The following is a 226,020-nucleotide window of genomic DNA, read 5'->3' on the forward strand; positions in this document are numbered from 1 at the left end:
GTTGCAGTGGGCTTTGGCACTTAGCTCATTTGATATGAGTATTCAAAGGTCTTTTACGGAGTGAGGGTTGTCTGCAAGGTCTTGTTTATTCAACTTGTATTTGGTGTTTTGATTCTTTTTGGCACATTGGCAAAAGAAGATTGTGTTCTTTTTTCAAGAGAAGGCTGCCTTCTTTGCCCTGATACAAAGAGTGATGAGTATCTCCTTCCCCAAGCAATGCAAAAATCTGTCCTCCAGTTTCAATGCCGAATTTCTCCATCTGGTATTGGAGTTTTTGGGAACACAGAATTACAACCTTGGGCTCTTGGCCTGTCAAGAATATTTGCAAAATATTTCCCTGCCTGTATTCCACATAGAGAAGGGATCCTGCTTCTGCGTTACCCAGCCAAGGGCACAGCAAGCGAGCTTTGGGGACTCAGACCTTGAGAGGGCTTGGGGCAATAAGGGGGAGGCTCCATTCCCATCACTTGGGTGGACCCTACTAGGAAGACAGGATGGGAGTAATATTTGACGTGTAATATATTAGTGAAATTGCTTCTTCCTGTATTGCCCAAACTTGTTCCCAATTTACTATATTGCTTAAAATTGTTCTATCAAGTAGTTCTTCTCTGTGGTCTTTTGCACAAAGTACAAGATTGTTCAGAAATTTTTGAAGACAAGCCTTAGCAGCACGAAGTTGGAATTTTTTTCCCACCCTCTTTTTCCTGCAGTTTTGTTTCTTTGTTCACGAGTGAGATTTGGAGAAGATTCTTACATAAAGGGGCGAAAGATTTATACGATCTGAAGAGAAACCAAAGAAACCAGGCATTTTAATACTCCAGGTAGATCTAAGGCAGTGATGGCGAACCTATGGCACAAGTGCCACAGGTAGCATGCAGAGCCATATCTGCTGGCACGCGAGCCAGTGCCCTAGCTCAGCTCCAACATGCATGTGTGTGCCAGCCAGCTGATTTTTGGCTTGCACAGATGCTCTGGGAGGGCATTTTTGGCTTCCAGAGAGCCTCCAGGGGGATGGGGGAGGGCGTTTTTACCCTCACCCAGCTCCAGGGAAGCCTTTGGAGCCTGAGGAGGTCAAAACATGAGCCTACTGGGCCCACAAGAAGTTGGGAAACAGGCCATTTCCAGCCTCCAGAGGGCCTCCGGAGGGGGGTGGCAGGGGAAGCTGTTTTTGCCCTCCACAGGCATTGAATTATGGGTGTGGGCACTTACACATGCGTGATAGCATGTGCACACGCTCTTTCGGCACCTGAGGGAAAAAAGGTTCGCCATCAATTCCAGGGACCAGAATGATTTCTCTCAAAACAACCAAAATGCTTCTGGATCTCTGGATTTAAGCATGCACGTTGGGAGGTGGAAGCTATGAGAAAAGTGCTTCTATGGGTAATTGTTGCAGTATAGCCCGGATGGGGGGGGAATGCAGTGGGGTAGTGAAAATGGAGCTCCACCCCAGAGCACCCAATTTGCACTGAAAGATGTTGAAAGAAAATGCAGGGCATCCTGCATAAGCGACGCCCATAGTGTGGTAATAAAAATTTTGGTAGCCCTTCACTGAGTATAGCTGAAAACAAGGAAGAGAAGCAAATTCAAATAATGGTGGGTGATGAACTTCCAGGATCAATGATACCAGCAAGAAACATCCTTCGATTTGGAATATTTTTAAATTTTTGATTGGTTTTGAGGTATTTTTTTAAAATGCTGTAATAAAATTAAGTGTTATGGTTAAGTTCAGGCTTGTAATTATGCCTAGCAATAGGATTTAGATTTATATACCGCTTCACAGTGCTTTACGGCCCTCTCTAAGTGGTTTAGAGAGAGTCCGCATATTGCCCCCAACAATCTGGATCCTCATTTTACCGACCTTGGAAGGATGGAAGTCTTTGTCAACCTTGAATCTACTGAGATTCGATCTGTATGTGTATATGCATGCATGCATGTATGTATGTGTTTATGTGTGTCACATGTTTTGGCTGAATTTGAAAATTAAGGGAGACTAGGATAGATCTATTTCGGCCTTATTTTGGCCTCATCTGCTAGCTGGAAGTTGAACCTGCAACCTTGGCCTTATAAGGCAGAGAATTAACCTCTAGGCTACAGTATCCAATCCTTTCAGCTCTGTACCAGGGAAGGGTTACATGTTTTTATTTTCTTGTGTCAAATCACCCTGGTATATTGAAGGAACATCACAGCTCTTTTTTTGCCTCTCAGCTCAACCCAGGGCTATTTCCAAGGCAGTTAATTTATTCATAGCCGACAAACTATATTCTGTATGTGTCACATGTTTTTGCTGAATTTCAAAGTTAAGGAAGACTAGGATAGATCTATTTTGGCCTTATTTTGGCCTTTAGCCATACCCTCACTGGGACTTGAACTTTCAACCTTGGCCTTGTAAGGCAAAGAATTAACCTCTAGGCTACAGTATCCAATCCCTTCATATATTGTATATATGTATGCATGTGTGTATATATATGTATGTGTGTGTGTGTGCGTGTGTATGTGTGTGTATATATGTATATATGTGTATATATATGTGTGTGTATGTATGTATGTACTGTATGTATGTATGTATGTATACCATTTGTGGCCAGCTTTTAAGTGCTTAATATACCTTAGCTAATTGGGCAACCTTGTTTATTCCTTTCCCTAATAGTATCAAACTGAATACAGACCTCACAGTTTATGGATTGCAATTTTAGTAGTATTGACAATGCATAATTGATAGATTGGATTTTATCATGGATTTTATCTGTTATTTATCATTTTATCCTACAACATTTGATTGTGTGTTCATTAAGTGTTTTTATTTGTTTTGGTCTATGACTGTAATAATAAATTTGAATGGTGCGCTTATGCACGCCCCTTACAAACGTCTTAGAAAAGGGGTGAGGTCAACTGTAGACAATCTGAGGTTATAGATTTTGGGTTTGGGGGAAGAAACCACAGAGTCAGGTAATGTGTTCCAGGCATTGATCACTCTATTGCTGAAGTCGTTATTTTCTGCAATCTAATTTGGAGCAGTTTACGTTAAGTTTGAATCTATTACAAGCTTGTGTGTTATTATGGTTGAAGGTGAAGTGGCCACTAATAGGGAGGATATTTTGGTATATGATTTTATGAACTACATTTAGATAAGATCGGAGGCGACGTAGTTGCAAATTGTCTAATCGCAGTATTTCAAGTCTGATGGAGTAAGGGGTTTTGTTGCAAGAGGAGTGAAGGACTCTTCTTGTAAAATATTTCTGGACTCTCTTGATTGTATTTATTTCTGATATGTAATGCAGGTTCCATACAGGTGAACTGTATTCTAGAATTGGTCTGACAAATGTTTTGTAAGCTCTGGTTAGCAGTTCAATGTTTTTGGAGAAGAAGCTATGTAAGATTAGAATAACAATTCTTAATGCTTTTTTGGCAATGTTGTTACAGTTAATTGAGTAATGAAACATCTGGAAGAAAACAGCCAAGCTCAGAGAGCACCAAGGACCCCACAGTTCATCCCTGAGCTACAAATATTCTCTTCGATCAATAAGCCAGGATTCCCCTACATACACACAGACATACCCGGGGCAGATTCCTATTACCACCACTACAGGTGCACTGTATTTGCATCTTGGATTATCTTGCATGCACGCATGCACCTCTGAGCATGTTTTTGCTTCTGCATATGTGTAGGAGGCAACATTTTGTGAGGGGATGCACGCACACTAGATATTTCAGCGATTGTTTTTGCTTCTGTGCATGCGCAGAAACCAGTGAAGGGCTGCAAAAAATTTTACTACCACACTGGTAGTAAAATTACTACCATGGCTTATTTTGTGGGTAAAATTACTACCATGGCTTATTTTGTGGGTAAAATTACTACCATGGCTTATTTTGTGGGTGTGGCTTGCCGGCCATGTGACCAGGTGGGAGTGGCTTGATGATCATGTGACCGGGGGGTGGCTTAAAGGTCATGTGACTGGCTTAAAGGTGGCAAACTTGACATCACTCACATCAAAGGTTTGGGTTAGGGTTAAGGTGCCTGGCCTCTCCTCGCCTCAAAGAGACACAATTTCCCCATCTATTTATTACCATTTAATTCTATGTATATGTGCCATATGTGTACATACATATTACACACAGGCACACAAAAATAGACATTGTGTACTATTTAAATTGTATGTGTATGTACACACATACACACGCATAGCTCTTCTAAAATTATACACTTTCAACCTCATTTACTGCCATAGGAAAAACATACCCAGTCCAGAAGGGGAAAAAAATTTAAAAGTTCAATTTGTTTCTACTGGTTCTGCATACCTGACCGTACCTGTAGGAGCCCAACACTGGCAGAGACAAAAAAATTACTGGAATCTTGTGCCCCGTGTGCAAGATTTTGCTTCTTGTGCATGCACAGAAGCAAAACCACGCTGGGTCATGCGCGCAAGATAACCAAAGCTGGACACGCAGGAACTACTACCGGTGCAGCGTCCATTACCATACCGGTAGCAATCCGCTACCGCACCCACCCACTCACTCCTTTTACATTAAATACGCTATCACTAGACAGGAAAGTGCTAAGAGGGGATTTCTGGGGAATCCATTAAGAAAAATATACTACCCTCTTGGTATGAAAAATTTTACAACTTGCAGTAAACCAGAAAACAATTGGAATAGTGAGACACAGTTTTTTTGAGGTCCACAACAGTAAAGAATGCTAAGTTATTGAGCTCAGTGGGATTTCCTGCAGGACAGCTTGTTCAGAATAAGCAGCAAATACTCACCCGATTGACTAAGTTCCTTCAAAGTGCGGTGCATTTCAAAAGCTCAGGATGTATTTTAAACAAAGCAACACCCCTCCAGCGAAATGCTCCCTGCCACAACTTCAGTATGACCAATAAGCAGCAGAAGCTCCAGCTTTTGAAACACTGAGCTGCACAGCTAACAGTCTGCCGAGGAATAAACTGGAAAGCAGGAACACGCAGAGCACAGCCAACATGCAGCCTTCCCACATCTCTCATGGATCTGGAATGGCTGCTTCAGTGTCCCTATGACAAAAACCATCAGATGGAAGCCAGACGCTTCCCTTATCTCTTGGCCATGATAGCAGGCATATTTTCTACACTGAGTCCAGAAACCACCTGCTGCCAATTTCAAGGCAGCCTTCTCAAAGGGGGGTCCCTGTGCAGCTGGGCAGACCCCCAACCTACTGGCACCAGCAATTCCGAAAGATGCAGCCCCCATCCGCCTGCATGAGGGACTTTACATTAAACCATCAATGTAATGTGATATAAGCATTACAGGCAGTCCTCGACTTACAAGTCGTAAGTTCCGACCACTCTTGAGCCCCAAATTTCTGTCGCTGAACAAGATGGATTGTTAAGCGAGTTTTGCCTCATTTTATGACCCTTCTTGCCACAGTTGTTAAGGGAATGCAGTGGGAATGGCTGTGTGAATTAGCTTTCCCTATAGACTTTGTTCGTCAGAAGGTTGCAAAAGGGGAATCACGTGACCTGGGGAAACTGCGACTGTCGTACCTAGGAGTTAGTTGCCAAGCACTTGAATTTTGATCACATGACCCACAGGGATGCTACGATGGTTGTAAGCAGGCGGGGATTGCCGCTCTTGCTGATACTAGTGTGCTGCGTGTGCAGCTTAGTGTCTCCAGCGGCATATGTGTGAGCGAGATTTTCATTCTGCACAAACACAGAAAGCATAATCTCGCAAGGTGTGAGTGTGAGATTTTGGCAATTTTTTTGCCTCCGCGCAACTCCAAGTATGGGCTGCTGGTGGCCTCCCTAGGCCTGTGGGGGGCTGCCCTCCTTCCCTGCCTCCCCTCCTCCAGCTCCTGCATACTCAGAAGCAAAAACCCCACTAAAACCCCACTAAAATCTCGCATGTGCAGAAGCAAAATCTCACTCGGCCGTGCATGCACGCCGGAAACATAAAGCTACATGCACAGCTCAATTTTTGCTACTGGTTTGGTGTCGTTATCCGTATTGGTAGCAACCCACTACTGGTTGTAAGTCACTTTTTCAGTAACACTACTAATAGTAATAATAACAGAGTTGGAAGGGACCTTGGAGGTCTTCTAGTCCAACCCCCTGCCTAGGCAGGAAACCCTACACTACTTCAGACAGATGGTTATCCAATATCTGCTTTAAAATGTCCAGTGTTGGGGCATTCACAACTTCTGGAGACAAGTTGTTCCACTGATCAACCGTTCTGACTATCAGGAATTTTCTCCTTAGTTCTAAGTTACATTTCTCTTTGTTTAGTTCCCACCCATTGCTTCTTGTTCTACCCTCAGGTGCCCTGGAGAATAAGTTGACTCTGTCTTCTTTGTGGGAGCCCCTGAGATATTGGAACACTGCTATTATGTCTCCCCTGTTCCTTCTTTTCATTAAACTAGCCATGTCCAATTCCTGCAACTGTTCTTCATATGTTTTAGCCTCCAGTCCCCTAATCATCTTTGTCGCTCTTCTCTGCACTTTTTCTAGAATCTCAACATCCTTTTTGCATTGTGGCAACCAAAACTGAATGCAGGATTCCAAGTGTGGTCTTACCAAGGCCTTATACAGTGGTATTAACACTTCATGTGATCTTGATTTTATCTCTCTGTTAATGCAGCCTAGAACTGTGTTGGCTTTTTTGGCAGAAGCTGCACACAGCTGACTCTTACTTAAGTGGTTGTCCACCAGGACTCCAAGATCCCTCTCACAGTTACTACTGTTGAGCAATGTACCACCTATACTGTACCTGTACATTTTGCTTTTCTTGCCTAAAGGTAGAACCTGACTTTTTTCACCATTTAATTTCATTTTGTTAGATAGCACCTATTGTCCAAGTTTGTCAAGATCCTTCTGTATTTTACACCTATCTTCTGGAGTTCATACTGTATAACTTCGAACGATGACTAAGTGAATGGTTGAAACACAAGGACTCTCCGCATTTAAAAAGAACGGGCTACTCCACCCCATTTCCTGGAGCAGAAGGGTTTTCTGAAAAGCACATGGGGAGCCCTGCCAGGATGGCATCTTGAGGCTTCCTGGGGTCGCAAAGAAGTTTATTGCTCCCTCCCTGTAATGTTCCTGATTATCTCTAGCAGGCAGGATCAGAATTTTATTTATGTATTTATTTTATTTTATTTATTTATTTTGTCAAACAATTATAGGGTGGTAATTTGTACAAATAAAACATTAGATAAGTAATGATAAAAAGTAACAAAAGAAGACAATAGGACAGGGACAGTAGGCACAGTGGTGCGCTTATGTATGCCCTTTACAGACCTCATAGAAAGGGGGAGATAGTCTAAGGTTAAAGGTTTTGAAGATAGTCTAAGGTTAAAGGTTTTGGGATTAGGAGTAGAAACCACAGAACCAGGTAGTGCATTCCAGGCGTTGATTACTCTGTTGCTGAAGTCGTATTTTTTGCAGTCAAGCAGTTGACATTTAGTTTAAATTGATTTTGTGCTTGTGTGTTGTTGCGGTTGAAGATGAAGTAGTCGTTAACAGGTTGGACATTTTGGTATATGATTTGATATGATTAAGTTGGAATGGAGATGACGGAGTTGTAAGTTGTCTAAACCAAGAATTTAAAGTCTGGTGGAGTAAGGTATTTTGTTGCGAGAAGAGGAGTGAAGGACTCTTCTTGTGAAATATTTCTGGACTCTCTCAATTGTGTTGATGTTAGATATGCAATGTGGGTTCTATACAATCCTGGCCTTCTTCTTGCTGATGGCAGATGTGCTGCTTATCAGCCACCCTCCTTGCACCAACCGGGCCCTCTTTCAACACCGGCATCTCTGAGTGCAGAGTCATTGCCAGGAGGAAGCGACTGACCGCTGGGCTGGGCGTCAGCCTCCATTGGGGGAGATCTGCTTGCTCAAAACTGGCAGTTGAGGGTTTGCGTCAGCCCTCATCCGCTGTGGCCAGGGCGTTTCTTCTGCTATTGCCAGCAGCTGCTGTGGAAAGGGAGCCACAGCTGGAGGAGGGGGGAGAAAAGGGAGGGCTGGCCCCCATAGGCCCAGAAGTCCAGCAGCAACCCATTCTTGGAGGTTGGGTGTCCTCTGGCTCCAGGGGTGGGCTGCTGCCTGGATGGGGGGGGGAACGCAGTGGGGTAGCGAAATGGAGCTCCACCCCAGAGCACCCAATTTGCACCGAAAGATGTTGAAAGAAAATACAACCCAGATAAGACGGAGTGGCTGTGGGTTCTGCCTCCCAAGGACAATTCCATCTGTCCATCCATAACCCTGGGGGGGAGAATTATTGACCCCTTCAGAGAGGGTCTGCAACTTGGGCATCCTCCTCGATACACAACTCACATTAGAGAACCATCTTTCAGCTGTGGCAAGGGGGACGTTTGCCCAGGTTCGCCTGGTGCACTAGTTGCGGCTCTATCTGGACCGGGACCCACTACTCACAGTCACTCATGCCTCATCACCTCGAGATTTGACTACTGTAATGCTCTCTACATGGGGCTACCTTTGAAAAGTGTTCGGAAACTTCAGATCATGCAGAATGCAGCTGCGAGAGCAATCATGGGCTTCCCCAGGTATGCCCATGTTACACCAACACTCTGCAGTCTGCATTGGTTGCCGATCAACTTCCGGTCACAATTCAAAGTGTTGGTTATGACCTATAAAGCCCTTCATAGCATCTGACCAGAATATCTCCAGGGACCGCCTTCTGCCGCACGAATCCCAATGACCGATTAGGTCCCACAGAGTTGGCCTTCTCAGGGTCCTGCCGACTAAACAATGTCGTCTGGTGGGTCCCAGGGGAAGAGCCTTCCCTGTGGCGGCCCCGACTCTCTGGAACCAGCTCCCCCCGGAGATTAGAACTGCCCCCACCCTCCTTGCCTTCCGTAAACTCCTTAAAACTCACCTCTGCTGTCAGGCATGGGGGAATTGAGCCCCCCTCTTCCCCCCGCCTATACAATTTATGTATGGTATGTCTGTGTGTATGTCTGGTTTAATAATGGGGTTTTAAAATGTTTTTTAAATCTATTAGATTTGTCATGAATTGTTTTATTGTATGCTGTGAGCCGCCCCGAGTCTACGGAGAGGGGCGGCATACAAATCTAATGAATAAATAAATAAATAAGCCACACCCACATTGTCTTAGTAAAAGAATTGGTAGCCCTTCACTGCATAGAAGAACCAACTTTGCCTACCTTTATTCTAGTCCAGTTCCATGCTCAAACAGGAGACCCATAACTTCCCAATTCTAGGTTATTTCTCTCCTTGGCTAGTTTCCATCCATTGTTTCTTGTCTTGCTTTCTGGTGCGTTGGAAAATAGTTTGACCCCTTCATCTTTGTAGGAGCCTCTGAAATATTGGAGCAGTGCTATCATGCCTATCACTTCTGTTCTTTTCATTACACTAGCCCAGTGATGGCGCACCTATGGCACGGGTGCCACTGGTGGCACACGAAGCCATATCTGCTGGCACACAAGCTGTTGCCCTAGCTCAGCTCCAATGTGCATGTGTGTGCTGGTCAGCTGATTTTTGACTCATACAGAGGCTCTGGGAGGGCGTTTTTGGCTTTCAGAGAGCTTGGGGGACAGTATTTTTACCCTCCCCCAGCTCCAGGGAAGCCTTTGTAGCCTGGGGAGGGCTAAATACGAGCCTACTGGGCCCACCAGAAGTTGGGAAATAATGATGATGATGATGATGATGATGATGATGATGATGATAATAATAATAATAATAATAATAATAATAATAATAATAATAGTTAGAGCAATCATGGGCTTCCTCAGGTATGCCCATGTTACATCAACACTCCGCAGTCTGCACTGGCTGCCGATCAGTTTCCGGTCACAATTCAAAGTATTGGTCATGACCTATAAAGCCCCTCATGGCATCGGACCAGAATACCTCCGGGACTGCCTTCTGCCGCACAAATCCCAGTGACCAGTTAGGTCCCACAGAGTCGGCCTTCTCCAGGTCCTGTCGACAAAACAATGTTGTCTGGCGGGACTCAGGAGAAGAGCCTTCTCTGTGGTGGCCCCGACCCTCTGGAACCAACTCCCCCTGGAGATTAGGATTGCCCCCACCCTCCTTGCCTTTCGCAAACTCCTTAAAACCCACCTCTGCCATCAGGCATGGGGAAATTGATTCCCCTGGGCCGTTTCCGCTTTACGTATGGTTTGTATGAGATGTATCACTGTTTTTTATATTAAGGGTTTTAAATTGTTTTTAACTATTGGATTTGTACTGTTTTGTTGTTGTGAGCCGCTCCGAGTCTCCAGAGAGGGGCAGCATACAAATCTAATAAATAAATAAATAAAATAAGCTACTGGTGAGTTCAGAGAAGGGTGGTATGATATCAGGGAGGCCTTAGAGAGCGTCACGCAGCATATTAAAGAGTAGGTAGACTTTTCCCCAAGGCATATCTTGGTCCTGGCTTGGCTTTCCCTTTTACAGAGGTGCCTCTTTTTATCCGAGTTCAGCCTCCAGCAAGGAGGAGGGGAAGGACGGTAGTTATCCTTGCCTGCCTGAAGACCTGCACCCCGTCTTGACCTTTTTAATCCTACCTCTACAACCCTGAATTCCTTGGCATGTTAACCACTTCTAATCCCACATAGCTTCTGAGTTCAAGGCTTGCTGGCCAAGCACCACCGCCAGCTAAGACTCATTCTGTTCTGTTCTATTCTATTCTATTCTATTCTATTCTATTCTATTCCATTCCATTCCATTCCATTCCATTCCATTCCATTCTATATTCTATTCTATTCTATTCTATTCTATTCTGTGAAGGGCCACTCATCTTTGGTGCTACCGGTGCACCCTCTGAGGCCATCATGGGTGCTCAGGCACCCATTGATGCAAGATTTGGCTTCATGTGCAGCAAGCAAAATATCATGTGAGGAAGCGCACACAAGTGAGATTTCGGTGATTTTCACTGAGATTTTGCCTCTGCGCATGTACAGAAGCAAAAAATTGCTGAAAATCGCTGAAATCTTGCTTACGCAAGCGTCCTTGTGCAGGATTTGGCTTGCTGTGCATGTGCAGAAGCCAAATTACATACGGGGGTGCACATGCATGTGTTGGGGATGCAAAGTTGCATGCGCATCCGGAATTACCTCCTGGGACGGAGCGCCTGACCGTAACTGCTGCCCACCACTGATTCCCTTCCCTTCCATTCTATTCTCCATGCATTTATGTGTTTTTTCTCCAGTGTGGACTTTCTGATGTATGTAAAGGCCCCTGTGACTGTTGGTATTGAAGGATTTGTCACATTCTGGCAGTGAAGGGCTGCAAAGATTTTTACTACCACACTAAGGGTGTGGCTTATTTTATGGGTGTGGCTTGCCAGCCATGTGACCAGATGGGAGTGACATGACGATCAGGTGATTGGGGATGGCTTAAAGGTCATGTGACTGGCTTAAAGGTGGCCAACTTGATATCACTCATGTCAAGGATCTGGGTTATAATTAGGGTGCCTGGCCTCTTCTTGCCTCAAAGAGATACAATTCCTCTCTCTATTTACTATTACTACTGAAAATCCAAAATACACTATTTAATTCTACGTACATATGCCATATGTGTATATACATATTACACACAGGCACAGAAAAATATACACTATCTACTGTTTAAACTGTATGTGATTGTACACCCCCCAATCCACCCCCCCCCCCACAGCTCTTCTAAACTTATACACATTCAACCTCATTTACTGCCAAAGGAAAAAATTACCCAGAGCCCAAAAGGGAAAAAAAGAAAAAGAATCAATTTTTTTCTACCAGTTCTGCGTACCTGATCAAAATTTTTCTACCGGTTCTGCATACCTGACCTATTTTTTTTCTACCGGTTCTGCGTACCTGAACAATTTTTTTCTACCAGTTCTGCATAACTGAACAATTTTTTTCTACCTGTTCTGCGTACCTGATCTATGTTCTGTGTATCTGACCAAATTTTTCTACCAGTTCTGCGTACCTGACCAAAATTTTTCTACTGATTCTGCATACCTGACCGTACACGTAGGAGCCCATCACTGCATTCCCCCTCAGGACTTTCTCTGGGGTTTCACAAGCAGACAACATGCAGAGGTTTGAGAAATAAAGCTGAACCTCCGAGTTGATCAGCAGAGGGAGCAGTTGCTTTAGGGATAGAGGAGACAAATGGCGTCTTGCCATAATCCGAGCCCTTTTCTTTCAGACAAAAAAAGAGGAAAACCCTGCCTGACCCCCGGCTGTTTTGCCACCAAGGTCCAGGTCTCCCAGGAGAAACCCAAACCACCCACCGCCTGCAGAGGATCCTTGGCTGGGCCGGCAGTTGGAGCAGGGTGGCTGTTCCTGTCTTTGCAGCAAGCAGGCTTTGTGCCCTCTCCTGGAAGAGTCTGCGCCTTCCGACAGACGGGCAGAGCTCCACGGCTCCTCAACTTTTCCATAATTGGTAGCAGAGGCCGCACAGCCTGGGAACATTCCCTGCCATCACACGGTTCCCAGGGAAAAAATGCCCCTGCTCTGAAAATTAAAATAGAAAAACTGCTCAGTTTTTATTTCCAAGCATGCGCCAAAGCACAAGCGAAAGACACAATTCGGGGACATTCACCTGGGAGGCTCTAATTAAATTAATTTAATTTAATTTAACTTCTAAGCTGGCCAATTCCTAGTGGACTCTGGGCAGCGTACCGTCATAGGCAATATAAAACAATAAAGTATATAACATTAGGTAACACAAGAAATGTAAACCAGTAAAAAACCCAAACAAACATTCATACAATAACATTCATCTTTCTGGGGCCAAGTACAGTAGTGCCTTTACTTAAGAACTTAATTCGTTTTGTGACCAGGTTCTTAAGTAGAAAAGTTTGTAAGTAAAAGCAATTTTTCCCATAGGAATCAATGTAAAAGCAAATAATGCGTGCAAACCTATTAGGAAAGAAATAAAAGCTCGGAATTTGGTTGGGAGGAGGAGGAAGAAGAAGAGGAGGAGGACAATCGCTGCCCAGAGCGAAGGGAGCGTTTCTTTTCTCTGGGCGCTGGCAGAGCTTTATTCCCTCTTCAAGTGCCCAGAGAAAGGAAAATGCTTTGTTCACTCTGGACTTCCAAAGCCTCCTTAAGCGCCACTGAAAGGCTCCTCTGGCAGCCAAAAAAGCTGGAGATGGCCGGGATTAAAGGGGGAAGGGCAGGAAACTGGCTGGGCCTTCATGCCACTCTCAAATTTCCTGGGAAATTTTTCCAGGCTCAGGTTCTTAAGTAGAAAATGGTTCTTAAGTAGAAGCAAAAAAAATCTTGAACACCCGGTTCTTATCTAGAAAAGTTCTTAAGTAGAGGCATTCTTAAGAAGTACCACTGTATATACATATACACACACACACACACACACATACACATATACTGCTCAAAAAAATAAAGGGAACACTTAAACAACACAATATAAGTCCAAGTAAATCAAAGTTCTGTGAAAGCAAACTGTCCACTGAGAAAGCAACACTGACAATCAATTTCACATGTTGTCAGCACAGTCAACTTTGTACAGAACAACGTATTCAATGAGAATATTTCATTCATTCAGATCTAGGATGTGTTATTGGTGTGTTCCCTTAATTTTTTTTGAGCAGTGTATATTAATATTCAGGATTGTTCAAACCGAGTGTTTCATACTATTCAATTGAAGGGAAATTTATCGTGGTAATATGAAGCATTGAAAGAGCCATCAGAGGTATTTTGCAATTTTGGAGAACTGCTTTTCATTTCTTTTTTTACAATCTTAGGAATGTTGTATTTTTTTATTTTTACAGATGTATTTATGACAAGTTTTTTTAATCTTGTTTGGTGATAAGACTCAGTTATTTCTGGGAACACTAAACAGGACTTTAACTCTGGAAAAATCAAGGATGGATGTGAAAAAGTAGGATTGAGTCTTAACTTCAGGATAACAAAGATAATGGCAAAAGCTGCAGATGGATGTGAGATATTTAAAATCAGCAAGGAGGAAATTGAATTAGTTGTAGAATTTATCTTCCTTGGATCAAAAATTGTTCATTCCTGAAATCAAACACAGGGTAACCTTAGGGTGTACAGCAATTGTTAACATGGATAAGATCTGGAAAAATAGAAATATTGATACAAATACAAAAAGCAGGCTTGTTAGAGCAATAGTTTTCCCTATAATGATGGGTGGGTGTGAAAGCTGGAGACTAAGAATGGCCGACCAAAGAATTGACACCAAAGGTGATGCTGGCAGAAAGTCTTGCATCTACCGTGGACAGTAAGAGCAACAAACTGAGATATGCTGAATTGTATGAAACCAGGCACATCATTAGAAGCCAACATCCCAAAACTGCTTCTGATTTTCTTTGGCCATGTCATGCATGCAAAATTATTGGAGAAGTCAGTGATGCAAGGAAAGATTAGTGGAAGAGGAAGAAGGATCAAACACAGATCTTGCTGGTTTGATAACTTCAGAGCTGATACAAAAATGAACATCCAGCAAAGAAGCTGAGCCCCACAGAGGATCGTTCATTCATTCATTCATTCATTCATTCATTCATTCATTCATTCATTCATTCATCAATTCTATTTCTGTGCTGCTCTCCTCCTGAGTCTCATGGACAGCACTTGCTTATAAAGTCACCAAGAGTCAGTCATGACCGAAGGGTCAAAACCACCATCATTTTAGGGCTTTTCATTTTCTAGGTCAGGGGTAGGCAAAGTTGGCTCTTCTATGACATGTAGACTTCAACTCCCAGAATTCCTGAGCTAGCATGATTGGCTCAGGAATTCTGGGAGTTGAAGTCCACAAGTCATAGAAGAACCAACTTTGTCTACTCCAATTCTAGGTCAACCTTTGGATCAGTGGCATCCATGTGATGATAGTCCAGCCTGCAAGATTTTGATCCCTCCAATCAAGATGCTTCTGCTGTTGACTAACCCAGGGGTAGGCAAAGGTGGATCTTCTATGACCTGTGCACTTCAACTCCCAGAATTCTGGAGCCAATCATGCTAGCTCAGGAGTTCTGGGAGTTGAAGTCCATACGTTATAGAGGAACCAACTTTGCCTACCCCTGGACTAATCAATTAAAACCTATTGCCTTCAGTCATGTGTGTGAAGCCCAGTTTGCAAATGGATATTGGGATCTTCAGGAGCCTGTTAAAGTAATGGGTGGATTTCTCTATGTGTTACAGCCTAGAGACCAAGAGGGGAGGGGGAGGAAGGGAGAGAAAGGGAGGCAGGGAGGGAGGGGAGAGAGCAGATTCTTTTTGAACCCCCCTCCCTCAATAGTTATCCGATGAGTGTAGCTATAGGCTTCTCCCACGGGTGTCTTTGCAAGCAGACAGTTTACACTTTGTAAAAGGAACTGCACTGTGTAATGGGAGCCATGTGCTGAATGTGCATTGGGGTCGTATAATTCTTCTGTTGCCACAGGCACTGCACAGCCCATGAACATTGATATAAACAAGATATCATAGCTCTCCATCAACATGGAGCGTTTGAAGAAAATCTGCAAGAATCAAAGCATGGAGCAGCCACTCTGATAGCCAGATAACATCATATACTAAAATACGGGGGGGGGGCTTTTAAATTAGCATGTGAAAGCTAGCAGAAGGAGATATCCCCATGGGAAGGGAATTCCACAGTCCTTGCGCCGCCTTTCAAATATTGTCCTTCTCCAATACTGTCCTCCTCTTATGAGAGCCACCCATCCTTGGAATGCAAGTTCAGCTTGGGTCCTTCCAGCTCCAGGGAAAAGGCTGTTTGGAGCTTGTCCACTATCCCACCCGCAACCTGCCCCCATCCCAGCATGCCAAGGGGCTGAAACTGGCTCTTCTCAGCTTGCTGGGCCTGGATCTGCCATCGTGACTGTTTGCTTGATGATATTCCATTACCCAAATAAATTATATTAGCAGAGCCCTGATGATGTTACCTAGTTGGGTAAAGAAGTCTCTGCAGGCAAATAGCCAAGCTAAGAGAGCATGAAGGACTCCACCATTCAATCCTGAGCTGCAAATATTCTTCTATGTTGGAATAAACTAAACCCTACTTGTTTATCCTGTTCAGGCGATCTCTCAATGACCCTCTCTTATCCCCCACCCTCCCTTTCAAATTTTTATAACAACTACTGTAGCTGCACCCAGCCACGCATTGCTGTGGCTCAGTCTGGTTTGCCAACTCTAGAACATGCAACATATAATTGTCCATGTGAGAAGCAATCCATGTGTAGATCTAAACTGCACAACATTGGCCTTGAGCTTTGTTGATGGTGATTGCAAATGCCAATCGAATTGGGAATTGCAATCCCTTAAATTGAAATGGCATATCTGTTGGAATCATAGGAATGCGAGGAATGAGGACATCTTTACCTTTGAAAGGTCCTGTCAAGATCTTTGCATGTTGCATGTTGAATGGCAATTTCAAAGCGGATGGTAGCAATGCTGGTAGCAATGCCGCAGCTATTCCGGATGACAGAAGAGCCAAGGCTCTTTCAGGGATCAGATTGCTGCCAGAAACAATTTAATTAGGACAACAGATCCTTCATTCATGTATGAAATATAAAAGAATTCGCCATACAGCTTCGTTGCTGCTGTTTTTACCTGTCACAGGTGTGACATCTATGTAATAGTAGGTATGTAAAAACACACGCTTATTTGAATGCAACGTTGTGTCAAAATTTCAAAGCAATCAGTGAAGAAGGTCCTTTTTAAAGCACCTGCATGTTTTTACCTGTCACAAGTGTGACATCTATATGATATGATAGTAAGTATATTAAAACATGTGCATATTCAAATGGAACATTGTGTCAAACTTTCAACGCAATCGGTGAAGAAGGTCCTGTTTTAAGCATCTGTATGTTTCACCTGTCACAGGTATGACATTTATATAATATAGGTATATAATAACACATACATATTTGAAGGCAATGTTGTGTCAAAGTTTCAAAGCAATCAGTGGAGAACTTTCAGAAATTTAAGATTTTGAACAAATGGACATTTACATTTTTATTTATATAGATGAAATCACCCCAAAAGGGGATCTGCCTTTTCAAAGAGAATAAAGCAGAAAGAGGAAATATGAGTCCTTTTTCTCTGCAAATCTGAAGTGAATTGAATGTATTTATCCTTGGATCTGGGGAAGGGACTTCTTCCTTTTGACAGTGTCCATATCTCCCTGGAGGGATGATCCAAATCTATAAGCAGAGGTGGGTCCAGCAGATAGATCCACCTCTCTCCACTGTTTTGATTTTCCTCAGATACTAAAGTTGGCTTTCCACAGAGCAATGTGATTTTTCTGGCATCTGGCATCCTGGTCGCTGCATTCACTAAAGGCTGAGGTAGAAAAATAAAAGTAGAACCATGTTTCAGGGATATTTTCAGTAGGAATTTTGCAAGGTTCTAGACTGCATTTGTGAATGGTCCAATTTGCAGCCTAGGATAGCATGATCTATAAATACTACTAAAAAAAATTAAATCAATCAACATTATATATATAATGTTATTGTTGTAGCATAGAGCAGCGTTTCCCAACCGGTGTGCCGCGGCACACTGGTGTGCCGCGAGACAGGGCTAGGTGTGCCGTGAAGTTCCAGCTGGGCGGGGCGCTGCCTGTACTTCTGTCCAGGGACTCCAGCTCGCAGCTGTCCCTCGGCTCCTGCTCGATGCCGCAGTTTTCGGCTCTCCTGCTGGGCTCCAAAGAAAGAAGGCAGGAAGAAGGAGAGCTCCATTCTTCGCGCCTTTTTCCCGCCTTCCTTCTTTGGAGCCCAGCAGGAGAGCCGAAAACCGCGGCATCGAGCAGGAGCCGAGGGACAGCTGCGAGCGGTAGCCCCAGGACGGAAGTACCGGCAGCGCCCCGCCCAGCTGGAACTTCTCTGGCGTCGGCGGCAAGTGTCCTTTATGGCCCGGCGGGAGGGCACTGGCGGTAGGAGCGGGGGGGATGGCTGAAGCGGCCGCAGGCAGTCGTGGGGAGATAGCGGCGGTGAGAGGGAGCTCCAGGCGGCAAGAGGGAGCGCGCTCTCTCTCTCTCTCAGCTGACTGCAAGCGGGAGCCCTGACGGTGGCGGTTGGACGTGCTGCTGGACGCCGTACATGCTGGCGCTGCGGGCCTGGCATATACGGTGTCCAGCACCACGTCCAGCTGCCGCCATCAGGGCTCCCGCTTGCAGTCAGCTGAGAGAGAGACATATAAGAGAGGCAGAGAAAGAGAGACAGAGCAAGAAAGAGAGACAGCAAGAGAAGCAGAGAAAGAGAGAGAGAGAAAGAGAGAGAGAAAGAGAGACATAGCAAGAGAAAAAGAGAGACTTAGCAAGAGAGGCAGAGAGAGAGAGAAAGAGAAAGAGAGATAGCAAGAGAGGCAAAGAGAAAGAAAGAGACATATAGCAAGACAGTGAAAGAGAGAGAGAGAGCAAGAGAGAGAGAAAAAAGCAAGAAAGAGATAGCAAGAGAGACAGAGAGAGAGAGAGCAAGGAAGAGAGAAAGACATAGAGGAAGGGAAGGAGGGAGAGAGAAAGAGAGCAAAAAAGAGAAAGAAAGAAAGAGGGATGGAGAGAGAGAAAGAAGGGAAGGAAGGAAAAGAGAGAAAGAGGGAGAAATAGAGCGAAAGGGAGGAAGAGAGAGGTTTTTTTTGTCCAAACTTTTCTTTAGCCCGCCCCCCCACTCCGCCCCCCCTTTCAATGTTCCCCAGGATTTTGAAAATATGAATAATGTGCCGCGGCTCAAAAAAGGTTGGGAAACACTGGCATAGAGGTTAATGTCCTGCCTTGTATGCAGCATGTTACAGGTTCAAATCCCGGCAAGGGTATGTCTATCTGATGAGACCATAACATGGTCGAAATAGATCTATAACAGGCTCCCTTCCTTTTCACTTATCCGCAAAAATATGTCATCATGTAAATTATAGTTTGTCGACTACAAAACAATTTATCTGCCTTGGAATGGCCTCTGTGTGGGGCCAAGTTTTAAATGTAAATGAATTGAAAGTCTCCCCAGATTCAAGTTAATCCATATGTTCCAAGGATTACTAAGACATGTTTAGGGGCAGCAGAGCTCATGGTCCTTTCTTCTCCACCATGGGTTCCAATTCTGCTCTTAATAGCACATTCAAAGCCAGGTAATCCTCGACTGTTCATTTAGTGTTTATAGGTGTTGATTATCACCTATAAAGCTCTACATGACATCGGACCAGACTATCTATGGAACCGTCTTCTTCCACGTGATTCCCAGCGACCGATTAAGGCCCACATGGTTGGCCTTCTCCACATCCCATTGGCTAAACAATGCCGACTGGTGGGACCATGGAGGAGGATCTTCTCTGTGGTGGCTCCGGCTCTATGGAACCAACTGCCCCCAGAGACGCGTACTGCCCCCATCCTCCTGGCCTTCCGAAAGGCTGTGAAAACATGGCTCTGCCGGCAGGCCTGGGAGTCACTAAACAACTAGTTTGGCCCTAGAGATATGAATATTTGTTGGATGAATGTGATATTTTGGGAGTTCTTAACTGCTTATTTTTTTTATTGCCTGTTACATTTTTTGCCATTTGCATATTATATTGCAGTATTTTATGACTGTACGCCACCCAGAGTCCACTAGGAGTTGGGTGGCTTAAAAGTTGAATAAGTTAAATTAAATTAAGTTAGTGACAATTTGAGGGAGATGGGGCTTTTCCTCATAAACATGTCCTGTCCCCCCAACTTCCATCTTTGAGACAGAAAGAAAGCTCCCCTTCGGTATTTCTGCTGCGTTTCCAAAACAGAGCCAGCAAAATGGTGGCCTCAGAAGTGTGTGTGTGTGTATGTGATGCAGAGGTTGTGGTGGAGGAAGTGCTATAGAAAGGGCAGGTGCAGTGGCGGTGGGGGGGGGAGTAGAGTGGGGCAGAAGCCCCTCTGCCTCCCCAGAGTTTCCTCCTTTCCAGAAACCTTCTGGATGGATGTTCTTCGGTTGCCAAGGAGTTTTATAAATGTTATTTACTTATAAATCCAGTTTCTCTGACTGCTCACTCATATATTCTCTGGGTGGTTGACAAAGGTTAAGATAATACAATAACAGTTTAAAAGGCTATAAAAGTAGCCATGTCGGAGCATGGGAAGCAGGGGGGAGATTGGCATTGAATAATCATTTTGAGCCAGTTCAAAAGCGGGTTCCTCATAAGAGGGGCTGAAGAAAAGCCAGATATTTTCAAGGATGGACTTTCTGTGCTGCTCAACACCAAGGAAGATATGGTCATGGGAATGCAAAGCTCATAGCTGCATATGGTCAACTTAGTCGCCAAAGCACCAGAAGGCAAGACAAGAAGCAGTGGGCGGAATCTCCTTGATTAGAGATCCAACCTAGAAATAAGGAGAAATTTCCTGACAGTGAGAACAATTCACTGGTGTAATGGCTTGCCTTCAGAAGTTGTAGGTCAGTGATGGCGAAGCTATGACGTGGGTGCCACAGGTGGCATGCAGAGCCATATCTGCTGGCACACGAGCCGTTGCCCTAGCTCAGTTCCAACGTGCATGTGTGTGCTGGCCAGCTGATTTTTGGCTTGCACAGAGGCTCTGGGAGGGCGATTTTGCCTTCCAGGGAGCCTCCGGGGGGATGGGGGAGAACATTTTTACCCTCCCCTGGCTCCAGGGAAGCCTTTGGTGCCTGGGGAAGGAGAAACAGGAGCTTACAGGGCCAACCAGAAGTTTGGAAACAGGCCATCTCTGGCCTCCAGAAGGCCTCTTGGGGGCAGGGGAAGCTGTTTTTCACCCTCCCCAGGCATAGAATTATGGGCGTGGGCACTCACGCATGCACAATGGTGTGCACACATGCTCTTTTGGCACCTGAGACAAAAAAGATTCGCCCTCACTGTTGTAGGTGCTCCATCACTGGAGGTCTTCAAAAACTGATTGGACAACTATTTGTCTGCAATGCTTTTACCTGAGCATGGTGTTAGACGAGAAAACCCCCAAGGTCCCTTCCAAGTCTGTTACTCTGCTATTCTTTTATAAAAGAGGAAGTCCTACAGTTGGCCACCAACTTCCTTCTGCCTCTATCTTCATATGATGCAGAATGTTGGCCTGGAGGGGCTCCTTCTGCTTTCTGCCTGCCTTTCCCGCAGGACCACCTTGTTCTGGTTTGCTTGAATCTGTCTCAGCAGCAGACTGGCCCAGACAAGTGACTCCATGGGAGGAGATGTCCATAATTTTCTATATTTTCTTTTATGTACACTGAGAGCATCTGTACCAAAGACGAATTCCTTGTGTGTCCAATCACACTTGACCAATAAAAAATTCTATTCTATTCTGTTCTATTCGATTCTATTCGATTCTATTGGCACTGGATTGAGGAGAGTATGTGAATGTCCTCTACCCACAATGTTTCTCAACCTTGACACCAGCATACTGATGGCAACTCACCCAATGCTCTCGGATGATCTCACCCAGTGGTTTCATGTAGATATTGAACAGCAGGGGGGAGAGGAATGAGCCCTTAGGAGCCCCACAAGGGAGGGACCTAGGAGTCGACCTCTGACCCCCTGCTAACACCGACTGAGACGGATAAGAGAGATAGGAGGTGAGCCACCATAAAACAGTGCCTCCCACTCCTAACCCCTCCAGCCGGCCAAGAAGGATACCATAGTCGATGGTATGAAAAGCCGCTGAGAGGCCAAGAAGCACCAGGATAGAGGATAAACCCCTCTCCCGGGCCCGCCAGAGATCATCCATCAGCGCAACCAAAGCAGTTTCTGTGCTGTAGGTGGGCCTGAATACTGACTGTTGCAAAGTTTGAAGATCTCTGCATGCTTTGCTCCAGCCTTGCTCCAACTACAGAAGGAGATACTTGTCACTTTCCACTAGCTCATTTTCAATCTTGTCCTTCTCTGCAAGGAGGGGGGGGGGGGAGAGAGAGGGATGGAGAGAACACAGCTCCTCTTTCCCTCCCGCAACCCCTCCTCCTTCCCAAAGACCACAACTTTGTCCCTCCCACCACACAAAAACTTTCTTGTTCCAGATCTGGCCAAAACACTTCTCATCCCTCCCCACCCCACCTGCTCAGAGACCCAGAGAGATTTTGGAGTCATCTGCTCCAAACCCTAATTTGCTGCAGGAAAATGCATGGGATGGCTGGGGCAGAGGGCATTTCGATGTCAAACGCTGGTGGAGTTGTCTTAGTGTTTAATCCTTGGTGGCTTTTGCTCCCAAACAAAGTGGGAGTGTGGGCATCCAATCATCCTTGTGTATGTGGAAACACACACATACAGATTGAGGGATGGGAGAGACAGAGGAAGAGAGAAAGGAAGTGTGTGTGAGAGAGTATGTATCTCAACATCAGTCCGTGAGCTGCACTGGTTGCCAATTGCTCTCCGGGCCCAATTCAATTCTGGGAGAAGGGAAATAAGCCTAGAAGGGAGCCACCACTAGACAGGTGAAACTCCTCCACTTTGTTAAATCTCCTGCCATGAACACCTTTTTTGGTGGACATCTTGTTCCTCTGTGTTATAATATTCTGTAGCAGTGGTCCCTCCCCCCCTCCCCCCCAAAAAAGAAGGGAGGATTTTCCCACTCCCCAAAGTGATCAACTGGTTAAGAATTCAGCAGCAATTTAGTTAGTTAGTTCAATCTGTATGCCATCCAACTCCCCAAGGACTCTGGGCCGCTCACAACAAAGAGGAACAAGACATACAGTATTAAAATATTCAGACAACTAAAAAGGGAGACCATTTAATGTAAAACCTTTAATAAGACCATACGTATCATTTATCTTGATGATGTATCAATGAGCCGAGGTGGTGCAGCAGGTAGAGCACAGTTCTGCAGGCCACTGAAGTTGACTGTAGATCTGTAGGTCACCGGTTCAAATCTCATCACTGGCTCAAATTGACTCAGCCTTCCATCCTTCCGAGGTGGCTAAAAGGAGGAGCCAGATTGTGGGGGCAATATGCTGGCTCTGTTAAAAAGTGCTATTGCTAATATGTTGTAAGCCTTGAGTCTAAGGAGAAGGGTGGCATAAAAATCGAATGAATGAATGTATATATATATCCTACTCTCCCTTAATTTTCAAATTCAGCAAAAAAACCTATGTGACACATACAGATAGAATAAATTATCAATAAAATTAACTGCCTTGGAAATGGCCTTGGGTTGGGCCGAGAGGCAAATAAGGAGCTGTGATGTTCCTTCAATACACCAGGGTGATTCGGCACAAAAATATGTAACCCTTCCCTGGTGCAGAGCTGAAGTGGTTGGATACTGTAGCCTAGAGGATAATTCTCTGCCTTACAAGGCAAAGGTTGCAGGTTCAAGTCCCAGTGGGTATGTCTAGCTGATGAGGCCAAAATAAGGCCGAAATAGATCTATCCTAGTCTTCCTTAATTTTCAAATTCAGCAAAAAAACATGTCACACACACACACACACATATATATATATATCCGGAGCCACCACAGAGAAGGCTCTCCCCCATGGTTCTGCCAATTGACACTGTTTAGCTGACGGGATCTGGAGACGACCAACTCTGTGGGCCCTTATCAGTCGCTGGGAGCATCCAGTTTGACTCTGTTCCATGACTGGTAAGACTAGTGCATAAAAATGAAATGATTCCAGATATGATATTCCCCCTCCCTCACATTCCACACATTCAATCTTGCAATAAACACAGAGAAATGATTTCAGCCCTAAGATCCGAATAAAGAGGGACTTTGTTTAATATTCCAGTGATCTTCTCATTTGTTTAACTGAGCCTATTTTTTATTAGATGCTCTCTCTAAAAGCTTTTAGGATGGAATTTATTTCAGACAGTTACAAGTTCATAAACACTTGGGTAAAACCCCTGTAATTAAAGCTTTTCAAAATATCTGGTTTTTAATGAACTTCTATTACAGGAGCTTGTAAAATACTGATATATTCTCTTTTGTGGAATATCTACTGCTGTGGTCTTTTGTTTACTGAGTTGATTGCTCTGAGGTTTCAGCTTCTATCTCAGGTGGGATTGATACAGTGTCTCTCCTGGAGAAGAGAAACAGCCAGGAGGAATCCGCCCCCCCCCCCCAATGTGGAGTGAGATATTATTGGCTAGCTGTTATGGGTACACCCATGTTACACCAACACTACATAAGCTGCACTGGCTCCCAATAGGTCTCCGGACATAATTCAAGGTGCTAGTTATCACCTTTAAAACCCTACATTGTATACGGGACCGCATTCTGCCACATACCCAGCGGCCAGTTAGGGCCCATTGAGTTGGTCTTCTCAAGGTTCTATTCGCCAGAAAATGTCAGCTGGCAGGGCAGGACCACGAGGGAGGGCCTTCTCTGTGGTGGCTCCGGCTCTATGGAATCAACTCCTCCCTGAGATCCACATGATCCCCACCCTCCTGGCTTTCTGGAAGGCCTTAAAAACCTGGATTTCCTGGTAGGCCTGGAGCTGGTGAATGGCTCCATCTTGTCCCGGCTTAATGGATAAATGTTTTAAAAATAAGGGTTTTTAAAAATTGTTTTATTGTTTAATATTGCTGTTAGCCATCCATAGTCCGTAAGGAGTTGGGCGGCATACAAATATTATTATTATTATTATTATTATTATTATTATTATTATTATTATTACCCTGTTTCCCCGATAGTAAGACACCCCCGATTGTAAGACGTATCGGGGGTTTCAGGGGGTCGGCTAATATAAGCCATACCCCGAAAGTAAGACATATGTCTTACTTTCGGGGAAACACGGGGGTATTGCCGGGGGGGGGAGCCCGATGACGTCGCTTCCAAGCTCCCTGCGCGCCCCTTGCCTTCGCCTCGCCGTGGCGCCACCGCCTCTTCCCCGGCTTGGCAAAGCGAAGGACGGCACTGGTCCGAAGTGAGCCGAGCGGGCGGCGGCTTGCAGCACAGGCGCTCGTCCCAGCAACCGAGTCCTGCCGAGGCTCGGCTGCAAGCGGCCAGCAAGGCCGACCAGCTTGTTGATGTAATTGGTGGATGGATAATTGCAATGAAATATGGTCCTCCTTTATTGGAACTGTTGCGTAAAAACATTATACATGTCTGTATAAGAAAAGTCTGTATTTTTGCATTTTGTTTTCTTTCTTTTTTTTCTTTCAATATTTTCTCTTTCATTTTATTAAGTAGATCGGGGTGGGGAGGTGGAAATAGTAAAGGAAGACATCCAGAGGAAACACTCTTTTTTTCCACTTGGGAGGAATTTGGCCTTTGAGTCACTAGTGGAAAATAATAATAATAATAATAATTTAATAACAATAATTTATTAGATGTGTATGCTGCCCCTCTCTGCAGTCTTGAGGCTTCTGTAAACCCCCCCCCCCCCATTTCTATTCCTACAATCTAAGAACATAAGAAGAGCCCTGCTGAATCAGGCCAAAGCCCATCGAGTCCAGCATTCTGTGTCACACAGTGGCCCACCAATTGTCCATGGGGATCTTGAGCAGAAAGAGAAGGCAAAACCCTCCCTTTCCCTGGACCCTCAACAGATGGTACTCAAAGGAATCCTGTCTGCCTCAACCAACATAGAGGCGGCGCATGGACATCCCTTTCAATAACTATCTATATTCTTGGCATCCATGAATCTAATGCTGCCTTGAAGCTATCCAAGCTGACAGCAGTCATGACCTCTTCTGGAAGTGAATGCCATAAACCAACGGCCCTCTGGAGGAAGAAATATTTCCCTTGATTTGTCCTCACTTTCTTGCCTATGAGCTTTAAGGAGTACCCCCTAGTCCTAGTATTATGTGATAGAAAAAAGAATTTTTCTCTATCTACCTTTTCTATCCCATGCATGATTTTATACACTTTGATCAAGTCACCTCTTAAATGGCATGTTTCAAGGCTGAAGAGACCAAGGTGTTGCAACCTGGTTTCATAAGGGAGATGCTCCATTTCCTTGATCATTCTTGTTGCCCTTTTTTGCACCTTTTCCAGTTCCATTATATCCTTCTTGAGGTGCAGTGATCAGAATTGTATACAGTACTGGAAATGTGGTCTCACCATTGATTTGTACAGAGGCAATACAACACATATTGACTTATTTTCGAATCTGATGAAATTCAGAAGCTTCCTAACTCAGGTCTCCTTCTAGCCTTGTTTGAAAAGAGGCTGCTGGGCTCAGTTGCCTTCCTCAAGCTGGTCTCCAGCTGAACTGAGTTTCCAGCTCTGTAAATGGCCAGCAAAGGAAGCAGCCACAGACTTCTGTGTCTGCACTTGAAGCTACACCCAGGCAAATCAGGTGCCTCAGTGGCAAATCTTTGCTGGGATCCTTTGCTCCAGCTGGAAAAGGAGCAGCCAAAACAGCTAGATAGGTGACGTTGCCTTTGCAAAGAGAGGCCTTTGGAGGTTTTGGCTGGTGTGTTCCTAAGCCACAGGTGACTGAAGTAAGAGTAATAGTCTACATTCTTCATGGGGCCAGGGTGGTGCAGTGGTTAGTGCAGCACTGCAGGCTACTTCAGCTAACTGGAGGAGGAGGAGGAGGAGAGGAAGAGGGGGAGGAAGAGGAGGAGAGGAAGAGGAGGAAGAGAGGAGGAGGAAGAGGAGGAGAGGAGGAGGAAGAGGAGGAGGGAGAGGAGGAGGGAGAGGAGGAGGAGAGGAGGAGAAGAGGAGGAGAAGAGGAGGAGGAGGAAGAGGAGGAGGGGGGGGGAGGAAGAAGAAGAGGAGATCCATTTTGATTATTTGATGTTGGGACAAATTCAAGGACTTTTTGGAAGATGTTTGATAAGCATTAACTGTGGAAGTTGTTCTTTTGCATGACACGGTTGATCTCTCCATTTTACAGCAAAACCAGGAAAGGACCTCTGAACTAAGAAAAACTAAGAAATGCCATGCAGCTCAACTTTGGGAGATGGATCCCTGCCCAGATTGAAATGAAGGCTTTAATTCTTTCCTGGATGGATGGATGGATGGATGGATGGATGGATGAGAAGGAGTTAACTGAACTGGGAGGATTTTGGAATTCCACAGCTGCTAAGTAATTATTGGCAGCACATCATAAAAATAACATTTTCCATCTGTGCAAAAATTTAAGTAGGATTTCTGTATATTAGTATTACCTGTTAAGGCTATTTGAATTGAATATTTTTTCGGTTGCTTTTCCTAAAAAGATAAATATTTAAAAGTGTTCTCTAAAGCTCAGGACTCAGCCCTGCTCAGCCCTCCTTTTACCTTAAAGAAATGGGAGGTATGGTGAGCTCTTTCCAGTCGATGTGTTCAAACAAAGGCAGGAATATCTCCCGAATGCCGGGCTCGCTTTCTAAATGGGTGTGCATTTCTACCTAGCATGGACTTCCCTTGCCTGCTACAATCATGGCTTCCCTATGGCAGTGTTTCTCAATAATTTTCTGTTACCCACCCCACAGGAAGAAATAAATATTTTGCGCGCCACCCAACTGATTATTTGCAATATTCAGCATGTTTTCTCTGAAAAAAATAAAGTGTCTTATCAGTGTGATTGGGGTCTAATGTGTTTAAGGGATGCCTTAATTTATTTGGCTTCATGCTATCCGCTGCCAACATTTTTAGACACAGTAAACATACCGGTCTTTCTTTGTTACCCACCATAGTCACAGTGAAGCCAAGCGCTACATATGCTTTGTTATATCTCCTCCTCTTAGCTTTTGGAAGACTTACATTTATCTCCATCTCTCTCCTCCTTTCTTTTTATCCCTGTTAAATATTTTTCCATGGTGTCTCTTAAGGGTTTGTTATCTGCACTTCATATCTCCTGCTCTGTACTGTGTGCTATTGTTTAGTGCAAAAAAAACCCTCCTCCCTGCAGCAAAAAAAGCACATCCCCTGGGGTCACATGCCCCCCGGCATCGCTTTGCGCCCTCCCAAGGGGGGCCACCCCACTATGTGAGAAACACTGCCCCTTGGGAACAAGGGGCATCAGACATTAGGACGCCGTTATACAAATCACACATGATATCATTTATGTGATACTGTCTTAAAGCTAAGCATATTCAGATTAGCTCCCAATCGCATATTCAATCGCATATTTAAGGGACCGCCTTCTTCCACATAAATCCCAGCAGCCAATCAGGTCCCATAGAGTTGGCCTTCTCCGGGACCTGTCGACCAGACAATGTCGTCTGGTGGGACTTAGGGGAAGAGGCTTCTCTGTGGTGGCCCCAGCCCTCTGGAATCAGCTCTCTCCAGAGATTCAGACTGCCCCCACCCTCCCTGCCTTTCGCAAGAGCCTTAAGGCTTATCTATGTCGCCAGGTATGGGGCAACTACCACATGCCCCTCCTTCTGACCGTTAAGAGTTATGTGTGTTTATGATTGTGTAATTGATTGTTTTTAAGATAATGGGTTTTAGTCATAGTTTTAATTATTAGATTTGCACCTATATTGTTTTTATTGTTGTTATAAGCCGCCTTGAGTCTCCGGAGAGGGGTGGCATACAAGTCTAATAAATTATTATTAACTAAATTATTATACAGACAGATTCCTTGTCTGTTCAATCACACTAGGCCAATAAAAGAATTCTATTCTATTTTATTCCATTCCATTCCATTCCATTCTATCACCCTGGGTGCCCTTCTCTGGATCCCCTCCAGTTGATTGGAATCTTTCTCCAAGGCAATAGCAGATTCCTACCGGTATGGTTGATGCCATCGCACCAGTAGCAAAAAGTGAGCTGTGCACACAGCTCTGTATCTCCAGCATGTACGCGCATCCAAATGAGATTTTGCTTCTGTGCATACGTAGGAATCAAAATCTTGTGAGGGGACGCACATGTGAGAGAGATTTCGGCAATTTTTTGCTTCTGCGCATTCACGGAAACAAAAAAATTGCTGGAATCTCTCGCATGCATGTCCTCTTGTGAGATTTTGCTTTCTGTGCATGCTCAGACATGCATGCATGCATGTCGGAGCTGCGGAGCTCCGTGCGCAGCACATCAGGAGAAGTGGGAGCAGCAACCGCCACCTGCTCTAATGTTGCCATGTAGAACTGAACCCAGTTCTTTAAGTAGAATCTGTGAAATGTCCGTTTTTGTCTGTAGAGATTCTCAGTCATTCAGGACATGGTTGTCCCAAAGGTGATTTTTCAGGAGGCAACTGGACTTTCTTGTTTTTTTTCTTTTGAAGACATATCGCTTCTCATCCAGGAAGCTTCTTCAGCTCTGATAGGAAAGTTGAAATCCATTATAATTTTTGGTTATACATAAACCTGTAGAATAACCGTTGATGTTATATGCCGTAGAAATATATAAAAGAAAGAGCTGTCCATCAGACAGTTCAGGAGGGGGGGGGGGGGTTGTTATATGTTTATATGTTTTCTACTTATCTCTCTTTTTCTGTTTTGTTTTGTTTTCTCTTCATACTTCCTGTTCGTTGCTGTTGTTTTGTTTTTGTTTATTTCAAGACACTGTACAATACCAAAGGTAAACAAATATATAGCAAAGGAAAAGATTACGAACTGGTTTTTTTAATGTTTATATTTTTAATTTAAAAAAATTAAAAAATTTAAAAAAGGAAAGTTGAAATCCTGATTTTCTCCTTGCTGCCGCCACATGTGGCTGGGGAATTCTGGACATTGAAATCCACATGTCTTAAAGTTGCCAAGGTTGAGAATCCTGCTTCAGTCACACTGCTGACGACAATTCCAAGATTCTTTTCATACAAACATGAGCCAAGCCGGAATGTCTCCATCCTCGTTTTTCTGTCTTTATCAGATCCTGGAGGAAATACAGAGAGGAAATGATCTATTTAACCCTTATATTTCTTTTTTCTTTGGGAGAAGAAACTCCATTTCCTTCAGGGTTCTAAGGGATTTAGTATTTACATGAAAATCAACATGCTAAATTGACATGACTGCAACAATTGTGCCATTGTTCAAAACTCAAATATTCTTTTTTTTTAATTCCAGGGTCTTCATATTCTGCAAGGGCACCACTGATGTTTCTGCTGTCACCTGCTGAGATTCAGAAACGAAGGCAGTGGCCTTGGGATGCCCGCTTTCCTTGCTAAGTTTGGTAAGTATAGAAACATAGAAACATAGAAGATTGACGTCAGAAAAAGATCTCATGGTCCATCTAGTCTGCCTTATACTATTTCCTGTATTTTATCTTAGGATGGATATATGTTTATCCCAGGCATGTTACTGTGGATTTACCAACCACGTCTGCTGGAAGTTTGTTCCAAGGATCTACTACTCTTTCAGTAAAATAATATTTTCTCAAGTTGCTTTTGATCTTTCCCCCAAGTATTCTGATTGAAAAGCCTTTGCCCACTTCTAAAAATGTATTTCTTGAAAAAAATCATGTGGCTATTGGAGATAACTGAAAAAGATAGGGAGTCCTGGATCGACAGCCATTTGTTTAATGACTGTTTGAAGTTACAACAGTACTAAAAAAGGAGACATTTACTATAAAATGTTCTACAGATGGTATTTGGTTCCTTCCAGATTAGCAAAAATTTGCCCAAATCTGAATCCAACTTGTTGGAAATGCAACAAAGAAATAGGCACCTTCTTTCATTTGTGGTGGACGTGCTCTAAGGTAAAAGGATTCTGGGAAAAAAATCATAAGTGGCTATTGGAGATAACAGAAACAGATATAGAATTTACCCCAGAATGTATGCTTCTAGGAATAAGGATGAAAAAATACCCACCCACCCCAAAATATAATATTTATTTACTCACATAATTATGGCTGCACAAATATCCTAACCACAATTCTGGAAAAACAAAGAGATAATGCCACAAAATAATACCATAGACAAAATTTATAGATGTGCAGAAATGGATAGGATGACTATGGAGATTAAGGGAACTAGCAATTCAGAGTATTACAAGATTTGGAATAATTGGTACGATTGGATTGGTAACAAAGGCAAAGGCAGCCTCCCCTGATCAGCCTCCCCTGTCAGGGTTCCAAATAACATCCAAGTTATCTTAGCCCATTGCAACAACATCTCCAAAAAGGCTTCAAGAGTTATTAACCTAATCCTATGTAGCTACTAAGCAGAGCATACAAAACTTTCACCAGACCAATCCTGGAATACAGCTCACCTGTCTGGAACCCACACAGCATTTCGGATATAAATACTCTAGAAAATGTCCAGAGATACTTTACTAGAAGAGCCCTCCACTCCTCCACTCGCAACAGAATACCCTACACAACTAGACTTACAATACTAGGTTTAGAAAGTTTAGAACTACGTTGTCTTAAACATGACCTAAGCATAGCCCATAAAATCATCTGCTACAACGTCCTTCCTGTCAACAACTACTTCAGCTTCAACCACAATAACACATGAGCATACAACAGATACAGACTTAAAGTATACTGCGCTAAACTTGACTGCAGGAAAAACGATGCATGGAACTCACTATCAGACTCTGTAGTATCATTGCCTAACTCCCAAAACTTTACCCTTAGACTATCCACTGTTGACGTCTCCTGATTCCTAAGAGGTCAGTAATGAGCGTGCATAAGTGCACAAGTGCCTTCCGTCCCTGTTTCTCTTTTACTAGTATCATGTATATAAATATTATATCTTTGTATACCACTAATATGTACTTGACAAAACAAATAAATAAAATAAAAATAAATACCAAACAGCAAAAAAAAGTTTAAATCAGAGTCTGAGGCAAAAGTTTCCTCAAAGTTCCAATTTATTCCTAAAGCCATGTTGGTACATCTGTGGGAAACCTGACTCTGATTTCCCAGGGTTTCTCCTTCCAGTTTAAAGTTCATTCCCATGTCCCACACCCACAAGTTCATCCCATGGACCACTCATCTTCTGACAATGGGTCCATACACTCCCATCGTCATCCGGGCAGGTGCTGGAAAAAGGATGACCTTTGAAACTCTAAAAGGAATTTATTATGACTACTTCTACCTCCTCATGCAATGCCCCTCCCAACTTTCCATAGCAAGAAACATTCCAAAAGAATACAGCATAATGTGGCACAGCAAAATCTCCAAGCAAATCTGGCTTTTGCCTGACCTCCCCATAGTTCAACAGCTAGGGAGAGGCACGAAACCCCTAGCATGCTCCATCTGTTTTGAGTAGGTTGATGGGACGATGATAGGCGGAGCCCCTGCCACTTTGGTCACAGAAGAGATGGGGTGCCACCGAGAGCTCATCCAATTCATCGTAGCTCCCAAAATGACAGACTCAATCATATTGGGCTTCACCTGGCTAGACAAATGGGGACCAACCATCCTGTGGGAACACAAATCCGCTGGGCAGAATACTTCAGGCAATTTAACTTTGATTAAAATACATCCCTGGGGGTGGGGGGAACCTACTAGCTGATGCATTATTGAGCAAACCATAGTTTGATTGCTGGAGGAAAGAACCCAGGGGAAGAGCCTTCTCTGTGGTGGCCCCAGCCCTCTGGAACCAACTCCTCCCAGAGATTAGAATTGCCCCCACCCTCCTCGCCTTTCATAAGCTCCTTAAAACCCACCTCTGTCGTCAGGGAGAGGCAACAAAGTGGCCACTAGAGGCCAAGCCAGATGCCAACCCAATCTCATGCAGGACAAAACGACAGCCAACATTGAAAGCAGCACTCCCAGATGACCAATGGCTGACAGATAATAACGATATCTTGACCACGAGGGATGGACTAGTTTGGAAGGGGTTCAAACTGTATATCCCTACAAGCTTTTTGAGATTGGATTTTTCTGTCAACCAAATACATAAAGTTGAAGTTGCCCAGTAAAAAACTGGAACCAAAATTTTTAGGACCTTTCCCAATAGTGAAAGTATTTAGCCCAGTAACAGTTCAGCGTAACCTCCCACGCATACCAGTACTAGGGAAAGTGCATCCTGTATTTTACAGCAGTTTATTAAAACCAGCAGTAGGGTCAAGATTGAGGCCACAAGACCGACCGGCACCGAAGCCTTTAGTCGTGCAAGGGGAGACTCCTTATGAGATTGAGAGAATATTAGACTCTAGATCAGTTATGGCAAACCTATGCCACAGGTAACATGCGCAGCCATATCTGCTGACACGCACGCTGTCGCCCTAGATCAGTCCAACGTGCATGTGTGTGCTGGCCAGCTGATTTTTGGTTCACGGAGGCTCTGGGAGGTTTTTTTTGGCTTCCTGAGAGCCTCCAGGGGGAGAGCGTTTTTACCCTCCTCTTTCTCTAGGGAAGCCTTTGGAGCCTGGGGAGGGTGAAACACAAGCCTACTTTCCCACCAGAAGTTGGGGAACAGGGGGCCTCCAGGGGGTGGAAGAAGCTGTTATCACTCTCCACAGGCATTGAACTATGGGTGTGGGCACATGTGTGATAGCATGCACCCATGTTCTTTCGGCACCCGAGGAAAAAAAGGTTTGCCATCACTGTTCTGGATTATATAGAGGTGGACTACAATATTCAATTCATCGGGAATTTGTCTGAAGATGCCTAGGCCATGAGCTGGGATGTGAAGGCAGAGGGATTAGTGAAACAATTCCATGAGAAATTCCCTGATAAACTGAAAGGTCCCCCTGAGGATGGGGAAGAGGTGGTTAGGGAATATGTTGTTAACCCCCTATGTTCCTCTCATTGCAGGATTGGATCATCAGTTGAGGGGGCAGCCTGACAGCTGTGGAAGCCATCCTTTTGTTTGGCTCTTCAGGGCTGCCACACTTAGTGCTGTGGGAAACTGGGACAAAGGAATTGCAGAGAGTTGCAAGGGTGTCTAGCCATAATTATCCTTGACCAGGAGGCGCGCCGCAGTCACACACACACTCATCACCTCTTGTCTTGACTATTACAATGCACTCTGCATGGGGCTACCCTTGTTCGGAGACTTAGATGGTGCAGAATGCAGCGGCGCTTGTATTACTCCATCTTTACCCGAGCTGCATTGGTTGCACAATCCAAATACAATTCAAGGTGTTGGGTATTACCTTTAAAGCCCTAAATGGCTCAGGGCCAGGCTATCTACAGCACCACTTCTGTCCTCATACCTCACTGCAACCAGTAAGGGCCCACAGAGTCGGCCTTCTCCAGATCCCGTCTGCCAAACAATGTTGGTTGGCCGGTCCTTGGGAAAGAGCCTTCTCTGTGGCAGCTCCAACCCTGTGGAATCAATTTCCCCCAGAGATCTGCACTATCTCCTCCCTATTGGTCTTCCGGAAAGCTGTTAAGACCTGGCTTTTCCGGCAGGCCTGGAATTAGAACCAGAGTGATTGCAATGTATGCATGATTTTTCAATGATATTATCGCTTTTATCATACTGCTGATTTTATTGTATTTTTATTGGGTTTTTTTTTTACTATTGTTGAATTTATAACTGTTGTCAGCCGCTCTGAGTCCATTTCGGAATGAGTAGCATATAAATATAATAAATACAAATACAAATAACATTATTTTCTCTGAGAGCCAAGGACATTCGGTCTGCACCTGGAGTGGTGTGACTGGGAGTGCATTGATTGGACCATGTGATGGACATGTAGGTGCAGGAGAAGGGTCTTTGGACTTTCTTTTGGGTGGGGAAAACCTGGAAGCTTTCAGATTCAGGTTTCCCCTGATGTGCCAATATGACATCTTTAATAAAATGGAACTTTGAGGAATGTCAAGCCTCAGAATCTTCTTTTGTTGGGGGACGGGGGTATCACTTTGATTCCTGACACAAGGAGAGAAGCAATTTAGAACTAAGGAGACATTTCCTGACAGAACAATTGATCAGTGGAACAACTTTCCTCCAGAAGTTGTGAATACACCAATCGTGGAAGTTTTTAAGGTGTTGGATAACCATTTGTCCGAAGTGGTGAAAGGTTTCCTGCCTAGGCAGGAGGTTGGACTAGAAGTCCTCCAAGGTCCCTTCCAACTTGAAGTAGACCCCGAGACAGGGTTCAAGCAAATCGGTACTTTTTATTCAGCTCAGAGAACAAGTGAGAGCTCAGCAATGCAAGTGACAATTCAGCGAGTACCGACTGACTCTGCTTGGAAAAGCCGCTTCTTTTATACATTTGCGGCTCCCGCCAAAGCAAGAGCCAGCCGCGTCTGAGCCAATCAGGAGCGACTTCCTGCTTCGGCTCAGACAGCGCTGGGAGACGGGACAAACTATTTACAGGAAATACAAGGTAGCCATTTCAAGATACAACACCCCTCCCCTCATAGTTGGACACATCCATCACGAGAGCCACGTGACAAAGTCGTCCAATCGGTGGGGCCTCCGTGAAGCTCGCTCTGACCTGCGCAGTTCAATTTCTCCTTCGACACTGACTGTGGAGGATGGCTCGCCGCTGTTCTCCCGGCGCGGCGGACTTGGCCTGGCGGGCCCAAGGAAGGCTTCGGAGGAGGAGGATGGCTCGGCGTCGCTGGATGGCTCTCCCTGGCCCGATAAGTCCCTTTGCGTGTTTCTTAACTCGGGCAATGTGTTAAAGTCTGTTGAAGGGGGAGAGTCCATGTCAGCGGTTTGTGGCAATTGATTTTCTGTTCGCTTCCGAATGTGGTCTATGTGTCGTTTCCACAAACGACCATCCTCTAGTTTTACAATATAAGTCTTTGGTGCATTTTGCTTAACAACAATTCCTTTCATCCAGTTTACATTTCCATCAAAACTTTTTACATATACATTTTGTCCCAAATACATTTCTCTTTCAGGTTTTACACACATTTGATTATTATTAATACAGAACCTTGGGTTCAACCTATCTAGTGGTGACCTTAATTTCCTTCCCATTAATAACTCTGCAGGGCTTATATGTGTGTGCGAGTTAGGGGTGATGTGTTGGGTGAGTAAGAATTGGTCCAAGTAGACCCCGAGACAGGGTTCAAGCAAATCGGTACTTTTTATTCAACTCAGAGAACAAGTGACAGCTCAGCAATGCAAGTGACAATTCAGCGAGTACCGACTGACTCTGCTTGGAAAAGCCGCTTCTTTTATACATTTGCGGCTCCCGCCAAAGCAAGAGCCAGCCGCGTCTGAGCCAATCAGGAGCGACTTCCTGCTTCGGCTCAGACAGCGCTGGGAGACGGGACAAACTATTTACAGGAAATACAAGGTAGCCATTTCAAGATACAACACCACTCTTAATAACTAAAAAACACTTAACCAACAATATCCAACAGTGAATAGAAAGCATGCAACTCAATGTCTTTTGAAAATACCAACCATGATTTTAGGAAGGTGGTTATTCCTTGTCTCCCAAAGTTCTAAATCTGCTGAAAATGTGGTCTCCTCCTGATGAGCCATAGTCTGGAAAAATTGTGGGTGATCTCAAGTTCTCCTTGTCCATAGAGGACATATAAAGAAGTGGTCTTCTCACTGGTTTTTCATTGCACTGCAGTTATCAGCTCCACTTTTAGTAAAGTCATATCTAGCTTGCTACTTCTTCCCCTGAAATCATCCCTGACCTTATAATGTGAAAAAGTAATTGAGCACCAACCTCACAAATCTAATAAATAAATAAATAAATAAATAAAATCAACTCCACATGAATGTGAAGATTACTTTTATAGAGAGCGGTTGTCATGCCCCAGCATATAATTTTTAAATATACTATTGTTGCCCTCCAGCCCTATTTTGTGGCTGGAGGGGCAACTACCAATCTATACTATTTTGGAGCTGACTCAACCCCTTTACCTCTCAAAACAAATGCACACTGGAAAGCCAGATTTTCCATTTCCTTTGTCATTTGGAAAAGGCAGAAGCACTAAGAAGAATCCAGCCTAATCTGTGGCACATGTTTATCCAAGGACAAACCCATATCCCCCCACCACCACACACAACATCGCTGGTGAGATTTAGATTACTTGTATTTATTCATTGTTACGTTCAGCAGCAACTCAGTACTGACTACCTTGTATTTGGTTCTCATTGTATGCAATCCAATTTCCCCCAGTTTTGCCACATCCTAATCTTTTATAAAGCATCCAGATCTACACACATGGTCTGTTTTATTGGAGGACAGGTGAGTTTAACTGCATGTTGAGTTGCACACAGAGTAATGTGTAGTGATGACAGAACAGTGGTTGTAATAACAGAATCCTGTAGGTGTGATTGTGTATCTCCTGTTTCTTTTTATACGTAATTATAATTTATACTAATGTTGTGAGCTGCCCTGAGGGGCGGCATACAAATCCAATTAATAAATAATAATAAATAAATAATTAAGATGGCACCTGCCTGAGCCACTGTATTTATTTGTTTGTTTGGATTTCTATGCCTCCCTTCTCCGTAGACCTCAGGGTGGCTTACAAAAACAGGAATAAATACAACATATAAAAACAAACCCAAACATAAAATCAATTACTCAAACACCAAGATTTTATTTATTTATTTATTTATTTATTTATTTATTTATTTATTTATTTATTTATTTATTTATTTATTTATTTATTTATTTATTTATTTATTTATTTATTTATTTATTTATTTATTTATTTATTTATTTATTTATTTATTTATTTATTTATTATATTTATATGCCGCTCAATCCAAAGTGGCTAACATGGAATAAATACAATAGCATTAAAATACAATCAAAATTGCATAATAAAATCAGTAATATAACAATAATAAAATAATATCTTAAAAAAGAACTGTACACACACAGCAGTCAATCTAATTCCAGGCCTGCCGGAAAAGCCAGGTCTTAACGGCTTCCCGGAAGACCGGTAGAGAGTGTGAATCTCTGGGGGAAGTTGATTCCATAGGGTTGGAGCTGTCACAGAGAAGGCTCTTCCCCAAGATCCTGCCAACCGCCATCGCTTGGTGGACGGGACCTATAGAGGGCTGACTCTGTGGGCCCTTATTGGCCGCAATGAGGTATGAGGTCAGAGGCGGTTCCATAAATAGTCTGGCCCTTATTATTAAAAGCAGGCACCCACATTCATCCTATAACACTCATATACTCATATTGTCAGCCGGAGCAGGATTCGCCCCAGGCCTGCCTGCAAAGGTGAGTTTTTAAATCCTTACGAAAGGCCCAGAGAGTGGGGGTGGTATAAATCTCTGGAGGGAGTGGATTCCAAAGGGCCAGAGCTGCTACAGAGAAGGCTCTTCCCTTGGGCCCTGCGAGCCAGCATTTCTTAGCTGTCAGGACCAGGAGAAAGGCAACCCTGTGGGACCTGTCCAGCCACTGAGATTCGTGAGGCAGGAGATGGTCCCATAAGTAATCTGGTCCCAAACCATGTAGGGCTTTATAGGTCATAACCAACACTTTAAATTGAGTTTGGAGACCAATCAGTAGCCAATGCAGCTTGCAGAGTGATGGTGAGTTATGCGAGTACCTTGAAAAGCCCCTAATGGCTCTCACAGCTGCATTTTGCACTATTTGCAGTCTCTGAACATTCTTTAAAGATGTAGAGGGCATTGCAGTAGTCGAGCCTCGAGGTGATTGACTGAGTGACTGTGAGAAGAGACTCCCTGTCCAAATAGGGCCGCAACTGGTGCATCAGGTGAACTCCCCCTCCTTGCCACAGCTGAAAGATGGTGTTCTAGGCTCAGCTGTGGATCAAGGAGGACTCCCAAGTTGCAAACCCTCTTTGAGGGGGTCAAAACTCTCCCCCCCCCAAGGTGATGGATTGACAAATGGAATTGTCCCTAGGAGGCAGAACCCACAGCCACCGTCACCTCCACTTCCAAATATTATCTATACATTCTGGATGGGACAAATGCTTCAGCCCCTTTTACCTAGGCCCATGATGATGAACATTTTTTTCCCTCGTGTACCAAAAGCTCATTTGCACACAGTATCGCACCTGCATGAGTGCCCACACCCATAATTCAAGGCCTGGGGAGGGCAAAAATTGCCTTCCCTGCCCCCGGGAGGCCCTCTGGAAGCCAGAAACAACCTGTTTCCCAACTTCTGGTGGGCCTGGTAGGCCCGTTTTTCACTCTTCCCAGGCTCCAGAGACTTCCCTGGAGCCTGGGGATGGCAAAAATGCCCTCCCCCATCACCTGGAGGCCCTGTGGAAGCAAAAATGTCCTCCCACAGCCTTCATATGAGCCGGAAATCAGTTGGCTGGTGCGCACATGCGTGCTGGAGCTGAGCTAGGGCAACGGCTCACGTGCCGGCAGATATGGTTCCATGTGCCACCTGTGGCACCCATGCCATAGGTTCGCCACCACTGACCTAGGCAGTAGAACCTGCATATCTCTGCCAAGGTCATCTTCCTTACTTCTTACACTGAGGTGCAGATAATGAAACAACCATTCCTCCAGTAGTTGAAACCTCCTTGGCTTGGTCTCTTTAAATGCAAGGAGTGGACTTTCCTAGAAATTCCTCCCTTTGGCCTTTTTCTGGCCTGCTCTCACTGCTAAGAGGGAAAGACCCTCAGCGACATTCTTCAAGCATTTCTTCTTCTTTTCAAGGAATTGGAGAAACTGTAGAATTTCTCTCTCCATAAATTAAGTGGAAAGCTTGGAAACATCATCAGTATTTGGCCTTGCTTGTTGCCAGTTGTACCAATAGCCTGGATTATGATTTTTATTTTATTACATGTTATTTTTCAACAAATTCCTTTGAAAATATTCATTCAACAAGTGATATATTTGTGTTTGTCCGAGCACAAAGCCGAAAATACCAGCCTGAAGATGGCGAGTGGGACCTCATCGAAATGTCGCCAGGAATCTCTGAAACTCACATGGGAGGAAACCTGAATATGCCAAGACCTTCATACCTGTACGTGTGAAAATCTACGAAAACAAACAAACACTCTCTCTCTCACACACACACATATATACTACTCAAAAAAAAAAAGGGAACACTCAAATAACACATCCTAGATCTGAATGAATGAAATATTCTCATTAAATACTTTGTTCTGCACAAAGTTGAGTGTGCACAACAGCAGGTGACATTGATTGTCAATCAGTGTTGGTTCCTAAGTGGACAGTTTGATTTCACTGACGTTTGAGTTACTTGGAGTTACATTGTGCTGTTTAAGTGTTCTCTTTATTTTTTTGAGCAGTGTACATATGTGTATTTTTTGGTTTTTGGGGGGGGTTGAGTCACCCTGGTATATTGAAGGAGCATCACGGCTTCCTTTTTGCCTCTCGGCCCCACCAGGGGATATGTATATATATCTCCTGCAATCCCAGACACCTCTGAATTCCAGAGCTTCATTTGTCCTCCCTGCAAAGATCACCAACCAGTGTGAGAAAAAACTACCACTCCCTTGTGAGCTGGGGGTTTAGGGTGTGCATAATCCCAGAAATCTGAATCAGCAGAAGGAGATGTACAAGGGTATCCAGAAAGTAAGGTTACAAGACACATAGCTCTCATGGGGAATTTTCGTGGGGGAAGTCAGTATTACTATCGTGTAGCAGGCAGCCAGCAGAAGCAAACAAGCAGTGCCAGTGGTCAGTAGATCATTGGCTAGTGTTGTGGTGAAGGTTAGTGATGAGTGTCCTCATTCCGCTTCCCTCCAAGTGTGAAGTGTGTACACTGCCTGAATGCTAAGGGCAGGAACGCTGCTGCGATTCATTGCAAAATCATTTCAGTTTATGGAGAGGACGCAATGTTAAGACAGCATGTGACAAAATGGGTCAATTTTCTGTACCACATCATCAGTCACAATGGACAGCCGTCCACTTTTGTCTTCATCATGACTTTCCATCCTTCAAAAATTGAAATTCTGTACCCATTTTTCACTTCTCACTTGGAGGGAAACTGAATGAGGACGCTCACCTCTAACCTTCCCCACAACGCCAGTCGATGATCTACTGACCGCTGACACTGCTCGTTCTCTTCCGCTGGCTTCCCGCTACACGATAGTCAAACCAACTTCCCCTGCGAACATTCCCCATGTGAGGTACATTATTATTATTATTATTTTTATTTATTTGTTTGTTTGTTTGTTTGTTTATCTATCTATCTATCTATCATTTATTTATTTATTTATTTATTGGATTTGTATGCTGCCCCTCTCCGCAGACTCTTATAACCTTACTTTCTGGATAAACCTTGTAGAAAAAGCCATAGGTGGGTGGCAGACAGACAAAAAGACAGACATTTGACCCAGCAATGCTGGTTTTCCAGAACACCAGTAATTGCATGTCCAAAGCATCCTGGCTGACAGGTGATGAAATTGAAGGACAACGGGGGAAATTTCAGGCATGTTGTCAAGGCTTCCTCCCACTTCATCACCCACCCTTTGTATGGCAGGATTTGTTTTCCCCAAAGAGGGAAACTGAAGAGCATCCAGAAGTGATGCTGGGCTCTTATGCAGCAAACCAGGGAGGAGACGCAGTGATATCATGAGGACCCACCACTTAGAAACAGTGAAAGAAGCCTCTTTATGCCCAAGGCGGTGGGACTCAACCCCATCTGGCAACAGAAAAGCCCTTGTGGAAAGAACAGCTTGCAAAAAATGCATGTAATATGGCCCCTTAAAAAGACATTCAATAAAGTGAATCTCACGGATTTGCAAAGTATGGAGAATAATCAGATTTGATGAGTTTGCAAAAGAGACATGCACTCATCTCTACTGCAGGCTTCCCAGGGGCTGCAAGGGCTGTGCTCTGGGATCCCACGGGGGTGGGCTGGGTGGGGGTCCACCCCAGGGGTGGGCAGCAGGCAGGACAGGATGGAATGCAGTTCCACCAGCGGAAATGATGTGTGTGCAGCTTCAGCTAATCAGCGGCTGTCACTTCCTGGATTACTGGTCTCAGCTCAGCTCTCCTTTTCCCCCCTGCTGCTGTTGCTGCATCTGCGCTCCTTGCTTTTTTCCTCTTTCCTCCTTCCTGGCCTCAGATGAGCTTCCCTCTCTCCTGCCCAGCTCCCCTCCAGCCTCCCGTGGCCACCTCCCGCCTGAGGTGCCAGCAGAAGGCGTGGGTGGAAGTGGTGCTGGCAGCATTTATGCTTCTGGCAGCACCCATTCGCCTAGCTACCCAGCCTGAGGCTGGGGGGGGGGGGTGACCCAGGAAGGAGAGAACAAGAAACGCGACACAAATTGTCACCCCAGCGAGAGACACTGGAAAGGTTGTAAGTCAAGGACTTAACAGTTCACTTGAACAATGATGATCATTCAAGCCACTCCCACCTGGTCACATGGCCAGCAAGTCACTCCTACCCAGTCATATGACCATTAAGCCACACCCACAAAATAAGCCACACCCACAGTATGGCAGTAAAATTTTTGGCTGCCCGTAACTGGTGGGAGGTCCACCTCTCACTCTTCTTCAGGTGGGGAAGGTTGCAGGCACCAAAAGAAAGTGGCTCCAATCTTTCTTTTTAAGTAATCTTTATTTAGTATTTAAAAAGACATTACAAAGTAGACAATATAACGTAATACATAACATAAATAGGAATGAAGTGGGGAAAAAGGAAAAGTCAAAAAGTGGAAAGGAAGTGAAAAGATTAGAAAGAAAGTGAGAAAAGGATAGTTATGTCAACTGTCTAGCTAACATTTCCTTAACAAACGACCTATGGCTTCAGTTTCTATACTGGATTTATACTGCCCCTCACTTTTGCTTATTTACAGTAAGTTTTTATTAGATTTAATTATATGTATGTAATCTTTAACAATTGTTGTGTGTTTATATTGATGAACAGTTTAGCCTGTAGGGTTTCAATAGAGTCTTCAACACACGTTTCGATCGATGAGTAGTGTACTTTCAGGTATAAATTGTTTTAATTTAATCTATTGTTAGGTTAGGTTAGGTTTATTGGATTTATATGCCGCCCCTCTCCGCAAACTCGGGGCGGCTCACAACAATAATAAAAAACAGTGCAGTACATAATACCAAATCCAATGCCCACCCATCTAGTTATAATTTAAAATTAATAATCTCATAAAAACAGTATATATAAAAAACAGGCACACAGTCAATCAATCAACAAAACAACATGGGCAAGGGGGAGGTGTTTTAGTTCCCCCATGCCTGACGGCAAAGGTGGGTCTTAAGGAGTTTACGAAAGGCAGGGAGGGTGGGGGCAATCCTAATCTCAGGGGGGAGCTGGTTCCAGAGGGTCGGGGCCCCCACAGAGAAGGCTCTTCCCCTGGGTCCCACCAGACTTGGAGAAGCCCATAATTGCTCTCGCAGCTGCATTCTGCACGATCTGAAGTTTCCGAACACTTTTCAAAGGTAGCCCCATGTAGAGAGCATTGTGTTGATAAGGAGGAGAAATTAATATTAGGTTGTTTTTTGAAAAATGATGTTTAGGTATTTTTTGGGTTGCGCCAATAATACCATTTTTCTCAGGCTTTGTAAAAGGCCAATTCATATCTGTTTCGAACTTCCATTGTCAATTTTGACATTACTGCACATTCCATAATTTTTGTTATAAGGTTTAGGGCAGTTGGTTTTTTTTCTTGTATCCGAAATAGGGTGTACAAAATTCTTGCCATGGTTCAAATATGGAGAATTATATACTGCTCATCCTTTTTAAGATTCTGCCTGACAATTCTAAAGGAGGAATAACTCGGGTTTAAGATGGATGGTCCGAGAGGTGATTTGTTCTAAAATCTTCTTGATTTTTTGCAAATATTTTTTGTAGTATCATACCAGGCATGATAGTATGTTCCAGGTTGGGTTTTTTTACACTTCCAACAAAGTGGTGACATGTTAGGGAACATTTTGGCTAGTCAGGCGGGTGGCAAGTGCCATCTGTAAAACATTTTATATTGGTTTTCTTTGTAAGAAGTTGCCATAGTTAAATTATAATTTGTGCTCCAAATTTTCCCCCATTCATTTAATTTAACTGAATGGCTCCAATCATTCTGCTGTTGAAGAGGTGGTCTTGGCTAAGCAAGGAGTTACTCAGTTTCTAGAAGTTCAGGAAGCCTTTCCCATTTCGGGGTGGGGGGAGGGAAGCGGTGGATGGGGTGGGGGTTTCCCTCGTACTGCATACTTTTAGTGGAAAGACATTTCCTGAATCCTCCTCCACTCAGCCTGTAGGCCTGGAAAGGGCTGAAGGGCAGAGAAAGGACCGAGACCTGCTGCCGCATTGTAAGCTTTGCACACACTTTGACCTACTTTGGAGAATACAATGAGCTTCCACTTTCCTGGGATTAAGATTTTTTCCCCCCAAGGGCAAGGAAGCTGCATTTCCTGCCCTGGGCTCTGGCACTGCTTTCCACATTTTTAGCCTGTGAGGTTGGGATTCAAGAGGAAAACTGTGGAGTCTGAAAAGTAGCTCTGCTCTTAAAGCTTGGTGAAAGGACTTACCCAAGAGCAACCGGGACCAAAATGGGAGAAAGAGATATCTTTCTAGGTTCTACCATATCTCAAGACCTAAAATGGTCACCTAACATCAAAAACATCATCAAATAAGCACAGCAAAGAATGTTCTTTCTGCGCCAGCTCAGGAAGCTCAAACTGCCCAAGGAGCTGCTGATAGAGTTCTACAGAGGAATCACTGAGTCTCTCATCTGCACCTCTATAACTGTCTGGTTTGGTGCTGCAACTCAACATGACCGACACAGACTTCAGAGGAGAATCAGAACTGCAGAAAAAACAATGGCTGCCAACCTGCCTTCCATTGAGGACCTGTACACTGCACGAATCAATAAGAGGGCTGTGAAAATATTGATGGACCCCTCGCATCCTGGACACAAACTGTTTCAACTCCTACCCTCAAAACATTGCTACAGAGCACTGCACACCAAGACAACTAGACACAAGAACAGTTTTTTCCCAAACGCCATCACTCTACTAAACAAATAATTCCCTCAAAACTGTCAGACTTTTTACTAAATCTGCACTTCTATTTCTACTAGTTTTTCTCATCATTCTTATCATCCTTTTCCTCCCACTTAGGATGGTATGACTGTAACTTGTTGCTTGTATCCTAAGATTTTTTATTAATATTATTTCTTCATTGCTTAGTTGATCCCTGTGACAATCATTAAGTGCTGTACCACATGATTCTTGACAAATGTACCTTTTCTTTTATGTACGCTGAGAGCATATGCACCAAAGACAAATTCCTTGTGTGTCCAATCACAATTGGCCAATAAAAAATTGTATTCTATTCTCAAGTCATAGATGCTAAACAAGACATAGAAACTCTAGGGCAGTGATGGTGAACTTTTTCCCCCTCGGGTGCCAAAAAAGCATGTGCGCACACAATCACGCATGCGTGAGCGCACACACCCATAATTCAATGCCTCGGGAGGACGAAGACAGCTTCCCCCAGCCCCCACAGACCCTCTGAAAGCCTCTGTTTCTCAACTTCTGATGGACCCAGTAGGCTCGTGTTTCGTCCTCCCCAGGCTCTGGGTAAAAACGCCCTCCCTCATCCCCCGGGGAGCTCTCTGGAAGCAAAAAATGCCCCATCCCCCAGAGCCTCTGTTTGAGCCAAAAATCACCTGTCCGGCACACACATCCACATTGGAGCTGAGCTACGGCAACAGCTTGCATGACAGCAGATATGGCTCTGCATGCCACCTGTGGCACCCGTGCCATGTTTGCCATCATGGCTCTAGGGAAAGTGCAGAAGAGAGCAACCAGGATGATAAGGGGACTGGAAACTAAAACATATGAAGAGAGGTTGCAGGAACTAGGCATTGTAAATCTGGGGAAGAGAAGGACCAGGGGAGATATGATAGCAGTGTTCCAATACCGGGGGGGGGGCTACCGCAGAGAGGGGCGGGGGATCAGGGTGCTTTCCAAAGCACCAGAAAGCCAGACAAGGAATAACTTTCTGACGGTGAGAAAAATCAACCGGTGGAACAGCTTGCCTGGGGAGGTTGTGAGAGCTTGAGCACTTGAGACTTTCAAGGGGAGATTGGACTGCCATTTGTCCAAAGTGGGGTAAGGTCTCCTGCTTGGCCAGGGGGTTGGACTAGATGACCTTCAAGGTCCCTTCCAACTCAAACAAACCAACAAAAGCAAGCTGCTCCCTCGTCTAAAGTAGCACAAATCCACAGCTTTGACCTCAGAAAATTTGATACTTACCTTTCTGAGGAAGACACTGCAGAGCATTCTAGAAGAAAGCAAAGCAAAGACGTTTCAGAGGACAAAGCCACCTTCATGGGTTTTTTGTTCAGCAATAAATGTGAATTCTTCTTCACTGAAAAAAAATAAGACATCCCCTGAAAATAAGACAGCACATCTTTGGGAGCAAAAATTAATATAAAACACTGTCTTATTTTGGGGGAAACAGGCTAGCTTTGGAGTCTAGACCCACTTGCTAGTGCTGTCAGTCATTGGGCAGTCATTGGTGTTGAGAAATAAATACACTGAGGTGCCTTTTTTAAGCATCCTGATATGAAACATTTCCCATGGCAGGAACCACAGTGTATCCCATTTGAGGAGAGTTTCTTTTATCACTTCTAAAACTTTCGTTTCATTCTTTTTTCCTTCTGGGTCAAAGCTTCTGGAAACAATCACCGAATGAGAAGGAAACGCTCCTTGGTCACAAAACCATTTCGGTCTCCAAGTGAGCCTGTCAGGTCTGCTGGGCTGGCTTAGCGTTGCTCCCTATTAATGGCTACATTCTTTTCCAAAACCTGATTTATGTTATATCAAATTCGATAGTGTTCTCTGGAGAGAGTCAATATGACCCAGCAGTTATTGTCAGTCCTGCCATATTCGGTGAGTTCCATTGCACGTAAAAATTTCCTCTGAGAAAGGAAACTAAACTCTGCTACTAGAGTCTGAGCTACAGGTTGTGTCTATAAATGGGGATGGTGAATCTTGCATCCTGCGGCCCAGTGTGATTCTGATACATTCACTTACTCCAGAGTATTGTTTGAAATCAGGGCTCAACCCTGGATGAAGAAGTCTAGCTGACAATTTTTTAAGAAAACAAAACAAAACCTAAGATGAAATTTGAAATGATTTGAAATTTGTGGCTCTCTGAATTTTGCAATGCAGTTTGCCAACTGATGAAAAGCTCTGTTCTTAAACATAATGAGCAGCCTTCTCTTCTGTTACAGATGCTATCTTCCAAGGTCAGGATTTTAGGCAAAACTGCAAATGAAAACATGCTTCTTTGCATCAGAATATGTAGACATTTGCTGTTTGCCACAACAACATACCAGCAAAGACTGGCAGCCCAGTTGACTGGATGTCAGTGCCATTTTCTTCCCTAGGGGCATTTACAAGGGCTGTCAAGAAAAGAAAGAAAAGAAAAGAAAAAAAGAAAAGAAAAAAGAATTGAAGATAGTGGCCCAATTGAAGAAGACTGGGATCATGCAGGTACAGGGACTGTCTTTCATCCCACCCATGGACCCCCTTTCTCTGCCAAAACCTCCCCCACCAATGGCCTTGCAGGCTGTTCTGGTGCTGGTCTGCTTGAAGGTCCTTCTGGAATTTCCGTAGCTCTTAATGGACCGAGACACCCAATTGAGAAGTGCAGAAGCAAAGGGGAAAAGAAAGGGAATTAACTTGGAGAGGAATCCAACAATGGATAGATGGACTAGAGAACATTCCTTCCGTGCCTACAAGCACAGCCAACCCCAGATAGCATGAAGCAAATGGGAAAGGGGGCCACTCTTTTGAAGGCAGCAAAATCCACATTTTGGACAGAGGGTCAAAGAGGCCATCTATGTCAAAATTGAGCAGCCCTGTCTAAACAGAGGAGGAGGGATATGCAATTATCTATCTCCAGTCTATAACACAGTCCTTTCAGCATTTCCAAGAGGGCTCCACACTCATTTGCACCATTCAGGTAGTGCTGAGGACACAGGTAAACCTCCAAGTGGCCTCAATGACTCTCTAAAAAGGATGCAAAGGATCAGCTGTCTGCAAGGTGTATCAATCCTTCCATTCCCCACCATCCAGGCAGAGCTGATGAAGCTTCTTGGAGGAGAAGCCAAACGTCTTCAAAGAAAAACAAGAAAGTTTAATTAATTGAATTAAATTTATTCAACTTCTATGCTGCCCAATCCCATAGGACTCAGGGCGGCTTACATCAATAAAGACAATACAATGGTAGAAGAATAAAAAAGTCAAACAACAACAATAAATAAAACCCCATGACCCTAGCCCCCCCCCCCCAAAAAAAAAACAATCTAACAAACATCCATACCAAACAAACAAACATGATTCAGGGACATCTGGTGTTAAATATCTCCGGGACCGCCTTCTGCCGCACAAAACCCAGCGACCGGTTAAGTCCCACAGAGTTGGCCTTCTCCGGGTCCTGTAGACTAAACAATGCTATCAGGTGGGACCCAGGGGAAGAGCCTTCGCTGTGGCGGCCCCGACCCTCTGGAATCAACTCCCCCCCGGAGATTAGGACTGCCCCCAACCTCCTTGCCTCTCGCAAACTCCTTAAAACTCACCTCTGTCGTCATGCATGGGGAAATTGATTCCCCTGGGCCTTTTCCGCTTTATGTATGGTTTGTATGAGATGTATGACTGTTTTTATATTAATGGGTTTTAAATTGTTTTAATTTTGGATTTGTATTGTCTCTGTTGTTGTGAGCTGCCCCGAGTCTTCGGAGAGGGGCGGCATATAAATCTAATTAATAATAATAATAATAATAATAATAATTATTATTATTATTATTATTATTATTATTATTATTATTATTATTATTATTATTATAATTATAATAATATAAAGTTCATGGCCCCCAGGCCTGTCGACAAAGCCAGTTTTTAACAGCTTTTCAAACAGCCAGTAAACTTTTTTCAAGTTGCCTCTTGAAAAAGCACCTTTGGGCCCTACATGGTGTGGGCATTGAGATTCCAAGTGACATCATGGTTAGGATGTTGGACTAGAGCTGGAGAGACTTTCGTTCAAGTGCACCTTCAGCTGCCAAAAGCTTCCTGGTCAATGACTGCCTGATAACACAACCTCAATCATAGGTTTAATGTGGAGAAAAAAACGGAGCAGGAGAGCCGAATTGAACTTTGGGGAGAAGGAACACAGGGTTACAAAGAGGCTGCTTGTTACATTCTCAGGCTGAAGCACACAGGGTTCAATCAGGTCCTCCATTCTGGAGGGAAAATAGACTGCCTAGCAGCTCCCTGCGTTGTAAATAGCTGTTCAGCCTATCTAACTCTATTGATAAAATTGGGCTGTGCATATTACATCAATCTCTGCATCTTACTCGAAGGTACCGCAATCAAGTAAAGATTTTTGTTTTTAAAAAAGTTACAACAAGTACACGGGAAAAAAAGTATTGTGATTCAAGACTCCCTTTTTTTAGTAGCAGAATTTGTGCCACAAAAAAACCTATTTTCAACTCCAGTTCGGTTCATTTCCTATTTCCGAGACCTTCCCAGTCATTCCGGCCTCTCTTGCCATGGTGAGATCTGAGTCTTGATGCTTAAGATCTGAGTAGACCCGGGATCTATGTGTCACCTTCCACACATAGGAAGAATCCTGTCCTTCTCCAGCCCCTCTTGAGGTTTCTGAAACTGTTTCGGCACAGCTCCAAGCAATTTCCTGGCTCTCCTCTCTTCTCCTCTCTTTCCCTTCCCCCTTTCCTCTCCTCCTTCCTCCTCTCCCTCTCCTCTCCTCCTTGCAAACTTCTTGCTCCAGCCTCCCCACGTCCAGACTTTGCACACTCATTTTGTAGTGGAAAACTGTCTCCATCCTGAGCAATCGGTGGGGCTTCCAGAATAAAATCCTGGACAGCTTGCGAAGAGTAAAACTCCTTATTTAGTCAACATGGGGAGGAGTTGCTCGGCTGGTACACCCACCGCTCCTTCCTCTCCTGGCTAAGAGGGGGACGGAAAAGTCAGCAGGCGAGAAGTTCCTCCAGTCACTCCGTTCTCCAGCTTGGGGCCTGAAGTCCAGCTAACACTCTGCCTGCATTCCTGTCCAGGGATTTACAGGGTCATCCGGACAGCTGGAAACAGGAGATGCTTCCCAACCGGGGCTGAGCTCCTCTTTCTTTCCCTCTGGATAGAAGGGCCAGGAGGCTGAAGGGAATATGCTGGCAGTAGAAGTCGCAACATCCAGCCCCTACAATGACTTCCCTGCAGAGGGCTAGCCTGCCACAAGGGCACCGCAAGGAGGGTGCGAGAGCCTGGCTTTTCCCATAGGTGTGGAGCAAGGTAAGGACCTGGCAGAGGTGGGATAGGAAGTTGGCAACCTCATTCTCCTTCCGAGAGGCAGGAGGCCGGTTCTCCCCTCTGCTTGGAGACCCAGCTCTGTCCCGCCTGGAGGGCCGCGCTGCATTCCTTCCTCCACGTTTCATTTTTTTTCCCAGTTTGTTTTTTCTTTTCTTCTGTTTATCCCTGATCTGCTAGTTCTTAGAGAACTCCTGCTGAGGATCCATTAAAAAAAAGCCCTGTTGGTTTTCTAGGGTGGATTGGACCTCTGAATTTTGGAGTTTGCAGCTGCTTCCTAGAAACGCTTGGGTGCCCCTGTTATCCACCCCCCATCCTCCTGATTTCCACTTTTCTGTGCTAGCTATACCGTGAATGTGCAACAGGCTGGTCTCTGGAGAGGCTCCATCTGCACACAGGAGATATGTACCTATACAGTCCTTCTCTGTTATGGACAGAATTGGGATTGGGAGGCCTTCTCTGGCTCTAGCAAATAATAGGGCAGGGCAGTAGGACAGGGACAGTAGGCACAATAGTGCGCTTATGCATGCCCCTTACAAACCTCTTAGAAAAGGGGGGAGTTTCAACTGTAGACAATCTGAGGTTAAAGATTTTGGGATTTGGGGAAGAAACCACAGAGTCAGGTAATGCGTTCCAGACATCACTCTATTGCTGAAGTCGTATTTTATGCAATCTAGTTTGGAGCGGTTTATATTAAGTTTGAATCCATTACATGCTCATGTGTTGTAGCAGTTGAAGGTGAAGGAAGGACATTTTGGTACATGATTTTATGAAATATATTTAGATCAGATCAGAGGCGACCTAGTTGTAAATTGTCTAATCGCAGTATTTCAAGTCTGATGGAGTAAGGTGTTTTGTTGCAAGAGGAGGAGTGAAGGACTCTTCTTGTGAAATATTTCTGGACTCTCTTGATTGTATTTATTTCTGATATGTAATGCGGGTTCCATACAGGTAAACTGTATTCTAGAATTGGTCTGACAAATGTTTTGTAAGTTCTGGTTAGCAGTTCAATGTTTTGGATAAGAAGCTACGTAAGATAACTCTTAGTGATTTTTTGGCAATGTTGTTACAGTGGCCTCTGGCACTTAGGTCATTGGATATGAATACTCCAAGGTCTTTGACATAGTGAGGATTCTCTACAAGTTCATTTCTACCAAGTTTGTATTTTGTGTTCTGATGCTTTTTGCCAAAGTGTAAAACAGAACATTTCTTGAGATTTGAAGTTGCCAGTTGTTAGACCATTGTGCTACATGGTCAAGATCCTTTTGAAGAACAGTAGTGTAGTCGATGGTATTAAATATTTTCACATCATCGGCAAAGAGAGCATGGTTGCTGATAATAAGGTCACAGAGATCATTTATGTAGAGAATGAAGAGTGTTGGTCCTAAAACACTGTCTTGATGGACAACACTGATGACAGGAGCAGGATTAGATATAGATACCTATTTTGACTACTTGTTGTCTATTAGACAGGAACGCTGTTATCTAATCGTGTAGTGGTCTGGAGATGCCGTAGGAATTTAGTTTCAGTAAAAATTTGTCATCTGGTCTTCATACTACACGAGTATTGCTGCATGCAAGCATTAGTGTGTTCTTCCCCAGCTGCATGAGGAAGCACTGGTTGGAGAAATGAATAACTGCAGTGAATAAAAAGATATGTAGGAAGTTACTGAGAGTCACTGCTCACAGTCACTCATGCCCTCATCATCTCAGGTTCGACTACTGTAACGCTCTCTACATGGGGCTACCTTTGAAGAGTGGGGTTCAGAAACTTCAGATCGTGCAGAATGCAGCTGCGAGAGCAATCATGGGCTTTCCCAGATATGCCCATATCACATCAACACTCCGCAGTCTGCATTGGTTCCCGATCAGTTTCCAGTCACAATTCAAAGTGTTGGTTATGACCTATAAAGCCCTTCATGGCATCGGACCAGAATACCTTTGGGACCCCCTTCTGCCACATGAATCCCAGCGACCGATTAGGTCCCACAGAGTTGGCCTTCTCCGGGTCCTGTCGACTAAACAATGCTATCTGGCGGGACCCAGGGAAAGAACCTTCTCTGCGGCAGCCCCAACCCTCTGGAATCAACTCCCCCCAGAGATTAGGACTGCCCCCACCCTCCTTGCCTTTCGCAAACTCCTAAAACCCCACCTTTGCTATCAGGCATGGGGAAACTGATTCCCCTCAGCCGCTCCGTTTTATGCATGGTTTGTTTGGGTTGTATGAGTGTTTTTTAATCAAGGGTTTTTAACTGTTTTGTTGCTTTAATCATTGGATTTGTATTTTGTATTCTTGTTGTGAGCTGCTCCGTGTCTTCAGAGAGGGGCGGCATACAAATCTAATTAATAATAATAATAATAATAATAATAATAATAATAATAATAATAATATCAGGCCAAAGAGCAATGGCAGGGAAGGACCAGGTAGGGGTTCAAGAATGGAGAAGCAATTGCACATGTCTAATGGGGGCTATCTGACTACACTGGGTGGGCATTTCTAGGAACTGCGGGCCAGCACAGCCCCTGGTCTGAGAAAACCCTGGGTTGTGCAGTGGGACATGGTCCCCGAGGCCATTCTCCTCTGCCTATTGGTCATGCAGCTCATGTGTAGCTACAGGCAGATGCTGGGGGTGGAGGGTGGGGAGTAAATATTATGAGTGCAATTAGATTACATTAGATTAACAGAGTTGGAAGGGTCCTTGTAGGTCATCTAGTTCAACACACACACCCATCTAAGCAGGAGACCCTACACCAGTGATGGCAAACCTATGGCGCGGGTGCCACAGGTGGCACGTGGAGCCATATCTGCTGGCACGCGAGCTGTTGCCCTAGCTCAGCTCCAGCATGCATGTGTGTGCCAGCCAGCTGATTTTTGGCTCAGACAGAGTCTCTGGGAGGGAGTTTCCAGAGAGAGGGGATGGGGGGGTCGTTTGTACACTCCCCCGGCTCCAGGGAAGACTTTGGAGCCTGGGGAGGGCAAAATATGAGCCTATTGGGTGTGCCAGAAGTTGGGAAACAGGCCATTTCCAGCCTCCAGAGGGCCTCTGGGGGGTGAGAGAAGCTGTCTTCACCCTCTCCAGGCACTGAATTATGGATGTGGGCACTTGTGTATACAGGGTAGCACACGCCCACGCTCTTTCGGCACCCAAGGGAAAAAAGGTTTGCCATCACTGCCCTACACCATTTCTGACAGATAGCAGTCCAGTCTCTTCTTGAAAGCCTCCAGTGATGAAGCTCCCACAACTTCCAAATGCAAGCTGTTTCCATTGGTTAATTATTCTCACTGTCACAAAATTCCTCCTTGTTTCAAGATTGTATCTCTCTTTGATCAGTTTCCATTCATTATTCCTTGTCTGGCCTTCAGGTGCTTTGGAAAACAGCTTGACCCCTTCCTCCTCTTTGTGGCAGCCCCCCAAGTATCAGAAGACTGCTATCATGTCTCCCCTGGTCCTTCTCTTCCCGAGACTAGCCATGTTTAGTTCCTGTAACCTCTCTTCATATGGTTTGGTCTCCAGTCCCCTAATCATCTTTAACAAACAACCACCTCCCTTCTCTATCTTTCTGAACTCCAACCTCCTCAAATAGAACCCTCTGATGAATAAGAATCGCCATACCTCTATTATTTTGCATTTCTCGAGATTCATATATCCATTTTCAATTTCTATCATTAACCAATTTATCCCTTCCCGTCTTTTATGTGTTTCTGTCAAAATCATAATATCCACCTTGGTTTGCTTAGCCATCCTCAATATCCTGTAACGTTTCAAATACAATCCCAAACCATTCACATTTAAAACCATTACAGTATACTCACTCATAATATACAAGAATATCCCTTTCCCCCTCTTGTTTTACTCTTGTTTTGCTTATTTTCCCCTTCCTCATCCCAATCACCAAACAAAACTGGATGCAGTATTCAGTAAGACCACCGTCTTATTAAGGCTTTATAGAATGGTATTAGTAACTCACTTGATTTTTATTGTATCCCTCTGTTAACGCAGTTTAGGATTGCACTGGCTTTTTTGGCTGCCACTACATATTGCTAGCTCATATTTAGCTTGTTGCCCACTAAGAGTCTAAGATCCCTCTCACAGTTCCTGCTATTAAGCCTAGTTTCACCCAGTCTTTATGTGTACTTTTTCTTGCCCACGTGTAAGACTACTATTTTCTACATTGAATTTCATTTTGTTAGATAGGGCTCAGTATTCAAGTCTGTCCAGATCCATCTGGGTTTTGAGCCTATCTTCTAGGGAAGTGATGGAGCCATATCTGCTGGTATGCGAGCTGTTGCCCTAGCTCAGCTCTAATGTGCATGTGTGTGCTGGCCAGCTGATTTTTGGCTCAAACAGAGGCTCTGGGAGGGCGTTTTTGGCTTCCAGAAAGCCTCTTGGGGGGATGGGGGAGGACATTTTTACCTTCCCTGTCTCCAGGGGAGCCTTTGGTGCCTGGGGAGGGTGAAACACGAGCCTACTGGGCCCACCAGAAGTTGGGAAACAGGATGTTTCTAGCCTCCAGAGGGCCTCTGGGCGGTGGGTGAAGCTGTTTTCGCCCTCCCCAGGCATTGGATTATTGGTGTGGACACTTGTGCATGTACGATAGCATGTGTGCACTCTCTTTCAGCACTCGAGGAAAAAAAGGTTCACCATCATTGTTCTAGGGTGTTAGCTCTTCCTGCCAGGTTAGCATCATCCACAAATTTGGTAAGTTCCGCTTCTATTCCCTCATCTGAGTCATCTATAAAGATATTGAAAATATTTAAGAAAAAAGTACAAGGTAAATAAAATATAGAGCACACGAATGATGCAAGCACATTATGAATAAATAAAATTAATAATTAAAACTAAAATTTTAATAACAAAATCAATAAAACTTAATAAATCTATATTTAAATTATTTTATACTTGTGTTGAAAACAGGATTGTTTAAAATTGAATTAATTAATTAATAAAACATGAATTGTACTGACCTGAGTATAATATTCACTGAGAAAGAAATAATTTTATATTGCCGTTAGAAGTAAACACAAAGTATAATATAGAGGCAATGGCAGGAGACAGGTGCGAGACGCGTAAAGTTCTCTTGTGCTCTGCATGTGCGTTTCATAATCGCGTCTTTCTGAACTGCACCGTCACATGACACGTAACAGATCAGCAAGGCATCTCTGAATAGAGATTTACAGATTAGTTTTAAAATATCGAAAAGGAGGACAAGTAGGAGGAAGGATAGAACCTAGAAAAGAAAGACTGTCCTCCCTAAAGGAGGATGATTGGTCACCTTACTGTATGGGACTTGATTTACCAGAAATAAGAAGAAGATTTGATTTACCAGAAATAAGCAAGTACAGTGGTACCTCTACTTAAGAACTTAATTCGTTCCATGATTGGGTTCTTAAGTAGAAGCAATTTTTCCCATAGGAATCAATGTAAAAGCAAATAATGCATGCAAACCCATTAGGAAAGAAATAAAAGCTCAGAATTTGGGTGTGGGGAGGAGGAGGAAGAAGAAGAGGAGGAGGACAGTTGCTGCCGAAGGAAGAAGGTGAGGTGAAGGGAATAAAAAAAATCCAAAACTTTAAGGCTTAAACAAAAAAAGAGGGACTCTGAGGCGGTGAGGAGGAGCACACACTTCCCTCCGTTCGCTCTGGGCTGCCAAAGCCTCCTTAAGTGCCACCAAAAGGCTCCTCTGGCAGCCCAGAAAAGCCCGAGATGGCCAGGATTAAAGAGGAAATGGCAGGAAACTGGCTGGGCCTTTGTGCCACTCTCAAATTTCCTGGGAAATTTTCCCGGGCTTGTGTTCTTAAGTAGAAAATGGTTCTTAAGAAGAGGCAAAAAAATCTTGAACACCCGGTTCTTATCTAGAAAAGTTCTTAAGTAGAGGCGTTCTTAGGTAGAGGTACCACTGTAATCTGTCAACAAGGCCTATGGAAAATCTGCTCAGGAAAAGCTGCATCAAGTTAAGTTTCCCCTGTTTGATTCACACCACAGCCATACTTTGAAGAGAAGTGGTGATGCTTGTGCCTTTAGAGGTCTGGTCTTGCGAAACCTTCATCTGCTGTTCTTAGAGATCCAACTGCAAGGAAAGACAAAATCTGGCCAGGGATTTTTTCCCTCCAACTAGAAAAGATTGCAACCATGCCTTTTTCCCAGTAGATCCAATAGGCCAACCAGTCATCAGGTCCTCCCTGCTTAAAAGATGTCACAGCTGCTGAATGGCCTTGGGTGCAATCAACAGAAGGCCTGCCCCCCTCACCTACCCAGGGCCCACCAGTTTCTTCTCAGAACGCTCCTCAATTCCAGACATCACTCTGCCTTACTGCTTCCAAGAAATTATCCTATAGGAGTTCCATCACTCTTGACACCTCATATGAGGCTGTCAGATTTTTAGATGCTTTGGAAGGAAATATTCCTGGTGGGGGCAATTATTTTACAATGTCTACCTCCTTCTTGTCAGGCCAAGTCTAGAAGGTGCTAACCTATAGTCTCCCACAGGTTTCAAGTTCTCCACTTGTGCTGTTCAGCATATTTATTTTATGCTGTCAAGCATATATTGGTAGTTTACATAGATATAACAATGTTTATATACATGATACTAGTAAAAAAAACTTTAGGACAGAGGACGGAAGGCACGCTGGTGCGCTTATGCTCGCCTCTTACTGACTTCTTAGGAATCGAATGAGGTCAACAGTGGACAGTCTAAGGATAAAGTTTTGGGGATTAGGTGATGAAACTACAGAGTCAGGTAGTGAGTTCCAGGCATTAATTACTCGGTTGCTGAAGTCGTATTTTCTGCAGTCAAGTTTGAAGCGTTTACTTGGACTTTGTATCTGTTGTGTGCTCGTGTATTGTTGTGTTGAAGCTGAAGTAGTCGTTGACAGGAAGGACACTGTAGCAGATTATTTTATGAGCTATGTTTAGGTCGTGTCGAAGGCGATGTAGTTCTAAGCTTTCTAAGCCCAGGATTTCAAGTCTGATTGCATAGGGTATTCTGTTGCGAGTGGAGGAGTGGAGGGTTCTTCTGGTAAAGTGTCTCTGGACATTTTCTAGTGTTTATGTCCGAAATGCGGTGTGGGTCCCAAGCCGATGAGCTGTATTCAAGGATTGGTCTGGTGAACATTTTGTATGCTCTGGTTAGTACTGTGAGATTACCGGAGCAGAAGCTAAGTAGGATTAGGTTAACAACTCTTGAAACCTTTTTGGAGATGTTGTTGCAGTGGGCTTTGGCACTTAGGTTATTTGATGAGTACTCCAAACCAATGGATGCCCCATCCCCTGCACCATTCTGCAGATCTCTTTCTGATCAGCACAGCTGGGAGAGGTCTGAATCCCTTTCTCAAGGCTCTGAGGGTCCCATTTCAAAGCTTCCCAAAGACTGACTGACTGACTGACTGACTGATTTACTTACTTACTTACTTTATTTATTTATTTATTTGACTTATATGCCGCCCTTCTCTGTGGACTCGGGCCGGATTACAACATTTTGATAAAAAAGATACAATATATAAAACATTTCTAAGCCAATTAATAGAATGGTTAATTTAAAAATTGTCTTAAAAACTAAACATTTAAAAACAAACAGTCACATGCATGCTATCACATCGAATAAATTCATTGGGCAGAGGCTGGAGTCTAGTGACCCCAAGCCTGACCACATAAGTGCATTTTTAAATTCTTATGGAAGGCGAGGAGGGTGGTAGCAGTGCAAATCTCTGGGGGAAGCTGATTCCAGAGGGCCGGATCCCCCACAGAGAAGGCTCTTCCCCTAGGTCCTGCCAAACGACATTGTCTAGTTGATGGGACCTGGAGAAGGCCGACTCTGTGGGACCTAACCGGACACTAGAATTCATGTGGCAAAAGGGGGTCCCAAAGGTAATCTGGTCCTATTTTTCCTAATGTATCCCTTCCAAGAGACAGAGACCAGGCAGAAAGAGGCACACACACTTTGTCAGATAAACGACAACTGAAATCTTCATAAGAGTACCTTTGAGGTGGGGGTTGGAGGTGTGTCTCTGCAGGGACCAGTAGCATCCTTCGGCAGAGACAAGTGAGGGCTTTCTAAGTCCTGGAAGCGTCCCAATTAACATCCGCGAAATAAATCAGAGTCCAAATCTTGGCCTTCTTCCAAGTTCCAATTTATCACGTGGACCACTCTGGTTCTGTCAATGTCCACGACCCTCCCCTGTACTTGGAGCTGGTGCTGAACAAAAGATGACCTTGAATCTCTGGAAGGAATTTGTTGTGGCTAGTATTTGTTGTGGCTAGTATATTTCTCATGCAACCCCACCCCTCTCCAATTCCCACAGTACTATTCCACTTGTAGCAGGCCAAAGTCTCCAACTCAAAATGATGACTTTGATCTAACAATTGCATGGACTTCTACAGCAAAATGTGTCCAACTCAAGGGTCTCTGACTTCCCGGAGCTGGGGGCACATTTGGAATTTTAAAAATGTATTTTGGAAAGCACTTTCCAAAAAAAGGATTGTCATGGTAAATATGGTCAGTTGTAGCACATCTATTCCCCCTCCTACTCCGGGGTCCAACTGCCTAGAAGAGGACAAAGGTAGCTGCACTGGGACAATTTGGACAATCAAAAAGTGCAGAAATTTTATAAAACAAAGTACAGACAATACTGGAATAATTATTTTTTAACCTAAAAGGTGTTCTTTATACAAAAGTTAAAAGTCCAGAATCTATTTACATGGAATGACAATTTCAAAATCTGGTCAGAAATGTGCACTTCAATCACAGGCTACATTTTTATATCGCACTTTACTTGGTTGCTGAATATAGCCCATTTCTATGTTCACACAATACGTAAAATTGTAACATAACCAAGTAAGATGGATACCCACCCCAAGCTGAGCCGAAGAAGCCAAGATGAAGTTGAAGAGGACTGAGTGTCTGGGGCAAATGAAGCTGGTGAGCTTTAGAGTATTTGAGCATCTTGTGTGAGCCTAGACAGTGGGACTGACATCTGCTTCCCACTTTTATTTCCTTACAAAGGGGACATCTGCACTCCCCTCCTTCTCAGGTTGGTTGGGCATTTCAGATCCTTCTTGGTGGTGTTTTTGAGCCATGCTTGGTTGTAAGATTGTGTGTGTGTGTGTTCTCTTGCTGGTCCTCCATGTCCTACTTAGTTCTAACTTGGACCTCTCTTTGATAGGTTTCCATCTGTTACTTCTTGATCTGACTTCAGATGCTTTGGAGAATAGGTGGACACCCTTTACTTTGTGACAGCCCCTTAGATATTAGGAACACTACTATCATGTTACCCCTAGGCCTTCTCTTCGTTAGACTAGACGCTCCCAGTTCTTGCAACTGTTCTTCATATGTTTTAATCTTTAGCCCCCCCACCCCCCTGCTCAATTCAAGGGGGTTGCGGCCAGCTGGGCAGAAGGAAAACTGGGCGTTCCTGCCCAAACTGCTGTCTCTTTCCATGAGAATTTCACTGCAATGTTCTTCCCCTTTGGAAAAAAAGACAAAAACAAAGTTCCTTTAGCATCAAAGAGGCTGACTTTCTAACACTGGGAGAAATTTAAATCACAGCCCAACACAATTTAATTCCACAGAAACCTAGTCCAAAAAGAAAATCTAAACAGCTTGTCTAAGGGTCAAGATACACAAAATGCTAAGTGGCTTCTTAAATTTCATAACTGGGATTCTTCCCCACCACAGCAATAAATTAAAAGGCCGTTTTAAGAGAAACTTGAGACACTGTTTGCATTTTTCAATTTATAAGCTGTTTGATGTGAAGGCTCCCTGTTTGTTGAATTTGGAGCGTTTATCACTTCCCAATTTCTCAGAATCTCACTGAGTCCAGGGATCCGTGATTCTATAGAGCCTCGTCCTTCTTCATCCTCGACAAATAGCATTTGCAGTCCTCATAAATAGGTTTTGATCAGAAGTGCCAACAGGCAGGGCGATGGCCGGCAGCTTCCAGCCTGCTTTGAAAACACGGTCTGCCTGCAACTTTAAGAGAATGAAGGCAGCCTGTTTTAAGTCAGGCTTCTTCCTGTAAATTGTAGGCTGGCAAACTGAGGTGTTCTCTATTTGAGGCCTTCTGTGGGGAAGCCATGCTATCGACTGCTGATGGCTTTGAAAGCTGTAGGCGATGCTTGTTTTATGTAAAAACCGGGCAGACAAAAAAGAGCAGGCAAAGCTGTAAAGATAATTTCTGGCATACTGGAAGGAAACCTCAGAGTTTTACACCTGACGGATACTGGCCAAAGGGCACCACACATGATGGAACCCTCACGATGGCAATCTATACAGATTTCTAAGAATTTGGGGCAGGAAGGGAAGCCTCTTACGCCGCCTTTCTAGTGTTTCCGCAGGCATTTGACCGGGGAGTTCGGACAGCAGCATCTCTCTCCAGTTCTCCTACTCAAGGGCAACATCAGCCAAAGTTGAAGTTATCTCTGGGCAGCTGTGCTAATCACAAAGAAATGCCCAAAGTGTTACGATACGAATTGGCTGCTTTAAAGTTGGATAAAGGATCAGAGACGTGTTCTGAATCGGAAGGATTATAATAATCGGTTAGATTATTGCAAAACGCTCTACATGGGGCTACCCATGAAGAGCGTTCAAAGACTACAGCTGGTCCAGAATTTTATTTATTTATTTGTTTTTGTCAAGTGCAGATATGATAATATTAAGATACATGATACTAGTAAAAGTCAAAAATTTGAAAAATACATGCAATTAGTAAAAATGAAGAACATTAAGGACAGGGAAGGCACTCTGGTGCACTTATGCGTGTCCCTTACAGACCTCTTAGGAATTGGGAGAGGTCAATAGTGGATAGTCCAAGGGTGAAGTTTTGGGGGTTAGGAGATGATACTACAGAGTTTGGTAGTGAGTTCCAGGCACCAAGGTACACCCACATTACCCCAATTCTCCATGGACTGCACTGGCTCCCAATTGGTCTCCAGGCACAATTCAAGGTGTTGGTTATTACCTTTAAAGCCCTAAATGGCTTAGACCAGATTATTTTTGAGACTGCCTTCTACCACATAGCTGCCAGCGACTGATGAGGGCCTACAGAGTTGGTCTACTCTAGGTCCCATCAGCTTAACAGTGTTGGCTGGCAAGTCCACGTGGGAGGGCCTTCTCTGTGGCTGCCCCCACTTTCTGGAACCAGCTACCTCCTGAGATGTGGACTACCCTCACCCTACTGGCCATCCAGAAAGCTGTAAAGACCTGGCTTTTCTGGCAGGCCTGAGGCCGTTGATCTGATGATACATCATCAGGATCCAGCCATTAATGACATGTATGTTTTTAAACTCTAATGACATGTATGGTTTTAAACTCTATTAATTGTTTTTAATCGTTGGTTTTAAATTGTTTAGATTGTTTTTAAGGTGTTTTAATGTTACATCTATGTTTTATTCTTTGGTTGTAAGCTGCCCGGAGTCCCTTGGGAGTTGGGCGGCATATACAAATCCAAATAAGCAAACAAAGAAAGAAAGAAATAATTTGTGGAGAAGAAAGCCCACTCGTCAATCTTCCATCTCTTCAGAAATCTAAAAGCAAAAAACCCTCACTGTTCTCTTGAGGCTGAAAAGAGCCTTGCACTTTCACCAAAGTTTTTGTCTCCTAAGAAAGTGACTTCTCTTTTTCTACTTTCAGGGTACTGTACTGGGTTTTTTTGTTGTTGTTTTGGTTTCATTTTTAATTATCTCGTGCTGAAGATGCTGTGCTTGCATTCTTGGAGCAGAGTAGGCTGCTTTTGCTGGTGAGATTTCTTCTTTCCAACCCTTTATGGATGCCCCCACCCAGTGATGGGCTACCAAAATTTTTACTACCACACTGTGGCTGTGGCTTATGCATTTTGTTTCAACATCTTTCAGTGTAAATTGGTTGCTCTGGGGTGGAGCTCCAAATTTTGCTACCGGAACTGCGTTCCTCGCCGTTCTCGTAGGAGCCCATTACTGCCCCCATCCCCACCTTCCCAAGTAGAAGTGTCCCCAGGAGGAGCTGCTGCCTGAAGGCTCCCCATGGAATTGAATGGAAGTGGAGACAACTGGAGCACTAATAGGTTCTAAATCTCATTGTTACTGGTTTGTGCATGCACAGAAGCTTCTGCGCAGGTGTAGAAGCATCCCAGATGGGTGAGTGGAGCTTTTCACTGCCAACACTATTGGGAGCAACCTACCACTGAACTGGAGGTCACAGAGAGGGAAAATTGGGAAAGAAAGCGCCCATGTTGGTGCAGAAAGCAGAATTGTGCAATGATGAAGGGATGCAGCGGTGGGCTACTGCCCGGACAGGGGGGAATGCATTGAACGATGCTGAAAGAAAATGCAGGGCATCTTGCATAAGCCACGCCCACAGTGTGGTAGTAAAAATTTTGGTAGCCAGGTAAAAATGGGGCTGTAGAGGAGCATCTTCAGGGAGAGAAAAAAGAAATTAAAATGGTGCCTGCAACCAGATCATCAAAGGTCTGGTCTTGCAATACATATTAAAATAGCAAGAGCATTTCCGGTCACAATTCAAAGTGTTGGTTATGACCTATAAAGCCCTTCATGGCACCGGACCAGAATATCTTCGGGACCGCCTCCTGCCGCACGAATCCCAGCGACCGGTTAGGTCCCACAGAGTTGGCCTTCTCCGCGTCCCGTCGACTAAACAATGTCGTCTGGCGGGACCCAGGGGAAGAGCCTTCTCTGTGGGGGCCCCGACCCTCTGGAACCAGCTCCCCCCTGAGATTAGGATTGCCCCCACCCTCTCTGCCTTTCGTAAACTCCTTAAGACCCACCTTTGCCGTCAGGCATGGGGGAACTAAAACACCTCCCCCTTGCCCATGTTGTTTTGTTGATTGATTGACTGTGTGCCTGTTTTTTATATATACTGTTTTTTATGAGATTATTAATTTAAATTGGAACTGGATGGGTGGGCATTGGATTTGGTATTATGTACTGTACTGTTTTTTATTATTGTTGTGAGCCGCCCCGAGTTTGCGGAGAGGGGCGGCATATAAATCCAATAAACCTAAACCTAAACCTAAACCATTTAGACTTATATACTGCTTCATAGTGTTTTTACAGCCCCCTCTAAACGGTTTAGAGAATTAGCATATATTGCTCCCAACAATCTGGGTCCTCATTTGACCCACCTCGAAAGGATGGAAGGCTGAGTCAACCTTGAGCCTGGTGAGATTTGAACTGCTGAACTACAGCTAGCAGTTAGCTGAAGTAGCCTGCAGTGCTCCACTCTAACCATTGTGACATCCTTCCTTCCTTCCTTCCTTCCTTCCTTCCTTTTCTCTTCTATCTCCCCCCCTCTCTCTTTCTTGCAATAGCAACAGCATTTAGACTTATACAACCACTTCAGAGTGCTTTCACAGCCCTCTCTAAGCAGTTTACAGAATCAGCCTGTTGCCCCCAACAATCTAGGTCCTTATTTTACCCACCACTGAAAGATGGAAGGCTGAGTCAACCGTGGGCAGGTGGTGAGATTTGAACTGCTGAACTACAGCTAGCAGTTAGCTGAAGTAGCCTGCAGTGCTCCACTCTAACCACTGTGCCACCCTGTCTCTAAAAACCAGTCTGGCCTTTGTTGGAATGATTGCAGGTGCCATCTTGATTTTTTGTTTGTTTGACCCTCTCTGTGGATGCTCTGGGTCTACAGCCTCATTTTTACATAATCTAGTATCCGAGTTAGATACCTGTGGTTATCTTAGATTCTTTGTCTTGTAGAAACTAGCCATCATTCTGCTAGCTTGTGTGAAGGAGGTCATTGCATTCAGTTCCACTCTGATCTATTATGTTGTGGTTGGCCCTGGGCCAGCTCCTGCCCCAAGGACTGTGGTGGTGGATGTGGGTGAATCCTCCCAGTGTCAGAGGCCTGTTTTACTGCCGACTGCTTAGGACAGCGAAGTGTCTGAAGCAGATAGTGGAAGTGAAATGGGATCCTCAGAGGGAGTAATGGCAGACAGCCCATTAGGTAGTTGCCCCATAAGTGATTCAGCATCATTATCATCACTGGATTCGGAAGGAGAGACATTCATGATGTACGCAGCTGCAGGGCAATGTCTAGGAAAGAGCAGCTGCGTAAATACTACAGGAAATAAGGTAGATCCCCTGTGGCTGGGTGTAATTAGACTAATTGGGGCTGCTGTTAAATAGTCAGCTATCTGGCCTCTGGGTGTGAAGGTTTATCAGTTCGGTGAAAGAGGAAGTGTCTTTTGTATCAGGATTCTCCAAGGCCTCTAGATGAACAGTTGTGGTTGGCTAGCATGTGGTTTGATGTGTTGGAAAAATGTGGCCTCTCTCTCTCTCTCGCTTCCATCTTCAGTGCAGCCTCAGGTCACTACAGCAGTGTCTGCTTGATGCTCCAGATTGTCCACTTGGGAGCTTATAATGAGGAAAAAATGCATTCACAAACTGTGACCCGTGTCCTTCTGTGGTTTTTGCCCACTCTCTTGAAGAGCAAGGATGGTAGTCCGACCGGTTTACACAAAGAAGACTAGCTAGCCCAATCAAGGCACTGGTACTTTTATTTATTTAGTTAGTTTGTTTGTTTGTCCAACACACAATGAATGTTATAGAGCAGTGTTTCCCAACCTTGGCAACTTGAAGATATTTGGACTTCAACTCCCAGAATTCCCCAGCCAGCAAATGTTGGCTGGGGAATTCTGGGAGTTGAAGTCCAGATATCTTCAAGTTGCCAAGGTTGGGAAACACTGTTATAGAGGATATACCCATAGTAAAATACAGGTATATCAGAGAAAGAAGAGAAGAGAAGATATAGGAATAAAATATATCAATGAAAGAATAGAGAAAGGATATAAGAATAGAAGAAAAGATATAGGAGATATAGGAGAGACAATAGGACAGGGGACGGAAGGCACACTAGTGCACTTATACACGCCCCTCACTGACCTCTTAGGAATCTGGAGAGGTCAATCGTGGACAGTCTAAGGGTAAAATGTTGGGGGTTAGAGGATGACACTACAGAGTCCGGTAATGAGTTCCACACTTTGACAACTCGATTACTATAGTCATATTTTTTACAGTCAAGTTTGGAGCGGTTAATATTAAGTTTGAATCTGTTGTGTGCTCTTGTGTTGTTGTGGTTGAAGCTGAAGTAGTCGTTGACAGGCAGGACGTTGCAGCATATGATCTTGTGGGCAATACTTAGATCATGTTTAAGGCGTCATAGTTCTAAGCTTTCTAGACCCAGGATTGAAAGTCTAGTTTCGTAAGGTATTTTGCAAGCTCTAGTTGGAAATAAGTAGCTCTATAATGGTGACAAATGTCTGGGAAAACTTTGTGAGCTCAAAATAATCTGATCTTCCAAAAACAGACAGGGTGGGGTTACGTTTGCATCCAGCATCAAGAGACCAAGAAAACAGGATGTTTTTTTCCCCCTGTGATAGAACTAATTTGTTCTGTTCCTCACTGAAATGCCGAGTGAGGGCCAGAGTTTTGCTCTCGGAGCTGCCAGAAAATGTTTAGAAAAAGAAGAGAGCAAAGAGATTTTAAAAAGAAAACCAAGAAACCACGGAGGAGAAAGCAACAGAGAAAGAAACTCTTGATTTCTGTAAACTATGAGTAGGTGGGGGCTATTCTGATCTCTTAGATCAGGGGTCTCCAACTTTGGCGGTTTTAAGACTTGTGGACTTCAACTCCCAGAATTCCTCAGCCAGCAAAAGCTGGCTGAGGAATTCTTGGAGTTGAAGTCCACAAGTCTTAAAACCGCCAAGGTTGGAGACTTCTGTCTTAGATATGGTAAACTTCAACTCCCATAATCCCCAGCTAGCATGGCCAGGCCAGGTTTTCTGACCGATTGTGGGCATTCAGCAGGGGTAGGTTCTGATTTTTATCGCTGCTGGTTCCCTTCCTGTCAAGCCATGTGGACACATGCTGTGCATGCATCAGTAGCGGTTTGCAGCTAGTACAGGGCAATATGGGGTCCCAGTAGCGAAAATGGAGCACCGCGTGCAGCTCCAGCTGTCCAGCAGGCACATGGGCACCTTGGTGCAAGATTTGGCATTGGTGCATGTGTTGGAAGCAAAATCTCGCATGTGGATGAAAATTTCATTCGCGCGTGCGTCTTGATGCAAGAGTTGGCTTTTGGCACATGCGCAGAAGCTGAATCTCATGTCAACGGGCGGGTGCCTGCCCACCGGACACGCACCCGCCCATGCCAATCACTGGGAGTGTTCCAGTAACACCGGCAACATGGAGCCCTTCACTGGCATGCATGCACAGGGCTAAAACCCCAGCTTCTGAGCATGCGCAGAAGCAAAAAACAATGTGGTAGAGCTTGTACACCGAAAGAGCTGGTTCGGGCACTTGGCAGTTCCAGCAACCCAGGCTGCCAAGTTATTACCAGTCCCATAGAACCAGCCCGAACCAGGAGGAACCCATCTCTGACATTCAGACTAGAGAATACTATTTTTAACAATAATTATAGGGGACTTCGGATGCATTTGAAATTATGAGGTTTCTCCTCCTTATGAGGGAGCAATGCTTAGCAGGATGGGAGAATGGAAATCGCACTCAATAACCAAGAAAAATAAACAGACCATTAACGGAGCGCAGGCAGAAAAGTTGCCAGCCTGTCTCAGGACAGAAGCGATGATGACATGTTGTTTTCTATTCTGTCTCGATGCCATGCTTCAAAGGTGCTGCGACTGGAAAGAGACCACCAACTGCAAAAGTCTCATCCGACAGGCGCATCTGGTAACCCATGAAGACAAAGCATGGGGACCCCAGAAGCCAATGGCAGCTTTCCATGATCTGCTTCTGGCAGGGCAGCCCTACATGGCTCAGGACTGGACTATTTACAGGACCATCTCTTGTTGTATACCTCCCAGAGACACACAGAGCTGGCCTTCTCCAGGTCCCGTCGACTAAGCAATGCAGGTTGGTGGGGGCATGGGGGAGGACCTTCTTGGTTGCTGCCCTGGCTCTATGGAATCAACTCCCCCCCCTCGGGGTCTGTACTGCTCCCACCCTACTGGCCTTCCATAAGACCATGAAGACCTGGCTTTGGTGGCTGGCCTGGGGAGACATGAATTAACAACTATCATGGCCACATCGTATGAATGATTAGTATGCATGTTGTTGTGATAGTTAATTTATGGGTTTTTAATCAGAGTTTTATAGTTTTTAGATTTTAAATTTGACTTCTTTTTATTGTTTTGTATTTACATTGTTTTAAATTTACATTGTTGTTGTAAACCACCCTGAGTCCTTCGGGATTGGGCGACATAGAAGTCGAATTAATTAATTAATTCGACTTTTCAAATGCGCCGCTTCTCGGGCAGCCAGCTTTGCTCACTGCCGCCGGGCTTGATGTCAGCGGGCCCCTGCTACTCCGACAGCAAGCCCCCAACTGCCATGCTTGCCTTGTGCTGTGGGGGAGCAGCCACTTGCAACCCCTCACCTCCACCGCCTCCTCTTCCATCACCCCTCTGCCTGAGCCCGTTTACAAGATGCTGGTGGAAGATCCGGTGTCACTTTTCCAAAAGATAAGCAATCTACTTTCGCAAAAGGTAGGCGATTGGCTCCTGCGCAGGGTTGAAAAACCCTGTGTGGCATGCTGTTGCTAGGTGCGCCAGCGCACGCCTGCGCATCTTAGGGGGAACAGTGTTGAGAATGTTCTAGTTTTTACATAGGCATCTAGACAACAACTCTAAAAATAGGTAGAAAGGAAATAAAACCACCTGTGAGTATGCCTAAGCAGTGTTTTCCTATTTACTAGTCCTCTGTGGGGAAGGGCCTCCCTCAGAGGTGGGCTGCTAAGGTGGAATGGTGATATGTGTTCACCCCCGTGGCTCTGAGTGCTAGCAGAGTCCAGCACAATTCTGTTACTGCACCTGGACAGGTAGTGAAATCGAGCACGGACACGCAGGTTCACCCATGGCTCTTGACAGACTTGTACAGCAGGCCCAAAGAAACAAAATGAAGTTCAACACTGAGAAAAGTAAAATCCTACACCTAGGTAAGAAAACCCAAAACATACATACAAACTGGGTGAAACCACTTTCAATAGCAGTGATTGTGAGAGGGATCTTGGAGTCCTGGTGGACAACCAACTAAACATGAGCCAGCAATGTACAGCGGCAGCTAAAAAGGCCAATACAATCCTGAGTTGCATTAACAGAGGGATACAATCCAGGACTATTACCACTCTATAAAGCCCTAGTTAGACCACACCTAGAGTACTACATTCGGTTTTGATCACCACACTACGAAAAAGACATTGAAACTCTAGAGAAAGTGCAGAAGATAGCAACCAGGATGATAAGGGGACTGGAAACTAAAACATACAAAGAGAGGTTGCAGGAACTGGGCATGGATAGTCTAGCGAAGTGGAGGGCCAGGGGGGACATGATAGTAGTCTGCCAATACTTGAGGGGTTGCCACAGAGAGGAGGGGGTCATGCTGTTTTCCAAAGCACCAGAAGGCCAGACAAGGAATAATGGTTGGAAGCTGACCAAGGAGAGATACAACCTGGAAATAAGGAAAAACTTTATGACTGTGAGAGCAATCAACCAGTGGAACAGCTTGCCTGCAGAGGTGGTGAGGGCTCCAACACTAGAGATATTCAAGAAGAGATTGGACTGCCATTTGTCTGGGGTGGCATAGGGTCTCCTGCACCAGCAAGGGGGTTAGACTAGATGACCTACAAGGTCCCTTCTAACTCTAATAATAAATAAATAAAATAAAATAAATGGATGGGAGGGGTCTTTGTTTTGGCAGGCAGGTCATGCAACTAAAGTGGCCTTTTGTGGCCACAAAACTGCAAGTGGTCAGATTGCCTCTTTCCCCCATCACTGCTTCTTTGAAGGCTACGTAGCACATTGGCAGTGAGTGGACGTACGTTGCTTATAAAGCATAGAGGAATTAATGTTCTGCTCTAATGGAAACCAGATGAAGAATATGCATGGCCAAAAGTGCCTTTCTCCTGCCAAGCTGCAGATGAAGTGATTCAATCAGCAGGAAAACGTTGCCAAAACTGAAACTCTGACCACACCATTCCTGGGAGGAGATGCGGGAGTTCTAGGAGATCACTGGAGATGGTGGGAGTAGGGATTGGGAGACAAGGAAGCGCCAATAAGGAATGAGTGAGGTCTCCAGCAAGCATGCTTTGTGGCTGTATCTGTTCCCTCCTGAAAATCACGTCTCCCAAGTTCCCATAAACAATCCGGCCTTCTATAGATAGTGTGGCAAGCCATTAATTTATCACCAACTTCTGCACTGGCTTGACAGAAAAGGGGAAAGACACAGAATAGGTGTGGCCGGCAACTGCCTGAAGATTTGTCTCAGAGGAATCTAAATATGTTGCTTTAAAAGCACCGAAGGATGCGCTTAAACTCTTCAAAACATCAGACTGGCTGCTACATGGAAAATGCTCATTCATCAAACATCAGCCTTAGGAAATGCTTGGCTTTGTTTGTTTTAAACCATTTCCTTGAATTGGATTCTGGCAAAATCACTTCACAATTGACCTTGGTCTGAAGATGAAGTTTTACACACAAAACACACGGCTCGCTTTCCTTCCTAAATTTTGATCCTCTCTGAGCCATCCCAGGACAGCCAAAAGAGTTGAGACGGCGTTGGTGATTGTGTGATGGAACTAAGAGGATGGAGCTTCACAGCTGCAGTCGCTATCGTGGCTTATCTGAGCCTTTTGTGGACATTCCTGCCCAGTCTCTTCTCCCCCCACCCCAATGCCTTTGCATTGAAATATGTACACATCTGTGCACATCTGGTTGTTCTGCCTGGTAACTTTTAATCAGTGATGGGCTACCAAAAGTTTTACTACCACACTGTGGGTGTGGCGTATGCATTTTCTTTCAACATCTTTCGGTGCAAATTGGGTGCTCTGGGGTGGAGCTCCAAATTTTGCTACTGGAACTGCGTTGCTGACCGTTCCCGTAGGAGCCCATCACTGCCCCCATCCCCACCTTACCAATGCTATCAAATTAAAATGTTGCTCCATCTCTGACACCAGAGCAGCCCAGACTCTGGCCATAATGTTCGGAAACGACTCCCATGAATGTAGACCAAGCACACGTTGCATTCTTTAGAAAACTCCACTAGAAACTCGCTTCTCAACATTTTGGTGTGAAATATTTCCCAGGCTTTTATGCAGCAGTGTCTGCAAAATACACTGGTTTTCAGATTTCCTTCATCTTGGAAGACCATCAGGGAGCAAAGTTACAGCTCATTTGCCAGCATGCTGAGAGTAAGGACACAATCTGTAGCAAAGATTGGAAAAGAACTTTCTTTGCCTTGGGCCTTAGAGACTCTTGCGATCCAAGTAGAAAATGCTGGCGTCCTGGGATAACAACATTGCAAGGTGCTGATCTCTACTGGTCTGATGATGTGATAGTGCGACTTGCTGGAAAGTCATAAGCGCTTATTCTGACTATGTCAAATGGATTACATTACAAGCAACTGCGTTCTCTTCGCCAACGGATGTCAAACTTTTCAACACCACCAATAACACAGCTACTCTCCAAAAAGATCTTGACTTTGTGTCTGAATGGTCAAACATTTGGCAACTCCAACTCTCAACCAAAAATGCTCTGTCCTACACATTGGCAAAAAGAATCTGAACACCAAATACAAGCTGAATAGACAAGATCTTGCAGACAACCCCCATTCCGTTAAAGACCTTGGAATACTCATATCAAATGACCTAAGCACCAAAGCCCACTGCAACAACATTGCCAAAAAGACTTCAAGAGTTGTTAACCTAATCCTACCTAGCTTCTGCTCTGGTAATCTCACACTACTAACCAGAGCATACAAAACTTTCGCCAGCCCAAGCATACGACCTAAGCATAGCTAATAAAATCATCTGCTACAATGTCCTTCCTGTCAATGACTACTTCAGCTTCAACCACAACAACACATGAACAAACTTTAAGTAAACTGGTCTAAACTCGACTGCAGGAAATACGACTTTAGTAACCAAGTAGATGATGCATGGAACTCATTACCAGATTCTGTAGTATCATCACCTAACCGCCAAAACGTTACCCTTAGATTATCCACTGTTGACCTCTCCCGATTCCTAAAAGGTCAGTAAGGGATGTGCATAAGTGCCTCCCGTCCCCTGCAGAGTATAAGACGCACCCAAATTTCAGCCTCTTTTAGGGAGGAAAAAGGCGTGTCTTATATTCTGAAAAATATGGTAAGCTAAATTCTCCCTCAAGTGTAACTCAACCTGGAGACTGTATGAAGATGCTTATCTCAGGGTTTGGGCAGGAAGACTGAACGGGCTCTTCAAGAATGCTTCGTTGGCTTCCCTTGGCTCCACCCTACTTAGCTTTTGCCAAGGTCAATCATAATCACTTTAGGAGCTTTTCTGTAGGTAAAATCTCTTCCAAGTTAAGTTTGACTTTATTGATTGCTTTCATGTAATTTGCTGGTAGAAAGGAAGCAGCTGGACATTGCTTCCTTCCAATGTGATTTGACTTTGCAGTCTTCCTTATAGAACTGGGATTTCCTATGATCTCCCATCATTAAACTAGCCATGGCCAGTTCCTGCAACCGTTCTTCATATGTTTTAGCCTCCAGTCCCCTAATCATCTTTGTCACTCTTCTCTGCACTTTTTCTAGTCTCAATGTCCTTTTTGCATCATGGCAACCAAAACTGAACGCAGTATTCCAAATGTGGCCTTACCAAGGCCTTATAAAATGGTATTAACACTTCACGTGATGTTGATTCTATCCTTCTGTTAACGCAGCCTAGAACTCTGTTGGGCTTTTTGGCAGCTGCTGCACACTGCTGGCTCAAATTTAAATGGTTGTCCACTAGGATTCAAAGATCCCTCTCACAGTTACTACTGTTGAGCAATGTACCATATATACTGTACCTATGCATTTTGTTTTTCTTGCCTAAATGTAGAGCCTTATGTTTTATACTACATGGTTAGTTTCTACCCGGGCTGTAATCTCCAGCAAGAGGTTGGATAAAGTCACATAATAAATAAACACAATCTTGTAATGAGCCTTGAAAGGAGTTAGGAGTCAGGGGAGTTTTACTGGCAGAAAGATTTATGCAACATGCCAAACTACAAATTAACTGATTTCATTTGTCTTGGTTACTTAGAATATGCAACTCTGTCATTCATTTACTGATCTATGTTATTATACTAAACCAGAATACTAGGGTAGTCCAACTAAACAGCAGTTCAGTTATCTACTGGTTAGTATGCTGTGCACAAAACAATCAAAGTGTCATTAAATACGGTTTCCAGAAGAACTGAAGCACTCACTACCTGCTCTGCATTTCATTAGAATCTAGGTTTTTTTTTTCTAATTTAGTGCTACAGAAACTGCAGGATGAGTTAGCTCAGTGACTGTTTTACTGAAGTGAATATTGCCAGTAGTTTATATAATTGAATGGTTTCTGATGAGAACAAAAAAGAAGCAGATCCTACATCGTGGATCTTGGAAATGTATATTTCTATTGTCCCAATCATGAGTGCTGACTTGCTTCATAAACCAGTTCATATTAATGAAAAGCAATGAATGAATGAATGAATGAATGAATGGATGGATGGATGGATGGATGGATGGATGGATGAATGGATGGATGGATGGATGGATGAATGATGGAATATATGAAAATGCTTTCTTGCTGTCAATATTTTCTTATAAGTGTTAGATGAGAACATTAGAATGAAAAAACAATCTGCAAACTCTGAATTGCTATACAGTGTTCCCTCAATTTTCGCGGTGGATGCGTTCCGAGACCGCCCGCGAAAGTTGAATTTCCGCGAAGTAGAGATGTGGAAGTAATATTTTTGGCTATGAACAGTATCACAAACCTTCCCTTAACACTTTAAACCCCTGAATTACAATTTTCCATTCCCTTAGCAACCATTTAGATTATTACTCACCATGTTTATTTATTAAAGTTTATTTTAAAAAATATTTATTAAAGGCAGATGAAAGTTTGGCGATGACATATGACGTCATTGGGCGAGAAAAACTGTGGTATAGGGAAAAAACCCACAAAGTATTTTTTTAATTAATATTTTTGAAAAACCATGGTATAGACTGTTCGCGAAGTTTGAACCCGCGAAAATCAAGGGAACACTGTATATTCCTCAGCTTCATGGATGCTTTGTGATGTAGAAGGAAGAAGGAGGAGGGACGTCTGTAGAATCAAGATTTGATTCTAACCCATAACCAAAATTGTTAATTGATTCAAGCTAGAAGAAACTCCCATCGAATCAGCTAGCTTTCCCAAAGAAATCTGCATTTTCCAGTTCCAACCAAGCTTGTGTATCAGCCATGCAGTTAGTAGATATGTTTTCCACTCTGTTGGGGCTTCAGGAACCAATTGTGTATAACATTTCCAACCCATAATCCATTGATGCAAGGTGACATCCACGGATCTGCAACCTTCCCTGCCAGCTTCTTTGCTTGGCTTCTGAGAAGTCATCTGGGAAGGAGGCAAATAGTGACACTGCAACAGCTGTAAATGCCAGCTGGTTGCCAAACTCGCGGATCATGGCCATGTGATTACAGGGAAGGTCATAAGTGCAAGGAAAAGTCATGTCTTTTTTAAAAATAATGTTTATTAATTTTTCCATGTTTTTAAAAACAACATTTCTATACAGATCGTTACCCAATTTCTTATGTTTGTTACATTTCTTATATCACCTCTTTATAGATATATATGTTACATTACATGTTTATATATTCTTTTTAATACATCCTTTCACATTTTATCCCTGTCTTTGCTTTTGTTACCAATCCAATAGTATGGTTTTGCTGTTTCCCTCTTCAAGACTGTGTGTGGACTTTCTGGACTTTAGAATTGGACTCAATTTTCCAGTTACTGGGTGAAAAATTGGATTGCATTTAACCTGTGCCTTGTGTGTACCAGAAAATCCCTTTGACATTTAAAAAGGGAGTTTTTTCTGCTTTTCTATTGATAAAGACTTTTGGTTTTCCTTCTATGGTGTGTGTCTTTCTGGACTAATTACCCTGTAATTACGGGCAGTTGGGATACGCCAGCAGAACAGGGAGTGATGTGTGTGTGTGTGTATTTGTATGTATTTGTGTGTGTGTGCTGCTAAGGGAGAACATTTTCTGGAAGACAAGGTGAAACAGAAACCCAGGCACAAAAACTAAACTAAAACAACAATAATTCACGTTTGTATGGTATGCCGCCCAGTCTTTGCAGACAAAGAGTATGACTGCAGACCAGCTGGTTCTGGAAAAAGTTTGTCAGACATTTTTGTTTCATATTTTTTGGGTGGTTTGGAAATCTGTCGCTGGTTCTTTTGCATCATTTTATTGAACGAGAATGTCATGATCTTATATGATCTGGAATTAGTATCTTGTCCTGGATAGAAAAGGGAGCACCAGAGTTATGGACTCTTCTTTTTTTCCTTTTTGCTTTACACCAGAAGCCCAAGGGTTGCTATTTGGAGCCAGAGGTGAACATCATTAGTGCTTCTGGCTGCTCTGTTGCAAAGACACTGTTATGTTTGGAATATCGACCATTCTTGATTTGGAAGCCTCGCATTTGCATTTAGACAATACACCTCTTAGACGTGTGACAAATTGATTGATTCTCCCTCGGCCTGCGCCATTCGGGAGAATTGATGGCGGAAAACTCTAGCAGGTTTAGTGGGTTTAAAATGAGCTGACAACTTCGTTGTGAGCATTGTCCAGGATACCGAATTCACTGGATCTGGATCCATTAGCATTTCAGCTAAGTCCCGCAGTGGTTGAGAAAGATGGCTCTCTTCCTGTTGTTTTCAGCATCCCTTCACCCGGAGGCTTCTGGGAAATTGTCGAATTTGGCCATATACGTCTGCCAGCTACTCTTCTCCGGATCAAAGAAATCTGGAGCTTTCACGACTGATGAAGCTTCCATGCTTGGAATCTGTGCATAGGTTCAACTTTCTCATTGCCAGTGTTATGTTTGGAATATCTCATTTAACCTAATCCTTTCTTTTATTCATGAATTGGCTGTAACACAATGCTGGTAACTGTTAGATACTCGAACGGCAAAAGGGAATTGAATTTGGTGGGCCCTGGCTGCCCTATTTAAAGCCTTCGTTCCTTCCGAGAGGCACAGCTTTGACAGCCGTTTGTCTTTTCCCACCCACGGCTTATCCAATCCACGGGTAGGGTTTAAATGGCTGCATGCACACAGGCTCAGTTGTATTTACAGTATTTACATATGCATTATTTAAATACATAACAGACACATCTCCCACCCAGGGGAAAGTTTGGTTGCTGGGAAGGTCCTTCATGAATTCAGGGGTCCTTCCCCCCCTGCAGTCCTGCACAAGCCGTGCTCATAGCTCCTCTCTTGAATGAGAGAAGGAAGGTCTCAGCACTTGCGGTGGGGCACTGAGTAGCCTATGGTTGACTGAGACTTTCCTCCTTGTGAGAAGATCCAATAACAATAACCACAACAAAATTGGAAGGGATCCTTGAGATCTTCTAGTCCAACTTCCTGCTTAGGCAAGAAACCCTACACTACTTCAGACAGATGATTATCCAATATCTTCTTAAAAACGTCCAGTGTTGGAGCATTCAAAACTTCTGGAGGCAAGCTGTTCCACTGGTTAACTGTTCTGACTGTCAGGAAATTTCGCCTTAGTTCTAAATTGCTTCTCTCCTTGTTAAGTTTCCACCCATTGCTTCTTGTTCTGCCCTCATGTGCTTTGGAAAATAGGTTGACTCCTCCTTCTTTGTGGCAACCTCTGAGATATTGGAATACTGCTATCATTTATTTATTTATTTATTTATTTATTTATTTATTTATTTATTTATTTATTTATTAATAGAGTTGAAAGGGACCATTAGGTCATCGAGTCCAACCCCCTGCCTGAGCAGGAAACCCTACAGCACCCGAGCCAAATGGAAGTCCAATCTCCTCTTGAAGGTGTCCAGAGTTGGGGAGTTCACCACCTCCCCTGGCAGGCAGTTCCATTGGTTGATCGCTCTGACCGTCAGGAAGTTCTTCCTTATTTCCAGGTTGAATCTCTCCTTGGTCAGCTTCCAACCATTGTTCCTCGTCCGGCCCTCTGGTGCCCTGGGGAATAAAGAGACCCCCTCCTCACCGTGGCAACCCCTCAAGTATCTGTAAACTGCTATCATGTCCCCTCTAGACCTTCTTTTTTCTAGGCTGTCCATGCCCAGTTCTCTCAATCTCTCTTCGTAAGTCTTGGTTTCGAGTCCCCTAATCATTTTGGTTGCTCTTTTTTGCACCTTCTCCAGAGTTTCGATGTCTTTTTTGTAGTGAGGTGACCAAAATTGGATGCAGTACTCCAGGTGGGGTCTGACCAGGGCATAGTAGAGTGGCATTAGTACTTCCCTGGTCTTGGAGCGTATTCCTCTGTTGATGCAGCTTAGGATTGAGTTGGCTTTTTTGGCTGCTGCTGCACATTGCTGACTCATGTTTAGTTGATTGTCCACCAAGACTCCAAGATCTCTTTCGCAGTCACTACTGCTGAGTGGGGTATCTCCCAGGCTGTATGTATGTCTAGGGTTCTTTTTGCCGAGGTGGAGGACTCTGCATTTGTCGGTGTTGAACCTCATTTTGGTGGTATGGGCCCACTGTGATAGTCTGTCTAGGTCTTCTTGTACTCTGAGCCTGTCCTCAAGGGTGTTGGCTACCCCCGCCAGCTTGGTGTCATCTGCAAATTTTATTAGTTCCCCTTTTATTCCCTCGTCCAGGTCGTTGATGAAGATGTTAAAGAGTACAGGACCCAGGACAGAGCCCTGTGGTACTCCACTGTCTACTTTTTTCCATGTGGATTTGGTGCCATTGAGGACAACTCGATGGGTGCGGTTGGTCAGCCAACTGTTTATCCATCTACATGTGTAGTAATCTACTCCATTTTTTTCCTAGTTTGTGGATTAGGAGATTGTGGTCGACTTTATCGAAAGCCTTACTGAAGTCCAAGTATATGAGGTCCACTGAGTTGCGTTGGTCAACTGACTTGGTTATGGTGTTGAAAAATGATATGAGATTGGTTTGGCATGATTTGTTTCTGATGAATCCATGCTGGCTATTGGATATGATCTTGTTTGTTTCTAGGAAGTGGGTAAGTTGTTTTTTGATTATTTTCTCCAGTATTTTTCCCGGTATAGAGGTCAGACTGATTGGTCTGTAGTTACCTGGGTCGGTCTTTTTGCCTTATTTGTGGATGGGGACTACGTCAGCTCACTTCCAGTCTTCTGGTAGGTCTCCAGTGATCCAGGATATTTGGTAGATGAGGAGGAGTGGTTCCGCTATGGTATCTGCCAATTCTTTTAGGACTTTGGGGTGAAGTCCGTCTGGCCCTGGCGATTTGTATTCGTTGAGTTCCCTCAGGTAGTCCCTCACTGTGCTTTTGTCTATGTTGAGTTCGGTTCTGGGGCAGTTTGTTGCAGTTAAATTGCAGATTGGTTGGAGGGAGGTTCCCTTTTGTGTGAAGACTGATGCAAAGTAGGCGTTGAGTAGCTGTGCTTGGTCATTGCTGTCTGTGATTTCTCTACCGTGTTCGTTTTTTAGTGTGACGATTGTTTCTTTGATTTTCTTCTTATTGTTGATGTGTTGGAAGAATCTTTTTTTGTTGTCTTTGACTTCCGCTGCAAGGTGTTGTTCATATTGTGCCTTTGCTGTTTTTATTTTTTGTTTGCAGGAACTGGCTGTTTGCTGATATTCCGCTTTGGTTATGAGTCCTTCTTTCCATTGTTTGTACTTAGCTTTTTTTCCTTTTATGTCATCTGCGAGGGCTTTGTTTAGCCATGCAGGTTTAGTTTTGGTTTTCCTGTTTTTCCTTTTCATGGGGATTGCGTTGTTTTGGGCGTCTATGATGCTGTTTTTTAGGATCGCCCAGGCTTCCTGAGTGGTTTTTCCTTCTAAGAGTTCGTTCCAGGGGCATTGTTCAAGGTTCGCTCTGAGCTTGTTAAAGCTCAGAGCGAACCTTGAACAATGCCTCCCCTGGTCCTTCTTTTCATTAAATTGGACATACCCGGTTCCTGCAACCTTAATAATCTTTGTTGCTCTTCTGCACTTTTTCTAGAGTCTCAACCCTTTTTGCATCATGGCAACCAAAACTGAATGCAGTATTCCAAGTGTGGCCTTACCAAGTCCTTATAAAGTGGTATTAACACGTCATGTGATCTTGATTCTATCCCTCTGTTTATGCAGCCTAGAACTGTGTTGGCTTTTTTTGGCAGCTGCTGCACACTGCTGGCTCCTATTTAAATGGTTGTCCACTGGGACTCCAAGATCCCTCTCATAGTTGCTACTGTTGAGCAATGTACCACATATACTGTACCTGTGTCTTTTATTTTTCTTGCCTAAATATAGAACCTTTATTTTTTTTACCATGGAATTTCATTTTGTTAGGTAGTGCCATTGTTAATGTTTGTCAAGATCCTTCTGTATTTTGCACATATCTTCTGGAGTGTTGGCTATTCCTGCCAGTTTGGTGTCATCTGCAAATTTGATGAGTTCCACATCTATTCCCTCATCCAAGTCATTGATGAAGCTGTTGAAGAATCCTGGGACTAAAACAGAGCCTTGGGATACTCCACTGCATACAGCCCTCCATGTAGATATAGTTCCATTGAGCATTACAAGTTGAGTGCTGTTAGTTAGCCAGTTTTGAATCCATCTGGTGGTGTTTCTGTCCATCCCACATTTTTCTACTTTATTTAGTAGTAGGTTATGGTCTACTTTGTCAGAAGCCTTACTGAAGTGCAAATAAACCACATTGACAATATTCCCCTGGTCCTCTAATTTTGTCACTTTGTCAAATAATGCTATAAGTTTAGTGTGCCATGATCTGTTTTTGACAAACCCATGTTGGCTTTTGGTTATTACTTTGTTTGCTTTGGTGTTAATTCTACCTCTTAAGGTCCGTATCTCGAACCTCGGTAGCAAGCTACTTCTGTGATCACCAGCTGCCAGCAGTTTGCCAGATCGAATCTCAATAGGCTCAAGGTTGACTCAGCCTTCCATCCTTCCAAGGTCAGTAAAATGAGGACTCAGATTGTTGGGGCCAATATGCTTACTCTCTGTAAACTTCTTAGAGAGGGCGCTGTGAAGCGCTATATAAATCTAAATGCTCTTGGTAATGCTATTGCTATACCTGAGGATCAGCTTTTCTCCTTCCAGAAATTCTAAGATAACGTTGGTATCCTAAGCAAAGGAATAAGTTGGGTGTTCCCTGTGAGAGATCTTGTGGCATTTGGAAGCCTCAAATACTGATGGTCTCGGCTTTCATGGACCACAACTTAGTGTTGTAGAGGCAAGATGAGTGTCCATAAATCTTAAGAGGACAGGGGACAGAGAGTCAAAGGGGGAATACTAACTCCACCCTTGCCATGTTTGATAAACTACAATCCACAAAACTATATACTATAATTAAAATTCTTTTTTTTTCTATTAGTTTTCACTGCCGTTGATGAACATAGCTAAACCTTAGAAACAGGAAAACAAAAGCATATTAAATCAAGTACCAAATAGCTCAATTGTTGGCAGACAAGTTCCCTGTCTTCTTCTTCTTCTTTTTTGAGAACATTTAAAATAACCCAAAACCCCACCTTTACTTAGAAGGAAACAAAAAAGCTTTTCCCAAACACAGAACGTCCTTCACATATCTTTTAGTACTTTCAGATCCTGTATATTTTCAGAAATGTTTGGAATTGTTGTATCATCGGAAAAACAAAAATAAAAATATCCTCTGAATTCAGAGCACAGATGTTTGCCAGCCTATAGTGTAGCCTGTGCCTGCTTTGTTGGTTGTTTCTCTTCTTGACCATGCCAGCAATAACACAGTGCGGTAACAAACAGGCACTTCACCAAGAGCTGAGAAAGTGTGGAATAAACAGTAGTCAGCTCTGTCCTACGAGTAGCACCCCCCACACACACCCTTGCCCACCTCACCTTCCACTTTAATACAGGTAGCAAGCACCCGTGTGGAAGGTTGAAGCAAAGGTGACCCCAACAAATGCAGGCATAAAAATTGCACAGTTAGATTCGGAGGCTTCATTTATCATGCACGATGGCGTTTGTCGATCTGAAAAGCAGTAGCAATAGCATTTAGACTTATATACCGAGAGTCAGGGGTGGGCAGCAGGCAGGACGGGGTGGAACGCAGTTCCACTGGCGGAAAACTGATCGGCAGCAGTCACTTCCTGGATTACCGGTCTCGGCTGGGCTCTTTTTTTTCCCCCTGCTGCTGTTACTGCATCTGTGCTCCTTGCTTTTTTCCTCTTTCCTCCTTCCTGACCTCGGACGAGCTTCCCTCTCTCCTGCTCGGCTCCCCTCCAGCTTCACATGGCCACCTGCCACCTGAGGTGCAAGCAGAAGGCGTGGGTGGAAGCAGTGCTGGCAGCATTTATGTTTCTGGCAGCACCCATTCACCTAGCTACCCAGCCTGAGGCGGGGGGGGGGGTGACCCAGGAAGGAGAGTGCAGGAAACACAAAGCAAATTGTCACCCGAGGAAGTGATACTGGTAAGGTTGTAAGTTGAGGACTTAACAAGCAGTTAAGTTGGACGATAATGATTGTTCAAGTTGAACAATGATGATCGTTCAAGCCACTCCTACCCAGTCACATGACTGTTAAGCCACACCCACAAAATAAGCCACACCCCACAGTGTGGCAGTAAAAGTTTTGGCTGCCCATTACTGCTGAGAGTAAGCATATTGCCCCCAACAATCTGGGTCCTCATTTTACCAATCTTGGAAAGATGGAAGACTGAGTCAACCTTGAGCCTACTGAGATTCGATCTGCCAAACTGCTGGCAACCACTGATCAGCAGAAGTAGCTTGCAGTACTGCACTCTAACCACTACACCACCAAGGCTCTTTCTTCACCGCAGATTCAAACGGACCCTGAATCTGTGGGAATAGCTCTAGGAAGGTATAGAGAGTAGCTCTGATAAACATTTCAATTCATGATTTTTTCATTTGAAGCTGGATTTCTACCACACCCTCAGTTCTCTCTGCTTCTGTTAAATTCATTTAACATATCTAATATGTTAAAGGAACTTAACAAGGAGAAGCAAAGGCCTGAATGCTCCATGGAAAATATACTAATAAAGATGCCGTTTCCAAAAGGGTCACTTGGACCAGAGGAAGGAATTTCAGGAGACCTTGGTAGGGCCTCGGGTTTTGCGGTGGTGAGATCCTCTTGCATGAAATCAGCCTGGAGATAGACAGTAAGAGAAATCATAATTAGGAATATAATTTTCCAATTGTTTTAAAATGTTTTTCTGTTTCCAAAACAACAAAAACAGAGGAAACAGAAAATTACCAAATTTTTCGTTTTAAATAATCCATACAATAATTAAGAAAAGTGTTTACACATTGCTGCCCACTATGGCCTCCCCAAGATAATTTCCAAAACTGCCAAGTGTTGATTTTTGTATAAGACCCTTTTAAAATAATCCCAGTTTATTTCACTGACTTTTAATGAACAAGCATCATGAGAAAGTGCCCCCTCCTTAAAAACTGTGCAAAAACCAGAGGTTAAAACACCAACAGGAAACGTGTTGACTAATGTCATCTCCTGTCAACTTTTTTTTTAAAAAAATCATTCATTGTTTTACAGTTGACTTTAGGTTATTTTAGCTCCCTGGGGTTTGCGGTCAGGATTTCTTTTGAGAAGTTGGTTTTTGAGAGCACAGACCTTCTTGATGAGATCTGATATATCTTCATGGAGGGATGTATGCAGTGGATGAGGGGATAGATGGGAAAATTATCAGATTTGCAGAGGACACTAAACTGGCAGGAATAGCCAACACTCCAGAAGATAGGTGCAAAATAGAGAAGGATCTTGACAAACTGGAACAATGGGTGCTATCTAACAAAATGGTGAAAAAAGTCAGGTTCTACATTTAGGCAAGAAAAACAAAATGCACAAGTACAATATATGTGATACATTGCTCAACAGTAGTAACTATGAGAGGGATCTTGGAGTCCTAGTGGACAACCATTTAAGTAAGAGCCAGCAATGTGCAGCAGCTGCCAAAAAAGCCAACACAGTTCTAGGCTGCATTAACAGAGGGATAGAATCAAGATCACGTGAAGGGTTAATACCACTTTATAAGGCCTTGATAAGGCCACACTTGGAATACTGCATTCAGTTTTGATGCAAAAAGGATTTTGAAACTCTAGAAAAAGTGCAAAGAAGAGCAACAGAGATGACTAGGGGATTAGAGGCTAAAACATATGAAGAACAATTGCAAGAACTGGGCATGGCTAGTTTAATCAAAAGAGGGACCAGGGCAGACATGTATGCAGTCTTCCAATATCTCAGGGGTTGCCATAAAGAAGAAGTCAACCGATTCTCCAAAGCACCTGAGGGTAGAACAAGAAGCAACAGATGGAAACTAAACAAGGAGAGAAGTAACTTAGAACTAAGGAGACATTTCCTGACAGTTAGAACAGTTAGAATCAGTGGAACAGCTTGCCTCTAGAAGTTGTGAATGCTGCAACACTGCAAGTTTTTAAGGAGATGTTGGATAACCATCTGTCTGAAGTAGTATAGGGTTTCTGTTAATTGCTGGTATTTTTGTGGTCATTGGTTTATATAGGAAGAATTTTGATTTCTAAAACTGACGTTTTATCCCATTGTTGTTACCTAGTGAGTCACTTGTGTATGGTTTCAGCATCGTAAATAGAAATTTCTATCCTACTGTTAGGTCTTTATTTTTGATGAAGTTGTAGAATGGAAGTTTAGATAGTGGGTTCTTTTGTAGTTCAATCAAGTTTTGGGACTCTTTTTTTGGTCTAGCTAAGTGAACCATTTCTCCCAGGATTTGTAAAACTGTGATTCTTCTTTATCTTGCAATTCCAGGGTCATCTTTGTCAGCTCAGCACACTCCATTGTCTTGTTGATAAAATGTAGAGTGGTGGGGGTGTAGTCATGTTTCCAGTTTTGGGCGAAGGCTATTCTTGCAACAGTTAGTATATTTATTAACAGGTATCTGTCTTCTTTGTCAATTTGGTGCCTGATTATACCTAAAAGGAAGAGTTATGGGTTAAATGGGATAGGTTTTTGAATAATTTGCTCCATATAATTTTTTATTTTTAACTAAAAAGTTCTCCAAAGAATTTCACTAACAATCCGCTCTGCTTTGATGGAAATTTCAAAAGTAAATAAATTATTTCACCTAATTGAATAGACTAGAAGAAAAACGTCTGGAGCACAACTTTTGACAGAGTGGGCCAGATATCAAATCAATCCTTGAGCACAAAGAAGATCACCCCTCCTAGAGATCCTTCAAAGGATCCTTCAAATGAATCAAAGATGTGGATGACCCTTTGGGAAAGGAAGGAAAAAAATCTTGCTCTTCCATATTTCCAAGAGCACCGAGCCAGGATTGACTGACCCTTGTGTCACCTGCATCATCTGCCTTCTCCCTTTTCCTGGCCCAGGAACAGCAGTCATCAGGGAAACTAAATCAGTGTCCCAAATCCTGATCTGTCTCATCATCTGAAATTAACTCTGGAGGAGGCTCCCACAGGGTATCACCTTTTGGCTATCTTTTGCATGATTGCATGTGATCACTGCCTGCAGACAAGGTGTAGAGAAACCACAGGATCTCCAACATAGATGTCTTCATTTCTGGCAGCAAAGAGAACATAATCTTGTGAATCTTAAAGTCTAGTACACTTACTGTCACATCAGCTTCTGTATCCAAAGCATAGCACAAGATGCCACAATGTGCAGCAGCAGCCAAAAAGGCCAATACAATCCTAAATTGCATTAACATAGGGATACAATCTAGGACTAGGGTGGTGCTAATATCACTCTGTAAAGCCTTAGTTAGACCACACCTAGAGTATTGCATCCAATTTTGGTTACCACACTACAAAAAAGACATTGAATCTCTAGAGAAAGTGCAGAAAAGAGCAACCAGGATGATCAGGGGACTGAAAACTAAAACATACAAAGATCAGTTGCAGGAAGTGAGCATGGATAGTCTAGCGAAGAGAAGGACCAGGGGAGATATGATAGCAGTCTTCCAATACTTGAGGGGCTGCCACAGAGACCAAGGAGAGATTCAACCTGGAAATAAGGAGGAACTTTCTGACAGTGATCAACCAGGGGAACGGCTTGCCTGCGGAGGTGGTGAGTGCTCCAACACTTGAGACTTTCAAGAGAAGGTTGGACTGCCATTTGTCCGAAATAATGTGGGGACTCCCGCTTGAGATGGGGGTTGGACTAGATGACCTACAAGGTCCCTTCCAACTCTAATAAATAAATAAAAATGTTTCTCACAGCTCCTTCTGAATGGCTACCTCATGGCCAGCATTCCCTGAGCAGAGTTGGTGGCATGATTGACCATGATTGCCCTCTTGCCATACCAGTCCTGGCAACTTCCAGCTTTGGGGTTTCTCCGCACAATCCCAGAGCCCTTCCCTTTGAGGGTACGGATGGGGTCCTTGCCACAGTGATGAAATTTTGGACTGCTTACTCCGACAACCCCCTCCTCCCAGTTTTGCTCTCAGTGAACTGCCCTAAAGGACAGGCTGAAGATCCAGATGGATCTTGACAGACTTGAACACTGGGCCCTATCTAACAAAATGAAATTCCATGCAGAGAAAAGTAAAGTTGTTTTTGTTGTTATTGTTAATAATAATAATAATAATAATAATAATAATAATAATAATAATAATAATAATTATAATAATTATTAGATTTCTCTCCGGAGACTTGAGGCAGCTCACAACATAGCAATAATACAATACGTTACAAATCTAATAAAAATTTAAAAAGTCAATTAAAAAACATTAATATAACATAAACAGTGTCATAAAATCACCAACTACACAATTGTACACATTCAACCCAGTTAATCATACCACAGAAGTCAGAAAACACAATGAAGGGGGAAGGTAATCATCTCCATGCCTGGCAACAGCATTTTACGGAACGCAAGGAGGGTGGGAGCTGTTCGAATCTCTGGAGGGAGTTGATTCCAGAGGGCAGGGGCCACCACAGGGAAGGCTCTTTCCCTGGGCCCCACCAACCAACATTGTTTAGTCCAGTGATTTTCAACCTTTTTTGAGCCGCGGCACACTTTTTACATTTACAAAATCCTGGGGCACACCACCAACCAAAATGACACAAATCTAATAAATAAATAAATAAATAAATACATACATACATACATACATACATACATACATACATACATAAATAACCCCCTCATATATATAATCCCATGTAACATCCCCTTATAAATACAGTCAATCATCAATCATCCCTCCTGAAATTTATACCGCTGTCTCATTTATGGGTACTTCTCCTGTCTTTCCCCCTTTTCTCTCTCATGTTTCTCATTTCTCTCTCTTCCTCCCTTTTTCCCTCATTCCTTCTCCCTTTCACTTCTCCTCTTTTTCCATCCCTGTCTCTCTCCCCCCCTTATGTGTGTGTATGTATACACACTCCAACCATTTCCAAAACCAGGTGAGGGCTGGGGTTTAATTCTCTTTTATTCTTTTCAAAAACAGGTGAGGGCTGGGGGTTTTTTCTTATTATTTGGGTGCTTTTTACCATATGCTTCAAGAATCACCTCTCTCTCTCTCTTGTTTCTCTCTCCTCTCATTCTCTGCCTCAATCATTTTCTCATTTCTCCTCCCCTTTTTGTTCTCATTTCTCTCTCTCTCCTTTCCTCTTCCTGTCTCTCTTGCTATCTTTTTTTCTCTCTCTCTCTTGCTTTCTTTCAGTATCTCTTGCTATCTCTTTTTCTCTCTTGCTTTTCTTCTCTCGTGCTTTTTCTTGTTCTTTCTCTCTCTCTGTTGCTCTCTCTCATTCTCTTATTTTCTCTCTCTCTCTCTTTTCTTTCTCTCTCTCTTAGTCTCTCTCTCTCTTGTTCTCTCTTATTTTCTTTCTCTCTCTTTCATGCTTTCTCCCTCTTGTTCTTTATCACTCTCTCTCTCTCTCTGTTGCTCTCTCTCGTTCTCTCTCTTCCTTTCTTCTCTGTGGAGGCCAGCGAAGGTTTCCCTTAGTTTGAATGTTCCGAGCAAGCAGCTCCTTTACTGACAGCCCGGGACAGGACTGTGAGAGCTGTGGGCGTTCCCACAGCGCTTGGAGCGGCTAGCGGCCGGATCGCCAGCGCCGCTGCAGCCACCGCTGTGGAAGAAGCCGCACCCCAAAAAAGCTTGAGAGAAGGAAGGATCGGGCTGGCGGGGACAGCCACAAGTGGAAGCCTCAGCCCTGGAGCCCCCTCGCGCCCATGGCTTCTCATCGATGCCTCTGCCTGCCCGATCCGCTGGAGTGCTAATAGCAGCGGCGGGCAGGAGCCCCCCCCCGCCCCCCCGCTATTCCCGCCGCCGCCACCGCTATTAGCACTCCCGCGGATCGGGCAGGCAGAGGCATCGATGAGAAGCCATGGGTGCGAGGGGGCTCCAGGGCTGAGGCTTCCACTTGCAGCCCCCCCCCTATTCCCGCCGCCACCGCTATTAGCACTCCCGATGCCATTGCCACCGTGGGGAGGCAGGGGCAGCCGCGGCTCCCTTTACTCCTACTGCCGCACCTCCCTGCCCCTGCCTCCCCACGGTGCCTCCGGCCAAACGCGCCTCTGGCTTCTCCGCCCTGCCCCATTGCCCGCCCACTCTCCTCCGCCGCCGCCTCCTGCCTTGGGGCGAGGAGTCCGGGACTGTGTGGCTTTGCGCCATGAAGAGAAAACGGCAGCAGGGAAAAGTCGGCCGTTTTCTCTTCATGGCGGAAAGCCACACAGTCCCGGACTCCCAGCCAAACGCGCCCCTGGCTTCTCCCCCCTGCCCCATTGCCCGCCCGATCCGCCCACTCTCCTCCGCCGCCTCTCGCCGCGGCACACCTGACGGTGTGTCGCGGCACACCAGTGTGCCGCGGCACACCGGTTGGGAAACGCTGGTTTAGTCGACAGGACCCGGAGAAGGCCAACTCTGTGGGACCTAATCGGTCATTGGGATTCGTGCGGCAGAAGGCGGTCTTGTAGGTATTCTGGTCCGATGCCATGTAGGGCTTTATAGGTCATTACCAACACTTTGAATTGTGACCGGAAATATACAGGTGAGAAAAACCAAAAATATACATATAAACTGGGTGTAACCAACTCAATAGCAGTGACTGTGAGAAGGATCTTGGAGTCTTAGTGGACAACCAGCTAAACATGAGCCAGCAGTATGCAGCAACAGCCAAAGAAGCCAATACAATCCTAAAAAGCATTGACAGAGGGATAGAATCTAGGTCTAGGGAGCTACTAATATCACTCTGTAAAACCTTAGTTATACCACACCTAGAATACTGCATCCAATTTTGGTCACACACACAAACTCTACAAAAAAGATTCCAGAGAAAGTGCAGAGGAGAGCAACCAGGATGATTAGGGAGCTGGAAATTAAAACATATGAAGAGAGGTTGCAGGAACTGGGCATGGCAGTGTTCCAATACTTGAGGGGCTGCCACAGAGAATAGGGGGTCAGGGTATTTTCCAAGGCACCAGAAAGCCAGACAAGGAATAATGCATGAAAACTGACCAAGGAAAGATTCAACCTAGAAATGGGGAGAAATAAGAAGAGTGACCAACCAGTGGAACAGCTTGAGGTTGGGAGAGCGCCAACACTTGAGACTTTCAAGAAGAAATTGGATTGCTATTTGTTGGAAATGGTGCAGGGACTCCTGTTTGAGTGGGTGGGTGGGTTGGACTAGATGACCAACTCTGTTAATCTGGTAAACTATCTTGTAAACACCCTTGGAGCCCCATGACTGCATGAAGCTTCGGTACATACCAAGCATGACCCTAATCTCAGTCAGAATCACTGGATCCTAATTCTGGGCAAGCTCATGGGAAAAGTAACAAGAAGCAGATTTGTACTTGACGTATGTTTTACTCCGTCGTCTCGGGTGCAGTGTGGGGCAGGTGAGTCGGAGTGTTTTGCGCTCTGTCTTCAACTCAGGGTCTGGATAATAACACCGGAGCCTCTGCCAAGCTCGTGGCCAAGCAGGAATCCTGGCCCCTTGGCTGAGCCAAGCTGATAGTGTCAGGCCATACATGGGTTTGAAACGCAGCTCTCGGACTCTCAGGTTTCGCTATGCCAAGAAACACAAGGCTGAAACGGGCAGCTTTGGGATGACTAATGAACAAAACACAGTGCAGTGTTGCAAGTTTTCAAGCACTTTCTGAGTGTGTTTGAGTAAACGTGGATCTGTCACCAAGGCAACAGGACACAGCATGAGGACCTGCGAGCCCCTACTCCCCCCCCCATCCCACACCAGTGAGAAGATCTGAGAATATGAACTGAGAGAACATCCTGCAGAGCAGCAACTCCCCTCCTGATTCGGCTGTGGCGATTATGAAATGAGGGGACCCAACTGACGGAGACGCTTTATCTGGGGTTCCTTCCTCTTGTTGGCCCAAAAACCCAGGACCTTGTCCACAGGCAAACACTGTCTAGGTGGGCAGCAAATATTTCTAAGCAATGTTTATAAGGCCTTGGTAAGGCCACACTTGGAATACTGCATTCAGTTTTGGTCGCCACGATGCAAAAAGGATGTTGAGACTCTAGAAAAAGTGCCGAGAAGAACAACAAAGAGGATTAGGGGTCTGGAAGCTAAAACATATGAAGAACGGTTGCAGGAACTGGCCATGGCTAGTTTAATGAAAAGAAGGACCCGGGGAGACATGCTAGCAATGTTCCAGTATCTCAGGAGTTGCCACAAAGAAGGAGGAGTCAACCTATTCTCCAAAGCACCTGAGGGTAGGACAAGAAGCAATGGGTGGAAACCAAACAAGGAGAGAAGCAACTTAAAACTAAGGAGACATTCCCTGACTGTCAGAACGGTTGATCAGTGGAACAACTTGCCTCCAGAAGTTGTGAATGCTCCAACGCTGGAAGTTTTTAAGCAGATGTTGGATAACCATCTGTCTGAAGTAGTGTAGGGTTTCCTGCCTAAGTAGGAGGTTTGACTAGAACAGTGTTTCCCAACCTTGGCCACTTGAGGTTATCTGGACTTCAACTCCAAGAATTCCCCAGCCAGCATTTGCTGGCTGGAGAATTCTTGGAGTTGAAGTCCAGATATCTTCAAGTGGCCAAGGATGGGAAACACTGGACTAGAAGACCTCCAAGGCCCCTTCCAACTCTGTTGTTATTATTATAGTTCTGCACTAGTATTCAGGGTGCTAATTTATAGTATTTACCATGGCAGATCCTCCCCTGCCAATGAGAAGCTCAAAAAAAACAATCCCCAAATAGGCAAAGATGGAAACATGAGACTGTCTAGGGCTTTCCTATCTACCGGTAATTGTACCCATGAGATGTCATTTACAACCACTAAAGTAGTGCTGAAAATAAAACATGTTGATAACTAAAGTCTTGGCAGTGGCAGGAATGTTTGATCTGCCTGTTTCAGCTTACGGGCCTTTGGTGCTCGCTCTAATCAGCTCTCCTCTCTCCTAGAGCTTCTAAGGAAACATTCCCAGCCAGGACTGGAAAGCAAGCAGGAATTCCTTCCACAATAAGCATTGGGTTCTAAAGCTTTCAAACGGTGGGTGGATTGGGTGAGAAAGTCACATTGGATGAAGTTCATTCCGAAGAACCTGGTCCGAAATGAGTTGCTTTCAAAATCGATCCCTTCAGAATTCGCCTCCCTTGGAGCTTTGCTGGTGATGGAAGGAGTCAGATGGACAGGCGCCTATTAAAACTTGATAAGATTCCTCCCCATATTTGTTTTCCTGAAGGTGAGGAAAGAGGAAGGAGGGGTGTTACCCTTGGATCACTTGTTTTAGTTTTTAATGCCAATGTCAGAGTTTTCAGTTGAGGCACAGGTGACCAGGCTCAAATTATCCCACTTTGGACCCAGAACTCTGGAAAAAGCTCTGCTGCTCTTGGACTTTTAGGGGAAATGTAGGAATGATAGTATTAAGTATGCATATGCAAACATGGAAATAGTTTATGCAAATAGAGTGAGTTCCATTTAACCGCAAGCTGGAAAAGCCGCAAGCGGGAAATTTAAATGGATGTCTAACGGTTACAGTATAAAGGTGGCAGCCCGCGTAAAGGCAGTTCATTTGGTTACCAGTTCCTAGTTGAACCACACGTTTAGTTACTATACTTCGAGTTCTTCTGAATAAAGAGTAAGGAAGACTAAAATGAATCCATCCTCATCTTTAAACTTAACAAATAGAGAAGAGGAAGACTGAGTATATACCTCTATGTCCTGTCAGCTAAACAATGTCAGCTGGCAGGGTCACAGGAGATGGCCTTCTCTGTGGTGGCTCCAGCTCTCTGGAACCAGCTGCCCCCGGAGATCCATACTGCCCCCATCCAAAGGAGTCGCAGGAGTCTTCTCCAGCACCCTAATTCAAAGGCCTCCATTCTTTGGCACTCAGCCTTCCCTAGGGCTCAAAATTTTCACAGCCATCCATTGCAACTGGGAAAACCACAGCCTTAACTATACGCACTTTTGTTGGCAGGGTGATGTCTGCTTTTTAGTATGCTGTCTAGATTTATCATAGCTCTCCTCCCCAGGAGCAAATGTCTTTTACTGTCTTGGCTGCAATCCCCCCCCCCACCTTGCAATGATCTTGAAGCCCAGGAAAACAAAATCTGCCACTACCTCCATTTCTTCCCCATCTATTTACCAGGAATTGAGAAGGCTGGATGCCATGATCTTAGTTTTCTTAATGTTGAGTTTCAAGTCAAGTTTTGTACTCTCCTTCTTCACCTGCATCAAGAGGCCCTTTAGTTCCTCTTCATTTTCTGCCATTAGGGTGGTATCATTTGCAGATCTGAGGTTGTTGGTATTTCTCCTGGCAATCTTAATTCTAACTTTTGATTAATCTAGCCCTGCCTTTCTCATGATGGACTCTGCATATAAGTTAAATAGGCGGGGCGACATTATACAGGCCTTGCAGGATTCCTTTCCTAATTTTGAACCAGTCAGTTGCTTGGGTCAGTTTCTGATCTCACCATCCAAGCCTGATCCATCTAGAGGCCAGGCTCAACTCTAAAAGATAGGAAATAAAACTTATTCTCCCTTCAACAAATAAATATATTAGATCTTTCTTGGACAGTGCTTCAGTGCCCTTGCTCCTCTGTTCCCGACCGTGAGCTATTCCTTGCTCAAGCCATGCAGTGTTTTCCTAAATAGTAAGAGGTCAGAGGAGCTGCTAAGAGAAGTGACTTAGCCCCAGTGGCAAGAAGGTCCCCAGAGGAAAACAACCCCCCATCGGGGAGCAGAAGTTGGGCTCCAACACAGGCTCCAGACCATACCTAGCATGAAAGCAAGAAGCACCTACTTGGGCTTGTAAGTGATCATACTCAGGCAAAATCACTGCGAAGACTTTCTGCCGTGCAGGTCAACAGCTGCTAAAGCTATCAGATGAACGGAAAGGTTTGACATTATTGAATCAAAATATGTATGATGTCAACTCAAGGTCAACTCAACTCAAGATAATGAAAGCTATACCAGATCTAACATTTTAATGCAACTCTCCTGTCCAGTCAAAGTCACATTCAAAATATAGACCGGTCCTACTTCTTCATTGCCGGAAGACTTTTTTCACAATAGCTGCTTCCATAGGAGCATGATCCGGACCAGTAATGGGCAGCCAAAATTTTTACTGCCACACTATGGGTGTGACTTATTTTGTGGGTGTAGCTTAATGGTTATATGGCTGGGTAGGAGTGTCTTGCTGGCCATATGACCAGGTGGGAGTGACTTGAACGATCATCATCGTTCAAGTGAACTGTTAAGTCCTCGACTTACAACCTTACCAGTGTCACTCACTGGGGCGACAATTTGCTTCATGTTTCCCACGCTCTCCTTCCTGGATCACCTCCCCCGCCTCAGGCTGGGTAGCTAGGCAAACGGGTGCTGCCAGAAGCATAAATGCTGCCAGCACCGCTTCCACCCACGCCTTCTGCTTGCACATCAGACAGGAGGTGGCCGTGTGAGGCTGGAGGGGAGCCAGACAGGAGAGAGGGAAGCTCGTCCAAAGCCAGGAAGGAGGAAAGAGGAAAAAAGCAAGGAGCGCAGACGCAGCAGCAGCAGCAGGGGAAAAAAGGAGAGCCAAGCCGAGACCAGTATTCCAGGATGTGACAGCCACCGATCACCTGGAGCTGTGCACGCATCTTCATTTCTACTGGTGGAACTGTGTTCCACCCCGTCCTGCCTGCTGACCACCCCTGATCCTGTCTCTTCTTCTCTAAGAGAATCCTAGTTGGATTCTCAACTAGGATTCCTAATTGCACTTTAGTTTCACTTTCATTGTAGCAGCCTCAATTGCCTTGCAGCCTCAATCAACTGAGAGTTGGGAAGCTGAAAATGAGTTGCTTGGCTTAACAGCTCTGTTCTGTTTGCAAAGAGATAAATTGCTAGGAGGCAGAGGAGGCAGAGGCCAAAGAGTGGGGGTCAGTGGGTGAGTGGGGCTACATTTGGTGTATAAGACGAACCCAAGTTTTCACTCTCTTTTTGTATGAAAAATACGATATACAGTATACAACTTCACAGTGCTTTACAGCCCACTTTAAGCAGTTTATAGAGTCAGCATATTGCCCCCAACGATCTGGATCCTCATTTTTCCGACATCAGAAGGATGAAAGGCTGAGTCAACTTTGATTTTACCCAATTTACTGTTAAAATATTTTTCATCAACCTTTCCTCCGTTGTGACTAGTTCAGCGCTGTTCTCTTGGGGGGCATATAATAGTCTTGCAATAATAGCTATTTATGAAAATAATTGTCAGGCTCTTTTCTGTCCATTAATCCCAGCAAGAAAAGTTCTGGTTTCATTTGGATGTTGATCTTTAAAATTCTTTGTATCAAAAATTCTGGCTTTTTCACAAGTCTACCAGGCATGGTAAAGTGATGCTTCTTGTGGCCATATTAAACCTGAAACACCTTTAAATGTTTTAGACAATTTTTCTGAAGTCCTAAACCAATAATATACATCATTTTATAAAAATTCTTAACATAATGTAAATTTCAGTGCTTTTAACTACATATTTTCCTACTGTTGGATCTGTTCCATTTGAATCGTGTCCGAAGTTCTTAGTCCATTTTATCCTCCAGTCAAACATTTGTTTGGTTTCCAAAGGTTACATATTTTACCAATTAAATGTTCATCATTTGTAGATAGTTGAACATGAAATTCTGTCATCTGTTGCTTAATTCCAAGTATCCTGTTATCTATCTTAAATCTTTCTCTTAACTGTGCGTATGAAAACCATTGAAAACTAATTTCTGCATTTTAAATTCCTTTGCAGCTAATTGCTATCTTGATTTTATCTTTTCTTCCCCATATTCCTATTCTAACAACTCTCGATAAGTTAACCCTTTCACTTTATCTGCCACACAAGTGCAAAAGCAAACAATCAGGAAATCTTGCACACGCGCACGTCCCATTACTAGGTTTTTGTTAAATCAGTACTCGGAGGCTGATTTACTGCAACAGGTTTATTTCAACAGATGAACTTCACTAAGTAACAACCAACTCCCAACAAGGGCAACGGCTAACCAGTTGCCCTATTTATACATTTTATTTAGGCGGGAACAACCGTTTAATTTTGGCGGTTCTTTTGTTTAAGTCGCGTCTTAGCCAATCACTGAATTTCGGCTTATTTTAACTTTCCCAGACATAACAGTTTTGCTTCTGCACATGCGCACGAAGCAAAAATACAAAACAATTGAAGAAAAAATATGGCACCCATAGGACTGGCACTGTAGCGGCCAAACACAAATTGCGCAATTTGGCGGCCGCTGCTGGTGTGCCATCCCCTACCATCAGGGGTGGGCTACTGCCCAGACAGGAGGGAAGCAGTGGGGTAGCGAAAATGGAGCTCCACTCCAAAGCACCCAATTTGCACTGAAAGATATTAAAAGAAAATGCAGGGCAGCCTGCATAAGCCACGGCCACAGTGTGGTTGTAAAAAGTTTGGTAGCCCTTCACTGCCTACCGTACTGGTAGCAACCAACTACAGGTCCCTGTCCTATTGCCTAATTTACCTGTACATACTTTGCTAATGTTTTTGTTTTTACCAATACCTACTATCTTGTACATGCTTGACAAAAGTTGCACAACTGGGTAGAAAATGTGTGTATGGTGGGGGGAGTTTTCAGCTTGTTGGATGTGTTTTATTACCGTAGCACAATTTGAGAATATACAAAATGAGATTTTCTTTTAAGTGCCCTCAATTGCAGAAATGAAAGATGTAACTTAACAAGATGCGTATCCTTCTGTCTGGGAATGTAAACACACAGTTTTTTCAGTGTGGTCTACTAATTAAATCGCCGAATGTGGTAGTTGAGGAATCAGCTTCCCAGAAAGCAATTAAGGGAAAGCTGAGAACTTGTAAATTAGCGGGGAAGCATCACAGATGCCAGCCCAAAAATGACTCTGCGAGTGGAAATATCAAGTAAGAATGAAAAAGAAATGTGGTCAGTTGCCATCCAGGCCTCCCCTCTGCCCCCCCCCCCACCCAGATCCAGGCCTGCAAACTGTTGGCCCAGCTATTATTTGCTCTTTTTGCTTTCTTTTCTTCACCCACTGAAATGAGTGCAGAAGCGACGTGGGAATTGCAAACGAGAATGGACATTTTTTACACCAATGAAGGGTCCTTAATTAATGGTGGGGAGCCATGAGCCACGTAACCTCCTACGTGCAGCTGCTCACCCAGAGGGTTACGTGGAATCCCTTGTCTGGGAGCCAAAGATTCTCTTCATTCCATCAGGTCTTCCTCACAGCCAAGGCCTTGCTAGCACCAGGCAAAATGACCACAGGTTCTGAATGCCACAGCGCAGTAATGGGTTCCCACTGGAACGGATAAGGATACCACGCCGGTACTGTTCCCTGTAAGCCATGCCGTGCGCTATAGCACACGAGATTTCAAAGCTCAGTGTGGGAATTTCTAATTCCAGCGCAGAGGTCCGACTTCTGCACTGGAATGGGAAATTAGAAGAACTGTTGCTGCTCTGCAACCATAGGGCAGCAACAGTTCCTTTCAAACAAAGGCGGGAAAGAAAGGGGCCAATTGCAGGCCCGCTTTCTTCCCTGCCATTAAACCCCAGGTTTTCTTCTCATCCCCGGCAGCCGAATGGTCTTTCTTGTTCAGCTGCCAGCTGGGTAAGGTAAGAATAAACGTCCGTGGGGAAGGGGGGTAGTGGTCACCAGGGGCCTGGGCCTAGTGGTGCGGCCGGCCACCAGGCCTCCTACCATCCGGTAGCAAAAGTTGAGCTTCATGCACAGCTTTGGGTGTCTTGCATGCACACATGTGTGTCCCAGCGTGATTTTGTTTCTGCGCACGCACAGGAAGCAAATCTCATGAGGGGACACAGGAGAGAGAGATATTTTGGCATTTTTTTTGCTTCTGTGCATGTTCGGACACTGGGATGCATATGTGCACAAGCAAGACACTCAAAGCTATTATACACATAGTTACGGCTGCAAGGATCACCTATACACAAAATTGGAAATAGTATATGGCACCAACTGAAAGGGAGAAAAATTATGGACTCTACGGAAATGAATAGATTGAAACTTAAAGACAAACAAGATTCTGATTATTATAAAATTTGGGGGAAGTTTTATGACTGGATGGAAAGTGAAAAGATAATTAAATATTAATACTTTGTTATTTTTCAGAAAAATGAGATATGAAAATTAGAATTAAAATAATGTTAGCCAGATGGCAAAGATAAGAATGGTTGGTAGCACTATATAATGATAATACACAAATTAAGTTATTGATAAGAATTTAAATATATAAAATTTTCTAATATAGTTTATGTGATATATTGTGAGAAGTTTTCTTTCTATTTTAGATATACAGTGATACCTGGTCTTACGAACACCTCGCCGTACAAACCTTTCGAGATACGAACCCGAGGTTTAAAGTTGCCTCTTCTTCTGAACTATTTTCACTTTACAAACCCGCCGCCGCCGCTAGGATGCCCCACCTCCAGACTTCCCTTGCCAGTCGAAGCGCTGGGATTCCGCTGAGGCTCTCCTCCATGGGAAACCCCACCTCCGGACTTCCATGTTTTTGCAATGCTGCAGGGGAATCCCAGCAGGGGAATTCCAGCAGAGGAATCCCAGCATCGCAAAAACGGGCGCTTCGCTGGCAACGGAAGTCCAATCGATACCGGTGCGCCGTCCTCTACCATATCGGTAGCAATCCACTACTGAATCTGACCCAGTTCCTTCCCTCGGAGCTTCACTGCATTCTACGCAATTTTCTTCATCTGTTTTTGTGTAGCCTTTCCACCAGTTGTCCATTGTGGGAGTACAAGTGATGGTTCTTTGTCACCTTTCCTGACAGTCGCTGCACATAGAGGGCTAGCAGCACCTCAAGGAGATCCTGAAGTTGGATTTTCCCTCTAACGGTGCATCATTTCAAGCATTAAGTCTCTTTACTGGGTCAGCCCCTTGTTCTTGGAATTATTCTCTGTCCTATTCCTTTTATTGCAGCTACACATGTTGGTTGGGGAATTCTGGGAGTTTAAGTCGATGTACCATATTTTTCGGAGTATAAGACGCACCCTTTTCCTCCCTAAATGAGGCCGAAAATTCAGGTGCGTCTGATACTTTGAATGTAACTTTTTCAAAGCTTTTTTTTCAGCCCTAACCAGGTGCTAACGATCTTCCCAGCTCTTACCTTGCAGGTTCTTTCATTGTTACTCTCTGCGAAGAATGTTTTCCAAGCCCTACGTTTTTGCAGGGTTTTTTTCTTTGCTCTAACTTGCTCTGAATAAGTTTCTTTCCAGCCCCAACCAGGTGCTAACGATTTTCCCAGCTCTTATCAGATTGCAAGCTCTTTCATTGTTACTCTCTCCAAATAAGGTTTTTTTAAAAGCCCTAACGAGGGGATAAAATAATGTGCTGAAGCTGACCAGACTAAGGATGCTAGCCAGATGAATACCTGGTAAACAGATTCTTTTTCCTATTTTCCTCCCCAAAAAACAAAGGTGGATCTTATACTCCGGTGCATCTTATACTCCGAAAAATACGGTATCTTAAAGTTGCCGTGGTTGGGAAACATTGATGTAGTTCATCCTGCACTATGATTGCTTACTCACCCAGCTTGTACCTTTTCTCCTACAGAAAATGAAACCCGTTGTTCAGAGGAGGCGCTCAACTTCAGCTGCCCTCAGCAAAGCACTTGGCAAATCTAAATATCGTTCCAGGTAAGACCGTCAAACAGTGATGGTGAATCTTTTTTGGTTCGCATGCCAAAAGAGGTGTGTGTGTGTGTGTAGGGGGTGCTAGCATGAGTGCACGTGCCCACACCACTTCTCTCCCCCTCACGCATGCGTGCACACACAACATACTGTCTTCCACGCATGCGCACAGGCCTTTCTGAAGCCTGGTAGGTGAAAAAAATGTCCAAATGGGCAAACTGGAAGTTTGGGGGAATGCACTTTGCCCATTGTGCTGTTTTTTGCACTCCGGGTCTTCAGGAAGCTTCCCTGAACCCTCCCAAGTACAAAAAACAGCACAGTGGCAAACTGGAAGTGTGTTCCCGTGAACCTCCGGTTTGTCCATTGGGGGATTTTTTACACTCAAACAAAGCCACCCAGTGAGGCTTTGTTTGAGCATGGGTCATGTGGGGCATGTGCACCTGTGTGTCCCATTCCCACTCTGGCTGACAAACCACACGTGGATGGCTTCAGGGACTCCCCACCTCCTTTCTTTTCCTTTGGCCCTCATTCTTCTTTCCAGTGAGCCCTGCTGCAAGGTGGGTGGATGGGTGAGTAAGTGAATGAGTGGCTGGGGGTGGAGAATGATTGATAGATGGCCAAGCCCTGCAGGGATGCCAATCCAGGGTAGAATCAGCTTTGACTCGTCCTCTGGTAACTGGTTGTTTTCTTTGGCTCCCTGATCAGTCACTTTCCGACTTTTGTGGCTCCTCTTCCTCCAAGAAGAAACCGCTCCCGATTCCCCCCCTTCCTTATTCATGGGGGAGGGAGATGGATGCCTGGCTGCGGTGAGGGTTGGTTGGGAGGGGTCTCCCACCTGGTGCTAGTCTCACCTGTGGTGCGGCATCAGATACCCCATGCTCGCTGGTTTGGCATCCATCGCCGGTTTCACCCAGACAGGCACCAAAGTCTCAGAAACCACCCATGGTGGCTGGATGTCTCCTCCTCCTCTCTTTGGATGCCCACAATTTATTTATGTATTTTATTAATTGGGTTTCTATGCCGCCCCTCTCTGAAGACTTGGGGCGGCTTACAACATATTAAAAAACAGTGATTTACAATAAGAATAATCCAATTAATATAAAATTACATAACTATCTAAAAATCCCTAATTGATTAAAAGTTAGTCACACCCATTCTTACAACAATCACATAATCATTCATCAACCAGGGGGCTGAGATCTAATTGCTCCATGCCTAGTGGCATAGATGAGTCTTCAGACTATTGTGGAAGGCGAGGAGGGTGGGGGCAGTACGAATCTCCAGGGTGAGCTGATTCCAGAGGGCTGGGGCCCCCACAGAGAAGGCTCTTTCCCTAGGCCCCACCAAGCGACATTGTGTAGTTGACGGGACCTGGAGAAGGTCAACTCTGTGGGAGCTAATCGGCCACTAGGATTCATATGGCATACCAATGGGCCAGTGGAGGTTGTGGGAGCCCCATCACTTGTGACCTTCAAAGGGAGATTGGACTGCCATCTGTCTCAAGTGGTGTAGGAACTCCTGCTTGAGTGGAGGGTTGGACTAGATGATCTTCAAGCTCCCTTCCAACTAAATATGAATCTAAATCTGCCTCAGGTCAGGTTTTCCTATTATTTTCAGTTGTCATTAAGGGGGGGAAATAACTTGGTTATTGATTTAGTCAACAGATTGAACTGCCTTGAGTTCCCTTGTTCCTTTGCACTGGTGAATAGAAACATAGAAGACTGATGGCAGAAAAAGACCTCATGGTCCATCTAGTCTGCCCTTATAATATTTCCTGTATTTTATCTTAGGATGGATATATGTTTATCCCAGGCATGTTTAAATTCAGTTCCTGTGGATTGACCAACCACGTCTGCTGGAAGTATGTTCCAAGGATCTACTACTCTTTCAATCAAATAATATTTTCTCATGTTGCTTCTGATCTTTCCCCCAAGAACACCTCAGATTGTTCTTGGGTTCACTTTCCTATTAAAAACACTTCCTTCCTAAACCTTATTTAAGCCTTTAACATATTTAAATATTTCAATCGTGCCCCACCCCTTTCCCTTCTGTCCTCCAGACTATATAGATTGAGTCCATTAAGTCTTTCCCGATAAGTTTTATGCTTAAGACCTTCCACCAGTCTTGTAGCCCATCTTTGGAAGCCAAGCAAGCATCTGGATTTGTAGAAGTCCTTTGAATGGGCCAGAGGGACCTTTCCTCCACCAGGAATTCCTGTCAGATTCCTAGTAAAATCAAGGTCATCTTTGAAGTCATATTGAAAAGAGGACCAATTTCGACAGAGTAGAGCCAGTGGGAAGATGCTGTCCATAGAACCCATCCAGAGAGAGGAAGTAGAAATGAGCTGCCCTTCCTCTTACGGAGCCCTGGATCTAAAAGAGTCACAGGCATTTCCTCTCTGGCTCAGAAGGCGCATTGATCCTATTCAAATGACTCCGAGGAGCATGAATCGCTTCCACTTCCTTTCCTCACTGTTTCTGTTGACATCTGAAGCAGCCCCAGAAATTATAGTCTGCACCAAATTTATTACTGTACAATCCTTCAAAGGTCACTAGAACAGCGCTGAAGGAAGAGGCGAATCCCGGCTGTTTGGGGCGTGCGTCTTCCTCTGAAATTCTTTAGATGTTTCCATGGTGGGTAAGATGTGGTGGAACGTCAAGGCCTTTTTTCGAACACGCCTTTTTGACGTGTGCCTTCGAAAGTGGTGGAAGCAAGATTCACCCAATATTTCATGTGTGATCATATCCTCCTTTAAAGATTTCTTTTTTAAAATGTGACAAGAAATGCAGAATGGAACCATTATTGTTTAGTTTCTCCTCTCACCTGTAACAGCAGAACTAAGAACAATGTAAAAACCAAGGATAGCATATGCCACCCAACTTCCCTCTCTTTGAATTGGCTAGCTTTTATCCTAAAATAGAGATGTTGCAGGCATGGGAAATTATCCTTAAAACTTGCATTCCTTTAGGTCTTAGCTGAGTCCTTAAAACAACTGTTAGGAAAACCTTTTTCCAGGCAGCTTAAGTGAAAATGTTTTTTCTGGAATCCATAAGGTTATACAGAATATGGAACAAAGTTATAATTTTACTGAATTATAACCCAATTCTGTGGGCTAGAGATTTGGCAGAAATTATATAAATAATAAATATATTATTTATATATAAATAATGAACAGTGACATCCGCGGCTCCCTGGCTGGACCTGCTTGAACAACATACCATCATCTGGCTAAGTTAAATAAACTACCCCCCCCTTTTTGAAATCACCCAGTTTGTCAATTGTCAATTGTGGTGTGGGTGTGTTGGCTGGAATTTTCCCTGGGTTGCTAAGGGGAGTAGTGGGGAAAATTATGTAGTGAAGTTAGACAGCATTGATCTCAGTTGTCTATGCACACACATGCCAATGTCTGTATGGGACAGATGAGTTCTGTGCTGCTTTGAAAACCTGCTGGGCCCCTCTGATCCTATGCTGCCAACTGGGAGGGTGCATTTCCAGCTCAGCTCCTAGTATTTCATTGGTTCGGCTTTAAAATAGAGCTCCAAGCAGGTTTAGGAGCATCAGAAATGAACAAGGCAATAAATAGAAGCCAGTATTGCTTTGTTAAAAACAGATCATGCCACGCAAAACATATTGCCTCCTTTCACCAAGTGACTAGTGGATCGAAGAGATGCTGTGGATATTAAATACTTAGACTTCAGTAAGGCATGTGACAAAATAGACTACATGAAGACTCCAAAGTGCAGTGGAAATGAAGGCAATTAGATCTAGCAGTCTAATGAAAGATAAAAAACCACGTCCAACCTCATGGAGGACTAAGTCTAAACTAGGATTCTAAATTATCATTCAATTTGATTGAGAGGCTCAGTCCTCAATGTTATTGGATGAGGAAACCCTATCTGAATGCTACTCCAACCTACATAAGAACATAAGAACCTAAGAAGAGCCATGCTGAATCAGGCCAAAGCCCATTGAGTCCATGTCACACAGTGGCCCAGCAATTGTCCATGGGGATCTTGAGCAGAAAGAGAAGGCAAAACTCTCCCTTTCCCTCGACCCCCAACAAATGGTACTCAAGCGGACCCTGCCTGCCTCAACCAACATAGAGGCAGCGCTTGGACATCCGTTTCAATAACCACCAATACACTTGGCATCCATGAATCTGTCTAATCCTGCCTTGAAGCTATCAAGTCTGACAGCTGTCACGACTTCTTCTGGAAGTGAATTCCATAAACCAAGGACCCTCTGGGAGGGGAACTATTTCCCTTTATTTGACCTCACTTTCTTACCTAGGAGCTTTAGGGAGACCCCCCTTGTCCTAGTATTGTGTGATAGAGAAAAGAGTTTTTTTGTATTTTTTGTATTTCTATCTTGGTAAAATAGAAATCTGTGGGTTAGATATCATCAAAGCCAGATGGATCTGCAACTGGCCGAGCAATCATACCCAGTAGGTCCATCCTCAAAGGAACCACATCTACCTGGAGGAAAGTGAGCAATGGGGCATGCAAAGGTTCTGCTTTGGGCCCAGGGCTCTTCCACAACTTCATCAGTGATCTAAATGAGACAACAGAAGGGAAGCTGATCAAATTTGCAGATGACAACAATCTGGGGAAATTTGCTAGCACTTTTGAAGACAGACTCCATATTCCAAGGATCTTGACAGACGTCTTGTTCAAATACCGCTTTATTCTGCACCAGTGAGGCCACACTTGGAACATTGCATCCAATTATGATCCCCATGTAGAAAAAGTGCAGAGAAGAGCAACAAACTTGATTAGGGAACTGGCAGCTAAAACTGTACAATGAATGGAACTGCAGAAAAAAAGAACTGAAAAAAAAAATTGCTGCCAACCTGCCTTCCATTGAGGACTTGTATACTGCACAAGTCAAAAAGAGGGCTGTGAAAATATTTACTGATCCCTCGCATCCTGGACATAAACTGTTTCAACTCCTACCCTCAAAACGTCACCACAGAGCACTGCACACCAAGACAACTAGACACAAGAACAGTTTTTTCCCAAACGCTATCACTGTGCTAATCAAATAATTCCCTCAAAACTGTCAAACTATTTACTAAGTCTGCACTACTATTGCTACTAGTTTTTTCTCATAATTCCTATCACTCATTTCCTCCCACTTATGACTGTATGACTGTAACTTGTTGCTTGTATTTTTCAGATTTTTATTAATAGATTGTTTTCTCATTGCTTATTTGACCCCTATGACAATCATTAAGTGTTGCACCTCATGATTCTTGACAAATGTATCTTTTTCTTTTATGTACACTGAGAGCATATGCACCAAAGACAAATTCCTTGTGTGTCCAATCACACTTGGCCAATAAAGAATTCTATTCTATTCTATTCTATTCTATTCTATTCTATTCTATTCTATTCTATGGAACTAAGTGTGCCCAACCTAATGAAGAGAAGGAGTGGTGACATGATAGCTATCTTCCCATATTTGAAAGGCTATCACAGAGGAGAGGAGTCAACCAATTCTCCAAAGCTCCAGAGGGCAGGACGAAAAATAATGGGGTAGAAGCTCATTATTATTATTAAAATAATAAATGAAACAGTTTGCCTCCTAAAGTTGTGGGCACTCCAACACTCTAGCCACTGTGCCTGGGTAGCGCAGTGGTTAGAGTGCAGCACTGCAGGCTATTTCAGCTAACTGCTAGCTGTAGTTCAGCAGTTCAAAACTCATCACCGGCCTGAAGGTTGACTCAGCCTTCCATCCTTCCAAGGTGGGTAAAATGAGAACCCAGATTGTTGGAGGCAAGAGGCTGACTCTGTAAACAGCTTAGAGAAGTCTATAGAAGCACTGTGAAGTGGTATATAAGTCTAAATGCTATTGCTATTCCAAGCCCATGATTCTACAATTCTAAGAAAACTCTCTTTCCCATTGACAGGAAGTTTGTCTCATTCTGCTTCCCAATAATAGAGCTTAAGGCAACTGTTATTTTTTTCCAGCCTAATTTCAGCTTGAAATATATGGTATATCTGGGGAACTTTTTAACACTTTGAGTTTTATAGAAGTGATGACAATCCCTGTACACTGGTACCTCTACTTATGAACTTAATTCGTTCCGTGACCAGGTTCTTAAGTAGAAAGGTTTGTAAGAAGAAGCAATTTTTCCCATAGGAATTAATGTAAAAGCAAATAATGTGTGAGATTGGGGAACCAGGGAGGGTGGAGGCCCTGTTTCCTCCCAGGAGATTCCTAGAGAGGCCCCCCGGAGGCTTCTCCCTGCCTTTTCTGGCCCTGTTTCCTCTCTGGAGATTCCTAGAGAGCCCCACAGAGGTTTCTCCCTGCCTTTTCCGACCCTGTTTCCTCCCAGGGGATTCCTAGAGAGGCCCCACGGAAGCTTCTCCCCACCTTTTCTGGTTACAGTTTCAAAGGCTCAGGTTTGTAAATGGAAAATGGTTCCTGAGAAGAGGCAAAAAATTGTTGAACACCTGGTTCTTATTGAGAAAAGTTTGTAAATAGAGTGTTTGTAGGTAGAAGTACCACTGTAGTTGCACGTGAAGGACTGTGGAGGGCAAAAATGCAGAAGCATTTTTGTCTCCACAATTACTATCTGGGATGCATATTTCGCATTCCTGCAGTCTTGCAAACCTCTCAAGACAGCAGGCAGCTTTCACCATCAGAATGTGTGCAGTCTATTTCAGATGTTATCCCAGGACTGAGCCATTATGGGGAGCTTAGAACCAATCCAAAGTGAAGATACTCCAACAGCACAACAATTTTCACAAGATTGCACCTTAATGTTAATAATGCCATTCTAATAAAGTATCAGGCAGGGCTGAATCAATGCAATCATCAAGCATTAAAAATCAGCACATTTGGCAAAGAGAAAAGCTGAAATCTTCCCTCTACATCTGTTCCTGGTTGTCGGTTCACACTTATTTGTGGAATTTCTTTGCTAGTTTAATCTTGGATCCCTGGAGGCTTTCTTGGTTTCCTTGAGCTTGGCCCAAAGACTACTCAGGCACTGCTACCTTTTGCAGTTCAACTCTACCCGGCCAATTCATTTTCTCTTTCAACAGCAGAATGCCTATCACATCATCCAGAGATTTCCCTTCTAGCCACAAAAATGGATAAAGCTGTTTCCAAAAATGCCTCATAATCTTTCCTGGCAGTATTTTACTGAAATAAATATTGCTTTAAGCCAAGCTAAAAGCTCAGCTGATGTTGATTTAGAACCAAACAATCTTTTAGGAGCACTTTTCCTTCTACGCTTGGCATCCCTGGTTTGAGGAAACAGCTTGCACAGGTTTCAGGCAACTTCAAGAAATACTTCAAGAACTGCAGAGAAAACTGAAGTAGACCCAGAGACAGGGTTTTCAGCAATCGGTACTTTTATTCAGCTCAGAGAACAAGTGACAGCTCAGCAAGGTAAAGTGACAATTCAGCGAGTACCGACTGACTCTGCAGGGAGAAACCGCTTCTTTTATACTTTTGCGGTTCCCGCCAAAGCTAGAGCCGGCCGCGTCTGAGCCAATCAGGAGCGACTTCCTGCTTGGGCTCAGACAGCGCTGGAAAAGAGGAACAAACTATTTACAGCGTTACAAGGTAGCCATTCCAGGATACAACACCCCTCCCCTCATAGTTGGACTCATCCATCAAGAAAGCCATGTGACGAAGTCGTCCAATCGGTGAGGCCTCCGAGGCTCTCGCGCTGACCTGCGCAGTCCAATTTCTCCTTCGCCACTGACTGTGGAGGATGGCTCGCCGCTGCTCTCCCGGTGCGGCGGACTTGGCCTGGCGGGCCCAACGAAGGCCTCGGAGGACGAGGATGGCTCGGCGTCGCTGGATGGTTCCCCCTGGCCCGATAAGTCTCTTTGCGTGTTTCTTAGTTCGGGCAATGTACTAAAGTCTGTTGAAGGGGGAGAGTCCAAGTCAGCGGGTTGTTGCAATTGGTTTTCAGTTCGTTTCCGAATGTGGTCTATGTGTCGTTTCCACAAACGACCATCCTCCAGTTTAACAATATAAGTCTTGGGTGCGTTTTGCTTAACAATAATTCCCTTCATCCAGTTTACATTTCCATCAAAACATTTTACATATACATTTTGACCCAAATACATTTCTCTTTCTGGTTTCATGCACATTTGGTTATTACTCACACAGAACCTTGGATTTAACCTGTCTAATGGTGACCTCAACTTTCTCCCCATCAATAACTCTGCAGGGCTTACATGTGTGTGCGAGTTAGGGGTAATGTGCTGGGTTAATAAGAATTGGTCCAAATTCTGTTGCACATCCCCAGGGCCTGACCTGTGCAATGCCTCCTTTGCCACCCTTACGTAACGTTCTGCCAATCCGTTAGCCCAGGGCGAGTAAGGCGAGATGAGGGCATGCCTGACCCCTAGGCCATCTAGGAATAATTCGAATTGCCTGGCTGTTAGCTGTGGCCCATTGTCAGACACTAATAGATCAGGGCAACCATGGGATGCAAACAGTCTGCTCAATACCTTGATAGTGGCACTTGTGGTTATGTTGTTCATTGCTATTATTTCCAACCATTTGGAGAAAGCATCAACCACTATTAGGAAGTACTGAGACCCCACTGGGCCAGCAAAATCAATGTGGATCCTAGACCAAGGGCCAGCAGGCTGTTCCCACTCAGCCGGGGTTGTTTTGGGGGGACTGGGCCTTGACTCTTGGCACGGGTCACACTTTGAAACCCAACTTTCAATATCAGCATCTAGCCCTGGCCACCATAAATGCCCCCTTGCTAGGCTCTTCATCCTGACAATCCCAGGATGGCCCACGTGTAACATTCTGAGTACCTTTTCCCTTAGGCGTTTGGGGATGATCACTCTATCCCCCCACAGCAAACAACCTTTTACATATGATAATTCAAGCCTTTTGTTTTTAAAATCACACAATTCAGGTTTAACAATATCATTTTGCCATCCCTTTAGAACACAGTTCACCACTTGTTTAAGGATTTGGTCTTGCTGCGTGTGTGCAGCTACCTCTTTTGCTGTGGTTAGTGGGTTTTCCTCGAGTTCTATCATTAGCACATCTGTGGCAGGAACAGGGTCTTCTACCAAGTCTGCTATGGGGCACCTGCTGAGGCCGTCTGCATGATTGATTTCCTTCCCCCCCTTGTGGGTGAGCTCATACTGATACCCTGAGAGGAAAAGGGCCCATCTGATTAGTCTTGGAGACATAAAAGGTGGAGTGGGCTTGTTGGGGGCTAGCAGGCCTAGTAGGGGTTTGTGGTCAGTGACTAGCTCAAAGCTTCTTCCAAAAATGTAATTGTGAAACTTCTTTACCCCTGCCACTAATGCTAGAGCCTCCTTGTCTAATTGACTATAATTCCTCTCCGTGCTGGTCATGGTTCTTGAAAAAAATGCTATTGGGGCCTCTGTCTTATTAGGTAGAACGTGAGCTAGGACTCCTCCTATGCCGTACGGTGAAGCGTCGCACGTGAGCCTAATGGGTAGTGAAGCACTATATTGGACTACTACACTCTTAGATGTTAATAAATTTTTTATTTGACAAAAAGCTTCACGTTCAGTTTTCCCCCATGTCCAGCGGGCTTCCTTCTGGAGTAAACGATGGAGAGGCTCTGCTACTGTTGCCTTCTGCTTTAAAAAAACGGAATAAAAATTAAGGAGGCCCAAAAATGCCTGCAACTCGCTCTTATCTCGTGGCTCGGGGGCTTCTCTAATTGCTCTCAGCTTCTCTGTCGTGGGGTGGATACCTTCTTTATCTATCTTATACCCAAGGAATTCAATACTGTCAGTTCCCCAGACACATTTATCAGGCTTGATTCGTAACCCTTTGTTCTGTAGCCTCTTAAGTACTTCCCTTATTCTTTTGTTCACTTGTTCCTGGTTTTCCCCTGCAATTAAGATGTCATCAAAATATGGAATTGCCCCATTTACCCCTGACAATAGGCGTTCCATGATGCTCTGGAATATTCCTGGGGCTATGCTTACCCCAAACTGTAACCTCGTGCATTTGAAAGCCCCCCTGTGTGTTACAATCGTTTGAGCGTTTGCTGTTTGTTCATCGACCGGAAGTTGCTGGTAAGCCTGCGCCAGGTCGATCTTTGCGAACCTTTTCCCCTCCCCCAGGGAGTGTAAGAGTTGTTGCACAACCGGAATGGGGTAGGGGTGGTGTTGGAGTGCCTTATTCAGGGTTGATTTGTAATCAGCGCAAACTCTTAAGGAGCCATCTGGCTTCAGAGGTGTCACTATGGGAGTTTCCCATGGCCCCTGTTCCACAGGGACCAAGATACCTTGACTAATGAGTTTGTCCAGCTGTAAGTCTAGTTTGGGGAGAAGCGGGAGGGGAACCCTGCGAGGTTTCAGTCTAACCGGTGGGACCTTGGGGTCAATAGAGAAAGAAATGGGGGTTCCCTTATACAATCCTAAGGTGGGGCTGAACACTTCAGGGAACTCTTTCACAAAGTTAGGCATAATATCACAGTTTACATTACACACACCCGAAATTTCAATCCCCAACGGTTCCATCCACGCTAGCCCTAGCAGGGAGTGTTTGGCCCCCGTCACAATAAGCATGGGAAGGGTACATTTAACATTCTTAAATGCAATAGGTACATTTGCAGTTCCCAGGACCGAGATTACCCCCCCTTGGAAGTCTCTGATCACCAAAGAGGTTTGAATTAGGTCAGCCTCAGACACATTAGGCATATATAGCTTAAATTTTTCCCAGGGCATGATGGTATATCTCGAGCCCGTATCTAGCTCCATTGAGCAAGGCTGGTTATTTAGTAACAATGAGATAACAATTTTAGCCCCCTTTTTGGTTGCCGTGTTATTCACGGAAAATTGAGAGTTACCTCTATTGTAGTCTCGGTTAGCGGTGGGGTAATTCCTTTGACCCGAGTTGCGGAACGGTCTCCTTTCTCGCGATTGGGGGGGGTGGTTTTGTGGTCGCTGGTATTGTTGTGTGGCAAAAGTTTCTTCTGGTGCCGTTGCCCTGCATGCGATGGCGATGTGGCCTCTCCGGTTGCAACGGTGGCAAGTAGCGTCACGGAACGGGCATCGATGGCGCTGGTGATTTCCCCGGCAGCCCGCGCAGGGGGCTGGGTGAGTAGCTCTAGGGTGTCTCGGCTGGTCCTGCAGGAGGAGGCAGTTGTCCCCGTTGCTAGTTGGCTGGCTGCGGTCGTCTGTTCCCATGGCGCTGGGAGACTCGGCGTCGATTTTGGCAATGGTTTCTCGCCTTCCGTGCTCTTTTAATTCTCTTGCCGCTGCGTCGGCTGCTTCCGCGGTTTGCGCTAATTTGATCACGGTTTGTAGAGTCGGCTCATCTTCGGTGAGGAGTTTATTTCTTACTGTGTTGCTCTTCATGCCGAAAACCAAGGCGTCGGTGAGGCGAGCTTCCGGATCTTGAAACTTGCATTGAGCAAGTACCGTTCGAAGCCTCGTTGTGAATTGGCTTATCGACTCGGTTTCTCTCTGAACCATCATGTGAAATTGATGCCGGTAAACCATGGCTGGTCTGGTTGGTTTGAAATGGCTCGCTAGTTTCTGTTGAAGGACGTCCCACGCTGTGGCTCTTGCTTGTTCTGGTTCGGTGAGAGTTTGGGCAAGTCTACGGATTTCTGCGCCGCAGTAGTTGAGAAAAATAGCCCGTCTGCGATCGGCTCCGGCGTCCTGCATTCCCGCCGCCTCGAGGAATATCTCGAAGGTGGCCATGTACTCGTCCCATGTCATTTTCTCGGCATCGAAAAGTTCTGGAGCCTGGCCGATCTGGATTTTGTCCATGTTGCACGCGAAGTTCTTCCGTTCGTTCGTCGCCAGTGAAGTAGACCCAGAGACAGGGTTTTCAGCAATCGGTACTTTTATTCAGCTCAGAGAACAAGTGACAGCTCAGCAAGGTAAAGTGACAATTCAGCGAGTACCGACTGACTCTGCAGGGAGAAACCGCTTCTTTTATACTTTTGCGGTTCCCGCCAAAGCTAGAGCCGGCCGCGTCTGAGCCAATCAGGAGCGACTTCCTGCTTGGGCTCAGACAGCGCTGGAAAAGAGGAACAAACTATTTACAGCGTTACAAGGTAGCCATTCCAGGATACAACAAAAACAATTGCTGCCAACCTGCCTTCCATTGAGGACCTGTATACTGCATGAGTCAAAAAGAGGGCGGGGAAAATATTTATGGGTCCCTCGCATCCTGGACATAAACTGTTTCAGCTCCTCCCCTGAAAATATCGCTACAGAGCACAAAACACCAAGACAACTAGACACAAGAACAGTTTTTCCCCGAATGCCATCACTCTGCTAAAAAAATAATTCTCTCAACACTGTCAAACTATTTACTAAGTCCACATCACTATTACTACTAGTTTTTTCTCATCATTCCTATCACCCACTTCCTCTCACTTTTGACTGGATGACTGTAACTTGTTGCTTGTATCCTTAAGATATTTATTAATAATGTTTCTTCATTGCTTATTAAGTGTTGTACCTCATGATTCTTGACAAATGTATATTTTCTTTTATGTATGCTGAGGGCACAGGCAGCAAAGACAAATTCCATGTGTGTGCAATCATGCTTGGCCAATAAAGAATTCTATTCTATTCTACACCAAGTGAATTACCAATTATTAAAAAAAATAAGGGTATTCTGCTTTCAGGCTCCCCCTTATTTTCTCAAGCAGGAGACCCAAATCCTTGGTATTATATAGAGGCCCTTCAAAGGCCTCAGTGGTGCAGTCGTTAGAGTGGAGTACTGCAAGCTACTTCTGCTGATCACCGGCTGCCATCACCATCATTGGCTGCCAGCAGCTTGGCAAATCAAATCTCAGTAGGTTCATGGTTGACTCAGCCTTCCATCCTTCCAAGGTCGGTAAAATGAGGACCCAGATTGTTGGGGGCAATGTGCTTACTCTCTGTAAACCGCTTAGAGAGGGCTGCAAAGCACTGTGAAGCGGTATGTAATGCTATTGCTATAATGCGATGCTATTCCTCCAGGAAGTAAAAGGCAAGTGGTAGAGCTTCATGGTTGGTCACTTTAGGCTTCCTTTCAGGGCAGGTCAAGCCAAGAACAAGTCCAGTGAGGATCCCAGCAATTCTCTCTCTTGTTGTGGAGCATTACAGCACAATCCTGACTGCTTATCTGCCTTATCCACAAGAACAATTTTTCCCAAACACCATCATTCTACTAAACAAATAATTCCCTCTATCAACACTGTCAAACTTTTTACTAAATCTGCACTTCTATTTCTACTAGTTTTTTCTCATCATTCCTATCATCCTTTTGCTCCCACTTAGGACTGTATGACTGTAACTGGTTGCTTGTATCCTAAAATGTTGTTGTTGATGATGATGATGATTATTATTATTATTATTATATTATTATCATTATCATTATCATTATCATTATCATTATCATTATCATTATCATTATCATTATCATTATTATTATTTATTAGACTTTTATGCCATCCTTCTCCGAAGACTCGGATTCAATATTAATATTAATTGTTTCCTCATTATTTATTTGTACCCTATGACAATCATTATTTGTTGTACTTCATGATTCTTGACAAAGGTATCTTTCCTTTTATGTACACTAAAGGCATATGCACCAAAGACAAATTCCTTGTGTGTCCAATCACATTGGCCAATAAAGAATTCTTTTCTCTTCTCTCTCTCTTTCTCTCTGCCCCATCTGACTTTAATCAAAATCAAGGTGAAGTTCCGTTGAGTCTCTTCCTCATACTTTCCTCTTTCAGAGGACTCCAAGCTCATTCCCTCCCTGTTGTCAGTCTTTTCGATAGGTTCTCCTCCCATGTGGGCAGACCAGTAATGGGTTCCTTACCAGTACAGGCCACACTGCACACCAGTAGTGAAAACAGTGATGCGCAAACAGCTCTGGGTAACTAGCAGGCAGGAACATCTGTCCAAGATTTTGTTTCTGCGCATATGCAGGAAAGTCACACAACAGAATGGACATTCATGCGCAGATGCAAAAAATTGCCAAAATCTCTCGCGTGCTTCCCCTCGTGATATTTTGCTTCCTATTTCTTGGGGGGCTCATCGCTGGGAAAGAACACTTCCCACTTTAAACCCATCTCCCCCCAATACTCCTCCTGCAACAAAAGGAAAAATGGGCAAATGAATTTAAGAATAGCGAAGGACAGGTTTGTAGGAAGGCTAAAAAGATCTACGTACTTGCTTTGCCCATCCCTCACTCTTTAGCTACCCAAGTTCCCCCTGAGATGTGCTTAAATCTTGTCAAATCAATGTGTGTGGACCAATTTCTTGGGTGCTCATCGCTGGGAAAGAACACTTCCTACTCTAAATCCCCCTCCCCCCAATACTCCTCCTGCAACAAGAGGAGAAACGGGCAAATGAATTTAAGAATACCGAAGGACAGGTTTGGAGGAAGATCTACGTATTTGCTTTGACAGGGCTTCATCAGGCAATTGTAGTCAAGGGAAAATATTTCCTTGAAAATGATGGTACTCGCTAAAGATAAAACTGGACTGTTAGTATCAACTAATGTTCAGGGGCTGCTTAAAGCAAAATGATTAAAATGTGCTTTTCTGAATGGTGACAGTAGTAAGCACAGTGAAAAAAGTATTAATATCATCCAAATTCATGTCCTGCTCTCTTTTCCAGCAGAGAAATTATTTTGTCATCCTCACATGGAGATAATGGATTACCAGCTGGAGCTTTCAGCAACCCAGATTCCAACTTCATCTTGGACGAGCGGGTCCAGCTTTCTCTGGGCTTGCAAACCCAGGAGAGGCACTTGTTCCTCTTCAGCAACATGCTGATTGTTGCCAAATCCAAGTAAGTGTGAGCGCCCATTGGATTCACCCGCTGATTCCCTTTGCTATTCGGCCCGGAGCCTGTGAACAGCTCCATCTTGCCCCGGCTGAATGGATTAATGTTTTAAAATTAAAGTTTTTAAAAAGTTGTTTTATTGTTTTTATATTGCTGTTAGCCGCCTGTGTGAACCCTGCTTTCTGATTTGAGCCATGAGTTAGGGCAAATCAAGCCAATTAGGATTTATTTCAGAAAGGAAATCATGGCACGGGACTTACTAGCCGCTCTGAGTCCATGGAGGGGGCGGCATACAAATCTAATAAATTATTTATTATTATTATTATTATTATTATTATTATTATTATTTACTTACTTACTTGTTTGTTTGTTTGATTGATTGATTTCTAGGCCGCCCTTCTCCTGAGACTCAGGGCAGCTTACAACATATTGATACATAACAATGGAAGAAATCAAAATTAAATAAAACAACAGTATAAAAACATCCCTATTAAAAACCCCTTAACTTAAAACATCTCACAGACAGCCCACCTCATACAACTCTGTCATATCTCCAACAGTCAGGCAATAATAGGGGCTGGCACAAAGTAACCATTCAGCAGTCCCATGCCTGCTGGCATAGATGTGTTTTTAAGCTCTTCCGGAAAGCGGGGAGAGTGAGAATAGTATGGAACTCCGGAGGGAGTTGATTCCAGAGGGCAGGGGCAACCACAGAGAAGGCCCTTCCCCTAGGGCCTGCCAACCGGCATTGTCCGGCTGACAGGATTTGGAGAAGGCCGACCCTGTGGGCTCTAACCAGTTGATGGGATACATGAGACAAGAAACAGTCCCGTAGGTAATCAGGTTCTAAGCCATGTAGGGCTTTAAAGGTCAACACCAACACTTTGAATTGCGTTCGGAGACTAGTTGGCAACCAATGCAGCTCGCGGAGTGATGGAGAAACATGGGCAACCTGGGGAGGCCCATGACATCTCGCGCAGCTGCAAGGGATTGAGGGAGAGTGTGTCTGTGACTCTGTTGAAGAGTTCTTGGTTGTGTGCAGGAGGAGACAGACTGGGGACACTAGTGGTAATCTCTGAATTCTGCAAATATACTTAAGGGAAATCTCTCTGGCTTGTCATGCAGGTCCTCTTCTAGCTTGAAACTGAAGAAAAAAGTCCATCTGAGTGAAATATGGACCGGATCCTGCCTTAGTGAAGTGTCCGAGAAGAAAATGAGCCCAGACACATCTTTTGTGATTGGCTGGCCGACTGTAAATTATGTCGTCACTTTCAGGTAATGTCCATATACCCACCTCTTTGAAGGGACCACCATGGTAAGAGATGAAGTCCAGAATGAGCTCTGCCCTCATCAACAAGTGGTGCCTTCCTGCTTACAACAAGGGCAAAGTTGCAGCAGAGGAGATGAGGAGAAAAGGGGGCATTCCATATACACAACCCTCACCCAAACAACACCAATCACCATACACCATACACCAGTGATGGTGAACCATATCTGCTGGCACACAAGTTGTTGGTTAGCTCAGCTCCAGTGTTCATGTGTGTGCCAGCCAGATGATTTTTGGCTTGCACAGAGGCTCTGGGAGGGCATTTTTGGCTTCCAGAGACCCTCAGGAGGATGGGGGAGGGCATTTTACCCTCCCCCAGCTGAAAGAAAGCCCTTGGAGCCTGGGGAGGGCGAAGCACAAGCCTATTGGGCCCACCAGAAGTTGGGAAACAGGCCGTTTCTGGCCTCCAGAAGGCCTCCATAGGGCGGGAAAGGCTGTTTTCGCCCTCCCCAGGCATTGAATTATGAGGAACTCACACATGCGTGCTAGTGTGCTGCCACACTCTTTCGGCACCCGAAGAAAAAAAGTTTGCCATCACTGCCATACACCATACAAATGCTTAGCCTTGTAGGAAACAAAAGCAGCTTCAAGAGTAACTGAATAAAAATAACTATGGGTGGAATTCATGGTCTCTGTTTCTGGCAGCCACCTTCAACAGTGGTGGTACCCTCCAAACTGAGATGTCCAACAACCCTGGACGACACAACGCTGGAGATAACAGAGGCTGCTCTTTCCTAGGATTTCTTGTGCTGCCGAAAGAGGTTTAGAATAGAGAAATAAAGATGTAGGGAAATAAATGTAAATAACCATATGAAATATATGACACAGCACTGTTGAAAATATTTATTGATATGGAAACTGGAAAAATAAAACATTTAAGTTTTAAAAAAAAGAAGCAGAATGAGGGGGTGTTTTAGGATCTCTGCAGATCGTTCCCTAAAACTCCTAACTTATGGAGCCCATATGTTGGGAAAAGTTTTTTCACTTGTGCCTTCTGTCCAAGGAGTCAAGAAGACAAGGGATTATTTGTCACATACAGTGATCCCTCGAGTTTCGCGATCTTGAGTATTGCGAAACGCTATATCGCGAGTTTTCAACCCGGAAGTAAACAACACCATCTGCGCATGCGTGCCTTTTTTTTCTATGGCCACGCATGCGTAGATGGTGGAGTTTCCCGCCGGGCAGATAAGCTGCTGGGCGGCTTCCCTGGGTCTTCCCCCTCTTGCCCCGGTAAGACCCCAGCGGCGGCGCGAGCAAAGGCGTGGGCGGGCGGGCGGCACGCGCGGGGACACCCCAGCTCCGCTTCCCAGCTGGGAAGCGGCCCCAGCAACGGCGTGGGCGGGCGGGCGGTGCGTGCACGCTTGGGGAAACCCCAGCTCCGCTTCCCAGCTGGGAAGCGGCCCCAGCAACGGCGTGGGTGGGCGGGCGGCACGCGCGCGGGGAAACCCCAGGCGCGAGCAATGGGGTGGGCGGGCGAAGGGCGGGCGGCGGTGGAAGTAAAAACACCATCTGCGCATGCGCAGATGGTGTTTTTACTTCCGCACCGCTACTTCGCGAAAAATCGATCATCGCGAGGGGTCCTGGAACGGAACCCTCGCGATGATCGAGGGACCACTGTATATTTCCTATTGTATCACAAAGAAATCAATCAATCAGGAATTGGGAGAATAAACAAAAACTACTAAAAGCCCTGATTAAGATTTAAAGCTGTAAAATTATGATGCAGTGATATTTGGCTAAAACAACCACATCGTATGTTTTATCTTTCTTTAAAATCTCTCAAATCTTTTATCACACCAGAATTTCCCAAATCCAACTTTTCCATTTACCATATTTTTCGGAGTACATAAGACAAATCTTTTTCTTCCCTGAAAGAGGCTGATAATTTGGGTGCTTCTTATACTCTGAATGTACCCTTTTTTCCAGGCCTAACTAGCTGCTAACAATCTTCCCAGCTCTTACCTGGCAGGATCTTTCATTGTTTCTCTCTGTGAAGAATGTTTTCCAAGCCCTAAGTCTTTGCAGGGTTTTTTCATTGCTCTAGCTTGCTCCAAATAAGTTTCCTTCCAGCGCTAACCAGGTACTAACAATGTTCCCAGCTCTTACTGGCTTGCAAGCTCTGTCATTGTTACTCTCTGCCAAGAATGTTTTCCAAGTCCTAAGTCTTTGCAGGGTTTTTTCCATTGCTCTACTTGCTCCAAATGTTTCTTTCCAGGTGCTAATGATGTTCCCAGCTCTTATTGGCTTGCAAGCTCTTTCATTGTTACTCTCTCCGAATAAAGTTTTTTTAAAGCCCTAACCAGGGGATAAAATAATGTGCTGGCTAAGGAAGCTAGCCAGATGAATACCTAGTAGGCAAATTCTTTTCCCCATTTTGCTCCCCAAAAAGTAAGGTGCAAACACTTATACTCTGAAAAATACGCTATTTTTTTATTGAGGATTCTGGCAGGTATCATGTCTTCAGCCCGTTAATCGTGTTTATCCAGCTCCACTTGAGAGCATAAATGCAGAAGGAATTTGTACTCTGCGATGGGAGAATCTCCCCATCAAAGGACGGAAAGAAGCTCTAGGCTGAGACTCCCACTCTACAGCCTGCAAAAAAAGAGGCTTCCTGCTCCCAGCTGCACCCGGCAGGGTGTCACGCTGACCCAAAGATGCCACAGACGGGAGTCCCAGGCCTCCAGGGTTGCAAGGGATGAGCCTGCAGGGCCTCTGCTTGGACCTAAACCTCCAGGCTCTGCTTATGCAGCAACATCTGTTTATGCGCAGCTTGAAATGGGCACTGTTTCCTCCACGTCACTGAAGTTGCCTGCCAGGCTGCCAGGAATTGTGCAACGGAGGAAAAGGGGGAAGGGAAGTAACAGCTAAAGTCTGAATGCACATCTGAGCAGAGCTTTCCCTTCCTACTCAGAGCCCAGCCAGGAAACCCAGCTCAGCCACATGTGTGCAGGGATGGAGATAAAGTAGACAGTCACTTGACTTACGACCACAATTGGAGCCCTGAATTTATGTTCCTAAGTGAGACGTTTGTTAAGTGAATTTTGCCCCATTTTACAACCTTCCTTGCCACAGTTATTAAGTGAATCATTGCAGTTGTTCAGTTAATAATGTGGTTGTTAAGTGAATCTGGCTTCCACAACAACAACAACAACAACAACAACAACAACAATAATAATAATAATAATAATAATAATAATAATATAACAGAGTTGGAAGGGACCTTGGAGGTCTTCTAGTCTAATCCTCTGCTTAGGCAGGAAACCCTACACTACTTCAGACAGATGGTAATCCAACATCTGCTTAAAAACTTCCAGTGTTGGAGCATTTACAACTTCTGGAGGCAAGTTGTTCTACAGATTAATAGTTCTAACTGTCAGGAAATTTCTCCTTAATTCTAAATTGCTTTTCTCCTTGATTAGTTTCCACCCATTGCTTTTTGTTCTACCCTCAGGTTCTTTGGAGAATAGGTTGACTCCCTCTTCTTTGTGGCAACTCCTGAGATATTAGAACACTGCTATCATGTCTCCCCTGGTCCTTATTTTCATTAAACTAGCCATGCCCAGTTCCTGCAACTGTTCTTCATATGTTTTAGCCTCCAGTCCCCTAATCCTCTTTGTTGTTCTTCTCTGCACTTTTTCTAGAGTCTCAACATCCTTTTTGCCTCGTGACGACCAAAACTGAATGCATGGTTCCAAGTGTGGCCTTACTAAGGCCTTATAAAGTGGTATTAACACTCCCTGTCTGCACGTCTGCCTGAATTTTACTGCCAATGTCTGGTTTAATTAAAAGTAGCAGCCTTTTCCTGCTTGCTTGGGGACCCCTCTGCACCTCGAGGCAGAAGTCTTCAAGGTCAGGGAAGACATAGGACACCTCAAGTGTTTTCTCCTTTGGCAGAAATACAACTGTCATATCTGGGAGACTGCAGATTAGCATAGTAAAGTTGACAAAAAGTTTGTGGTTCTATCCTGCCTGCTCAATATATTTTTTTCTTTATTTCCAGCTCTTCGGAAGTGAAGGAAAGATGGCTGTCTACGCTGCTCTGGTACGAGATGCCTTCTTCCTTCTTTTCTGCTCTGTGTTACTTGCATCCTGATTGAGGGCAGGAAGGCCCAGCCAGGGAGCCAAGAATATGAGTTTAGAGGCAGGGGATTCCCTGCCTTTATGCACCCTCACCTATTTCAGCAGAGACGAAGGGATACCCAGCAGTGAAGGGCTGAATTTCTTTTACTGCCACACTATGGGCGTGACTTGCTTTGTGGGTGTCGCTTGCTGGCCAAGTGGCCAGGTGGGAGTGGTTTGATGATCATGTGACCGGGAGGTGGCTTAAAGGTCATGTGACTGGCTTAAAGGTGGCCAACTTGACATCACTCACGTCAAGAGTTAGGGTATGGGTGCCTGGCCCCTCCTCACTTCCAAGAGATACAATTCCCCTATCTATTTACTATTACTGAACATCCAAATATACCACTTAATTCTATGTATATGTGCCATATGTGTACATACATATTACACACAGGCACACAAAAATATACATTATCTACTATATAAACTGTATGTGTATGTACACACACACACGCACGCACAGCTATTCTAAAATTGTACACATTCAATCTCTTTTACTGCGATAGGAAAAACATACCCAGAGCCCAGAAGGGGGAAAAGGGGGGGGGGGATCAATTTTTTTCTACCGGTTCAGCGTACCTGACCGTACCCGTAGGAGCTCGTCGCTGATACCCAGATTATGAAAATGGGCAAGGCCAGTTTCATTTTATGACATACTTGCTGCTTCCACCCCACCCAATAGTGGCTTTCACCGATTTTTTTGTCCATTCTGGGCATTTATGAGGTAGGACATCACCTTGGGCCAATCCTCATCTTCACCTAATAGAATTCCAATGAAATGTCTTTGGGAGTTGCAAAATTCCCAACCAGAAGAATAATAGGATTCCTCAGAAGACTTTAAATGGCTTTTTTCTACTCAACATAATACAATTATACTGTGCAGCACAACATTTCTGCATTTACCATCAATATGTGAATTACAGGCACATCTACGAAATGAAGCAGACTGAGTACACCAAAAGTTTGCCCATGCAGATTCTGGTGATGGACAGGGAGAAAAGCTCTTCGGTGAGTAATTTAAAAAAATGTTGTTGTTGTTGTTGTTGTTGTTGTAAACTGGAAAAAAACTTCCAACTTAAATGAATGATTGAGAGGATCCAAGCCTCCAAAATAACATAAATACATGGAGAATTTCTTTTAGCCAAAATTCAGTTGTCTTTCCGTCATTGAAGAATGTTAAACACATTTGAAAAATCCAGGGAATTTACACTGGTCTTTTTTATTTGTTTGCTTGTTTAAGAACTTGGGCAGAAGGAAAATGTTAATACTGTACCAAGTTTTTGTTAATGATACAGTAATTCCTCGTTTTTCATGGGGGATGCGTTCCAAGACCACACGTGAAAAATGAATTTCTATGAAGTAGATGAAAGATATTTTTTTATGTATTTAACAAATATTTGGACTTTTAAAACCCACCCTTTGCATTAAACAGTCATTCTATAATGTTTTTCAGCTGGAACTACATGTGATATCCTACCAGTTTCTTTAATAGAGTACAGTAGTACTGTAGAAGAATTTTATGAATTTTAAATGGATTTAAAATTTTCAATGGATTTAATGGATTTAAGCCCCCTTTGAAAACCCGCGAAGTAGCGAATCTGCAAAAGATGAAGTGCAAAGTAGCGAGGGATTAGTGTACATTCAAAATCATTCTACAACTGCAAGAAGAATTTGGATGCAACCATAGCTACAGAATGGCAATATATTCAAGTAATATCTGATTTTTAAAAAAATTGGATCTGATATATTAGCGGTTTCTGAAGCTTCCATACTGCAGAGTCTAAAACTCCAATTTATTGCAAGAGAAAACTAAGGTGTTCCTCAATATGGGTATTGCTAATTTGCAAGTCCTTTGGAATTCGGAGCCGGAATATCGTAATGTGACAAATTAGTAATCTTATATGTTAAAGAATGTTGTTGTAAATATGCTTCATATGATGATATTAAATCATTAAAATATTATTTTTCAGAAAGGAATAGGTATCATTAAGATGTATATTTGTTTTATTTAGAACACGGCATTAAGCATCTCCAACATGGAAACTGCTGACAATATTATCAAAAAGGCCACAGAACAGTTGGGGGTTCCTGTAAGTACTGGTATAAGTGTAACACATAGAGTCAAAAATTTGCACATAACAACCGCAGCAAAAATAATATTTGCACAATATTGGAAAAATGAAAATGTACCAACAGAGAAAGATATAACAGAGAAAATAAAAGCATGTGCAGAGATGGATAAATTAACATTGGAATTAAAAAATAAGGAGGAGTCGGAATATTATGAATGTTGGGGCAAGTTCTACTGCTGGCTGGAGAAAAGGAGAAAGTAATAAATGTATATTTAGTAATAATAATAGAATTTGGAATGAAAAGGTTTCTTAAAAAGATATTTCTTGGTGACAAATGGGTTAAGGAAAAACAGATACAGGGCTAGATACAGAAGTAAGATCAATGTACAGTGATCCCTCGATTTGCGCGTTCTCGATTAGCGCGAAACGCTGCAACGTGGTTTTTCAAAAAATATTAATTAAAAAATAAGTCCGCGTTTTTTTTCCTACACCACGGTTTTTCCCGCCCGATGACGTCATACTGATTGGTGATTGGCCAAAATCTCGACCAAACGTTGCAAACGCAAAAAAAAGCTTTGCAACTGTTGGAACTTGTTCAGACTTGTTGGAAGATGCCTCCTAAACGTTGCACATGGAGTGGAGGCGGCGACGCTAAAAAGACCAGGAGGATACTCACAATTAAAGAGGGAGGGAGGGAGAGAAGGGAAGGAGGGAAGGAAGGAGGGAGGGAGAGAAGGGAAGGAGGGAGGGTTGCCATTGCCATTGCCGCCAACGCTGCCCCAAGAAAGCCGGTGAGAGGAAGGAGGGAGGGAGAGAAGGGAAGGAGGGAAGGAGGGAGGGTTACCATTGCCATTGCCGCCAGCGCTGCCCTGTGGGTAGCGGCGAAGAGCCCGGAAAAATCACCATTGCATTGCCAGCCTCCGAACTTGCGTCGCTCCACCTTCTGCGCATGTGCGGCCATGGAACAAAGGGCGCGCATGCGCAGATGGTGTTTTTACTTCCGCATCCAGTATAACGCGGAAATCGGTTAGCGCGGGAGGTCTTGGAACGTAACCCCCGCGCTAACCGAGGGATCACTGTATATGATTTGTCTATAATAACATGCTAAAAATAGTTGTGTAATAGGTTGTGACCACAATAAGAAATGTAACACAGATTTGCTACACAAATGTCCATTTTTTTTAAATGTCTCTTGTTTTGTGTGTTATGTATATATGTGTATAAATAAAACGTATTTTATAATTTTAAAAAATCAGTGGTCTTGGAATGGAGGGGAATGGCCAGCGGTGGGCTACGAGCCAGAACACTAAATTTTGCTCGCCACCGCGGCTCATAAGTGGTTGTGGGACCAGCGTGGTTTTGCTACTGCACCTGTGGAGGTAGCAAAATCATGCACGGAGTCGCAGGTGTGCCGTGTTTCGGCATGCGCGGAAGCAAAAAAATACACTGAAACACAGGCGCACCTGCGGCTCTGTGCACGATTTTGCTACCTCCAGAGGTGCAGCAGCAAAATCGCGCTGGCCCTGCAGGATGTTGTGAGCTGCGGCAGCGAGCGAAATTTAGCATCCCGGCTCGTAGCCCACTGCTGGGAACGGCTCCCATTTTGAGAGAGAGACAGAGAGAGACAGAGACAGAGATACACACACCACAGATCTAGCTGTCCAGTTGAGGTCCTACTTCGCCTATGAAGCAAGCCAGCTGAAGTAGAGAAACTATTGAAATATCTTCATTAAAATCCTCTTTACAAAATCCCTAAGCACTGGATACTTCACAAGAAACGGGTGGTTGTATTGTCCTGTGTGGCCACTTGAGCCAATGTCTGGTCAAATGTTCTGTTTGAGGACAACTGGGAAGTTCCTTTCTTGAGAGGGCCACTGTAAGGAAGCCTCTCGTCATGCAAACAGGTGACTTACTTGCATGTGAAAATGAGGTAGTGCCCTCATGGGGGTCTAGGCTGTATCACTTAGGAGCATAATCGAGATGCACAGTCCATGAAATGATCTTCACCGGGCGGATCAGGAAGAGTTGATCTCCCAAAAGCTTCTTCAAATTGTCCCTTTCACAGCTGAGAGGATGGAGTTGCAAGCTATATTTATCATTGTTTGTGCTGGACTATAAGAACGTGTATATGTTTGCGTAAAATTAAAGAGAGGTTCACTTACCCAAGTACAGCTCACCCTGTAACCTTTGCATAAAATGAAGTAAAGTGCAGTGGATTTTTTGAACTTCCCGATTTTTATCTTGCATTTTCCTGAATTTTCCCCTTCCTTCCAAGGTCAGCACTTGGTTGCCATTACACAAGATTTATAATCCTAGGTTTCCTGATTCCCTCTCTCCTTCCAGGTGTGGACTGCTTATTCTTTGCACCCAATTACTCTCCTACTTCTACAACTTGATCTTCACTATTCTTCTATCTTTCCATTCACAGGGTAGACCAAGTGACTATCACCTCTGGGTAAACTCAGGAAGGGACAATCCTGCGTATCCTCTGATTGGTAAGAACTCTTCCTTTCTTGAATGGAGATACCAATAGCAGCAACAGCATTTAGACTTATATTACCGCTTCATAGTGCATTTACAGTCGTGTCTAAGCGGTTTAAAGTCAGTCTGTCACCCCCAACGATCTGGGTCGTCATTTTACCCACCTCAGAAGGCTGAGTCAACCTCAAGCTGGTGGTGATATTTGAACTGCTGAACTACAGCTAACAGTTAGCTGGAGTAGTCTGAGTGGAGTGGATAGAACATTTGCAGCTGAGATTGGTGGTTCACCTTAGCCAAGCTGGGGTGGAAGATCTTTTTTGTATTGTTCTAGCTAAAAAGTGTTCTTGTTAGTGCAATAAAAATCATGCATACACACATGCATACATACAGAGAGAGTGAGGGTGAATACTATATTTATTCTTTTTTAATTTTAAAATTATTTATTTTGTCAAGTATATAGAGTCCTAAGAGAGGGGCAGCATATAAATCTAATAAATTATTATTATTATTATTATTATTATTATTATTATTATATTTGTAATATACATAGATATAATGCTGTTTATATGCATAAGATGGGTACTGATAAGAGGGAACATTAGGACAGGGGACGGAAGGCACTCTGGTGCACTTATGCCCTGCAGATGCTTTTGAACACCTCCTGTCAATCAATCCCAGTGTGCACAGAAGCAAAAAACCGCGCCGAAACACATGCGCATCTGTGTCTCCATGTGCGATTATGCTACCTTCAGAGGTGCAGTAGCAGAATTGTGCTGGACTCTGCTAGCATTCAGAGCCACGGGGGGCGAGTACACGTCACCGTTCCACCTTAGCAGTCCACCTCTGGGAATGTCCTGCTATCAAGGAAAGATTTTCTTTTCCCCTTTAACTTCAGGCTGACCTCATTTCCTTGCTCAACAGATGGACCACACCGAGCTTCGGTCACTTGTCATTCTGCAGATATTCCTACCCAGTCATGGAGGCCTCTGGGCAATTCAGGATAGGATAATTCAGCTTATGGCAGTTTAAAGTGAATGGGGTCAAGCCAGTGATAAAATCGGGCCTCCGAGGACAAAAGGTTGTTCCGTGACTTGATTTGAGTAGTACCTAGGACGATCTCCTGCCTCATAAATTCCAGCAACTTGTCAGGTCCCACAAGGTTGATCTTCTCCAGGTCCCATCAGCTAAGCAATGCTGGCTGGCGAGACCTCGGGGAAGAGCCTTCTCTGTGGCAGCTCCAGCCCTTTGGAATCAACTCCCCCCAGGGATTCGACCTTCTCCCATCCTCCTGGCCTTTTGCAAGGTTTTGAAGACCCACCTCTGTCGGCAGGCTTGGGACCATTGAGTATTGACAATCTGCTCCGGCCATGTGTATGGTTGTAATTGAATGTTTGTAGGTGATTGTTTTAAATATACAGTGGTGCCTCTACTTAAGAACTTAATTAGTTCCGTGACCAGGTTCTTAAATAGAAAAGTTTGTAAGTAGAAGCAATTTTTCCCATAGGAATCAATGTAAAAGCAAATAATGCGTGCAAACCTCTTAGGAAAGAAATAAAAGCTCGGAATTCGGGAGGGAAGAGGAGGAGGAAAAAGAGGAGGACAGTACAATGAAATATTACCCAGGATTGTTAAGCCTGACAGAGTTGAATGTCTAGGCTCAGCCTTCTTCAGTCATATGGACCACAATCCCAGGGGGTCAATTCTTGTGCTGCTTTTTATTTCCCAAATTTAACCTCGTCAAGCCTCTTTGCCTTCAGCAGATGATGCAACCATTCTGTGTTGTTGCCACAGGACATGAGCATCCCTTCAGCATTATTCTGGGTTGCCACCGAGGTTCCATGGACCAGATGCGAGGCCCCAGCAATGGCCTGCTGCTTCCTGAGAAGTATGAAACGTCACTGCTGGACCAGCTTCCCAGCAGCCGTCGGTGCCAGTTCATCCTGAAGCCCAAGCCCCAGGCTCCGGTGCAGCTGCGGAGAGGTGAGATCTCACTTGCTGGAAGTGAGGGTTGGGGGAGAGTTTTGCACATGCAGAAGGTAAACCACCAAATAGCCACACTTAACCACTATACATAATTGAAGTCTTCAATGAAAAACACAGCAGCAGGCTTTCTTGTAAAAATATATTTTACTTTTCTTCTTATCAAACTGCTTCTCTAAATAAATTATCACTTTTACATTTAACCACTATAATAAACTATCCACAATACTATCATAACTCTTATTACATCCACCACTGCAACCACTAAGCACTAACTACTAACTACAAACAACCCAGCACAAAACCTCTCTATAATAAACCACACCCATGCAAGGGTGTTACTCCTATAGATTACAGCCAATCAGGTTGCAGCACAATTAGCAAACATACGATTACATACTGACTATGGCTTACATTAGCCTTTCCCATGGTTACAAACCATTTTCTTGCATTGTAATATTACTTCAGAAATAAAGTTATTTCTGACAGTGAGGAAGAGTTGGGTCTCCTGTTATAAGATAGCCCAGGCCTATGTAAAGATTCAGAGCCACAGAGTGAAACACCCATGGTCAGTGTCAGGCCGAAGCCATCATGTGGAGTTAGAGACTTTGGCCTGCCACAGTAGAATAGTATTAGGGGAACTGGGAGGGGTAGTTCCATGAGAGGGAAGGTTACTAGCCAAAACAAATTCCTTTCTTAGAGTCCAAGGTCATCTTTTGTTCTGCATCAACTGAAGTAAAGAGGAAGTCGGTGAATTCCTGCACTCAGACTGGTTCTTGTGGATGATCTTGTAGGTGTGGGGGTGTGGGATGAACCTTAACCTGGGTGGAGAACTGGAAGGAAGTTAGTATTGGGATGGCAATGGCATGACCAACATGGCTCTGCTAATAAATTGAACCTTGGATGAGAGAATTGGACTGCGCAGAAGTAAAAAATCTTGCTGGAACACGGGCGGACCTGTGTCTCTGTGTACGATTTCGCTATCAGCGTGGGTGCAGCAGCATAACTCTGCTGAAACTCACAGGACCTCCAGAGCCGCAGAGGTGAGCCCGATTTGGCGTTCCCGCTAGGAGCCCACCATTGCCCATACAGTTGCTTCTCAGCCAAAGTCTACTTACAAGAAATTGACCCTGTAAATGTCCAGTAGTATATCAAGATTTGTCAGGCAAAAATACTCTTCATAGGCTCTTCTCCTCCAGAGGCATCAACGGTGGCTTTTTGCAAAGAGCACTTTCCAACTCCTCCCTTATATACTCCCTGGGAGTGCAGACTGCACAGCTGAGCTCACTTCCTCTTTCTGAGCTTTCTTAACTGCTCCTGCCTCCCCTGCATCCTTTTCACCTGTACATTCAAGATCGGATCCCTTATCTCCTCTTCCTCCTCCTCAGACCCTGGCAAATTCCCAGTTGGGGGCAGAAAATCTCGGGTAGGGGTTCTATAGCCTCTATAGGCTCCTCACACCCAAACTCTCCCTCCTCCTCCGGCTCACTGTCTGACTCCTCCGACAGTCACACAGGCCGACCATGCCCAGATGGCCCCAGTTCATCAGGCTCAAAGTCCGTTGCCCACGGACCTGGCTGCGAGCCAACCACAAAAACTACAGTAATGCATCACATTAATCAGACAAGGAGTCCACCATCCTGGTCTTCGTGAGCCGCCTTTAATGGCTTCAGTTTTCCTTCTTGACCACTGGCCTTCTTAACCAGGAGCTGTCCTAAAATGCAAAGGTGGTTTGAACACTTGTACCCATGTCCCTTTGTTCTCTCAGCTCCTTTGCAGAAACATTTCAAGCGCAAGAAGTCTCTGATCGACTGGGCTCTTCGGCGAAGTGTCAGCACCCCAACGGGCAGTCCTGCCTCTCAGTCCCCAACCAACCCCCGGAAACTCTTTGGCTTGTCCTTAACATTGGTCTGTCCTGACGGAACCCTTCCCAAGCCCATCATGGTAAGATGTGCTTCTTGGCTTACCTACCAGAGTTTGGGTCTGATCGGGGTAGGTTTGTATGCAAATTCCAACACAACCAGGTTTTCCTATCTCATTAGTGGCATACCGTTTTATGCCACTATGGAGGTGAAGGTATGGGAGCTCTAATCCTGGGGGTGGGTGGAGAGAGACCGGTCCCTGTAGCCCTAGCCAGGGGCGGATTCCTATTACCACCGCTATGGTGTGCTGTGCGCACAGCTTTGGTTATCTTGCATGTGCCTGCACACATCCCAGAGTGTTTTTGCTTCTGTCCATGCGTAGGAGGCAAAATCTCCTGAGGGGATGCGCGTGTGGGAGAGATTTGGGGGATTTGTTTGCTTCCGTGCATGGGCAGAAGCAAAAAATTGCCAAAATTTCATGCGCACACACATCCCCTCATGAGATTTTGCTTTCTGTGCATGCGCAGAAGCAAAAACACGCTGGGACATGCATGCAGGTGCACAAGATAACAGAAGCTGCACACGCAGCACAGCGATCGCTACCAATACACCGTACTTTACCGTACCGTTAGCAATCTGCTACTGGTCCTAGCATGGAGGGAGCTTCGCCCTTGAGGTTGCCTGAGTGGAGATAAAAGCTCAGCTGAAGACAGCAGAATGGGCGTCTCCACCCCAGACCCTGCTAAAAAGGGACAGGAGACGCCCACCCTCTGGAAGAAGCAAATGGCCCCAGGGTGATTTGGCTCTTGCTTTCTCCAGTTTTCGTTAACTGGATTTCTGAGATAAACCCTTAGAATAGCTTTCTCGGCCTCAACCACTTTAACATGTGTGGACTTCAGCTCCCAGAACTCCCAAAACAACTTTGACTTGTCCACCAGTTGCAGTCCTACCGTGACCAGGAGGTGCTCTGCACAGTCACTCACACCCTTATCACCTGTCATCTTGACTATTGCAATGCACTCTACATGGTGCTCCTGTTGAAGAGTGTTTGGAGACTTCAGCTGGTGCAAAATGCAGCGGCATGTGCAATAATGTGTATATTTAGGTATGCCCGTGTTACTCCATGTCTACACGAGCTGCATTGGTTGCCAGTCGGTCTCTGAACCCAATTTAAGGTGTTCGTTATCACTTTTAAAGCCCTAAATGGCTCAGGGCAGACTATTTACGGGACCTCCTCTGGCCTGATACCTCATCGCAGCGAGTAAGGGCCCACAGAGTTGGCCTTCTCCAGGTCCCTTCTGCCAAACAATGTCAGTTAGCGGGACCTTGGGGAAGAGCCTTCTCTGTGGCGGCTCTGACCCTATGAAATCAACTGCCTCCTCCCTATTAATCTTCCATAAAGCCGTTAAGACCTGGCTTTTCTGGCAGGCCTGGAATTAGATTGACTGCTGTGTATGTACGGTTCTTTTAAAGTTATTATTTGTTGTTATTACTGATTTTATTATGTATTTGTGATTGTATTTTAATATTATTGTATTTATCACATTTGTTAGCCTCTCTGAGTCCACTTTGGAATGAGCAGCATATAAATAAATCAATGAATCAATCAATCAATAAATAAATAAATAAATAAATAAATACATCAAGGAATGAATCAATCAATCAATCAACCCAGCACAGCAGAATAATTTTAGAGAAGAATTGCAATGACGGTGTGATGTTTGCCTTCACCACCTGCAGGACATTTTGTATCTGCTCTACCATGAAGGTCCTTCCACCCGGGGCATCTTCAGGCGCTCCGCCAATGCCAAAAATTGCAAGGAGCTGAAAGAGAAGCTCAACTCGGGCGACGAGGTCCAAGTGGACGGTGAATCTGTCTTTGTGGCGGCAGCGATCATTACGGTAAAAGTGGTTCACCGCAGGAGTCAGTTGAGAGTGATGTGGGAATTCAGAATTCACAGAGAGCTGGTTCCCGTAATTCCTCACCCATTTATAAAATAACAAAAGGTGGATTTTGATTAAAGTAAAGGCCTTAAGGCAAAGGTGGATGTTCACTGTTGCTTTTGGATTGTGTGACTAACTAAGCTACTCTACGTTATCTGCATTTAAATTTAGGACTTTCTGCGAAATATACCTGACAGCGTTCTGTCTTCAGACATGCACAGTCTGTGGATGGAAGCCATGGATAAGGAAAGCCGAGCTCACAAGATTGAAGCCATCCAGAGGTGGGTGACGCGTTCTCTCGCAGTCTTTGGCTTCACCCAAATCAGCTACATATTTGGGTGGGGGGTGGATGCCTGTGTGAGGCTGGGTTTCTCAGGCTCAGGTCATCATGTGCATGGAGCTGTTAAGAGCATGCAGTATTTCATTCCTTGGTCAGGTGTTCTGGGAGGTCATATCATGCGTGACCTTTGGCAACCTGTGAGCTGGCCAATGCCACTGCACAATGTCTCACGCAGCTGTGTTCTGGACCAGCTCCAGTCTCCGAATGCTCTTCATTCCACTTCCCTGTGAAGTCATGAGCCTCACAAGGTCTCTCCATAGTCTGTGCCTTTCGCTTTCCTACAGCTGAAGACACATTTCCACATGGAGGCCTGCTTGATTTGTATCGGTCAGTTCAGACAATCAGCTGCCTGGAGGAAAGAAAGTCCCTCTCTACCCCTGTGCAGGAACTCTCTTCCTGATCACAGAGCCGCGGCTTTTTCTCTCCACCAGCAGGAGGGACAGTCACAGGACAGTCTTCCCCAGTTCTCCTCTGGCCATCCAGGTGCCTGGAATTCTTCTGAAGACTCCTAGGCAGGGGAGCAGGGGTGGGCTGCTAAGGTGGAACGGTGACATGTGTTCGCCCCTGTGGCTCTGAGTGCTAGCCGAGTCCAGCACAATTAGGCTACTGCACCTGGGCAGGCAGCAAAATCCCACGCGGACATGCAGGTGTGCCTGGGGGGGGGGAGCCATGGGGTGAACGTATATCACTGTCTACCTTAGCAGCCCACCTGTGCAGGGGAGGCTCTCTACTCTGGTCTCCCCACCCAAGTAGTTTGCTTGAGGATTATCTATGCCAGTGATGCCTAACCTGTTTTGGTTCACGTGCCAAAAGGGTGTGTGGGAGGGTAAGCTAGCATGCGTGCATATGCCCACACTCCTCCCCTCCCCTCATACATGCGCAACCCTTGTGCTGCCCCCCATGCATTCACATAGGCCTTTCTGAAGCCTGGTAGGTGAAAAAAATGTCCAAACAGGCAAACCAGAAGTTCAGGAAAATGCAGTTCTGGTTTGTCATTGTGCTGTTTCTTGCACTCCGGAGCTCCAGGAAGCTTCCCTGAACCCTCCGCAGTGCAAGAAAACCAGCACAACAGCAAACCGGAAGTGCATTTTTCCAAACTTTCGATTTGTCCATTGGGGGATATTTTGCCTCCAGGGCTTCAGGGAAGCTTCCCTGAAGGTCGAAATGGCCTTTCCAAAGGCTGAAAATCAGCTGGAGTTAAAACATGGCAAAGTCTCGCGTGCCTTCCAATATGGCTCCATGTGCCACCTGTGGCACACATGCCATAGGTTTGCTGTCACAGATCGATGCCAATGATGCCAATGATGCCACACGAAGCACAAAAAAAAATCTCAAATGGTTTCTTCTTGGTCTCTTTTCTTTGGGCAGCTTAGTGAAACAGCTTCCGGAGGCCAACCTCCTTTTGCTCAAGCACCTCTTTGGGGTCCTGTACCGTATTGAGCAGAATGCAGTGGAGAATCAGATGAATGCATTCAACCTGGCTCTTTGCATCGCCCCCAATATGTTGTGGCTTCCCAGCCCCACTGGACCCGAGGAGGAGAGCAAGTCAACCAAGAAGGTGATCTCATCTCTTCTCAAGTCTGATCTTTCCAAGGGACACTTTCTTTTTCTTTCTTTCTTTCTTTCTTTCTTTCTTTCTTTCTTTCTTTCTTTCTTCCTTCCTTCCTTCCTTCTTTCTTTCTTTCTCTCTTTCTTTCTCTCTCTCTCTCTTTCCTTCTTTCTTTCTTTCTCTCTCTCTCGCTTTCCTTCCTTCTTTCTTTCTTTCTCTCTCTCTTTCCTTCCTTCTTTCTTTCTTTCTCTTTCTTTCTTTCTTTCTCTTTCTTTCTTTCCTGTCTGTCTGTCTGTCTGTCTGTCTGTCTGTCTGTCTGTCTGTCTGTCTATCTATCTATCTATCTATCTATCTATCTATCTATCCATCTATCTAATTTATAGGCTGTCCAACTCCTTCCAGACTCTGGATTGTGGCATACAACATCTAAAAACAATATAAAAACAGTTAAAAGCCCATAGAAAAGAAAAGAAAAGAAAAATCATTCATATAATTTTGGCCAGATCTAGATGGTACCATATTGTTCAACGGCCTCAGGCCTGCTGGCAGAGCCAAGTTATCACGGCTTTCCAGAAGGCCAGTAGGGTGGGGACTGTATGGACCTCTGGAGGCAGCTGGTTCTAGAAAGCTGGGGCCGCCACAGAGAAGGCCCTCCCATGCAGCCCTGCCAACTGACACTGTCTAGCCAACAGGACCTGTGGGCCCTTATCAGTTGCTGGAAGCTATGCGGCTTTTGCTCTCTGCTAATATTTCTTTCCCCCTCTATAGTACAATGTGCAAGCCTTGAGCAGGTGGGGGTTTGGGACAGAAAAATGGGGGTCAGCATTGCACTCTGCCTTTAAACAACTTCAGCATGTTCGACGTTAACGTTGTGCTTTGGCTTTTTCCCAGAGAGGCAAATTTCATGATGAAAATCTGACTTGCCCACCCTGCAGGGCAGGCAGGCTGAGCTGTGAGCGGCCCCTTCAGACCATCCTGGATATCGTGGGAATGGTTGGAAATGAAGGGAGTTGGACTTCCGCCCATCCAGACCTCAGCAGGTTGGGCAAGACTGGAGTCTGGCATAAGGGTTGATACACTAAGGCAGTGATGGCGAACCTCTTTTCCCTCAGGTGTCAAAGAGCATGGGTGTGAGTTATCGCACATGTGCGACTGCCCATACCCATAATTCAATGCCTAGGGATGGCAAAAACAGCTTCCCATGCCCCCTGGAGGCCCTCTGGAGGCTGGAAATGGCTTGTTTCCCAACTTCTGGTGGGCCCAGTAGGCTCATGTTTCACCCTCCACAGGCTCCAAAGGCTTTCCTGAAGCTGGGGGGGGGTTTAAAACGCCCTCCCCCATCCCCCTGGAGGCTCTATGGAAGCCAAAAGTGCCCACACCCCTTCCCTGCCTCCACACATGTGTACCCCCCACGCTGCCCCCCACACACATGCGTACAGGCTTTTCTTAAGCCTGGTAGGCAGTGATGGGTTCATACCAGTGTGGTCCAGAGTGGCGCAACAGTAGGAACCCACTGATGCAATTTTTGGCATTTTTTTTCTCCATGTCAGAAGAAGCCTTCCAGCTCACTCTCATCTTAATGTCTTCATTGGTGTGGTTGTGATTGTATAGTATTTATTGTTTTTTTAAGATGGTGGGGTTTTAGTCATAGTTTTAACTATTAGATTTCTATTGTACTGTTTTACTGCTGTTGTGAGCCGCCCCGAGTCTTCGGAGAGGGGTGGCATACAAGTCTAATAAATTATTATTATTAATTATTATTATTATTATTATTCATCCGGAGCACAGCTTAGAAGCTCCTTCTCAGGAGACGCTGGAAAAAAATCAACAAAAATTGCATCAGTATGTTCATACGGTGCGGCACTCCGGACTACACTGTATGAATCCACCAGTGCTCATAAGTGGAAAAAAATGCCCAAATGGGCAAACAGGAAGTACATTTTCCCAAACTTCCGGTTTGTCCATTGGGGGATTTTTTTTTTGCCCTCCAGGGTTTCAGGGAAGCTTTCCTGAAGTGTCCAGAGGATGAAATAACCTTTCCCAAGGCCAAAAGTCAGCTGGGCAGCATGCGCACATGGAAATATGCCATAGGTTCATCATCATGATCCTAGTGCGTCACCCGAGGCTGCTTCTCCCATTCTGACCTGGGACTGTTCCTTTTAATAGGTGGCCATGTTGGTGCAATTCCTGATTGAGAACTCTGCTGAAATTTTTGGAGGGGACATTGCTTCCCTGTTCCAAAGGTCAGAGAAGAAGAAGTCCCGAAGTGTGGATGACTTGCTAGGTAAGATGGTTGCTGGAGTATTAATTCATTTTATCTTTCCCAGGTACACAAAAGATATGGGCCATATTTAACAGCATTAACAAGTACAGAGGGCCAATTGCAGAGGGAATTTGAAAAAAATCAAGGAAGGCGCTATGTCTGCATAATTGAAAACCTTGTCCTTTTTTATGTGCACTGTATGGTCAGTGTTCTGGACATGGGCCTCTGGAGCGAATCCCGGGAAAGCCAGAACTGCATTATTATCTGCATTCCTGAGATAAAGCCCAATTCATTTACTTAAACATAGGTCTCTGCTCACTGATTTTTTTTCCTAGCACAGCGTCCACAAGGATTGTCTTTTTGAAGCAGAAATCATGGTTTTAAAGCTTCATTGAAGCTCACCCCCAGTTTCATGTCTCTGCCAAAGAGCGACGCTGAGTCTCCATACCCCAATTCCCACAATCCCATTCCTTTATACTGCCTGGAAGTGACATCACACCTCAAAGAGCTAAGGCTGTAAGCTAATACCTTTTACTCTGTAACTGCTCTCATCTTCTAAGCATTCTTCTATAGCAAGGGTTGATCCAATGGCTTTCCACTCTCATGTCTTTCTCATTCTCACCCATTGTCACATCAGCCCCCTCTAGTGGTTCCTCAGGCTCACTCAAGTCACTTTCTGCCTCACTCTCGCTCTCTGCTTCCTCTGGCAACTCCACAGGCCCAGAGTAGCCAGAGAGGCCTGGCTCATCCTCCTCAGAATCTGACATGACCTGAGGTGGAGAAGGAGCACTCACAACAGTCAGTACATATGGAAAGAGGGTGGAGCTTCAGACATAAGCTTGAAGCTACTAGCTTGATTTTTGATACACACACACATACACATACTCTCGTCAAAACATTTTGGCTGAAGAGTAACTGTAGATGGCATGCCCTAAAAATAGTATTCAAAATTAAAATCAGGCACATCTATAAGCACCACTCTAAAATCCATCAAGAAATGAATCAGAAATTGTTCTTATTAAGCATCAACCAATCAGAAGCAGGGGGAAAGCTTTATTAAATCAGATTTGCATTGGCATCCTTCAGTCTAAAAATACCATGGTATCATGCACTGGATTCAGATTATTATGCTCAGATTATTGTACCATTAAAGACATTCCCCTCTGATCATCACTCTTCAAGGACGTGGAGAGGAAATGGCCACTTTCTGGCTGGGTTGCATCTTCTATTGTTGAATTGGTATCTGCTTCTCAACAAGATGCAGTCGCGCCATTGGAAATGTTCTTAGGCCATCCTGTCTGCGAAAATTCCTCTTAAAATAAATTTCTATTTCAAGAGCTTTCTATTTCAAAAAAATTATTTTAAGAGGAATTTTCACAGACAGGATGGCCTAAGGACATTTCCAATGGCGCGACTTCATATTGTTGAGAAGCAGATACCAATTCACTTCTTATTAATTTACTTTTGTTAAGGAGTGTGCAGAGTTATCTCTGAGTGGAAATATGAAGTTCTAGCAGCTATGCAGTTGATAGCCCAGAGATGCCAGTAATAATTCAGTAATTCAGTAATACAATCCAGACACATTAAGTATATAAAATATTATTTACTTTGGCAAATATCTTAGTCAAGAACAATCCTAGTCATACACAGTTAAATCAGTCAATACATATACAAAACTATACGCCTTACTTGCTTATCTTGCCTAGTCACAAAGACAAACTAGCAGAGAATAACTTCTGGCTCCCTCTTATGGCAATCCGTAACACTACCTCTTAAAGCAATAGTGTTCTAATACATGTAAGCATACATTGTTAGTTTGTGTTATATATTGCCAAACCCAACTAGTTATGCACATAGTACTAACAACTTTGCCAACTTATTTAGTAGAGGTTTAAAATCTGCTAACCCTGCGCACAATATCGCAGAGATAATATGGGATGGTGGAGAAGGGACAATTGGTCAGGCTTAGGCAACAAATGCTCCCATAAGATGCCATCTTCTGTCCTTCAATATTCTTTCTTCACTCTGCAGTTCAGCACAATGATTCCTCGGATGAGATGGAATATGCATCTTACCAAGAAAGAGGCCAAGGACGTTACAGGCTTGAAGGAGACGATGGCCTGTTCAGCCCATCGGCAGGGCTGATTCTCAGTGAAGAACAAGAAGACTGGGATTTGTTCAGTGAGATCACTGCTTGCTACCAGAATAAAGCCAGGAAGGAAGCAAGTACTGACAGTTATGAGCTCCTTGAAGAAGAAAGTTCCTTCTGCTCTCTCGGCTCCATCAGTTCGCTTAGCCCTGCAAGGAACCGATGCTCCTCAGAGCCCAGTGTATGCCTGAGCTCTCAGTTGCCAGCCCAGGACCACGAGCCAGTGGCCCGCCAATCCAGTTGTGATGCCACCATCATGCACAGCCATGGCGATTACATCCATAGGCTCAAGCAGTTGCAGCTGGAGAGCCAGAAGCTCATCGATGAAGGTTTGAGCCCCGGGCTGAGCAGAGCAAGGCAAAGCTTCTGGAGGTCAACTCTGTGCAGCCAGGTGGCAAAGAAGGTCAGCACTCAGAAAACGAGTCTGTCCAACCGGTCCAGCTTCTCCAGCTTGTCCTCCACCACTACTTCTCCCTCAGCTTCCTCCTTAAGCTCCCTAGACAGTGCCTTCTCCTATTGCTCTGAGTCCTCTGCCTTCAGCCCCGTGGATGTCTCGAGCCTGCCCTTCATGTTTGGTACTTCCACCAGGCTCCATGCTTTGTCCCCCAAAGAGCCCAAGAAGCCTTTGAAAGGATGGCAGAAGCCCTTTATTCCTCCTTTGCCCCGAGGCCCTGGCAATATAGACTCTTGCCATGGCAGTGTCGGGCAAGTGGAGGATAAAGAGAAAAGCTACGACGGAGGTGAGGGGCAGGTTTTCATGTCCTTTAGGATGACTGGAAATCTAAGAAATGAGGACAACTTGGTCAAAAACCAGCAGGCATCACAGTGCACCGAGACACCCTCTCTGGTTCTTTGGAAACAAGGTTCTGAAGACCCTGACCACAGGCATCATATTCCTGGGGGTTCTTCTCCAGTGAACCAGTATGTTCTCCAGAAGGAGAAATCTGTGAAGCGCCTAGAGGTCCAATGTGCAGAACCTGCTCTTCACAGTCAAGAGAGTTTGAAGCGCACCAAGATAACAGTGTACATGGCCCCCAAAGAGCGGAGTCCAAGGGATTCTCCAGAGGAAGCAATTGTAACTCTGAGCAACCAGGGTACCAGTTCAGATGGAAAACATAGTAGTAGTGAAGGCATTTCCAAGGTCCTACCGACAGTACGGGTTCATATTCCCCAGACAGTCTTTTATGGACAAAACACTCCTTTGGTACTCCATTCCATTTCAAGGAGGTACCACCAAGGATCTGTGGGTGGCTCGTCACAGGAGAAGCTTCCACAAAGGACCTCTCTGGCAGAAGATCCAGGGCAGCTGCTGACACATCCAGAAGAGAAGCCCAACCGGGACAGTGGTGGCACTTTCCACTTCTTTCTCCCTGCTTCCATTCGCAGCACAGTCCGGGAATACTTCAACCAGGACAATCCGGAAGACTTTGACCCAACAGGAGCAGAAATGGTGGAGGAGGAACTGATGCGTGGGAGAGTCGATTGGCTTAGAAGCCAGTCCTGCCCCAACGTCCAAGCTGAAGAGCACAACAGCTTCATGTTGGCAGAGGAGACCTTTGTTTAACGGTCCACACCCAGAGGTGGGCTGCTAGAGTGGAACAGCGATGCCTGTTTGCCCCCATGACTCTCAGTGCTAGCGGAGTCAAGAGCAATTCTGCTACTGCAACTGTGGAGGTAGCAGCAGAATTGCGCGCGGAGACGCAAGTGTGCCTGTGTTTTGGTGCATTATTTTGCTTCCAAACACGCACCTGTTTCTCCACGTGCGAAACACAGGTGCACCTGCATCTCCGTGTGCGATTCTACTACCTGCCCAGGTGCAGTAACAGAATTGAGCTGGACTCCGCTAGCACTGAGAGCCACAGGGCTGAGTACACGTCACCGTTTCACCGTAGCAGCCCACCTCTGTCCACACCTGGTGGGAGGGAGGGAGGGGTGAAGGTCTTTTGTAAAATAGGGGATGGGAAGAATCTGACGGCTGCCTCAGCTGGCTCACAGGCAGGACTTTCAAGCAGCAGGAGCTTTTCCTGCCCAGGACAAAGAACAGGAAGTGTGTCCCTCTGAGGCAGCATTTGTCTAGCACAATTTCCAGTGTGTTGCTTGTAGATGAAGCGGTTGTACATTTTCCAGCTTTACATCACAGAGAGATATGAGCAGGCAGGAAGGAAGGAGAGGAAAAAAATACACACAAACAAAAAAAATGTTCCATTTGGTTCAAAAGTCAAACCAAACAACCTAATAATGAAGTACCGTAATAATCTTGCCCTTCTAGAGTTTTCACAATTTTGTTTTTGCTTTTCTTTTTGAAAGCACATTGAAAAATGCCACAAAGCTGTTAATTCATTGTTAAACAATTGTTTGTTTCTTGGATGTATCATGTGGAAATCCAAAAGTTTCAGCTGCTATTCTGGGCTCCTCCTCCTTTCATCCTCTGCCTTTGCTTGAAGTTTAAGCTTTGTCACTGGATCTGGCTGTGCACACGCACAACCTGTGTGTGGGTGACTTATGCCTACTGTTCTAGGATTGGCAAAGCCTGGCATGAGGCCTTGAGATGACGAAAGGGTCATGCTCCCGATGCAGCCAAGCATGGATCATCCCAAACTCCACCGAGGGGGGATGGCATTACAGTGGTACCTCTACTTAAGAACTTAATTCGTTCCATGACCAGGTTCTTAAGTAGAAAAGTTTGTAAGCAGAAGCAATTTTTCCCATAGGAATCAATGTAAAAGCAATGCAAACTCATTAGGAAAGAAATAAAAGCTCGGAATTTGGGTGGGAGGAGGGGGAAGAAGAAGAGGAGGAGGACAGTTGCTGCTGAAGGAAGAAGGTAAAGTGAGGGGAATTTTTTAAAAATCCAAAACTTTAAGGATTTAAAAAAATTAAAAGAGGGACTCTGAGGCAGCAAGGAGCACACGCCTCCCATTCACCTGGCGCAAGGCTGCCTCCCATACATTGCGCCAGAGAGAGAAACCCAGGAGGAAGGGCAGGAAACTGGCTGGGTCTTTGTGCCACTCTCAAATTTCCTGGGAAATTTTTCCGGACTCGGGTTCTTAAGTAGAAAATGGTTCTTAAGTAGAGGCAAAAAAATCTTGAACACTAGGTTTTTATCTATAAAAGTTCTAAGAGGTACCAATGTTTTGGGTTCCTATCTGGGTGGGGGAGGGAGGCGTCCCGGTAGCGAAAATGGAGCTACATGAGCAGCTCCAGGTGGCCAGTGGGTGGGCATGCATGTCGGAGCAAGATTTGGCTTCTGTGCATGCACAGGAAGCAAAGTCTCACAAGAGGACACTCCTGCACTCCTGCGCATGCACAGAAGCAAAAAACCCTGCCAAAATCTTGCAAGTGTGTGTATCCCCATGTGAGATTTTGCTCCCTGCAGTGTGCGGAGTGCGCCAGTAACGGCGGGAGCTGGCAACACTTCACTGGGGGAGTGGGAGGGAAGATGTCAGGAAAAGCTTATTTCATTTGCTGTGCAGATGTATGAAATGATTGCCACAGCTGTCCTCCCACAGCTTGTGAAGGCAGAAGGAAAATGCAATTGTCAGCGGTGAAGATGTTTGAGATTCTGGGTGGTTCTCATTCAACAGTGAAGATGTAGATGGAAGTCTTGATCACACTGTGAAAATGGAGAAGGTTTTTAGTTTTGTACAATGTAGACTTGGATGGCTACAGGGATGGGTATAGAAAATCAAGGGGTCAATCATAGCAATAGCATTTACACTTATATACCGCTTCACGGTGCTTTAAAGCCCTCTCTAAGCGGTTTACAGAGAGTAAGCCAGGGGTGGGCTGCTGCCCGGATAGGGTGGAACGCAGTGGGGTAGGGAAAATGGAGCTCCACCCCAGAGCACCCAATTTGCACTGAAAGATGTTGAAAGAAAATGCAGGGCGTCCTGCATAAGCCACGCCCACAGTGTGGTAGTGAAAATTTTAGTAGCCCTTCACTGGAATAAGCATATTGCCCCCAGCAATCTGGGTCCTCATTTTACCCACATCGGAAGGGTGGAAGGCTGAGTCATCTGGAAGGAAGGAAGGAAGGAAGGAAGGAAGGAAGGAAGGAAGGAAGGAAGGAAGGAAGGAAGGAAGGAAGGAAGGAAGGAAGGAAGGAAGGAAGGTTTTACCCACCTCGGAAGGATGGAAGGCTGAATCAACCTTGAGCCCACTGAGATTCAACCTGCCAAACTGCTGGCAGCTGGTGATCCGCAGAAGTATCTTGCAGTACTGCACTCTAACCACTGCACCACCAAAGGCTCACTATCATGGCTCTGCAATCAAAGCCCTGTTGTGAGTAAAAGCAAGGTGGGCTTTTATCACACACTGTGATCACCATCTTGACTTTTTTGACCTGTAAGAGTTCACCTTCCACCCACTACTATTTTCAGGTTACTGTGAGCTTAATCAATAGGCAGTCCATCCTTCCAGAGATATTGGGGCCTAGAACTCCAAAAGCTGGAATGCGGAGAAGAGGTCCTGTCAGGATCTTCACAGGTTTATAGAAAGGAGACCAGGGGGGCTAGTGGAAAAGAATGTGGGGCTAAAGGAAGAAAAAACAGTCAAGTTAATAGAAGGAGATGGTGGAAGTAGAGATTGCAGAAGCAGAGACAGGTGGGAAGGTTATGGATTAAGATTTTCTGAGAATTATTAAAGGGTGTGTGTGTGTGTACACACACATATACATACACAAAGAGAGACATGTTATTTTATTTATTTATTCATTTCTCCAATGCACAAATACATAGGAAGAAAAATAGACATGTTGTAATATATATAAGGGTAAAGTGAACTTAGAGGAGAGGATATATGAAAGAAAGAAAATATATATGATAAGTGAGAGAAAGGAAAGACAAATGGACAGGGGACGAAAGGCACACCAGTGCACTTATGTATCCAGTAATGGGCAGCCAATTATTTTACTGCCATACTGTGGGTGTGGCTTATTTTGTGGGTGTGGCTTAAAGGTCATATGACTGGGTGGGAGTGGCTTGCCGGCCATGTGATCAGGTGGGAGTGGCTTGAACAATCATCATCATTAAGTGAACTGCTAAATCCTCAACTTACAACCTTACCAGTGTCACTTGCTGGGGTGACAATTTGCTTCGTGTTTCCCCCTCTCTCCTTCCTGGGTCACCCCCCCTGCCTCAGGCTGGGCAACTAGGCGAACGGGTGCCGCCAGAAGCATCAATGCTGCCAGCAACGCTTCCACCCATGCCTTCTACTTGCACCTAAGGCAGGAGGTGGCTCCATGAGGCTGGAGGGGAGCTGGGCAGGAGAGAGGGAAGCTCGTCTGAGGCCAGGAAGGAGGAAAGAAGAAAAAGCAAGGAGCGCAGATGCAACAGCAGCAGCAGGGGGAAAAAGGAGAGCCAAGCCGAGTACCAGTAATCCAGGAAGTGACAGTCGCCAATCAGCTGGAGCTGCGCAGGCAGCTTCATTTCCGCTGGTGGAACGGTATTCCATTCTGTCCTGCCTGCTGCCCACCCATGTATGTATGTATGTATGTATGTATGTATGTATGTATACCCTGTTTTCCCCAAAATAAGACATGCCCTGATAATATGCTCAATTGGGCTTTTGAGTGCATGGAAATAAAGCCAAGTACCTATTCCAAGGTTCAAAAAACATATAAGACAGGGTCTTATTTTGGGGAAAACACAGGTATACATATGTATACATATACGTACATATGTGTGTGTCTGTGTGTATATAGTACACCAGTATCAGATACCTACTGGTACGGATGAGGATGCCACACACTGGTAGTAAAATTGGAGCTGAACGCATAGCTTCGTGTCTCCGGCATGCATGCATGTGTGCGGCTGAGCGAGGTTTTGCTTCTGCGCACGAAACAAATTCTCGTGAGGGGACGTATGCATGCGTGGGACTTCTGTGCATGCGTGGAAGCAAAAAAAATCCCACCAAAATCACACACACACATCCCCTCGCTGTCAGGATGGCTCCGTATTTAAGAAAAGTAAAACTCAGAGTCCATTTCAAAATCAGAGGTGAATGCATCGGAAGCAAAGCAAAGTCTGAGGGAAAAGGCACGATAGTTGCCCATATCAAAGTAACCCCAGTTTCCCCCTATGGAAAATAACCAATCCCCATTATCCATCTTCGTCAGGTGGGCGCATCTTCAGGGTTGCGTCAGGCTTTTGGAATGCAGGCCACTAACGGAGCTCCTTACCACCTCTTCTCAAGAGAAACGAAACTCCCCTGGCCTTGACCAGAAGAAACGAAACTTACTAAGGCCCCTCCCGCAACTTCCCCCCTCCCAAATCGCAAACACCTCCCCCCTCCCCCCACCCCATTTCTTATGACAGCTGAAGCTCAGACTGCCCATCGCACACAGCACACTGGGAGCTGCAAGAGCGGCAACTCCCAGCTGGTATGCTCTCATACACACACATAAGACACACACACACACACACATACACACAGTGTTTTTGCCCTGTTGCTGAGAGAAATGCATGGGAGTCAGTGGAGTTGATATTCGCACAAAACACACACACTCATACTCACACATGTAGCAGAAATAGTTGGATTCTGGCAAAACCAACATTTTAAAAAATAAAATATAATAAATAAATAAAATAAAAATTCAAGGCATTTTCATTAGCCCCCTTTCGTTTGAAAGCCAGGTGGGGAGGGTCCACGGGATGAGGTGCCCAAAAGAAGTCGAGGTGGCAGCTGTGATCACATAGTCAAAACCTCACTCCTTTTTTATGTGTCACAAATGCAGCACCAGGGGGAAAAGGCTTTGGTCATTCAGGCCTTTTTGTTCCCTGCTGAATAAGGTAGCAATTTGGGGTTATGTGAAGAATTTCTGGTTTTTGTTTCTGTTTTGTTTTTGTTTTTTTTTAAAAAGCTGATTAAAACCCATTTCAAATCCATTCCTCCTCTCTGAAACTGGAAGAAAAACAAATCCCGGCAAATCTGTTTTTATTCATTTCTCTCCTTCCTAAATTGGTTGGTTGCTGTGATTGGAAGATGGGTTATATAATCTCTCCTCAGCCTCTTCCACATCAGCTCCTTAAAGAGGCCATCTTTCTTTCATGACATTTCTAAGCTATTGTTGTAAATATTTAAATAAAAGAAATACAGTTTTATTTGTCAAAATTCTGACTCATTTTTCTCAATTCAAAGCAGAGCCCTTAATCAGCAAGGCTAAGAAGCCTATATACGAGGGTCGCCCAGAAGGTAATGCACCAATTTGTTTTTCTCAGCCTACAGTAATGGTACGAATGCCAAACTTTAGATATACATTATTTGAAATGTCAGAAATGCATGTGTAAATTTTGCGTTTCTTCAGACAGATAGCATAGCTGCAGCAGGGTTTCAAAATGGCGTCTGTAAGTGATGTACATTACAAGCAGCGTGTCATCATTGAATTTCTCACTGCAGAGAAAGAAACTGTTGGGAACATTCACAAACGTTTGTGTACAATTTATGGAGAATCTGCATGGATCTGAATGGATGCCATTGACGGAAGAGGGGATTCGCACAGTGCAGAAATGGCTACGTGACCAGAACAAGGAGTGGTACTGACAGGGCATTAACACCCTTGTGTCTTGCTGGAGGAAGGCCATAGAATGGGACGGAGATTAAGTGAAAAATAGGGAGTATAGAAGAAACATCCTTCTTTCTTGTGTTCAATAAATAATCATTGAAGAAAAAAATGTGGTGCATTACTTTCTGGGCAACCCTCGTAGTTCAGCAACTCATCCAGCCGTGTGCTGCCGCTGACAGAAGGGTCAATGTAGACCTAGGCTCCATTAACAGGGAGACGATCAAGATGGTTTATTTTATTGATTAGCAACCTTTCAGTCCTCAAAGGGCTGTCATAGAGAAGAAGAAAAACCTATTCTCCAAAGGAAGGACAAGAAGTAAGAGATGAAAGCTCATTAAAGAGAAATCCAATTGGAAGTAGGGATGAATTTTCTGATCATGAGAACAATTAATAGCAATAACAATAGCCTTTAGACTTATATAGTGCTTCATAGTGCTTTTACAACCCTCTCTAAGTGCTTTACAGAATCAGCCTCTTGCCCCCAACAATCTGGGTCCTCATTTGACCCACCTCAGAAGGATGGTAGACTGAGTCAACCTTGAGCCAGTGATGAGATTTGAACTGTTGAACTACAGCTAGCAGTTAGCTGAAGTAGCCTGCAGTGTGGCACTTTAACCACTGTGCCACGCCGACTCTTTAACCAAGGGAATTAACCAAGGGAACAACTTGATTCCCAGAGTTGTAAATGCTCTATCGATGGAGGTTTTCAGAAATAGACTGGACAATTATTTGAACAATGTGGTATAAGGTCCTCTGAAGCTGGTTGAAGACCTTCAAGGTCCCTACCAGCCCTATAATTTTATGTTCCAGGTTTGTTTGCTCACCAGGGAATTCTAAGAGTTGAAAGCCCATCTTACATGTCTCTTGGTAAGGTTCAGACACAGTGGCCTATAGGAACATCAAATACCTTCCTATTCCTGCCCACCATTCCAGTTTAGCTAAAACAATGTTGCTAGAATCCCAGGTTGATGTGCTTGTACAGTGAAATTTGATGAAAAAGTTCACACAAGATATTTGGACAAGAGAACAGAAATGTTTATTCTCTCTGGGTATATAAAAAATGATTTGCAAAGTGTGGCACACTTCGCAAGAAGAGACACCGAACAGAAGCTAAAAGGCGGATTAATATACTATTACAAGACCTTCCATTCCTATGCTAGCTAATCTAGCATGGTGGGTTATAATCTATCACAGAGGAATACACAATTCCCACCTAAATATGGTCTACATCCCGTTTCCTTTCTCCTAAAGATGAATAGTACCTTATATGGTTTATCATATGCCCTAAACAGATATGAATTGGGTAAACAGTCCCTTCCACAAGAGCAGCAGACACTTATAATTCTTATAACAAAACTTAAACAGGAAACACTTATTTTGTTAAGACAGAATTTAAAACAGCAGACACTTATCTTGTTAAAACAAAACTTAAACTTAAACTATTTTATACACAATGGATTTTTCCTTCATGGTGATTGGGAACATCCTTATGTTGTGAGCCGCCCCGAGTCTTCGGAGAGGGGCGGCATACAAATCTAATACATTATTATTATTATTATTATTATTATTATTATTATTATTATTATTATTATTAATTGTTGTTGTTGTTGTTATTGTTATTATTATTATTATTATTATTATTATTATTATTATTATTATTATTATTATTCTGAGGCCATTGGGGGTGGGAATGGGGAGGACACTGCAGACTCATGAAATCCAGGGCCTCTTTCTTCACAGTTTTGGAGATTTTAAGCTGGGTACTACTCAGATCAGGCCTTCTCTGACACAGTGGAGAATTTCTATTTTCAAATATTTGTTGTTGCAGGAAACTGAAACAGAAACAAGAGCAAAATTTTGGGGAAACTTCACTGGTTCTTTGCTTTTGGTGGAAGGAGGGAATTTACAAGGGATCTGGGGGAAACTGATGGCTATGCCTGTTAAATACAGTTGGAGATGAGCAGCGAAGGGCTACATAATTTCTTACTATGACACTATGGGCATGTCTTATTTTGTGGGTGTGGCTTGCTGGCCATATGACCAGGTGGGAGTGACAATCATGTAACTGGGGATGGCTTAAAGGTCATGTGACTGGCTTAAAGGTGGCCAACTTGACATCACTCATGTCAAGTGTTTGGCTAAGCTTAGGGTGCCTGGCCTCTCCTCACCTCAAAGACATACAATTTCCTATCTGTTTACTATTACTGAACATCCCAAAAATACTACAGTGGTCCCTTGACTTTCGCGGGGGATACGTTCCAAGACTGCCCGCGAAAGTCAAATTTCCGCAAAGTAGAGACGCTTCCTTCCTTCCTCCCCCTCCCTCCTAAATTTCCTGGTTTTACTTACTTACCCCCAGAACCCACAGGGGCAGAGGGGCGGCAAGCTGGAGGCTTTGCTGCGCTCGTGGCAGCATCTCCCATGGCGGCGGCGGCAGCACCACTGCTCAGGGTCAGGGCAGGGAAAGGGGAAGCTCAAGACAAGAGGGATCCAGGCCAGGACTCGAAGCCAGGATTCTAGGCTGGTCATCTGGGAGGTCGGACACTACAACTAAGGGAGACAGCTTAGGTGGGTGGGGGAAGAAGAGGCGGCTGTAAGGCTTGGCTTCAAGTGGAGCCTTCCAACGCTCTGAGAATTAAAGGGGGGGATCAGGAGGCTGGGGCGGAAGTGGAGCTTTTATTTAAAGAAGCAGGATGGTTGGGGTGGTGGAGGGAGGAGGAGAGTTAAAACGCACAGTATTGTACATCGGGTGGCTGTGGGAAAATGTTCAAATATTTTGTTATTAATATTTTTTGAAAACCCGTGATATAGCCTTTTCCGCAAAAGTCAAGGGACAACTGTATTTAATTTTATGTGTATATGCCATATGTGTACATACATATTATGTACAAGTCACTCAAAAATATACATTATCTACCATATAAACTGTATGTGTATGTACACATACACATGCATGCACAGCTCTTCTAAAACTATACATATTCAACCTCATTTACTATGGTAGGAAAAACATGCCCAGAGCCCAGAAGGGGGGGGGGATTATTATTTTTTTTAAAGATGGTGGCCCCAGAAAGTGATGTCATCAGCAGGCACCAACCGGTACTGCATACCTGACCATACCCGTAGGAGCCCATCACTGGTGATGAAGAAACGAGGCCTCTGAGGTATCTCAAGCAGAGGCTGAAGATCTGAAATCCTCCTTGATGCGGATCGGCCTCTGTCCCATCCCTGGAAAGGTTTCGGTTTTTTCTTTTTCTCTCCCCCACCCCCCTCCTCAAAAAGAATGGCAGTTCCACTCAACCGAGAGCCAGCTATTTCTTCGTCCTTATTTGGATGTGTTTCTTGCTTTGAGCTTTGGGAAGAGGAAGACGGACGTGGCAAGAAGTCTTGTTCCACCGGACTGGATTCCTTGAGGGCTTGAGAGAGCAAGAGGGCAGACAAGGGACGAAGGGGGGCTGGTGGAGGGGCTCTGGTGATACAATCCAAGAGGGGAGCTGCTTCTCACCCACTGGCAGCGCTTGGTGGCAATGCTCTGGCCCTTGCTTGGCTGCAACCCTTTTGGTCCTGGGACCCTGGGGAAAAGGACCAGCAGCTCAACAAAAGTCCCACTATCACTAGGATGAAGTCATGTCCTACCTGACTTCTGCCTCCGCAAAACTAACATAGAAGATTGATGGCAGAAAAAGACCTCCTGGTCCATCTAGTCTGCCCTTATACTATTTCCTGTATTTTATCTTAGGATGGATCTATGTTTATCCCAGGCATGTTTAAATCTCAGTCACTGTAGATTTACTAACCACATCTGATGGAGGTTTGTTCCAAGCATCTACTACTCTTTCAGTCAAATAATATTTTCACACGTTGCTTCTGACCTTTCCCCCAACTAACCTCAGATTTTGGGGCCTTGTTCGTGTGTTCCTATTAAAAATACTTCCCTTCTGAACCTTATTTAACCCTTTAACATATTTAAACCAAGTTTGCTTCTTGGAGCCCATTTGTTTGTTTGTTTAATTTATTTATTTATTTGTTAATTAATTAATTCATTCATTCATTCCATTTGCATCCCACCCAACTCTCTAAGGCAGTGACAGCAAACCTATGGCATGGGTGCATGTGTGTGTCGGCCAGCTGATTTTTGGCTTGCACAGAGGCTCCAGGAGGATGTTTTGGGCTTCCAGAGAGCCTCCGGGGAGGTTGGGGAGGGCATTTTTACCCTCTCCTAGCTCCAGGAAATCCTTTTGAGCCTGGGTAGGGCAAATCACGGCCTATGGGGCCCACCAGAAGTTGGATATAGGCCGTTTCTGGCCTCCAGAGGGCCTCTGGGGGGTAGGGGAAGCTGTTTTTGCCCTCCCCAGATATTGAATTATGGGTTGGGCACTCATGCATGACGATTGCACGCACACACACTCTTTCGGCACCCGAGGGAAAAAAAGGATCACCATCACTGCCCTAATGCATCCCATAACATAATATAACTGAATAACAGAGTTGGAAGGGATCTTGGAGGTCTTCTAGTCTAACCCCCTGCTCAAACAGAAAACCATGCAAAATTCCAGACAAGCAGCTATCCAGACTTCACACAGCTATTGAAACAATGGTTGGGTTTCCCTCATTTTGAACCACACAATGATTCGGGGGGATTTTTGCTAGTCTAAAATATTGTGATCAATCCCCAGTCTTTGACCTTCTAGCCCAGTGTTTCCCAACCTTGGCAACTTGAGTTGAAGTCCAAATATCTTCAAGTTGCCAAGGTTGGGACACACTGTTCTAGCCAATTTCCCTCCACTCTCCTCCCAATCCTCTCCCCTGCTCTTGCAGGTTATTTGAAAGTTGGTGGGGATACACTGTTTCCCCTTAGCATTGACATCAAAACCAAATTCAAATGATCAAAGGTAGATCTCCTCCCAAGGCAGGTCTGCAGAGTGGCCTCTATAACCGATGTGTTGTAGGACGAGGTGAGTTGACTTCCAGGCATTTGGCCAAGTCAGTTCCAACTGTCAGGGCTTTGGGTTTTGGACAAAGCGGCAAACACAGGACCAATTGTGACTGTTTGGTAAACTGGGGGATGTGGCTGGAACCGGACCCAACTACCATTTGCAGACCATCTTTGGCCTCTGCTGAGCCTGGTCCAGAGAGGCAAGAATTAGTATTTTTTAAATACTTATTTGTAAATGAAGAGCACAGTTTGATGTCAAACTACTCAACATAATCTCTTAGGAACACTAACATAAACAGTACCAAGAAACATTTATTTAATCATCCTCAGTGAAATGTAAAGGAGCTTTCTATGGCAAAGAAATGTTGATGTGATGGATAAACATTGTCAACTATAAAAACTGCATTTAAAAAATGTTTACTCCTGGATTTATTATTTGATTACTAAAGATTGCCAGTGGTATCAAGCTGTCCAGAATACATCCACTTTGATGTTCTTTTTCTCCCCTAGACGATTCAAATCTCTACAAGTTTGAAGATTTCTTTTGAAAAAGAAAAACCTGATTAATTACTGTGAGAAACAATTATCCCTGAAATTGGCAAGCCTAAACAGCAGCGGAGATTTCTAAGGGAGACTTCAAAAGTGCTTCTAAATATGGTGCAGCATGAGATCTGATACATTTATTATAGGCTGTATATAGTTTCATATTAAATAGTTTCACAAAGGTTGAAAGTCCTGACATCGGTAGTTAGTTCAATTTACAGTAGTGTAAATATACTCCGTGCAGAGTTTTGACTGCCTTCACAGGTTATATATCAGTGATGGCAAACCTATTTTTTCCTCAGGTGGCAAAAGAGCATGTGTGCATGCTATTGCGCATGTGCAATTGCCCACACCCATAATTCAATGCCTGGAGAGTGTGAAAACACGTTCCTCCACTCCCTGGAGGCCCTCTGGAGGCCCAAAATGGCCTGTTTTCCAACTTCTGGTGGGCCCAGTAGGCTCCTGTTTCGCCCTCCCCAGGCTGCAAAGGCTTCCCTGGAGCCGGGGAAGGGAAAAAACCCTCTCCCCCACCCCACCCGGAGGCCCTCTGGAAGCCAAAAATGCCCTCTCAGAGCCTCTGCGAGCCAAAAATCAGCTGGCCGGCACACACATGCACCTTGGAGCTGAGCTAGGGCAATGGCTCGCATGCCAGCAGATATCGTTCTGTGTGCCACCTGTGGCACCCATGCCATAGGTTCGCCATCACTTTTATATATATTTTCACCTACAGAAAGTTGTATCTCTCCATCTGACTTGCTAAGTTTCTTCTTGGTTTGTTTTGAAAGTTTTTATTTCTACCTTTCCAACAGAATAATCTTTGACCTGATTAGTTATAAAGGGGAAATTCTTCCAAATACACTTTGTGAAAAAATTCACAATATAAATGCAAACTGCAAATAAATAATCCACAGTGAAAGCCAAAACAATGGTCTTCATAGCCAGGAACAGACCCTAACTATTCACTGCATCTCTTTTACTTCACATCTATGGAATTCAATGTTCGTCTTCTACAAGGGATTGGCTCAAATGCGGATTGGCCTCCAGTCTCTAGAAGAGCCAAAGTTGGGCTCAGAACTTAAGCAGGACTGGACTTGGTTGGAAGGGGACCACAGGGCCATGATGGAAGATGACTCCTGTGATCCGACCAATTGAGCTTGACTTTGTTTTCACTGGCTCAGATGGGGTGAGTCCTGCTCCTCCTCTGCCTCTCAGAATGGCCACTGGGGTGGGAGAGTCCAAGTAAGAGCACATCCCAGCCCATACGAAAGGGACCAATGTTGCCCCCGACTCATGGGCTTGGAATGGGCTGCTACTTTTGGGACTTCACAATCTTTCTCCCATCAATTCTATCAAGCCATTCTCAGCTGGCCTGGCACCACAGCTTAAATGGGCGCTAAAATGGGGCTGTGTTGCACGTGGTTAAATGATTAGATTTAACCATTATAGAACCATAAATCATATCCTCGGTGATGCAGTGGTTAGAGTGCAGTCCTGCAATCTACATCTGCTGATCACAGGCTGCCAGCAGTTTGGCAGAACAAATCTCAGTAGGCTCAAGGTTGACTCAGCCTTGCATCCTTCCCAGGTGGGTAAAATGAGAACCCAGATTGTTGAGGGCTGTAAACCACTTAGAGAGGGCTGTATAGTACTCTGAAGTGGTATATAAGTCTAAATGCTAATGCTATAGATGACCAAAGTGATTCTATCCATGTATAATCTGAACTAAGATGTCATATTAAGCCACCGTATGCTTGAGTTTGTTGGGCAAAACAAGTTATATGAACTCAGAAATGGGGTTTGATTGGTTTTGGGCATTTGCTTTCAGTCTGGAAAGTAAAGACGACACATCACAGCCCTCTTTTAACAGGGTCAGGATAATATTTTCAGGGCGTCTCCTGTACTTCGATTACTGTTTCTTTTGCTTCTCCACTTCCAGTTCTCTCCTGATGTCTGAGACATCCGTGGGAACCTGAACTGTCAGGCCATCCATCCATTTCTTCACACACACCTGGCAACCCAGACGGGATCTGAAAAGCAAATGAAAAAATCTGGATTTGGGTATCATGTTCCTAGCATGTAACAGCCTAATCCCGTGATGGTGAACTTATGGCACCTGTGCCAAAGGTGACACGCACAGCCAAATCGGAGGGCACGGGAGACTTTTCCATGTTTCAGCTCCAGTGTGCATGTGCTGCTGGCCAGCTGATTGTCAGCCTTGGGAAAGACCGTTTCGTCTTCTAGATGCTTCAGGGAAGCTTCCCTGAAGCCCCAGAGGCAAAAAAAATCCCCAACGAACAAGTTTGGAAAGGTGCACTTCCGATTTGTCGTTCTGCTGGTTTTTGCACTCCAAGGCTTCAGGAAGCTTCCCTGAACCCTCCGGAGTGCAAAAAGCAGAACAACGACAGACCAGACATGCCTTTTTCCAAATTTCCATTTTACTCATTTGGGCTTTTTTTTTTTCACCTACCACCAGGCTTTAAAAAGGTCTCTGTGCATGCACAGGGTCGGGGAAAGAAAGGGGTGTGGGCACATGCACACATGCTAGCACACCCACCCACACCCCTTTCGGCACGTGAACCAAAAAAGATTTGCCATCACTGGCCTAATCTGTTACCAGGAGTACTGCTGTTTGCAGTAGCACAGGCGGCCTTTGGCATCCCTTAGATGCAGCTCAAAATGCCACTTGAAGCTAAGAACACCATGAGAACCGAGAATGACAGCCAAAATAAAAAACCCAAAAGACTCTATAAAGACCTGTGGGAAATGTAGTTGCTCAGTGGTTAAGATGCTGGGCTTATTGGTGGCCCAGGTTCAAGACCCAAGCACCACACAATTCTTGCACACAATTCAAAAGCATGCAAATGCCCCAACTCTTGCACACTTAATTCAAAAGCATGCAAATGTGAGTATATAAATAGGTACCTCTTCGGTGGGAAGGTAACAGTGCTCTGTGACATCATGCTGACCACATGACTACAGAAATGTCTTCAGACAGCACTGGCTCAATGGCCAGACATGAGCTACATCCAGGCGGGAGTTCCTACTTACCGCTGCTACCGGTGCAATGCACATGCAGCTCTGGGTGATTGGGAGTGAGATTTGGCTTCTGCACATGTGTATAAGCAAAAAATCACCAAAATTTGCCAAAATCTCACACAGCCTTCTCAATGAGATCTTGCTTCCTGTGCATGCACAGAAGCCAAATCTCATTCGGATGTGCGTGCTTGCCCACCGGTCACCCAGAACTGCAGACACAGCTCCATTTTCACTACTATCAGTACACAGTGTAGCGCATATCGGCTAGCAACCCATTACTGGTTGCGTCTCCTAGAGTTGGAAATGCGTGCAATGTAAAATGCGCAGGGATTCCATTTCCTTTCCCTTTCCCCTATAAAGCAATGCCCGAGGCAGATTGGTCCAGAAAGTAGATGGATAAGCAAGCATTTTTCTTCTCTAGATAATTATGCTTCCACTTATGCAAGGCTGGGCATGATCCCGTATGATGCCCCTCTCAACTTTTTTCTGGATGTGGTAAACTATCTGAGCTCACCAACATCTGTGCAACAATCGCAACATGCGAGGGGTTGCTTCCCAAGAAGGAGTCCTCAGAGTCAGGTAGATGAGCAACTTGCATGAAACAATGGCCGGAGCGCATAGTTGGAAGCAGCTGAAATGCCCCCCCTTCCCCCTCTCGCCCCCATGCACTCAGAGCCGAAAAGGGGAACCTGGGATGCTCACGTGTCAGTCAATCCGTAGGCCAAGTCCAGCATGTCCAACTCGTCATCACTGATCTCACCCAGTTGCTGAAACGCTGCTTTCTCAAAGATGAGATGGCAAGTGGAGCAGGCCAGGGTGCCCTCACACGCCCCTGCGGGAGAAAAGAGGCCACCACCATTGGCAAAAGCCATGCAAGGCTCTTTCTGCAGGTTCGCCACATGCTATAAACTCAGGAGAGCAACCCCAAAATTAAAAACATCAGTTTCCCACCCTCCATTTTAAAAAACACCAATGGTATCGTGTTGTGAGAAAACATAGGCCTGCACCACAGACTTGGTGTGCTATGTGTACATATTATAGGTGTGAAAATTACAATAAATTCAGAAATAAATGGCCTTGGTTATTCTGCCATCTGGGGATCCAAATGTGGAGGAAAATGTTGCTTTGTATTTTATTCTTCATCTAAAAAGAGTTTAGGAGCATGCATAAGCACATGCCCCTAAACTCCTTTTTTAAATTCTTTTTTAAAATTCTTTTTTAAAACTCCTTTTTAAAATTGTTTTTTTAAAGTCCTTTTTTAAACTTGTTTTTTAAAACTCCTTTTTAAGGGGTGTGCATAAGCACACCATTGTGCCTACCGTCCCTGTCTTACTGTCCTATTGTCCTAATTTACCTGCACCTACTTTGCTAATGTTTATGTTTATACCAATACCTGCTATCTTGTACATGTTTGACAAACAAACAATAATAAAATAATAAAATAAAATAAAATAAAATGAAATGAAATGAAATGAAATAAAATAAAATAAAATAAAATAAAATAAAATAAAATAAAATAAAATAAAATAAAATAATAAAATAAAATAAAATAAAATAAAATAAAATAAAATAATGAAATGAAATGAAATGAAATGAAATAAAATAAAATAAAATAAAATAAAATAAAATAAAATAAAATAAAATAAAATAATAAATGGAGTAGATGGATGAAGCAAACTTAATTAAATACCTGAGTGTAAGAGATGATCATTTGGATGTGGGCATACTTTATTGGTAGAGGCACATTTGGAATGTGGAAAGTGTGTGGTGGGTGCACTCACAAAACAGCAGCCACATTGGGTCACAAAATGACCCCATAACCTCAGCAGGCTGGTGAGAAACACCCTTTAGCCAGAAGAAGATTGAGCTAGCCGCAGCGGAGATTATCTGTAGCTCGGGTGTAGGATGAGGGTGAGGGTTCATTTTAAATGGAAGATTGAGCTGCTCAGAATTGAAGATTTGGGATCCCTAAAGGCTTTCCTGTATGAAAACAGATGCTTGGACTTTGTAGGGCCCAGTTTGCTGCCATCTCCTGGTTAATCTTCAGTATACAAGTTTAATAAATAATAATATCTGCGAGAAGGATAGAGAGAGAGAGTGAGAGATAGGTAGGTAGGCAGGCAGGCTGATATAGATAGATAGATAGATAGATAGATAGATAGATAGATAGATAGATAGATAGATAGATAGATAGATAGATAGATAGATAGATAGAAGGCAGGCAGGCAGGCAGGCAGGCAGATAGATATTTTTATTTGTCAAACTTGTACAAGATACAGGTATAGTATAAACCTAAGTATGAACATAGTAAATGGATATGGGGGGGGAATGGAGACAGTAGGACCTCTTAGGTATGGGCTGAGGTCAACAGCCGACAGTTTAAGGTTATAGTTATGGGGATTTGGGGATGTAACAACAGAGAGAGTGCATTCCAGGCATTGACCACTTTGTTTCTGAATTTGTATTTTCTGCAATTGATTTTGGAGCAGTTTACCTTACGTTTATATATATTGTGTGCTTGTGTATTAATATGGTTGAAGCTGAAGTAGTCATTAACAGGTAGTACATCGTAGAGCAGGGATGGGCAATTAATTTTGCCATGGGGCCACATGAGAAATTGGGATGGTTTTAGAGAGCTGGACTAATATAATTAACTCAGTTCTACCCAATACTGTAAAGACCCAGACCCTGGCCTGACCTAGACACCCAGACCCACTCTACAGACCCCCAAATGTTTGCTTTACGGCACCACGGTGCACCACAGTCACTGTGCTGGAGTGTTTGCGTGGTTTCTGTGCTCGTCCGCTCTTTGTAGGAGGTCGGGGTCCGCTCCAGTGCGAGGATGAAAGAGCTTACCGCATCTGCCGGGACTCCTCTGGTTCCTACTTTTCTCATGATTCATCAGGAAAACAGGAACCAGAGGACTCCCGGCAGACGCGGTGAGCTGTTTCATCCTTGCACTGGAGTGGATCCCGACCTCCGCGGATCAGTCATAGATAGCGAGTGGGCCGGTCACAGACAGCAGGTGGGCCGGATGCGGCCCGTGGGCCGCTCCTTGCCCAGATCTGTCGTAGTAGATCATTTTCTGTGCTACATTTAGGTTGGACCATAGGCAGTATAGTTCTAAAGTAAAACCAAGGAAGGAGTATTAGCAGTGACGGGCCCCTCCTGGTATGGATGGGATTGGCAATCCATTATCGGTTGGGTTTTTTTTATGGGTTGCAAAGGTTGGCCTGGCCACACATGTGCCCAACATGTGTGCGCGCGCCTCTGTGTGAAATTTCACTTTTGTGAATACACCCGAAGCAAAATCTTGCACAAGGACGCTTGTACAGGTGAGATTTCAACCATTTTTGCCCTCTTTTTGCTTCTGCGCATGCACAAAAGCAAAAAAAGGAGGGGGGAATTGCTGAAATCATCCTTGTGCAAGATTTCGCTTTGGGCGCATGCGCACTAGCAAAATCTTGCACAGGGCCTCAGGATCCTATACTAGGAGGAAAAAATAAGTGGAGCCCTTTGCTGAGTGTTAGCAGTAGTGGGTTGCTACTGGTACGTTAAAGGACAGCACACTGGTAGTAATCACTGCACTCTGCATGCAGCTTCGGTTATCCTAGGTGCATGCATGTACATCCCAGTGTGTTTTTGCTTCTGCTCATGTGCAGGAAGCAAAATCTCATGAAGTGATGCCCGTGTGTGAGAGATTTTGGCAATGTTTTGCTTCTGCGCATGCGCGGAAGCAAAAAAAAAAGCTGAAATTTTATGCACGAGATTTTGCTTCCTGCACATGCACAGGAGCAAAAACATGCTATGATACACACACATTCACTTAAAATAACTGAAGCTGCGTGCGGAGCGCATCAGTAGCCGTGGGAATGGGAATCCACCCCTGAATATTAGGAATGTTCACAATCTTGAATTATTAATAAAAATATTAAAGATAAAATACAGATAAATAAATATATCTAGGCTTAGGAAGAAAATGCAGAATGCTTAAACTTTGAGTGTTAGCTATATCCAGCACTCTTGGTTCGCCTTGCTGGGCCGTCCCATCGAAAGGAGAAAGGAGGCGAGGTCAGATCTCAGGAGGTGGATGCTTTGGTGCTAAGACCAGTCTGTAAAACAATTTTGCCAGCTCCTAAAAGATCAGATTATTGGTAACCAACAAAGCCTGAAGAGAGAAAGGCACAATCTCACCACTAACCAAAGCCGTCGATGTTAATATTTTGATTTATCACAACCTCCAGCAGACTTTCTCCTTCTTTGGCGTTGACTGAGTATTTCTCTCCATCTCGATTAATAAAATGTAGCCTCACTTTGTCCACAGAGCTGCATGGAGAGAGAAGCACAACCCCGTTCAGAGAGAGCTCAGGGACTCCCAAGCGCCAAGTGACAATCAAAGAAGCCACAGGTAAAAATTACCTTTCACATTGGTCAAAAGTCCAAAGCATTCCTACTCTTTTGTGTCAGCTGGTTGGAACCAGCTTTACAGCTTTGTGGAAGGCCAGTAGGGTGGGGAGGGTATGGATCTTTGGGGGGAGCTGGTTCCAGAAACCCAGAGCCATCACAGAGAAGGCCCTTCCCCGCAGCCCCGCCAGTTGGCATTGTTTGGTTGACAGGACCCGGAGAAGACCAGCCCTGGTGGTTCCTCTAAACTTGGCATTTGGCCTCTGATACCCTCAACTCTTTATCCATCTCTAAATTTGTAATTCCAATTTGTAATTCCAATTCCAAGATATTTCTTCTTGGAAACTCCAGCATCACCTGATAACCTGTAAAATTTGTTTTTCTCACCATGTACAGATATATATCCAAACTAGATGGTTTCTTTCTCTGTATCATATAATATATGTGGACATATGAATTTTATTTATTTGTTTGTTTGTTTGTTTGTTTGTTTAGTTAGTTAGTTTGTTAGTTAGTTAATTAGTTTGTTTGTTTGTTTGTTTGTTTGTTTGTTTGTTAGTTTGTTAGTTAGTCAGACAGTTATATAAATGTAGTGCATACTGGAGGTGGTGACCCTTTGAGAGCTGTATGTAACAAAATTTCATTTTAACGCATGCCGATTAGTGTGCATTCAAAATAAGACTAAAGTTGTTTTATTTTCTTATCTATCAGTCGTCTTGCTCGATCTCTGTTGGCAACAACACTTTCCGGCTTAACCTCTTCATTGCTCTCATTGCCGTGGAAGAGCAGTGACAGGTAGCTGGCCCTCACTTTTCCCTTTACGAGGCTCAATGCGCTCTCTGTCTCTTTGGCTCTGCTGTGACTTCTTCTGTCCATTTCCACGATAGTTGCATAAGAATTGCATCTGAGAACTTACCGTATTTTTCAGAGTATAAGACACACCTTTTTACCCTCCCCCCAAAAAGGTTGAAAACTTGGGTATGTCTTATACACTGAATGTAGCCCCCTCCACCCTCCCAACCATGCCCACCCTTTGGTCTCTGCCTCCCAACAATTTACCTCCTTGCAGCAAACAGAGCAGAACCTGTTAAGCTAAGCAATTGATTAGCAGCTTCCCAACCTTCAGCTGACTGAGGCTGCAGGCAAGCCCCCTGCTAAAATGAAAGTGAAATTAAAGTGCAGCTTTAGTGTCAAGGAGGCAAATTGGGAGAGACAGAGAGAGAGGCAGAATTTTATTTTCTTGTGCTAATCAGTTGCTGAATCTGGATGCAAGGAGATCAGTCAATAACTATAAATGTCGATAGAATGGGTCAGTTGTCCATAACCGGGTCAGTTAGTAACAGATTCTGAGGAGGATGAACTGGGCCCGTCCTGGTACCCTAGACCTTTCTTGACAACTGAGTGAGATAGTGAGAATGAGGGAGAGTTGGAACCTGAGAAACCTCCAGAGAGTGTAGAAACCCCAATTATTGTAATGTCTGATTCAGAGGTGGAGTGGAGCATGGGAGAGAAGCCCTCAGTACAGTGATGGCGAACCTATGGCACAAGTGGCATGTGGAGCCATATCTGCTGGCATGCAAACTGTTGCATAGCTCAACTCCAACATGCATGTGTGTGCTGGCCAGCTGATTTTTGGCTCGCACAGAGGCTCTGGGAGGGCGTTTTTGGGTTCCAGAGAGCCTCCAGAGGGATGTGGGAGGGCATTTTTACCCTCTCCCAGATCCAGGGAAGCCTTTGGAGCCTGGGGAGAGCAAAACACAAGCCTACTGGGCCCACCAGAAGTTGGGAAGCAGGCCATTTCTGGCTTCCAGAGGGTCTCCGAGGGGCGAGGAAGCTGTTTTCGCCCTCCTCTGGCATTTAATTATGGGTGTGGGCACTCACACATGCGTGATAGTGTGCATGCACACTGTTTCGGCACCCGAGGAAAAAGAGGTTCGCCATCACTGCCCTAGTAGATACCCAGGTCAGAAGACTACAAAGCAGACAGGAATATCTTTATGGGAAAAAGTTCAGAAAGTGAGTCTATAACAGTTATATTTCTAGGAAACTGTTGACCACACCCAGACAGGATTTTAAGGAGGTTTTCTGTGTAATGGGGTGTGGTGTTGCAACTTTCATAACGGTGGCAGTCCTATATTTGGGGTTCCAGAAATGCCACGCCTGCAACCTGCTATTATTCTTCTAAAATCATTGGGCAGAAATGCAGCTCTGTGAGCAACAACCTAGAGAATCTTGTGTGTGTGTAAGTGTAACCGAAGAACTCTTATCTTACTAAGGAATGTGAAATTAGCCTTGACTCTTGGCGGCTGGCCGGATGTTTATGTCTTATCCAATTAAACATGGAAATGCCAAAATGGATTGAAAGGCATGAGTTTGCTTGTAGAAATCATGCTTGTTATATAAAAGTGTGTTATTTGAAGTATCAGCTTGTGGATTCTCCCTTTGTTCCGATCTGGATAGGCCAAAGCAGAACAGGGTGTTCATATTATTAGACTTATTTTTTAAAGACTGCTTTATTATTGTTCTCGACAACTTAACAAAATGAAGAAGCTTTTTAAAATAAATATTTCATCTGAAGAGGCCCTTTGCTATTATATCTTCTTTTAAATAATGGATAATACATTATCAATTTTAAAGATCTGTAAAAGTATAATCTGAAATGTAACAGTGTCCTGTTTTAGTATTAAGATAAGGCAGCTGACTTAAACCCTGACTTAGTCATGTTTGGAGTAGGTCTACTTAAATAACTGAGAGGAGTTAGCGTGATTATATTTAAGAAAACTTTCTGGCATTAATATACTGCCACAATGTATATTTCTCCAATTCTTTGCTATTTCTATAGGCCAGGCACACAGGCACAGAAATGAGCCGGGGTGGCACAGCAGGTAGAGTGCTGTACTGCAGGCCACTGAAGCTGACTGTAGATCTGAAGGTCAGCAGTTCAAATCTCACCACCAGCTCAAGGTTGACTCAGCCATCCATCCTTCTGAGTTGGGTAAAATGAGGACCCAGAATCTCACGCACATGCCCATCCTGTCGCTAGATTTTGCTTCCTGCACATGCGCAGAAGTAAAATCTTGCTGGGGCCTATGCACATTCACACCAGCGATGCAGAGCTGCACGTGCAGCTTCATTTTTGTTACCGGTACGTAGTGTGGCCCATACTGGCTAGCGACCTAATACTGGGGCTGAGTCACACAACATGCTAACCCAAACCCATAATTATTACTGTCTGCAATTATGAATTGGAGCATTAGGCAGTTTGTTCGGTTTTGGTATAATGTGAAATGTGAACCATTGTAGCTTCTATAGTAAATCATGATTAAAACAAACCATGGCTTATTGCAATGACGGTTGCAGATTCAACCCTACTGCACATCAGCAGTGACAGATTGAGAGGGTGGGAAGATCAAACTTGGGGAGGCAAAGCGTTGCCTTGGGAAAATGGAATGCAACTCTCTGTGTTAAAACTCCTTGACGTCAGCAGCCGTTCTGAGGACGCTTTGGAAGGGTTCCCTTCAAGGTTTGTTTTCAAGATAAATTGCACAGCCTTGGAGTGGCTCCCGCCTCCCCTTCCTCAGCTCCTCAGCCGACGCGACCTTGGGAAGGACCATCCGGGGCTGCTGACTCAGAAGTCTTCACATGACAAAATTAGAATTTTTTTACTGGAGTTGTGTCATTTTTTAATTTTAGCATTTATATACCATATGTATTGTAGCTTAAAAGACTTACTGAAGATTTAGAAAGTCATAAATAATATTTTTTTCCTTTTCTTTTGTGAATAGCTAAAGTAATTATATAATACCAGTCTGCAAACCTGAGAGGTGAGATACTGTACTCTGGAAAGGTTCAAGAAGGTGAAAGAGGAAGTAAAAAGGGAGGAAGAGAAAGAGAGAGAGGTAGAGGAGGAGTGATGAAGGAAAGAGGGGCGTTCCAGAATGATGGAAAAAATAGACTGAGGGCAGCAAAGGAAGAAGAGAAGGGAATGATAGTATATCAGTCTGCAAACCTGAGAGGGGAGATATTCTGGAAAGGTTTAAGAGGGTGGAAGTAGAAAGAGAGGGAGAGAAGGAGAGAGCGATAGAGGAGGAGTGAAGGTGCAATTAGGTAGGAGGAGGAGTTGATGGAAGACAGAGGGGCTTTCAAGAGAGAAGGATAGAAAAATAGACTGAGGTAAAAGAAATAGGGAATTTTTGATCAAATGATAAGAAATATGTTTTTGTATATGATTTCTGTAATATTGGCTGCTCTCGCTCTCTCTCTCTCTCTCTGTGTGTGTGTGTGTGTGTTTGTGTGTGTGTGTGTAAATTTGTGTATGTGGAGAATTTTTTTTAAAAAAAATTCCCAAAAAAATAGAGTTCCTTTGCTGCCATTTTGGTGATAGCGCAAGTCTGAGAGGTTTGTGAACTATGACAAGCCAACACAATTTTCATCCCCCGGCAAGGCTTCTGCCCACCCCGCGGAAGCCCCAAGAGAGATTTTCTGGGTCTGGGTAAGCCAAGAGGGACGTGTTTATCAGTTGCCAGGGTGGTGCAGTGGTTAAGAGTACAGCACTGCAGGCTCCTTCAGCTAACTGCTAGCTGTAGTTCAGCAGTTCAAATCTCACCACCGGCTCAAGGTTGACTCAACCTTCCATCCTTCCGAGGTGGGTAAAATGAGGACCCAGATTGTTGGGGGCAAGAGGCTGATTCTGTAAACCGCTTAGAGAGCGCAATAAAAGCACTGTGAAGCAGTATATAAGTCTAAATGCTATTGTTATTGCCTGGTGTGCAGGTTTCTGTCTCTGGAATTCTATCCTATCTTCCTTCAGAAGGTCACGGTGATGTAAGTACCTCCTCCTCCACCACCTCCCCTCCACCTCCTTCTCCTCCTTTTCCCCACAACCACCCTCACTCTGAAAGGGAGGAATGGGCTCAAAGTCATCCTGAGAAATTCTGGGGCCACGGCCTCCCTTAAAGTGGGTCCTCTCTGTTGCTAGACCGACACTTTCATGGGTCCACCACCCTGGCTCTCCAAAATGTCCTACCGTCCAGCAATGAAGGAAGGACTTTGGACAGGCCGTTGTTCTGAACCTGATGGAGCTGGAAAGCTAAGCTTTGAGCAAAAGAAGGAAAGAAGAAGGAAAAAGGTCTGGGGCTACAAGAATGAGAGGCAAAGTTTGTATTTTAGATGGGGGGGGGATACAGAGGTGGAGCCAATCTAGCCAAGGAAATCTCATCATCTACTCAAGGAATTCATCCTTATTTAAATTCAAATAGAAATAGCACTTAAATATTGTTCCATCGTGCTTTACAGCCCTCTCTAAGCAGTTTATAGGGTGACCATTTGTCCCCAGACAACAATATGGATTTTACTGACTTCGTAAGGATGGAAGACTGAGTCAACAACTGCTCTCCAAAAAGACCTAGACTCTGGTTCTGATTGGTCTAACACATGCCAACTCCAAATCTCAACCAGCAAATGCTCTGTCCTTCACATCGGCAAAAAGAATCAAAACACCAAATACAAACTGAATCAACAAATTATCACAGATAATCCCCACTCGGTCAAGGACCTCGGAGTACTAATAACTAAATACTTAAGTGCCAAAGCCCATTGCAACAACATCGCCAAGAAGGCTTTAAGAGTTGTTAATGTAATCCTACGTAACTTCCGCTCTGGCAATCTCACACTACTTACCAGAGCTTATAAAACCTTCGCCAGACCCATCCTAGATAGTGATGGGCAAACCCAACGGTGTTCTGGTTCGGCAGGTTCGGACGAACTTTACGCAAAATTCGGCCAAACCAGAACCGAACCAGAACTCAAACCCGAATGGGGAATCCCTCCCACAAAGAGATTCCGGGGCGGAGCTTTGACATCACCGGCAGGTTGCTAAGGAATCCAGGAAGTGATCACCTTGGCGTCCTTAGCAACCTGCCGGTGACATCAAAGCTCCGAACGCAACCCCGAACTTTGCCCAAAGTTTCAAAAAATTTCTGCACAGGACCTACCGCTGGGCACTATGGACACTGCCCGTGGCGTACCTGTGTGTCCATGTGCGATTTCACTACCTGCCCAGGTGCCATAGCAGAATTGTGCTGGACTCCGCTAGCACTCAGAGCTGTGGGGGCGAGCACACATCACCATTCCACCTTAGCAGCCCACCTCTGGATGTGCCATCAACCTATTACTGCTTCCATCCCTAGGCATCTATGATTCTATACAGTAAGACAAAACCCCTCTGTCTCAGGGGAAGAGAGTTCTGTATTAAACCTCGACCCACTCTTGGTGAGTTTTCATGGACATTATCAACCATCTGTGACTTACACGGGGTGAGCCCCCCCCCCCAAGTGTTCATTATGGCATTTTCACAGCTCTTAGCTTTATAGCACCCTTAGAGTTTTAAATGGCCTTGGGGGGGAGGAAGGGGGGGCAAGATAATAAGGATGTAGGAGAGCCTCCTGTAGCTCCATCCAGCAACAGCTGGGAGGGCAGAAGGTCTTAGCAAGTGCTCCCAACTGAAGCTGGGGAGGGGCTGCAGCCTCTGACCCAGCAGGGTTTAAGCCAGACCCCCCTCCCAAAAAAGCCAGCAATCCTCAGACCTGTGGCTGATCAAGTGCCTCAGCATCTCTCCAAGCTCCCTATTTTACAGAGAGAGGGGGGAGGGAGGGGGAGGGGGAGGGAGGGAGAGAGAGAGGGAGCAAGGAAGGAAGCAAGGACCAGGAGAGGAAGCAAGGAAGCAAGGAAGCAAGGAGAAGAAGAGGAAGGAAGGAAGGAAGGAAGGAAGGAAGCAAGGAAGGAAGCAAGGAAGGAAGGAAGGAAGGAAGGAAGGAAGGAAGCAAGGAAGGAAGGAAGGAAGGAAGGAAGGAAGGAAGGAAGCAAGAAAGTAGGCAAGGAAGGGAGGGAGGGAGGGAAGCAGGAAGGACATGGTTGGAAGGAAGGAAGGACACAGATGGAAAGAAAGAGATGAATAGAGCAAGGAAAGAAGCAAGGAAGGAAGCAATCAAGAAAGGAGGCAAGGAAGGGAGGGAGGGAAGCAGGAAGGACATGGTTGGAAGGAAGGAAGGACACGAGTGGAAAGAAAGAGACGAATAGAGGAAGGAAGGAAGCAAGCAAGCAGGGAAGCAAGGAAAGAAGCAAGGAAGGAAGGACACAGATGGAAAGAAAGAGATGAATAGAGGAAGGAAGGAAGGAAGGAAGGAAGGAAGGACACAGATGGAAAGAAAGAGATGAATAGAGGAAGGAAGGAAGGAAGGAAGGACACAGATGGAAAGAAAGAGATGAATAGAGGAAGGAAGGAAGGAAAGAAGGAAGGAAGGAAGGAAGGACACAGATGGAAAGAAAGAGATGAACAGAGGAAGGAAGGAAGGACACAGATGGAAAGAAAGAGATGAATAGAGGAAGGAAGGAAGGACACAGATGGAAAGAAAGAGATAAATAGAGAAAGGAAGGAAGGAAGGAAAGAAGGAAGGAAGGACACAGACGGAAAGAAAGAGATGAATAGAGAAACTAAGGAAGGAAGGAAGGAAGGAAGGAAGGAAGGAAGGAAGGAAGGAAAGATGATCCTTACCCCTGATCTGTGCTTTCTGGCTTCGGGCTATCACTGAAGCATCTCCCCCGCTCCAAGTTGCCTGCTGCCAGCCAGGGACGTCCTACCCTCCCCACAGCTGCATGTCCAGAGGCGCCAAGGCGGAGAAGTTTGGCAATGCGCTGAGACAGCATGTTGTAGTGTGTAGTGTTGTGTGGCTGCTGAGCTTCAAGGTTTGCAGGACAGACACCCGCACACAGCTGAAGAAATATAAGGCTGGGGCAAAGGGGGCTGAGCTGCCCCAAGCAGCCGGTGAGGTAGGTGGGAGGGAGTCCCATCGGCTCAGCCCAGCCCACGGGGGAGGGGGGGCAGGGGCGGTTGCTGGGAGGGAGGAGGAGGGAAGCCCAACGCATCCCCCTGGGACAGAATGGCTTTGGCTTACAGGCAACACCATCTCCCCTCTTTTGATGTAATCTCTCGGGCCGGTTGCAAGCAGGGCAACAGGCCTATTCCCTCCACGAAATGACATATGGAAAAGGGGGAATGTGCTAACAGCAGCTAGATTAGCCTTCGCACAGACATGGAAGGAGGAAAATCCCCCGTTGGACAACACCGATGGTGGTTAAGGAAATGTTAGATTGTGCAGCAATGAGAAGGCTTTCTTTGGAACTTACCGAAGGGTCTCTTTACCATGTGGGAAAAATTGTCTAGTTGGCTCTAAACATAAATAAATAAATAAATAAATAAATAAATAAATGAATGAATGAATGAATGAATGAATGAATGAATGAATGAATGAATGAATGAATGAATAAATAAATAAATAAATAAAGAATGAATGAATGAATGAATGAATATTTATTTGATTTGTATGCCGCCCCTCTCCATAGACTCGGGGCGGCTCACAACAATAATAAAACAGTATACAATAAACAAATCTAATATTTAAAAAGTATCCCTAAAAACCCATTAATTTAAAAACCATTCAACGCAAGCATACCATACATAAAACTATATAAGCCTGGGGGAAATGTCTCAATTCCCCCATGCCTGACGGCAGAGGTGAGTTTTAAGAAGTTTGCGAAAGGCAAGGAGGGTGGGAGCAGTCCTAATCTCTGGGGGGAGCTGGTTCCAGAGGGTCCGGGCCACCACAGAGAAGGCTCTTCCCCTGGGTCTTGCCAAATGACATTGTTTAGTCGATGGGACCCGGAGAAAGCCAACTCTGTGGGACCTAACCGGTCGCTGGGATTCGTGCGGCAGAAGGCGGTCTTGGAGATAATTATAATAATCAGAATTATGATTGTGAAAGATTAATAATGTGATAGTTGAGTATAGATGCACAGAAATGTTTAGGACGAGGCTACAGAAATGTAAAATGTTTATGTGTTTTCCTATTGTCTTTTTTGTTTTTTTATTGTTTTTTAAAAATCCAACAAAACGTATTAAAAAGAAAACACAATGTGCTTTGTTTCACAGAAGGATTTATGATCCTTCCTTCCCCTCTTCCTCAGCTGGTGAGAAGAGTGCCAATAAGCATGTGAAGAGCAGTGGTGGGTTCCTCCCCTGGAGCTCCATTCTGGTAGCACGACGGCTCCAGTGCTGTCTTCGCCAGTTTGTCACGTGGCGCCATGTCTGTTTTTATAAAAAAACATTTAGGGGTGTATTTTGCTTCCTGTTCATGCGCGAAAGCAAAAATCTTGTGAGGAAACGCTCGCACGTGCATGATTTTGGCAATTTTTTGCTTTTGCGCATGCGCAGAAGTAAAAATTCAGCAAAATCACATGCACACGAACCTCCCCTCCTGAGATTTTGGCGCTTTTTTGCTTCCTGCACATGCACAGAAGCAAAATCTTATGAGGGGCCATGACCATCGCAACCATACAAACACACGAAATGCTGTGATGTACGCGCAGCGCATGGGTGTGGAGAAAGGAGGACCCACACCACTGGTGCAGAGTACATGCAGAAGATATTCAATTACCCAGGACCATCCATACTAAAAAATAGGGAAGAAAAAATTTGTCTGTGGATAATGAGAAAATGAAGAAAATATTACAGTATGGAAGGAAATATTGGGGGGCTGTTGTTAGGGGTACAAACCAGGGGTGGATTGCACTTACCACTGCTACCGGTGCACTGCATGTGCAGCTTCAGGTCTCCGGTGTGCACACATGCATCCCGATACACGCGCGCATTGCAGCTTGAAGCGCATGAAGCGCTTCAGCATGCACAGAAGCTAAAAAAATCACCAAAAGCTCGCACGCACTGGCCCCTTGTGAGAATTTGCTTCCTGCACATGCACAGAAACAAAACCATGCTGGGATGCACACACATGCGCACCAGAGACCTGAATTTGTGCACACAGCTCAACTTCTACTACTGGTGTGGCATCCTTTACCGTTCCGGTAAAAACCCATTACCGGCACTAACAACAAAGCCAAACCGCCATTTAAACTTGCCAAATTTGGTGCTCTGGCTGACATTTTAGGACTTCCCAGGAGTTACAGGCACACAGTTGTTCATAGTGTTTAGTTGTGTAACTCCGGCCCTAAAGATGCAGAGCTTGAGACGGGTTCCCAAGCAGCAAATGAAAGAAGGGCACCAAACACAGGCTGGGGCGGCTGGGCTGCTTGACCCCCACCCCTTGGTGTCCTTGTATGGGGCAGAAATCTGCCCCAGGGAGGAGGGATTTGAGCGGGAAGGGACAGTGCCTCCCCAGCTGTGTTTATGCAGCCCTTCCCTACAGAGGTGGGCTGCTAAGGTGGAACGGTGACATGTGCTTGCTCCCGTGACACTGGGTGCTAGCAGAGTCCAGCGCAATTATGCTACTGCACCTGGGCAGGTAGTGAAATTGCACACGGACACACAGGGGCACCCAGAGTCTAGTAGCAGCAATGCCCTGGACTCCGCTAGCACCCAGAGTCATGGGGGCGAGCACACGTCACTGTTCCACCTTAGCAGCCCAGCTCTGCTTCCGTATTTGTTTCCTGCCGTTCCTTTCAAAGCATTTCTTGGAATGGTTGCTGTGGCAGAAGGAGCAGTCAGCCCACTTTCATAAGTCCTCACAAACTCCTTGAACTTGGGCAGAAAAACTGTCCTTCCTCAAGGCCACATCAATACCGTTCCTCCTGTCCTTGGGTTGCCAGAAAAGTATGCGAGCGTAAATATCTGACTCCCACAGCTGAGCTTTCCTGGGCCTCAGCGACAAGGCCGAGGGGTGGTTTCAGGAATGGGGCAGCGTTGGGGGGGGGGCAAAAAATCAAAGTAGGAGCAGCAACCCTTTTAAAAAAATTATTTATTAAATTTTATTTACATATATATATATACAACAAGCAATACAAACATACACATTTAAAAATTACAAAAAATCAAAATAAAAAGTCTTGTTGGCCTTTTTTGCTTCTGCATATGTGTGGAAGCAAAATCACACAAAGCGGGGCGCGTACGTGAAACGTGATGCGCATGCAGCGCAGCGGTACAGAGACAAGAGGAATCCGCTGCTGCACCCCACCCACTGTCAGGCCTGCTCCGCTCAGAATTTAGGAAAGTAAAACTCAGAGTCCATTTTGAACTTCAAAGGTCACTTTTACTAAATCAGAGGTGAAGGCATCGAAAGAAAAGAAAAGTCTGAGGGAAAAGGGGAGAGAGATTCCTATTACTAAGTAACCCCACACACCCCTTGGGCAGTCCACCCAATACAAAATGTCCATAATTGTCAGGTGGGTGTGTCTTCGCTGGCGTGTCACTCTTCTGGAATGTACAGCTGTTAACCTTGATAAGCAGGCCTGCTCTGCGCATCTGTGCCAGCCTGCAGCTTTCCAATCCTTCCCCTTTCTCATACGAAATCAAAAGTCCCCTGGGCTCCTCCAGCATGTTCCCCCCCCAATCCTGAATGCCTCCCCCCACCCGTTTCTTTATGGCAGCCAATGCAGTGAAGATGTGAAGAATAATGCAGAGAGGCTGACACCCAGGGGTGAGCAGCATCTAGGCCTCGGACGAGTTTCCCTCTCTCCTGCCCGGCTCCCCTACAGCATCACACGGCCACCTCCCACCTGAGGTGCAAGCAGAAGGCCTGGGTGGAAGTGGCGCTGGCAGCATTGATGCTTCTTTCAGCACCCGTTTGCCTAGCTACCCAGCCTGAGGCAGTCCGCAGCTTGGATGCGTCGCATGCCAGCCACACTGTTCTGCCGGGCTCTCTGGTAGAAGCCTCCCGAAAATTCAAGGGTACAAATTTCAGACACACACACGTTTGAAAGTTCAAAACAATGTTCTTTATCACAAGATTCAAAAGAAACAAAGCACCCTTTTTGTATTGCAAAGAGCACTCTTCCCCCAAAACAACCTTGTAGGCTGTACAAGTCCCTTAATCAGTCCTTAAGTACTTAGCTAGTAGCTGTGAAGAAACATCACAACCCTCCTTCTTCCAACGAAGTGAAACACACACACACACACTTTACTCTGCTTTGGTGTCAAAAGTGTGAAAAATCCACAAAGTTCAGAAACAGCAAGGCACGATCCTGAAGAACTGCGATCAGATAATCTTCCACAACGGCCAAGCCCACATGCTGCTATTTGTATCAGCAGCTCTAATTACTGGAGCCCCACCCAAACACAGATGGCCTCTCTTATCTCCTGTAATATATCCTCAATTGGTCTTTTCTATGCATAATTGCGCCTGAGTGGGTCCAAGACTTCCTCATCCGAAGCGACCGAAGATAATGAAGATTGGCTTCCTAGGCTGTGTGCCAAGCCCTCCTCTTCCAAGTCACTCCCACCTTCTTCTTCATCTGAGGAAACTGCACTACCTACCTCTGCCGGCAACAAAACAGGCCTAGGGCATGTTGACGTTTCCCCTGCATCCACCTCCACATTCCCTGGGGCAGGAGCTGGGCCAGAGCCAACCACAACACACCGTTTAGTGAAGGGGAGGGGGAAGCTGTGATGTGTCATGTGACGAAGCCCTGATGATGGGAGTTTGACATCCCTGGTCTAAAGCGAAACAAAAAGGCCAATCCAAGCGGAGTCCAATTACACAGAATACAGGGGTGTGTTCCAATTTCTTTTTACTAGCGCTCTGTGGGGGTCACTTATTTTGTAGGCATGGCTCAATGGTCATGTCATGGTGGGTGTGGCTTTGTGGTCATGTGACTGGGTGGTCATGGCCAACTTGACCTCACTCACGTCAAGGGTTAGGGTTAGGGTGCCTGGCCTCTCCTCACCTCAAAGGCCTCAACGAGATACAATTTTCCTATCTATTTACTATTACTGAACATCCAAAATATTCTATTTAATCCTATGTATAGATGCCATATGTGCACAAAGATATTACACACAGGCACACAAAAATATACATTATCTACTATATAAATTGTATGTGTATGTACACACACACATAGAATAGAATAGAATTCTTTTATTGGCCTAGTGAGAATGGACACACAAGGGTTTTGTCTTTGCTGCAGATGCTCTCAGTGTACATAAGAGAAAAAGAGACATTTGTCAAGTATCTTGAGGTACAATTCTTAATGATGGTCACAGGGGTCAAATAAGCCATGAGGAAACAATCAATATTAATAAAAATCTTAAGGATACAAGCAACAAGTTACAGTCATACAGTCCTAAGTGGGAGGAAAAAGGTGATAGGAATGATGAGGAAAAACTAGCAGTAATAGTAGTGGAGACTTAGTAAATAGTTTGACAGTGTTGAGGGAATTATTTGTTTAGTAGAGTGATGGCGTTCGTGGGAAAACTGTTTGTGTGTCTAGTTGTCTTGGTGTACATAGACACAGTTCTTCTCAAATTACACATTCAGCCATTATTTTATGAATTATTTTATTTCACATTATTATTTTTATTTGAATTAATTATAGATTAATGTAATTAATACAGAAATGAAAAATTCTAACCAAGGCTATCAGACTTTGATGAAATCCAGAACAATGTAATGGCTCTATTCATTGTTTTATACATAAAACATGCAAAAACCCTAAATGGAAAGGTTTCAGATGCAGGAACCATTGCTATTCACACAATCTGCTTATTTATTTATTTGTTTGTTTGTTTGTTTGTTTGTTTGTTTGTTTGTTTATTTATTCTTTGTCCAATATACAATACATATGGAATGAAATAGACATTAGGTAGTATATATAGGGATAGTAAGTAAAAAAGAAGAGGAATGGATGAGAGGGAGAGAATATATAGGATATATGAGAAAAGGAAAGGTAATTGAACAGGGGACATTAGGCACATCAGTGCACTTATGTACGCCCCTTACTGGCCTCTTAGGAACCTGGAGAGGTCAATCGTGGAGAGTCTAAGGGAGAAATGTTGGGGGTTGGGAGTAGACACTATAGAGTCCGGTAATGAGTTCCACACGTCGACGACTCGATTGTTAAAGTCATATTTTTTACAGTCAAGTTTGGAGCGGTTAATATTAAGTTTGAATCTGTTGCATGCTCTTGTGTTGTTGCGGTTGAAGGTGAAGTAGTCGTTGACCGGAAGGACATTGCAGCATATGATCTTGTGGGCAATACTTAAATCGTGTTTTAGGCGCCGCAATTCTAAGCTTTCAAGACCTAGGATAGTTAGTCTGTTTTCGTAAGGTATTCTGTTTCGAGTGGAGGAGTGAAGGGCTCTTCTGGTGAAATATCTTTGGACGTTTTCGATAGTGTTGATGTCTGAAATGTGGTGTGGGTTCCAGACAGATGAGCTGTATTCGAGGATGGGTCTGGCATAAGTTTTGTAAGCTCTAGTCAGTAGTGTGAGATTGCCAGAGCAGAAGCTACGTAGGATCAGGTTAACAACTCTGGAAGCCTTTTTGGCGATATAGTTGCAGTGGGCTTTAGCACTTAGGTCATTTGATATTAGTATTCCAAGGTCTTTTACTGAATGTGGGTTGGCTGTGAGGGTTTGTTTATTCAGTTCATATATGAGGTTTGGATTCTTTTTGCCGATGTGGAGGGTAGAGCATTTGTTGGTTGATATTTGAAGTTGCCAGGTGTTAGACCAATCTGAGACAAAGTCAAGGTCTTTTTGGAGAATGAGTGTGTTGTCAGTGGTGTTGAAAAGTTTCACGTCGTCGGCAAAAAGCATACAGTTGCTTGTGATATTATCGCAGATATATTATCATGCTTAGGCATGAACCATAGTTAACAAGCCACGATGGCAAAGCACACACCCAGAGCTAAAGTCTTCCTGAGGTGATAAAGCCAGACAGTGATGGCCATCCTTAGTAGAAGGCAGAGAAAAATGTCTTCGCCAGTCGACATGAGAAGCATTCCATCTGTCAGGCCTGCGGTGACCTTCTCGGGAGATGCAAAGGTTAAGAGGACACACATTCTTTGTGCAAAGGCAACTTGGCAACCCCGCCCAGGGCTTGTCAGTGGTATTTATGGCTTGGACTTCCCACTTCACAAGCCTCCTTCAAGGATGGGAGGAGATGCTGCATGTTCTTTTGGACCAATGCGCCACTTTTGGGAGGGGAGGGGAGATATAAATTTTTCTATTTTCTCCACCATAAAATAAAACAATGTACTGTATAGTTATAAACACAACAACAATGCTTAAAATCAATCATATATAAACTTTTATTTTCTTATTACTCACTCAGTGGAGGGCCACTTTAAGGTAATCTCTATTTCTTCTTTTGTAAGGGAGTGGATTCTCAAGATCAGAACCTTAAAAAAGAACTATTAATGTGCACTGCCCCAATACACATGTGTAACTGAAAACATCCCCAGAAGATGCTCAATGTATCACTTGAACAGGTGAATTTAAACATGCCGATTTCTGGAGATGTGGCCATTTTGCTTTCTACTCTGAATAATTGTTCTGTGTCACATTTTATTTTTTTATTACTGCCAGACATGATGCCAGCCATGTCCGAGAAGCACTGAGATCATTTCGCCTTGTCAAAAAGAGGTCAAAATGGGTGTCCTTGGCAAGATAGAAGAAATGTGGGATTGACAGCATCACCACCAGATGGATTTGTAACTGATTGACTAACCACACTCAATATATGTTCCTTAAGGGAATTACATCTTATGTGAAAGTTTCTGCTTTGGACCCAGTACTCAACATCTTCACAAATGATTTGGATGAGGGGATAGAGAGGGAACCCCTTCAGATTTGCAGTGAACATCGAACTGTGGGGAATAGCCAACACTTTTAAAAGAATAAGAGAGTTGGAAGGGACTTTGGGGAGCTTCTAGGAGGGTCACTCAGGAAGTAATGCACCACATTTTTTTCTCAGCCTGCAGTAATGGTACGAATGCAAAACTTTAGATATACATTATTTGAATTGTCAGGAATATGTGTGTAAATTTTGTGTTTCTTCAGACAGATAGCATAGCTGCAGCAGTGTTTTGAAATGGCATCTGTAAGTGATATACGTTACAAACAGCGTGTCGTCATTGAATTTCTCATTGCGGAGAAAGAAACTGTTGGGAACATCCACAAATGTTTGTGTACAGTTTGTGGACAATCTGCAGTCGACAGAAGTACCATTAGTCACTGGGCACAGAGGATGAGGCCATTAGAAGGCGGTTCGGCAGAGCTCCAAGGCTTCGTGACCAGAAGAAGGAGTGGTACTGACAGGGCATACACACTCTTATGTCTCGCTGGAGGAAGGCCATAGAACAGGATGGAGATTATGTGGAAAAAATAGAGAGTGTAGAAGAAACATCATTCTTTCTTGTGTGTAAGTTTCATTGTGTCCAATAAATAATTGTTGAAGAAAAAAATGTGGTGCATTACGTTTTGGGCGACCCTCATAGTCCAACCCCCTGCTCAAACAGGAAATTTGCCTACACCATTTCAGACAAGTGACTATCCAGTCTCTTCTTTAAAACCTCCAATGTTGGAGGGACCACAACTTCTGCCGGCAAGTCATTTAATTGCTTAATTGTTCCAAATGTCAGGAAAATATCTCTTTAGTTACAGGTTGGTTCTCTTCTTGATTAGTTTCCATCCATCACTTCTTGTCCTGCCATCAGGTGCTTTAGAGAATAGGTTGACCTCCTCTTCTTTGTAACAACACCTTAGACATCGGAACGCTGCTATCATGTCATCCCTAACCCTTCTTTTCTGTTAAACTAGACACACCAAATTCCCACAACTGTTTTCCCTTTCAGGATTCTCGTCCACTGAATATTTCCCAAGCTCTAAGTTTATTGAAATCAGCTCTCCTAAACTCCAAGGCTAGTTTGACTTTGTTCTATTGCTTGTGCTTTCATGATGCTGAATTCCAATATTGCATGGTACTCCCCCTAAAGGTTCCTGTAACTTAAATGCCTTCTATCATAACATCTCTGTTAGCAAGAATTAAGTCTGGTATGGCTGACCCTTTATTTCCCCTCTGCAACTTTTGGGAGACAAGTTGTCTGCTAAGTTTGTTAGGAATCTTGTCTGATTTTCCACTAGGTGCAGAGTTTGTCTCCCTGTTGATGTCAGGGTAGTTAAAGCCACTACTGTACCTTTTAGTGACTATTAAAAAATTCATCTATTTCCTGTGTTTGGTTGGGTGGACTGTAGTACACAATGACATTGTCCCTCTCCCCCCTTTTATATTGACCCAAAGGCATTCAAAATGGTTTTGGTCATTGTTTTGCTGCAGAAGATAGGCTCGGGATCCTGAAGGATCTTGACAGACTTGAACACTGTTTCCTATCCAGCGTTTTGCAATTGCAACACTGAAATTCAGTGTTGAGAGCAGTAAGGTTTTTCATGTACACAAGTATAGGATAAGTGGCACCTGGCCCAACAGCCATAACTGTGGGAGAAATCTAGGAATCCTAGTGGACAACCACTTAAGTATGAGCCAGCAGCGTGCAGCAGCTGCCAAAAAAGCCAACACAGTTCTAGGCTGCATTAAGAGAGGGATAGAGTCCTTGAGAGGGGCGGCATACAAATCCAATTAATAAATAAATAGAATCAAGATCACGTGAAGTGTTGGGACCACTTTATAAGGCTTTGGTAAGACCACATCACTGCATCCAGTTTTGGTCACCATCATATAAAAAGGATGTTGAGAGTGTAGAAAAAGTGCAAAGAAAAGTAATAAAGATGATTAGGGAACTGGAGGCTAAAATGTACAATGGACTCTTGCAGGATTTAAGTCTAGTCTAACCAAAGAAAGGCTAGGCATGACATGATAGCAGTCTTCTAATATTTAAGGGGCTGTCACAGAGAAGAAGGGGTCGATCTATTCTCCAAAGCACCTGAAAGCAGGACAAGAAAGCAGTGGGTAGAAACTAATGAAGGAGAGACGCAATCAGAATTAAGGATAAATTTTCCGACAGTGGGAACAATGAATCACTGGAACATTTGTCTCCTGAAGTTATGGGTGCAACATCTGTAAAACTGGCAGGTCACCAAAGCAGTTGGGAGAGGAATCACTAAGCTGCTTATCTCCACTGGAGAACCTTGAGCAGAGAGATAGGAGAGATGTATGTGGTGTGGAGCCTGTGCCAAGGACATTGGCAGCCCAGCTGGTGACCTCTCTCTATTCTGGAATGTGGAGACAGCAAGATCGGTCAAGGATGGCCCTCAAGGTGGCATGTTGGTCTGTGTGTGTGTCCCTCAACATCTGAAGAAAATAATGGAGCATCATTCTGAGTAGGGGGAACATATAGACAGAGAGGGAGGGAGGAGTGGGGACCAGGATTCTTTGGGTTCTTTAAATGTCTTGAGAGATCAATTTACAGGGATGCCTGCAATGATGCTAGAGGCATTGGATGAGGCCTATATTTTAGTGGCAAAATGAGACTATATTGTTGTGAGAATTTGCAATCAATATTAGGTAGACTTAAAGATGCATCAAGATAAGGGGGTGTATGATTTGGGAATGCCCGGTAGTGCAGAACCTTTGGAAGAAGTGCAAGAGGACACTAATAGGATGTTACATATACGATGGACATTTACAAAGGAAATGGCGGTATTAGTCAAAAGGAATGAGATGGGAGAATTTAGAGAAATAAAAGAAGCAACGATAGAAAGCGCCCAGGTGGTAATAGTCCTAGGCTGGAAGGATGCGACAAAATGGACAATACAAAATTGGTATCGGTACATAGTGGATCATATTCAGTTTGAGATTATGGATAAGAGGATGAATTCGGCCAATGAAACTAATCTGCGGGAACTAATGGGATGATGGGACAAGGTAAGAGGATATGTAGTTAGTGGAATTTGAGACCAAGGTATAAAGAATAAATTAGAATTACTTTATAATATGTAAATAATAAATACAGTGGTACCTCTACTTAAGAACTGAATTCGTTCCGTGACCAGGTTCTTAAGTAGAAACGTTTGTAAGCAGAGGCAATTTTTCCTATAAGAATCAATGTAAAAGCAAATAATGCGGGCAAACCCATTAGGAAAGAAATAAAAGCTCGGAATTTGGGTGGGAGGAGGAGGAAGAAGAGGAGGACAGTCGCTGCCCAGAGTGAAGGGAGTGTTTCTTATCTCTGGGCACTGGCAGAGGTTTATTTCCTTTCCAAGCGCCCAGAGAAAGGAAAATGCTTTGTTCACTCTGGACTGCCAAAGGCAGCCCAGAAAAGCCCAAGATGGCTGGGATTAAAGGGGGAATGGCAGGAAACTTAAAGATGCATCACAGAGAATGTTTTTGAGAGACAGAAAGCAATAGCAATATAATTCAGACTTAGATAATTAGTAATAATAATAATAATAATAATAATAATAATAATAATAATAATAATAATTTATTAGATTTGTATGCCGCCCCTCTCCGAAGACTGTGAAGATACCACTTCACAGTGCTTTACAGTCCTTTCTAAGCAATTTACAGAGAGTGTACGTATTGCCCCCAACAATCTGGGTCCTTATTTTACCAACCTTGAAAGGATGGAAGGCTGAGTCAAGTGTTCCCTCTAATTTTTTTCTGGTGTGGGCGGAAAGGTATAGTGTCTGAGCAGCAGTCCTTTTGGGACTGGGCGGCATAGCAGTCTTAATAAATCAATCAATCAAGTGTGGGCGCACACTATCACGCGTACGTGAGTTCTGACATCCATAATTCGCTCCCCCTCCTTTCTCTCTCCTCCTTCCTCTCTCATCTCTTTCCTTTCTCTCCCTCCCTTTCTCTTTCCGTTCTCTCCCTTCCTCTTTCTCTCTATCCTTTATATCTCTCACTCTTTCTTTCTTTCTCCCTCCATCATTCCCTCTTTTTCTTCCACCCTTTCTCTCCCTACCTCTTTCTCGCTATCCTTTCTGTCACTCTTTCTTTCTCATCCTCCTTCATTCCCTCTTTCTCTCCCTCCTTTTCTCTCTCTTTCCTTTCTCTCCCTCCCTTTCTCTGTATCCTTTATATCTCCCTCTTTCTTTCTCTCCCTCCTTCATTCCCTCTTTCTCTTTCCCTCCCTCCCTTTCTCTCCCTTCCTCCCTCTTTCTCTCTATCCTTTATATCTCTCTTTCTTTGTTTCTCTACCTCCATTCCCTCTTTCTCTCCCTCCTTTTCTCTCTTTCCTTTCTCTCCCTCCCTCTTTCTCTCTATCCTTTATATATATATATATATATATATATATATATATATATATATATATATTTCTCTCCCTCCTTCATTCCCTCTTTCACTTTCCCTCCCTCTCTTTCTCTTCCTCCCTCTTTCTCTCTATCCTTTATATCTCTCTTTCTTTCTCTCCCTCCTTCTTTCCCTCCCTTTCTCTCCCTCCTTCTCTCTATCCTTTATATCTCTCACGCTTTCTTTCTCTCCCTCCTTAATTTCCTTTCTCTCCCTCCTTTTCTCTCTTTCCTTTCTCTCCCTCCCTCTTTCTCTCTATCCTTTATATATCTCCCTCTTTCTTTCTCTCCCTCCTTCATTCCCTTTCTCTCTCTCCTTTTCTCTTTCCTTTCACTCCCTCCCTCTTTCTCTCTATCCTTTATATCTCTTTCTTTCTCTCCCTCCTTCTCTCTATCCTTTATATCTCTCACGCTTTCTTTCTCTCCCTCCTTAATTTCCTTTCTCTCCCTCCTTTTCTCTCTTTCCTTTCTCTCCCTCCCTCTTTCTCTCTATCCTTTATATATCTCCCTCTTTCTTTCTCTCCCTCCTTCATTCCCTTTCTCTCTCTCCTTTTCTCTTTCCTTTCACTCCCTCCCTCTTTCTCTCTATCCTTTATATCTCTTTCTTTCTCTCCCTCCTTCAGTCCCTTTCTCTTTCCCCCTCCCTTTCTCTCCCTCCCTCCCTTTCTCTCTATCCTTTATCGCTCTCACTCTTCCTTTGTTTCTCTTCATCCTTCATTCCCTTTCTCTCCCTCCTTTTCTCTTTCCTTTCTCTCCCTCCCGCTTTCTCTCTATCCTTTATATCTCTCACTTTCTTTCTTTCTCTTCCTCCATTCCCTCTTTCTCTCCCTCCTTTTCTCTTTCCTTTCTCTCCCTTTCTCTCTATCCTTTATATATATATATCTTTCTCTCCCTCCTTCATTTCCTCTTTCTCTTTCCCTCCCTCCCTTTCTCTCCCTCCCTCTTTCTCTCTATCCTTTATCTCTCTCTTTCTTTCTTTCTCTCCCTCCTTCATTCCCTCTTTCTCTCCCTCCTTTTCTCTCTCCTTCCTTTCTCTTCTTCCCTCTTTCTCCCTATCCTTTATATCTCTCTTTCTTTCTTTCTTTCTCTCCCTCCTTCTTTCCCTCCCTCCCTTCTCTCCCTCCCTCTTTCTATCCTTTCTCTCACTCTTTGTTTCTCTTCCTCCTTCATTCCCTCTATCTCTCCCTCCTTTTCTCGCTCTTTCCTTTCTTTCTCTCCCTCCCTCTTTCTCTCCCTCCTTCATTCCCTCTTTCTCTTTCCCTCCCTCCCTTTCTCTCCCTCCCTCTTTCTCTCTATCCTTTATATCTCTGTTTCTTTCTCTCCCTCCTTCATTCCCTCTTTCTCTTTCCCTCCCTCCCTTTCTCTCCCTCCCTCTTTCTCTCTATCCTTTATATCTCTCTCTTTCTTTCTTTCTTTCTCTCCCTCCTTCATTCCCTCTTTCTCATCGAGTTGGCGGCATGGCCAGCGGATTCCCCACACACACACATGGACGGACATCAGGCTGGCGGCGTGGCTGGCAGATTTGCCCCCCCCCCCCCCCACGGACAGACATTGGGCTGGCAGCATGGCCAGCAGATTCGGGGGGGCCCACACGTACGGACATAGGGCTGGGGGCGGGCAGCCAGCTTTGCTGACCGGCGCAGGGCTCAAGCCCTGTGCCGGCCAGCAAAGCCGGCTTTCCAGGAAAGCAGCGTGCTTTTCAAACGCGCTGCTTTCCTGCACCTCTTTCCTGGGCAGGGCAGGGAGGTGGCCACCTCCTCGCCCTCCCCTGCCAAGGAAAGAGGTGCAGGAAAGCAGCGCGTTTGAAAAGCGCCCTGCTTTCCCAGAAAGCTGGCTTTCCTGGCCAGCACAGGGCTTGAGCCCTGTGCCGGTCAGCAAAGCCGGCTGCCTGCTGCCAGCCCGATGTCCGTACATGTGGGGCTCGGCTGAATCTGCCAGCCACGCTACCAGCCTGATGTCCGTCCGTGCGGGGGGGGCGAATCCGCCGGCCACGCCGCCAGCTCGATAAGAAAGAGGGAATGAAGGAGGGAGAGAAAGAAAGAGAGCCCCCCCCCACATGGACGGACATAAGGCTGGCCGTGTGGCTGGCGGATTCACCCCCCCTGCATGGACGGACATGAGTCTGGTGGCGTGGCTGGCAGATTTGCCCCCCCCCACACACAAACAGACATCAGGCTGGTGGCATGGCCGGCGGATTCGCCCCCCCCCCCCACACGGATGGATATCAGGCTGCCGGCGTGACCGGCGGATTCACCCCACACACACACATGGACGGACATCAGGATGGCGGCGTGGCCAGTGGATTTGCCCTTGCCACACGGACGGATATCAGGCTGGCAGTGGGGCCGGCAGATTCGCTGCTCCTCCGCACGGACAGACATCAGGCTGGCGGATTCGCACACACACACACGTACGGACATCGGGCTGGCGGAGGGGCTGGCGGATTCGCCCCCCAGCCCTGTGCCGGCCAGTAAAGCCGGCTTTCCAGGAAACAGCCGCTTTTCAAAAGCGCTGCTTTCCTGCACCTCTTTCCTGGGCAGCGGGGGGAGACGGCCACCTTCTCCCCCCCCCCCGCCAAGGAAAGAGGTGCAGGAAAGCAGCGCATTTGAAAAGCGCACTGCTTTCCTGGAAAGCCAGCTTTACTGGCCAGCGTGCCCTCCCCTTGGCTCTGCCTCCCACCACCACCGCGCAGCTCACCTCAGAAGCCTTGACGCTTTGCTGGCCAGCACGGCGGCAAGGGAGGAGGCGCAATTCAGGGCGGAGTAGGCTGATTCCAGGCCCGTTGCCCCCAGCTCCAGGGGACAGTTCCCAGCGCGGCGGCTGGGGAGGAGGCCAACGCCTCCTCCAACGCGAAGCGGAAGGGCGTGGGAGGAGGTGGGCGTGGCCAACGGCAGACCCCAGGAAGCCGGGACTTTCTCCCCCACTGACAGCTTGGAAGGGGCGGATCAGCTGTCGGTCGGGGAGAAACCAGCTCCGCCATCTTGGAAAACTCTGGGCTGTCGTTAAGATTTGCCTGCGCTATAGCGCGCTGCGCACCTTACAGGGAACTATGCTTGAGCCTACTGAGATTCGATCTGCCAGACTGCTGGCAGTTGGTGATCAGCAGAAGTAGCCTGCAGTACTGCACCCTAACCACTGCACCACTGAAGTAACAGATAAAGCATGGAAAATGTACATCGAGTATCCTGGCAATTAGTGGCCACACCCCGGGCAACAGCTTCAACAGGCTGGCCAAGCCAGAACAGAGAGTAGTGACATGTTTTATTTTCCCAGGTTCCAAGATCACTGCAGATAGAAAATGCAGCCAATCAATTAAAAGACGCTTGATCCAAGGGAGAAAAGCTATGGCAAATTTAGGCAGCATACTACAAAGCAGAGACATCACCCTGACAACAAAAATGCATATAGACAAGGCTGTGGTTGTCTCGGTTGCAATGGATGGCTGTGAAAATTGGACCATAAAGAAGGTTGAGCGGCAAAGAATGGAGGACTTTGAACTCTGGTGCTGGTGAAGATTCTTGTGAGTTCCTTGGACTGCAAGGTGATCCAACTGGTCAGTCCTAGAGGAGATCAACTCTGACTGCTCTTTAGAAGACCAGATCCCAGAGGTGGGCTACTGCCCGGACGGGGGGGGATGCAATGGGGTAGTGAAAATGGAGCTGCACCCCAGCGCACCCAATTTGCCCTGAAAGATGTTAAAAGAAAATGCAGGGGGTCCTGCATAAGCCACGCCCACAGTTTGGTGGTAAAACTTTTGGTAGCCCTATCACTACCAGATCCTGAAGAAGAAACTCAAATGCTTTGGCCAATGAGAAGGAAGGACTCACTGGAGAAGAGCCTAAGGCTGGGAACGATTGAGCGCAAAAGAAGAAGGGGACAGCAGAGAACAAGGTGGATGGATAGAGTCACTGGAGCAGTCAGTGTGAACTTAAATGGACTCCAGAGGATGGTAGAGGACAGGGAGGCCTGGAGGAACATTGTCCATGGGGTTACATTGTCCAACACAACTTTGCAACTAATAACAAAAAAAAGATGGTTAGAGCACCCTCTAGTGGCATCATCTTCAAGTTTCCTGCTCCCAGAAAACAGGTGTGCTGGGCTTACGACCCTATTGTGTCAACATTAAAGGTACCCATTTTGCTTTCTTTACACAATGTTTGTTGGCCTTTTTCTGACTTTCTAAACTAAGCTGTTTCTCTTCTCTGAATTTTAAGCATAATTTTATTTAGTGCAGCTGGATCTGTCTTGTTATTTGGAAACTCTTGGATGAGTCCTAAAATTGCACCTGACTATTTTGCAGCCCTTCCCTGTTGTCGATTCATTTCTATCCACAGGCAACGACTACAAGAACCCCCACTCCCGTGCAATCGAGTCCTACGGAAATTAAGTTAATCATGGTGAGATATGTATATGTATGCGTGTATACATGTATGTATGTATGTCCAAAATTCTGGCCCATTTAATCATGTTATCTTTAACTAACCCTGTTTCCATTTTACAGTTCAGTGAATATTTATATAATCTTTGAATTGATTTCTCACCTGATCCTAAAAATATTTTATCCAAGTGTTTTTTCCTCAACCCCCCCTTTCCCTTTTATCTTTTTCATGCCTCGATTTTATCTGAAGATACTCCCACCATTCTAATTCAACCCCCTCTTCTTTTAATTGTGATCTAGTTTTTATGGTCCTTCTTCAATCATTTATTTGTATAACTTTACCTAATTCTTTAAAGTTTGGATGTCTGAAAGCTTCTAACACTGAAAACCAATTTGGGATACCTCTATAAATTGATTTTTTAATATTTAGTCATTAATAATCTTCTAAATAAAATTTAGAAGATTGTTAATGATCTTCTTAAATGATGGCCTGTAAAATATCAATGCACTACATAGGAACATAAGAAGAGCCCTGCTGAATCAAGCCCATCGAGTCCAGCATTCTGTGTCACACAGTGGCCCCATGGGGATCTTGAGCAGAAAGTGTCACACAGTGGCCCCATGGGGATCTTGAGCAGAAAGAGAAGGCAAGACCCTACCTTTCCCTGGACCCCCAACAAATGGTACTCAAGGGAATCCTGCCTGCCTCAACCAACATAGAGGTGGCACATGGACATCCATTTCAAAAACCACCAATACACTTGGCATCCATGAATCTGTCTAATCCTGCGTTGAAGCTATCAAGGCTAACAGCTGTCACAACCTCTTCTGAAAGTGAATTCCATAAACCAATGAAAACCAATGTTTTCTGTCCCATAGGAAAGATGCCAACCGGCCTGTAAATCATGTCCTTCTAACTAGTATTCTATTATCTTCTAATTTAATCCATTCTTTGATGTATGTTAAAACTGCTGCTTGATAGTATTCTTTACCATCGGGTAATCCGAATCGGCCTTTATCCTTTGCTTCCTGCAGAAATTTAAATTTTTGAATAATTACAGTTCTTAAGTTGGTGACACAATCTGACTTCCCCACTGACTTTGCTTGTCAGGAGGTCTCAAAGATTGATCAGTGACCTCAAGGAATAATTGATTTAACTTCAGAGCAGGGGCGGGCTACTGTCCGGACAGGGGGGAAGGCAGTGGGATAGAGAAAATGGAGCTCCATCCCAGAGCGCCCAATTTGCACTGACTGGGCTTGTCAAGGAACGTGAGTGGCCGTGAGGTGCTGTTGACTTGTCTTGCAGGGTGGCTGTGAGAACTGCTCCAAGGAAATCAACAGGAGTCCGAATGAACAATAAAAAGCATTTATTATTCTTTTACAAAAGGCCACAAATGGAAGGAGAATTTTGAGTTCTCCAAACCAAAGGAAGCATTGTCATATGAGTACATGATATATTTGTATATATACAAAATCATTTCTATAGGCCTACAACAACCTTACTCCCCCTTTTCCATTGTTCCACTCCCCTTATGTAACACCTTGGCATTACACTCTGGTGACTTCCAGCATGGAAATTTCCTAAAACGTCACATCGTTTCTGACATCTGCACGCCTCCTTTTTTCCAATGTCAGTATTTATTTATTTGTTTGTTTGTTTGGACTTGTAGCCCTTCTCCGTAGACTCCGTGCGGCTTACAAAACAAGCATGTCCCTATTTCACACCCTCTCTTCCCATCAACATAACACATCCTGTTTATGTCCCTTTTTCTATGAGAACAGAGAAGCGGAAAGAAAGCTGACAGGCAAAAAATATATATTGATATCATTTTTATTGATTTATTTTAATGTAATTAGTATAATTTTAATTTAACTAATATATTTATTATTTGAGATTATTTTGATAATTTGTCCTAAAGATGGCTGTGCTATTGCTCTTATTTCTTACGAGAATAAAGGTACATTTTTCACAGTGGCGCTTTAAGAGAGCAGAGTCCAAGAGTTACAGTGAAAGGTCAGGTGCTTTGCAGCTTTCCCTTGCAATGGATCACCCAGGATCTCTGCTCATCTCCCCAGGGGTTCAAATCCATGAGGGAACGAGCGTCATCCACATCTTGGGCCAGAAGGGCTGCGTCTTCAGGGTTCAGAGCAACAGAGGGGTGATTGACTGCCCGTACTTTGTAAATTGTGCTGGGCAGGTGAGACCCTGATTGGACCGTGGGGCTGAAGGGCTTGTGGGCCTCACCATGGCTGGGTCCTCTCATGGGGGGGGGGGAGGTCCCTTCCCTCTCTATCATTCTGTAAGTCTCCTGAATGAGAAGGGTCAGACTAGATGGCCACCAAGGTCCCTTCCCTCTCTATCATTCTGTAAGTCTCCTGAATGAGAAGGGTCAGACTAGATGGCCACCGAGGTCCCTTCCCTCTCTATCATTCAACTGGTGTGTGTGTATGAAAGAGCAAACTGTCCCATTCTTTCCTTCCAAAAGTAGCATTTTGTAACAACTGTTCTGATTAGATGGTGGCGAAGTGTCCCATGTGGCCAAAAGGCTGTGGCTGAATGTGGATTTTTGTGACGAAAGGGCTGGCGCCAATAGCTAGGGGCCTTTGGGCAAGGGAGAGAAGGCAGCGGCCGATCAGCTGCTGCGGAGGAAAGAGCTTCATCCAACTGGCGGAGGCTAAATGTCCTAAACCCTACTTGGACTGCCTGCCAAATTAGACTTATTGAGCGGATTTTACGTAGCTGGGTCTTTTGTACAACAAACGAGAGGCCCTTGTTCAGTTTGGCAAGAATCTCATGTTATTAGATGTGGAATAGAATGAAATGAGCCGTTACTGTTGATTTTCTCCAGCCTTTAAGATAGAGCATAAAAAGTAATAATTCAGTATTGAATTATTGCTAAGTTCATTGTAGCTAAATACCTTTTCTTTACATCAGTGAAATCTAAAAATATGGGAAAAATTAAACACAACATAAAAATTGTTTTGAAGCACTTTGTTTAAAGATTATTTTACTCACTTTTAGTTTCTATAATTTCAGTTTAATGAAAAAAATTCCTAATGGATTAAACGCAAGTGTCCTTTTGGAATAAAATATTGAAAATTGATAGTTGTTTCTGCCCTTGAGGTTACAAAGCGACTTACATACACTTCTAAATTTTCTGGATTTCTTTGATTTTTTTTTAATGGCGTTTTTTATTCCTGCATTTAAACAGTGGGTTGAAATGTTTCTTTAAAACAGTGCCGCACAAGTTGAAGAATGAAACCCACTGACATAAAATCTGCCCTTCTTCTTTGCTTTCAGTGGGCTTATGTGCTCGGCCTTTCCAGTCAGAAGCTGGCCAACATCCCTCTGCATGCCTGCGAGCACTTCTACCTGTTGACGTGCCCCCTCAAAAGAGCAAGTAGGTCGAGGAAAGGCCTGGAGACAGAAACATATGAAGAACGATGTCAGGATTTGGGTTGTCTAGGGAGGTCATGATAGCAATTGTCCATTATTTGAGGGGCTGCCACAAAGAAGAGGGGCTCAAATTATTCTCCAAAGCACCTCAAGGCAGAAGTGGTAAATGGATAGAAACTAATGAGGGAAAGAAGCAACCAGGAATTAAGAGGAAATTCCCTGACTGTGAGAACTATTCACCAGTAAAACAGCTTTGCCTTTGCAATCGAGGGAATCCTCTCCCACAACGGCTGAAGAGCCAGAGTTTGGGGTAAGAAACAAATACTTCTGCTGCTTCTACTTTTGGCTGCATGGAAGGAAAGCAGCAGCAGTTTCTTTCTTTCTTTCCCCCAAAATGCGGGTCTTAACTTGGAGCTCCATTGTGTTCCTCAGCACTGTGTCCAGGGAAGGAAGCCCAGTGGACCAGCAAAAGAAAACGTCTCGCAAGTTCAATCAAAGATCTCAAAGTTTTCTTCTGCCGATATCATGGGCTTCCTTCCTTGGACACAACGCTGAGGAATGCAGTGGAGCTACAAGTCCCAGGTAGGACACACGTCTCATGGTGGTCCGCAATGTGAGGATGGCAGGTGAGGTGGAGCTGGGTGGGGTGGGCCACGAGACGTGCCCATCTCATGTCCTGCTCTGTCCCACCTGACCTGACACCTCCAAACTGCATCCCACCATGAGACAGGCGTCTACCTGGAGTTGAACAGCTCCATGTGTCTGTTGGCTGGTCTCTTAAGATAAAAAAAAGTTTGCAAAATACAGAAACTCTTCTCGCTGTCAGAAGTTATGAACTGCTCACCAGTAAAATTAAAATTAATTTTAAAATAGTATTTTATTTTACACATAGCCTTGCATTTTGGGCAATTAATTAAAGAGTTCCTTTAAAACTATCATGGTAAACTTAATAGATGTAAGAAAAGTGATGCATCTCTTCATGGTCTCCTTTTCTTGTCTTCGATAGGCCTTTGGTGACAATTTCAGCCCCTTCCAGATAACATAAATGCTCTTAAAAGCCACTGAAGATCTGACAAAAATGGAAAATAACATTGTCCATGATGCAAGACTGGTGCTGAATTCGAACCTGCAGGAATGTGGGATGGATGTGGACGAAATAAGGAAATGCAAGGTTTGTAGAAAACAATTTTGTAGAAAACAAAGATGAGAATGTGTGAGACATTGTGAGAGAGGGAGGTTGAGGGAGAGAGATTGTCTGAGAGACAGAGAAGGAAGGAGTGGGGAGAGAGAAAGAGAAAAAGAGAGAGAGAAAGAAATAGCAAGGGAGGCAGAGGGAGAAAGAGAGAAAGAGAGGAAGGGTGAGAAATCAGAAAGGAACAGGCAGAGAGAGAGAAAACAAGAAGGAAGGGGAGAGAGGAAGGAAGATAATATTCCAGTGTTGCTGGGGAGAGGCAGATATGGCGGAAGCCATGGAGCTAGCCGTTCCAGGGGAACAAGGGATCGCTGCTTAATAACGATCCCTTGTTCCGGCTCCGTGAGCTCAACCCTGGGCACTGGTGATGAGTGTAATTCTGGTCCTGGGCTCAGGCTGCTGCTACTCAATGCCAGGTCGGTGGTAAATAAAGCTATCATCCGGGATTTGATCCTGGATGAGGAGGCCGACCTGGCATGTGTGACTGAAACCTGGCTGGGCCCGGAGGGAGGAGTTCCTCTCTCTGAAATTTGCCCAGCCGGGTTTCAGATCTAGCATCAGCCTCGACCCCAGGGAAGGGGGGGAGGAGTGGCTATTATAGCCAGGGACAGCCTTTGCCTGCGTAGACTCATTGCTCCAGAGATTGCGGGCTGTGAGTCCCTCCTGGTGAAGTTGGACTTAGGGGTTCAGGTGGGCTTCTTACTCACGTACCTGCCTCCCAGCTGCGTTTCGACAGCCCTGCCTGTGCTGCTTGAGGAGGTAGCCGGGCTGGTGGTGGGGTTCCCCAGACTTATTGTCTTGGGGGACTTTAACCTACCGTGGCTCGGCGAAACCTGTGGGCTAGCGCAGGAGTTCATGGCCACCATGACAGCCATGGAGGCACGCACCCGACATGGTATTTCTCTCTGAGCAATTGAGTAATGGTCTGAGACTAAGGGCCTTAGAAGTGTTGCCTTTGTCATGGGCAGACCATTTTCTATTGCGGCTTGACTTCCTGGTTCCAACCCTTCCCCGCAGGGAGGCGGAATCAACTAGGTGGTTCCGCCCCAGATGCCTGATGCACCCAGAGGGCTTTCAGAGGGCGTTTGAGGTTATTCCAGATGCACTCTTCCACAGTTCGGCAGAGTCTCTTGCTGAGGCCTGGAACAAGGCTGCAGTGGAGGTTCTTGACCAGATTGCGCCATTGCGACCTCTCCGTGGCACTAGACCCTGTCGAGCTCCATGGTTCAACGAGGAGCTCTGGGAGTTGAAACGCCAGAAGAGACGTCTAGAGAAGCGATGGAGGAAGAGTAAATCCGAATCCGATCGAATACTTGTAAGAGCTCATATTAAGACTTACAAAGTGGCGCTCAAGGCGGCAAGGTGCGCGTATCATGCCGCCTTGATTGCATCAGCGGAATCCCGCCCGGCCGCTCTGTTTAGGGTGACCAGCTCCCTTCTTAACCAGGGGGGAGTTGGTGAGCCCTTACAGAGTAGTGCCGAGGATTTTAACACATTTTTCGCTAATAAAATCGCTTGGATCCGGGCGGACCTTCGTCTCCAATTGAATAACAGAGTCGACTGACAATGAGTCAGTCGAGGTGACTGGAGCCCGTACTTGTTCACCTGTCTGGGAAGAGTTTGATCTGGTGACACTTGATGAAGTGGACAAGACCATTGGAGCTGTGAGTTCCGCCACCTGCTTACTGGATCCGTGTCCCTCCTGGCTGGTCTCGGCCAGCAGGGAGGTGACACGGAGCTGGGTCCAGGAGATTGTCAATGCTTCTTTGGGGAGGGGGTCCTTTCCGGATCCCTACATGGAGGCACTTGTGCGCCCCCTCCTCAAGAAGCCTTCCCTGGACCCAGCCATTCTTAACAACATCTTCAAATCCTTTGGGACTTCATTATTATTATTATTATTATTATTATTATTATTATTTAGATTTGTATGCCGCCCCTCTCCGAAGACTCTTGATATGGCCTCCTCTTGCTCACTACAAAGAGTACAATGCTGCTTTAAAAAACACCGCCCTCTGCAATGCCAAGTTCGATTCACAGCATACCCTCTTGCCAGTGCACTTTGCTCTCACTAGAGGGCAAAGGAGGGCTCCTAAAACCTACAGGTGGCCGCTTTCCCCCAATGAGGTTCCTCCAGAGATAAAAGAGTGGATGTCCAATCTTGGCAATTTTAAGACTGGCTGGCGGCTTCTGGGAGTTGAAGTCCACAAGTCTTAAGATGGCCAGGTTTGGAGACCCAATACTGTCTACTGTCAGGGACAGACACTTTCAAGCCCGAGAAAAGTCTTGTCCACCACAGTGCCCTGACCCTTTTAGCTGGACAGTCCCAGAATAAACCTGCAGCCCAACCCCAGAATCCACACATGCAGGGCTGGACTTTTTCATGCCACTCCAGACAAGAGATCCCGCCCAGGTCCTGCACAGAATAGAAGCACAGGATGCAATTATAATTATATTACTCCCCGTCAGATGAAGCTTCCTCGCTTTCAGGATAAGGTCTATAATAGTTCTCTCCAGAACCATCAAACCGAACCTGCTTTCCACAAAATGTTCATAAAGCAACATACACCCAAAGACTAGAAACAGCAAAGGATCGTCCCGTGGTACCTCTGCCAGTGAAAACAGAGATTGGGAGGGCTGCATGCACCCCTCCAGGGCTCCATATTTGACTGTGACAGTTTCCTGCTGCTGCCCTCTGCCAGTGAAAGCAGAGCTGGGGGGGGGCACATGCATGCAGCCCTCCCCAGATCTGTTTTCACTGCCTGACTGCTTGGGTGCCCCATGGATCACCCAACATGAGATGCAATGATAATTATATTACTCCCCATCAGATGAAGGTTCCTCACTTTCAGGATAAGGTCTATAAAAGTTCCCTCCAGAACCATCAAACCAAACCTGCTTCCCACAAAATGTTCACAAAGCAACATACACCCAAAGACTTAAAGCAGGGGTGTCAAATTCAAGGTCTGGGTACTGAATCTGGCCTATGGAGTGCTTACCTCCCTCCCACATGTTGCTAAGATCTGGGCCATGGGGTCGCCCTAGAAACAGCAAAGGACTGTCCTGGGGTACCTCTGCCAGTGAAAACGGAGCTTGGGAGGGCTGCACGTGCCCTTCCAGGCCTCCATTTTTGACTGCGACAGTTTCCTGCTGCTCTCTGCCAGTGAAAGCAGAGCTGGGGAGGGGGGACATGCATGCAGCCCTCCCCACCCATTTTCAGTGGCTGACTGCTTGGGTACCCCATGAATGCCCCCAACATGAGTGACATCCAGCTGGCCACACCCATCCGGGCCACAGCATCCAGGCCAGCAAGGACAAACACAACCCTGGTACGGCCCTCAATGAAATGGATTTTGACACTGCCTTAAAGGGAAGATGAAGGGGAATCTCTCCCTGTGGTTATGTAGCATCACTCCACCCGCCACCCTCCCAAGCAGTGCCCAAACCCTGAGAAAGGAAGCCCCTGTAGGACCCTGGGGAGGCTGGGACATACCGTTTGCTGCAGCCCCATAGGCCAAAGCGAAGGTCACATTTGTTGATGAAAGGACTGCATCCTTGGGCACATGCAGGGCCCCCACCAGGTCACGGGTGTTCACAAAGGGGTGGAGCTGAGCCACTCTCCTGGCGGGATAAGCTCGCAGGGAATATCCAAGATTCTGCAGGAGACACACAGGAACCATGACATTTGCTCCTACCACATGTGCCTATGCGCCAGCTTACTTGAGTTGCGAGGCTATCCGCGTCAGAGAGGTCAGCCGGACTTGGGTCTGTGCTAGGGAGATGGAGCCCGTCGTCATGTAACCTGGAACAAAGAAACAGCCCACGCTCAGCCTCCATGCGGTTCCACCAAAAAAGCAATTTTCTGCATTCCTTTCTCTTGGATGGGAGAATAAGGGAAGGAAGCAGATGTTAAGAGCAGCGTTTCCCTACCTGGGTGAATGCGCATCAGCTCCCAGAATTCTCTGCAATGGCTCTGCTGGTTGTGGAATTCTGGGAGTTGAAGTGAATATGCTGGTTCCGGTGGAGTGACAGGAAGGAGGGAGGGACTGCTGCTCCGCTGGACTACGGCATTAAGATCAAAATATAGGGAAAACTCTGTTAATTTTGAAAACCAGCATATAGTTCAGAGATATTAGATTCCCCTGTTTCAGAAGGTCCTGTTGCCTGGTGTCTCGGCAGAGTTTTTCTCTTTGTTTTCTGTTGTGAGGAAGCTGAGCGCCCCGATCAGCTGGGGCTCGGAAGATGGTGACCGCGACCGAGCTTGTTTAATTCCGCCCTGAATCGTCACATTCCAGCAGCGTTCTGCAGCGGGGTGAGCTGTGCTGCTGCAGACACATTGGGGCTCAGCCCGGGGGGTCACTTGAGATGAGAGGAGTGGTGGCTGCTATTTGGCACCGACCCTTACCGACGGAGAAGGAAAGGGAGAGGTGGAGAGGAGCGGGAGCAAGCGGACAAGTGAGCGTGCTGGGCGAGTATGCTGGGCGGACGGTGCACTGGCCGAGGATAGACCCTGGATGCCAAATGGTTATATGGTGGGCACGCTCGGCGTCAGAGGGCTTTGCGGTGGACATACTCGGCGTTGGAAGATAGAGGGCCAGCCATTACAGGGAACAAGGAGACCGTGAGAAAGAGATTGCCAGATCGGAAATTGTCAATATGAAAGTCCTGTGGATGCTGTGCGCTTTAACTGAAGACCTGGAGATACAGAGATGCCCCCCAATAACAACAGAGGTGCTGGTAGACATTTGGGGCGACCCACGAGAGCCCGGGGGTGCCGTGGAGGTGGGGGAGCTGACAACAACGACAGTGGCAAAGAGACAGACTTGGCCAACAATAACGGCCATTACCAAAAAGCCTGGGAGGACAGAGCTTATACCCAGGATTTAGACTTTGTCCTACTAACAACATTTTACATCATTTGAACTCACTTTTTTAGATCAGATGCTATCTATATGAACTTGGCTGAATTGATTAATTAACCGACCAGTTGAAATATTTTTTACCTATATTTTTAATAATTAATATATATTTTAATAAGTTTAGTTTTATATTAATTAATTTTTTAATTAAATTATTGTGGGGATTTTTAAGGATGGATGAATGGCAAGGGTGGAATGGTGGGAATGATATATATGAATTGAATGAGGGGGGAGGGTCAAGGTTGGAAGATTGGGGTGGGAGGGCTGATTTGTATGAAATTAATAAGTGGGGTGGATGGGATGATATGTATATGAATAATGAGAATAGTGTGAATGTTGAACTTAGCCTACCTAGCGATGGAAAGACAGGAGGGAGAGAGGCACCTATCTCTGGGGTGGCGGAGGGCCAGAATATTCCGGTCTTGCTGGGGAGAGGTAGATATGGCGGGAGTCACGGGGCTAGCCATTCTGGAGGAAGAAGGGATCGCTGCTTAAAAGCGATCCCCTGTTCCGGTCCCGTGAGCTCATCCCGGGGTACTGGTGACGAGTGTAATCCAGGCCCTGGGCTCAAGCTGCTGCTGTTCAATGCGAGATCAGTAGTAAACAAAGCTCTCCTCATCCGGGATTTAATCCTGGATGAGGAGGCCGATCTGGCATGTGTGACTGAAACCTGGCTGGGCCCCGAGGGAGGAGTTCCTCTCTCGGAATTATGCCCAGACGGGTTTCAGATATGGCATCAGCCTCGACCCCAGGGAAGGGGAGGAGTGGCTATTGTAGTCAGGGAGAACCTTCGCCTGCATAGACTCGTTGCCCCTGAGATTGCGGGTTGTGAGTCACTCCTTGTGAAGCTGGATTCAGGGATTCAGGTGGGCTTGTTACTCATGTACCTGCCTCCCAGCTGAATGTCAACAGCCCTGCCTGTGCTGCTCGAAGAGGTGGCCGGGTTGGCGGTGGAGTTCTCCAGACTTATTGTCCTGGGGTACTTCAATCTGCCGTCACTCAGCGGTTCCTCTGGATTGGCACCGGAGTTCATGGCCACCATGACAGCCATGGACCTGATATGATATTCCTCTCGGAGCAATTGAATAATGGTCTGAGACTAAAGGGCGTAGAAGCATTGCCTTTGTCATGGTCAGACCATTTTCTACTGCGGCTCGATTTCCTGGTTCCAATCCTCCTCCGCAGGGAGGCGGAACAGATTAGGAGGTTCCGCCCCAGACGCCTGATGAACCCTGTGGGCTTTCAGAGGGCACTTGGGGTTTTACCAGATTCACTCGTCCACAGCTCAGCAGAGTCTCTTGCTGAGGCCTGGAACAAGGCTGCAGTGGAGGCTCTCGACCGAATTGCACTTTTGCAACCTCTCTGTGGCACTAGACCCCGTAGAGCTCCATGGTTCAACGAGGAGCTCCGGGAGTTGAAACGCCAGAAGAGACGTCTAGAGAAGCGATGGAGGAAGAGTAAGTCTGAATCCGACCGAACACTTGTAAGAGCTTTTATTAAGACCTACAAAGTGGCGCTAAAGGCGGCAAGATGCGCGTACCATGCCGCCTTGATTGCATCAGCGGAATCCCGCCCGGCCGCTCTGTTTAGGGTGACCTGCTCCCTTCTAAATCAGGGGGGAGTTGGGGAGCCCTTACAGGGTAGTGCCGAGGAATTTAACTCATTTTTCACTGATAAAGTCGCTCAGATCCGGGCTGATCTCGACTCCAATTGCATAGCAGTATCGGCTGACAATGAGTCAGTCGAGGTGACTGGGGCTAAACGTCTTTGTCCATCAGTCTGGGAGGAGTTTGACTTGGTGACACCTGATGAGGTGGACAAGGCCATTGGAGCTGTGAGTTCCGCCACCTGTCTACTGGATCCGTGTCCCTCTTGGTTGGTTTCGGCCAGCCGAGAGGTGACACGGAGCTGGGCCCAGGAGATTGTCAACGCCTCCTTGGGCAGGGGGTCCTTTCCGGCCCTTTATAAGGAGGCACTTGTGCGCCCCCTCCTCAAGAAGCCTTCCCTGGACCCAGCCGTGTTTAATAACTACCGTTCAGTCTCCAACCTTCCCTTTATGGAGAAGGTTGTTGAGAAGGTGGTGGCGCTCCAACTCCAGCGGTCCTTGGAAGAAGCCGATTATCTAGGTCCACAGCAGTCTGGATTCAGGCCCGGCTACAGCACGGAAACTGCTTTGGGCGTGTTGATGGATGATCTCTGGCGAGCCCGGGACAGGGGCTTGTCCTCTGTCCTGGTACTTCTTGACCTCTCAGCGGCTTTCGATACCATCGACCATGGTATCCTTCTGCGCCAGCTGGAGGGGTTGGGAGTGGGAGGCATTGTTCTTCAGTGGTCCTCCTCCTACCTCTCCGGTCGGTCGCAGTCGGTGTTAGTGGGGGGTCAGAGGTCGACCTCTAGGTCTCTCCCTTGTGGGGTGCCTCAGGGGTCGGTCCTCTCCCCCCCTGCTATTTAATATCTACATGAAACCGCTGGGTGAGATCATCCAAGGGCATGGGGTGAGGTATCATCAATACGCCGATGATACCCAGTTATACATCTCCACCCCATGTCCAGTCAACGAAGCAGTGGAAGTGATGTGCCGGTTCCTGGAGGCTGTTGGGGCCTGGATGGGTATCAACAAACTCAAACTCAACCCAGACAAGATGGAGTAGCTGTGGGTCTTGCCTCCCAAGGACAATTCCATCTGTCCGTCCATTACCCTGGGGGGGGGGGGGAAACTACTGATCCCCTCAGAGAGGGTTCGCAACTTGGGCATCCTCCTCGATCCACAGCTGACATTGGGACATCATCTTTCGGCTGTGGCGAGGAGGGCGTTTGCCCAGGTTCGCCTGGTGCACCAGTTGCGGCCCTATTTGGACAGGGAGTCATTGCTCACAGTCACTCATGCCCTCATCACCTCGGGGTTCTATTACTGCAACGCTCTCTACATGGGGCTACCTTTGAAAAGTGTTCGGAAAGTTCAGATCGTGCAGAATGCGGCCGCGAGAGCCATCGTGGGGCTCCCTAGATTCGCCCACGTTTCTGCAACACTTTTTGGCCTGCACTGGCTGCCGATCGGTTTCCGGTCACAATTCAAAGTGTTGGTAATGACCTTCAAAGCCCTACATGGCATTGGGCCAGAATACATCCGGAACCGCCTTCTACCGCACAAATCCCAGCGGCCGATAAGGTCCCACAGAGTTGGCCTTCTCCGCGTCCCGTCAACCAAACAATGTTGTTTGGTGGGCCCCAGGGGAAGAGCCTTCTCTGTGGCGGCCCCGGCCCTCTGGAATCAACTCCCCCCAGAGATTAGAACGGCCCCCACCCTCGTCTTTCGCAAATTACTCAAGACCCACCTTTATCACCAGGCATGGGGGAGTTAAGATATTCCTTACCTCTAGGCCATTACAAGTTATGCTTGGTATGTTTGTTTGTGTGTATGTTTGGTTTTATAAGGGTTTTTAGTTGTTTTATTAATTGGATTGTTACATGCTGTTTTTTATCATTGTTGTTAGCCGCCCCGAGTCTGCGGAGAGGGGTGGCATACAAATCCAATAAATAATAATAATTAATAATAATAAACTGCCACGGCTGGGTATCCCTGTGCTGGAGGGAAGAGCCTGGACAAGATAATCCGGGATTTCAATCTCTGCACAGCCATGAAATGAAGCGAGTTTAAACCACACTCTTGTTATATACAGGCGGTCCTTGACTTACAAGCACAGTTGAGCTTAAGATTTCTGTTATTAAGTGAACATTTGTTAAGTGAGTTCTGCCCCCTTTTGCAACTTCTTTTGTGTCGGTTGTTAAGTAAATCACTGCAGTCGACAAGTCAGTAATCCAGTTGTTATATGAATCCCTGGGACACTGTTACCGTCATAAATATGAACCGGTTGCCAAGAGCCTGAATGTTGATCATATATTCGTGAGGTTGCTGTAATGGTTAAGTGTAAAATCATTAAGTAACTTTGGTCACTAAATGAATGGTTGCAAGTCCAGGACTACTTGTACTATTTTTTTTATTTTGCAAATTTAAGGGGCAGAGCCAGGCTTGCAGGATCTCTGCTGAGGCCATACAATTTCTGGAGCTCAAGGATAAATAAGCCATAATGAATATCAGCTTTCAATAGCCCATAACACCCAAATTTGACCACAGTTGTGCTCCACCCACTTTTGGTCACTACATTACAAAACAGATGTTGAGACTTTTTGTGCTATGTGCTCAGAAGAGCAAATAGGGTGAGGAAAGGCCTGGAGACAGAAACAGATGAAGAATGATGGTAGGAGTTGGGTTGGCTAGGGAGGTCATGATAGCAACAGTCCATTATTTGAGGGGCTACCACAAAGAAGAGGGGCTCACATTATTCTCCAAAGCACCTCAAGGCAGGAGAAGCGGCAATGAATGGGAACTAATGAGAGAAAGAAGCAACCAGGAATTGAGAAATTCCCTGACCACGAGAACAATTCACCAGTGAAACAGCTTTGCCTTTGCAAGTTGTGGATGTTCCATCACTGGAGGTGTTTTAAGAAGAGGCTGGACAGCCCCTTGTCAGGAATGGTGTTGGGTCTCATGTTTGAGCAGGGGGTTGGACTAGAAGACCTCCAAGGTCTGTTCTGCTCTGCTCTATTTTATTCCCTATTCTATTCTGTTTCCTATTCTGTTCTCTCCTGTCCTGTAAGGATTGCCTCTCCATCGAACTTAAGAAAGCCTGAGCCAGATAGTCATATGGTTCTTTTATTAAGCAGATGTGAAAGCATTCCATTCAAAGCAGTGCCTGAATACCTTTAGGCAAAGCAGGTAGAGTTAAAGCGTTAGAGACCCCTTCCCATTAGCCAGAATTCATAGAACAGAACAGAACAGAACTCTTTATTGGCCAAGTGTGATAGGACACACAAGGAATTTGTCTTACGTGCAGATGCTCTCAGTGTATATGAAACAAAAGAGACGTTTGTCAAGAATCATGAGATACAACACTTAATGACTGTCATAGGGATCAAATAAGCAATGAGGAAACAATCAATATTAATAAAAATCTTAAGAATACAAGCAACAAGTTACAGTCATACAGTATGTTATGGTTGGCTCTGGGCCAGCTCCTGGCCCAAGGACTGTGGGTGTGGATGTGGATGAATCCTCCCAGTGTCAGAGGCCTGTTTTACTGCCGACTGCTTCGGACAGCGAAGCGTCGGAAGCAGGGAGTGACTGTGAAATGGAATCCACAGAGGGGGTCATGGCAGACAGCCCATTAGGGAGTAATTCATCCTCCTTATCCTCGCTGGACTCATATGAAGCAGCATTCATTGATGTACGCAGCCGCAGGGCCATGACTAGGAAAGAGCAGCTGCGGAAACACTTCAGGAGATAAGGGAGTTTCACCTGTGGTTGGGTGTGGTTCAACTAAATGGGGGTGCCGTTAAATTGGCAGCGTTTGGGCCTCAGGGTGTGGAAGTTTATCCGTTCAGTGACGGTGGAAGTGGCTTTCGTCTCAGAATTCTCTAAGGACTCTCTTTGCTTTCATACCAGGACTCTGAATTTAAACCATAGTCAAACATGTGAGTTTGAAAACATTTGAAGGAGTGTAGCTGTGACGTCTTCACAGCTATTTGTTAATTGCTTTGTGTTTGTTTATTGTTTTTCACCGCACTCAAGTCTGTTGCTTTGAAAGTGAGCCCTCTGACTAGCAAAAGGGTGTTTTGCTTCTATTTTACTTTGGATAAAACCAGTGTTCTTGACTTTTCACGTGTGTGTGTGTGTGTGTGTGTGTGTGTGTGTCTGCTTCTTCTACATTTGCAATTAATTGGGGGCTCGTGCCGTGAGCCCGGCAAAACACAGTATAGCCAATACACAAGTGTGAAAAGGGTTTCTTTAATCGCACCCATAAACCACCTCCCAAGATTAAGAGATCTCAAGATGCTTGGCGTCAGGATATATGTTGTAAAAACATCCTTTCATACCGGAAATGCTAATAAATAAAAATGCAACCCCACTTATCTCGACTGAATGGCAGAGTCACTCTTTTGGGATTTTGATATCCTATCCTTTCCTTTCCCATCCCATCCCATCCCATTTCTATTCTATTCCTATCCCACTGTACTCCACTCTCCCCCGTCTCCTGATGCAATTGGAGGGTGCCAGCAAGGTAGATACAGGAGGCCTTGTTTCTCCAAACTGACACCTCCAGAGCTTACCAGTTTTCACCCCTGTCTCTTGCTCCAGCTGCTGGTAGAGCTGCTTGGAATAATTGGCCATCTTTATTTCAATGTCCAAATCCCGCACTGTGTTTAAGATGCCTGCAGAGAACCCAGTGGAACCACCTGCCAGCCTGAAAGAGAAAAGCCAGACAGCTGAAGAGAAATTCCATTTCCCAAGAGGGAGACGAGAACAAGAAGTCCTAGGGGAGGCAGCTGTATGTGTGTGCATGTGAGAAAGAGATGGGACGAACGCCTCCTGCAGAAAATGGGCAGGGGGCATATGAGCCCCCCCACATGCCCCATTTTCTGCCTGGATGGCCACATGGCCCTGCCACCACACCCAGTTTGGCAGGTAACGTGCTGCAGGAAGCCAGCCAGCTAGAAAATGGGGTGCAGGTGCAGGGCTGCACAAACCCCCCGGAACCCCATTTTGACTGCCAGACGCACCGTCGAACGGTCCTTTGCTATTTCCAGGCTGGCACCATGGGTCAAATTTAAGCACCCTGTGGGCCTTGAGTTGATACTACAGGAATAGAGGATCAATTCATTCATTCTGGCCCAGTGGGTCCCAAACTTTTTCAGTCCACCGCCCTCTTGGTGCTACAAATTCATTCTCACCCCCAATGCCCCCTCAGGTGGGCGTGGCTTGGTGGTCAATGACTGAGTGGGCGTGGCCAGCTTGTAAAATGTGGTGAAACTCACTTAAAAATGCTCTTGCTTAGCAACCAAATTGCTAGGCACAATTGTGGTAATAAGCCTTTCGTTCTTTCTTCTCTCCCTTCCCATTCTTTCTTTCTTTTTTCTTTCCTTTTCTTTTTGTCTTCCTTCCTACCATCTTTCTTTTTCTTTCTACCTTTTTTCCTTTCATTTCCTTTCTGTCTCTCTTCCTTCCTACCTACCATCTTTTTATTTTTTTAATCTTCCTTCCTACCATCTTTATTTTTTCCATTACTTTTTCTTTCCTTCTTCCCTCCCTTCCCTCTTTCTTTTTCTGTCTGCCTTCCTTCCTTCCTTCCTACTTTCTTTCTTTCCTTCTTTCTCTTTCCCTCTTCCCTCCCTTCCCTCTTTCTTTTTCTTCCTTCCTTCCTACTATCTTTCTTTTTCCTTTTTTTCCTTCTTCCCTCCCTTCCCCCTCCATTTCCTTCTTCCTTCCTTCTTTCCTTCTTTCCTTCCTAACTTCGTTCCCTCCCTCCTTCCTTCCTTGCTGTCTTCCTTCCCCTCCTAACAGGTGAGGAAGGCTAGGAAGGGAGGTGCAGCCGATTGTTTCATTGGCGGTTTTGGCCAAGGAAGAGGAACGTGTTTGGAAACGTTGCCAGAGGCAGCCCAGACAGTCCCGCAGCGTGTGCACATAGCTGCCTCTCGATTGCTCTTGCTCGGTCTCTCTCATGCGGCAAGGGGGAGAATTGAGACAGGCAAAAGCGACCAGAATCCTCTCCCACAACAGCTGAAGAGCCAGAGTTTGGGGCAAGAAACAAAGACTTCTGCTTTTGGCTACTTGGAGGGAAAGCAGCAGCAGTTCCTTTCTTTCTTTCTTTCCCCCAAATGCTGGCTCTTTAGCTTCCAAATCCAGCCAGGGCACCAACTGCTCTGGACGAGCGCCTAGGATGGACGTCTGGCCGGGGGGTTGGGCATGGAGAACTGCAAGATACGGGTCTTACCTGGGACTTGGAGGTCCATTGTGTTCCTCAGCTTGGAGGTCCATTGTGTCCAGGGAAGGAAGCCCAGTGAACCAGCATACAAAAACTTCTCGCGAGTTCAATCAAAGGTTTCAAAGTTTTATTTTGCTGGTATCATGGGCTTCCTTCCTTGAACAAAACGCTGAGGAACGCGATGGAGCTACAAGTTCCACATAGGACACAGGTCTCACAGTGGTCTGCAATGTGAGTATGGCAGGTGAGTTGGAGCTGGGTGGGGTGGGCCGCAGGACGTGCCCATCTCATGTCCTGTTCCGTCCCACCCGACCTGACACCTCCAAACTGCGTCCCACCATGAGACGGATGTCTGACTGGAGTTGGCTGTTCAACTCCAGTTGAACAGCCGTGTGTCTGTCGGCTGGTCTCTTGAGGAAAAATACGCTTTCAAAATACAGAAACTCTTCTTGCTGTCAGAAGTTGTGAACTGCTTGCCCTCGCGAGAAGAGTTTCTGTATTTTGCAAGCTTTTTTCCCCCCTAAAGAGATCTGCTGACAGACATCCAGAGCTGTTCAACTCCAGTCAGATGCCCGTCTCGTGGCCTCCCCAGTCCTTGCCAAACAAAGAGTGGCGGGAAAAGTGGCCAGCAGCCGATTGGGTTGACAGGACCAGTTTGGGGGCGTGGCCAGTCAGCTGTCGCTACCGGAATGGCGATGCATCTGCCACCCCCTGGCCCCTCTTAGCACACCCTGCTGCTCCTCTTCCCTCTTAGCCCCCCGCTAAGTCATCTCACCACCCCCTTTGGGAACCCGTTCTAGCTCTTGTCTATCCACTGCAGGACGGAGGTCTCTTCCGCAGGTTTCCTGAGCTTTCTTCAACCAACTGAGCCCACCATACTTGCTGCTGTCATCTCTCCATCTTGCTTGAGGTCTTTTGCGTGGACACGCAAGTGCAATCCATTCCATAACTGCCTTGGTCCACCTACCATAAATTCTTCTTGCTATATGACCGGCCTATTTTTATTCCTTTCTCTCTCCAAAAAGCGCTCAAGGGGGGCAAAATATATAGAAAAGAAGCCTCCAGTGCAAAAAAAGGCCAAGTAAGGAAATCTGATCATTTATAGAGAATAAAGATGCATTTCAGAATGAATTATGGGGTGGTTTGAGAAGAGGAAGACAAAGGAAGTGATGACTGGACAGGATTGGTGAAATTCTCCAAAAAGATAATCAGTTACCTGCCCTGTTCGAGAAGGACAATGTCCTTCCATCCCTGCTTGGCAAGATGGTATGCCACCGATGTGCCCATTATGACACCACCACATATTAAAGCCTTTGCCTGTTTTGGCAATGGGTTCACATGTGTCTTGCTGTTGTGGCGAAAGCCACACATCCTCCCCAGTGTCCCAGTCATCTTCCTCCACTGGATGGCCACAAATCTTTGGGTGAAGAACATCTTCACGTCCCAAAAGTACAGGTGTTGTTAAGCCTGCAAAAGAGGAACATGCTTTTCATTATGTACGCTTGGAAAAGAGTATGTAAAACTTTGAGTCTGGCTCTTCTTGGGAAAAGATTGCAGTGATAGTTCATAAGCCCTTTTTTATTACTAATAAAAATGTTAATAAGAAATGTTGGGGCAAAACTATAATTCCACCAAAATAAAGAATATAAGCACAACAAAAATTCATTCTGCAAGTGCAATAATCTCCACTCGCTTTTTATTAATTGTTCATTTATTTATTCAATTTTTTTTATGCCGCCCTTTTCCTTAGACTCAGAGCAACTTACATGTTAGCAATAGCACTTTTTAACAGAGCCAGCCTATTCCTCCCACAATCCGGGTCCTCATTATGATCATTAATTTTTTATTCTGCTACTACCAATATGTATTTGACAAAAATAAATAAATAAAATAAAAATAAATAAATATGGTGGAAAACTTTGCTAATCTGCTTGTCTATTTCCCCACAAGGATACTATGAATTAGGCTGGGCTGAGAGCAACTGTCCCAAGGTCACCCAGTCAGTTTTCATATCTGAAACTTTTTTCCTCCAATTTTTTTCCAAACCCAGAACATATTTTTCTTTTTCACAGTATCATTACAATTTCTTGGATCATCTAATATAATCACAAGATCATCAACAAAACTTGGAGTTTATTAATTTCTTTCTTTTAACCTGTAGTCTTTATTTGGTCCCAGTTCCTAATACTTCTGTTTAATGTTTCTAATGTTAAAATAAATAGTAAAGGTGACAGAGGACATCCTTGCCTTGTTCCTTACTGGAAATTTATTTTAGATGTTGTCTCTCCATTAATTGCTACTTTTGCTATTTGTTCAGAATAAATTGCCCTGGTAGCCCTAAGAAATGCAAAGCAGCAAAAGATACCAGGTAACTTCAAGAGAACCAAATACCTTTTCTTTCAACTAGTCTTCTTTTGGATAAGTCATTTGATCCATTCACTTCTTGGAGCTCCAAATTGTAAGCCGATTGTGGTCACCTGGGTTTTTCTACATGAACACTTATCTAAAAATGCAATAACAATAAAAAATAACTTTATAATGGAAAAATAAAGAAAAACTGGCAACCAAATTAATTCACATTGTTGTGAACTGGCAACTATCACATTGTTGAAAAGGAAGGCTGTCCTTGACTCATTCATGCTGGTTAAAATGGGGTTAATGAGAGATTATTTGCAGTAGAGAGGGTGCCTTCCCAACAACTCTCAGAATGAATGCTAATGACTACATGACTGGCTGAAGTTCTAAAAAATAAATGGTTGCTCCAGTGACTCTCTCAAGAACCTTTTCCTGGAGATTGAAGAAAAAAGGGAGAACATATAATTGACTGATGCACTAATAATAAAGTTTATTTTCTATGACAATTATCAGTCATCCAAATTGTGGTTATCCCAAGGTGCTTTTTTGAAAGGTAACTGGAATAGAAGAATAGAATAGAATTTTTATTGGCCAAGTGTGAATTTGTCTTGGTGCATATGCTCTCAGCGTACATAAAATAAAATATACATTTGTCAAGAATCATGTGGTACAACACTTAATGATTGTCATAGGGGTCAAATAGCAATGAAGAAGCAATATTAATAAAAATCTTAGGATATAAGCAACAAGTTACAGTCATACAGTCAACATGAGAGGAAGTGGGTGATAGGAATGATGAGAAAAACTAGTAAAATAGAAGTGCAGATTTAGTAAAAAGTCTGACAGTGTTGAGGGAATTATTTGTTTAGTAGAGTGATGGCGTTCGGAAAAAAACTGTTCTTGTGTCTAGTTGTCTTGGTGTGCAGTGCTCTGTAGCAACGTTTTGAGGGTAGGAGTTGAAACAATTTGTGTCCAGGATGTGAGGGGTTAGTAAATATTTTCCCCGCCCTCTTTTTGACTCTTGCAGTATACAGGTCCTCAATGGAAGGCAGGTTGGCAGCAATTGTTTTTCTGCAGTTCTGATTATCCTCTGAAGTCTGTGTCAGTCCTGTTGGGTTGCAGCACCAAACCAGACAGTTATAGAGGTGCAGATTACAGACTCAATGATTCCTCTGTAGAACTGTATCAGCAGCTCCTTGGGCAGTTTGAGCTTCCTGAGCTGGTGCACAAAGAACATTCTTTGTTGTGCTTTTTTGATGATATTTTTGATGCTAGGTGACCATTTTAAGTCTTGAGATATGATAGAACCTAGAAGGTCTCTACTGTTGATACTGTGTTGTCTAGTATTGTGAGAGGTGGAAGGGTGGAAGGGTTTCTCTTAGTCTACCACATTTTTACGGTTTTGAGTGTGTTCAGTTCTAGATTGTTCTGGTCACACAAGGATAGTTGTTCAACTTCTCGTCTATATGCGGATTCATCATTGTCTCGAATGAGTCCGATCACTGTTGTATCATCGGCAAACTTCAGTAGTTTAACAGATGGATTGTTTGAGATGCAGTCATTAGTGTATAGAGAGAAGTGGTGAGAGTACACAGCCTTGGGGGGCACCTGTGCTAATTGTACATGTATCTGATGTGATTTTTCCTAGCTTCACCTGCTGCTTCCTGTCTGTTAGGAAGCTTGTGATCCACTTACAAGTGTGTTCAGGTACCGCTAGCTGATTTAGTTTAGTTAAGAGAATGTCCGGTACGATGGTATTGAATGCTGAACTGAAGTCCACAGAGGACCCTACCGTAGGTCATTGGAGATTCAAGATGTTGAAGGATGTAGTGTAGAGCCATATTAACAGCATCATCTGTCGATCTATTTGCTTGGTATGCAAATTGCAGGGGGTCTAACAGTGGATCCGTGATGGTTTTCAAGTGAAACATCACTAGCCTTTCAAAGGTTTTCATAACTACAGATGTTAGAGCAACTGGTCTGTAGTCATTCAGTTCCTTGATGGAGGGCTTCTTCGGCACTGGGATGATAGTCGAGTGTTTGAAGCAGGAAGGAACATAGCACAACTCTAGTGATTTGTTGAAGATTTGGGTGAAGATGGGGGCCAATTGGTCAGCACAGACTTTTAAGCAAGAAGGGGTTATCTTATCTGGGCCTGGTGCTTTTCCAGGCTTCTGTCTGAGAAATAGATCTTTCACTTCCTTTTCTGTGATCACTATGGGTTGTAAACACAATGGGATGGGTTCAGTTGTAGAAGATTTAGCTGTTGTTGGTGTGTCTGGGATGGAGGTTGTGCAGATAAGTGGTTGAGGTTTTTTCCTTTTACTTTGTTTTTTCCATGAAGACATTTCACTTGTCATCCAAGAGGCTTCTTCAATTCTGGCTGAATAGTGGAAGGATTTATATTCCTTGTAGTCATGTGGTCGTTAGTAGGTCCAACTCCTCTCAGAATGAGCGCTAACGACTACATGACTTCTCACCAAAAAGCTGAGGCAGATGTACCAACTGGTACATGGTACTTAGCAATGATAAGTAACAAAAATATTTGGGAAAGGGACAACACATCTATTTTAAAAATGTATTTTCCATTTTAAAATAGAATTTTTATTGGCCAAGTGTGATTGGGCACACAAGAAATTTGTCTTTAGTGCATATGCTCTCAGTGTACATAAAAGAAAAAGATACATTTGTCAAGAAGCATGAGGTACAACTATTATTGTCATAGGAGTCAAATAAGCAAGAATCAAGAATCATCCTTAAGATTCAGATAGAATCTTAAGGATGGTATCTAATTTAGCTTCCAAAGAAATAAAGATAATCTAACCAAAAGGAGTTGAATTTATTTTCATGTTACAACTATATATTATATGTCTCCATTCTTCTTTTGTAATGTTATAAGAGAAAGTCTTGATTGTTCTTCCTGCAACACTGACAAAATACCATATATTAAAAACACAAACTTACTGACAATGATTTAAAACACTAAAGCCGGATGCAATGTCCCAAGTGTTAATGTCACTGTTAATGTCTCGTATACTCACTATAAAACGAAACATTATATTCCTCAATGCATCTCCATTGTTGTTTTATAGATGTTATTGCAGAACATCAGGATTGTTCTTCCTGCAATATTGAAAAAATAAATTATTTTAAAAGGACAAACATACTGTACTGACATCAATTAAGATTAATAGCATTTAGTGTGGCCTATGAACAAATATTTTCTTCTACCTCTTTTCAGATTTTTCATAAGGATTTAATCATGTCAGGAAGTTGCCTGCCAAATAGTGATAACTGTTAGCTAGAATATGAAGTAATAGTATTAACATTTTATTTGGAAAATCAGAATATAGGTTTTGGGAAACAATATCCAGAACAGCATATAATATTCAAAATGTATTTGTGTTCCAGTTCCACTAGCCTGAATGATACTTTAGGACAATTGTTGAGTAGCCAGGTTAAAATATAATTTAAAATAAGTAAAACAGATAAGCAAATAAATAACGGTCCTCTCCTAAAGGAACAGTACAAAAATGAAAAATATGACCGATCAATTAAAATCCAAAAAATAAAACCAATTACTATTCCCTGCCGCCCCCCAATATTTTATCAGAAGAGAGATCAATTGATAGCTCAGCTCTTTGTTTTTCTACATTTATCCTACAATTTACCTGCCTTTAAGACAGGTCTTGGCAACCAGAGTTTTACAGACTTCCGCCAAGATGCTTGCCATCCAATTTGGATGTAAAATCTAAATACTAACATATAAAAGGAAATCAAAATCCGAGGTGGCACAAACCCAGTCTGTCACGTTTATTTTAATGAAGGCTTCTATGCAGGCGGGGGTTCCTACTTACCGCCGCTACCAGTACAATACATGCACAACTCAGGGTGATCAGTGGGGGTGTGCTCATGTCCAAGCGAGATTTGGCTTCTGTGCATGTGCAGGAAGCAAAATATTGTGAGAGGCCACGCGTGGAAGCAAAAAATTGCCATAAATCATCAAAATCTCATGCGTGTCCTCTTGAGAGATTTTGCTTCCTGCGCATGCTTAGAAGCCAAATGTTGCTTGGAAGCGCTTGCCCGCCGCCCAGTCACTCAAAGCTTTCTTTTACTACTATCATGTATATAAATATTGTTATATCTTTGTATACCACTAATAACGATTTGACTAAATAGATAAATAAATAATATAGAAATAAAAAGAAAATTAAAATTAAAAAGAAAATAAGTTTCACAACCGGTACTCAGTGTGGCACGTACTGGCTAGCAAACCCATTACTGCTTCTATGGCCTATAGGGATTTTTTAAAATAGAAAATATGGGGTGGGTGAGGACATCTCAGCACTTTACCTTGCGGTGAGGTTTCCTGATGCTGTCCCTCTACCAGAAAGGCCAAGGGCCAAAGGTGCAGGAGAAGACCTTTCGGGCAAGCAAGAGACTTGGATCTCTGCTGTTGATAAGCTTCATTTTAAATCTCTAATGGTTAATGTGTGACCCACTAGGTCACCTTTTCAGAGGAGATTCCTCACCAGGATCCTTTATCACCTTCCAGGAGGGGGCTCCTAGGGGGAGGCCTACCCTAGAAACACCAGGCAGACCCTGGGCGGGCGCACGCATCCGCACGTGTGTGTGTGTGTGTGTGTGATAAATCCTTAATCCATATTGCTCAGTCAAATGGTAGCACAGGAAACGTTTTAGGTCAAAACCTTTCATGCAGCTGTGGAGAGATATTAGGGGTGCCCACCTCACACTCCCCACAACAACAATGCCTCTTTGAATAGAAGGGCACATAGTGAATAGTCTCAGGCAAAGTCTAACAGAATAAAGGGAGTGGGGGAAAGACGTAGGGAAGGGCCTCCCAGGCTGCCTTAGGGACTGAGTACACAGAACGTCCATTTTGAATCCAGGTTGGGATGGCAGGAGGTTTCAGGGAAACCTCCAGGAGAAAAGTGGGGCTCCTCCTTGCGCAGGGATCGGATTAGATGATCCCTGGAGGAACCCTCCAGCCTTTGGTGTCTCTGGGACTGTCCCAAAATAATCCTGAGGGGCTGCTGGTCTTTCCCCCCCCCCCCCCCCCCCCACGCAACAGCCCTCTATGCCCCTTCCTCCCCAATCTCTCCCCCTTTGGGGAACTTTCCCTGATTCCAGGCTGGAGAGAAAAATCTCCCTGCAGCTTTTCCCCTTGAATTGGAGGGGGGGGGGAATCACCTCAGGAAAGAGCCACAAAATGGAGGCTGGTCGGTCTTTTTTAGCTTTAGCTGCCCTTGACTCTGCCTGTAGAAACGAGCCAGGATTTAAAGGCTGGCCTGCAGGCTTCTCCTACAGGCAGTAAGCGAGACAACTAAAGCTTGCAAAGTAATTAGAGCAGGGGTCTTCAACCTTGACAACTTTAAGATTTGTGGACTTTCAACTCCCAAAGCTGGCTGAGGAACTCTGGGAATTGAAGTCCATATGTCTTAAAGTGGTCAAGGTTGGAGACCCCTGATCTAGGACAATTTTTCTCAACCTCAGGGAACTTATGGCAGGTGGACTTCATTCCCAGAATGTTCCTGCTGGCTGGTGAGTTCTGGGAGTTGAAATCCAAACACCTTAAGGCTGTTGACAATAGAATAGATTAGAAGAGAAGAGAAGAGAATTTTATCTGGATTCTTTCATCCCATAAAAAAACAACAAAAAACAAACTACTGTACTTATAGAATAGAATAAATAGAAGAGAAGTAGAATAGAAATAAAAGAACTAGAAATAATAGAATTAGAAATAATAGAAACAGAATAATAGAATAGAATAGAATAGAATTTTTTATTGGCCATGTGTGATTGCACACACAAGGAATTTGTCTTGGTGCATATGCTCTCAGCGTACATAAAATAAAATATACATTTGTCAAGAATCATGTGGTACAACACTTAATGATTGTCAGGGGTCAAATAAGCAATGAAGAAGCAATATTAATAAAAATCTTAGGATATAAGCAAGAAGTTACAGTCATACAGTCAACATGGGAGGAAATGGGTGAAAGGAATGATGAGAAAAACTAGTAGAATAGAAGTGCAGATTTAGTAGAAAGTCTGACAGTGTTGAGGGAATTATTTGTTTAGTAGAGTGATGGCGTTCGGAAAAAAAACTGTTCTTGTGTCTAGTTGTCTTGGTGTGCAGTGCTCTGTAGCGACGTTTTGAGGGTAGGAGTTGAAACAATTTGTGTCCAGGATGTGAGGGGTCAGTCAATATTTTCCCCCGCCCTCTTTTTGACTCGTGCAGTATACAGGTCCTCAATGGAAGGCAGGTTGGCAGCAATTGTTTTTTCTGCAGTTCTGATTATCCTCTGAAGTCTGTGTCGATCCTGTTGGGTTGCAGCACCAAACCAGACAGTTATAGAGGTGCAGATTACAGACTCAATGATTCCTCTGTAGAACTGTATCAGCAGCTCCTTGGGCAGTTTGAGCTTCCTGAGCTGGCGCCGAAAGAACATTCTTTGTTGTGCTTTTTTGATGATGTTTTTGATGTTAGGTGACCATTTTAGGTCTTGAGATATGATAGAACCTAGAAATTTGAAGGTCTCTACTGTTGATACTGTGTTGTCTAGTATTGTGAGAGGTGGAAGGGTGGAAGGGTTTCTCTTAGTCTACCACCATTTCTACGGTTTTGAGTGTGTTCAGTTCTAGATTGTTCTGGTCATACCACAAGGATAGTTGTTCAACTTCCCATCTGTATGCGGATTCATCATTGTCTCGAATGAGTCCGATCACTGTTGTATCATCTGCAAACTTCAGTAGTTTAACAGATGGATCGTTTGAGATGCAGTCATTAGTGTATAGAGAGAAGAGAAGTGGTGAGAGTACACAGCCTTGGGGGGCATCTGTGCTAATTGTACATGTATCTGATGTGATTTTTCCTAGCTTCACCTGCTGCTTCCTGTCTGTTAGGAAGCTTGTAATCCACTTACAAGTGTGTTCAGGTACCGCTAGCTGATTTAGTTTGGTTAAGAGAATGTCCGGTACGATGGTATTGAATGCTGAACTGAAGTCCACAGAGGACCCTACCGTAGGTCATTGGAGATTCAAGATGTTGAAGGATGTAGTGTAGAGCCATATTAACAGCATCATCTGTTGATCTATTTGCTCGGTATGCAAATTGCAGGGGGTCTAACAGTGGATCCGTGATGGTTTTCAAGTGAAACATCACTAGCCTTTCAAAGGTTTTCATAACTACAGATGTTAGAGCCACTGGTCTATAGTCATTCAGTTCCTTGATGGAGGGCTTCTTTGGCACTGGGATGATAGTCGAGTGTTTGAAGAGTAAAATGACAATGGAATTGCAAAATAAACAGGGAAATGACTATTATACCGTATGGGGAAAATTATACAATTGGATGGAGAAGCCGTGGCATCAGAAATGGTGTGAAATTTAGTACCCTTGAGTTGTTTCTTCAGGTTTGGAAACATGATAGTTGGAGGAAGCTAGATCTGGTGTATGAGGTTGGTTGTCAACCACCTGGAAGCCCAGCTCCATCAGTTTTGCCATGGTCACTTGTGCAGTTTAAGTGGAGGTGTTGTCTTGCAGGAACAAAATTCCTTTGGACCGCTTGCCATGCCTTTTGACCTACAATGGTCCACACATTTAACCCTAATGTTCCCCAAACGATTTTTGAGCCCCTGTAAAAAACTTTTCCTGCATATCTGAAACTTGAAATTCCATGACTCTCTCATTTGAGGGGTTCTTTCTAAGGGTGGTGTTTTTGGGGGAGCGGTGTTTAGTTTTTGCTGGGCAAAAAAATTGCACTTGTTACCCTCACGGACCCGGAGTATAAAAAGGTTGGTTCTAGCTCCTGGAATGGTCTTTTGAATACTTTTTTTTGCTAGTATATTAATTTGAACATTTCTGAACACAATATGAAAATTGAAATGAAAAAGATTAATGCTTATTTGTTTATTTTACTCATAAAAGCCCCCACCCCCATTTTTGTGAAATGTTCATTTTCATCTAGATTAGGCTGCAAAATCTGACTTTTTTGACCATCTTTGGTATTAGGAAACTAATTTGAACATTTCTGAACATAGTGAGTATAAGCCTACTTAAGTATAAGCCTACTTTTGCTACCGGAACTGTGGTTCCAGTAGCAAACTTTTGCTCGTTTTATACTCAAGTATAAGCCTAATCTATATAGAAAGTGAAATAATTGCCAAAGATGGTCAAAAAATTTGGAAATGGCAGGCCAATATGGCAGGCCAATAAAGTGGAGGGGGAGCAAAATAAACAAATAAGCATTAATTTTTCATTTCAATTTTCATTTCATTTCATTTCAATTTTCATTTCATTATGCTCAGAAATGTTCAAATTAGTATGCAAAGGCCAAAGATGCAGCCTAATCTAGATGAAACTGAACAAAATTGCACAAAACCGGGGGGGGGGGGTGACTTTTATGAGCAAAATAAACAAACAAGCATTAATTTTTCCCTTTCAGTTTTCATATCATTGTGTTCAGAAATGTTCAAATTAGTATGCAAAGGGCAAAGGTATTCAAAACACTTAAAGCCTTACATATATATATAAAGTGAAATAATTGACACAACCGTGGGGGGGGGGAGGCCCTTTTCTGAGCGAAATAACCAAATAAGCATCCTTTTTTTCATTTCAATTTTCATTTCATTTCATTTCAATTTTCATTTCATTATGTTCAGAAATGTTCAAATTAGTATGCAAAGGCCAAAGATGCAGCCTAATCTAGATGAAACTGAACAAAATTGCACAAAACGGGGGGGGGGGGGGGCTTTTATGAGCAAAATAAACAAACAAGCATTAATTTTTCCCTTTCAGTTTTCATATCATTGTGTTCAGAAATGTTCAAATTAGTATGCAAAGGGCAAAGGTATTCAAAACACTTAAAGCCTTACATATATATAAAGTGAAATAATTGACACAGCCGTGGGGGGGGGGAGGCCCTTTTCTGAGCGAAATAACCAAATAAGCATCCTTTTTTTCATTTCAATTTTCATTTCATTATGTTCAGAAATGTTCAAATTAGTATTCAAAAAGACCATTCCAGTAGCTGGAAGACCCTGAGTGTATAGTAAATGCGAGGAGAACAGCAGGGTTAATGTAATACCTTGCATTGATGGTGGAACCCTTTTGAAGGTAGTCCACTAGTAGCACATCCTCCTTATCCCAGAACACAAACCCCATCCCCTTAGTGGCTGATTTTTGCACCCTGAACTTCTTTGGATGAGGGGAATCCACTGGGTCTCCACTCCTCTGACTGCTCCTTGGTGTGAGGGTCATACAAATAAATCCAGGTCTCATCCAAAGTGACCAGTCAATCCATGAAGTTCTTATCAGTCCAGAAATGCTGACAAATGGACCAAGAAGTTTTCACTCGCATGCTTTTCTGACCTGTTGTCAAACATTTGGGGACCCACTTTGCAGATAGCTTCTTGATGTCCAAATGTGGACATGACACAATAACACAAACACGTCCATGGAAAGTCCCCATGATGTCTGCTGCAGTTGAAATTCAACGATTCTCCAGTATGAGGTTGCGCGCAGCATCAACGATCTCCGGAACAACCACCACTCTCGGTCATCCAAGATATTCTTCTGATTGATTGATTGATTGATTGGATTTGTATGCCACCCCTCTCCGTAGACTCGGGGCGGCTAACAACAATGATAAAAATAGCATGTAACAATCTAATCCAATACTAAAATAACTAAAAAAACCCTTATTATAAAAACCAAACATACATACAGACATCCCATGCATAAATTGTAAAGGCCTAGGGGGAAAGAATATCTCAGTTCCCCCATGCCTGATGGCAGAGGTGGGTTTTAAGAAGTTTACGAAAGGTGAGGAGGGTGGGGGCAATTCTAATCTCTGGGGGGAGTTGGTTCCAAAGGGCCGGGGCCGCCACAGAGAAGGCTCTTCCCCTGGGTCCCGCCAAACGACATTGTTTAGTTGACGGGACCCGGAGAAGGCCCACTCTGTGGGACCTAACTGGTCACTGGGATTCATGCAACCGAAGGCAGTCCCTGAGATAATCTGGTCCGGTGCCATGAAGGGCTTTATAGGTCATAACCAACACCTCGAATTGTGACCAGAAACTGATCGGCAACCAATGCAGACTGCAGAGTGTTGGTGTAACATGGGCATATTTGGGGAAGCCCATGACTGCTCTCGCAGCTGCATTCTGCACGATCTGAAGTTTCCAAACACTTTTCAAAGGTAGCCCCATGTAGAGAGAATTGCAGTAGTCGAGCCTTGAAGTGATGAGGGCATGAGTGACTGTGAGCAGTGACTCCCAGTCCAAATAGGGCCGCAACTGGTGCACCAGGCGAACCTGGGCAAACGCCCCCCTCGCCACAGCTGAAAGATGTTTCTCTAATGTGAGCTGTGGATCGAGGAGGATGCCCAAGTTGCGGACCCTCTGAGGGGGTCAATAATGCCACGTTTCCGGGCAGATACATTTACTCAATGTTGCAACCTGAGTTGGCCACGGTACGGGACTTTTTAGACAAAAACTTATCCAGCCCTCATCATCACCTTTGTAAGCTCCAGTCTTGTTTCTAAAATAGGAAACCGGAGATTTGGTCCATGCTGGGATTATCGCAAACTAAAAACCATTACAGCGGGCAACCGGTACCCTTTCCTTTGATTCCTGAACTCATGGAACATCTTCAATCGACAACCATCTTCACCAAGATAGATTTGCAGGGCACCTACAACGTGGTACACATCCAAGAGGGAGATGAGTGGAAGACAGCGTTCAGAACCCGGTATGGCCATTTTGAGTATATGGTCACGCCCTTTGGACTTACAAATGCTCCGGCTGTCTTCCAACAGTTCATGAACGACACCTTCCGTGATCTATTGAACCAATTTGTCATGGTTTACCTTGATGCCATCTTGATCGTGCTCGACTCACCTCCAGTATCACCGCCAAATCCTGCAATGTCTCAGAGAATATCATCTGTATGGCAAGATAGAGAAATGTCACTTTTATCAGACCACCATTGAATTCTTGGGACACCTTATTTCTCCAAAAGGCCATGGATACTGGCAAGGTCGAGGCCTTGAAACCATGGCAACCCCTGTGTCAGATGAAAGACGTCCCAAGACACTTGGGGTTCAGTAACTATTACCGGACGTTCATCCTGGGGTTTGCCACATTGACTGCGACCCTCAATCGGCTCCTACAAAAGAAAACTTTGTTTCAGTGAGGCGACGCCGAGCAGCAGGCATTCTTGACCCTAAAGAATGCCTCCATGAAAGAGCTCATCCTCAAGCATCCAGTCCCTCGTCATCCCTTTGTGGTGGAGGCGGACGCATTCGATGTTGCTGTCGGAGCCGTGCTTCTTCAGATGCGTCAGGATGGCAGTCCCCTGTTTCGGTGTGCTTATAACTGCAATGCCATTACTCTATTTGGGAAAAAGAGTTGTTGGCCATCAAGACTGCCTTCGAGATCTGGAAACATGACCCTCAAATAGTTTGGACAAAAACTTGAAAATCCTGCCCACCGCCAGAAAACTGAATCAACGTCAGATCTATTGGATTTTCTTTTTTGCCAGATTTAACTTGAGAGTCACGTATACCCCAAGTTGACATAACCCATGAGCAGATGCTTTATCCCATGAGTATCTCCATGCCAAGGAGCCATTGCCGTTTTACATCATTCTGCCCGTTGAATCGATTGTAGCCGTGCACAATACGGTAGATCTACGAGGACAAATTCGGGAAGCGCAATGGTGAGACAATTTTGTGGACCAAGCCAAACAAGACATTAGCCTTGATTCTTGTTCGACTTTTTCCAAAGGCCGGCTCTGCTTTTGAGATGAGTTGTATGTTCCAGGGGCTCCGCTCTGTGGCCTGATAATGAACCAGCACCATGACTATTCTGCAACGGGACATTTTGGTCTCTTCAAGACTCTACCTTATATACAATATAATAAAAAATTCTTATATAACACTGGAAAAAATTTACAGTTATAACCCTAATCAAATCAACAGAAGTTTTCAACTACTCTTAAAAAGGGAATGATACTCTAACGATAAATTCAGACTTCATGTCATATGGAAATGATACACCAGCTTATTCTCACTTTGCTGTTCTATCCTCTTTTTTTATCCCTTTCTATATTTACTCCTTATCTTATTCCCCATTTTTTCAGACTCTTTTTTTCTCCTCTCTCTACTTTGTTAAGCCAAAAATCAACTTCATATGAGGGGGAAATTTCAAAATATTTCTTTTAATATTTTATTTATGTATTTGCGTACTTAATACTTACTATTGTGGAAGATGTACTTCTTATCCCAACATTCTGTTAATACTGTACTGTTACATCAATTCGTTTTGATCCATTTTTCTCCCTTTACCTTCCCCCCCTCTTTTTTCTTTTTTCTTTTTTCTTTTTTTAATGTATAAGTAATAAAGATTATTTATATATAAAAAAAGAGTGCACCTAGTATCTCAGACGTTCTTTTTTTAAATAACTTTTAAACTGAAATTTAAACAAAGAAAAAACGCAAAGAACAAAAACTACATTTCAACAAAAAAACATTAAAAACAGTACAGAAATACAACATTAGAATACATATACAAGTCGGGTATGGAACATCTAGTATATTTGGAAAGGAGAAAATATTAATGTCTATGCTTTATCTGTCTATCAACTATATTTCCAGCTGTTTTCATTAGTTATCTCAGACTTTGTGACTTTGATTCTTGTTCGAGTTGAGTTGTATTTTCCAGGGGCTCTGCTCTGTGGCCTGAGCATGAACCTGTGCCATGACTGGTCTCTTCAAACCCTGCACCTAGTATCTCAGACTTTATTTGTTTAAATAATTTTAAATTGAATTTTAAACAAAGAAAAAACAAAACAATGAAAAAATGCAAAGAATAAAAACATTTCAACAAAAAACATTAAAAACACTACAGAAACACAACTGTACAATACATATATAAGGCGGTTATGTAACAAACAATTATTTCCTTTTACATTTCTAGTATATTCAGAAAGAAGAAAATACTAATGTCTATGCCTTACCTGTCTTTCATATATATTTCCAGCTGTTTTCATTAGTTATCTCGGACTTTGTGGTGGCCTAGACCTCCATTCTTATATAAACTCTAGTGTTCATTGCCGTCAAGCCAAGCTAGCCAGGGGAGGCCATCCTGGACTTCTATAGCCTTTTCTAGTGCCAGGGAGTCCTGGGGGGTTATTTCCATGGATTTCCTGTCGAACGTATCTCCTTCCACCAGTTTCATGACCCTGCTCATGGGGATGGATATGATGACTAAGATGGCACATTTCTTTCCTTGTCGAGGATTGCCAATGGCTCCAGTCACTACTCATCAATTCATTCAGCATATCTTTCAGCTACACAGTCTGCCTGAGAAAGTGTTCTCAGGCAACAAAGTCCAGTTCACGGCTAAGTTTTGGAAAGAACTTATGTCAGCTCTCGAGGCCCAAGTCTGCCTAGCGTCAACACAGCACCCAGAGACTGATGGATAAACAGAGAAAATGATTGACATCTTGGAGCAGTACCTGCATGGTTTTGTCAACGATCAGCAGAAAGATTGGTCAGCATACTTCCCTGTGGCTGAATTTGCTTTTAACAACTCTAAGCACACTTCCACTCAGATCACTCCATTCTTTGCTAACTACGGCTATTATCCCAGATTCTTCCCACTCATGCTCCCTGATTCTCCAGTTTCAGTCACAGAAGACTTCTTGTTCAATCTCTAGTCTGTCCACGAGATGGCCAAATGGTACCTGAATAAAGCTAAAGAACACTACAAGAGATTTGCAGACTGCTGTCATCAAGACATCTCAACTTTGGCTATTTGTGACCGAGCCTGGCTATCCACCAAGTATTTGTCCTCAGAGAAATGGGAACTTCAGCTTCCACCACCCACCCACTCATTCTGCCCTTCTCATGCAACCTGTTTCAGCATGCAACCTATCTACAACTCTTACAGTGCAGAAACATATGGACCACCCCTTACAATGCTAGAATTACAGCAATCTATTAAAAATCAGAAAAATAATAAAACCACTGGCCCCGATGCAATACCCACGGAACTTCATAAACTAGATAGTGAAATACTCTCTTCTAATATGTTAGAGATATTTAATAAGATAATAGCAGATGGTAAATTATCTAGGACATGGACAGAAACTTTAATAACATTAATACATAAAGTGGGAACAGAAAAGGAAAAAATTGAAAATTATAGACTGATTTCATTATTAAACGTAGACTATAAAATTTTTATATCAATATACGCACTTAGGTTTAAAAATATTATAAATGAAATAATCCATGAAGACCAGAATAGATTTTTACCAGGTAGACAAATCAAAAATAACTTGAGGACCATTATAAATACCTTAGAATATTATGAACAACACCCTGAAAAACAAATGGCACTTATATTTTTTGATGCCAAAAAAGCATTTGATAACGTAGATTGGATTTTTTGGAAATACAATTAAATAAGATGAATGTGGGAACCAAATTTTTCAATATAATTGATGCGATTTATTCCAACCAATCAGCAAAAATTATAATAAACAATGAACAAACAGAAAGATTAGAAATACAAAGAGGAGTTAGACAAGGCTGCCCTATATCACCATTACTATTTATTTTAACATTAGAAACACTATTATTAAAAATAAGGACAGAAAATGATATAAAAGGTTTGAAGATTAAAAAAGAAACATACAAAGTCCAAGCATTTGCCGACGTGGTCTTTATAATAGAAGATCCTCTGACATCAATATCAAAATTAAGGAAAAGACACAAATACTTATAAAAAACATCACGGATTTAGAGATAAAACAATTAGAAAAATCAACAAATATGAAGATAACAAAAAAAGTAAAATATTTAGGTATTTGGATTTCTTCTAAAGTCATGTCTTTTAAAAAACGACAATTATATAAAGCTTTTAGGCCAAATTAAAAAAGACTTGGAAATATAGAGATTTACTTGATAACCAATTAAAATTGAAAACAAAACAAGAATTGCAGGAGTCAGTTATCTCTAGTAGGAAGAATCTCTACAATTAAAATGAATATTCTTCCCTATGTACTATTTTTATTTCAGGTAATCCCAATAAATCCAGGAGGGATTTTTTTAAAAGAATTAACTAAGATCACTAAAAAATTCATATGGCAAGGTAAGAAACCAAGAATAAAACAAAGTTCATTAGAAGATCGGAAAGAGAGACGAGGGCTTGCCCTCCCAAATTGGAAGTTATATTACCAAGCGGCATCACTATCGTGGATAAAAGAATGGCTAATTTTGGAAAATAGAAGATTATTAAATTTAGAGGGCCATGATTTAATGCTAGGTTGGCATGCCTTCGTATGGTATGAAAAGTTCAAAACTCACTCATACTTTAAAAGGAACATATTAGAAAGGCATTAATAGATGTTTAGAATGAGATTTTTTAAAAATCACTTTTTAGTAATGCCAGAATGAATCTCACCAATAGAAACTATTTTTCACCCTAATTTGTTAAAAGAAGGTAAAGTATGGAAACAAAATTGAAAACAAAACAAGAATTTCAGGACTCAGGCGTAGAAATAGATTGGTGGCAATACGCCCAGATTAATTCTAGATACCAAAAAGATGCGAGAATATTCATATTTAAGAAGGATAATAATATACTTGGGAAATTACTAACTCAAAACCAAGGAAAATTGATCGGGAAGTTATATAAATATTTAATAAACTATAAGATGATAGGTTGGATATTAAAAGATAATATGGTCAGTTGGTGTAAAAATTTTGGAAAAGAAATAAATCTAGATACATGGGAAAAGGTTTGGATATACAACTGGAAAATAACTAAATCAGTCTCTTTTAAAGAAAATCAAATTAAGATGTTTTATAGATGGCATCTTCCACCAAATAGGATTTCAAAGATGTTTCCAAGTGCTTCACCTATTTGTTGGAAATGTAAAAAAGAAATTGGCACATATTTCCAAGCATGGTGGACATGCCCAAAATCTAAGATTTATTGGAATAAGGTAGAAAAATGGTTAAAGGAAATTACAAATAAGGAAATTAGGAAGACACCAGAATTTCTTATTAGGTATTACTGATACCAAATATAAAAAAGAAATATATTATTTAATAATTCATATATTAGTAGCAGCAAGAATTACATTTGCACAAAAATGGAAAGAAAAGGAAATTCCAAAAGATGGAGAGGTCTTTAGGAAGATTATGGAATGTGCAGAATTGGATATGATGACGAGACGGTTAAATAACCAAGTGGAAACAGAATTTTATAAAACTTGGGAGAAAGTTTATAATTGGTGGAATGCAAAAAAGGATCATTAAAGATATTAAAATAAAGCATGGAATAGTTAAATTTACTAGGTTCAATATATTATATAGTGATACTTGATAGATAAGCTTATTTTTACTAATTGATTTTAATTATTTTAACTATAATTACATAATAACTAGAAAGTATTTGAAAGTTTAGATTTTTATGTTATTATTGTATACATAGAGATATTTCATTGACAAGTCTACCTTTCTGTATTGATCTAAACTAGAATTAGTCTTTTTTTTCTGTATTAAGAAGACTTCTACACTTAGCAGAGCAATTGTAGCTCCTTTACATGTTAAATGTTGTTTGTTTTGTTTTGTCTTACATTTTAAAAAATTAATAAAAATATTTTTTTTAAAAGAAACATATGGACCATTCAACTTGGTCAGGGTAAAACAATTTAGACTTTTGTAAAGCCTTTGATTCAGTAGTACATGACAAGCTACTTCTGAAACTAAAATCCTATGGCATCTCTGGACCACTACATGATTGGATAACTGTGTTTCTGTCTAACAGTCAACAAGTGGTCAATATAGGAAGTGCCATATCAAATGCTATTACTGTCAAAATTGGTATCCCTGAAGGAAGTGTTTTAGGAGCAACACTCCTCATACTCTACATAAACAATCTTTGTGATCATATTATAAGAAATTGTGTTCTCTTTGCTGAATAATACCACCAACATTGCTGTTATCGTTCAAAAAGATCTTGACCATGTAGCAGAATGGTCAAACAACTGGCAACTTCAAATCTCAACCAACAAACGCTATGTCTTATGCATTGGCAAAAAGAATCAGAATACAAAATACAAACTTGGAGGAAACAAACTTATAGATGACCCTCACTCTGTCGAAGACTTTGGAGTATTCATATTCAATGACCTAAGTGCTAGATTCCACTTTAACAACATTGCCAAAAAAGCACTCAGATTTGTTAATGTAATTTACACATCTTTTTCTCTGGCAATATTATACTGCTAACTAAAGCTTACAAAACATTTGTTAGACATTTGTAATACTGGAATACAGCTCACCTGTCTGTAACCCACATCACATATCAGACATTAATACAATTGAGACAGTCCAGAAATATTTCACAAGAAGAATCCTTCACTTCTCCACTTGCAAGAAAATACCTTATTCCACCAGACGTGAAATACTGGGATTAGACACTAGATGACTATGTCGCCTCCAATCTGATCTAAATGTAGTTCATAAAATCAAATACCAAAACAGGACTTCCGGTTTTGTAGGAATGATTCAATATTGATGGTATTTTATCTTGTACTTGTGCCTGGAGTGAAAAAATTTTAAAAAATATTTGCCGAAGGTTTCGTAGGAATAGTGATTCAATAGGGGATGATCCAGCACATCTGGAGTAGCAGGCAAGTTCTCTGGATAGTGGAGGACCCCCCTGGGCCAAACATGAAAGAGATGCGATCTCTTGTATTTGTGGTTATTTTTTCTTAGCACCTTGGACCTCCTCCCTTGGACCTTTTATGACCTAACAGCAGCAATAAACAGTACTATGGAGTAAACGAACATCTCTTAAAATAGAATCGAGACTCCTGGCTTTGATTAAAGCCCTCTACACAAGTACCTGTTTGAGGGTGCCATATGGGGTTAATGGGGCTCTGACTGACAGGATTCACACAAATAAAGGAGTAAGGTAAGGGTCTATCCTGGCCCCATTATTACTTAATGTATATATCAATGACCTACCAGGGTTAATGAAGGATCCCATAGTACACATGCCGATGATCCTAAATACTTACTAAAACAGCTTGCTTTATGCTGATGATAAGATTTTATTATCACATTCACAAGTAGGATTATATAGGCTATTAAGATGATTCAGCTCTTATTGCCAGTATAACTCCCAAATCATTAATAAAATCTAAATCAAAAATAATGGTGTTTGGAAAGCACAATCAGAGACATAGGTGGAAATTACAGGACCGTCTCCTGCCGTATACATCCCAGAGACCAGTAAGATTGGCCAACACCCTTTCTTCCCGTCTATAATTAGCTTTGTTGTTTCTGCCTTAGTCATGCAGACAGATGGGATTTCCTAGCCTTCTTGTGTGCAACATCTCAGCTTCTATATGAGCAGTAGGATTCTGCTGGGCAAGCCTCATAGTGCCCTTCAATTTCTTTTTCAGTCACTGGCATTCAGGATCAAACCAACGAGGTCTACCCACTTGTGCTATTTTTGTAACAGGTTTAGTTTTTGTAACAGGTTTAGTCTTCAGGATGTTACAGAGATTAGAGAATGTGTTGAAGGCTGATAGTCAATAGTAGATGACTGAATTGTTTTAGGCCATTTAGTAGCATTCTCTGTTTAAAGGCAATATAATATTGCCTTAGTATCAACTTTGGCCCAAATTAATCTTTTATTTTGGGCCACCTTTACCTTTTTGGTGAGCCATCTCTCAGCCATGTTATACAGTCTTAAATTTGAATGGCCTCACAATGTCATGCTTACAGGCTGATAATCGCTATTATCGCTAAAGTATACTGTGACCTCTAAAATACTTTATTTCTAGACACACAAAAGTGATTCGGTACACTATTTGAATTGCCTGAGTGGTATGTATAAGGATACATGTAATTCTTATCCTTACTTCCCAGAATTTGGAGATTACCCTTAAAATTAAGCACACTATGAGCACGCCAGCAGCATTAGTTTTGCAGTCTCTTGAGAGCCACTGAGGGTGGTTATCAAAAAACTCCCCCAGGACTCCCTTCTTTCGGGCAAGCTCATACAAAGAGGGACCCAACCCAACCTTTCCCATCAGCCTTTCTTAATTGTCAAGGAATGGCCAAATGTCCCATAGGGATATTCAATGTCTAGACCCCTATCTATAGAGGTATTCACGTCTGCTTCTGAACCTCCTTACTCTTGCATCTAACAGGAGTTCCTGATCCCAACGTCTCCCTCATCCTCTGACTCAGACATTACCATAGCTGGGGTTTCTACAGTCTCTGATGGTCCCACAGATTCCCCAGGTTCCAACTCCCCTTCACTATCACTCTCAGATTCATCTGGCAAAAACACTGGCCTAGGATGCCAAGGTGGCTCCGGTTCATCCTCCTCAAAACCCATGGACAACTGAGCCGAGTGTGGACCACTCACAACAACCACCAGAAATTGTAATATGAACCAAATTCTTTTTTTACATTTCCAGCATCTAGGTATAGATTTTTTGTGTGTATTTTGGCTAATTGTAGAGGTGTTATATGCCACCTGAAAAGCATTTTGTACCAATTTTCTTTATATGCTGTAGCCAATGTTAATTTTTATTTCTGGTCCATGTTTGTGGCCATTCATCTAACATATACATATACATATACATATACATACAGTGATCCCTCGATTTTCACGATCTCGATCTTCGCGAAACGCTACACCACGGTTTTTCAAAAAATAATAAATTAAAAATACGTCTGCGTTTTTTTTGCTATACCGCGGTTTTTCCCACCTGATGACGTCACTCTCTTCCTTCCTTTCTCATCTTTCTTTCTCTCTCTCTTTCTCTATCTTGCTTCTTCCTCTCTCACACTCTCTTCCTCCCTCTCTCATCTCTTTCTTTCCTTCTCTCTCTTTCTCTATCTCTCCCCCTCTTGCTTTCGAGCGGCGGGCGGGCGGGCGGGCGAGCGGCGGGCGGGCAGCAGCGAGGAGCCGAAGATCGGGGTTTCCCCTTTGCGTGGGCGGCGGGGAAGACCCAGGGAAGGTTTCTTCGGCCGCCCAGCAGCTGATCTGCTCGGCAGCGCTGCTGCAGGAGGACCCGTGTCCGAAAGCCAGTGAGAGGGGTGGATCGGGCGGGCGAGCGGCGGGTGGGCGGTAGTGGCGAGGGCGCCGGACGCGCTGGGGGGGCGGGGGCAGCCAACATTCAAAGCAATCTTTGTCGGCTTCCGCACTTTCATCGCTCCCCGGCTCCACCATCTGCGCATGCGCGGCCATGGAAAAAGGGCGTGCATGCGCAGATGGTGTTTTTACTTCCGCACCACTATACTGCGGAAAATCGATTATTGCAAGAGGTCTTGGAACGTAACCCTCGTGATAATCGAGGGATCACTTACATATATATATATATGTATGTATGTATCACATGTTTTTGCTGAATTTTTAAATTTAATATATATGTATGTTATGTGTGTGTGTGTGTGTATATGTGTGTATATATGTGTATGTGTATATATGTATATGTGTGAATGTGTGTATACAGTAATGGGTGTGGCTTATTTTGTGGGTGTGGTTTGATGGTCATGTGATTAGATTAGATTAGATTAGATTTATTGGATTTATATGCCGCCCCTCTCCGCAAACTCGGGGCGGCTCACAACAATAACAAAAAACAGCACAGTACATAATACCAAATCCAATGCCCACCAATCTAATTACAATTTAAAACTAGTAATCTCATAAAAACGGTATATATTAAAAAACAGGCACACAGTCAATCAATCAACAAAACAACATGGGCAAGGGGGAGGTGTTTTAGTTCCCCCATGCCTGACGGCAGAGGTGGGTCTTAAGGAGTTTACGAAAGGCAGGGAGGGTGGGGGCAATCCTAATCTCAGGGGGGAGCTGGTTCCAGAGGGTTCCATGTGACCAGGTGGGAGTGGCTTGAACGATCATCATCATTCAAGTGAACTGTTAAGTCCTCGACTTACAACTTCACCAGTGTCACTCTCTGGGGTGACAATTTGCTTTGTGTTTCCCGTGCTCTCCTTCCTGGGTCACCCCCCCCCCCACCTCAGGCTGGGTAGCTAGGCGAATGGGTGCCGATCAGCTGTTGAGAAAAGAGGGGGAAGGAAATGGGCCCCCTGCAACTCCTGCTGGTACTGGTCTCCCTGCTGCTTTCCGAGGAGGAGGAAGAGGAGGGGAGGGGAGATAGTCAACTGGAGCTGGGCATGCAGCTTCATTTCTGCCGGTGGAACTGCGTTCCATCCTGTCCTGCCTGCTGCCCACCCCAGTGTGCATGTGTGTATGTATGTATGTATTTGTATATGTGTGTGTATATGTGTGTGTGTGTGTGTGTGTGTGTGTGTGTTTATACGACAAATGTGGCCACCTTGTTTATTCCTTTCCCTAATAGTATCAAACTGAATACAGACCTCACAGCTTATGGATTGTAATTTTAGTAGTATTGACAATGCATAATTGATAGACTGGATTTTTATCATGGATTTTATCTGTTATTTATCATTTTATGCTACACCTTTTGATTGTGTATTCACTAAATGTTTTTATTTGTTTTGGTCTATGACTGTAATAATAATAAAGTTGATTTCATTTGAGTCCTATGGGATTGGGCAGAACAGAAGTTAAACAAACAAGTAAATAAGTAAGTAAGTAAGTAAGTAAGTAAGTAAGTAAGTAAGTAAGTAAGTAAGTAAGTAAGTAAGTAAGTAAGTAAATATTAAATCTAGTATGTCACATCCTACAAAATGCATTTGTTTTCTATTTCATTTTGCATCTATTTATTTTCAAAGCCATTGTTACTTATAAATTTGTTCTCTAGGCCAGTGATGTTTCGCCTGCCAAAAGGGTGTGTGTGTGTGTGTGTGCTAGTGTGTGCTAGCACGCGTGTACATGCCCACACCCCTTTCCTCCCCTTACGTAAGGTAATCCCCACATGTTGCCCCTGCGCAGGCCTTACTGAAGCCTGATATGTGAAAAAAAATGCCCAAACAGGCAAATCGGAAGTTTGGGAAAACGCACTTCCGGTTTGCCCATTGTGCTGTTATTTGCACTACGGGGCTTCAGGAAGCTTCCCTGGGCCCTCCGGAGTGCAAAAAACAGCACAATGGCAAACCAGAAGTGCATTTTTTCAAACTTCTGGTTTGTCCGTTGGGGGATTTTTTTGCTTCCGGGGCTTCAGAGAAGCCTTCCCAAGGTTGAAAAACAGCTGGCGGAGCTGATGCAGGGCAAAGTCTCGCATGCCCTCCGATATGGCTCTACATGCCACCTGTGGCATGTGTGTGACAGGTTCGCCATCCTGGCTCTAGGCTATAAAGAGCATCCTAAATGTTTCTTTGCTTCTTGTCTCCTGGGTATTCCTCATTCACTTCGTTTGCAAATTGGTTGCGCATCCTCTCCACCTCTTAGTCTGAACCATATAGTGGTCCCTGGATTTTCGCAGTTCCGACTTAAGCGGAAAGTCTATACCACAGGTTTTCAAAAAATAAATACACCCGTGGTATTTTTTTTATTTTTAAAATTTACTTAAAGAAGCTGTCTTTAAATAAAAGCTCCACTTCCGCCCCAGCCCCCCAATTTTGCCGCTGTCAGGCCATCTCAGCTGTTTGGCGGCCCATGCATTCCTGCTACTGCTGCCGCCTCCTATCTCGCCGCCATAGAGCACCTCAGCTGTTTGGCAGCTCACGGGACCCTTGCCACCGCCGGGCCTTTCAGCTGTCTGGAGGCCCAGGTGTCTTCTGTCAGCCGCCGCTGCCTAGATTGCGCCTCCTGCCGCTGCGGCCTCCGCTCCAGCCTCTACCACCACCACCTGCGCCCTAGAGCGCAGCAAAGCCCCCAGTTTGCCCCTGCAGGTTATGGGTATAAGTAAAACCAGGAATGGAGGAGGGAGGGGGAGGAAGAAAGGAAGGAAGGGAGCATCTCTACTTTACGAAAATTTGACTTTCACAGGCAGTCTTGGAACGTATTCCCCACAAAAGTCAAGGGATCACTGTACTGAAAAATAAAGAGCTAAATGCTGATCCTGGTGGGGCATCCACTTGAGACCCAAGTCTGGTTTGATGACAAACCTGTCATGGACCTCCTTGAAAGAGGCTGAGAGGTGAAGGCCAGTGCTGGGAGGGCAAGCAGCCACAGCCCCACCCGAGGCCCTTCTCCTTTGGCCTCCAGGAATTGGCTGAAAGTCTCTGCAGGTTATTGGCTGTTTTGGAAGGAGCGAAAACAGAGGTGTGAGCTCAGAAATCATCTCACGTCGGGAAAGGTATTTGGAGACTAAATTGGTCCAAAATGCAGCCGTGCGAGCTGTTATTAGCGTACCTAGGTATACCCATGGGACACCAACACTCTGCGAGCTTCATTGGCTCCCAATAGGTCTCCAGATGCAATTCAAGAGGTTGATTATTACCTTTGAAGCCCTACATTGCTTAAGGCCAGATTACATACGGGATCACATTCTGCCATACACTTCCCTTCTCAGGGTTCCTTCAGCCAGTGTCTTCTCTGTGGTGGCTCCAGCTCTGCGGAACCAACTTCTCCCTGAGATCTGACGATCTCTACGCTCCTGGCTTTCTGGAAGGCCATAACAATATGGCTTTTCCAGCAAGCCTGGAGCTGGTGAATGGCTCCATCTTATCTCGGCTGTATGGATGAATGTTTTATAACTGTTTTATTGCTGTTTTTACATTGTTGAATGGATGTATGTTTTAAATTGAGGGTTTCATAATTGTTTTTTTTTAATTGTTTTATATTGATGTTAGCTTCCCAGTCCATAAGGAGTTGGACGGCATCAAGTTGCAGTAATAAATAAATAAATAAATAAATTGAAAAGAAATAAGATTACTTCCAACCGGGGAAGAAAGTCGTCATTTAGGATAGAGGCCCACCCACGATGCCCCTGGCACCTCTCCAAAGTTTTGTGTGGCCCCATCAATAACAATGTCCCTGCTTCTAATCAGTGAAAAACTATACAACCGGTTTGGTCTTCAGGTGATGGCCTAGAAACCAGGAGCTGTGAATTAAGATCCCGCCTAAGGCATGTGAAGTATTTTGGAGGGCATAAGACACACTTTTTTCCTCCCTAAAAGAGGCTGATAGTTAGGGTGCATCTTATACTCTGAATGTAGCTTTCCCCCCCCCCCCAGCCCTAACAAGCTGCTCACGATCTTCCCAGCTCTTACCTTGCAGGCTCTTTAATTGTTTCTCTCTGTGAAGAACGTTCTCCAAGCCCTAAGTCTTTGCAAGGGTTTTTTCATTGCTCTAACTTGCTCTGAATAAGTTTCTTTAAAGCCCTAACCTGGTGCTTACTATGTTCCCAGCTCTTACCAGTTTGCAAGCTCTTTCATTGTTACTTTCTAGGTCCTCAGCAGTCTGGATTCAGGCCCGGCTACAGCACGGAATCTGCTTTGGTCGCGTTGATGGATGATCTCTGGCGGGCCCGGGACAGGGGCTTGTCCTCTGTCCTGGTGCTCCTTGACCTCTCAGCGGCTTTCGATACCATCGACCATGGTATCCTTCTGCGCCGGCTGGAGGGGTTGGGAGTGGGAGGCACTGTTCTTCAGTGGTTCTCCTCCTACCTCTCCGGTCGGTCGCAGTCGGTGTTAGTGGGGGGTCAGAGGTCGACCCCGAGGTTTCTCCCTTGTGGGGTGCCTCAGGGGTCGGTCCTCTCCCCCCTGCTATTTAATATCTACATGAAACCGCTGGGTGAGATCATCCAAGGGCATGGGGTGAGGTATCATCAATATGCCGATGATACCCAGTTGTACATCTCCACCCCATGTCCAGTCAACGAAGCAGTGGAAGTGATGTGCCGGTGCCTGGAGGCTGTTGGGGCCTGGATGGGTGTCAACAAACTCAAACTCAACCCAGACAAGACGGAGTGGCTGTGGGTTTTGCCTCCCAAGGACAATTCTATCTGTCCATCCATTACCCTGGGGGGGGAATTATTGACCCCCTCAGAGAGGGTCCGCAACTTGGGCGTCCTCCTCGATCCACAGCTCACATTAGAAAAACACCTTTCAGCTGTGGCGAGGGGGGCGTTTGCCCAGGTTCGCCTGGTGCGCCAGTTGCGGCCCTATTTGGACCGGGAGTCATTGCTCACAGTCACTCATGCCCTCATCACCTCGAGGCTCGACTACTGTAACGCTCTCTACATGGGGCTACCTTTGAAAAGTGTTCGGAAACTTCAGATCGTGCAGAATGCAGCTGCGAGAGCAATTATGGGCTTCTCCAAGTATGCCCATATCACTCCAACACTCCGCAGTCTGCATTGGCTGCGATCAGTTTCCGGTCACAATTCAAAGTGTTGGTTATGACCTATAAAGCCCTTCATGGCACCGGACCAGAATATCTTCGGGACCGCCTCCTGCCGCACGAATCCCAGCGACCGGTTAGGTCCCACAGAGTTGGCCTTCTCCGGGTCCCGTCGACTAAACAATGTCGTCTGGCGGGACCCAGGGGAAGAGCCTTCTCTGTGGGGGCCCCGACCCTCTGGAACCAGCTCCCCCCTGAGATTAGGATTGCCCCCACCCTCCCTGCCTTTCGTAAACTCCTTAAGACCCACCTTTGCCGTCAGGCATGGGGGAACTAAAACACCTCCCCCTTGCCCATGTTGTTTTGTTGATTGATTGACTGTGTGCCTGTTTTTTATATATACTGTTTTTTATGAGATTATTAATTTCAATTGGAACTGGATGGGTGGGCATTGGATTTGGTATTGTGTACTGTACTGTTTTTTATTATTGTTGTGAGCCGCCCCGAGTTTGCGGAGAGGGGCGGCATATAAATCCAATAAACCTAAACCTAAACCTAAACCTACTTTCTGCCAAGAATGTTTTCCAAGCCCTGTCTATGTCGAGGGGTTTTTTCATTACTTTACTCCAGATGTTTCTTTCCAGCCCTAACCAGGTGCTATTAATGTTCTCAAACTCTTTCATTGTTACTCTCTGTGAAGAATGTTTTCCAGGACCTAAGTCTTTGCAGGGTTTTTTTCCCCATTGGTTTAACTTGCTCCAACTGTTTCTTTCCAGCCCTAACCAGGTGCTAATGATGCTCCCAACTCTTACTGGCTTGCAAGCTCTTTCATTGTTACTCTCTCAGAATAAAGGTTTTTTTAAGCCCTTAACCAGGGGATAAAATAATGTGCTGAAGCTGACCAGACTAAGGATGCTAGCCAGATGAATATCTGTTAAGCAGATTCTTTTCCCTAGTTTCTTCCACCCAAAATAAGGTGTGTCTTATATTCCGGTGTGTCTTATACCTCAACTGTTAAGGGAGGGTTAGCACCACCATCGTCTTCCTGGCATAGCTATGCATCATGGACAGGTTTATCGCCAGCTCAAGGTCAACGGCCATTGCATACCAGATGATGTAGGGATTGGGTGGATGGGCTTGGAGGGGGTGTATCATCTGGGACTGTTTGGGGATCTCTGTAATACACACCCTGCGTGCCTTTTCCCTCAGATTTTGCTTAGCTTTTGTTGTGTTCACTTCTTATCTAGTAAAAGTGCTCTTTGAAGTTCAAATGACAGCTGTCAGCCTTGATAGGTTCAAGGCAGGATTCGACAGATTCATGGATGCCGTGTATCATAGGTGGTTATTGAAAGGGATGTCCATGTGCCGCCTCTATGTTGGTTGAGGCAGGCAGGGTCCCCTTGGGTCCCATTTGTTGGGGGTCAAGGGAAAGGGAGGGTCTTGCCTTCTCTTTCTGCTCAAGATCCCCATGGACAATTGGTGGGCCACTGTGTGACACAGAATGCTGGATTCGATGGGCTTTGGTCTGATTCAGCCAGGCTCTTCTTCTGTTCTTAAATGGACTCTTGAGTTTTACTTTCCTAGATTCTGCAGGAAAGCAGCCTCTGACATTCACAGGGCGAAGTGGGATAGTGTGAAGCAGGGGCAAAATTCTCTGAAGATGCTTCTATCAAAGTTGCTGCTCCCCAGCTTCCTGGACCAGACACAGCAAAAGCTGCCAGGGAAGGTGCACGCCGGATCCCCAGTAGTGGGTTGCTACCAATGTGGTAGTGGACTGTGTACCAGTAGCGGCCGCCAGATTGCATAATTTGCATTCAACTGTTCCAGTGGCAGTCCTATTGGCGCCACCATCTTTTAAAATATTTTTTGCTTTGTGCGCTTGCGCAGAAGCAAAATCTCATGAGTGGATGCGTGCATGAGATTCTACCGATTGTTTGCTCAGATGGAAGCATAAAATCACCAAAATCTCATGCATGTGCACAGTAATGGGCAGCCAAAATTTTTACTGCCACACTGTGGGTGTGGCTTATTTTGTGGGTGTGGCTTGATGGTCATGTGACTGGGTAGGAGTGGCTTGCCGGTCATGTGACCAGGTGGGAGTGGCTTGAACAACCATCATTGTTCAAGTGAACTGTTAAGTCCTCGACTTATAACCTCACCAGTGTCACTCTCTGGGGTGACATCTTGCTTCACGTTTCCTGCGCTCTCCTTCCTGGGTCGCCTCCCTGCCCCAGGCTGAGTAGCTAAGTGAATGGGTGCTGATCAGCTGTTGAGAAAAGAGGAGGGAGGAAAAGGGCCCCCTGCAACTCCTGCCGGTGCTGGTCTCCCTGCCACTTTTCAAGGAGGAGGAGGAGGAGGAGGGGGGAAGAGTCAGCTGGAGCTGGGCATGCAGCTTCATTACCACCAGTGGA

The 226,020-nt window shown here is 44.4% G+C and overlaps 3 protein-coding genes across 3 annotated transcripts; 1 reads left to right on the plus strand and 2 right to left on the minus strand.

The window, feature by feature from the left end:
• Nucleotides 1-49,404: 49,404 nt before the first annotated feature.
• On the plus strand, nt 49,405-136,588 carry LOC139171399 (rho GTPase-activating protein 20-like). The gene is made up of 15 exons (XM_070759612.1): nt 49,405-49,745; nt 96,795-96,877; nt 111,475-111,648; nt 112,768-112,917; nt 116,970-117,011; nt 118,015-118,099; nt 119,104-119,181; nt 121,592-121,658; nt 123,436-123,624; nt 125,393-125,568; nt 127,227-127,388; nt 127,602-127,711; nt 129,139-129,328; nt 131,486-131,603; nt 133,614-136,588. The coding sequence occupies exons 2-15, from the start codon at nt 96,798-96,800 to the stop codon at nt 135,293-135,295; spliced, it is 3,303 nt and encodes a 1,100-aa protein (XP_070615713.1). The 5' UTR covers nt 49,405-49,745; nt 96,795-96,797; the 3' UTR covers nt 135,296-136,588.
• A 9,934-nt stretch (nt 136,589-146,522) lies between these two features.
• Nucleotides 146,523-161,994, minus strand: LOC139171384 (adrenodoxin-like). The gene is made up of 4 exons (XM_070759591.1): nt 161,764-161,994; nt 154,009-154,133; nt 150,510-150,639; nt 146,523-148,798 (listed from the first exon to the last, which is right to left on the minus strand). Exons 1-4 carry the CDS (start codon nt 161,913-161,915, stop codon nt 148,678-148,680), a joined length of 528 nt encoding a protein of 175 aa, XP_070615692.1. The 5' UTR covers nt 161,916-161,994; the 3' UTR covers nt 146,523-148,677.
• Nucleotides 161,995-181,802: 19,808 nt separating this feature from the next.
• Nucleotides 181,803-201,433, minus strand: LOC139171386 (pyruvate dehydrogenase phosphatase regulatory subunit, mitochondrial-like). Its single transcript, XM_070759593.1, has 6 exons — nt 201,352-201,433; nt 198,347-198,458; nt 197,172-197,422; nt 194,304-194,437; nt 186,710-187,018; nt 181,803-182,048 (listed from the first exon to the last, which is right to left on the minus strand). Exons 3-5 carry the CDS (start codon nt 197,387-197,389, stop codon nt 186,933-186,935), a joined length of 438 nt encoding a protein of 145 aa, XP_070615694.1. The 5' UTR covers nt 197,390-197,422; nt 198,347-198,458; nt 201,352-201,433; the 3' UTR covers nt 181,803-182,048; nt 186,710-186,932.
• Between the last annotated feature and the right edge of the window lie 24,587 nt (nt 201,434-226,020).

The sequence above is a fragment of the Erythrolamprus reginae genome, chromosome 8 (assembly GCF_031021105.1).
Source record: "Erythrolamprus reginae isolate rEryReg1 chromosome 8, rEryReg1.hap1, whole genome shotgun sequence".
Lineage (NCBI taxonomy): Eukaryota > Metazoa > Chordata > Lepidosauria > Squamata > Dipsadidae > Erythrolamprus > Erythrolamprus reginae.

Bases quoted from the DNA above. Each gene is read 5' to 3' on its own strand.
- LOC139171399 (XM_070759612.1), top strand. From the start codon at position 96,798: ATGAAACCCGTTGTTCAGAGGAGGCGCTCAACTTCAGCTGCCCTCAGC. The intron at 118,100-119,103 runs GTGAGTAATTTA...TGTTTTATTTAG, and splicing joins ACAGGGAGAAAAGCTCTTCG to AACACGGCATTAAGCATCTC. The intron at 127,712-129,138 runs GTGGGTGACGCG...TTCTTTGGGCAG, and splicing joins AAGATTGAAGCCATCCAGAG to CTTAGTGAAACAGCTTCCGG.
- LOC139171384 (XM_070759591.1), bottom strand. From the start codon at position 161,915: ATGCTGTCTCAGCGCATTGCCAAACTTCTCCGCCTTGGCGCCTCTGGA. The intron at 150,640-154,008 runs GTTAGTGGTGAG...TTTCTCCCGCAG, and splicing joins TATTAACATCGACGGCTTTG to GGGCGTGTGAGGGCACCCTG. The intron at 148,799-150,509 runs GTGAGCATCCCA...TTTGCTTTTCAG, and splicing joins GCCTACGGATTGACTGACAC to ATCCCGTCTGGGTTGCCAGG.
- LOC139171386 (XM_070759593.1), bottom strand. From the start codon at position 197,389: ATGTTCTTCACCCAAAGATTTGTGGCCATCCAGTGGAGGAAGATGACT. The intron at 194,438-197,171 runs GTAACTGATTAT...TTTCTCTTTCAG, and splicing joins GTCCTTCTCGAACAGGGCAG to GCTGGCAGGTGGTTCCACTG. The intron at 187,019-194,303 runs GTAAGCTCTGGA...TCTTTGTTCCAG, and splicing joins AGAGACAGGGGTGAAAACTG to GTTACATGACGACGGGCTCC.